This window comes from Lutjanus erythropterus, chromosome 2 (assembly GCF_056507025.1).
Source record: "Lutjanus erythropterus isolate fLutEry1 chromosome 2, fLutEry1.hap2, whole genome shotgun sequence".
NCBI classification, from domain to species: Eukaryota; Metazoa; Chordata; class Actinopteri; order Lutjaniformes; family Lutjanidae; genus Lutjanus; species Lutjanus erythropterus.
The window spans coordinates 20,007,434-20,295,791 of NC_139318.1; the positions used below are offsets into that span (position 1 = coordinate 20,007,434).

The 288,358-nt window shown below is 39.9% G+C and overlaps 2 protein-coding genes across 6 annotated transcripts; both read right to left on the reverse strand.

Moving 5' to 3' along the window:
• Window positions 1-218: 218 nt before the first annotated feature.
• Window positions 219-42,570, reverse strand: mdfi (MyoD family inhibitor). 2 transcript variants are annotated; one of them, XM_084731254.1, is made up of 5 exons: window positions 42,086-42,570; window positions 39,233-39,434; window positions 21,548-21,685; window positions 6,243-6,614; window positions 219-5,039 (listed from the first exon to the last, which is right to left on the reverse strand). In XM_084731254.1, the coding sequence occupies exons 2-5, from the start codon at window positions 39,381-39,383 to the stop codon at window positions 4,786-4,788; spliced, it is 915 nt and encodes a 304-aa protein (XP_084587380.1). In that variant the 5' UTR covers window positions 39,384-39,434; window positions 42,086-42,570; the 3' UTR covers window positions 219-4,785. The 2 variants fall into 2 exon arrangements, with proteins under 2 accessions (XP_084587380.1, XP_084587389.1); XM_084731263.1 differs by having other exon boundaries at window positions 42,078-42,570.
• A 19,354-nt stretch (window positions 42,571-61,924) lies between these two features.
• foxp4 (forkhead box P4) lies at window positions 61,925-192,924 on the reverse strand. Of its 4 annotated transcripts, none has more exons than XM_084731284.1 (18): window positions 192,276-192,924; window positions 148,731-148,910; window positions 124,395-124,484; window positions 108,968-109,090; window positions 104,236-104,352; window positions 95,589-95,727; window positions 91,048-91,249; window positions 89,574-89,672; window positions 88,076-88,174; window positions 82,172-82,259; window positions 80,121-80,204; window positions 76,520-76,745; window positions 75,827-75,903; window positions 75,628-75,729; window positions 70,190-70,311; window positions 69,451-69,517; window positions 67,374-67,546; window positions 61,925-65,682 (listed from the first exon to the last, which is right to left on the reverse strand). In XM_084731284.1, the coding sequence occupies exons 2-18, from the start codon at window positions 148,899-148,901 to the stop codon at window positions 65,535-65,537; spliced, it is 2,127 nt and encodes a 708-aa protein (XP_084587410.1). In that variant the 5' UTR covers window positions 148,902-148,910; window positions 192,276-192,924; the 3' UTR covers window positions 61,925-65,534. The 4 variants fall into 4 exon arrangements, with proteins under 4 accessions (XP_084587410.1, XP_084587401.1, XP_084587419.1 ...); XM_084731275.1 differs by having other exon boundaries at window positions 95,589-95,730; XM_084731293.1 differs by lacking the exon at window positions 89,574-89,672 and having other exon boundaries at window positions 95,589-95,730.
• Between the last annotated feature and the right edge of the window lie 95,434 nt (window positions 192,925-288,358).

Here is a 288,358-nt window from a genome sequence, read left to right on the forward strand (position 1 = left end):
TAAGCTGCATATTGAATTTCAGTAATTCAACACTGCAGGTGATGACTGAACAATTCTATGTTGTTGTTAGATTCATTTCATAGCATTGCAACATGGACATGTTTAATAGCCTGGACTACAGTACAACAGGAGTATTTATGTACCCATAATGCAATAAGGCCATAATGTAATAAGCTTGGAGCCTATGAGAAATTAAAGACAGAATGATACATGTAGCCTGGAGTTCACATTGTTTATTCAGTATTAAACAAAGAGATTTTAATGTGACTTCCAGGACAGCAATTCAAATTGACATTAAATGGGGGTAGTGTAAACAAAATGACATTATAGTGGACTACAGTCTAGTAACAATTCAGCTGGGCTAGGATAACTTTCATAGTACAAGCAGAGGTGGCCTTAAAATGAGCCCTTTAAATCAATATCCAAATTCCATCTCATAATAAGACAATAAATCCATGAAAGTCAACAGTCTGAAATTTCTGTGGTCAAAGTAATTGTAACAAAAACACTGATAATACTGAGTATGCAAAACATTGAAAGTAAACTTGTGTTTTCTTCCAGTATTACTGAAATAGCTTGACTGAATACCAAGGAAATATTGGGAAATGAGATGATGAGGAGTACAGACACAACATCAAATCCATATCTCCAAAATCATCTCTAAAATCCAGAAAATGGTTTAAATGAAAGGCCGGTGTTCATCCGGGGACTTTCTGCGTCTGGTCCAACCAATTCTATCACTCCACACTGCCTCCATTCCCTGTGAACTGTGAGGCACTTCTCAGTATAGACATAAAGCATTATTTAATGACTGAAGTCATAAAAAATATTCCAACATCATTAAATTAAACTTAAATGATGTGTTCACTGTTTTTCAGACCAATCCTTATTAAAATGCTGTTTCATGTGATTTATGTTGCACAGCGAACCCTTGCTGTTACTTTCGGAAACCAGGAACCTCACAGTAGGGCCAGACAGATGTTTATATGATCTACTGATAAACGAGAGATGCAAAGCCTTGCTGTCTGTCACAGGTTGTTGACTTTATGTCTCCAGTTACATCTGTGCTAAGAACAGGAATTTGAGCAAAATAAAATCAATTCAACTTCACAGAGAGCAAGGGTTGAGACCACTGTCTGTGATCTTCCCATTTATGAAAACTAGATTTATGGTGGTTTTGAAAGCATAAAACTTTGACCCTTCCGACTGTGTTTGAGCCCAGTGGGAAGCTGCAGCAGAGTGGTAAGAATCTTTAAACTTGAGCTGGACTGAGTGAGGTTGTGGTTATGGGAAGTCATAAATGATAGGAAACAACATGTCAATTGGGTTGGGTTAAAAAACAGTGAACCTATTGTTTAGCAGTAAAATGAGCCAGTAGGAAACATGATAATATGTATTCATATTCCTGCTTGCCTTAACAAAGCAGTTTGCATGAAAGCAGGGTGAACTGCTTATTTTAAGACTGTCCATAACAAGCAGAGAGGCCTTGTCACTGTCATCAGTGGAGACCAGGCATTATCTCCACTGCCCCCCTGACTGTTCTGCCCAGTCCCACCCCACTGTGCTGTGATTGGCTTTTGACTACTGTAATACTTGCTGCCTGTGGCACGTTCAATCTGAAAACGTTTTGCTACGGTTTCCAGATTGAACACCACATTTCCTCAAAACAGTGTGCAAAAGGCTTTGAGATACATTTTCTCTCATTTGGTGGGTGTGTCACTGGTGTTACCCAGTCAGCAGGGATGTATATATAAACATGAATTAAAAGGCAGTAAAGTGCAGTGTGCTTGCGTACACAACAGGGTGTTCAATGCAGCACCGTTTCTGTTTTAATAAACGCTTTGCTACGTTTTGTCAGGACCGAACGCAGCCCTGTTGCCAGCTGTCAGCACAGGTCCCATTGACTGTACTGTGAGCGCCTGTGAGGAGACTGGCAGTTGTGTTATTTTTTTTTATTATTTGCAAATTTCAGTTGTACTTTGGTTAGGTTCGGCAAGAAGACTACTTGGTTAGGGTTTAAGAAAAGATAATCTTTATCCCCTTATACCCCATTATTAAAATTAGTAGCAATTAAAATGTTTGGAGCCTGATACAAAAAAACGGTTTTGGTCTCTAAAGCTAATTTCATCATTCATGACAACTGTATGGGAGGTAAATTTTTACATAACTAACCTGTTTAAATTACATGAAGGTGTAAAGTTCTGCATAATTAAAGGTGTAATCACTTTGAATGATAGACAGACACTGTCACAGATGGCTTGCCGCTATGTAGCCCCTTCATTCGGCCGCTTCAGCTCCTCTTATGCTCCACGTCTTTGCCCATTTTTGGATAAGAAACAGGCACTGCCGAGATGGCAACTGGGAACTTGAAAACAGCTCTTAAGAAACCTATGGATGACATAACATATGCTCTGTCCACTATTTATTATACAGCTTATGGTACTTGCCAATCACAGCACAGTAGAGCGGGACTAGGCGGAATGGTATTGTGAGAAAAAAATGACTGATGATGAACAATTATGCTAGCTTGATTCTGTAGCTTACTAACATTTGTAGGCTCGTTGTGTACAAACTGTATTCCAGTGGTATGAATCTGTTTTTACAGTTTGTAATAATTGACCTCTGCCGTTAACAAACCAGTGCTGTTAATGAAGGAGTTTTTATTTTGGTTTCAAACTCATATGAGTTAGCCTTGAACATCCCCAGATATTTGTCACAGAGACCTCCTATTTTTTGCAACAAACTTTGTCTGGTGACAAAGAACATGTCCCTAGATGAAGCACCAACACCAGGATCTGGGAATATCTTGTAAATCCAAAAAAGTGACAGTTTATCATTTCTATACATAACATTATATAATCCAGTTCTCCCTTCATAAATCTCTCTGTGTATTGTAAAGAATTGCATTGTTTTCCAGGGCTCTCCAGGAACATGGATCCAATTAGATATATACAGAAATTAAAAGTCTTAATGTCTTCTCAAGTTGCATTAGTTGATTTCCAAAAACTTACATTTCTGCTTTGGTGTTATCAGGTTGATTTACAGCCTTTAGTGTTTATTCTTAATCAACAGTGTTATATATCAACCCTTAAAATAGGGTTTAATCAACCACAGCCACATTAACATTGTAAAAACCCTTCAATGTACAAGTAAGAGGGAAACTAACATCCAGTAAGAGGAAAACTCTTTGGTATTTCCAAGAAAAAAGGATTGCACAAACAGTATTTCATCAGAGAGGAGAGAGATTTGCATCAAGTCATTTTAAAATGCACAACAGATCTAGGTGACATCTTGAGAGGTATTGGGTTGGAGCAGGTAGGAATCTGAGCATATGAGAGTGCGGGCCTGTTATCAAAAGCGTACCATTCATACTACAAGCATATGGATCTAACTTAGCATAATGTTGTGAGATTTTCATTCAAGGAAGTAAATTAGATGTTGAGCAATGTCTGCTTTAAAGAGAGCCCGGCAAAACCCGATAACACAGAAATGTGATTTTCACATTGGAGGAGAAATGCAAATATCTTAACTAAAATCTACAAAACAAGGATTAATAGAGATTTGGTAAAGGCAAGGAGGAATCTACTTGGAAATTCAGGCCTTAAGCTAAGCCAAGGCCATTTGTTCACATAGCAATAATGACAAAGAAAAATGAAATTTATTTAAAAGAGAGATGATGGCCTTCCAATCCTCTGCCAGTCTTTTGCCAGTTTTGACCACTCAGATGAGGAACAATTCACTGAAAAGTCCCTCAAAATTAAAAAATGTAAAAGTAAACAGAATGTGAAAACTTAAACGAGGAGAGACTTTTGATTAAGAACTCTCTCCCTTCACATGTTAGAGGAGAGAATGTGTCCACGACAGATGCTATCAACCATTCGCTCTGTTATGTCCATCACTTACAGTACTCATTTAATTCATTGGGTCCCCTCTTCAGGCTGATGCATGACGCTCTCATGGATCTTCTCTTAATAAGTCTGTTAAGTGAGATGCAAATTAACTAAAGAAATCTGTAATATTGCCACAAGCCACCATTAATGTTTTCTCTATCTTGTACATTGCAACAAGGACAAAGACAGCAGTGGATTCCTCCACTTAGAGTGTGTGTGTGTGTGCGTGTGTGTGTCGCAGAGGCCGCTGTACGCAATCAAACTGGAAGACTTTAACCTTGCCAAGGACAGGCGGACAGACTACATTTCTACTGAGATCTGAACGTCCATTTTCCCATTATGCCGCTGCTCTTATCTACAGAAACACTAAAATCCGGTTAAATGGAGCCATTTTCTCATTTGCCTTTGGAGGTCATTTTTCATGCTTGGAGAACTCAAGTCATTCAGACAGCACAAGGGGCTCCATTGTAATAATAGCTTGTTCTGTGAGGGTCCAGAGGCCCGGTCTGCATGGGCTGGCAGACGCTCGTGGACCACAGCTGGAACTCACTCTGCACCGTCCACCCAGCTGTGTAGCAATGGACTAACAGCAAAGACAAGGCAGGGGAGACTACTGTCCCATCGTTTGATCAATAGAGGAAAGAAGAATTCACCAGTGACTGCTCTCGGCATTAGGTCACATCTTTTGCTTGGCAAACCCTGTAAGAAACATAGGACGTATTGTGGAGCCAACTAGGCCAGCCAATAGAGTGTAAGCCACAGAGCCCAGGCAACAAAGACTGGACGGAGATCTTCTCAGCTCTGATAAGACACTGGTCAAAGTTGTTCCTGGGCTTGTGGGAGTGCGTAGCAGACTTTGCCCCCCCATGGTGGTGGTGGTGGTGGCTTGGGGGCCTCAGGAGGAGAAGCAAAGGCTGCAGCACTCCATACAGATCTCCAGGCAGTCTGCAGACTCACAGCAGGCGTCGATGATGCCACAGTCCATGTCGCAGGGCAGGTCACAGTCGCCGCACTCCTCCGACACACAGCAGCAGCAGAAACACGAGTCGTCCCCCGCACAGGAGCCGCAGGTGGCACAGTCCAGCACGATGTTACACAGAGTTAGGAACTCACAGAAGAGGCAGGCCAGAATACAGTGAACACAGCAGTCTGCAGGGAAAGACAGATGGACAGAGTGAGAGAGTTTCTTAACATTAAAGGGATGATTTGGATTATTTGGGTTGTATGAGGTATTTCTCATCAGACAGCCTTTTTTGATGGGAAAACACTGTTGTATAAACCAAATACTGCTCAGTCCAAACCAACCAAACTCCATGGGTGAAATCATGATTTTAACTTGGAGAACACTGGTCTACCACTGCCTCGATCTGTTAGTTACTCTTATTTCTCTATATGCTCTATCAACATAAATGTTTTTACATGTCAAGACAATGAAGCAAGTTGAAATTGGAAAAATTAAACTGAGTTTGTCAGAAACACTTTAGGTCAGAAACCATGAGACGTGATTGAGTAATTAGTTCACAGGACAATATTTTTTTTCAGTGCTGGGCCAGAGACTGAGGGCTGCCAATGTCCTGGTGGCATTAGCACACTGACTCATGACATTTGCTCTTTAATAGGGAGTTTAAAAAAACAAACAAGAAATTTCTGGTGTTATGACATCTCCCTCAGAAATACGGCTGTTATTTTTACCTCCCTGCTCAACCACAAAAACATTCTTCTCTTTGTTAAGCTCTCAGTATCAGTCATGTAGAAGACATGATAATCTGTGTTTTAAATTATCAGAAAAAAGGGATATTTCACCATATTACCTTGAGCTGAACAACACCATGCTTTTTACAGTTTGTAAAGAGTTTTCAAGTGTAGTGGTTCTAGCCCGCTTTCTTTTAAAGACACAGAAGCTGATACACCCACTGAAGCCTTGACAAGAAGTGGTGGAACAAACCTGCATTCCAGAGCAGCCAACAGAGGACTGCTCATCATGAGTGATTAAAGAAGTGACAAGGTTAATATACTGAGATATTTTCCAGCCTGATTAATTTTAAGTTGGCATTTGCATTTGGTAAAGATTCATTAATGCAATTTACATAAAAAACCGAAAGAGTCAGTCAGTGATGTTTTTGCTCACTTTTTCATTATTTTTCCTGTATATTACAAACCACCATTCTAATTTATGGCACAAAACTTCAAATTACAAAAAGAAGTGAAGAAGAAGTGATTTCCATTACTTTTTTTTGGGAAACAAGACTTCTGATCTTCTACTCTGACCACATATGTAGAAAAGAAATGATGTTGAACCTTCTCCCTCCCTCCCCTGCTGCCCCAGCTCCTCCGTCAGTGTCTGTAGCTCACCGTCCTGTGCCTCTGTGGGAATCTGCGAGCTGTTGCTCTTGGAGCTGCTCTTGCTCCTCTTGCTGCTCTGGGAGGTGATGGAGGGGTTGGACTGCAGTTTCTTGGTGTGTTTGGGACCCCCTGAAGAGGACGAGGAGGTGGATGAGCCGCCTCTCGGGAGGGAGCCCAGCTTTGGATGCTCATGTGGGCCCCCATTCCTGACCCCGTTGGACTGAAGGGCATGTGTGTGAGGCGTGTGCGTGTGATGCGGACAGTGCGTGTGATTGGAGTGTGTGTGTGCGTGGTGCTTGGCTCCATTGCGCAGTTGGCTGCTGGGCTGGGTCCGACATGGCTGGGTGTGGTGGATGGGTGTGGACCTGGCTGCTGGTTGAGCTGGGAAGCGAGAAAAATACATTCATTTACAAAAGGCAATCCGCATTTTTTAATGAATACAATCACAAATGTTTACATTATTTTTACAAGAAGACAACATCCCCTCCACAATTGTGGACTGTTTTGAAGTGTACCACAATGTGCAGCTGGCCCTTTTTTGATCCTATCAGGATTTTGAGGCCCACATGAATATGATAAATGATTGACACAGTATTCTAGTATTGACATTTTGACAGAAGCTTCTCTTATTTTACATGTTTAGACTTCTTGCCTGTCAGGAAATCCAAAGCCTAAAGATGTTCAATATATGATATAAAATAGAGACAAACATCAAGATGGAAATAAGAAATGTTTGACATTTTTGCTTAACAAATTTATCAAAATGATCAGTCAATTATCAAAATTGCAATCTTGGTCTGATGACAACTTAGCCTCTGGGGGAATTGGCCAGTGTTTTGGGACTTTCACTGTAGCCAATGGATTTCAGGATAACATATATGTGGGCCAAGATTTCTACCTCTGTCCACCAGTCATTGTTAACATTTGCAACTTGAGACATGAGAATGAACGTGGACTTGAGCTTGACTACTCTTTATAATGGAAGCAGATCAATAATAATTAAAAAATTAAATTGCATTTCAGCCAATGTGTTCTGCCTCTTTTGCTCTCCACGTGGACTATTCACCTACATGCAACCAAAGCCCACTCAAACATGATTGGTCCATACCACTTTGACTACAAATAGACTACAAGTGGAAACCAGAACGATTCAAATACCAAAAGCTTGTCTCATGCCTACAGAGTCTGCATTCATATACAGATATCTATTTGTAGACCTTATCAGACTTGTTTATGACTAACTGGGCAATCAAATTCAGCATTAGTCATGTTGTACTATACTGCCCAGCTGAACACTGTTGCTGATGTTTCTGGTAAAGATGGATACCACATGTAGGATGAGTCATTTCACTAAGATTGAATACACTCACATTTTTTCATGTCTGTTTTGAAACAGAACTCACATGTCTATACGGTTAGTGCATTAAATGCACCGTTGGTTGCTTTAATTGTCCATCCTGTCCTTTCAAAAGCAATTTCAAAGCAAGAGAGTTCAGCTGAAGCTAAAATGAGGCTTCAGCAGTCTGAGTTAGACAAATCAAGCAGATATCTCCCAGGTCTAGTCTCGTCATATTTGCTTTGGCTTTAAGAAGGCATCTCTTTGTGGCCAGTATAGTCAGGAGCAACAATTATAGTGACCAACAGTGCTTTCAATTTACATATGGGCAATGTACATAATGAAATGTTAATATATCCTTAAAACATTTATGTAAGATGTATTAATAGGACTTAAATATGTATATAGTGTGTGTCCAAGTGTGTGAGCAGGCTTGCCAACATGTGTGAATAATGCAGCTGATAACCCAGCAGCACTAAGGCAGGGCTGAGGCCCTTGTCAGTGTGTGTCTGCAGACTTATGCTGATGCAGCGTCACGGACAGGGAGGCTCTGGGAAACTGAGTCCAATTACAAAACCCTTCCCAAAGGCAAAATAGCTCAGGGGAAGAGCTATACATTTACTGAACTGACCCCTGAACCTACTTGTCTAGACTCTTACACAACTACAGAGAGACTGCAGGGAAAAAAGACAAGATAAATGAGAAGAGTGTGAGAGAGGAAGAGAGGAGTGTTCGCCTCTGGAAAAACCTATCCTTTCAGTACCTGTGCCCGAATGCATATAATGACTTAACGTTTCCCTTAAACTTTCATCTAAGGATGCCTTAGGGAAAAAACTGTTGCATAAAATCACCATGAAGATTTTTTCTTAGGATGTTGTTAAAAAAAACTTTAATCTCTAAGTTTTTACCCTTAGCTACTTAAGTATCCCTTTATGCATTGTGACAAGATCCTTAGTGATCATTTTCCTCAGAAAATTTTAAGTGACCCATAACAGTCCCTGTATGGTGATTGAAGAAGAGGAAGAGATGCCAGGAAGTATTTTTCAGGACAGAGAAAACACAGTGGACATTAGTCCACTAGTAGAGAATTTAGTTTTCACGCAGCAACTTGACGTAGCTACTGGCTGGCTTGCCAAACATTAGCATAACTGTGTCTTGTATATTTATTTTAGCAATATCACTTTATTCAAACTTTTTACAATTGAAACTTGCTTTTCATTATCTGTCCAGTTTAACTTTGTTTTTCTTTTTTGTTTCTCTTTGTTGTCTGTTTTGCAGAAGCCAGCTAACACATACTAACTAAGGTTGTTAGCTAAGCTAGCTAACACCTGCTGTCTAATAAAGAATGAGTGAAATGTAACCATGGCATTGAAGTGCATATGTGCTGTATTATGACATTACGATACTGTGACAAACTGGTGACAAAGCATCAGGCCACAAGTTATTTTCCATGGAAGCTGGCAACATGAAGCCAAAAACTGACTAACTGTTTTCAGCGCAACAATTACCCAGTGATGTTTCAGCCAGTCGTGTATTTTTGTTTTGCCAGTTCTGCTTCCCGTTTCCCAACAATTCCTGTGCGATGTAACCAATGGACTTATCATTCGCCAGTCAGTTTTATTCAACCTGATTCTTTTTCTTACCGCAACACAAACAAAAAAAATTCAGCTAACTCTACACACAAGTGCTCGTTGGCATCAATAAGCATTAAGCAACATTTCACTGGCAACTGGGCAACAAAGTACCCAGTCACATTTGGCCATTTTGTTGCTATGTCGTCAGCAGTGACAACTTCAGGGGCTTTATGCAACACTCCTAAGGGAAACCCTTAGGTTAGGGAAATATTTTGCTCAAGAGTTAAACTTAAGTTTGAAATTTAAGGTATGCAGTTTTGATACAACATAACACATGCACATTTGTTAATCTTGGCTGAATATATCACTTGATATATGTTACCTTCAAGTGCCACCTAGCTACCTAGGTGGGGTACTAAACTACTCAGCTAGAGACAGGGAGGCAGAAGAAAAAGCACACCTTTGCTGCCAAATCAAACACACACCCTGAAAAGAAGAATAAAATGGATGCCTGGTTTTTATATATTATGGTAGTATTTAATACCATCCTATTGAGGCCCTAAATATTTTCTTGACCTTAAAGCATATGGTGTCGAGAAGTGTGGTGAGAATTAACAGGGCAGAGTGGAGCACAGCAGACCCACATAAAATCAAAGCAGAAACTCTGTACCTCTCTGATACACACACACACACAACGCACACAGACAAACAGAGTGTGGTCCTGAGCACTAGCTATGAAACACGACTGGTAATAAAAGCGTCCGTTCGATAACCGCTCTGAGATAGATAACCTATCCAGGCCTGTTTTGATTGGCTGATGGCCGTGGTCACACAACCAATCCAGTGTTATTAAAGATTCTTTCATTCAGCATTTTCTAACTTTGCTCCAGATGTTTGGCAGGCTGCAGGGCCAGTGTGTGCGTGTGTGTGAGTGTGTAGGCGTGCATGCATGTGCAGGGCTAGTGAGAAGAAGTCATACTTTCTCTGCTAAAGTATGTCAAAAGTCAATACCTGCTGCTCTCCTGTGTTATGTCTCTCTCTTTTCCTCTTTTCCTCCACCCCAATTCATCTCCTCCCTTTCTGTGTCCTCCCTTTCTGTCTGTCTTTTTTTTTTTTTTTTGCACAATACTGTATTTTAACACTCTGAGCTGGCCAGGATGTAGGTCGGTAAGAGGAGAAGGGGATTAGCGAGAGGGGAGGGAAGCTGTGCTCAGTTTTTCAGTATTCCCTCTAGGTCTGTATTGTCCGGGGGATTGTGAGCTGTTGAGAAATTCATACTTCTTGCAAGTTTGCGGTGTGTCTGAGCGAGTGTATGAACACAGTACATAGGCGGATCTGGCAGGCAGACAGACAGACAGAGAGAGACGGGGAGTCAGGACTGTCTCCAAACAGAGCTTGAGGTTAGGCCCACTCAGACACACAAATATATGCATGCGAGAACACGTGCGGACACACGCAAAAAAAAACACACAAGGTCCCTTTGTTTGAGAAGCAGAAAGAAAGAGTGAGAATGAGAGAGAACAAAGTTGCAGAAATGGGTTGCTGCTTGTGCATATTTGGAGCAGGAGGATGCATGGGTGTGACTCATAAACACAATGATTCAGCAGTGGGAGCTACTTAAAAATAACAGCAAATAACGAGCCAAATGGCTGTGGATTAACATGATGAGACAGGGAAACCGCAGAGTGCACGTGTGTGGCGCTAAACACAGCAGCACTGGCCACTGGGGGTCCTGCAACCTCGGGTATGATGTGCTTATGTAGGGTAGACTGGGGACGGCTGCAGCAGGGAATGGTTGCAACTTTCTCACTCCTACATTCAGAAACATGCTAGAGTGATGATACTCACTGCACACGCTCAGTTAGACTGTCTCCCCACCAGGAAGACAGACGACAAGCTGAACATCTGCTGCTGCATTTATAGACCAAAAAAAAACAAAAAAAAACAACCAAAAAAACAAACTTGTTTTGGAAGTATGAAAATATTTTTTTCATGAGCTTTGTTTTTGTCACACTATCCTGACTGTTTTTTTATGAATTAACCAAAACTTATTTAGTTTGAATCCTTGTTTTGTTGACTTCTAAGTGAGTGTGTCTGGCTACATATAAGTTGTTGCAACTGCCCCCAATCTAAGCAGCCATATCACAAATAGACCACACACCAATATTTTACAGCATACACTCGTTACTGTTGCAGTTTTGTATAATATACACATATTTAATAAAGGTTTTTTGCATTGCAAATTGTTCCATTCTTGCTGCCTCACACTTAACATCTGCACATTGACTCAAGGTAGATCTATGTTTTATGCCTAAAGCAACAAAGTTCAATAACTGTTATTTAATAAATATTATAATAAATATATAAATAAATAATAAATAAATATAAATAAATATTAAAACAATGTAAAACAATGTATCTTTTCAGAATTCTAGCCTGTTGAAACAAAAAAGCAAAAGTTTATAAGTGAAATTTAATTTATATTGAGCATGTTGCAATTGTCCCTGGGGTTGGGGTAAGTTGCAATATCTGTTTTCTTTCTTGTGAACAATATGTTATATGTGATCATCTTCAAATCATATGGGTGGTTAAAAGACAGATCTGTAAGAGCAAATGCTCAAATTAATTAACTTTAATAGTGGTGAAAATTTCTTTAGAAGTTCTACTAACTCAAACATTTTGAGTGCTAGCAGAATTCCCTTGTTTTTAATTTTGATTAATGTGAACTTAATTGAACATGAAATAATGGGTTTTTATAAAATTATTCAGTCCTGTTAACAAAGCAGTGAGAGATGTGAATGTAAAATTCAGAGTTGTATTTACTGAAAATATTTGACTTAGCTTCATCAATAATTTAAATTTAACTGTAATCAAAGAGCACTTATAAATGACACTCCAAATATTTATTTTATTTATGAACTCAGAAAAATCTGGCAAATGACCGCCTGAAGTTTTTTGAGCACTGCTAACTTATTTGGATTAAGTTTAATGCATGAAGATTTAGTTGGTCTAGCCCAGATAATCTCAGAGCGAAATGCAAAAAGGGTTGCAACTATCCCCAGTCTCCCCTACATGTATATCTGTGCAGATGTATTGGGCCCTTGAGTGAGTCACCATCAGTTTGCACACCCTCCTCCACCTCTTTCTCCTCTCCTGGCGTCTCTCAGCTACCCTGTACTTACACACCTCCCCCCCAGACCAGAGAACTACTCCTCATCTCTCTCTCTCTACTTATCCTCTGCTGGAATGAGTCACCAGAGTGACGGTGAAGTCTGACTGTCTCTGTTCCAGCTGCTTTATCCCACCGTCTCCTCTGGCGCAGTGTGTCTGTCTATGTAGGTTAAAGTGTTGAAAGTGCTGAACCATATAGACACGAGATTTAAGTCACACAAATTCAAATGTTTTTTTCATCAGATCAAATTTGCATTCCCAATATATAACTTTAACAGATAATTTGGATTATTTGAAGTTTGCTTGTATGAGGTATTACCTGGAGTAGATTTGGAACGCCCCCAGTTAGGAGAAGCAGAGAGGGGCACCAGCACAAAAGCTAGGCAATGTACTGCTGTGGACAGGGTCAGCAGCAAAATGTATTTAAGAAGGGTCCAACTAAAAAAAATCAATATAAGTTTAAGCATATATTTAGATAATTTTCACCACTTTACCAACAGACAGCCTTTCCTATGGGAAAATGCCATTATATAAGACAAATATTGCTTTCTCCAAAACAGCCAGCTTCCATGGGTGAAATAACAAAACATGCATTGCAGAACACAAGAGTTGCTGATCTACTGCTGCCTTGATCTTTTAGTTTGATGGTGTTATTGTTGTGTGTGACTTCTGTGTTTTCAAAAGATATTTTTTTCTATTTTTTCCCATTAGAAAATGTTGTCTGATGGTAAATACCTCATACAACCCCACATTAATTACTCCAAACTATCCTTCTGATTAGAAATCAACACGTAGAAAAAGGTAGATGGGTGAATGTTGTGTGCAAATCTGCCTCACTACCAACTAGAGACAAATATACATAAATGCCTTTGCATTATCAAGCACAACAAAGTCAAAGCAAAGTATCTGGGAATTCAACTAAATAATTCCTGCTCACTCTGAACACTGAATAACAAATGCAAAACTAAACTGAAAATCTGAACTGCTTGCTGTGTACATTTTGGCAATAAAGACATGTATGCCATTAAATAAAGAATAATGAGGACTTGGCTAGATTAGTATAAAGAAAGGTTCAAGTTTCACAACATTTACACAACATTTCAAAATCCACAAAGTATTCTGAAGTGCCTCTAAAACATCCATCCTCTAGAAACATCTCACCCACTGACTCCCTTCTGGGGTTTTTCTTGCATAGTTGAGTTGTTTTTAACTGTGAGCCAAAGCCTAAGTGTCAACTACTAAAACTGTGAGAATGAGAAAATGATAAGTTGGTGCTGTATAATGTTATTTAAAACTGTTTTCAATGACATGTCCCCGCATTTCTGGCTGCTATACAACACTCCAACCAACACTACAGTGTTAATGAGGCTTGTTTAGCTGCACTCACTCACTATTTTGAAAAAGTCATGTCAGTGCAGAGTTCAGTCAGATGCACAGCTGAGACTTTCAAATTTAGGTGTGGCTGCCAGACAGATTTGGGACTCATCTTTGGCCAAAAAAGGCAAACAAACAAAAGGCGGGTCTGATTTTATTATCAGTGTAATTGTGTTAGAAGGAGATCTCTCTGTTGCTTTTTAGGTTTAGTTGTTGGAGCTTGTTTTGGCCCCTGAGGGTTCATGAGAGAGCTGCACTTCTAGTAAAGCTGTGACAAAATCTGAACATCTCAATTTATAAATATAATATTTTGTGTAACTTTAAATAACCATGGTGGTCATCATGGCAATGAATATACACATCATTTTCTAGATAAATAAACGTGACAATTGATTGCCACACTTGTTTCCCAGTGGTTTATGGTTCCTGTTAGAACCTTAAATCCATAACAGTGTTCTTATTCATAAAGGAAAGACCTGTCATTGATGGAAAGTTCTTGTTTTGTTTTTTTGTTTTGTTTCTATAACACTGAAAGCGACCAACCAAATATTTATCCAAACGTGATATTTATTGATTCATTTATTTATTTGCATCTATTTTTTTTCTTTATTGTAAAATGCTGAAAATGTCAATTATTGAGATATTCTTATACAGCTGTCCCTAAATATACCCTAAATATAATCAAACAAATCTCAGCACTCAAATGTTTGACTGGTTGCAAGCTGACTGATGTGCTCGTGCCTGCACATGTTTGCAGAAGAGTCTTTTTTCTACCAGGGGAAACACAGCTGTGCCTGGGCATCAGTCTTTTGTGTTTTGTTTTTGTGTTGACATGAAACATGAAAACATGAAATATGACATTAGCTGGCGCAAAAGAACAACAACAACTGGCCCAAAACTCAAAGGTTCTGGGAAAATTCTTCCATTTTTCTTGTGGGTTTTTGACATTCAGACACTCTGTTTATTTCACTTCTACCCAGCTGTTGGAAAAGCTCTCACATTCACTTTTTATTTTTTATTTTTTTGCAACATTTGACTCATTCGTGTGGATTTCACCTGACAAATGAATGGAAACAGTGTGCAAATATTTCAACAGGATGACTAGCCCTTTATTTTGAAGAAAACACAAAAAGGCAGCTAACTTACAAGAAAAACATGACACACTGTAACACTCATCCCTGACCTGAGACATCAACCAATTGCACATGACCCCTAACATGACCCCTGTGACACACAGCTGGACTTCCCAACACTTAGCTCTATGTCACAGTGTGTCACAGTTTTATCTGACAGTAAATGTAAAATACGAGTGCATATGGTTAAATGTAGAAACAACATGGACACTACAAAGGGTAGAGTAGGGTTTTTGTTGTACTTGTTGTAGCATGGCTGAGACTAACATCCCCGTGTTGCTATCCAAGTATGCTGAAACAGTCTGAAACTTTATATTACAAAGTGATTTTGTCTCAGACTTGTTGCTGCACCAGTAAATTCCCTGAAACCACTAAAATACTGCTTTGCCTGTCTTGTTATCAGGATTAGTGCTAAAATAATTCACAATAAATATTTTTTCTAACTAATATAGGACACTCTATGTGGACAGCAACTAACACCATATTACAAATTAAACATGAGCAAAAAATTTATATGCAATAATACAAATTCATAAAATCATCAACTTAATATTTACTTTCATATATGACATCAATAGACAACAACTTGGCAAATTGTGTACCAAAACTGTTGTCAAGTTTTTGTTCTGACTTGAAGGGACGTTCAGGTAAATTTCCCTGATCGGGAACTTGATATGTTCCAATGCTAGTTTTTCCTTCCCACTACTGATTCTGAAACCTGAACTTTGCGTATAGGCTGATAATGAGTACCAGTATAGTGTGTTAAAAAAATCACTCAGTAAAGAAGCTGCTCTGTTTTCCCCACACCATCAGTCCAATCCAGTTCTAAATCACAAAGAACGGACAACTCAAAAAATCTGCTCTAGGTTTTACTGCAGATCCCCACAAACCAAACCGAATCAGGAAATAAAGACTGAAATAACAGCATATACTGTACACTGTATTTGCAGTTCCACAGCCAAGATTATGTACAATATATACATAATGGATTCTCCTAAGTTCCGCAAAGACACAGCAATGTCTTGACGAACTCTGAGTAGGAAATACACAATCCACCAGATTACTTTTCCTCCTTACAAAGACTCCAGAGACCTCTATCTACCACAAGCTGGCTACAATAACATGGACTTTGCAATGCGGTCTGATGCCGAGGTAAAGGTACTGTTTCTCTCCCCCCACTGACCATGAAAGTTGGCGTTTTCTGTTTGTCTTATTTCTGGGCTAATACATTACGTGGTATTGGAGCGTGCGAGGACTCGCATAGTCACCAATACCCGATACTGCATTTCAGGCAGTGTCAGAGCCATTTTCCAATACTTTTATCCAATTATTCTGACACCACATGAACACACACTAAATTCAGAGGAAGACAGTCAGAGAAACGAGAAAGACTAACAATATTAAGGCAGAGGGACAGAGATGGAAAACAGTTTCAGCGCAGCGACTGGTCTCTAATTAAAGGCAATGTCACAGTCCTGTTAGATTTCCCACCAACAATACACTGCACACTCCTCTCCTCTGATGACAAGATAATAACAAACAGCTCCTCTCAGCATTTCCTTTGCAGTACACACACTTTCATGGCCTCATTCACACATGAATGAGGACAGTCGCCTTCTGTCTCACTCATGTTCATCTCATTTAGTGAAAATAGTCCAAACTGATAAAAATAAACAAAGTGGAAGTGTCATAAATGCTACTGTGATGCTGTCAGTGATCAATTACATGTGTCATTGTTTCCTCATGAGTCCAAGAGAGTGCAAGCAGTTTAACATCTGTGAACATGTGTATCCTGCTGCGACTGTGACGTCAAAGGCAGCAGTGTGTTCATGACATCACTGTGTGTGCAGAAACACACACTCACATATGTTAACAGCTCGCTCTGCACATTGTTCTCAGACAGCCTGTCACAGGCCCAGGGCCAGACACATACTACAGCTCTGATGTCATCACTGCGAGACGGGCGAATTGTCTGTTTTTTGCTTCTGTTTTCTCACCTTCTCACTCACGCACACATACACAGATGTCACACAGCCATGACCTCACCACAGATCTGAGTCACAGCTATTTTGTTGATTCTTCACGCTCATTATGAAGCACAGGATGATTGATTGATTACAGATGAAGCAGCACGGTATTTAAACCGCATTCAGGCTGATAGCAGCTGGCAAAAGATACACAAACTGGCTCACACAGTCAGAGGCAAACATATCATTATGCAGATGAGCAGACATAGGCTGCCTGTGTTCACCTGAGAGAAACAGGTTAAGTTTAGTAACTGTTTAGCTTGCAGTTAAGAAGGGCTGTGTCAATGACTGCCTTACCACAATACTGTGGTCATGCGATACGTATTATGGAGTTGAGCTCATTACCGTCATCACCGCAACATTTATTTTGAAAGGTCAATATGATGTTATTTTATTGTGCAATGTGTGATATCGGTGCATCCATCCCTTAAAACATTTATGGATCAGCGCTGTCACATACAAGTCAGGGACAAAGCCTCTGATGGGTCAACACTGAACACAGTGGGTAACTAACAACATGCTAACAACGGCTCTTTTCAACATGGAAAAATGTATAAATTATCCCAGAAGACATTCAGTGTTATATTGTTGGATTGCTGTTCAAGGCTGAATTACAAGGCTTCTGAAAGGAATGTGATCACACCGGAGTCAACATTGTAAAGATACAATGCTAGCATTAGCATTAGCTTAACGTTACACTTTCCTGCTCATCGTACTTCAGGGCTAACCTGCTTCAGCTTTTTAGTAGTTGGGAAACAGGGCTGTGACAATAACCACATGATGCCTACCACGGAGTAGAGCAAGCTACCTTTATGACTGCAAATTTTATTTTGAGGGGTCAGTATGTTGAGATCAGTGCATGGATCTAATTTAATACAACTCACTGTGCTGTCACAGACGAGGAACCTAGCCTCTGATTGGTTGACAGACTGAACCAAAGGCATCTTGGGATTGCTAGTAGGTGGCTAACAACATGCTAATAACAACAACTGCTGTAAGAGATGGAAAAATGGATTAATAACTACTGAAGATATGGACTTATTTTACCACTTGTCCAAAAAGATACTGTAGTTCAAGACTAGATTACAAAACTTCTGAAATGGATATGATTGATGAAAGATACAATGCTAGCATTAGCATTAACTAGCCATTCCCACTCAGCTTAGTTTGGAACCTTGTCCAGCAGTTGGGAAATAACAGATGGCACTTTTCTTGGCCTTTAGAAACTGCACCATGACAGGTCATACTGTAATCTCTACTGTACATTTACTGCCAGATCAATAAGTCTCTGCTATGAGCAGTCTGCCGGTTGCTCTCCTTCACGTCACACTGCACACATATTACGCACTGCCCTATTCTTTAAAGGAGCTACGCTATGCTTAAGATAGTATGCTTCAGGTCAATGAAAGGTAATTATTAAGGCAGTTGCGGTAAACTGCCATCAGTATGTTGCTTTGTCCAAATCCATTCCATCACAGCCTGAAGGAAAAAACACACAAGACTTTTCTTGTTCTGGAGAAGTTTTTTTACCTGACACACTATAACTTGTACTGTACATTCACTGTCAGACTGACAACTTATTGCCAAGTTTCTGCTCTGCTAGTAGCACTGTCACTCATCTGTTGCTCGCTCTACTTCACTTGCACACTGCACACACTTACACAATATACTTTAGCAAAGTCTAATAAAACGTGATTATTTAGTTAGTCTAGGTAAACCACCATCTTGCGGGAAAACATTGCTTTTTCACTACAGTCAGAAAAAAACATCACAGCCCAGGGTTCTGATCCCGTTAACACGTGTGATTGTGTAAGTTGTTGAGGGAGGAAGCTATGGATGAAGGGAGGAGGCACATGAAGGCAATGGAAGGCCAGTGAGGATTGGTGTGCATGGCGGTACATTTTGTCCAAGCCTACTGTAGTTGCATAACTCTTCCCGCACAGCATATGGAGCTGGTGGGTTTCATAGGTTTTATAGGGATGTAAAATAAAGCAGAGAGAGCGCAAGCGGGAGAGGAGGGAAGAAAAATCAAACCCAAACCTCGTAGCCTTCCAGTCAGAGGGCCTGAAATAGACACACACAGGCAGCAGACAGGACAGGTAGAGGCCCAAATATAGTCAGAGACAGCAGACATTCACACACCTACTCAACTCCAAACACACTGCATTCACCTACTTATCCACTTCCTGACTGTTGGTTATTCAGTTACCGCAAACTAGTTATTATGAATGGGGCAGGTTTGTGTGTTTATGCATGTCACCCATGGCTGGCCCTGGATTTCAGGAAAAATACTCATGGCTTTCTTCTAACACATGCTCACATGTCAGGCTCGCTCAACCATCTTCTCACCCCTCAATTCCCTCCGTTCATTCACTGACACCATCTCTCCTTTTCTTTGTATGACAGGAAGGACAGATTTAGATCAGTTCCTCTAGGGCATTTAAAAGGTTTTACAGCACTTTTAGGGTAGTGGCCAAGCATGGAGACAACTTAGCTAGATTTTTGTGGGTGTTATTATTGTGACGCTTGGTCTGCTAAGTGAATAAATGACATACTAGACCTAGTTTGAGAATTAGGTTGAGATTATTTCAAACTGGAGAGAGAGCAAGAAAAATATATGTGGTGGGGTAATGACATAGCATACTTGCGTAACCTTTGGCTTTGATACAGAGCGTTGGAGCGACTGCACATCAAGAAGAGTTATGTCTCTGGCTGAGACATAACCATGAGACTTGTAATATGAGGGAGGGAAATGGGTGGTGGCGCTTAGTGATATGACTCTGGAGGAAGAACTTCCAGGTGTTGTGACACTCCTCAGCAGCAAATTAAGGTGGAGAGGTGCTGATACATCCAGCAGGGAGTGTAATGACTGGACAGGTGGACAGGTTGGGGCAGTAGTTTAGACTTGGAGAGGTGAGTGTAAATAATGACACATTTATCTCTCCTGTAATTTTCTGCAATCAGTAAAACTGCCAACCACACTAGCTATTTTATGTTTCAGCAGTGAGAAAAGTTATTGAGACAGATTGTTTCAAAAAACTGTGTCACCAGAGCCCAGGTCAAATAGGGACTTCTGGAAAATCACATTAAAATAATATCACAAATTAAAAAAAAAAATGAAAAACTTTCTCAAAATAATGAGTTAGTATCTCAAAATCCTGAGAAACTTTCCCAAAATAATGAGAACGTTTGTCAAAATAATAACTTGTGCAAGCAAATATGGAAATGTCAACGACCTGATATAAACTTTGTATGATGAAGCCTGACGGTGCTCTACATTTCTGTGGTTTACACTGAAGACTGCCCCTGTTAAGAGTGACAAGCAGACAGAACCACATTAAATACCTTCCTCTCCTCCTGTAAGTCATTATCATGAGAAACTTTGCCAAAATAATAAGTTAGTATCTCGAAATAACAAGATAGTATCTCAAAATAACTAGTTGGAAACTCAAAACAATGATTTAGTATCTGAAAATAATGAGAAATCTCAAAATAATGAGACAGTAACTCAAAGTAGTGACTTAGTATCTCGAATGATGTGAAACTTTCACAAAATAATGACTTAGTATCTGAAAATAATGAATTAGTATCTCAGAACAATGAATTAGTATCTCAAAATAATGAGCTAGTATCTCAAAATAATCATTAACTTTGTCAAAATAATGAGTTCGGAGAAGATCCAAAAGTGCCTGTGGGGGTAGCTAGTTAGTCAGTGAGCATGTCTGCTCACAGAGCCCTCTTTCCTCACAGTCACACAGACCACTGCAGCCAACACAGCACATGACTTCAGCAACAATGGCAGAGGAAAGCCAGGCCCAAAACCACAACTGTAATATATTTTAAAATTTCTCACTGCTGTTATTGTCATTTACATTTTGATGTATTTTATGGCAATTATGTTGTTATTACCATGGGGGATGTTCATAATATGGCCAAACCAGCAAGAGCATTAACGTGAGCAAAAAAACAAACAAAAAAACACCAGTTAGCAAGTTTTATGAAAAGGGATTCAGTAATGAAAATCCACATCTAAGACTTCTTCTTTTTTGAGCTTAAGGGGATGCTGCACAGTAGCAGTGGTTTGCCATTAGCCATGCTATTGTTTATTTCCACTTTCAAAAACCAGAAACAGTCTAAGCCTGAGCCAGCGTACTGCAAAATAAATAGTAGTATGTTATAAGCAGTTCCAACTACAACCCAAGACCTTATGGGGTTATTTACTTTGATTTGACCAGTGCCAAGATGTCCAATGAACCCTAAATAATTAATAATAAAATAATAAAAGGTGACTGGAAAATCAAAGTAAATTCCACAAAGCTGGTCACACTCACCTCGCATTGTCACGATGTTAGTCTAAAAATCCCATTCTCAACAGACAGGCAGACAGACAGAGAGAATGAACTACAGATAAGCAGAAGAAAGAGGAAAAGCGGAGGAAAAGTGTTTCATTCACGAGAGATTGGGTGCAGACTCGCTTGCGTTCAGAAACTTAACCCACTTAGCTGACAATGTAGATATTTCTGTCTGTGTGTATGATTACCTGACCTATTTCTGCAGGGTGTGTAGAATGTATTTGTTAAAGGTCAGGACAATGTGACTCATCAGACCAGTGATCTGTAATGGAAATAAAACTCTCACCACTCTCTGTGAGCATGTGTCCCGATGTGTGAATGTGTGTGTGAGGGTGATATTTACTCACATGTGATATTCTTGCCGGGTGTTGTGAGCTCCGTGTGCGAGAGGCTGTTGTTCCACTTGTCCCCGTCATCGCCTAGCAACCTTTCTGGGGTGCCATTTACCCTCAATATGAGGGGCTCGGTATAGGTGTGGGCCACGTCTAAAAAAACACAAAAAACATACACAATCAAAAAAGTTAAAACTATTTTATGTGAGACCACAAACTTAATGTTCATGTTAAGTTTATTTTGAAGGTCTTCAGATTCCTGAATGAGTCACAGCTTCCCATGTGGTTATTATCAGGTATCAGCAGCAAGCTGTTTTCCCACTTGTAGTAAACTTGTCTTCTCCTATGTCATTTCCCATCCACAAACACTTAATTAATTTAAACAGAGTAGTTTTGCTGACTTCAACAAAGCAGAAGATTTTGTCTGTATTGTGTTGGTGTGTGCGCTGTCCTGAACTTGCATCTGGAAGCAATTAAATCTCAACCCCTTGGGACTGTTTAGGGGTCTATGTGCATGCTTGTGAAACCTGAAATCTGTGTGGGTCTATGGCTGTTTGTGTTTCAGAGTGGATGCGAGTGTGTGTTTAAAATTAAAACATGAGAGGATGTGCACATAATATACATACAGTAAATACATGTCTGGGTGTTTTATGTGTTCACCGGTACCATGCAGTGACTCTAATGAAGCTGTTATTATGCGCACACACTCTGACATACATACACACCACACAGAGGCCTTCAAAGCAGAGCAGGCTTGGGCCTCAGAGAGGTGCAGACTCATTCCTGGGCAAATGGGAGCCAGCTGGGTTTGATAAACACACACATACACACACACACAAGCACACACAAACCAAACCACGTCCTGTGCGTGGACTCAACACTTCCCGGCTCTGTTTATTTACTCTATCCACTCTTGCTCACTTCTCTATCTGTCCTCTCTTTCCTGTCCCCTGCCTTTCACACTCTCTGTCTTCAGTTCACGTTCCCTCTACGCTCTTAAAAATAAATTCCTTCACATATTTGGCACAACTTGATGGATTACAGCTAAACCTATATAATGTCCATGCAAAGTTATCTCAGCTGTAGAGAGTCAAATGAAAAAGTAAACAGTGTGCTTTGATGAAGATGTAAATAGATAATAATAAACAAACAAACAAACAAACAAAAAAAAGATCATTTCTAGGGAACTGAGTAAGTGGTAGACTCCACTCAGTTATCTGGTTCTGATATGTGTTCGTATTGATACTTTGGACTGTTATCTTCACAGTAGTTGGAGAGACATTTGCATGCTTCATTCATTATAAATGAAGGGAAGCAAACATGTAACTTATGGAGGTCCAGGCGAGTGCATGAAGTCATTAGAACCACAAAGGTAAGCTGCTCATCAGCTGATCTCACTAAGACCCACATAAAAATGAAAACAGTTTTAAAGTCAATTCACATGACAGAGCTGTCTATTTATACTTTTTAAATAAATCTAAAATTCCAATACATGCATTTTATTACTTCTCTTTAACTAAACAAAATTTAAGGCATAATCTGCAACATTTTCCTAAAAAAAAAAAATAATGTTAAGACTTAGAAACATAATCCCTTTAAAACATCACCTATGACCCACTAGAAGTACGTTCTGGTGGCTGTATCTACAAAGTCACTGCCCTCTGCCTGTATTTCTCATCATTTTGAAGTGCTCAGGATGCTTTACCAACCTAAAATGTTGTTATATGACATGCTGGGAATGAGACTCAACAATAAACTATCTCCTGATGCATTTAACAACAACATTCGAACAGCTTGGACAAATCCTACTAATCTAACTTTAACTAAAGGAGAGAGAACCAGTTTAGTTCCCTTTTACTAAGATATAATTTTAATTGTATACTTTTAGGGCTGTGCTATATCTTAATATTATAGTTATATTCTCTGCCTTTAATCAAATGGCAAAATGACAAAAGATTCTCATATTGAAATCACAACTCAAATGAATCTGTGAAACCATTTTTAAATTACTACTTAATTTTAATCGATTTCTTTTTGACAGACAATCAGCATCTATTTTGATAATTAAATCCTTGTTAATTTTGTCAGCAGGACTTTCTTCTGTTTTATATAATTGTTAACTGAGCTCCTTTTTGGTTTTGTACTGTTGGTCAGAGACACTGTAAGATGTCATCTTGGATCCTGGAAAAATTAGATGGACGTTCTTCTCACTGTTTTCTGAATTTTTAGAAACCAAATGACTGATCAGTTATTCTAGGGAATAATTAGATTATTCACTGATATAAATAATCACTAGTTGCAGCCCTACATCATTCAATTTTGTCCTTTTTAATTATTTCATTTCATTTCTGAACACAAATGTAAACACACAAAAGTGAAAGATACTTGTTATACTGCTGCTATAATGTTATTTTTGATACAGAAGAAAATAATCATACTAATAGATGAACTTCTGGTAATAGCTGATAATTGTTGCAAAATCTTTTGCCTACCTGTAAGTAATAAATACATTTAGAAAAACTATCATGATGACGAAACATACTGTTTGACGACAGATGACAACTACATATGTTGTTGACTTATTGTAACAATGAGTAACTACCAGTAAGTTCTGTCTCACACAGTAAAAGCTGAAGATGCTGATACAGTGAAGCCTTACCACATGTTTTTATTAAATTCCATTAAATAGTACGTGTCTCTGTTTGTGTGCTCTGTGTGTCATGTCTGTAATACACAGAGAAAAATAGACATGGGACCAAAAACTCATGCCAATTTTGTTATTGATTTATTGATTATGGATTTTAATATGGAAACACTGGTTTGGCAAACAAAAGATGATGGCTGACAGACAAACATTTTTCAAATCTATTTTCAGGCCCTCTTTGTGCTATTGTTTGGTTCCACATTTTAATTAACATCATATTCATTTGCAACCCACACTCCAAAAATAAACAACTAAGAGCTGACAAACTAATTCAATTAAAGTCTGGAGAGTTACTAATTAAATAATGATTGAGGGATACACATTGGAATTTGTTTTGTCTTTGCAAACAATGTTTGTTATGTTTTTTTTTTAATGTTTGAAACGCTGTTTTGTTGAAACAGTGAACCCAGAACCATCACTTTGTATAGCTAAACAGAATGACTCTACAACAATTTACACTTTCATAAAGTTTTAGCTCAAGACATCAAAAATAAATTTCGTGTCTCCCTGGGACGCAAACTTACAAAAACACATCAAGAATTGCCATAATATCTACAAAACTGACATAGAATCTAATCTAAAATATGTATGAAATGTATATTTTTCATTCAAAGCACTTGCTAACTAGCTAGGTAATCTACATTAATCATCATCTACATAGTTTTGCTAACATTATCAAGCTAATTAGCTTGTGTTTTGCTAACATAAGCTAACTTTAAGATGTGACTTGTGTCCCTTTTACAGGAAAAAGGGAAAGTTGACTAAGTTACAAAGCTTGCTCAACTGTTATTGGAGCACAGAGCAAAAAGGGGCGGGACTTAGAAAGGGTCAGTTGTTAATTTTGTGCTGGTTAATAGTTTTAACCATTAGTGAGGAGGCTGTTACATTCTTGACCTCAGCTGTATATTGCTATTCTGCTGCTGAGAGCTGCTTACTGTCTTCTATTCTCTGCTGCCTATTATTTGTTTTATTGCTCATTTGAGGAAACTGCGGTAGACATTTTACTCTGCAAATTGGTGACCCAATAAAAACGGGCCTGTGACCCATTTTGGGACCTAACCCTAAGTTTGGGAAATGCAGCTCTGCAATATTACCCACCTGCAGAGTTTCTTGCACCCTCGGCCTGCCTGAAGGAACACTATCTTTATTTTCTTAGAAAACAAAGTATATCAAAGCTCAAGGTCTGAATCGCTCAGTTATGTACGGTGGTCTAACCTTAATGAAGAGGAGCAGTGTTTTAAGCATTGGCAGATTTGTGTTTGCCTTCACTTTCATGAGCTGGTGTGTGTGTTTGTGTGCATTTGCGGGCTATTTTGTGTGTAGCGGTGGTATTTCTGTGCGTGTGAAGATGGAGACGTAAACAGGACCTGAAGGAATGGGAAGTGCTTCCTGCTCTTCCGTTCTATTAGACAGTGGTACACAAACACTACACACATACCTGTACACCAAAACACAAACTCACATAAAACACATATACCGATACTCCAGCATTCCTATATCTAGCACCAGCTCTCTCTACACACATTTGTCTCCTACATGTGGAAGTCATTTCTCAGGCCCATGTTGTATCCATTAGTCTCAATCAGCCGGCTTCAGATATGAAAGCCACTAGTGAGAACTGCTGCCCTCGACACTGCCAAATGTCTAGTTTAGAGATATGTGTGTGTATTATAGGCTGTGTATGTCACTGGCAAGCAGAGTATATGTCTATTACATCCATTCACCCATCCATCCTTATTTTACTTCAGAGAACACTCAGCATTGAAGAGGTTTCAAAGAAGACGATATCCATACATTTGTCCATAGGCCCAGTTAGCAAACCAGCCATGCTCATTTATTTTTATTTCTCTGTTCAAACATAATATTTAATAGTCTTATAATCAGTTATCAATTAGCCCATCAAAATCAATCAGTTTAAAACTATAATCGCCCATTGTTCCATGCAGCTGGTATTCATTTTATCCAAATATTGAGGATGGACCATAAAAAATTAATATTTCACAATGTGCTGGCGGGCAACAATTGACTTTAATGACTGTAGACAGTTGGCAGGTTTTTGAAACTATCTAGATCAGTAGTATAATTCAAACAAAAAGTGCTTTAGGTGGCATTTATCGGTTATACTCGTCCTCTTTTTCATGTTGTTTTGTTCCCATTCTCCAGGAAGCTGCTTTTGGGGGCAATTATGTCATTATCAAAGCCACACGAAAGCCTGGCGTAAGCAAAACTTCAGGAAAGGAAAGGACAGTCCTCTTCAGTGGAAGGTCCATGACTGCACAACATCATTTCAAGAAGAATCCGTTATTTATACATCTGAGAAATTCATGTTTAGTTAATCTAGCAAAACAACTCCTTAGATGCATGACAAAAGTAGTAGTAGTAATAGTAATAGTAGTCCTAGTAGTAAGGATGCCAGAATATTACTGCACTTCTTAGAAAAGTTAATATTTAAAGGATAATTTGGATTATTTGAAGTGGGGTTGTACGTGGTTATTGATTGTCAGTGTGTAACCTACATTAGATAGTTGACATGCACCCTGATTGGGGAAGCAGCAGGAGCACCAGTGTAGGAATCTCAGCAATGTACTGCTGATTCCTTAGGCAAAATCAGTCATTTTACCTTGAGGAATATGGGAGTTGCTAGTCTCCCATTACCTTGATCTGTTTGTTTATTTGTCTTATTGTGGGACTTTGGTGTTTTAAAAGGTTATTAACGAAATCACAAAAAAGTAAAATTACTGTTTTTGCAAAGGGGGTCTCGATGAGCGAGAAAGAGAGTGATATTTTGCCTCCATGATATAAATATATTATGAATATGTGTATACTTCAAATGATAGTGATTATTTTTTAGATGGCTAAAATACATTTACACGCTTTCGTGCTAGTACTCCTCTCTAGAGTTGCAAATTCTGTGCACTTTCCTTAACTGTCAGTTGAAATGTTAACAATCAATAATGAACTCATCATTAATAGTTAATAAGATACATAAATACAGTTGAATTTAAACAATTCAAGCAGGATATCAGTGAAAATGTTAAAACTGAATTTATCAAGCACAAACAATTTAAAAGCAAAGAATAATAAAACGATACAGGCTCAATTATTGCTATTTCTTCACAAACAAAACAGACCAAGCCAGACTGTGAGAAAATATGAGAGCTCTGGAGAAATGGTTCACAAAACATATTATTGGTTGATACATTTTTAAGCAGTTAAATTCTGAACTGCAATTAATCTGCTTCTCCAAACTGGGGCATGTTGACTGCCATATACTGTAGGTAATAAACTGACTATGGATAAGTACCTCACACAACCCCACTTCAGATAATCCAAAACATTACTTTAAAGGCATGCAATAAATACATACTCCAAGTATCTGAATATCTGTGTAACACCTGCACATTCCTACAGAGCATGTGTTCAATTATCAGGTCAGCTGAGCGCCTCCATACTTCAGTACAGTAGTCTGCTCTGTACTCTCGTTCAGACCCCCACTGACAGCGGAGTGCTATGGGTTAAAAGTGTGTAGGTCTTGTGACTCACTCAAAGCTTTCCCTCTGTAAACGTTCAAAACCACGATTGTTGGAGCTAAACACATCCCCACCAAACCCCTAGTGCCATCCAAGCAGGCCTTCAACCAATTGTGTGCTGGCATCAGCATCAAACCGCCAAACCGCGCAACCTCAGAGTCATTTCTGAGATCTGAGAAAGATGAGCCTCTAATTCAAATCAGACCAGAGCAATCAAGAGCCACTGAGGAGATCTGGTTGTGTGTTTACACGTGTGGGTGAGTATGTGTATTTGTTCGTGCTTGCTTCTCTGTGGAGCTGTGCGTGTGTTCATGTATGTGCGCGTTCATGTGTGTTTGTGATTTGGTGTATGTACACGTGTCAGTGGGCCTGAAGGGGCCATCCATAGGAATTTCAGTTTCCTAGTAAATAAACAGTTAACCATTAAAACAAAACATGTGGATCGCATAGGGCGATGGTTATAACACAACACACGCAGTCACATAGGGTATATGAGCTGGCAAATGGAGTGACATATCCTGGATCACCTGAAGGGGAGCGCAACCTGCTGTTCCTCGGGGTATGATCTCTAAGGGGGAGTGTTGGTTCACAGAGAACAGAGAGCTGAGCTCTGAGTTTACCTGCTGCTTTTTAAACTACCTCCACCCAGTTTCTCTTGCTTCACTGATGACTTCTTTAGAGATTCACGCTTCTAATGTGTGTACGAAAGGAGGTCTCTCAGGTGTGTACATCCCTTTGGCAAAGGCATACACTACACATGCACCCCACCAGACGACACACAGACGGGAGCAAACAGGCATCCAAAATACACCAGATGAGTTCATAAAGTGAAACTTTTATCATATAGACTTTAGTGATCTACAAGGGCAAATCATGTGCTAAAGTAGCACAGAGACAGGCTAAGAGGTAAGAAACATAAACTAGAAACCATTTAAATGGAATTAAAGAAGACAGATTAAAGAAATAACGGAGGTGGCACTAAAATATACATTTATACATTACAATAACTTGACTACATAAATTAATTATTATTTGGGAGAAGTTCTGCCACGATGTATGAACTACATATGCAATATACGTATATAGCTTTTAGCAAATACAACAAAATATAGTAGATAGACAATGTATAATATAAGAGCAAGACACATACATCAGTCAGCCAATATTATAGGCCCCATATTGGCCTAATGCAGCTATATTGTATCAGCGTGCATAAGGGAAAAGGGTAGAAAGAGTGGGGGAATGACATGCAGCAGTCGTACCCACGGCTTCTGCAGAGGACTATTAACCTCTGTGCATGGGGCAAATGCTCTACCAACTGAGCCACCAGGGCACCACAATTTTAGATTTTTATTAAGAGATATACTGTACATAATAGAAATGCACCGATTTAAATTTTCTTGGCCGATTTCTGATCTTTTTAAGGGCCTGACCTGCCAATTCTGACTTTGGATGATTCCGATTTTCAATCTTTCTAAGAACTATAATTGACAGCATTCACAAACATTTTTGCAACTTTTCTTGTAAAAAATAAATTGAATGTTCATCATAAAACACTGACTATTAAATATGGATTAAATACAATTTTACATTTTCTCCGAGATCATGGAATCTCGCGAGATTTTGCGAGACACGATTTCACATGATCTCATGTGAAGCAGACTAAACAATCCGGAGACTGATGTGGTGCAACAGTTTGCTGCAGTAAAACTCTGCCATGAGAAAAACAGACACAGAAGTTAAAGGAGTCTGGATGAGAAAATGTTTGAGGAGACACAAGTAGTTTATTCTTCAGCCAGAACAGGAGGTGAGATTTTAACTGTCCCTCTGTGAACAGCAGTCTGCTGCTGGCTAACATTAGCCTGAAGAGCTACAAAATTTATGGCTGTTCTGCGACACCGTCAGCTGCTCTTTCTCATTGCAGACTGTCAGTCTTCTCTTTATCATACTCTTTGAATCTGTCACTGACACCAACTTCATGCAAGCATGTGTCTGAATGTGTGTAGCTGTGATCAGCGCTGTGGTGGGTGTGATATCACAGTCAGTTTGTCTGCTGCACGCATGACGTGACCATCAGAAGTGCAGAACTCCTGTGTGACAATGATAGGCACAGAATCAGATATGTAACGCTGACCGGCTGGTTACTGGTCAGGGCCGGTCATGCCAAAAACCGATTGGTGCATCCCTAGTAGATAACAAGACAAAGGACAAGAAAATTGTACTGTGAGTAAGTGAGAGGAGGCGTGACTATGTGGGAACTGCAGCAATGTTTTTGTCAACCCACTGTCAGAGAGAAGAGAAAGAGAGAAAGTGTAGCTGGTATTGTAGTATCGATACTGTGAAAAATTATACTGAGAGAATTTCAAATATTAAGTATTGGTATTTATCGATATTTCAATAGTTTTGACAACACCAATTCAAGCTATTCTATTTGTGTTAATTATACTTATAGTTATTTATAATTATTAAAAATACTACCGAGTTTACGGTTTCAGTGCCCTAATGTCATTGTTGATTTTACATGTAAATAAAAATATTGACTAATACAAATCATTATCAGAATTTATTACCACCTAATGTCGGTCTCAGCATCAGCTGATAAAATTTACTAAAATAACAGTAAGTATATATCATGTATTTGAAGAGAGTACTATGACACAGCAGACAAAAAGCACAACAATAACATCTTAGTAATGTAGTGTTATTATATAATCATATACGATGTAAAATGTACAAAGTAATGCAACATAACACAAAATAGTGTAAGATATGTTACTACTTAACTCTTTTTTACTATTTCTGAAATTCAATTGACCAAATTAGGGATGTTAATGATTTACGTCTAACAAATTAAAAATGTATTAATCATGTACCATTTCTCTAGAATGCAAAGGTTTTCTCATGGTTTGTTTTGGTCTGCCTTATTAGTCTCAATATGGCAGTAGTTGAGCCCCATTTGACATTGTTTTGTTTGGTGGAGCCATTTGTTGAATAAGGACAGTTATGTTTTATTATTCTGTTCATTGAAATTGTTTGTGCTTCATGACTTAATGTTTTATATAATTAATATGCTGCTATAATAATTTAAATAAAACTTTAACTGAGAAAAAGACCTGAAAGACCATAACAAGAGTCAGGGTTTGGTTTGTCCGTTCTGGACTGTTGCAGAAACATGGCAGTTCAACATGATGGAAGAGGAACTGCCACACTAATGAAAATATGAAAATTATATTCCGTTTCTTCCATATTCTGCCAATAGATCCTCCTAAATCTTACAAGCTGTACCTTTAATATAAAAAAACACAATTTGCAGATTAATTGATAATATAAATGATCTGTACAGTTCCTGCCCTTCTTGAAAGAGCACCATTCAGGCCCAAATGGGCGCACACATTCACATGCTGCTGACTCATCTCTAAACACATAACGATAGTGATAAGAGTCAAGAAAAATTGGAAAGAATTCACAATGAGATGAGGTGAAGAGCAACCGAGCAGAATAATGTTCAGCGGAGCGGACTTAGTGGAGGCGACGCAGTAGCAGCTCTCTGGCCAGCACTAATGACTGGAACTGATTGAAACCACACACACACAACCGCTGGGGTTCTGACCAGAACGAAGGATAATACAAAGAAAAGAACAAAACTGCAGCAACGGTGTGGTTTTTATTTGTATCCCTCAACAAATACACACACCCATACATGCACACACACTCAAAGAAAAGGAAAGAAGAGGCAATTGTTTAGCTGCAATCCAGCCAAAAGTTGGAAGCACACACGCATAGAAACACACACACACACACACACACACACACACACACACACACACACACACACACACACATTGCACACAGGGGCTGTGAGAGTGCAGTACTGGAATATGTCCAAAATCAGAGATTATAACTGCTGAGAGAATGAAGCAGTGTAAGCTCATTAAAGACAAAAACTGTCTGCTGTTGAACAGGCTTAAGGGGAATTTAATTGTGTTACTTTGTCTCTGTGATTCCTTTGGTTCCTGGGAAAATACTGTACAGCTGCTCTACTGACTGAGTGCTATACTGCAAGGAACCTGAGACACCAGCACCACAAACACACACTGTTCTGTACAACATATGGAAACCAAGGACAAACAGTGGTCATAAGACGTAGAGAATAGGATTTCACATTCAGGAAGAGAAGTAAACCGTGACAAATGTCCTGTCTATAGCCTGCTAATGCACACTTTGGCAGGATGAGATACACTGGTATTAGCATATATGTTGGCAAACAAGCAAAGCAAATACAGCAGCAATGAATATTTTACTAGCATAAAACTTGTTGAAGTCAAGTAAATATTCAGTCATGACATTCAAACAGTTTTGCTAATGCTAAACTACGTTATTGTAAACAACCCACTCTGCTCCTGATCCACTCTCATTCACGCCTCCATCGTTGTTCTCCTGCAACACGTGAGGTCCTGCAAGATTTCAGAACTTGACTTCTCCTGGAGTGAGACTACATAACTTTAATGTTACATTTACAAGTAAAATCATGTCATTTTTTTATTATAGGGGTTATTGTTTTGTAAATTTCTGTCTTTCAAACATATCCCTCTCACAAAATGTTATGTTATGCATTTCTCTACAAAAAACAGCATGAATATCGATATATTCTGATGTAGTCTGATTTCTTTTACTCCTAGTATCAATATCTACCTATAACTGGAAGACAACAACAACCACACACCTGGTCAGTTACCCATCAAATCTGTCACTGCAGCAGTAACTCGACAATAACAGGCCCCTGGCTCAAGTGCCTCCATGACACAGACAGTTTGCTCGGTAGTTTGTACGATCCCATCATGTCGACACAATCTGTCAACAGTATATGACACGGGTTATGAGGGTTTGGAGACTCTCAAGTCAGGAGTTGGTGAGAGAGAGAGAGAGAGAGAGAGAGAAAGAGAGAGAGAGGCCACCGGAGCAGCAATACTTTCTCAAATGTTTGCGAGGTGGTGAAGGGGAAAAAAAAGCACGCTCATTTTCGAAGTTCAAATATGCTGTAAAAATGCCTTGGATTGCTCCTAGTTTATTTCAATCTCTATGAGAAACCAAATTAGACACAAGCCTCAACAAACCTCAGGGACTAAAAAGGAACAAGTAGGCAAATAGCTGCATCTACAGTGCAGTGATGAGTGAGACAGAGATTAAATAAACAGAGTTTAGACTCTGATGTAGACAGAGGAGTTACTCTATATAAGACAGTAGGGTGAACAAAGAGACATTAGCAAACATCTAAACCTGTGAAAGCAGGCTAATATGTTGACTGCTGTGCTGAAAGATCTGATGAAAATGTCTAATAGCATGTTGTTGTGAACAGTGTTGTGATTATACTCCATAAAATACACAAAAGGCCTGTGTGTCTTGTCAATGTTGTTTTCAACAAAACATATTTTTACCAGGCATTATCTCAAGCTTCCTATTGTATTTTTACTTAAAGATACTGTAAAGCAACAATAAATGTATTTTGAGTTTGTCACACCACAGAACTGTGTGTTATTAATCACCCAGCCAGATGAGAATGATTATAAAATTGCTGCGTATATAAATTAGGTCTCAAAATCATGAAAAAATGGTCAGTTTTCTCTGCTCTGAAAAGCTGGGGGTGTGTCTGCTTCGCTGTCTCTGTGTCAAACACCACTATGACCTGAAGATGACCTGAAACACTTCTTCAGTGTGAATTTTTCTGGTTTCTTTACTCCTCCCTGACAGAAAACTGAAAATCTTTGGCCTGTGGGTAAAACAATGTATTTGAGGACATCACCTTGGGCTTTGGGAAACACTGATCGACATTTTTCTCAAATTTCTGACGTATTATTGGCAAACCACTATAAACTGATTAATCAAGAAAACAATTGACTGATTAATCGACTGTAGAAATAATCGTTAGTTGCAGCTATAGTCCAGACATGTCTGAGCTACCAGAGCCAGAGGACAGTGACAAGACTGTATTTCTTTTTCTTCTGTGTCAGGTTGTTGGAACTGAAGTGAGCTAAAGTGAACAGCTGATTTGGACTGAGGGAGTCGCTGAGGGTGTGTTTGTAACTGACCATTAGGAAGGATGAAGGGGAGGCATTGTTGATTAGTCAATTGGAACTTATTTAGTGTTGGCTCCAGCACACCTCCGAGCCATGTTTTAGGTCCACCCAAAAAGTCCTGAATACAGAAGTCATGACTAACAGTCTACCAGTACTAAATAGTGTTCAGTCTTTTCACACATTTTCATCAACTATGTTCTAACATGTGTAATGTGTTTAGAAGAAAAACTCCCTTTCTCCTTTAAAAGGAACGTTTGTTGTTGAGTTCAAGAAATACAGTATATATTTCACTCAGACAACTCACGTTTTAGAATGTTTATTCAGCAGCAGAATATAATTTGAGTTTTGTGTCTAGGTTCCGACTTCATCACTCCCCGCAGGTTAAGTTACAAAGAGATAAGGGGAAGTGATGAGCAAATTCTTGAACCCCGCCGTCAGAGCCTGCAGGTGGATGCTGGGGTGGTGGTTAAAAGAGTTAAAAGAGCAGGCAGTGATACTAGTGCAGGGCAACAATGCATTAGCAGGCAGAGTGAGAAATGGGAGATTTAGCAGTTTAAATAGACCGCCAGATTGGGAGGGTGTGTTTGATATGTACTATTGAGGGTGAGGCATGTCACGTGTGATTGGCGGAGCAGCTTGAGTTGACTGCCTGAACTAGCTCACAGGCGTCGCACATTTATTGGTAACAAACTAAAGGTCACATTTGATGAGGCGGGTAATCAAAAGTTTTTATTTCTGTCTGATGACTCTAATTACACTGCACACAGCTCTGCAATTTAGCCAGTTAAGCTAAAGCTAGCTTGAAAGACCAAAAGGTTGAGGTCCTTCACAGCCTGAATCCTGGAGTGATGTGCTTAGAAATTTGACTGAGAGATTTTAAATGTGCCAACACATATTCCATTAAAAACCTGCCATTGTTTTTCTATACGTGTCGGCCAACTATGTAGAAGCACTAACACTGGTGTGGTGCACTGCTCAAAAACTGCCACCAAGTACTGCATTTGCATTTCAAGTTGCTTTAAGTCTGACCTTGGTTGTTGCTGACCTTTCAAAGTGCAGCCAGTGAGAGAACAGCTACATGTGACGACGTAGCCAGAAGCGACACGGCCTACAAGCAGGGAACCAAGAGAGTAATGGAAGAAAAGTGTGTAGAATTCCCTGAACTCTGTAATACAACAGTAAAAATATTTGATTTGACTTGATTTGATTTAGCACATTTAAAAAAAAACCCATAAACAAAACAATATGAAAAATAGCAAGAATGTGCAAGAGAGACTAAAAGCCTACAAGGCTTATCATGGGTCTCCCCCAGTTCTTAACTGAGTTAGAATTATTATTATAAAATTAAATTACAATTACTGACTATGATTTTGAGTCTAAATATTTAGGTTCAGAACCTTAAGTCCCTTTTGTATAGCTTAAGTCTCACACAGATAATAAGAAAAAGAAAAAAAAACAAACCAGTTTAGTAGTGGAAGGGAGAAAATGATGATACACATTCTCCAGGAAAAATAATGCATGGCAAAATGTCAGCAATCAGATGGGGCTGCCATATTTGTGAATATGCATATAGTTAACAAATTTAGCTAAATCCAATGCTAAAGTTAGCTTAGCTGTGTACACCAGGCAGACTTAATATATACAGCTGTACTGTGCCTCTGCAAGTCTCTGCGCCCTGCCTCTCAGTGAGCTAAGAGCAAATTTCTTATCATCTGAGGACAACTTAATAAGTGTTTACTTTCTGCAAGCTTGTCTTGATTACTAAGGAGTAAACTGCAAGCTAAGCTAATGCTAAAGAAAGACTCACCATTCTGTTGGTCTTTTTTGAGCAGCAACAGGCGTCCACATCAAGTAATACAGAGTGGTGTCTTTATGTGAGTGTAAAAAAAGCACAGACAAGGTTTTCAGAGATCATATTAACCAAACAACAACCAAAGTCTTGATTTTGTTTCACCACTCATGAAATGAAGCATTAATTAACTGCAGCCGGCTACATTTGCTGGCAACAGCTGTCCTTAGCTGTCAATAAGCTCCATCTAAACCTTTTTTCTCCTATAGCTTGTTAAGACACTGATAATAACACAAGTCATAGTTAGAGTCATTTAATAATGATTTGAAAATTGCTCTTTTTCAAATGGCAGTTTCAATATAAAAGGAAATTTGTATTCATCCCTAATACACTGACTATCTAAGTAGAGACAAAAGTAGAGAGGTGGTCTTAAAAAGAGGAAGAGAAAAAAAGAGAGAGAGAGATGCAGTGGTGAAAGAGAATGTGGGAATCTAGCATGTGGTAAGAGGCTCCTATATAAACAGACAGCCTCATTGCATCTTCATGCCTGAGTGAGAGCAACACTCACAACAGCGAGAGGCACGCATCTGTCGACACACACTCACACACAGGCACACACACACTGCTATTCAATGGCCTTGTAATGACTGAGCAAAGCTTTATTCACTTACAGCAGAAAAGACTGCTACTCTAGCACGGGGTGACAAGAGGGCTCAAACTCTCATCTTGCGCATTGTGACTGGCCGTGCTGACACTGCTTGGTCCACACCATAATTACACTATGGCATCAAAAAGTCACCGCGGGCATGAATCACAACACCCCATTGAGCAAAGCGAACAGACAGATTCAAAGAACCGTTATTTGTTGCAGGGCTATTGCATCAGATTGCATTAGATTTTGTGTATGTTTATGACAGACAAGCGCCTACTGCAGACACAACATGTTGTGGAAAAAGCATCAATTAAGACAGTTGGGCACAGCATGGCAGAGTCGCTGCCAATTTTTCCAGTGGCCAAATGTGTAACTTTAACAGATATCAGAGGCACAGAACGCACCTGTGAAGCTCTTGACTACATACAGGGACAATTCTTCTGAAAACCTAGAAAGGTTAAAGCTACAATCCACTGTAGAAGTGCAATGGAACAAGTCCAAGTCAGAAACTCAATCCATCTAGGCCAAGTTAACAAACATAGACACACCTGATGTCATATCAAAATGGCAGAGTGAACAGCAAGCAGAATTACATTTTGATCAATTTTTACCATATGTAGTATTTGTGTTGTAAAATGTGCTATAAGAACTTTGTAGGTGCCATTTCCATTAATTTGATCTGTGCATGATGAAGACTCTGTGAGCATGGTTTGGTAACCTACCCCTTCTGTCTCAATTCAAGTGTGCAGATCTGTTAAATCAGATGCTTGTGAAGGTCAAACACTTGCCATACAAACATCAGTTTGCTGTGGGTATCCATGTTTTCCCACGCAGATGCACTAGGTCAGATATAATGACTCGAAACTATTAACTTCCAACTTGCAATGGATCGCCAAGTAACACCACCAGGTGTTGACGACATTTATGCAGATGCACAAGTTCTAACAGAAATAATATTTCTTTGATCAACGTGAAAGACATTAAATTCACTACTCCTAGCAACTGCAATTTCTAACAATGCATCCTCAGGCAACAATTTCATTAAAGCCTGAGTTAGATCTATATAGGTTTGTGCCTGTTGTGTTGACCCAAATTAAAGCCCAGCTCTGTGCAGGCAGAGGGGATGGGTGTGGAGGTGAAGCAGAGTGCTGAAAGCAGGGCCTTGTTGCCTGACCAATCTTCTCCTCCCCACCCTGGCTCACCTACCTACCTTCAGCCTACACACACACACACACACACACACACACACACACACACACACACACACACACACACAGAGCCAGACAAGCAGTCTAACTTTAGTGGGAGAAACCACAGTTATACTTTGTGTTGGCTTCCTGAGGAGCACAGGTAAAGTCAGCAGAGCCACGAGAACATGTTCAGGCACAAACCCACTGTTTAATAACTCTAAAACTCTTCACAGAGGTATTATCATTAAAGCTGATGCTGTACTTACACTCATCGTGGTAAACCACAGTGTAGCATGGAGCAGAGATGTGCGTGTGTGGATGCTATATTTCTGCACGTTTGATATAGTAATAATAACAGATTGGGTTGAGACTTGCCTTTAAAAACAAAACAAACAAAAAAAATAGAAGAATTCCATCAAGCATTGAAGTGGCAGGTTCCCAGGACAACAAACCACTTAAATCTCTGCACACTTCCCTAACTGTTTACCACACCTACCCCAATTGCCCCACAGGACTTGCAGTCTGATCTACAGTCAGTGCTGCCATTTTCTCACTGAAGCTTGAGGAAACTTGAACCATTCTGCCCAATCCTGGATGAGTCATTCAGGCACAAGACTGCCCTGAGTTGGTCCACTTGTTCCCGCCCCGCTGTCAGTCAACCCTTACCATGACCAATCCCACAAGGGGTAAGGGTCATGGGTTCATTCCCAAATTCCCAGGAGTCCTATTGCGGCCTTTAAACGTTCCACAGCCGTGAATTGGTTCTGACCCCTCAGATCATCCAAGGCGGCACGTCCCCCCACACAAACAGATCGGTATACAACTGTTTTGTCTGTCAGTGAGAAGGCCTCTGACCTGATCACCGTGACATCTACCAAAAACAGACAATGATTTTTCTGGGACTTTTGGGGAGTCATTCGAACACTAGTCTGACTCACCAGATACAATAGACTGTTTGTACAAGCCTGCCATTGGCCCTCTCCATGCTGCTAGCTGAGAACAGCAAGTTAACCTAACCCAAGTCAGTAACAGGACAAATATTAACACGCAAGTGATTGGGTTCAATGGGTTAATTTGTTTAGATAATATTACCATGACTGCAAGCTAATTTCTGTTAGCGCATCAATGGAAAATCCCATTATGTGTTAGCACATATATATACATGTGTGTGTGTGTGTGTGTGTGTGTGTGTGTGTGTGTGGAGCCAGATCTTTCTCCAGCACTAGCACAGTTTTGGCTATGCGAGTCTTCTCGAGTACAGCTAATGAGTCTACCATTTGTGATTAATAATTACCAGTTTTAAAGCTTTAAACAGTGACTCAAGACTGTTCCACTTTGGAAAAATTAAAACATTCATTTATACGCCCTTTAACAAAGTTGAATAAATCAGTCTATTCTTGTTTTGGGGTAAGAAAGTCTTCTACAGCTTGTAAAAAAGAGAAAATGTGCTGGTCAACGTCAAATCATAATGAGGTTTACATAAATGAAAGAGCATGGAGAGGCCTTCACTTTCAACACTAATCAATTAGCTCCCGCTATTCATAATAAACAGCTTAATCTCTTTCTATCTCACTTTTTTTGCTGCAACCACACTCATAGACACACACCAAAAAACAACAAAGCAAGTTAAATTGAAAATGGTGGTAGTCGTTATAAACATTAGCAAATTCAAGGCGCGTTCAAACCCATCACATTCTAGTTGTCTCTTGGACAGCTGTTACAGCTGTTTGTGTAGGTTTTTGTTTTGTTTTTCTTCCTTACCTGCATTCGGACATGGCTTTGGGTTCGGGCAGCTGTTTGCATTCTCTGTGGTCGAGGTTGCGTGCGAACTGGGTTGTGGAGCTGGTAGACTGGGGTCCCCATCATCAGGTGGCTCTGGGGAGATGGCAGGGGCACTCCTCTCCTCATCCATGGGCGTAGGCCTGGCTCTTATGGGAGGAGGTGGAGGGGCCAAGGAGTGAGCCTGAAGAACAGAGAGGAGATAGCCAAAAGTATTCTTAGAGAGATGACTGTATGTATGGGTCACACGAGAGATCTCTCATCGGCTTTCAAATTGAGCAACGAGCCGACAGGAGATGCTTAGTCAGGCAGGCAGGCATGACTTGAACCAGCATGAATCCCTCTCAGCTATTGCAGAATTAGTAAAGGACGTGGCAGACTTCTTTCATCAAACAGTGGTAACACAAGGGAAATGCCTAATCATAACCTGCTTTTGATTAATAGTTGTCAGACGCTTTAAACTTATGTTTTGGAAATCATAACAATAATGGTAGTCTTTGTTTATTTATATACAGCATTTCCAAAAGTCCCCAGATGATTTATTGTAGCAAATGAAGATCAATCATTTCCACACTAAATATGAGATAACAAGACACGCTAACAAAAGAACAACAGGAAAAAGAGTAACTCAGTTATGAAAAAAAGATCCCAAGTCATCCAATTAGAGCCCGATATATTGGTTAACCAATGTTATTATCCCAATATTGGCCTATGACAGCTATATTGTTGTATATTGCTATTTCTTCATTTGAAAAATGTTTTCATTTTAATTTGTAAACTTCATATGCAGTACTTTATGTATGTTTGTATAATTATGTATATTTGATTGTTTTTCCTAACTCATATGTATTTTGCTCTGATTGTGTTTTGCTTTAGTTTATGTAATCTGGTTGTTTTATTTATATTTATTCATAATTATTAAAAATGCTGATGAAAGTTCATTGTTTAAGTGCCCTGATATAATTTCAGATGATAAAGTTGATTGTTAAACTGTAAAATATCCTGCTTACATTACAGTGCTACTTTTGAGGGATCTTTGCAAAAATGTGTGTTCATGTATATATGCTATATTCTGTATATTATATTCTGTATAAAGAACATTGGCTGATATATTAATATCAGAATTTTTTCTTAATCCCTAATATCAGTATGTGCATCAGTCCCAAAAATCCAGTAGGCTTTCAGTCAGACCCTACATCCAGTGACAGCAAGTATGTCAGGCTGACTCACTCAGAAGAAAACGTGCACAAAAACTGCAGGTTCATTTCAGGTTTGAGTATTTTTGAGAGTGAAAATTATTTATTACAGCTCCTGCATCATGCAGATAGAGAGCACCCATAGCATATTAGCCTTTGTGATATGTGTAAAATATAGTCGTAATGTAATTAACGTAATTTTGAAGCTAGTAATAAGAAATTTAAGAATCTTGATATCTAATAGATGCTTTGATATAAAGTAAGAAAAAAATATATAATATTTAAAGTAGGGCTGGGGAATACATTGATATTGATATTTAATTGATATTGTGATGAGACTAGATATTGTTTTACATTTGGGATACAACTATGTAGTGATATGGCTGAATTGTTGCCTTTTCCTTGTAATTTTCTGAGCTAACCAGGTTGTTCTAGCTGTTCTATTATTTGCCTTTACCCAGTTAGTCATCATATCCATATTACTGATGCTTATATATGAAAAATCTCATTAACGTTAATATTTTGTGAAAACACCAATGGTCATCCTTCATCCTTACAGTATTTTTGCAATATTGATAAACACTGATAAAACTTAACTTAAAGAATAGTAGGTTTAATAGTGCTTACTAAATGGTTGCTAAGTGACGTATAAACTTTCTGCAAACCTGTTCTTACCTTCACACTTGTTGACTCATGACCAGTCCACTGACACCAACCTATACATATTTTCATGAGGGTGAAGAAATCGGTCTATTCTTGTTTTTGGGGTAAGAAGGTCTCCTGCAGCTTGTAAAGCAAATTCAATTGATAGTACACTGCTGTTGTTCTCATATTCTGATTAAATAGTTTCTAAGTGACATATAAACTCTCTGCAAGTCTATTCTTACCTTTAGAGTTGTTTAATTACCTGTAATCAGGTCTCAGGTGTGTTTTGTCTGAAAGTTTAGACAATAGCCAATCAGATCCGAGCATCGGGCACGTTCTACATCTCAGTATTAACCTGGACAGGTTCAGTGCGGTTCATTATGAGTCACGTGCCAACGTGTGTTTGGCGCGCGCCTCCCCTGCCAGAGCAGCTCAGCTGGACAGCTGTTTGCGCGCTCCCGTCGTTTACTCCGCACTCGTTGCCCCCCCAAAAGTTTTGACAACCTAAAGCTACATTTTTGTGAAAGCGCTTGAAAAAGTGAATATAATCGAGCTCGTGTCCGACTCATACAATATATTCAACTTTAAATAACTGTAGTGGATTTGATTTTACACTTTTGAAAAGGTAAAAAGTTTAAAGAAGTTTCGGGAAAAGAGAAAAAGACGCACCTCACATTTCGAAACTGTGCCAAACGCATTGCCTAAACAAGAAATTTTACTCAGGCTTTAAAATAGTAACTTCAACCTTTCAAAAGAGATTCACACTTAAATTTAATACAATAATGTTAAATGTTACGGTTAGTTAATAACGGGCGTACTCTGTTTACCTTTATTGCATGTCTGCGTCCTGCTTTCCCCAAACGAGTCCCTGCATGCTCAAACGGAGCTCAGCTGCAGTGTGGGGATCCTTTTTCTGTCTGGATTCATGCTGCACAATAACTGGCTTTGATCTACAACAACACACAACACAGAAAAAAACAACTTACCAACGTACCTTCTCTCTGGCTGGGACGCAGTGCAGCCAAAACCTCTGGCTAATTCATTCTCTGACCGCTCCAGGTGGACTTCTCGCCCTCCGAGACCTTTCCCGTCCTCTTTCCCTCCACTCTTGTCACTTCATACGACCACCAAATCGGTTTTCGACTCATGTAGTTTTCCCAAACTCCCAATTCAATGCATTTTTCTCCAGCGAGGATAGTTTTCTCTCCGCCTCCAAAAGTTTCTCTCTCCGGCTCGCCCCGTCCTCCAGCACACCAGATGTTGGGAAGTTTGTGTCTCTCTGCAGGCAGGCAGCTCGCTCGACACTCTTTGTCTGCACTTCAGGTTTCTTCACTTTCTTTTCTGCAAATAAAGTTCAAGTTCACCTCCGTCCCAAACTTGTTCAAACTCTTTAAAATGAGCAGAATCCGTCCTGTGCACTCTCTCCCCGTCTCTCCTCTCTCTTTACTCCCACTATACACTACTCAGACTTCTGTGAGCTGCAGCTATTGGACAGGAAACTACAGTCAGCAGTGATTGTGCTTCCTCCAGGCTAGAAACTAGTTGGGCTGAGCTATACTGTCATATAATTACCCCTTAACCCGAACCAGACACAGCACTAACACAGGGTAGCTTTCATCAGGATTTATGAGCCCAGGAACCATATGTTTTGTCATTAATAATAGAGCAACAGTTTGTGAAGATAACTTTTTATGTAGAGCTACAAGAGCAATAATGCAGTCAACAATTCTCACTCACAGGCACTTAAATGCAGCATATCTGTGGTGACTGGCTATGGTCACTATTTTGACATTTTAGTCATATGATATTCACCTAATAATCTGCAGACATTGCTGCAACTGTACAGTATATTTCTTTGAGAATTTAAAAACAATGCTGTAGGTGTGTACAGACAAAGATGGTTCTTTAGCTGCTTTTTGTCAGCCAGTGCTATTTGACTTTCTTTTTTCAACACTGAAGAAACTCTGAAAACATCAAAGGTAGTTAAACCATCTATAATTACATTGTATAATAATTCAGTAGCATTATTTCATTCTTTAACCTAATAAACCTTCTTTAAACTAATAAGATGCAGAGAAATTAGTCACATTTTTCTTTAGTACATGTATTGTACTCTGACGAGTCAACCAAGCCTTTGTTATTCAGGTGGAGGGTCACTGATTTTAGTTTAAACACTGTTATGACTCACTGTGGGAATTTTCTTCCCTCACATTTTAAGATGTCCCAGTACAAGACCAAACTAGGTCACTTTGTCAGCGATGACTCATCTTCACAATCATGCACTCAAAAGTAATTACAAGATACTCCTCAAAGCACAAATCCCCATCTTATATATGCCAGACTATCTTTACATTATTTTCGAAAGTTTCAAAAATAGTTACTTTCTTTTAAATATGCTATTTTTTATTGCAAAAGACAGGACCTTTTTGATAGTTTTACACAAAACTCTTTTCCAGTCTTTGATATACATGTATGCACAGAATAATGTATTGAATAGCTTCAGTACTTGTGGGCCTTAACTCAGTCCTCAGGAAAACTTCCATTTCTCCATCTTCACTTCCACTAGAGTATATCCATGAATACCACTCCACAAAATATGTTTAACTCATATATATTCTCAAAAAAAAAAAAAAAACTACTTGTTTTAACTAGTCTGGGCTGTCTTAAAACTTTAAGTTAACTAAATTTGAATTGATAAGTTAAAGTACACAAAGCATGTTTACATCATATAGTTTCCTTCAAACTATAGAAAGAAACTAAAACTTTAAAGTTCAATCAACTTAAATAAATAAAACTTGCATATTTACATTAAGTTAATGAGAAGATCAGTTGATTATACTATATTCTGATGGGGTTTTTACTGTGTAGACTTCAATATACACCTGCATATCTACTTGCATACATCATATGCACACTTCAACTTCAGTCTGTCAGCAATTTTCATGTTTAACTTTCTTAAACATGTCATCCATTATTCACTGACAGTATGCATCTTTATAAAACTGACACATCTGGCATGAGTGGTGGATAATCTATTTCATGAACAAACTAATTATGTTTATATTAATACAAATTAACCAGGGTAGCTTGATAATAACATGCACCATACATGTATATTTACATTTACACCCAAACAAATATGGATAGGCTTACTGGTGGTCAAACCTGTGTTTACAGAACTACTTACAGTACACGGTAAATAGGGCTGGGAATCAGCACTCAATACCTTTAAGGTATCAATTGACATAACCCAGTACCAAGTGGTCCAATCTCCAGTCAAACAATACCTGCATTCAACTCTGTTGATTCCCAGATCTAGAAAAAAATTACTATCTATATGATTTTGCTCAGAGCCAATCACAGAAACCATTTTCATGAAGAAGAACCTTAAAAAAAGGTCCATTGGTATCGGTATCACCTTAAGGGTACTGGTATTGGTACTGGTATCATATTTTTTAAAATGCTATCTGTTTTCCATGGACCTGATAATCATGTTCATGATAAGACTTTTGATACTGGTAGCTACCCAACAATGACAAATGTTTTGGAATAGATAAGCATCTATAAATCACACACTACTCCAGATAGCAAACAGCATTTAAAATATAAAAAACTCAATGTTATGTGGTGTATTTTTCTTTCAAATAAGATAAAATAGTATAGGTTGAAGGCAGAAATCCAGCATTAACAATCATTCAGCCTAATCTGTCGGCATGTTTTTTCCTTTGTGCAATAACTCTCCAAGAGATAAAAGCACAACTTATCTCCAGCTTTTCTGAAGGTTTTATTAAGAGTACTTTTACAAGACCAATTTATATAGCAAACAACAAGGTAAGTGAAATAAAACGAATAACCATAGTTGTGTTTCTTTTGTCTCATATGACACAGAAAAAAACACAGCTCATGACAGAGGCCTTGTCTGCTCGTGCCATGTTGACACCTGGAGGTTGTGGCTGATGAGAGAGTTTTCCGTGATTGATTGTCTGAAGGCGTGGCAGGGGCGCGAGGTAATTCACAGCAGCAAATCTTCTTCTTGACACAGGCTCCATTTTTACTAACAACTTGATAACCTCCTATTCAATTTGTGTGTACAGTCACTCATCTGCAACAGGCGGGCTTTGACACTGAAGTATTTGTTGGATTTGTGCTCTGTGGGGGCTCACTGTCTGTCTGGGCACGAGGGTCAGAGCGCTTGTGTGGGCAACGGTAGCATTAGAGAGAACTAGTTCCAGCAGGATTTTTTTTTTTTTCCCTTTTTGTCTGTTTGTTTTTTGGTTTGTGGAAGAAATCCAGACATACTGTGTTTTACTTAGGACAGCTGGGTACTTACAGTTCAGCAGACCTGACCCACTTTATGATCCAAATATTTTCATAACACATAATTCTTACAAATATAGGGGAGATGGGGAATGGTAGCAATATTTCTTGTTTGAGCATCAGTAACTCAGTGATTGTTCATGCTAGATACTTCAAATTTTAATACATCGTACCCATATTTGTCAACTACAAATAAAACTCACTTGAACATCTACTACACAATCACAATGTCAATTACAAAGAGTTCTGTTGTTACAACCTACCCCACTACAGGGGTGAGTTGTATCATTAGCTGGAGATGAGAGGTAATCTGCTGATTTCCAATTTATGAAAAAACTTGAGTGAAGAACTAGAAGCGTGTACTCAGTCTAAGGCAAATCCCCACCAGGCAATATATAGTGAAGCACCTAGTGCAACACCACCACAGCAGCCAGAGTTTTGTGCTCCTGTGTCAAATTGAATTTCTCCTACAAGGGATCAATAAAAGTACATTTTATTTTATCTTATCTTATGTTATGTTATTACTAACACAGATGACATGACAAGAGATTTTTTAAGAGTTCTCTTATTTGTTTGTTTGTTTGTTTGTTTTATTTTTTGGAGGTGCTTCTGGAGCTGTTTTATAACTATCCACAATTTTTCAGTTGCGAGTAGCTCCTCCGTTTCCTTTACTTTACAGAGATTTACAGTGTACGGTGAATGTAGAGAGAAAGAAAAATGTCAATTCAATGGTGAAAAGTGCAGAAAAAGTAAAACTTGAAGTTGTGACAACATTATTCTACCTATTTACACGGTCAACTGAAAAGTCTTGATTACACTGAATTAAAGTAAAATTACATTCAGGCTGTGTTATTTGCAACTGTATCATAAAAGTTTAGAGATTTTAAACTAGAAGCGCTTGGAGCGGCGGCACAAAAAAGACAGACCACCCTGAAAAAAAAGATGCTGGGTGCAGTACCTTTAGGCAGCTGCATGATGGTCTCTCCTCACTGGAACAACTGAAAAAAGACACAGGTGATCAGAAAACTCCATGTTGACACAAGGCCTAAGTCAGATAATTGCATGTACATTGAACACTAGGCAAAAAACAATCTTGATTTAAAAAACTGACTTTCTTGCGTGAAAATCTGTTATTTGTCCATTAAACCCATGATGTTGCTCGCAAAGACATGCCATTTCTCCTGTGAATGCAAAAAGGAAATAGCAGTATACAGCATTGATAACATCACTGCAGCTCTTTTCTGGTTGGTCAAACTGGCAGTGTAACAAAAAATCAAAAACAAACAAAAAAAAAGTGTTGAAACACTGGGCTCCCCTAAAATTTAAAGTGGTTGGATTTTAATAAATAATTCTACCACTGATTGGAAATACAATCACAAGCATCAGCAGTCTTTCAAAGTGTGTTTGAGCTCGTTCATATCAACACATTTCATACAGTCGTCCTCCCTGCTGCTTTACATGCATAACTTACCAATTTGTCATCTACTGCAGGGGATTTTTAACAGGATGGGACAAGAGCTCTTCCCAATTTGTATCCAATTAAAATTCACCCTCATTTCAACTAATTCACAGGATCACAGTGTGTTAATGAGGAAATTCTTGTCTTTTTATCTGATTTCATCACATAAGCCAAAAATGATACAGTACAATTAGAGTGTAATATAAACAGAAGACCCGCATAAATAAACCAAATGCAAGCTTCAAAAGAGCCTGAAGATTGTTGACATTACACTGTGGAGACATTAAAGCCTTGTGTGTTTGTACAAGGTTCAGTCCCTCCACCTATTCCAGCACTGAACAATGAGAGGGGAGAAATTTTCTTGTCATCAGCTTCCTGAAAAGCTCCATGCTCTCTATCCTCTTACTTCCGTACATGACTCACACCCCACCGCAGTCACCGCACCCACAAGGCTCTGATAGCTTTCATTTCTATTACTTACTTTGTATTTACAGAATTATTTGAATTACTCACAAATGCTTAATGTTAATTTAATAAAACATTATTTAACAGCAATGATTTTAAACACATTTGTTACATAGTTGATGGAGAGAGCTGCTAAACACCTCATGGATTAGCTGCTTCCCTTTGTTCTGGTTTTAAGTGGCAGCTTCCTTTTCGAGGTGAACAGGGACTCTTTGGACCATCCAGGGTTTAGTGACGAAGCAGACTAATATGGCAGTGTCCTGCCACATTCCTTACCTCCAATAGCACTATTAAAAAATCACCTTCCAATTATGAACCAGGAGCTGCTTCTGACACACACATACACCGAGGTATTTTATTTTGTGCAGAGCACAGGGGCAGAAATAACTGCAGCACTGGATTATAGTTTGTCCCTGATCCTGAGCAATACATGTGCTTTAAATGCACAGTTCATTGTTTTCATTGCGTTCATGTCTGTGCAGTAAATACACAACAGAAACAAAATCCACCACAGCACCTCTAAAGCTCATTAAACAGCATCTAATGTATTTAATGTGTTGCCTTTTGACAAAATCAGCCTAGCTGTTGGCTTAGGATCGTTTAAAGAGGGGCTGTATGAGGTACTTATCAATAGTCTGTGTATTACCTACAGTAGATGGCAGTCGACGTGCCCCCAGTTTGAAGAAGCAGAGAAGAAGAATATCAGCACAGAAACTTAGCAATGTACTGCTATGGACAGGGTCAGCAACAAAATGTGGTTTAGCTACTTTAAAAAAGCCCATCTTTAAAAATTAATAGCATTTTAAATGGATGCTATATAATTACCATGCTGTCAGACAGCCTTTTCAGATGAGAAATTGAAGCTATATCTCAGATTATAATGCTTTCTCCAAAGCCATCAAATCCTTTGGCCAAAATCATGATTTTACCTAACAGAAAGCTGGAGTTGCTAGTGAATTGCTGCCTCGATTGGTTAGGTTTTTTGTATTATTATGTAACTTAAGTGAATCCGAATTAAACTTTTATAACTCAGAAGTCACAAAATAAGACTAACCAATCAAGGCAGTGGCAGACCAGGAACTCCTGTGAGTCTGGTTACTTTGGAGAGAGCGATCTAACTTCAGTTTCCCATCAGAAAAGGCTATCTGACAACAACATAAATTGCTGAAAATACTGAAGTGATACTGACTTTTTTAGGTTGGCCTCTTTTTTTAGGTAGTCACAATACATTTTGTTAATGACCCCATCCACAGCAGTACAGCAGTTGTTTAGTTTCTGTGCTGGTCCTACTGTCTGCTCCCCCAAACTCAGGGCGTGCTGACTGACACCCGCTGTAAGTATTACAATGACACAGTGATAAGTACCTCATACAATCTGACCCCAAATAATCTGAACTATCTCTTGAAGATCAGATAACAGGTTGCTGCATCCAGAGGTACATAATTGACTTTTTTGTGGTGGCCATTTTGAGATGAAATAGTAGGGTAAACACAAATGTTGCTAATGATACTAATTGAGTTTCCGTTCAATTCAGTTCAAACAGAGTCAAGGTGCTCCTGTTGTGCATGTTGGCCAACGACATGGACAGTATAAGAAGTGGACAGGTTCACAGCTCCTTGAAAGTGGAGTGAAAGCATGTGGGTCGCCCCCTGGTGGCAGGCTGCAGTACAAGTCATAAAACCTGCCTCCCAATGTTAATAGTTGGGACATGGGCCAAACTAAAACATGTAACTACATGTCAAATAAAATTCTCCCAAAGATGGTTTCTGTCATTTTAGGTAGGTCTTATCATGTGTTCATTTTCAGTTTGATTTTAATTAGTTAATTGATGGTATAAAAACTGAGATTTTTATGCCGTTGTTGACAGCTGAGCTCTGCTTACAGTTGAGTCAGACGTGTGTGCTGGCGGGAAATCGATGCCATGGCTCCAACACTGGTCACTAACATAGACTTTGGCTCCAAATGACGTCACCGGCGCAAGTTGGCAGCGCTTGAATCTGCGATATTTTGGCTTATTTTTTGGACAGCGGGAGGAAATGAAGAAGCATTGTCCATTTTTATTTACTGTCACTGATGTCGGCTCACTGAAAAGGCACGGCGATACTAATTGGGCTGAGACCAATAATTGGAAACACCTGTCTTTACCCTACCGTTTCATATCAACATGGCTGCCGTGAAAAAGGTGTTCTCATCAACAAGACAAGAAAGCTAGTAAGCGTATAAATCCTGAACTATCGCTCAGCTATCTACTATCACTTCAACCATAGATTGTATCATGATTTTTAACTATTTAATATACAGTATGTAGCTCCAACTCACTATTTGGACTACAGTACTCATTTCTGCACACACAACTGCTACATTCTACATTGTTAGGAAGAGAGGGCCCAAATTATATTAACAAAATATCAACCCATACTTGTGGTTCTTTTCTGGTGTCATACTAATAGTGCAAACGTTGCACACGTATCACCACCCTGTGTCACAATGAAGCACTGAACTGATTTTTTTTTTTTTTACATAATCTGAGTCACTACTCCAGCTAAAAGGTCAAATTTAAGTACCAATGTATAAAGGGGAGTTATAAGTTCTGCTACATACTGTTCCAAGGGCGAGTTGTCCTCACAAGGCAACCATGCCATGCTTCACTATGCTGAAAGCAGTTCTACCTTTCTCATAGCACGTAGACCTGTTCTTTGTTTGGCTTAGGCCTCTGAGGCTTTAGAGGCTTTCCAGTCCACTGAGATCCAGCAGAGAAAGAGCAGGTTGACTTCTCTACCTCGCCAGCGCTGGAGGACCGAGGTGAGAGTTGCTCCGCCGCGCCAGGACTTCTGCCCAGACAGCATGAGATGCCACATCCAGAGCAGACCCTAAGCCAGCATCAGATCAGCAGACAGGCAGGCAGGGTGGGAGGGAGGGAGGGGCGTGCAGAGGAAATGTAGAGATTGAGAGAGGGAGAGAGTCCAGACAGAGGCAGAGGGAGGGGGGATATGTGAGTACAGTGTGTATGTAGATGAGAAGTGAAACTGGAGCCACACGCACACACAGAGAGTATCTGCTGAGACGGTCTCTGAGTATTATTTTAAACTTTTGACGTTGATTGTTACAGTGGATTTGAACAGTCTGGTGTGACTTGGAGAGTGAGAAAGGGAGACAGAAAGAGACTGAGAGAGAGAGGTAGAGGAGGGTGAAAATGTGGTTCCAATCACTCACAAAGATGCTTTTGTTCTGTTGCTGGGGCCTCTCTCTCTCTCTCTCTCTCTCTCTCTCTCTCTCTCTCTCTCTCTCTCTGCCACACATGGAGTCGTACAGTTTCATCCACTTTCTCATCACACCCATGACTTCTCTTGGGAGGAAAAAGCATATCTGTGAGACTCTACAACAATTGCAAGCTCGTCATTTACAAAAACAGGACAATAACCCAGCATCTGTGCAAGTTGTGCTTTCTGGATGTTACTCACAATCAACTTAATATTATGGTCCTTTTTGGTCTGGGAAAGTATTACAAAGCTCTCTTGCTCTCTTTGTCTGCCATGCTTGTGAAATGTATGTAGCTACAGAGATGATGACTTCTTATCAAGAAAATTAAAGTAGCAATATCTAAGACTCTGTCATTCACAAATGAATGCTGCAGTCCAAAAAATCAAGTTTGAGCCACAGATGCTACATTGAATAGACTGAAGTCCATTTTAATATGTAATATGTGTATTGATGAGTCCTCTACCATAAGATGATCAGCTGTTTACAACTGACTGTTGTGAAGCTAAACTTGTTATTCTGAAAACTAGGGATGCTCCGATACCGATACCAGCATCGGGTATCTGTCCGATACTGTCCTCACGTACTCAGACTCATAGTCATAAAACTACTCTGATACCTAACACCTGATACACTTCACGAAAAGTAGCTGCTGGATACAAATAAACATCTAAAGAACCGCCACGATGCAGAGTTTGTTTGTTGATGCTTACCTTCTTTTTTTGGACGTGTCGTCATCATCAGTGAGAGACTCGCTGTCCTCAACATCATCCATTAATGACCGCAGAGACTTTGGAAACTGTCCGTAAAATTCCATGTAAGTCCATGTAAAACTGAAATAAATGCAGCTGTAGACCGCAGCCAGCTGATGTCCAATAAGTCCTGGCGGGTGTTAACTAGTTGAATGTCTCAGAAAATTAATCTTAATGAATTAATTAAAAAACACAGCCACCCCTTTCTTCGTAATAAGCTGCTACAACTTCTCTTTGTGTACTTATTCAAAGGACACGCAACTTCACAGCAGGGTCAACAAGACTGTTGCACACGGTACCACACTCATACCTGTCCCCCCTAAACAATGACAGGTAGGAACTAATGAGCTCTTAGACAAGAGAGACATGAAGAAGAAACTTAAATACTACACATGTAAATGTTAAATTAAAATACTAGGTAATGAAACAATTAAAATAATAGTAAACTTAATTCTGCAAGTCCATAATAATGTTGTGAAATTCTTAGACTGAAACATACACTGTAAACTGCACAGTTGTACATAAGGAACACAAAATCAGTAAAATAACTTACTACAAATAACCTACAAATGTCATTTGTATAGTTAACTATGGTTACACTTGTAGCACGAAACAGCAACAATGATTTGTTACAATTAGAAAGTGACCATCTAATGAAAATAAAACATGTTTTAAAAGTTATTGTAAGAACTTTAATGGCATTATTAAGATACTTGGTACTCTGTATCGGCAAGTACCCAAATGTAAGTACTTGTACTTGTACTCGGTCTGAAAAAAAGTGGTATTGGTGCATCCCTACTGAAAACAAAAGCCCCCTGATTCAGAAATGCACTGTCTGGAGTTGGAGTTCAGTGACTGTCTGGCTTACTGCCTGTCAGACTCCATTAACAATTAATTGCTGATGTTAACCATGATAAACATCTATTCCTTTTCAAAGACGGTTTAAGATTTTTTTTTACAACACATAAACATAAACACTTCAGTTCAATTCAGTTCAGAAAACATCATTTGGTATTCATTTTAACTCTTATAAACATGAAATGGGTAAACAATAACATTCTGGACAAGAATGGAAGTTTCAAAGAGAATGTGCTACAGTGTTGTTTTTGGGGATGCCAGGATTTCAAGCTTTCAACAGTTTCTAAGGACGACCTCACAGGCGGTTATATGTAATGAAGGTTTTTTTTGTTTTTTTTTCACCATGCAGTAGGAAAGGTGCATCTACTCATGGACAAGATGTTACTGCTCAGCCAAGGAAGATGCTAATAATGTTAACATCCTGCAGCATCATGTCACGAGCATGAGCGATGAGTAGATGCATGCTTCCTTCTATGGTTGGCAGGTGTAGAAAGAAAGTAGTTCCTGCACAAAACTGCTCATAACAGGGTCTGTGGATTATCTTGAGTAGCTGGTTCAGGAGTTTTGGAAAGAGACATTGCCATTGAGTTTTCAAATGTACTTTCTTGCTGTTTGAGCACCAAAATATTTGTGGTATGTTGCAGAAATCCCGAACAGAATGACTTGGGTCAGTTAGACCCCAGAGGGGTCGAACAGGGATCTAATTGACCCAAACCATCTCTAACATCAGCACAAAGATAACAGAACATATCACTCCTTAGTCCTATTTAGCAAAAATAAAGACTGTTAATGCATTTTACATTTAAAATCACACATATTTCTTTATTTGGTCATTTCAGTATTTAGTCATAATCATGTTGCCTAGTTTGTGCCAAAGACAAGGGTTACCACTTCAATATGTTTCTATCTAACTTTAATAGGGTCATAAGAAAAGCAAAAGGATATTTAAAAAAAACTGTAGGAATGTGTGGCATCGAGTAGAGAGCTGGCAGATTGCATACACTTCCCCTCACTCTCCCCTTCTAAGCATGTGGGAGAACCTATGGTGGCTGTGAAACCTGTGAAAAAGGTGAAATGTCCATCTAGAAAGAGTGCTTGGTTTGTCCATTCAGGGCTACTGTAGAAACATGACGGTGCAACCCGAGGACCCGCACCCTAAATGGTTCATTCCAAGGTAACAAAAACACAATGATTCTTATTTTCACATAACTATACACTGATGAAAACATACTTGTATGAATAATATATTCCATTTCTGCTATATTCTGTCCATAGATCCCTATAAATCTTACACACTAGACCTTCAAAGTAAAACAAAACAAAGGAAATAAAGCCAATTGCAACAAAACACAAGGTTCTGTCAGTTAATTGAATGTGCTTTGGATGTTATCAGTCCACAGAATAATGACTGAAAAAAAAAGATGAACAGACACAAGAGAAAAATACAGACTCTTAGCTCATTAGACTGAATAAGCAGATCCATGTGGATGCATGCAGCGGCAGATACACAGCATGTTGTGCTGTTTTGAGTGAGTCAATATACTGTTTGGAGCATGGCCTGCTCCTTCAGCCACAGACACGGAGGGGAAGAACAAGGGCGAGGAGGAGGATGACAGACAGAGCGAGTGAACTGGAGAGAGACGGAGAGAGATGTTAGCATGGCTCTCTGTAAATTTATTTTGTGACTCACAGGGTCTGCCTGGACCTCAGTGCTCTCCATGCTGCTGGGACTAGCAAGCCCTCCACACCCACCCAATCACACACACACACACACACACACACACACACACACACACACACACACACACACACACACACATATGCGCGCGCGCACACACACACACGGAGGCCCATGCACATGCACATGCACAGGCAAGCAGATGCAAAAATGTGTACAGTCCTTCTCAAGACGCACTAACGGGTTTGCAAATGTACAATACACACAATAATGTGCACACACACCTACTGCTCAGTCTGTCCAGATGAGCATTAAGAAATATATTCAGAGCTTTATGCCAAGCGCTACTATGCCATGCCAAGAATAACCTCTTTGTGTGTTGCTCTGCACCCTGGCTCACCTTGTACAAGTATATAGTACTAAGTTTCTGCTTAGTATTCATGATGTGTGCATGCCAGTGAGTGTGTTTTTGTGTGCATGTGTGTGTGTGTGTGTGTGTCTCTGTGTGTGTGTCTGTGCATGTGTGTGTGAAATAGGCTTAAGATGGGGTCTCTCCCAAAACCAAATGTCACAGGGATTTAAGCGTCAAGAGTGAGTTTCCTCCCAGCTGACTAACGGAGAAGTTCACTAAAAGCACAAGATTAAACAAAGTTTCAACTTTCCAAAAAACATCCAGCCAGTTTCCATTTTTTCTCCCTGTGGCAACACATCCACGATGCAGCGCAGGAGTTTAAAGATAAGCTGTAGGGCATGCGCCAAACCTGCAAGGAGGAGAGAGACGCAGGTAAAGAAGGAGAAGGAAAATATGGAGAAGGTGAGTGAACAAAAAGTACAGATAGGTCACACAAACTAGTTTCTACCACATACAACATCTGTTCTGTAATCCTGTCAGCCACCTGCATGTAGGTTTTTCACTCCATCACACACACTTCAGGTAGTTCACCCAGTGGTCCTGTCTGTTCTGCACTCTCTGGCCCACCCTGTTGGTGAGACCATGTCAGTGGAGCATGTTTGTTGCTGGGTTTGTGTTTATGAGTTGCTGCTTGTGTTGTCCGGTTTGTTTACTCCTCCTGGTGGCCGCTCTCTGTATCACAACACATGCTGACCTCTCTGAAGGCCTGCAGCACTGACACAGCCTGAACTTTTAACTTAAGGAAAAGTTACCATCTGAGCAGCAATTTGTCAGCTGATTAGGTTTGCATGTCAAATAGAGCTGAACTTAATTACCTGAAATGGACAGTATTTCAATTAAATGTGTTTAAAATATGTATTTATTATTTCTGTGTATTTTGTAATTTCTATTTTTCTTATTTGTAACAAAATACTTTAAGAGCTTGTATTTGAAATACTTACAATATATGACTTATTTTTATTCTCAAATAAGACACATTTTTCTGCCCAGGTTTAAACCATAGAAAGAAGTAACCTAATTGTATCTTTGGCTAAATGCAAATGAATCACATGACCTGTTGGGTCCAGCAAAGAGCTCATTGTGAATGAATGTATTTCAGACATGTTTGTCCTTGAGGCTTTCGTGTTAAGTGCACATTTATCCCATAAAATAAAGCTTTGGAATAAAAATACAATCAGATATTGCATGCCAAGGCAAACTTACTGAATGACACCAAAATAGAGCAGCAGAAAAGACCAACTGCCAAACACACCTTACACCTTACACTAGCCAGAAACCACCCAGTTTGCAACCCTGAATTTGCCCCCTCCCACCTCCAAGATCTCCTGACTGGCCACTTCAAACCTATGATGTGAGGAGCTTAGCAGGTGTAGTTAAGATCAGCACCATATCGAGGATACCAAATGCCTAAAATTTCATAATAACAGTTTGTATGGAATTTATTTTTGCATTTTCAATTTAAATAACTTGTATTTGATTAAAATATATTTTATCATACAAGTTTTTTGTATTTTATTTTGATATATTTGATGAGAAAGTGTTTGTATTTTGTAACAAGATACTTCTTGATTTATTTGTGCCCATCTCTAACTGACACCCATTGATACCATATGACTTGCTGCATGTTTTTAAAGGCTATAACATGTTTTTCTATGTGAAGAACGTAAAAAAATGCATAAATTGTACAAACTTTAGCTATTAAAATGTCAAATTCTCAGGTCGTATTGAAAAACTGTCCTCAAGATCAGGAACCAGTCTGGGATAGTGGTTGTCGTTTTTTTAAATAGCAGACGTGGCATTTTTGGATGAAACTTGTGTTGGTATGCACGTTCTTTAGGCAGGTAACCAAACAGATATGCATATGAGAAGGGCAATTATTTGCTTACAGTAATGTGGTGGGCATTAGTATATGACAACACTTACACAATAGTGTTCAACACCAGCAGGTTCTTGGCAAGACTAGTTCACTCGCTCCGAACATATAGTTATTAACGCTGTTCCATTGTTCATTAACCATATCATTTTTACAGTTCAGTGTATTTCTAATTATTTTCTTACTTTATTTGTCATAAATAGTTTTTCCATGATTGTCAATTACTTTGGGATGTAATGCACTCCATGACACATTTGAATCTCAGGCCCGCAATATGTTTTTTTGTAATTCTGTAATTTTGTATTTCATAAATTCAAAGCATATCTTTGTTTTGTGTGTTTTGCTGGATCCCAATAAAAATCACAAAAAATGGGATGAAAGTCATCAACAAAATTGGAATTTTCACTACATTATAACTGACTATTTTATTGATTTAAGAAGTGTAAAATGTTATTTATTATGCCCTGGTAAAATGCTAGGCAAGTGTCAAATATGTTTCAGGTAAATGTGATTTTAACGTGGACATTTGGTGCAGCACCAGTAATTTATTAGGTGCAACTGAGTTTTGATTTTAGAATAGTTTTACTTGTGCAGATTGACTTAACAGGATGCTAAGAGACAATTTGCTCAATTTCTGAGAACAGTCAGTCTTCCTTCAATTTTAACAGAAGCTGCCTTGATTAATTTTCCATAATTATAGTAGTTAGAGGCTGTAGACTGAGTGGAGCATATAACAAGTAGTCTGACTGAGGTCACAGTGACAATTATAGCTGCATCTGATACTGTATATTTTCTGCAAGAATACCACAGCCTTTTCATCTCATTAAGGTGCAGGGCTTTCGGCACAGAGACATAAAATATAATGCCAACTCGAAAATGACAGCAGACTTGAATCAACACCTCTGACACAGTCTCAACAAACTCCAGGCTTTAATTTAGTTGTTGCAGGGTTCAGACTATATTGAATTACTTTATGCTGTGCAGGTGTTATTATGTCCAACCCATGTATTTATTTTACAATTAGCTTTACTAAGATTGTAGTTGAATTTAATTAACTACATTTACTCAAGTACTATGCTTGTACTTTACCTGAGTATTTTCAATTTCTGCTATACTTCCACTGCACTACATTTCAGAGGCAAATATTGTACTTTCTTCAGTTACCAGTTACTTTTAAGATGAAGCTTACACACTAGATAGTAACACATTTTAAAATACAATACATTGTTAACGATTAAAATAGTGGTTTCTAACCTTTCTGGGTTCTGACATTACAAGCAGTGTATTGGTGCAGGTTTCACATTTCAGATGTGTATGAGTTGTCATTTTTCCTGCTGAACATCTCACATGATTTAATTTCAGCAAATGTTTAAAATATCCAGTATCTTGCTAAAAAGCAAAGATTAGAAAGAGTTCAAAAATTGAAAACCCATGAATCTCAGATTTATCTGGTGTCTCTGTATATAAAACTGTATCTGAAGTGGTTCACAGTAGCTGCACCTCCAGCAGCTACAGCAGTAATGTGCTGCTTCAGTATGTTATGTCATATATAATAATAATAATATAGTATAACAACCAGAGGGACCAAAACAATACTTTTACTTCAAAACTTTTACTTAAATCAGATTTAAAATGTAGGACTTTTATTTTTTACATGGCTGTATTAATATTTTGACTTGAGTATAAGATCTGAATACATCCTCCACCACTGTTTATAGATATAAATGTAGTTAATAATATTTCAATATAACTGTAGAAGGTCAGGCCAAAAAGAAAATATTTAACTGTATTAAATAGTTTCAAGGGTATCTTTTTTTTTTTTTTACAAATTAACAGTGGCTGCAATCCTTTTAACCTTATGACCTCTTAAAATGAAGCAATGTGTTTGCAGCACCTCATCATAGATTGCATTATGTGAAGCAGTTCAATTGTGAGTCATCTTTCTTTTGTAGACTGATATATCACTTGTATGAGGCCTCAAGATGTAAAATTAACCAGTAACCACAAAAGAACAGATGAGAGTGATTTATTTATTTTGTGTTGCAGAAAGTTATTTTTCTGCCTTCCCTTTAGAGCTGCAGCAATTTGTTGATTAACCAGTTAGCTGGTCTCAGGGAAATCAGGCCTAACAGCCAAATATATTGATAATCATTAATCGTTTCAGTCATTTTTCACGTAAAAATGTCAAGCATTTGCTGGCTCCATCTTCTTAAATGTGAGGGTTTGCTGCTTTTCTTTATCATTTATGACAGTAAATGAAGAGTCTTTGGATGTTGGACTGTTGGTTGGACAAAAGAAGCAATTTGAAGATGTTACTTTGGGCTCTGGGAAACACAATAACTATTTAATTTATTTATTTACTTATTTATTTATTTATTTTAACATTTTATAGACTAAACTTTCATATTTCAAATTGGACTGTAGCATTCTTAAGTTTGGGAATGACCAATCTTCTGCATCCCACCCAAACCTTTAATCACAACTCTAATCAACAACGCTGGTGTTAATGTGATACGTCACCAAATACAGTATAACACCTGTTAAATTAGGTCAGATTTATAAAGAATAGCATGTAATTTATATCCAGTTGTTTAATTTGATTAGTTCTGGCTACTTTTTAAAAATAATCATAAATATCTGATGGTATAAAACTGAAACTCAAAAATGCTTTATTTATTTTTATGACCTCTCAAGGCCCACCTGCAGGGCCTCACGGCCCATCAGTGGGCCGCAGCCCACACTTTGGGAATAGCTGAAAAATGAAATGATTAATTGTGAAAATAATCAGCAGATCAATAGATAATGAAAATAACTGTTAATTGCATCCCTAATACTCTGTTTATCATCTTGTGGCGACTGCTATACACCTGTGGAGAAGAACCAACAAGGACACAGCATAGGACAGTGTAATAAGTATTTTTATTGCATTTTATAATGCCATTGTCAATAATTAGTACAGATTACATGCAACTAGACCTACTGTACAGTTTTTTTATTGTCTGCATGGACAGACACAAGAAGATTCAGGTTACAAATACACAGATATATGTGTGTGTTTTTATACAGCATGAAGGAAAGGGCAGTGACTGGCATTACATGGCTACCCGGGGTGGAGGGTCAGAGGGCTGGGCTCCACTGTCTGTCTAAAGCCGCTACCCAGTCCCTGTCCCCGCCTCTTCCACGGGCCACACTTTTCAAATAACAAGAAACAGAACAAAAAAACCAAAGGATAAAGAGAGGTAAACAGGTAAACTGAAACTAAGAAACAATTCAGAGAGTCACTGCTGAAAATGTACACACATTCCTAAGGTTTAACCAGAGGAGAGCTGAAGTGGTAGTTCCATCGGATTCTGGCTGTCTACGTGATAATACCATCAGGCAAAGCTCCACTTTGAGAGTCCCTTCCCCCTCACATGACACCTCAGAACTGTCCAATCACATGTCAGGATTTGGGGCTCCCTGTGTCCTTCGAGTCAGTCACCAGCCAATGGGATGCGGGCCGGTCCTGTAACACCATTACGTGGATGTAGGAGAGATAACAGCGATCGGTAAAGGTGATCAGTGAAGTCGATGGAAAGTTTTGGAAGTAGCTTGGTTTTTGTTTGGTTAAGGTTGTGGCATTGGTTTGGTTACAGTTTGGTTAGAGTTTGGACTTAAGCAAATGGTTGCTTGCAATGCCTTTGGTAGTCAGAGGATGAGCTGCATCTCTGAGAGCCATTCCACATTTTGGTATTTGAGACTACGCGAGAGGAGGAGGAGTATCAAAAATGCAACAGTGTCAGTCTTTGATCTGCCTCTGTGGGACTGGGAGATGAGGTTTGTTACTGGTCACCACCAGCCAGGTGTGTGGCACAGTGACACCCCCACAGCGCCTGCAGATGATTGACAGCTCTGTGGGTCGGAGTTCAGCACAGGAATGACAGGGGTCAGGGGTCAGAGGGAGGGGTCACAGGGAGCTGGGACACATATTGGCACCTGAGAGGACCAACAGCAATACCTTTCTAGAGCTCCGCATTTTTTTAAAGCAAGAGAGGGGCTACATATTCTTACATTTTTTCCTCTTTTCTCTTTTTCTTTTTCGGAGGTTTTGGTCCTGTCTTTGAGAGAAAAAGTCCTTCTGAGGTATCAATACATAATGAAGTAACTTTTTAGTTTGTTTTCCATTTGTTTTTTTCTTTTTCTTTCCTTAAAAATGCATAAATGCAGTACAGAGACAAAAAAGTATCAAAATAGACCTAGCTAAGATAAATATACAAACAGGTGTTACCTAAACCACTGATCTAACTTTTATTCTTTTAATTTTTTTCTTTTTAGAGATAATACACTTAAAAAATCAGCGTCCCAGACGTTTTATGAAGAACTGAAAAAGTGGAAACAAACAAAACAAAAACAAAACTAATAAAACCAAGATACCTGCAGCACTTAATATGATAAATACGTATACTTCAGCATTAGCAGTACAGTATAGGAATCAGAGCTGAAAGCTTTACAATAGCTAAACAGGTGCAGAAAAAAAAACAAAAAAGATAAAAAAAAAATCAAAGGACAAAATGGGAAAGAATGCCCTGGAGAGATACGTCAAGCATTAATATACAAGAATACATCATGTTATGCCAAGCTGGAGAAAGAACAGAAGTGTTACATGGCGACCTGTGAACAATCTACATCTTTATAAAACAGCTTTGTTTACAGGTGTACCTTAAAGCACAAGTCAGAGATCATCTATGTACTGTATGCAGCAGTTCCTCTTGGTTTGGATATTACTAGTAGTAGTGATGAGTTTCTTTACGTGTGTGTTAGTTCTCTCAGCGTCTCGAGTGCGAGTGTTTTGGTGAAGCGGGTGCCGCTGTGTTGTTGTGGGTCTTTGGATATCTGGATGGTCAGAGCTTCCGTTGCACTAACCCATATAGCCCTGCTTCTATGCTTCTGTTATACCCCTGTGTGTGTGTGGGGGGGGGGGGTGGGGGGGGTGGGTATGTGTGTGCAGTGTTGCCAGATTGGTTTGATGTTTTCCAACCAAATAAATTTTCATAAATCCACCCAAATTGCTAAAACAAATGCCCACATATTATTTATAATAAACAATACAAATTAAGTCCTAATAACTGCAACAATATTACGGTTCATCAGTTTTTCAGTATGATATAATAATGATACAATTTGTTCACTAGAACACAGATTGGAGGTTACAATTCAACTATAAAACTTTTTTTGTTTCTTCCCTCTACCTTACAAATAAAGAAAAAACAATGGAAGAGCTCTTTATCCAACTCAATCAACTGCAACAAGTCTGGACAGCATATCAAATTAAAGAAGGAGAGAGAGAAGTACACGCATTGCTATTCTAAAGATGTTTTAGTTGTGAGCCTTTCTCACACTCTTGAAAAGTTTTACCAACTAAAAATGTTTTGTTGAGATAATTTACTTTACTTTTCTTCTTTAGATAAACTTGGATCTTTGAGTTGTAGAACCCCCAAAAATTGTATTTTGATAATTGTTGAGTAAACTCACTGAAGGGAAAATGAATAATGGTTAATGATTTAGTGTTTTCAGTTGCAACCATTTAATTTTCAAGCATCCAAATAGCGACAAAACAGGTTCGCAATTTTTAAAATACAATTTATGGAGATTTTTAAAATTCAAAGAGTAGGTCCAAAGATCCAAAGAAGAAACGTAAATTGTTGTCAACAAGTCTATAAGTCAGCAAAAATTATTTCAAAACTCAATAGTTTTAGTTTGATTAAAACCTGATTAAAACCTGATTTCATATCTGCAGATCTCCTCTCAGAAGAATAAATTAAAATGTTGTCATATCAAAGCTCTACTGAGTGACTGGATGTGTTCAGATAACACAGGGATAAAATGTATAAATACATTTTTACTACAATGTAACTTTAATGTATTAAAAAATCCCATTTAACATGCACAATGCAGCCTAAAACAGCCCACTTTAGAGGAAAAACACCAATCTGGCAACACTGTGTCTGTGTGTGGTGGCACTGAAATGTTCTGCCCATCATTTTGCCTGACAACCAGCTTCCCTGCAACACCACATAGCCATCAACAGCCAGTTTCTCATTAGTTGAGATCATGAATATACACACATACAGTCAGAGGCTGTTCACATAGCTCTTAGTGCAGGAGTATGGTCAGTTTGACACAGCTGATCATACACAGTGAGCACTTCACAACACACTGTGAGACATAGAGAGTGCTTTAGATGTGGTTTAAGGAGAGGTAGTCATTTTTAAATCCATGGAAAGTGAAACGTCTCTATGTTTTTGGGCTCGAGCAGATGTATTAGGGAGTCCAGATCACCTTTTTTCCTTTTTTTTTTTGTCAGTCATACACTAAGTGAAACAACAATTTTGGCATTCATTATTATCATCCAGGAAGAATGGAGAAAAAAATATTTCAGAGAGTTCAGCAGTCTCCCATTGGCTATGTGTTGAACCATTTTTGAAAAGGAGGTAGTGTTATTTTTGGTTTTTTATCTCGTTTCAAGATGCCTGTCTGCCTCTTTGTACTTTGTTAGAAATCAGTCTCTAATGTGACAGGAAACAGTCCTGTTTGAACACAAAGTCATCAGAAAGGTTCTTTCATTAAATAAGAAAAAAATCGTCTGAAGTGCAAGAGATAAGTTTGAGAAAAAGTATGAAAATATGAACCCAACTTTTAATTACATGATGTCCCTTGGTTGTTTTCCTCTTACATTGGTATATTTTCATCATTTTTAGTTGTTCCCTCTTTGTATGTTTTTTGGAATAACTCCTCCCTGTCCAGAGATGTGACTTTTGTGACCACATTACAGTACACTTCCTCTTTCTTTGTTTCCTAGATCGAAAAACTCCAAATGTTCACGACAACAGCACCAGAAAAAAATCACGTAAAGCCAAATATTTTCTGTTTAACCTCTCTTTTTGTTGGCACCTCAGGTAGTTAAAATACATCAATGTTGTGTTCAAATGCCTCACGAGAGCCTCGTTTTTCGGCCTGCTCATACAGCAGCAGGGCCAGTGCTAAGGTTGTGTTTGGAACACAGTTTAGCCTGAGCGTGGGAGAGACAGGGTTTCACCTCTAAGTGCTTTTTCTTTTCTTTTCTCAGTGTTTTTTTGTTTTTCAGAGGAACTGTGCGAGGTTTGTTATTAATACTAGTTTTTGGCCTTATACCTAATGTGAGTCATCTGCAACCGCTTACCATGTAAAAGCTTTGATGTCTCCAAATTCTAGTTTTGCTTTACACACTTTGGTTTTTGGAATGGTCAGCACTGTAAGTCATGTATAATTTCAACACAATAGTTATATGAATACGATAATAAGAAGAATTCAAACTCCTGGTTTGTTGTCTTTTGGCCAATTCATCAAGAAGGAAAAACAAAAAAACTCAAAAAGGGCAAAATAAACTACAGGGTTTTTGGTTTTCTACATATTTCTTTGGTTACCTGTAACAAAAATAAAATGGGAATAAGCAGATAATAGATTAAAATAAATGTTAAAATTTGGTATGGCACTGTAGAGAAAAGTAATGCTTTTTATGCTCACGGAAAACAAACAAAAAAATAAAATCTCACATGCTATTCCTTTAACACAAACTCACACAGTGAATTGCAGATAGCTTCTACACAGTAACTATTACAACCATAGAGCTTTGAATCGAAGCTGAGCAGAGTTGCCACATTTGGTGTCCCACAGAAAGAATTCCCCCTTATTTGTTTATCAATTTGGACACAGTTCCAGGCGGAACCTTTGTGGGATGAGGTATTCTCTGACTGCAGTAATAATATATATATTTTTAAAGCATTACTGATATTTCTCAACTAAATACACAACCCAAAACAAATGAATGAGAGAGAATAAAAAAAAAAGATTCAGCTGTTAAATAATCTGTCTGGATAATGGCAACTTTAAGTGCTATTTCCAAATTTCTTGCCTGCTACACTTGGGGCAAAAGGGAAAAGGGGCAGGAGCTGGGGTCGGGTATCACAAGTTGGGACAATACTGCGCTTTGTTTTTTTTTTTTTGTTGTTTTTGTTTTTTTTTTGCCAATACTCATTTGGAATGGTGTGAACAGCCAGAGTAAATCAAACAAATTACAATACAAAAAACAAAAAACAGCATCCTTAGAAAAGGTACGTTGAAACAGAACGCCACCATGGAAATATTGATCCTCAAAAATAAACAATGATAATAACATCAAACAAAAAAAGGAAATGACAAAAAGCTACCACACGTTTTTTTTTCTCGTTATATTCCATATCATTAACAGTTTTCTTTTTTTTTAGTCACAATATTTCTGTAGACGCTTCCTCCCTCGTTTCTCTCTGCTGCTTCCCCTCTTTTCTTTCTCAAAGTGTTCAAAGCTCATCCCTCCATCATCCGGCAGACGGAGGAGAGGAGAAGGACAGCACCAAATGGTCCTATTCCTGCAGTCTTTCCCTGGGGTGGGGGCGGGGGGTAGGGGTAGGAAGGGATGAAGGTGGGGGTAGGAAAATGTCTTGTTTTTTTCTCACTTAGAAGCAAAGAGTTTAAAAGATGTCCGTCACTAAGTGTCTTGTTGCTGGGTGGGGGCAGAAGTTTGGACAGGGACCAGGGCCACGCCGCCTCTGTCGGGTCAGCCTCGACTGAAGTGTTGGAGCACTGCTGGAGGTAATCTTTGAAAAAATACTCTTCCTTCCTTCTTTCCTTCCTTCCTTCCTTCCCATCTCGAAGCCCAACAGTTTCATTTTAAAGAAAAGAAAATGAAAAAGCAAGTGATTGACTCAAAGAGGGGGGAGAAGTAGGAGAGGTATACTGCACAGCCCCTGGTGACTGCTCCAGATCTATATACACATGATCCTGTGTGTGACACGCACACACCTGTGTGTCTTCTCATCTGACGCAGAGATAAAAACGGCTCGCCAGGCAGCCCAAGACAACAGTGAGGAGGGTGTATGCAGAGTAGTGAGCCGAGGAGGAGAGAGTGTGTCCAAACCTCCAGGGGTCTCTACACAGAGGCTGATTTGACCAGGGGGGATGATGACACATGGTTTGACAAGTGAATGTGTGTGCGTGCGCATGTGTGTGTGGGTGTGTATGCATCAAGTGGTGTTACACCTCTGAGCCAAGTGTTGGAAAAGAAACACATGGAGGTAAAGCAGTGCTCCACAGTCTTGTTTTTGCGTCTGAAAGTTAACGGAGGTCATCTAACCCTGTTTGGAGTTTCTCAATGTCGTCCTTGGTTGCTTGCATTTTCTTAAAAACAAACAAAAAAAAAACATTCTCTTTTTTTCTCTCTTTTCTCTTAAGTGTACTGTAGCTATCTTTTCCTCTTCACGCTGACGAGAGATTGATGACGCTATGTCTCGTCCCTCTGGTCCGTCTCCAATCTCATCCTACTCCAGCTCCTCAGTGGGGAGATCCTCCTCCAGGTCACGCTCGTCGCTTGGCAATGGCAGGCTGTGTGTGACGCCGGCCAGGAGGGACACTGGCCGACTGTCTTCCTCCACCTCAGTGGGCTCCTCCTTCACATGCACCGGGTGGCTGCAGAAGAGAGCAAGCAGCTGTTAGTGGGGCGAGGGTAGGGGTTGCAACGGATGACATTTTCACAGTATGATAACCATCTCAGATAATATAATGGATTCATTCATTCATTCATTCATTCATTCAATATTTTAATCTCTAAAATACATTGAGTTAGAGACCTCATTTACAATGTTGCAGAGTAAATAATAAATAAAAGCTCCTAGACACAAAGAAACACCAACAAGAAACTTAGACAAAAGTGGCAATAAAAAGTAAAATCAATAAAACCTCAACAATATATATAAAACCCTATTAATAAATGAAAACTGTTAAAATTTAAAACACATGAATCAATTAAAACAACAACATCTGAAAGTGAAATGTGATACATAGTATCACAGTATACGCTATTACACAATTATTATTATTATTATTATTATTACCATCAGTTACAATGACCATTAAAATAATGATAACAGGTTTTGTTAATCTTGAGGGGGTTTTTTTTATAACGTATGTTTTTATGGTAGGTTCACAGATAAACAAATGTGTAAGGTATGATAGTGATCAGTTTCTATACCACGATATACAGTGATACCGCTGCAACACTAGGTGAGAGATATTAAAGTTTTAAATGCAGAACAGGCCAATAACAAATGCCAAATACTGTCTGACATGTTCAAATTGTTAGTTAACCAAAACACATCAAAATCTTTTTCTCTGTGCTGTCCAGAAAGTTAGGATGTTATTTGGGGAAATACTGTATATGTCCACTGTCAGTTTAGTACACTTACATTTTAGTACAGTTGAAGGAACCAAAGCACAAAAAAAAGACACTTTAAAACCAACAATATGTTCTGTTATGGTTTCAGTTGGTGAGTGTACGAGTCCAAATATGTAGACAAATCTGTTATTGTTTCTGGGGAAGACACTGTTGATGTTTTCGTAATATAATGTTTTGGCTTAAAAAATAAATGCAAAACTGGCATTCAACGTAACGGGACCTTTTTTTTTAAATGTTTGAGTTTAAAATGAGAAATATGTTTTCAGGTGTTGTCACATTAATATTGCATTTTTATTTTATTTTCCTTATTTTCTGTTTCTATTTTCTGAAGTACTGTGAATGCCACTTTGTTGTTTTTCTTTTCCCCCGCTGCCTGCTGATCAGCAGGTGATCATGATTAAAGTTGATTACTGCCTTCTCTTTGCCATTTACCTGTGGAAAATCTTGCACATCGAAATGTTGCCTAAAAGAGTGTCCTAAAAAAGAATTTAAATATTTATGTTGAGCCTAATCGTGTGCAGACTTTTCTCTTTCGTAGCATAATCTTAAATTGTTCATTGTAAATATTGTTTTCCCAGTTTAAGCCTCTAATAAAAGCACTGAGGAAGATTTCCTTAGATGTTTATGATTGTCAAGTTATGTTTAATTATCGCACACCAAGTTAGATTTATCTTGTCAGCCACCTCCTAGATATTAATATTAATATCAGTATTGCCATTACACCTCCATTATGAAGATGGCAGACAACACTGACCTGTTGATAAAAAATCCATTATTGCTCTGACCAGTGTGAACACAATAAATATTAAAAAGCTCAGTACAGGGGAATAATGTTAAAGCAGCCTTGTGTTGTCTGCTTACACCTTCACGTTTTTGCACGCGCACGCGCATGTGTGTCTGTGTATGTGTTAATGTCCATGCGTACCTGTACTGCTGAGGGCTGAGCGTGGGGCTGCAGCTCCCGTTGCTGTTGACCTGCTCCACAGTGGAGCTGACATCATCGTGGCCCACATGCAGCATGTTGAGGCTGGCCGCAGACGGAGGGGTCAGCAGGGAAGGGCTGTTCAGCAGGGACAGACTGCTCTCTGCCAGAGCCGCCTACACACACACACACACACACACATAGTTGTCCAGTCACTTTAAAAAGAAGCTGGGTTACATTAAAGTTTTTTTCGTTTCTAAAAATATGACATATACTAGAGCCAGTACTGGATTTTCTGGGCCAATGTGGATACTAGAGTAAAAAAAAAATCTAATATTGGTAAATCAGATAACATTCTTCATACAGAATGTAATATATAGTAGAGTTGTATATAAAGAACTGTCACCGATTCCTGGTCAGTACAGAAGTATTGATAAGCTCCAGGACAAACTATACTGTTATTGATATTTATGTTACATAAACAGTTGACAAGGCAAAATACTTAAAAGTTTGGACTAAATTTGATGAAAATTCAGCTAAATGCATTAGCTCAGGAAACAATCTAACTCATTTCAGCAAAAAAAATAATGACTGCTGAATATTTTCATGTCACCTCATTATTTTTTGCTCCAAATTTAAACAATATCAGCACATCAACATCAGTATTAATTTAATCCAAACAATACCCAAAACATATCTCTCTTTCTCACTCTCCCTCCCTCTATATATATATGGACACACATACACATGTATTACATAAACACTCATTTATTTAATATATGTGTATATGATCCATCAAATGTGGTTATCACACACTTATGATAAAGATTTGTAATGCAGACAGGACAAGACAATTTACAGTTAAATATCGTTCAATTTGCTGCATTTAAAGCAAAAAAAAAAGCTATTATGTTCTGTAAAAAGAGTTTTCATATCGGCACATATTGGACAACATATGCTGACAGAGACTGACACTGCTGTTTGTCCAATATCAGGCTGACAATATCAGGTGGCTGATATATTGGTCAGACTCTAATATGTAAAATTTAAAATGCTACTTGATAATGGGATAAGGGGCATGCAATGTCATAAAATAGCATCTGGAAATGATGCGTCCACAAAAAGCAGTATAATATAACTATATAATGCTCAAAATGTGTTTGTAAGTTGAACTGACACATAATTAGATGTAAAACTGTACTAAATGGTCAGAGCCACAATGAAAGATGGAGAGTTTTTCTTGAGAGCTCTTCCACGTGGAGCACGTTTGAATCCACTAACTTGCTAGTGAACTTGACAAACCACTAGGGGGCACTTATATACAGTACTTTCCTCATCACGGCTTGTGCTCGTACATTCAAGTCCCTGTCCTAAGTGTGTGTTCACATGAAAGTCTCAACAGGAATGTTAAGCGACCTCAACTTAAACACACACATGTCACATACAAACACTGTGTAACATCAGTGTCTACAGAGGAGAAAACAACTGAATCAACAGGGGCAACTTGTGTCACCGCTCCAGCTGTTTGCAGATGAGACGGGCTGGACGCTGGTGAGTGAGAGTCTCACCCCATCTCCCCTCTCACATGAGGAGAAAAAAAGACAAAAGGAGGGGAACTCTCACTGGCTCAGAGATGGATTTTCTGGGACAGGCGATAATTTTATGCGGTAACCTTAATTGACAACTACTTGACGCTATAAATCATCTCAGTCGCAAAACTGCATGTGTGTGTGTGTTTGTCTGCGTAGGAGTGGAGAGATGGGTTTAGTAGTGTGTGTTTGTGTGTGTGTGTAAGTGTGTGTGTGTGTGTGTGTGTGTGTGTGTGTGTGTGTGTGTGTGTGCAGAGGTGGGGGTGGCGCATTTGTGAGAAAGTGAGGTGGGAGGTGAGAGTGTGTGTTGGTGTGGGTGGAGGAGGAGGAGGAGGGAGATGGTGTGAACGTCGTTAGGGAATCTGCTAATTATAAGAGGGAATTGATATTAGTGCCCTTGATTGTGATTGGCTGCTAGGTGTGTGTGTGTGTGTGTGTGTGCGTGTCTGTGTGTGAGATAGAGAGAGATGGGTGGGGGGGGCATTCCTTACCTGGTAGCTGGCGTTTAGAGATCCAAAGCCCAGGCCTGAAATCATGTTTTTCACCAGAGTGGGACTTCTGCACACACACACACACACACACACACACAAACACACACACACACACACACACACACACACACACACACACACACACACACACACACACACACAGAGAGCAGATTGAGCACACATGTGGAAAGATGTCACCTCAGCCAAAGCTCTTTGACAAATATCACAAATATGTTTGTTACAAGTAGAAACACACACAGACTGTAAACAGATGCTAAAACACACACATATGAATGTGTCTAATATCTGGCATGCAGGTGTGTGTGCGTGCCTGTGTGAGTGTGTGTGTGTGTGTAATTATCCCTGGTTTCTCTGGCGGTTGGAGAGAACATCTGTTTACATACGCTAACAAGGTTTTTTCCTCTCCTGCATCTCACACAGCTGCTTACTAATGGTGTCGACAAACAGGGAAAAACACACAGACACACACAACACATACAGTGTGGCATGTACATGATATGCCGGCGGCCTCCTTTAATTTTTTTTATTTGATTGCTGAGTTGGCCTCTTGGTAATAATAGAGGGTCCATTTAGGCAATCATAGTGCCAGCACCCATAAGCTCACACTCACATCAACCTCGATTGTGCACCAAGAAAACAAATGTGTGTCTACGTCTGTGTGTGTGTGTGTGTGTGTGTGTGTGTCTGTGTGTGTGTGTGTGTGTGCGCGCGCGCTTACCCGGTCATCTTTGGTGGTCTCCTCTTTTGGTATTCAACTTCATCCACAGTCCACACGGCCCCCTTCACGTTCTCAACACGAACAAAACACTTGTGCAGACTCAGGTTGTGGCGCACAGCATTCTGGGAAAAGGGAGAGAGAGAGAGAGAAAAGAAGGACATAAGATTAGTCAACAAGCAAGTTCTATCTAAAATTTCATTAAATATTAATTTGATTTCATTTTAGATTTTGATTTTAATATATACATATAGTAATTTTCTCCCCAGATTTTCTATACAGAAACATGGATTGTGTCATTTTCAAAAGTTAATTTCTTCATCTTTTAAGCTTCAGAAGATTAGGTTTACTGTTCGGTGGTCAGTTGACCAGTTTACACTGACATGGCAGCTTTACCTGAGTTGTTAATTTTATGGCAGAGTGAAGTCTTTGGTATGTATCTATGTAACTAGGAGCATCAGAAATTAAACATTGGAAAGATTCCAGAAATGTCCTTACATTCACTTTCTACACTGTAAGAATTAACTATTTGTTTTAACTTTAATTACTGTCTGGGCTGCCTTAAGATTTAAAGTTGGCTGAATTTGAAAAGACAAGTTGAAGTAATTTTTTTTAATGATTCAGGATAAATAAACTTTTATAGTCAAATAAACCTGATATTAACTCAGTTGTAATTGAGAAAACATGTTTAATCAGTCACACTGGCAAACATGTATAACATTTAATATTTATTGTAATTCATTAATTTTTAACAAACTAATTCAATACTAAAATTCATCAGCGTTGTCATCAGTGAAAACATGCCTTGCCTGACTTATCTTAAAGTGTATTAGAAACACACAGCAAGTTTTCATCATATGTGCTTTATTTAACTATAAAAAACAGTTTTGACTCTTGAACAATGCATGCTGGGAAGTCTGATAATATGCTGACTATGTTTCTTTTGCATTTCTTTTTTGAACTCTATACAGTACAAAAGACTTCAAGTGAGAAGAACTCATGTTTATGTTTTAAAATTTTCTGAAAATAAATACTAGAAATTTGAAGGTAAATTGACTTGTTTAAATTAAAGTTGTATATTTACGTGAAGTTAATAAGAAAAGACGAATTGATTCCACTCAATTCCTGTATTATTTTTACAATGGTGTGTTAGTGTCTTAGATAATATAGTGTACTTTCTTTTACCCCAAACAAATATTTATATAATATTTTTTTAACACAGTTGCCATACTTCTATTTATTTATCAGTATAGATCACGTCAGTATAGATAACATTCAGTGGGTACATATACCCACTGAATTTTCATGGATGTGAGCAGGGAGAATTTCTACCAATCAAAAGGTGGATTTTAAGTTGTATAAAAAAAACTGGGAATAAACTCTGTTTCCTCTTATGGAGAAAAATACCATAAACCCTAAATTTGAGGAATGCATTAAATAACTGTAAAAGATGTTTTGACCATTACCTGTAAAGAGACACATCTGACTCACTAATATTCCCTGATGTCTCCTGTTAATTTCAGAAATTTCCTGACTTAATAATATTCCACAACTTCCATAAGCGGGAAACGTGTAGTTAAAGAGTAACTCAACACCAGCTGAAATTGTTATTTTCGTTCCTTTACTTAAAGTTCTCCCCTCGCTTGAGGTAAGAACACTCAGTCAGGGTGTGTTCAGTACAAACAACGCTTTTCAGCTCGGTGTTAAGTTACTTTTTAAGTGTTGTGACCTGAGGATAATTGTCCTATTTTTAACCGTCACTGCTTATACACACCCATACTGTAGCTTCATGTACAGTGTTAATGCAAGGTAGCTGTTTTCTGGTAGCACTATTTTATCTCGGAAATTTTCTTATCAGTCATCATCAGCACACACACAGAAACACACACAGACATCCACAGGCACTCAGACAGGCGAGCAGGCAGGCACACCGCTATCTTCGTCTCACCCCCCCAGGGACAGGCCTCCCTTTTCATCTGCTATTTGTAGTTTGTTCATGCCCAATTTCATTACCAATTTTAATTCGTCTATAATTAAATCCTGCATATTCTCTCTGACACGCTGTTCTAAGCCGAGAGGGAGGGACAGGCCAGGCATGCATCACTCCTCGCCGTAATTACACACGCAGATACACACACACGCACACACACACATACAAACACACACACGTAATTACACAAGCCATAATCAGCGGAGGAACCCTTTCTCCCCCGCATCCCCTCAACCCCCGAGCCGTGATGCTAAGTTTTGTAAATGAGTCTGACCCCAATCTGCGCCCGCCACCCTGACAGTGCAAACACACACACACACATACACACTGACACACACACACACACACGCCAGACACCAGTGCTATTGCAGTGCTATTTGCATTCGTCTCCGTGATGAAAGCCTAATTCTCCCAGTTAAAACATTAGCAGTCATTTACAGTGGGTCACAGCACATGTGCCACTCATCTCCACTCCCTCCGGCTGAGAGGTGGGGGGGGGGGACGACTAGAGGCAGAATTTTTGGAAGAAGGACTGAATCGTGTATCAAAAAACAAGAAATCAGAGACTGAATTTATTTCAGGTTTACAGGTGCGACTGTAAGTGTGAATATCTTTGTACTGTATATATCTGAGTATTGTGAGCAGCCCAGGCATGTTTCTGCTGCTGAGCTATTCCACTAACATATAATCCTAAATATGAAGACATGTGAGCAGGTAAGATGGTAGAATAAAAGCATGAATAAAGAGAACGTTATTTGTGATGACTTGCAACCAGGGTGGGGTCAGATTACTTTGAAATGCAGTCTAAATACAAATTACATTGCAATTTTTATAATTAACAATGTCATCTCATCTAATTTGAATATTTCTCTGGGTTTGGTAAGTGTTGCAAACATTCTGGATAATATATTACACAAGTCAATAAATACATAAATATAGGCATAGCGCTTTTAGACATTTTGATGCACAAATGTCACATTGCCTTAATTTGACTTGATTTTACTTCATGTATTACTGTGTAACATTGTGAAATATTAAAGCTGATGTGACGATTACATACGTGGCTATACTAATCAAAAATGTGCCTCTACGCTGGACAGTATTGAGGAAAGCTTCGGTGTGTAATGTGTAATGTCAAGGTGAGGGAAGGGGGTGGTCAGCTGGGAGATTTATCTGTTGAGAAAGACAGGATGGCACTATTTTTTTTCTTCTTCTTCTTCTTTTTGCCCCCTTACATCTGTGTACTGTTGACATGATGCCAAAATGAAGAACTTGTTTCTGTTGAAAACCAATAAAATTCCGTTTAAACAATAGGATAGTGCTTAACTGGTGAGTTAAATGCATAATAAAACCTCTAATTGTAAGGTGTCCAACCAATCATGCAGCACCTTGAAACAACATTTCTCCTCCTCTCTCAATCACTCCTTTCCTTTTCTCTCTGTCTTGTATCTTCCTCATTCTCTGTCCCTTCCTTTCTATGATCAATGAGTTCCCCTCCCTGACACCGCTGCTGTCCTCATGAAATATAACGGCTTATTAAAGGACATACATCTCTACGGCCCTATTTGACTCACGGAGCTGCTATCTAAATACATAAGGCCATGCTGGGCTATATTTAAAGGTCTGTGAGGCCAACGGCGCAGGAAGCAGACACCAGACACCAGACATTAATAGTTAAAATTCATAAAAGTCAGATGAGGAGGTAAAGATATTCCTGGCTGCCCCATCTCTTAACCTTCTCTGCACCCCTCCCTCCATCCCTCCATCATCATCATCCCAACATCCCCCCTCCCTCACTACCCCTCTTTGGGTTGGGGCTATTAGAGGAAGGCCGGGGTCTCTCCTCCCCCCCTCCTCCCTGCTGTCTCTCTCTCACTCCTTTGCTCATTCTCTCACTTTCCCTCTCTCTGGAGGAACTGACACTCAAATTAGTGTGAGGTTTCTGTAAAAATGGGTCAGCACCTACAATGGTGGGATCAGGCCAGGTGTGTGTGAGAGAGGATTCAGTGTGTGTGATCATGAGCAGCATGTGCGTCTCTGTAATGAGGCTGCAGAGCGGCTGGATGTGGCTCTGCCAGGCTAAGTGAGGCCGACTCGCCATGTGCCATGTTAGAGGTGAGAGACTTGTTTAGGAGAGAGTGAGAAAGACAGAGTGGAAAAGAGAGCAATAGAAAAGTGTCTCATAAAGGACAGAAACAGCCAATAACTGTCACATCAATCATATCTTCAAGAGTCGACTGAGCAAAGTTAGTGGCTGAGTTGTACCAATAAGGATTCATTTTTAAAACCCTGTTAAGTATGGTTTAACTTTAAGTTGTGTTGCACCAAATTCACTTAAAATAAAGATTAAACCTTATTTTTAACCTCAGTTTAGGTATTAGTCAAAACCTGATTCATTTTAACTCCATAACATTCATCTCCAATTTTAACTTTTAAAATGGCTGCCTTTTTTGAGATGGATTGAACAAAATAATTACGTTTCTTGAGGAAAGTTCAGGAACAGATTTTATGACGCGTCTAATCTTTCTTTCTCGCCATTTGAAAAGCTGACAAAAAGCTTTTGTCAAAGGAGGAGAAATAAGAGCTTCTCCGCTGAGCCATCATGAGTAGGCTAACTAGACTGACTAACACCTTAATTAACTGGCAAACAATGTAAAATTTAGTTAACTTTTTATTTAGCTAGGGAACAACTTTTTAGCTAGCTAGCAAACGAAGCAATGTTTTATTTTTAACCCTGTTTAATTTCAGTTTAAACTCTAAATATGTATTTACTAAACTGAGATAGTTTTTAATTGTGCAAAAATCTCTGCTTAATTTTAAATCTGGATTTACTCACTTTAAACCATTTTTTGTCAAACTGTGATTAAAAGTAATCAATTAATCTTTGTTGGACTCAGTCAGTGTGTGTGTGTGTGTGTGTGTGTGTGTGTGTGTGTGTGTGTGCCTGTGTATTATGGTAATTGTATCATTCTGGGTATAAATGCTAAATTTAGACCTTCAAAGTGAATCCAAATGTTTCAAATAACAATGCAAAACTTGTCTGCAACTTTTTGTTTTTCTCATTGTGGTCCCCTGCTCGGGTTAGGGGGCTTCATCAGTGGGCAAAAACCGCAAGTACTTTGCAGTCACTTTGAATAAGCTTTTATCCAGGCAGAGTTGTATACCACATTTTTGTTTAAGTCAAAATATTGTGCTCTGACTAAATCAGCTTTTAACCAGTCAGAACCGCAGTCGAAGCTTTCATTTTCTAAATATGGTGCTGCTCATTTTTCATCTTCATCTAAACAACTCCCAGTTGGTTTGCTAATTTGTCCGGTCTCCATCTTCCATCAGTTGATTCTTAGTTTTCCAAAATAATGTTTTTTGAGTTATTTACATCAAACTAGTTCTGAAAGTACTGTCAGTACTATTGTTACATGTTACTGTGTTATAAATGTTAAAAGCTTTTCACCTTCCATGTGGCTGTGTTTCTCCTGAAATAGGCAAACTTTCGTGTAAACCAGTTGTAGATCTCATTGAGAGTCAACTGTCTGTCTGGTGACTCCAGAATGGCCTGAGGACGGGGAGAGACACAACAAGAGTTAGAGAAGGACACAGATGGACAGAAGAGATGGTGAAACAGAAACGGCGAAATCAGTGGAGAGACTTACATGACGTATAAGAGAGGCGTAGGTAAAGGGAGGCCTGACATCAGCGTTCTTGTAGAACTCACAGTTCTGAGCCAGCTCTGAAGAAAACAGGACATGATAAATTTAAATTAGATGGTGTGAACTTTAAATACAGAGCTATGAATTTTGTATTGTAAACGTAGTTCATATTAAAATGTCAAAATAGAGTGTTTTTTTAAAATAAAAAATTACACATCAAAAAATGAAAAATGTGTCTAGGAAAACTAATACTATATAGGTGTTTAGCCAGATACTTGATATTATTCTGTAGACCAAGTATCAAGTAAATTTTAGTGGGAAGAATTTGGTGAGCACAGCTTTGTGCTCTTCTACATTTTTCTACATATATTTCTTTGGGAGCCAATTTTAAGACTTCTGCTACACAGATGTGAATAACTGTGAATGAATGTGACTTCATTAAAAGCCACACACTTGACAAAATATTGCTTGGATACCTTAAATTGTAATTTTCTTTTTCAAGTGATTTAAGAATGATTATACTGCTCTTGCAGGGAAATTTGTGGGGAAAAAAGCACATGAAAACAACAACAAGTACTGTAATAAAAACCTAAAGCAGTAATTAATGCAGGATTGAAAACATACACAATTTGAGTCCATCATAAATCAATAATTAGAAATACAGGCACTGAGTAAGTGTATGTTACAGTCCTGTACCTGAGGCGATGGGGGTGCAGTACTTGTCGGAGTTGCGCCTACGTATGGGCCCGACACTGTGTGTGTGGGAGTGGGAGTGTGTGTGCAGGCTGGAGGAGCTGATGACTGAGGGTCCCTGGCGCAGTGGGGTGATGGGGGTGGCAGCTGAGGTGGGGGGGTGAGGAAGACCCTCTGGGTAGGCCTCGCTGTCCCGCTTTAATAGAGAGCCGCTGGAAGCCAGGTTCAGCTAGAGAGAGAGAGAGAGAGAGACACACACACACACACACACACACACACACGCACACACACACACACACACACACACACACACACACAGAAATTAGGGTGATTTGTTGAGCTTTCATGTCCGCCGAGGAGTTTCATAGTTATTCTAACTGTTAAATTAACTGAAAAAGTTTTTATTCCGCTCTTTAAATAACCTTTTTTTCAAATACACACAATCATTTATCATTTATTAGCCAGCCTGTTAAAATATTCGATACTGATTGAGCAACTCTGGCTTTCTATGGCCTGTTATTACTGACTGGTGGACCACTGCTATGTACAACAGATTGGACAGACTGACAGACTGCACTGCTATGGACGTAGTTTTGATCATAGTTTCTGGATGACTTTGCAGACGCAATAAATTAATTTCTAAGTCAATGTTTTCTGTCAAATTATTGATTTCTTTTAGTAAGTAGTCCCACAATAAGCCAGATAATGTATAGTGAGTATGCATAAGTGACTGTACATCGGTTTAGTAGTGCTTATTGTGATGTATACAGTGTGACTTATTTAGATTACAGTTGTCTTATCCATCGTTAATGTAAAACACATCTTCTATAGTCCTGCTCTGTTTGGAGAATTGTTATAGTCCTGGGACATAAAATAGATTTTCTATATGACTAATGCTTCAATCATGTTTACTTTAAAGTTTCTCCATCTGCCAAGTGCTGCTGCTGTTTAGAGAGAAGCATCATCTACACAAGATATGATCAGGGTCAGGTGATATCAGAGCATTAGACAACGCTTTTGTGTGACATCCATAACAAATCTCATCCAGGAAAGTGTTTCCAAACAGTTCTGTCTACAAGTTGTGGAATATTAGTACACTTGAGTTTTTTCTAACTCCTTCTGCTACTACTTTCAGTACAGGGCACTACATCTAGGAACCATCCAGTACTAATGACAACTCATATTTGAGCCGCAACGAATAATTATTTTCATTATCGATTAATCTGTTGAACATTTTCTTAATTAACTAATTAGTTGTTTGATTCATAAAATGTCATAAAATGGCGAAAAGTCTCAAATGTTTTCTTTTTCCACAGCTCAAAGATATTCAGCTTACTGTCATAGAGGACCAAAGAAAACAGAAAATATTCACACTTAAAAAGCTGATATCTGAGAATTCTTAAAAGAATTTCTTAAAAAAAAATACTCAAAACAATTAATCAATTATCAAAATAGTTGGTGATTGTTGCAATAGTTGAAAACTACTCAATAAATTGACTGATTGTTGCAGCTCTAACTCACATACATAAAAAATAAAGCATCTAACACTGCCATCTACCACATGCAACATGCATTCTTGTGCAGAAGCACACACACTCGCACACACCGAACATGGATGTATATTTATACACACAGCGCTGGCTGCAATTAACCCTGTGCTTACAAATACAAAACCACACGACAGCATGTTTGTAAGAAGGGAACACACACATGCACTCTGTGGTGGCGAAGTCTTCACGGACCAGTACTGCCCAATTAGGCAGAGCCTTGCACACACATGCACGCACATATACACAGAACCAGTGCTCCCAGTCTCTCTGGGACAGCCGTTGTTGGGCTGCTAGTTTAAGACTAATTAAAACCACTGAATGTGTGTGCATGTGTGTGCGTTGTCCATACGTATGTGAAATGTGTGAATCGCCTCTTCTTTTTACTCTGCCCCTGTACCATTTACGCTGACTGGAGGGGGCGGGGCTGTTTAACAGGTACTTCATTAACGCGGCTGCTGTGCCACATCACCACGGCAACAGTCGAACCCTGTTAATTGAGGCCAAGCTTTGTTTCCATTCCTGACGCCCCTCCCCTGCCCCTCCTCCTCCAATCCCTGACCCCGAGGCTCGTCTCCAGCGGTGACAGAACACGCCTCTTCCTGATTTCCCATTAGATGTTAATAGCAGCTGATCCCCCTGCGATCAACACATCACCCAGACACACAAGAACACACACACAAACACACATACACACACATATTGCCACTCGGCTGCACCCATTTATATCCCCTCAAATTAAGACACTCTACCTCTAATTGACAATTAATTTCAACATCTTCATATTTTAATAAGACTCCTCGTCAATCTGAATAATGAAATATTCATTAGATACCTAATAACAACCTCACCAACCAGCGTGGACACACACACACACAAAGACACATATGCACACATCATGTCAAATTTCTATCCCATTTGTTGGCACACACTGGAAATACTGTGCGAGACTTTCGCTGTTCTCCCTCTCTGACAGGCTGAGATAAATCGGAATTTGCAAAATGCTGAATCAAACACAAAACAGAAGTTTAAAGGAGCAATATGTAGCAACTGAATTTCCAAAAATGAGTACTACAATCCAAATAATGAGTTGGAACCATAGTAAAGACACTATATTTAAATAGTTGAAATCCTGTTTAATATAAAATCTATGGTCAAAGCAAGTTTTCTTAGACTTGAGGAAGCTCGGGCAGGCTGCAGGGACACTGCAGGAGTGCAAGACAAGTGCAACATTTAAATTTGACAATAACAATAATCAGCTGATCAGCTGTTTATAACAGTAGACAGCTGTCTGAAAACAAAAGCCCAATGCTCTGAAAATATACACTCTGGAGACAGAGTTGAGTGACTGTCTGCCTTTCTGTCTTCCAGACTTCATTGATACATTGCTAAATTCAACAGTTATAAAGATCCTCTCCTTCTAAAAGATTATTGCTTCCTTACGACTCATAAACAAACACTAACTCTGATTTTAATAGTAATAAATGTTAAACAGGCAAACGATAACACAAGTTACGGGCCAGAGTAGAAATGTCAAAGGACATTGCAGCTGTTACGCTGTTGTTATAGAAGTGAGTATTTCAAGTTAACATGTTTCCTTAATCTCTGATGATATATTATGCTCATTTTATGATAAATTACAGTACATATATGACTGATTTCTACTTAAACTCTGACAGGGTTTGAATAGAAGAACAGCTGGAATTTACCACTTTATCTGAATGAGGACATTATCAAAGTTTTCTGAGAAATGAAATGCACAGTGTCCTAAAAAGTTTAAGAAAGAGAGAAGGAAGGAAACAAGAAAGAAAGACAGAAGAGAGCATGGAAACAAGACAGAAAGTAGTCCTCATGATTTATAAACAGCACATTAACCCCCACTGGTCAATAGGGGGCGTAGATACCAAGCTAGACAGTAAGAGAGGAATGTTTAGGTTAGGTTTAAGGATGAAGAAACTGTTCAATTATGAGGAGTTTGTAGGTAAGTAAGAGGTAAGAGAAGAAGTTTGGTGTCAGAGGGCAGAAAAAAAGGAGATGCAATTTGTCTCTTTACTCACAGGTTGGTTAAAAGGCTTTGGCTCTGAGGGACGCATGTGCAGGTGGGCCATCATGGCCTGGAGTCGCTCGCTCTCTTTCGCCAGCTGTGAAACACACACACAAGGCCAGATATCACCATGAAAAACACGTTGTCTCGTTTCGTAACCCTTAGATTGATATAATGTGGTATTGACACAGAATTACAATTACAATTACACCTCAGGCGGAGAGAGGCGAATATGAGAGTCAGCCGCCTCAGCACCTGGAGCTCTCTCACACACTTACACTAGCCTGCAGACACACTCGTCCCTGTTTGACATTGTTAACTGCCGTTTAATGGATGCTGCTACAGCCTGTGGAAACGCTGCATCCTCTGTGTGTGTTTGTGTGTACAAACATGTAGCCTCCAGAAACAATGGATCTACACCAAGACTGATAGCACCATTAACATATTCACATACCACAGCAATGTACAAATATGAGTGATTTAAACAGTGCCTGTGTTGCTGCTGCTGTGTGTGTGTGTGTGTGTGTGTGTGCGCGCGCTGTTGGAGGGAAGAGTGGTGGGCTGCCTGTGGACTTCTGAGGGATGAAGTGACATGTGAGGGACAGAGAGAGACGGCCGTCCTGATGTGATGTGACACCAGCTGCCTCTCTGTCACTTTGTGTTCTCTGGCGGTGGCTTCAGGGGCTCAGCTAAACGCTGTTTACCACCACCGCCAAACACAACGCTCACACCACACTGTAAAAATAAACTCTTTGTTTTAACTTTAAAAAGTTAGTGTTCCAGCTGCCTTAAAATTTTAAGTTGACTGAATTTGAAAAGACAAGGTAATATTGTAACAATTCAAAATAAATAACCTTTCCTGGTCAAATAAACTCGACATTAATTTGGTTGTACTTGAGAAAACATGTTCATTAAACTCAAGATAATAAGTTGAACCAGCGAGTATTCAAACTTAATATAATAAGCTGATTGAACTCTGTAGAGTACATTTCATTTCAAGTCAAAATACTTAAAATTAGAAGAAGTTCTGAGGTGTTCTGAAAAATAAATACATGAAATTTTAAGCTTAATCAACTTGAATAAATAGCACTTCTAAATTTAGGTTAAAATTACTATGTAAATAAATCTAAATATCTAAATACTATCACTGTAAATTTACCTGGGAAAATGTAAACAGTCAACTGTTCATCTAATTTAATGTATAATCTGACCCGGTGGCATTAAGAACAACTATATAGAAACATCCTGATATTCTCAGCTGATTGTCTGTGTCTTGTTTGTTTACGTAGGTCACATACAAGCATCAGTATTAAACTGAGACTGTTTCATAACCATTTATGTAGTAGCTTTAGCTTCAATGATTGAAATTTATTTTTAATCACTGAAGTTAAAGTTTCTACTTATTTACGTTATTAAGTTGAAAAGATCATTTGTTTCCACTAAATTTTTCTATTATTTTTTTTTTACAGTATAGAAACATACGCAGAGATGTGAACTCGGTACTCAGGAGTGTTTTTGGAAACTACGTCAAGATGTGTGTGAAGAGGCAGCCTTTGAGTTTTCACTATTGTGGGGGGGGACTTTCCTTACATACTGTTTGAGAACAGCATTTCACTCCTTACCCAGTGTTGGTATTTTGTTTTTGCTGGAGCATTGAGATGTTTCAAGAGCATTGCGTGCACGAACCACTTTAGGAACAAGAGAGGCAGCCTGGTCCTCTGCTTTCTTGCTCATGTCTCTCTCTTCTCCCTCTTTTCTCTTCTCTCTCTCTCCCTCTCTCCCTCCCTCCTCCCCTCACAGCACTCGTTCTCTCTTGCTGGTGACCAAAGCAGCTTTATAATTGGAGCAGCGATGGCAGCTTCCCTGCCGACTGCTCCTTTTAAATTACAAGCTCCACTGCTCTCCATAAACTCTGCCCTGCCTCAGACAAGTTACTGCCATTGACTGGCTGAAACAGTCTTCACCACTTTGTTTGTGAGCAGATGAAAATTATGTGTGTCTGTGTGTGTGTGTATGTGTGTGTATGTGTGTTTATATGCAAATGTGTGTGTTTGTGTGACTCACCTGTATCTCCAGCTGCTGAACCACCTGCATCTGGACTCGGCACTGAGCAGTGCTGCGGTCATCGAGGGCGTGCTCATTGTTCAAGTGCCTGAAAGTGAGAAGAAAGAGAATCCACATTCAATCAGTTTTTGGAAAATGATTTAAACAGATACTTCAGATTATTTGAAGTGGAGTTGTATGAGGTAGTTATTGATAGTCACCCCCCCCCCCCCCATTTGGAGAAGCAGAGAGGAGCACCATGATGTAATCAATGTACTGCTGTGGACAGGGTCAACAACAAACCTTTTTTTAGCCACTGAAAAAAAGATCAGAGAGCCTTGTCTGACAAGAAACAGACATATATAAGCCATATATCATTCTCTCCAAACTAACCAAACTCAACAGGCAAAATCAGTAATTTTACTTTGCAGAACACAGGAGTTATTAATCTACTGCTGCATCTATCAGTTAATTAGTTAGTTTTATTATGTGGCTTTGGTGTTTTAAAAGGAGAGTTCGGATTCTCCAGATCAGATCAAAGATCAGATCAGACTGTGGTAGACCAACAACTTCTGTGTTCTGTGGTTCTGAAGTAAAATTATTGATTTCCCCTATAGAGTTTGGTTGGTTGGCAGAAAGCGATATTTGGCTTATATAGTCTTTTTCACACCAGAAAAGGCTATCTGACTGCAAAGTAAAGTAAAGAAAAAATCTAAATATAGCTTATTCTTAAAATGATTTTGATTTTTCAGGTGGACTTTTTTTTTTAAGTGGCTAAAATATCTTTTTTGTTGACCCTGTCCACACCTGTTCACTGCTTAGCTCCCATGATGGTAGTCTTCCCTGTTTGTCCAACTTGGGGCTGTGCTGACTGACATCTGCTCTAGGCAATACAATGACTATAGACAAGTATCTAATACTAATACTTATTGCCTTTTATTAATACAAGGTCAATAAAAGGCAATAAGATCAAAAGGTTTATAGTGCCAATTCAATGATGATTTTTAATCTACACGACTCAACAGAATCATTTCACAGGTCCTGAGGGATGAAGTTACAAAACTCAGCTCTTATGCTTTTATTTAAACTGAGTTATGAGCTGTTTCGGTGCTGTGAAAATAAATCACAATCTTGGAAGTTTATTTTGTCTAGCAAAGGACACAGCAGCTGTGTTTTGTGTGTGTATACTTCATTGGTGCTCAGTGAGCCATGATCCAAGACAACCACCTGGATATGAGCTCATCTGTTATCACACAGAACCTTATCTGAAGATTTTCTGTTAGCTAAACTCCACTTATTAACACTGGTGTGCATGTGTGTGTGTGTGTGTGTGTGTGGACTTGTGTGTATGTGTGAATGGTGGCGCTGTTTGTTTCCTCCAATGTGGGAGGACCCGGGACCTTCTGATCTTTCCCAGCCCACCCCTCCCTGTCTCTCCCTCCTCCATCCCTTTCTTTCTGCTCTGTCATCGCCAAGGTTATTCACCGGTTGCCGCTGCCTGCCCAGTGTGTGAATGTGTGTGTGTGTGTGTGTGTGTGTGTGTGTGTGTGTGTGTGTGTGTGTGTGTGTGAGAGAGAGAGAGAGAGAGAGAGAGAGAGATAGCATGTGTGCTCATGCATGTCGAGGTGAGTGTGTGTGGTAAATCAGAGAGTTTTGTGATATCCTGTGGTGTTAACTTGTAATCTGAGTAATCTTCATAAAGCCACTTCCCTGACTTCACTGTAAAAAAAAAAAAGAGTTGAGAAAACTCATAATTTCAAGGCATCAGACGACACAAAATCTTTGAATTTTGAATCTAACTTAAACCTTGAGTTTTGAAATAAACATAACAAACTTCTTAGAATTTCTAAAGCTAAAAGATCCCAGATTATCTAAAGAAAAAAGAAAACTATCTCTTCAAAACATTATTACTTGGTTAAACTTTTTCAAAACTTAAAGCTACTACAAGGAGTTTTTAAATGGTTATGCAACAGTTTCAATTTAATGGTGATGCCTCTACATGACCTATGTCAGCAAACTAAACCATTAGAACAGAAGTTTGGCTATTTCTATATATTTATTCTTAATGTTTGCCACTGGTTTCGATTCTCCTTGAAATCAGATTGAAATCTATGTTTGCATTTGTTCAGTCAGACTTTCAGTATGAGTAGGAGTATAAGTAGTAGAGTAAACTAACCAGATAAAAGGTAGCTGGACATTTTTATTTTGATAATTTTATTGATTACATTATATTTTGTGGTTATCTTGGAGGAAAAAGGTCAGTTTTTGTCCACTGGGGCCTCCAGAAGTTCTTTGTAGTAGCTTTAAGTTCTGAAAAAAACTGAAAAAGGTTTAATGACCTAGAATCATTTGTTGTGATAATTTATGTTTCTTCTTCATATGTACTTGAATCTTTGACTTTCAGCAAACCCCCAAAAATTGTATTTCAAAAACTGTTCATGGTGAGCTGTGAACCTGATTTGTCATTATTTGGGTTCTTGAAAATTAAATGTCTGCAACTGAAATGATTCTCTGCTGTTCTGTTTTACTCTGACTTTCACTAATTGTTTGTATATATGTATATGTATATGTATATGTATATATGTGTCTAGTATGAAGGAACTACAACTTTAATTTCATTGTACAACCCTGTGTGGTATAATAATAATGAATGACCTTGATTCATTGAAAATATTAATTAACCTTGACCTAACCTTTATGAACTTTCACTTCAATGAGCTTACTAAAAACATTAAATACAATTTTGAGGGGGTTTTCCAAAAGTTCCTAGTTTATCTAAAGAAAAAAACTTTTTCAAAACTCAAGAGTTTGAGTTGGGCTCAAAACTTTTTATTTTTTACAGTGTTGTTTGTTGTGAAAATGTACACGAGTTACATGAGTAGATGTAAGTGTGTGTGATGTGTGTGACTGCTTTAACGTGTGTGTGTGTCTTTAAGAAAGTTAGGCAATATCAGACGAAGACTAGAAATGAAACAAAAACAATGATGTCATGGCATGGCTAATCCAGGCAGATAGACGGCTCAACACAAGTGCACGATAATAATAACAAAAACATGATCTCACCCCCCTCTTTCTTTCTGTTAAGCTCTCTCTCCCTCTTCCTCACTCCTGTCCACTCTTCCCTTCCCACTCGTCTTCCCTCGCAACTCCCCGAATGCCTATGATTCACACTCATTCCAACCAAATCTGCCCCCCAAAACCCTCCCCTTTCTCTATAGCCGGGCCATAAACAGTAGCAGGGTTTTTTTTTCGATGTGTCCCGACAATGAGGCTCTGTTTACTCCTCTGAGTGCTGGCAGACAAGGCTTTAACCCACATTACACCCAGCACCACCGACCACAGCCAGAGTATTATAGCAGAGGACCGGGGGAGGGAGGGGAGAGGAGAAGAAAGGCTTGAAATAGTGGAGTGTCTCCCTCCTCTGTTCTTCTGCTCTACCCTTTTCCCTCCTGGGGCGATGACTAAGGCTGGCTGGAAGGGAGCGCACTGTCGGACTGACGGCATTATCTGTCACTGCCGCTATTTTTTTTTTTTCATCTTAGACACACACACACTCACTCTTTCACTCTATCTCTCTCTCTCTCTCCTTCCATCTGCCCTGGGGCTACGTGAAATGAGACACCAAACAACAGCTTTCCTCTCCAAACTTTCCCAGCCTGCCTGCATGCTTTGATCTGACTGTCCGATGCCATCACAATCACTACGCACACTTCTGTGATTATATTGTGTGTGTGTGTGTGTGTGTGTGTATGAGTCCGTATTTCATCACCCCGGCTTATTAATATCTCCATTGTTCAAATAGCTAAGAGTTCCTCATAGCTAATGAGAGTGTGAGTTTGTTTAGGGCTTCATTAGAGGCTTGTGAAGCCTTCGTTAGCAGCCATACTGCCATAGGGAAGTCCACTGTGCTGTGTGTGTGTGTGTGTGTGTATGTGTGACAGAGAAGGAGGCAGCAGAATGTCAAGGCCAGCACATGCATCACCATACACCAGTGACTACAAACTGGCGAATAATATGATGGAAACAGAATGGGAACGAGAAGCTGTTTGTGTGGAAAGAAAAAGACGTGCATGTAAGATGATGAACTGATTGAGAATCATTTTCTACTTAAAGGGATAGCCCAAACTTTTTAAAGTGGAGTTGCCTGAAGTACTTATCCATTGTCAGTGTCATAGCAACACTAGATGGCAAATGACGCGCAGCCAGTTTGGAGAAGTAGTGAGGTGGCTGTTGGTCCGCCACTGCTGTGACTGGTTAGTTTGTTTGTGCTGTGTGACTTCAGTGAACCCGACTAGCCATTTAAAACACCAAAGTCACACAATAATACAAACAAACAGAACAATCTATGCAGCAGTAGACCAGCAAGTCCTGTGTTTTGCAGGATAAAACTGATGATTTTGCCTATGGATTTTGGTCGGTTTGGAGACAGTGATATTTGGCTTATATAACGACTGTTTCCTGTCAGAAAGGCTGTCCGACAGCAAAGTAGAACAGTGAAAATACTCAAAATATAGCTTACACTTAAATCAATATTGATTTTATTTTGAAATGGCTAAACTATATTTTGCTGCTCACCCTGTCAACAGCAGAACATTACTTAGCTTTGACTGGCACCCACTGTAGGTTATACACACTACCTCATTCAACTCACTTCAATAATCCAATCTATTCCTTCAAGCAAAGAAACAATGTCTCTGATCTGGTATACAAAACACACACAAATGAATGGACTTGCATATTAAGACCACTTATGCCTGCCTAAATTAAAGGATACAAGTGCAACAGATGAATTAGTGATGTATATGACTGACATTCTCACATTTAGCACGAACTGCAGCCCCACTTAGTTCTGATTCATCTTTTGTTCGTACTGGTGATTGGAATCAGAGAGGGGCCTTTTTAGTTAAATTGGAGGACATTTTCAGGTGGTCATAAACCGGGTTTGTGGCCAATACCTGTGCTTCCATCCAAATTATCACAAATTTTAACCGAATTTTGAGTAAATTGGCAAAAGAGCCCAAATAAATGCCTGTTAGCATCCACTACTGTCATGCAAACATTAGGACTTGGTTCATTGAGATGGCACCAATTCTCCAGTAGAACAACCATGATTTCATTGCAGAAGAAGAGGGCGCAACAGGATGACATAATTAAAGAGCGCCAATCGAACCTCCAATGGCGACGACAATGTAGAAAACATGAATGAAAAATGACATTTGTGTTTATTTTTTATGTGAGGAAGGTAACATTAGACCTGTGTGGAGCAATCATGGATGGATTAAAGAGACATGAGAAGACTGCTGGAACTGAAACAGTTGATCAGTCATGTGGGTTAAACGTCTACTACTGCTACATCAGGACTTATTCAGAGAAAGTGGTTCCATCTCCCATTAAATGGGTTAATTCATTTAAAAGAGATGAAAACAACATTGCACACTTTTGTTTTGCAAAATTGAGGAAGTTTTTTCTTTCAAATTTAGCTGTTTCCATCAATCTTCTCTAATGTGAAACCTCAAAATGCAGGAAAATATGTTGATGGAAATACGGTTGATGAGAGTGAAGAGTGTGATTGCAAAATTTTGCAGAAGTTTGCACGTTGCCACCTAAAAATTAAAACAATGCTGATGACACTGTAATCAAAAACAACTGAGTAAGAAGATTTTGCTGGTCATTAGAGACCTTGGACAAACGTCCAAGAGAATGGTAACTACAGACACATCCAAGGGCTCTTAAAGGATGTGTAAATGGAAAACAGACACTTTAAAAGGACCTCTGCCACTGTTGTCTTTTTGCATCTGTAGTATTAAACACATAGTATGCAGACACGTTGTCATGAGCAGCACTAACGTATGTTTTTCATTGTGTGGCGCATTCTTTTCATCCGTAACCCCTACACATCATATTTTTGGGTGGCTGTTAACTTACTTGATGAACTGTCCCATGTCCTCACACAGTGCTTCACAGCCCGGCCACTTACATTCTCCATGGCCGTAGAGAGGATGGGAGCCAGCGTGCTCCTCATGACTGTGGGGACAGACAGAAACACAAGAAGTGACAACAGTGAGACAGTGAACTTTTTTCATAAGCTATTAAAATATACAGCAAACAAAAGCAGTTACTCCCTCAGAATCAGAAGCATTGCATTAATATGCCAAACTGTCACACAAAAACACACACATGCAAAGCTAAGTGTAGCAGCAGAAGCATCATTACAGCCATCTGAGTCTGGTTAGCAGTCATTAGTTTGTACAGTTCACAAAGCCAAGTGCAGAGAGAGGAGGATAGAGCAGAGTGGGGTCAGTTACAGAAGCCAGGCAAATAAGGGAATCAGTCCAGCAACCTCAGAGGCACATTCTTTAAGTCCATGACCTGTCTTTCTGTCCTTGGCATATGTGCTGCTGTGCATGTGTGTGTGCGTGTTACTGTTAGTGTGTGTTCTTACGTTTCAGGAGTTGACACAGAGTCGGCACAGGACCAACCAGCCATGACTGATTGGCGGCGGCTGCCGTCATGTGCTGGTTGTTCTTTTGTGGTGAGTTTGTGCACGCGTGTGTTTTTTGTGTGTGTATTTGTGCATATTTATGAGCGTGTGTGTTTGTTGTATGTGTGTGTGGCGATGAAAGACCGGGCCAGGTTTGGTTTGGGTAGAAAAACTGTATCCGTGCATGTGTGTGTGTATGAGTGTCTGTGTGTGTTTGTGTGTGTGTGTGTGTGTGTGGCAGGTCCAGTAGCAGATGTGGTTCAGACCTGGACCTTCGCCGGCGACTGCTGTCTCCACATATATTTACATGACTGTGTATGTGTGTATTTGTGTGTGTGTGTGCATGTGTGTGTGTGTGGACTGGGATGGGGATTCTCCCAAATCAACATCAGAAGGTTGTCTAACAAAAACCATTTGTCTCGCAGATGGAAACATGTCTCTCTTTCTCCGTCTCCCTTCGCTTTTTCGCCTCTTCCTGATCATATGTGCTGGCTGAGGTTGGAGCTTGTGTGTGTGTGTGTGCGTGTCTGTGTGTGTGTGTGTGTGTGTGCGCTGGCTGTGGTTGAGTCAACTCAGAAGCAGCTCAGACAGCAGACATGACAAACTGCTGGCAACCACATTCTCCTCCACATCAGCCGTGCATTAGCTTAGCAGGCTAACACACTAATGCTACCCCCTCTTACATTTACTACAGCCAACTCTGCAGCACACTGTTGCTGTCGTGTGACGGGGCGTGACAAACATGATTGACTAACAGAAGCTCTTTTAATTAATACCTGCACACCCACCCTGACCCCTCTGAAATGAGGTCAGAGGTCAACATTGCCCCTGGAGCAAGCAGAGAATCAGTGCTAAAAGCCACTGCAGACCAACCTCCAATAGTCTCGGTCTTGTCCGCCACTCATGTGTGAGTATGTGTGAGTGTGTGTGTGTGCTACTCACTGGCTGCTGGGGGGTTGGCTGCCTTTGGAGTAAAGAGGGACATGGTCATCTCCGCTGTCTGCCTTGGTGAAGGAGGATATCCACTCAAACAGTCTGGCTCTTAAAGACGGAGACAAGCCCATGAGGAGCCCATACAGCCATGAGACAACACAGCCGTCGGCTGTAATCCTAGTGCATGCATCTCGATACGTCAACGCGAGAAAATGTATCCCTTAAGTGAATTTAAAGTAATAGTTTGGATTATTTTAAGTGGGGTTGTATGAGGAACATATCGATAGTCAGTATATTACCTACAGTAGATACCAGTTGGCACACCTGTGGTTTAGAGTAACAAAGAAGCAATGCACTGCTGCGGACAGGGTCAGCAATATCAGTTCAAGTGTCCGCTATATTTAGTATATTTCCACCACTTTCTCGATGGGAAACCCTTGTTATATAAGCCAAATATTGCTTTCTCCAAGCCAACCATACTCCATGGATGAAATCAGTAATTTTACCTCACAGAACACAGGAGTTGCTGGACTACTGCTGCCTCGATTTGTTGGTGTGTATGTGTGTATTTTTGTGTGCCTTTGGTGAATCCAAACTTTCCTTTTTAAACACATATGTCACACAATAACACGAACAAACTGACTGATCAAGGTAGCGGTAGAATAGCGACTCCTGTGTTCTGTGCTGTAAAATGACCAATTTCACCCATAGAGTTTGTTTGGATTTTTAGAGAGCAATTCTTGGCTCATAAAGCAGTGGTTTCCTGTTGGAAATGCCTGTCTGATGGCAAAGTAAAGCAGAGAAAATATTCTGAATATAGCGTACACGTAAACTGACATCGATTTTTTTAGGTGGACCTTTTTAAAGTGGCTAAAATATTTTATTGCTGACCATGTCCACAGCAGTACATTGCTTAGTTTCTGAGCTGGTCCTCCTCTCTGCTTCTCCTAACTGGAGACATGTTAACTGCCATCTACTGTAGGCAGAACACTGACTATCAATAAGTGCCTCATACAACCTCACATTAAGTAATCCAAACTATCTCTTTAAATCTACAACTATAGATAACTCAAACAAATAACTCCCATTTTCTACCAGGTGGCCTGCATCCACCACCCTCTCCTCTCCTCTCCTCTCCTCTCCTCTCCTCTCCTCTCCTCTCCTCTCCTCTCCTCTCCTCTCCTCTCCTCTATACTGGCATGTGGTTGACAGCATACTGGCGGAACATACTGAACCCAACACACCTCCTATCAAATGAGCTGAGGGACATTTACACCCTGGTGACGTGTGATATGCTGCATGTGCTTGTTTTGTCACTGTGTTTACGTGCGTAGGTATGGAAGAACGGCAAAAAGTTAAAAGCCCGAAAATGACATAACAAGAGTGTGTGAGTTAGAGAGACACTACTGGGTCACACAGAGGACAGACACACCATCACAATGTGGATATTTTTAGCATTTTCATATACTGCACATCACTGTACCTGTCTCTCTTTGGGGTGTGGCTCTGTCCGTTGGCCAGGCTGTGCAGTGGGATGTGAGCGCTGGCAGCTTTGGGGAAGGCTGAGGTAGAATTGGAGCTGTTGGTGCTCAAGTCCAGGCCCTCGGCCTGTTTCAGTGCCTCCTCACTGCTCGGCACCCCTGACACCTCCTTCCACAGTTGTTGGAGGTCTGACGGACACATCGCTGCAGGAAAGGAATGAACAATTGATCATTTTTCACATGTTCAGTGCAAAAGTGATTCATTTAAATAAAAAGACCAGTGTGTGGGTCTTAGTGGCATCTAGCGGTGAGCTTGTATAACAAACATCTCGTCTCACTAAGGGTGGCTAGATATCACTTTTTCATACCAAATACCACAACCCTGAGTATCTGCCAATACTGACAACAATCCAATACTGTCTTTTTTCTTAATCTACTGAGCTGTAAATAATGCATTTGCATCCACTCTGATTAATCTAGACATCAAGAAAACATAATGCTCAAACTATGGAACAAATATTTTGGCTGCAAAAGTCACGCAAAACTTGAAAAGACCATATCTAGAGCCAGTGTTAACTTTGTCCTTTCTAGGTTATTGTAGAAACGCTGCAACCTGGTGTCCTTCATGGAAAAGAACTCCCTCTGTAGATATAAATGGCTCATTTAAAATAATGAAAATACAGCAGTCCTTATTTGCTGGTGATTACACACTAATGAAAACATACCTATGATTTTTATATTCCATTATGGCTATATTCTGCCAATAAACCCCAGACAATCTCACACACTGGACCTTTAAGCTAATTCAAACAAAGCTAAGAAGAAATGTGGTTAATAATAAGTCAGATGAGACAATGTCCACAATACCACCCACACAGAGACACAGTGTAAATAAACTGATGTCACAGGGGGCGTTGGATAACTATTCTAATGCATGCAAACACACATGCAACTATTACAGTCTCCTGGGAACGGTTAAGAGAGGAAAACAGTATAAACTAAAACAGACAAGAGGTTAATTTCTGCATGTTTTTGTTGTCTTTACAGATATCTATGATTCCTCAACTATTTCCTAATCTCCGTTGGCAGTTGCTACTGTCCATCAGCCCCACTGCTCCTGTCACTACCACTATTTGTCTGAACAGGGTGGGTGCACACTTTGAGCTCTTTCTAGTTGCAGCTTTGTTATTTCTGCTCCAATTTCACAGTGCGAGAGACGCCTAAAATGCCACAGCCTACTCGAATGGATCTTACCGTGCACGCTCACACAGACGCATGCGTGCAGCCACACACACATACATCTGCACATACACACACATACACAGACCTCGCAGCAATCCAAATATTATGTCTGCTTTGTCTGCATTCTTCTGTGGTCCCGCCAAAACAAAAGTTCTCACTCTAGAGGAATGAGGCGGTGTGAGCTCGGAGTATGTGTGTGTGTGTGTGTGTGTGTGTATTATCCAAGAAACCTGACCAGTTTGTGGACACGCCCAGAGAGTGAAAGTGTAAAGTTGCTAAGAGATTGTTAGAGAAAATGTTTCCTCTTTAGACTTATCAGAGTAGCTTATGCCACATACTTTTAGCATAAAGCAGGGCTGTTAAATTACTTTTATAGAAGAGCCAGATTTGAAAAAAAGTGATGTGCCAGAGGGCCAGACGTTCACATTTTCTGTCTGATCTGTGACATTTGGAATTTAAAAGTGTGTTACAATGCACCTTTTTATTTTATTTTTTCTCCACTTTATTTATTTTCACAATTGGAGAAGAAATATTATTAACAAAAGTACGGGGGAAAAGTGTATATTGTAATCCTTTATGAGATAGAGCATGTTGTTTTAAACACAGTATTGCATTTAGCTTTTTTTAAAATTCGGTTTGACTTCTAAATTCCCTCTGCTTAAACAGCCTGAGCTACATTTTTAATAAAATAACTGTCTCTGTGCTTAACAAGAGACATAACCAATGAATGAGCTAATCAGCCTCGCTCTTATTTGAAGAAAGTACTTATTTATACTTTTCTTTCATATTTATAAATGATCAAAGGGCCGGTTTGAGCTATTTGACTGAGTGATCTGACCCGGTTGAACGTCCCTGGTGTAAAACCGAGAAACTTGAACTGTAAGCACGGCAGATTTATAAACAAAAAATCCTGGTCTTGTGTGCAGTCAGGTGAAAATTCTCACAATATCCTCCAGCTATTGTTGACAGATAACAGTGTTTGAGAAGAAGAGAGTGTTCTTGCTAACCGTTAAACGTACACACCCAAATCTGGCTGCTACGGTCATGTTTATTTCATTCTCATGTCTGCAGACAAATGAGACATTACTTTAGAAGGTGTGGTCTAACAGGATGAAATCAAATCTAATGGATTTTTCTGTTTGAGTGAGAGTAAAGAAACTGATGAGACAGTTTGTAGCGGTTTGACTAAATTTAAGCTGGTGAAAAGGTCAGCGTCAAACCCCACAAAGGACACATGCATTCACAGCACACGATTTTGACAGGACTGAGGGTGTGGAGGTCAGTGAGAAGGAGCAGATTATAATATATCTGATCATTTATTCCAAATCCTTACACACTCTCAATGATTTTTCTGTGGTTAGAAAAAGACAGTTAGATTCACATTAAAATTAGTTTAGTGCTCTCTCTGTTTCATTTCATTTCACCATAAAGTTAGATATCTATGAAGTCCTTCCATTTTACCGCAGTGAAAGAAATAAACAAAAAACCATAGCAGGACCCCTCATGTCACCCCACCACCCTCCTACCGACTACCCACCGGACACAACGGCCCTTTGAGGCGGGGCAATAGTGTGTGCAGTTGTGTGTGTGTGTGTAGGTGCAAGTGTTTATGCATGTGTGTTTGTGTGTTTGTGTGGCATGGCTGGCCAGAGGAATGCTCTGGCTCACGCCTGGCTGAGCCGTCACAATGGACTGGCTCTTTCACACTGCAGGGAAATTCCACTCTGATACGGAGGCAGAGAGAAAGAGAAAGAGAAGGAGATGCCAAAGCTGAAACGTTTGCAACTGTCCGAAAAATTACACTCTTCCATCCAAAACTATAGCCTCTGTCTTTTCATTTGTATTCAATTTGTATCTACTTTTTTTTCACTCTCTCCATAAACTGGTATTTCCACTTGCAAACTGGTAGACACACACACAGATACGTATACACACACTCTGTCCTCCAGCATATAAACCCACATGTGCACAAATCACATTAAAGGGTCTCTGCAAGTTTTGGGTGTACTAATCTTACTTAACATAAACTTTTTAGAAATTAAATTATTTTCAGAATATTTTCACTGCTTTACTTTGCTGCTAAACAGCCTTTTCCAACTGGAAACTGTCCTGAGCCAAACATCGCTCTCTCCAAACCAACCAAACTCCATGGCTGAAATTTGTGCTTTTGCCTAGTAGAACACAGGATTTGCTGGACTACTCTTGCCTTGATCTGTTAGTTTGTTGCTATAATGTGATGTCAGAGAATCTAAACTACCATTTTAAAACACTGAAATCACAAAGTAACACAAACAAATAAACAGATCCAGGCAGAACAAGTCCCATGTTCTGCAAGGTAAAATTTCTGTTTTCACCCATGGAGTCTGGTTGGTTATGATAAAGCAATATTTGGCTTATATAACAGCGGCTTCCCATGAGAAAAGGCTGTCTAACTGCAAAGTAAAGCACTGAAAATATTCTAAAAATAGCAGACGCTTAAACTCAAAAGTTTTTGGTGTACTAATCTAATTTGAAATAAACTTTTTAGATATGAAATCGATTTGATCAAGTTTTTTTTTGTAAGATTCAGCTTACAAATTGGATTATGAGAGTTTGTGTGTGTGTATGTGTGTGACTGCATGAGGGAAAGAGAGAGATCAGACAGATGGAGGGAAGGAAACTGGCCTGTTTGGTCAACTCAGTCAGCGCTTTAGCAATGTTACGGCCACTTTAGAACCCCTAAAGCATTCTCTGTGTGTGAGATAGTGTGCACGCGTGTGTTAGACATTACTGTGCAGCAACTAAAGTGGACACACACATGCATGTTCACTGAGGGCGGGCCAGTCAACAGTCAACTTTTATCGTTCTAAAGCTGTGCTGACAAAATGAAGGGACTGTGGAAGAAGTTACATATAGGAACAAAAAAAGAAAATCCAGTGGGCACAGCAATAGCAGAACGATGATGTTCTTGTGTCTGGCTAATCTCAAGCACACACACACACACGCATACACACACTTGAGCACATGCACACACCTCCAAGCAGGGGGCTTAGTGGCATATTTTACCTATTATCCAAATGAGTACCTTCCACAAACCCACCAATCAGGTTCCCTTTTATCTTTTATAGGCTGATTAACTTAACAGGCTTCACATGCGGCACTGCGTACAGCAGTCCTGTGTGTGTGTGTGTGTGTGTGTGTGTGCTCAGTTACTACCATGTGTGCATGCATGTTTAGTCTGTGTGCCTGCACATATAAATGTGTGTGTGTGTGTGTGTGTGTGTGTGTGTGTGTGTGTGTGTGTGTGTGTGTGTGCACATACCTTGCTGCAGAGACTGCATGGTGGCGGTGGGCTGCAGGGGGACCAGGCCTTGTCTCTGGAGGTTGAGGATGTGTTGCTGCTGAAGCTGCTGCATCTGGATGAGCTGCTGCTGGAAGGCCAACTGCTTACTGCCTAACTGCTGCTGGACAGACGGCACAGAGATGGAGGACAAAAAAACGTTACAAAGTGAGGTATTGTCATCTACAGCCACATTCTTTTCAGTCAGGTGAACAAGTTGTAGCAACACTGTACATATGTTACAAAACAATGTTTATTCAGTTATTTTTGTTGTTTATTTGTTTATCTATTTATATATTTGCCTGCATACTTTTTTAAGTCCTTGCCTGCATTAATTTTTTATTTTTAATCCTAGGGGTTATTCATTCATTTGTTTTTTGATTTTGTTGTTGTTGTTCTTATATCTCTTTTTTAAGTGCTTGGAGCAGCTGAGTAGTTTTATCATTCTTGATCATCATTTTTTGTAATGTTTGTAAAATGTGCCAAAATAGATGCCTTGTCTCTTTAACTGCACACCAAATCTACCTACAGGTACAAATAAAGTAACCTGAACATAAAACTAATGAACGCTCTTCTCATTTTGGCACAAAAAGTCAAACCATGACAGTATACTGAAGTGCAGGGAAGGGTGACATAAGGTGTTTGCAATCTGCAAGTTCCCCCCTAGATGCCAGTAAATAAATTTCTGAATATTTTTTATGCATCATACTTTCATCCTCTCATCTACAAACCAACTAGAATAACAAATAAATCTGCAACTTTGATTGATAATATATTTACAAATTATTTTGATCATATGATCAGTTCTGGATTATTGTTAACTGACATTTCTGATCATTTTCCAATATTTCAAATTTTCTTAACCAAAAATAATCCACAAGACAAGTTTGATGTGAGGATGAAATGTCGAAAGTTCACTAATAAAAATGAAGACTCATTTATAGCTCTGATGGAGGAAGCCTCATGGGATGAAGTCTACAAAAATCAGGATGCTGAATTAGCTTACCTTACATTTATGAAAATTTTTACATCCATATTTGATAAATGTTTTCCACTCGTTGAATTAAACAGGAAAATTAAGTTTAAAAACTCTAAGCCATGGATCACGCCAGGTCTACAAAGATCTTCAATTAAAAAAAATAAATTATACAAAAAATGTGTTGTTAGTCCCACCCCATTTAATATTGATGTTTACAAAAAATATAAGAATTATTTCACAAAATTACTACAAACTGCAAAAAAAAACTACTTTTCAGAAAAATTTGAACAATCCCGTAATGATATAAAAAACACATGGAACCTCATTAACGAATTATTGAATAAGAAAAAAGCCTCCACAACTATCCCATCTCAATTATTTGATGGTGTGAGAAATTATACTAATCTTTCTGACATAACAAATGGCTTCAATGATTTCTTTGTAAATATCGGTCCTTCCTTAGCTAAAGACATAGAGAATACAGATGAATCCGTCTTGGTGAATATCAGTGAGCAGTATCCTCGTATCAGTATGTTTGATCCCCCCACCTCTAAAGAAGTACATGACATTATATTGGATATGAAAAATTCTGGTCCAGGACATGATGAAATTAGAGCTAGTCTTGTAAAGAAGGTAGTCTTGTCTATTGTTGAGCCCCTCACCTATGTTCTAAGTCTATCCCTAAAAACAGGTGTTGTACCAAGCGACCTTAAATTAGCTAAAGTCACTCCACTATTTAAATCAGGTGATTCTAGCACATTTACTAATTATCGTCCCATATCTGTTTTACCTAGTTTTTCTAAAGTTTTAGAGAAACTAGTATATTCAAGAATTAAAAAACATTTAGATGAGAGCAACATACTGTACAGCCATCAATATGGTTTTCGGAAAAAAATGTCAACTGAAATGGCTCTCTTACAGCTTGTTCATAAAATCTCTACAGCTTTAGATAATAAAAAAATTTCTCTTGGCATATTCTTAGACTTGTCAAAAGCCTTTGATACTGTTGATCACAACATCCTTATTGCTAAGTTACAAAAATATGGCTTTCATGATGTTGCTCTGAAATGGTTGACTGATTATTTAAAGGACAGGGAACAATATGTATCTATAAATATACAAAATTCAAATAGAGCTAAGCTGCTTTGTGGGGTTCCTCAGGGTTCTATCCTTGGACCTCTCTTGTTTTTGATATATATGAATGATTTACCCAGGGTTTGTAATAATGTCCTGCCTCTTTTATTTGCTGATGACACATGTCTTATTGCTTCACATGAAAATTTTGGCACTCTGATTCAGGAAGCAAATGAAGAACTGTCATCAATCTCTAAATGGTTTCAGATGAACAAACTCTCTCTCAATATAAATAAATCTAATTTTATAATATTCTGTAATAAAAATAAAAAGTATTCAAAAGAAGAAGCCAAATTATTTATAGACAATATTGGAATTACTCAGGTTCCTCATATTAAATTCCTTGGTGTCATAGTAGACGAAAAATTAACATGGAAATACCATATTGAATTTGTCTGTAAAAAGACTATGAAGTCAATTGGAATTTTGAGTAGAGTTCGTTCATTGATAAATCATTCTTGTATTCTAACTTTTTATTACAGCTTAATTTATCCTTATATTATGTACTGTAATACCGTGTGGGCTGCCACAAGTCCCACTTTTCTCAATATGATTTTGTCAGTTCAAAAGAAGTTTTTGAGAATGATGAGTTTTGCTAAAAAATCTGATTCATCTGCTCCTTTTTTCATAAAATACAAACTGCTATCAATTTTTAATGTAAACATATATCAGACTTGTGTGTTCATGTACAAATATGTACACCTAACTCATCAATTGCCGAGCACTTTTCTGAATTTTTTTAAGTTTTCATCAGACATTCATTCCCATTATACAAGACACTCAAAAGACTTCCATCTTCCATATTGTCGGACTTCCCTGAACCAATACACATTGAAATACAGAGGACCATCTCTTTGGAATAATTTACCTATATCTCTACAATCAATTTCTACATTATCTTTGTTCAAAAAACATTTGAAAAAGTTTTTAATGAGCAAATAGCAGTTTTAATAAGCTTTTTTTTTTCTTTTTTTTTTTTTTTTTTTTCTTTTTTTCCCTTTTTTGTTTGTCTTGTTTTATGTTTGTTTGTTTTTTTTGTTAATGCATCGCACCCTGTATGCTTCCATTTCTGTATATCAGTTTTATATCTATTTAGTCTTGACACCTTGAAGTTGTCAATATTAATTATATAGGGGAGGTATCTTTATAAGCCTTTTGGCTTCCAACCTCTCCTGCACAATGTTTTAATCTTTTGTTATTTTTTTGTCTTTGTATATATATATAATGTGCAAATAAAATAAACTAACTAAAAAAATAAACTAATTAAAAGGAAGAGGAGTCCGAGCTGTGAGGACCCCAAGGATTAAGAGCAGGAGGGAAGGGAATGAGGGAGGTTGAAGGGAGAGTTGGAGAGACTACATGGCACGTGGCGATAATGTCGGTGTGTGTTACGGTGATAAATGTCCCCTTTCCTGCTCTCCCAGTCTGGGGCAGACCTGACCGGTGCTGTGCCGTTTGAAGTCCCCCCTGACCAACCCCTGAGAGAGACGGACTTTATCTCTCGCAGATAACTAGAGGAGGGGGAAAAATAAATAAATACAACTTGAGGAACTGCTCATTGTGTATGTGTGTGTGTGTGTGAGAGAGAGAAAGAGAGAGAGAGAAAGAGAGAGTGGCAGCCTGAAACTCTTTGAACAGAGAGGATCTCACAGGAAGGGCAGGAAGGTCACTTCCTTTCAGACTTGGTGCCTGGAGAGAAGAAGTGTGATGGCAGTGTGTTTGTGTGTGGGAGGGGGCTGTTGGGGACTATTCTTCACTAAAGAAAAAACAGAAAGGCAAAAAAAAAAAAAAAAATAGGGAAAACACCTTTTTGCTCAATTCCATTGCTCTGAAAGTGTTTTAATATTATTAACATTAGCTGGAAATGATCTGCAGCCTGTTTCACAAAAGTGATCTGCAAGAACTGCTTGGGAGATATGAGCATGTGTTGCAACTATGGTGTTAGTTTTGATTTATATTGTGACTTAAACTGTGTTCCATTTAGCTTGGACGTTGGGAGTCAGAGCTTAAAATCAAGTCACACCCGAGTTCACCACGTTCCAGTACAACTCAGAAAAAAACTTTTTTGTGCTTGATAACAATGCATTACATGGTATTTTGTGCCTACAAACACAATAGTAACATGTGTATAGATAGAGCTCTGACAGTAGTGTGCGTTCGACTGATTTAATGACAGACATGCTATCAAACAGCTTTCACTGCTGTGGAAGTGTAGCATAGTTGAAGTCCGACTCCAGGGGGCATTCCAGTTGAAAGTTCTTCCTCGGAACTCAGAAATTCCCACTTCCCATTTCTGATAAAATGCACCATTAGTAATGTAAATATATATGTAGACTATTCTGAGTAATGAGGATTAAATCTACAATAGACAAAAAGCAGTAACACAGAAAGCTGCTCTGCTCCGCTCACTGGGCTTTGAAAAGTCTTGAAACTAAGACAACTGGTCCACCTGATTTTAAAGCTGTTGTAGAACAGAACGAAGCAGAAGGAATCAGTTGGAATGTGTCACTGTGTGTTGACACAGTTATTATTGTGACACATTAATGTATATCTTATATGTTTCATTATAGCTACTGTTGTTGTCTGTAACCTTTTCTATGTAACTGTCTCGACCAGGTCGATCACTGATCTCAATGGATTTTACTTGGTTAAACATGGGTTAAATGATATAATCTAGGGCCACACCTTTGGTCACTGCAAACATAAATACAGGTTTCTGGTAGTTTGGGCAGGACACAGCAGTCGCAGGTCAGGCTATTTAGTTGCCAATCACATAAAACCACCATATACAGTCCGTAAAACAGACCAAAGCTGTCTAATCCTGCATGCAGCTTCCACCACCTTGGTCTCCTCCTGCACTTTGCTTGAAATCTTTAGTTTGATGATTAAGGAGACCTGTGTTTGTTGTAGAGCTGTAGTGATTACTTGTATACAGTATATAACTATCAAATTTACTGCCAACCTCATTATTTTTATTATTTCATTTAGAGAAAAAATTGATTTCAGCTTCTTAAATGTGAATAATTTCTGGTCATCTCTTATCATTGGTCATAGGCTAAATTTGTGTTTTGCTTACAACAGTTCTTGTAAAGTGAATTGCTTCATTCTCTTGCTTCATTCTCATTTGTTGCAATAAATGGTTTAGCATGATCAGAAGATGTCCTGACTGATCTGCTTCCTCCCGTTTTCCTCTTTTCCTCTGTCTTTGCAACCCTCCTGCCCCTCCTTTTCTACTTGTCTGTCCATTTTATTTCTTTCACCCCCTCCCCTGTCCCTCATTCCCTCCTGAGATATGGCTATGGTTCTTTAAAACACACATTCTCTGTGTGTGTGTGTATGTGTGCCTGTGTTCTGTTTACATTAGCTGTGGCTGAGTGGCCAAAGCTAGCGCAGTAACAGGCTGTCAATGTGATTTATGAGCACATCACACACTGTCTGAGCCTGCCAGTCAACCAGACGCACGCACACACACACACACACATATAGAAGGACACTTACAGACCGACATGCACACACACACACACACACACACAGTAGATGGACACTCACAGGCGGACACACACACATGCATGTGCACACATCTCTTGTGATGGTCAGAGGCACTTCATTAAGCTGACTCCTGACCAGTCCCAAATGCACCGGCGACACACACAAACACTGACTCGACATACACATACATACTCTCTCTTTCAATGCTTCACTTCCATGCAGACAAGAAAGTGAAGAGGAATTGCAGAAGAGAGGGAAAAGGGCAAAAAGTCACAGCCACTCAAGCACAAACTGTTTTATTCTCCCTCCTTCCTCCACCGTCTCCTCTGTTGCTTTCTGTTCTCTTGCTTTCTGGGTGTGTTAAAGGGATAGTTCAGATTATCTGAAGTGGGGTCATGAGGTACTTATAATAGTCAGTGTATTAATCAGTGTATTACCTACAGTACATAGTGGTTGAAAAAAAATCAAGTTTGCAGGAGCAGAGAGGAGTACCAGCACAAAAGCTGGGCAATGTACTGCCGTGGACGGAGTCAGCTATAAAATGTATTTATCCACTTAAAAAAAGGCCCCGTTGTACAATATTTTTGTTGCTTTACATTGCCATCAGATAGCCTTTTCTGACAGGAAACCACCATTATATAAGTATCATTCTCTTTCACTAAACTAAACTCCAGTGATGAAATCAGCAACTTTACCTGGCAGACCATGGGAGTTCCTTGTCTACCACTGTCTTGCACTGCTAGTTTGTTGTGCGACTTCTGCAAATTCGAGCTAACCTTTTAAAACACCAAAGTCACACAATCATGCAAACAAATTAAGTCGAGGCAGTGGTAGACCAGCAACCCCCGTGTTCCGCAAGGTAAAATTACAGATTTCACCAATGGTTGAGTGTTTTTCTGATGAGTGGTTTCTCATTGGAAAAGGTTGTCTAATGATGAGGTAAAGTGGTGAAAATATTCTGAATGAGGAAAAAAACTAATCCAAATTATTCCTTAAAAAGCCTGGTGGAATCTAAAGTTGTTTGATATCCTCTTCCATACCTTGCCTGCCTAACCAGTAGTAGTTTATAGGTCAAGAGGACACTGGCTGATTGCTGGTTATCTTGTGCTGTGAGGCTTATAAACAGTACAAGCATTACATAAATAAAACACACCCCCTGCCTCAATACCTGACAGCACCTACTTGATCAGAAGAGATATTAGAGCCGACCAAAAAGGTGTTTTTGGTGTTGATTGATGGCTCGCAGCGACTGCAGAAAACCACTGACTGCTGGAAATGGCCTTAGTCATATCAGCTGTATGCAGCTCTGCAGGGAGGCATATTCCCCCGAGTGTATGTGTGTTTGTGCAGTGAACCGTCACACATCAAAGCCTCTCCCTCTCTGCATGTATGTGTAGCTGTGTGACCAGTGTTTGCACTTGTCTAGTTGTTACAGGACAACAAACCTGAAAACTGGGACAGCAGCAGAGAGAAGGGAGGAAGGGAAAGCGATTCAGACACCCTCTCAACATGCGAGTCAACCACAACTGGTTTGCTTTGGTCACGGTCGAGTTGGCTGACCGCTGTCGGCGAGGAGTTTGGGTGTAGGGGGTTGGACGGGAGGGGGGACGGGGGGTCTGCCCACTGGGAGAGGGGGGATGAGGATAGGAAGAAGGGGAGAACTCTAGGATGTGTCTTCTCATGCGTTTATCAGAAAAGTCTCATGAGGCCCTTTTCCCTTCTCTGTCTCCTGCGCGATCCTCTGTGTGTTCAGTAATTTTGGTGAATGAGCATTCATGTAGCAAAAATGTCTCTATTATACACACACCCCCCATGTTGCACACACAGGTTATGACAGTAATCTTGTCTGATCGATTGAGATCCTCATTGTTGTGCCATGATGTGATCCTAGTTGATCCGCTGTTATCCTACTGTAACACAGCTGTGGTTAAAGTGTGGTACAGTGTGCATGTTCATGCATATTTGTGTGTGTGTGTGTGTTAGAGAGAGAGAGAAAGCAAGAGCAAGGGAGGCTCCTTGTGCTGGTGGGGTTAATTGACAATTAAAAGAGTGGCAGACCCCTCCTACAGAGAGATTTCACCTCAGGCTTAGAGCTGAAGGCTGCAAATGAATACTCTGGCAGGGTAGCGTATGGCTTAGCACACTGACTCGACATGGAGGAAAAAAATCAAAATCCGTATTCACTAATCCTTGTTTTGAGATACGCTTGTACACACAACAATAAACTGGAGGGAAAAAGAGCTAAAGCATGCATCCTACATCCTACACTCTTAGAAATAAGGGTTCCAAAAGGCTACTTTGCAAGGGGCTGATCTACCAAGAACTATTTGCTTGTGAAGAACCCTTTTTTGAAGAAAGGGTTTGGGATGAAAAAGTTCTTCAGTCATTGTTGAAACCCTTGGGATATAAAAAAGCTTCTTGGTGGAACCCTCTTGGTGGGCTCCTTTTAGCACTCTTAGAAGGTGCAAAGGCTTCTGGATAGGACCCCCAGAAAGGGTTCTTCCCGAGGGGAAGAGGTTCTACCCAGAACCATTTCCTACTGAGGAAAACTTATTAAACCATTCTTGGAAGAAAGAGTTCAAGGATTGTTGAATTCTTGAAGAACTCTTTTGTCAAGGGTTTGTCAAAGGTTCTTTTTACAATAATAAACAGGGTTCTCAGTAGAACCCCTTGGGTGAGTTCTCTGTAGAGCCTCTCAAAGGGGGTTTTCAGACCAACCGTTGACAGATGGTTCTAGGTGTAACACTTTATATTGAGGTCTAGGTGGAACTCTCTGAAAGGGTTCAAAGTGGAACCTTCATAAAAGGTTCTCCCAGGAACCAAAAAGCGTTCTCCTATGGGGACATACTGAAAAACTCTTTATGGTTCTAAGTAGCATCTTTATTTCTAAGTGTGTATACATTAGATCCTCGGTGCAATTTTTTTCTTCTGATGGCTCCCATGTCAACCGCTTTTACTGCGTTTAAGGGTACTTGTGTACTTCAGAGTGTACTTGAGCTGAGTGAGTGTGTACTTGGTGAAGTTCACCTCTTTCGCCGCTTGCTTCCCAGCCTGCTGCTGCTGTTGCTGTTGCTGCTGCTGCTGCTGCTGAGTCAGAAGCTGGAGATGCAACTGTTCCTGCTGCTTCTTATAATACTCCTGTAACTAGAGACAGACGCAGAACGGGAGGGGAGGCCGGGTGAGGAGGAGGAGGAGGAGGAGGAGGAGGAGGATGAGGAGAGGGAGAGGAGAGGGAGGAAGAAATATGAGGCGAGTGAGTCACAACACACTTTGTATCAACCTCAACAATACCGCAGTCTTCCAACAGTGAAGTGCCCCACCATAGACAGACACCAGAACTTGAATGGGAGTCTCGAGGAATGCGGCTGCTTTCTATTCCTGCACTCTCAGTGAAGGCCGCAGTTTATTGTTGTGGTGGTGTGTGGTTTATTGACAAACTGCACATAACAAGCTTCCACATACCTGAGAAAGATGGCTAAAGAATATTATGGAGCTATTATGGTGTGTCAAGTGATTGTGTATGTCAAAGCTACTGTAAAATGCTAAACCTTTGTGGGTTATTCACATACTGTAGAGTTCAAGAAGTGCACACAATGATCTGACTTATGCACAATGCCGTCAGGCAGAAGGGCACACACACACCTGAAATACACCTGCACACATGCACTATATAGAATAAAAAATAAATCTAAAGCACATGCTCTGTACAGACACACACACACACACACACACACACACACACACACACACACACACACACACACACACACACACACACACAGTCTGCAGGACTCCACAGGACTGATTTAAGCCCAGAGGGAAGAAATGCACATGGAGATTTTCCTTGATAAAATACTTTAAGCAAGCCCTTACTGTATTTACTGTACTGCTGTCATAAAACACCTGCTCAAACTGTGTGTGTGTGTGTGTAATGGCTTGTTTAGCTACTTGTGGGGTCCAATACCCAGGTGTAAAATCAGCTTTGTGGGGCCCCGCACCTTTAAAAGACTGTTTGAGGCTTAAGACTTGGTTTTATGGTCAAGGTTAGAATTAAGTTTAGGTGTAGGTTAGGATAAGGGTTAGACAATTAGTTGTGATGATTGGGGTTAAAGCGACAATGCTTCCTAACTGGAAGTGTGTGAACATCAGATTGTTTCAGTTTTTCTTAATGATGATACTCTTATCTACTCTGTGCATCAGCGAACAGGCTAAAAAAACATTTGCCCAGGTTTGTATTTTCAAAGTTTAGTGCACTTGCTTCTCGTACTTGGTCAAAATCAATGCTGATATCCTTGATGTTTACATTTCCTCTCATCAGAGCAGTCAACGGGGACAACAAGGGACAAAACAATGGGGTTGAGAAGCAGCACATCTTATTGTATGATCCATAGTACCCTTTATTAGATTAATTAGGAGATGGGAAGACATGCACACATTTATCTTGCAAACAGTTTGTCTGCAGGTATTTGAAGTATATGGTTTTATTTGAAACTACTGCAAGCTAAGTTTGTGTTGGCATCAATAAGCAGATTCTAAATTAAATATCACTAATGATTTCTTTGTAATCGCAACGTTGGAACCAATGCTTATTTGGAATCTGTTCTTGATGCCTAACCCTAGTGTGAGGGAATACATTATGTCAATGACGCATCCCCGTGAATATAGTAACACAAGTCTGTGTGTGTACTGAGTCAGTAATTCTTAAATGGGCATTTTCTATGACATGTACAGCAAAGTGGCCCCAGGTTATACATGGTTATTTTTAAGTTGTCTATCCATTGCCATAGTAACAGCCTGATGAACTTGGAGGAAAGTGACTTAACTTTTCTGCACTCCTACGTTCTTCACCTTCACAAGCATTTTCTTTTCCGCTGTGATTATACAGATACTATCTGGAATGAAAAAGACTACTACTGATGCTAAATGCAATAATTTTGAACTACCGGATTTAGCATTGCAGTCTAATTTATGGAAACACACGCACATTAATTCATGATTCGCATGCACTCACACAAACACACACATATACACACGAGTCCCCTCTGACTAGCCACAGCTTGTCTGTTTGTTTGAGTAACTAATCACTAATTTACTCAGGAAGCTCCATTAAGATTGTAATCTTGCTGAGAGGAGAGGAGAGCAAGGCGGACAGGAAAACTCACACTGACCACAGTGTGTGTTTGTGTGTGTGTTTTGGGGGGGGGGGTATCCTCTTGAGAACAGCTTGTACATGTGTCTGTCTGCAGTTTGTCTTTGTTTCATGGTGCGTCAAATGTTCAAAGAGGCTTTTCAGCAGAGAATGACTTCACAACACAGCAGTTGCTTCGGTCTCTCATCCGTCTGACCCTGCAGTGAACAGACTACACACCACTGCCCATCCTCACCACACACATACGCCCCGTGTAATGTAACGGTCCGGTTCTTTTTGTGTGCAAAGCTGTTTCACATTTCCAGTTTCAATCTTATGCCAGCCATAACTTACACTTTGCATAATTTACCGTTCTTTTGTACTACGATGCTCCTTCTTGTCCTTAATTTATTCTAAATGCAGGACTCATTCCTTCTTGCTGCTCTTTCTTTTCCATCTGTCTTTCCTCTCTTTTATCGCTCCTTAGGCGGAGTTAATCTCTCTTTTCCGCGTCACTAGCCCTGATCGCCTCCTCATCACACAGACAAATGCATATGCAAGCACACACACAGGCACATGCACACACTGTGCTGGAGAGTGGTGAGTTGAGGGAATAATTAAGTGATAATTAAGGTCTTTTTAATGATTTGATTCAGTGGCTCTGTGCATTAAGAGTATGTGTAAGTGAGGCACTCACCTCTCCAGCCTATTACCATGACCTTGACTTTAGTGAACACATCAAGAAAGAAAGGCAGAGCGGCTGTAGAATAAGTAAAGGTTAGAGGAAACTTAAAGGTTAAAACACACACACACACACACACACACACACACACACAAATCCACAAACAAGTGCCTGCATAAACACACAACTGCTGTGCAGCAGTGGGCCGTAAACCTTACTTACACACCCTTACACAATGCTGTATTGCCATGGGGATATGAAATTTAATGCTTCAGTGAGTGATATGTTGGCTGATTGTTCTCTGTGTGTGTGTGTGTGTGTGTGTGTGTGTGTGTGTGTGTGTGTGTGTGTGTGTGTGTGTGTGTGTGTGTAAAAGTGCCTGATTTGCAGATATACACTAAGAGCAAGTCCATACTGTGGTTAATTAAGTGGGAGAGCAATGTTAAACTCAGTGGTTTTAATAGTGGGAGTGTAATGTGTGTGTGTGTGTGTGTGTGTGCGTGTGTGTGTGTGTGTGTGTATGAGTGAGTGAGTGAGTGTGCATTATCAACCCCCTTCCGCCCCCCCCCCCCCCCCCATCTCCTTTTCCTCGTTAGAGAAAAAAAGAGCTGGTGAAGAGGTTCTTAGCCGTCTGCATGTGTTTCCAGAAAGCCAGCACATTTCACATTTCCATTATGATACATGTTGTCAGATCTTCCCACTGCAATTTATACTCGCCTAAAGCTACCGCTCCTTATTAAATCTATGCTCTGCTCCGGCCTCGCCTTGCCTGTGTATGTATGTGTTTTCTAGACATCCCCTCTATGCCATAATTACTCTATCTCCACTCCGTTAATAATCCTCTTCACAGCCTTTACAAGGTTGGCTGTGTGTGTAGGTAGGAGGTCACAGGTTGGTGTGGCCGAGTGTTTGACAGATCTGTTGCAGATGAAGAGTGTTTATTGGTTTGTGTCGACATGGCAACCCCCCCTGCTATCACCTGCCGGGCATCGACACACACTTCTGAATCACTATGATTCACCGGCTCATGCTAAAAAGCCCACACTCTTGGAATAAGGTTCCAAAAGGGTTCTTCCTGAAGGCTTGAGGTTCTACCCGGAACCATTTGCTTCTAAAGAACTGTTTGTTGAAGAAGGGGTTCTTCATTAGAATAAGGGTTCCACTAAAAACTCCCTGGGTGAGTTTTGAGTAGAAAAATTGTAATTACAGATCATCATCAACAGAAGGCGTTGCACAATGCACAACAGCCAGTAGAATATCACAGGCCCACTTTGGTTCCCAAAGAAAACCTGCTTTTTTTTTTTTTTTGTTCCAGCTGGGAACTGACTTTTTTGGCTCCAAATCAATATATTTTTGTTAGAACAGGTTTAAATTTTAATTGGGCCAGTTCCTGGGTGGAACTATCGCACCATAGAAGGTTTCTATGTGGAACCTCTTAACCTCAAGGGGTTCAGAGTGAAACTTTTCAAAGATAGTTCTAGGTATAACTCTTTATGTTGGGTTCTAGATAGAACTCCAAGAAAGGGTCCTGAGAGGAATCTTTAGAAAAGGTTCGACCAGGACCCAAAAATGTGTGTTTCTTTTTATGGGGAAGCCAGAGAACCCATTATGGTTCTAGTTAGGACCTGTATTTCAAAGAGTGTACAAATGTGTGTGTATGCATGTGCACAGGTGTGCATGTGTGTGTGTCTGCAGGCGGTTCTCCTAGCAACAATGCTAAAGAGGAGGTACTTGAAATGACAATGTGTGTATAAGTGGATATGTGGATGTGTGTTTATCTTCAAAGATCTCCGAGCACTGAATAAGACACAATCACGCCCAGTGTGTGTCAGCGCCTACTAAAACAGACACATCCAAACATGCCGACCTGGGATTGGGTCCAACCAGAATATGTGTGTGTGTGTGTGTGTGTGTGTGTGTGTGTGTGTGTGTGTGTGTGTCTGTTGTACCTGCTGTAGCATTAGAGCCTGCTGTTGCTGCAGCAGGGCCTGGAGCTGAGGGGGAGACAGGATCTGTTGCATCTGCTGAGGAGTGATCATCTGTGGGCTCATCATCGCCATGGACACGGGCACCTAAAGACAGACACACACAGACATTTTTAGATTATTCACACTTTACATACGGGCTTTAAATATAGCGCAGCTCAATCAATGGGTTAAGCTTTCTGTGAAAAGGCCCAGCCAGCCTCGCCATACATGACTGTGCCTGCAAACTGAACACTCAGCTCAAAACAAACAAACTGAATGGAGGCTGTACAGTGTGCTGGTACGGACAGGTAAAGTTAGAGAGGTGTGTTGTCTCTTATTCTCTGTTGTCAGTCACTGTTAAGAAAAGCTGGCAACATCAGACAAAGATAAATAGACAGATGCACACACAGCACACACATTGTTGACACTTTTCTACACAAGGCTGGCATTGTATGAAAAAACTGGCAATTTCTGTGACAACAGGCAGATGAAAGGACAGATAAGCAATCTTCCCATAAGATATAAAATCTTATCTGCTTCCATAAACACATGATTAGGACAGACTCTGATTCTCTTTCCACACAGTCAAGCCTGGCTAAGAAGAAAGGAACAACAAAGTGGCTATCAGATGAGATGTCTATCTCATCAGATAGAGCTGCAGGCAGGCAGAGACAGAGAGAGACAGAGAAACGTGGTGATTCTTGCAGAATGTGTTGTGCAAGCACTCTTAATGCACATGCACTGTACACAGAGATGGGCAGAGATGCTAATCTGATTACAAACACTGCAAAACTGAAGACAAACTATCCACATAAATCAGAAACCGAAACTCTCACACGCATGGATAAATGCAGGCAGCATCTATGAAAAACCAAACAGAAATCCTGCTGACAAAGTGCTTTTGTATTTATTAACTAAATTAAGGTTTGAGAAAACAACAAAGGGGATAAAGAGGTAGAAGCAGTTCAGACACAGAGATATCTTGTGGGAGAGATCGTGTTCTCACTCCCCTTCTTTCACTGCCTTCACATCAATAAACTATACTGCCTTCTCAGTACAAATAATCCTGTCCGTTAAGAAGTGATGGCTGTTTTACAGAGAAATGCAAGGGTGAGTTATTGCCTCTGAAATTGGCCATTTATCTATATTCACTCCATGCTGAAATATCAATCTCTCTCTCATGGTCAAACTGTGCGTATCTGTGCGTATGTGTGTGGGCTTGCGTGTGTGTGTGGGCACGCATAAGTGCCGGTGTGTGTGCGGAGCTCTCATCCGAGCAGTCTATCTACGCAGCACCTGAGGGGATGGCAGGTAGGGAGGGTGAAGCAAGAGTGAATTGTGTGGTAGAGAGCAGGAGAGGGGACGAGCTGTCACTGGTAAATTAAATCTGTAAAGAGCTGATTTGACTTTGTAAACAAGATTGGCCATAAATACTAACACCCTCTTTCCCCACCTGGCCCCTGTCTCCATCTCCCACCCTCCCTCTCCCCCACCATCCATCTACATCTCTTTTTCTCTCTGCGTGTCTGTCACTCATCAAACCAGGACAACTAAACAGGTTCCCAGCCACATGTGAAGGGATGGACCACTGGTTGGAGAGGGCTGGGCAGCAGGGGTGGGCATACAAGTATTTTGTTACTGTACCCAACTTCTTACTTTTACTCCCTACATTTTAACACAAATACCTGTTTAGTTTTGAAGCATTTCAGTAGAATTATTGGTTATTTTTCTTTTGCATCATTGCACGCTGCTTTCCCAACATTAAGACCAATTTCAACCTAAATGGGTGAAACACATGGAAAACACAATAATTTGGTGTATCCATCTGTGCATAACATGCTTGACAAGTGTAACAAGAACAACAACAAAAAAGATGTAACATGCTGAAAAATGACATAAAGAGACATATCAAGACAATAAAGATGTATCAAGACTAAAAAGATGTAACATGACAAAAAAAATACACAAGACGAAAAACACAGAACAAGACGAAAAATAACATAAAACACTAAACAGTAAGAAAAACTAACAAGATGAAAAATACTCAACACTAAAAACTACGTAATAAGATGAAAGAGATGGGTGGATGAAGTGGGTTCAGTGAGCTTTGTACAGAAGCAGACAGTAAAAATGTCTTTTAGAGCATTACTTTTTATTTTTATACTTTGATTACACTGTACTTTTTTACTTTTATTCACTGTTAGTTGAGTAAAGAAGTTGAATAAGTGTTCTTTTTTTACACAGGTATCTGACGTCTACTTGAGTGAAGAATGTGTGTATTTTTGTGACCTCTGATGGACAGTTGTGCATCTGGGCTAGGAAAGAAAAAGAGGAGTGTTGGAGTATGTAGATGAGTGAGCTGTAATGCAGGAGCATGCATGTCTGGAGTGAAAAGGAAGAAGACAAAGAAGAAAAGAAGAAGAAGAAGAAGAAGAAGAAGAAGAAGAAGAAGAAGAAGAAAAGACAAAGTCAGAGCGGGGTGAGGCAGGGAAAGAACGGCGGTGTTGTGGCAGTTGGTAAAGGAACAGGCAAGAGGATGGGGCGGCGGGGTGTGGCGAGCAAGGTGGGGGTGGTGATGGGTGCCGCTTGGCGTCATGCCAGCTTGCCCCCGCCGCCGGGCCTTGTCAGTCTAAGCTGCCAAATGAAAAGCTGTAATTAATTGCTCTTGTGCATCCCATTCTTCCTCCCTGACAACTCATACATTCTATTTTATACACACCGCCATTGACATTTTCAAGTCACAGGCGTAATAATTACTGGAGTTATAGCACCTTTCTGTGTGTTGGCTGACGCCAGAAGCAAATGCGCGCCCATTTGTGCTGATATACTGTACTGTATGTGTGTGCATGCATGCGTAAACGCGCGAATGTGCATGTGTTTAAGGCTGAATGTGTGTGTGGCAGGCTGAATGCTGAGTAGTTAAGGTTTGACGCCATTAATTGCCCCTATAATCTAATATCACAAAGCGTGGTGATTATGGGGCATGCGTTGCCACCGCCATACGACACCGCCAGCCTGAGAGTGCCGCCACAAAACAAAAGCCTCGCCATTAGCGATTTGACGGGCCAGGACAAAAGCACCTCACAATGCGGAATTATATTTTCATTCGGCTTTGTCTCTCCCGGTGAATGATTTCTCCCCTTTCATTGGACTGTGAATAGGGAGAGTCTGAAAAGCCGGGCGATTTGAAGTCAGCCATTTATTAAATGCATTTAATTTTTTTTTCCGCTGTCGTCCCATTTTTTTCGTGTTGCATGTTAATTTAAAAGAGAGAGATGCGTGGTAGATTAGTGAGAGAGAGGTGAAACTGGAGGGGTGGTGGTGGGGGGTGGGCATGAGTGGAGGGGCATGCAGAGAGAGGGGAGAAGGAAGGATACCAACCACACTGTGGAAGAATGGAAATAAGGAGGGAAGGAAGCGAGGGTGGAAAGAAATACGGGTTGAAAAATAGAGAGATGTGTGTGAAGACTCATATAGATGGAGAAAGAAACCTTGCAAGTTTTTGGAAGTAGAAAGTGTGGCCTAGTTCAGTGGTTTCCAACCTTTTTCCTTAGAGGATCTATCACTGAGTGAACTGACAACCCCTGACTAAGTAACATATTTTATGGATATTTCATTTTATATTCAATGCATAACAGTAAGAGTACAGAAAAACTGATAAACTGTACAATTATCCCAAATAGTGAACACAATATCTGCAGGAAGATGAGTTTTCCTGATATTCTAGGAACTTTTTATACAATTCTCTGTCTGTATTAATTTTTTTTTTTTAATTTTAACCATCATAAAGACTTTCTTTTTCCACAAATTCAGTGTTTTCTTCTCCCTAATACAGGACCATTGTGTTGCATCAGTTCTTTGGTTGTTTTTAAGTTCATACTTTTCTAATGCAGGAATATAGCTGGGGTTCAGATCTTCACCACATCCTTATCCTGTGAGATTTTAATTTTAAGTTTATATTAAGTAAAAATCAAACTTTCAAAATAAAGATTTCATTTAATTTTCTTCATGTAAATATGGGATCATGGGAGTTATTTTGTTCATATATGCATATAAGAATATATATAACATATGTCTAGTGTTTTTAGACATTTTAATGTCTGAATGTGGGGCTCACAAAGACGCACACAAATGTGGGTGAAGAATCCCACAATCCTGTGCAGAAGGTGTCTGATAAATGTGAAAGTTGAACCATCAACAACAGTAAGATTTTAAAGATGTCACTCCAATCATTAACATGCAAGAATCAGTCATACGTGCAGACACAGGCAGACACACACACACACTGCTGAGGGGTCGGTGGCTGACAGAGGTCAACCCCTGTCTTGGAGAGAGGGAGCTGAGGGGAGGGAGGGAAGGAAGGAGGGGAGGAGAGGAGAAGCGAGAGACAGCCTTGTCGTTTACAGAGAGTGGAGGAGTAATTAGAGGGGTTGTTTGAAGAGGGAGTTTAACTGATTAACAAAGGAAGAGAGGGAGCGAGGGAGCGCCCTAAAGATGGGGAAGGAGAAGCAGGAGAAAGGCATGTAGTCCCAGAGGAGCCAAGAGAGAGAAAGAAGGGGGGATGCATCTTGCATTTCAATGAAGCTCCATCCCTCTCTCCTCTCCTCCCTTGATGACTTTTCATTCTAACGAGGAGGAAAGCCCCACTTTCCATTTCAGATGAGACCTCGGGAAGAGAGGAAGGAGGGCTATCTGATATTAAACCAGCATGCAGCCGCGGGGAATAGACCTATCGGAGCTCAGCACCGTGTTTATATAGAGACAGGCTGGTTAAATGACTGCATCTTCTCTAATTTAGGAGTGAACTTTGGATTTCACACCTTCACCTTCACTCTAATTGAGGTCTCTGACTACAGAAATACACCCAACACACAGGAGCCTTAACCATCACTTAATATATGCCTGTACACACCAAATTGTCTCATTTAAAATAAACAAAAATGGTCACACAGCACTTGAAACTTGGGAAACTCAAGTTTATACTTTGTGGCTCTGCTGATGAATTTGAGAAAATGTGGCATCCCTTCCTGGTCTGAGCTTTACATCTTCTCATATGCAACTTTGTCATGGTTATTATCTATTGCAGAGTATCTACTTGTACCTAGGTATGAATAGGCACAAGGCAGCTATTTGACTATCCACACCGACCCCATATTTTAGTTATAAAGAGCAAAAAATTTACTGTTCCTAAGAGACTGTGGTGGATGAATTGGTCAAGTGCAAGGATTTTTTGCAGGGCCGTGGGGTTTGAGTCCACTAGTGTGAAATTACATGCCACTGGCACCTGTTATTTACATTTTTAAAATTATTTTATTAATTCCCATTTTTAATTTTTTTATTCAGTTTTCAGTCCAATTTAGGATAGGTTTAGGCAACAAAATGTTTAGGAAAATAGCTGCATTGGCTATTTACACTTTGGTTTCAAATAGCATCGTTGGCTTGGACTTGTGCACCTCGGTGTAAATATCCACAGTGGCTATTCCAATGTGGGTGCAAATAGCATCCACCTTATCATTATTATTAATTATCTTTTGACAAACTGCATAAATGAATCATCACAGAGAATTATTTAGCTATTTGACCCCCTAATAAACACTTTTATGTGTTTTTGTATTTAATCCTGTCAGTCATTTATGCATTTGTTATCCTTGTTGCTTGATTTAGAAAACACAAAAATGTACTACTTGCATTGCGTTGTTTAAGTACTTGCATTGTACTTATATGTAAAAATGCAATTAAAAATTTAAAAAACTGAACAAACAAAAATTACTTCATTGATGTTTTGTCCAATCCTTGTTCTTTTGACATAAATTCAGAAAAACACACAAGCCATGTGACAGTTTTCTCCCTAGAGCTTCACAAGCACATACATTTACAGCTACAGTAATTCATCTCATGCTGGCTCAAAAGTGTGCGGCCAATACGTGGTGTGTATCTGCGTGTTATGTGTGTGTGTGTGTGTGCGAGTGTGTGTGACGGTGACGAGTGGTGAGAAGAAAGGAGGCTATAATCAGAATCTAAACAGGCTCTCAGTCTAAATGATGCGGGCCCTGCCTCTGGGTCTATGGGGACACGCAGGAGAGAGGGATAATTGAAAAAATGACAGAGGAGAAAGCAGGAGGAAGAGAGAGAGGCTGACACAGACCTCCTCCCCTCTCCTCTCCTCCCTCCTACCACCTCCCCCTCCTCATCCCCCCTCTCCTGGTAGGAGCAAACCCCAGCGCTGTTTATCCTTGTCACTGAGCATTACCACCTCACCCTGGAAGGGACGCCTGCCTTTCTGTCTCTCTTCCTGTCACACAGACACAGACACAGACACAGACACACACACACACACACACACACACACACACACACACACACACACACACACACACACACACACCTAGATGCACATCAAAACTTGCCTCTGACTCTGAATCTTTTGTTCACTCCACCATATACTGTATGATGTAGTATTAGGGAGACATTAAGGAGAAAAAAGACATGAGAAAGACTTTTTGGAAATAAATCGAAATGTCGAGAATAAGCTCAAAATACTGAGAATAAACTCAAACTTTCACTAATAGTGGCAGTTATAGGGAAAAAAAATAAATTAGAGAACAGAGGTATTATTGTTTTGCATTTTAAAAATTAAGTCGAAATGTTGAGAATGAAGTTGAAATACTAGGTTGAGAAAGTGGTGAAAAGGATATTTAGATCTGACTTTAATCTCAATTTATTTTACTTAATTCTTGACATTTTGACTTAATTCTCAACATTTCCACTTTATTCTCAAGTTTAGATTTACACTTTATTCTCGACTTTATTCTCAATATTTCCACTTGATTGTCAACATTTCAACTTCATTCTCGACTTTTACACTTCATTCTCTTCATGTTTTGACTGCATTTTTGACTTTTAGACTTTATTATTGACTTTATTCTCGATATTTCCACTTTATTCTCTACTTGAGTTTGAATTAGACTTCATTCTCAAAAAGTGAATGCAAAATAAAAAAAAAAAACCTTCCTCCTCTCTTTCTTCTGTTATGTCTGGTCCTCATACTCTTCTGTAATATTATCATAAAGGTTTCTGTCATCCTTTTAAGAAACATTTAAATTCTTCTTGGATGTCACTACATGTCTCAAACTTCTACTCCTCGGATTGGACAAGCGGTAAAAGTGTGACACATCAGCAGCAGCAGAAAAGGGAGAAATCTCTGCTTATTCATGCACATGCCAACTGCATGACCCTCTTCTGCCACTGTACAGTAGCTGCCAGCAGGCTGGGGGGTAAACGAGAGCGTCCCAATTAAAATACAGTCAGCACTGTGCCCTTTCTTGGGGTTTAAAGGCCAAAACTCTTTTTTGGTTCTTGTTTATTCACCAGCTATCATCACTATCGCTCCTTCCCTCTTTCAGTCCCTCCAGGTAAACAGCTTGTCTGTGCTCATCACGCCAAGTAATGAGAGAGTGGGTGGGGGGAGAGAGAGCAAGAGGGTTAGAAAGAGAGAAGCAGAGGAGTGAAGGAGAAAAGCATTTGAGTGAAAAAGAGAAATAGAAGGAGCGCCTACTGTGCTGAGAGCGTTGTTTGGAGCTCAGGGCCAGGCCTCCACTGGAAGTAAAAGGGCCCCATTGTGTGTGGTGAGTACCCCTCCTCCAGCTAATCTGCAGTGGGGCCAGGGGCCACATTACTCTGGGGGGAACTGATGAGCGAAGCCAGGTGGGGTTTGGGATGATACAGGCATGTTACAGCCTCAAATTTTTTGCTGAGTAATGTTTCTGTCTGAGTCTATGAACAATGAGTGTGTATAAACTAGTGCCAAAAAAAATCTCAACATGCCAAAACAGATTTGAGTTTATTGAATCTTTGTGTGTATGTTCCTGTTATTACTAATTGGCTTCGCAACGCAGGTATTTCTGTGCAAGCCACAAGTGCAGGTACAGTATAGAGTTGTCAAAAGTATCAATGCTTTTTTGATACCACATGAGTAAAACAATACATCAATACCGAAAAGTGTTCATTCAAAACCTCTGTTCAGTTCTGCCTGAAATCTGTCTTGCCAGCAGCAAAACCAGACGATGTTCGGTGGCTTTTTCTGTACTGGGCAGCACTGTGTGCAGGTTGTTAATAAAAAAAAGAAAATAATTATTTTATCTTTTGTGCCTCGGTCCTTTTTTCCTTTTTGCTGTGGTATTGAATTAGGTATTGTGCATAATTTTTTTATACCAGTATTTTTATTTTTATATTAGTATTTTTATTAGCTATTTGGTAAACTGCACAGGATTCTGCATAAAACTGTTATGCAGCCGATATTGCCTCTGTTCAGTAAAAAACATGTATTGCCAAATGGTGTTTTTAAAAATTTCAGATAAACTGAAGGATTAAGGTTTTTTTTGATAAGTTCTGCAATTTCTTAGCTCATCAAAAATCAACATTTAGGAAACATACTGTGTTTGTCATAGGACAGTAATGATATGACAAATGAAATTCATTTTTTCTGCAATGTCATTAACTTGTCAAGAGTGTTTTGCAAACTAGTAAAATAATCATTTTTATTCATAACTACTAGCAAATTTGGTCAAAGTATGTATGTTTTAGAACAAAAGTGCTATTTTTCCAAGCCCTTCTAAAAACTTTATCTCACATAACCTGATGTAGGTTTCTGTATGATGATATTGCTATGTATAAACATCCTAGGTTTACAGAGGGGAGGGGAGAGGAAGGCATCAGAGCTGTGACCTACATCACCACTTTTTTTTCTAACAGCTCACTGGGAGTTTCAATTTAAGAAACCCAGAAAAGAACACAGACGTAGTCCCTCTTTATGTTTGCACTAAATAGTCCCTGTTAAATTAACTACTACATGGTGTTTTGCATATTTTCCTACAGTTTTGCCATGCCTACCTTCTTATTTTCTCACTATTTTGCACTGACAAATGACTAATCCTTTTAATTTTACCTCTAAGCATATACATTGCTGCAGTAAGTCATTCTATTTGTGAACTTGAAGAAGTGAGCTGCTACTGCAATTAATTGCCATGTTTACTAAGTTGCTCACAGCTGGCTAGCATTTGCTTTATTTGATAGGTAGTTTTCACATATTTATATAAAATATGACACATCTGGCTGTATTTAACATCATATGGCTGATGTCTCAGAGCAAACTGAACTGGAGGTAAGGTGAGCTCAGAAGGGTTGTGTGGATGCATGCATGTAAGGATTAATGAACAGATGAATGATAGAGGTGTGAGGACAGTAGAAAGACGTGATCTCACAAATCTATCTAACACTGAGCCAGGCCTTGTTCTGTGCTAACGGAGTCACACTCACTCATACACATACACCACGCATGTGGACACACAGAACACCCATCTCTCCCTGACAGGGGCCAGACAAATGAAAAACAGAAAAAAAAACTTCAGAGAGGACAGTGAAAGACCAGTAAGTTCAAGTGGAAAATCCCCCCCCCCCCTTCCCTTCTTCTCCCCTCGTCCGCCCCCTCCCTCCATCTAACGCCCCAGTGCTTCAGAATAAAAATGACAACACATTTCCAGAAACACACACACAGACACACACACTTTGGGCATTTCATTGGGAAGTGTGAGAGGCCGTTATCGACCATATTTCATTACTGATTTCACTCATGTTTCAAATCACAAAATAAGAGTTTCACACTTCAGTGGCCAGACCCAAACCTCTCCTCTCCATCCTGTCTGTCCAGCCCTCTGCCCAGAGCCAAACCCATTCCACTGGCTGCTCAACCTCCTCCCGAACACCCTTCACAAACTGTCAGGACCCCGTACTACCCCCCCAACGCACACACAGACACACGGCCCCAATTCCCTCCACATCAAATAAGAGAAACTGCCAACTAAGCACTTTCATTGAGTGGACAAAAGGAGTGCTTTGGGAAAAACACTTTGAAAGGAAATAAAAGAGAACGAGAGAAGGAACTGCTTCAGTACCGCAGACTCTGGGGGGCTAAACACTCATCTTTCCACATACTTTTGTTGATTAGTTAAAAGACTTTGAACCCTGCTTCAGAATCCTTATGTTCAGTCATTTTACCACAAATCTGCGGTGGTTTAAATGAGGCAGCTGGGGAAAGACAGAAAACAATTTAGCAACATATAGAAAACTGCTGAAATATTGATAAAAGTATTTTCACTGAAATAAAATCTATGCATTAAGACTGACATGACTCAGTCTCTTCCTGCCGTCTTTCCTGCGTGTCTCCCTCTCGTCCGCCATCCCAGTGTGCTGGTGCCAGCCCTCTCCAGAGAGCAGAGAGGCAGGCTAATTAACATATCTCTAATGAGTCTTTTCATTTTTTTCCTAATTAAACGAGCTCCTCAATAATACATGAAAACAGGACACCACGCTATTCAATTACATACGTATGGGCCACAGCCAAGCACGTGCGTTAATCTGTATGTGTGCATGCCAAGTGGCAGTGTGTTAAGTGTGCCAGGCGTGTGTCTGCCAAGTGGGTGTATATGTGTCTGCTTGTGCCCACCCAGCGTACGAGCGAGTGCCAAGTGTGTCCATTGTGGGGAACGTGTGGCAGGTCATGGAGGCGTGCTACGTATCATGCTGGGTAATCCGCCAATTGGCACTCCGTCTGCCAACTGTGTGCCCACCAATGCACTCAGTTGCATGCGTGCCACGACCAATTAAGGTAACTGTGGCCAATTATTTCCAATACAAATACACACCTAGTGTGAAATTATCCAAATACAGCAGAGGATATGGACATCCTTCAAGCGTAATCTGTTAAATGAAGGAATGGCCTTTTTCACTGAGTGAGCTCTAATGCTCTTTTTCCTAAATGCCCACAACTAACTCACACTGGCAGGCTCGCTGGTTCAGCCACAGCTTTATACATGCCACAAATGGCATAAATTATCTTATACATTAATGGATTAGTCCATAAAATGTCAGAAAATGGTGAAAGATGTCAATCAGTGTTTCCCAGTGACCAAGGTGACAGTTTTTGTAACAGGCAGACATACTGGGCCTTCGTTATACTGTGATTAACATTGTGAAATGGTCACAGTTTGGTTTAGGCACCAAAACTACTTTGGTAGGTTTAAGAAAAGACCATGTTTTGAGGTACAAGTTAAAGTGAGTAATGTCCATCCACCCCAACCTCCTCCCTTAGTGGACTTTGTCACTCATTTTCACAATTACTATGGCCACTAGAGAGCCCCTCCCAACAATAAACAGAAATATGGGTTGTAATAAGTTGCTTGCAGAGATGACCTACAGTGTGTCGTCATTTTATTGGTGTAGGCGGCCTGAAACAAGCATGTTCCCATATGATTTGTAGGTCACTGTAGCACCACAATGCCTCATTTATAATTGTATGTTATGACACATTTTACCTTTATCAAAAATTGCAGTGCCTGAGATTTGGATGTTGCACTTAGCCATACTGCAATTTCAATAATATTTCCAATTAATTGTTTATCCTTTCCTCTGATCACCTGGTTCTGGAAGATTTTGCATGTCTAACCTCTTACCAATCCCTAAGTTGTTCTGCAATATTCCACTTGAGTAAACAACCTTAAAAATCTAGCTTATGCATTAGACATAATATACCAACAAGACCAAGGGCATAACAATTTCTGTAACATACCCATTCAAAATGGCAATTTTCTCCTATTTCAAGACTGTCGATTTCAGTGTTATTATTATCTAAAAACATTATTAAGTATTATTTCTATCTGTGCAGAATGTTTCTAATGTCAAATCAAAACGCCTCTTTGGTCTTGAATTAACTAACTCCTAAATAATCACTCACACTATCCTGATTATTGTGCTTTTCACAAACTGTAGCTGCAATTTTGTAGCTACACAATCAATTTTTCCTGCAACTGCCTGTCTGGAGACTTGAGCTATTGTCGAGTTTCTCCTGAATGTGACACTTGACAGTGACACAGACACACACACACGCGCGCACACACACAAACACATGAAGAGTGGATTGATACCATCTCGCACAGCCAGCCAAACACAGAGACCATCTCTGAACAACCAATCAAAAAGCAGATATAATCTTAGAGTTTCTTTTGCTCTCAGCTCAGATCCTCCCCTCTATTATAAATAAAGAAAAGAAGAGAAATATGATGGGGAAGGGGTGGGTTGGGGGGGCATGAGAGGAGGAGGAAGACGGGGGGGTTGTCAGCACAGACCAGGGCTTCTCCAGAGAAGTCAAGACACGAATAGAAGTCTTCCCGCTCTCCCTGTCTGCCTCTGTCGTTCTCCCTCAGAGAGAAGGGAAAAATCTAATTATCGAGCTCCTAAAGATCTCATTATTGGCTGAGGCTCATTTGCATGTGTGAGAGCAGCCCAGCAGGAACCAACCTGAGGACGGCCATTTTGTGCCTGATGTGAACCACCGTGTCACTGTACAGTTGCTTACTGCCACCTTTAGAAATGACCAGATTAAATGTCTGGCTTCACTCACTCCATCGCTCACTCAGCCTCTCTGCGGCTGGCGGATGATTGCCTCAATTACAGCAACTGAGCGCAGTTGCTGTGATTTAAAAATGATCATAAAGCTGGAAATTATAGTAATTAAGAGATTTCTGTGTGCCACCTTGGTGTTCAGGTTTGTTGTGAGGTCTAGTAAACAAGTTCAGTGCTGCTGCTATACACAGGTACACAAACAACACTTTTAACAAATGTAAATCCAAGTGTGTGTATGTGTGTGTGTGCGAGTTGGCAGGGGCTGTGGGGCCATGTGAGCTGACAGCTCAGACAACAGAGATGTAGCGTTGATGCCCTGGAGAGTACAGAGAGGCTAGCCAGGCCAGGCACCAACAAACAAGACAAACAAGACAGAGATGGAGAGAGAAGAGGAGTGTGTATGTGTGTGTGTTCAAGAGAGAGACAGAGGGAAACCAGGGGAAGGTAACACTCCTTTTATATAAGAGATGCGCGTACGAGGCAGGTCAACTGAAGGTGTATCCAACCTGCAGTTGACCCTGTTCGTGTGAAACTGCTGTCACAGGTTAATCTCTTGTCAGCATACACACAGACTTGGCTGTAGTTCCTTACACCTCATTGCAAAACAACAGGTTTACATCACACACTAACTTTCAGTTTCACTTCCCTCCATATGCTCGTTTTCTTACTTCCCTGTTCTCCACTGTATTTCTTTTTTAAAATGAGTCAGGAAGAGAAAAAATGCTTAAGCATCAGTAACATTTAATTAAAGCCCCATACCATGAGAGAAATACAAAAGCACTGTCCCGACTTCAGTTTGACCCAGGTCAGAAGGAGGGTAAGATGACACAAACTGACTTATTTTGACCACCAATGTAGATTTAAACCATGTGAGCAAGCCAGAGATAGCAGAGACCATACTTTAGAGTTTAGAGCCATGTTTCCACCAATAGTACCTGGAACATTTAGTCCCAGGATGTACTTTTCAAGGAACTGAAAGGTTCCTTCAGCCCATTGTCGTCTGTGTTTCCACAGTGGTCTAAACACCCATGAAGATTAGGCAAATTTGACCTCTGACATACGAAGTAAATATAAATACTTGACCAATCAGAAAGTTGAAATCAAAGTTCCTTTTCTTTTAGAAAGAACTCCCTCCGGAACAGGGACTTCTTGGGGGGTATAATAATGTCCATGGCATTTAATTTAGACCCTGGTTCCTGCAGTGGAAACACACTGAGTTTCTTGTCCCTGGTGAAATTTTCTGTGATGGAAATGTGGCTTAGGTCCAAGTCGACTACTGCAACACATGTATTAATATCAATTTCGGCCACATGTTCACTGTTTTGTGTTGATTTACATTATAAAAGCTATTTCAATCTTCAGAACATTCTGCCAGTGCCGATCTGATACAAAACAGTATTTACTTTATTATCTTACACCTTAAAAGCCACCGTGTAATTTCTCCATCTGCCAGTTTCTATCCAAAGTAAATAAAGTGATTCTGATTCCAATTCAGGTTTTGATTAAAGTGTAATCCGCAAGATCCTCCTCTTTTAAATTTTGTTTCATTTTTGACATCTTTTAGTAATAAGGCATTAATTCTCTGGCATTTTTACACTTCCTGGAGGTCACTTGGCAATTAAACTGTGTGGCCGACACTGCAAAATCTTTTTCTTTGGTCTTTCTATTGATGACGTTTGAGCTCTATGTGACTTTTTTTCCCTTTCATTTCTGCTCTGTTATGGAGGCCGCTGCTACACATTTCACTCTTCCTGCTGATGAAGATACAAAAGACAGTTTCTTTGCACCAAAGGAAAAAAATTGTTCTGATACCGATACCAGTGCTGGAAAATGCTCCTGATACAGGTTAAAATGCAAGCATCGGTATTGCCAAGTAAAAGAGAACCTGCTCCTTCCCAGCAGTATACTGTACACCTTTTTTCTGGGATGGGGAATTCATGCTCTATGGCATTCGTGTACTTTATGTATTTGTCCTTTTTTTAATTTTATTTTTTGTAACTCAGGTGTATCAGATCTGTACTGGTATCAGCAGATATGCAAAGTTTGGGTGTCAGAATTGGTATGGGGAAAGCAAAATGGTCTCAGAACATCTCTACTGGTAAAACATGTCCCAATAATCATGTTTCATTTACATGTAAATACTGCATCATATCTATAATAGGTTTGCATATTATTGCCTTTTATCTAGATCGACTGCACAGTATCACTTTTAATGTGAAAAGTTTTTCCTACAAGCACCTTACTGGCTTCACATACTGCAAATGAACTTATGCTTGCTTCTGACTCACATCCGTGCCTTTCTCTCTCTTCCATCTCTTTCTTCATTTCCCATACTGTGACGGCCCAGCTGTCTGTTTTTCATGTGGCACGTTAATGAGAAGAGCAGTGCAACAGCCAGACTGCTCGCTGCTCTAGTAGACCCATGGCCCCACTTTATTGATATGGGACACAGCTACAAATCACACTTCTGCGTGTACTCTATACATCACACACTCATAAAGAAGTGCCAGAAGTAATGTCATGTGTGATATTTATCAACATACACCGATAGTAAGAATGCGTGTGTGCCGTCTCTCTCTCTGCGTCTGTGTGTGTCCTCCTTAAGTGTCTTTCAGTGGGGATCCTGCACTCCAGCTAACCCCACTCTCTCTGCTTACTGTGGAATTCAACTCTGAAAACAGCTCGCTGCCCCAATCACTACAAAGACCCCATTCACACACACGCACACACACTAACAATCACACACACATGCACTCACAGAAAGAGGCCGAGAGACAGTGAGACAGAGGAAAGTATGCGCCTATATCACACTGTGTAGTTGACGTGGCAGGTTGGTGAAGGCTGCAGCAGCCAGGGGCTTAATATTATACAGATTCTGACAAAGCAACACTTGGGTTGTGGATCTGTGTGTGTGTGTGTACATTCATGTGTGCATGTATGTGTGTGCTCTGACCTGCACAGGGCTCTGTTTGACCTCGTTGCTGCCAGGGGAGTTGAGTCCAGAGGCCTGCTGGAGGAGGAACTGTCTGGCTGCCTGGAGCGCCTACGAGGGAGAAATAGAGATGATCAGATGTTTGTCACACACACACACACACACACACACACACACACACACGTGTGGTCATACAGTGGAATATTTTCTATTATTAACAGTAACACACTCATAAAAGTCATGCACCTTTGAAAGTTAAACCTTCAAAATTTAAAACAAAGGCACATATACTGCAAAAATTCATGAAGGAACTTAGTGGAATCAACTAATCTTTTTCATGAACTTAATTTAAATATGTTTTATCTATTCAAGTTAATTAAACTTCAAATATATCTGGAATTTATTTTCAAAACTCTTCAGAACTTCTAAATATGAGCCTAAAGTCTTTTAACTTGAAACAATGAGTTGATTGAATGTACAACACAAAGTTCAAAGTTCAACTCACCAAATTAAGTTTCTAAAGAAACATGATCTACATATTGGCAGACCTCCCAGCATGCACTGTTAAAACTCTCCTCAGAGCCTTTTTTATAGTTTGAAGAAAATATACATGATGAAAACCTGCTGACTTAATACAGTTTATACATTATGGTTGTTTGTTTTCACAATAATAAAAACTTTGAACATCATGATGAAGCTTAGTACTGAATTTAGTTCCTACATCTAAGTTGCTGTGTGAAATGAAGAACTTAGTTTTTTATGTGGAAAATGTAAAAGGAAACCAAATTTGTTTGTAATGTTGTCAGACTGATGAGTTGTTAGTTCAACTTAATATCTTAAGGTTATTGAACATGTTTTCTCAAGTACAACTGAATTTATATCAAGTCTGTTTGGCAAAAGGTTTCTTTGTTTTGAATCATTACAAATTTATGTCAACTTGTCCTTTAAAATTCAGTCACCTTAAAATTTTATGGCAGCAGTTAAAACAAATGGTTTATTTGTACAGCGTGTGTAAGTTTAGTTTCTCACAACACACAGCCACACAATCAAACATTTTTGATTATCGAAAAGATAAAAGAAAAGCACAAAAACACTCTCATACCGGCCGCTCTCTCTTTGCCAAGCTGTCAGGTCTGATTTCCTCAACCTGAGACGTCCACCTGGCACACATACAACATGCTTGAGTGTGTGTGTCTACATTTGTGCGTGCGACTCCACGTGACTGAATTCATCTCTGCTCATTCAAAACCTCCAAACTCCGATCATCTCCTCTTTCCATTCTTTGTTTCTCTGCCCTCCCCTCTGTTTCACTCTCTCTTCCCCACGCCTTTCTCTCTACCCCTCCTCTCTTTTCCAAGGAAGGTGCAAAGTGGGTTTTCCACATCCTCTGAGGCAGAAGTGTGTCAGCAGATCTTCATGTGTGTCAGTGGCACTGTGTTTGTGTGTGTCAGAGTGATGTAAGGAACCGTTTGCCCTGATGTGCCCTGGAGAGCTGTGACTAACCACCACTACCACCCACCTCTTCATTCCTCCCCATCCTCTTCCCATTTCTCCCCTTTCTGCCCTCCAGCGCTGTCCATTCAAACCAAAGACACCATCCTTCTCTAGCTCTGTCTTCTCTCTGGCCTGAGTGTTGCAGATTCATCCGTCTGACGCTGCAAACTCAGCCACCCTTCCCACTGTCTCTAACTCATATCTCCTGTTTTTTTCCTCGTCTTTAAAAGTAGAATCAGTAGGATTTTCTCCAAGCTGTCAGTAAACACACCAGAAAGATTGTTACAGATTGATAGACGGATGTTAAATACTGACGTTTTGGGTTGATTAAGCTTCAGAAAACAGCAAAATAATGAGAAAATAAGGAAATATGGACCACACATTTCTTGTGCATCATGAGTGATGACTGAAAGCAATTATATTTATATACGTTGTTTTTATTTTTAGGAAATTGTTGCATATTATGCCTTTAATTATATTAAAAACTATACATTTCTCTCTTTGTGTCTTTTAGTCTCTTTCCTTTGCTTGTTGTAGTGTGAAAGACTCAAGTGCTCTATCATCAAGACAAATCAGTCCCTGAGGAATGGGCATTTTTGCTGGAATGTCTGAACTGCTCCTAAAACAAAACAAGAAAACACCCATGTCAAAACACAAGAGCCGCCTTGCACTTACTGTAAGCGCAGTTACACATACACAAACTTGAACACACACAACCTCATGACAGAGGGTTAGAGCAGGGGAGACAGCAGGATGCACATTTGCTTCCTCTGACTCAAAGGGGAAAGGTTCCTTAGTAAATATTGATTTATGAAAGTCTGTGTGTGTGTGTGTGTGTGTGTGTGTGTGTGTGTGTGTTCGTGTGGCGGCGCGCGTGTGTGCCTGTGAACACACCACAAATTAACGGCCAGAAAGAGGAATGTCCTTTACCATGGAAGCTCTTACTCAACCACACAGCAGCACCAGAAATCTGTTCGCCTGCATCATTTCACAACTGCAGAATATTGTGAAGCTGTGAAACACTACAGCACACACAAACACACACAGACGCACACACACAGAGACGCACACACACACACAAACACACACACACACACACTTACTGTATATTGTCACATATTTAATGAATTGTCAAATTAGAAGCTTGGGTACATTAAGTAATGTTTAATTACAAAAACAGAGAGGTGAGATTAGAGGGAGACAGAGAAAAAGAGAAGTCCTCTGTGCAGTCAGAGTGATGAAAACCATCTGTATCGAGCACACTTGCTACTTTTGCTGAGACCGCAATTAAAATACACACACGGACGTGGCTTTAGACATGCCTACACACACACACACACATATATTTTAACACTTTAACAAAAAATCTTGGGAACCCCCTCCCATTTACTGGTTTGACCTCAGCATTAAAGCAGGCGCAGACATACGCACACACACAGAAAAAAAACACACACAAAAAAAACACAACCGCCCAGTTTGTTGGCATGTGGTGTGAATTACTCCTTGAACACCCTGTCTGCCCAAGAGTGAGTGTGTGTGTTTGTCTGTGTGTGTGTATGCGTGTGTGTTGGCAGGAGTTGGGGAGGCATGTCTGGCAACAATAAGGGACAATTCCACCCAAATTACCACCCTGATTACCACTATATTAAAGAGCCATTTATGGCTTTCATAAACGCTACAACCAAGCAGAGGTGATGCCTGTCTCCTCTCCTATGCCTGGATTCATGGATGTGGGTGTATTTGAGAGACAAGAACAACAGAACAAAGCATGTGATTTTCTAGATATGTAAACTGTCTGTCCAATTCCCAGTTTATTCAAATGTGTCACAGCTAAGAGGAAAACCTTTTTAAATTAAGATGGTATTTTAATAATTTTTTTTTTTTTTTATCATAACCAGAGGGAAAAAATGACATATCATTGGCTTGACAGTGATCACTCAAAACTTAATTTAGGGATAAGTTCAATATTTTACCTATATTGATATATAAGATTTTTTAGGAATAATTTCCTTGAACTGCAGAGAAAAGTATTAAAATAATATTGATGCTATCGATCAATATGTGTTAATATCGAATCACTGTCCAGCTATGGGTCAGCTCAGATTTAGTTACTAGTCTTGGGGGTTGTGTCCAACAAAGTGTTTTTCCAAGCTGAAAATGTCATACACTCTTTTGGAAAAGGCCAACTGGGAGTGTTTTAAGAGCAGGTTGGAGGTGCAACATTTTTCAGGTGAGATGCTTTGGTCATCCCTCCTCCACTGGACTAGACAGCAGGGTAAGAAGTGATAATAACGAGCGCATTTTAGCCAAAGTTAAACATTTTTCAACCCTTGGCACCCTTTTTCACTGAATCTATAGTTTTATTTTATGAATATTTATGTCTTCAGTTGTGTAATTCACATTGGTTGATTGGGATGGGAGCACTGTAATTTCACTGGCACACACACACACACACACACACACACACACACACACACACACACACACACACACACACACACACACACACACAAACTCAGAGCCAAACTCTCTTATATCTACATTGTCAAGAAGCACTCCTCTTTTTGACCCCTCTCTTTCATTTTTCCTCTTCACACTCACTCCTTGCCTTTTTCTCTCTGTGACCTGGGTGAGCTGTAGCATTGTAAAGCATGCCCCCCTCCTGCTCCTCCGTCCACCCACACACACACACACACACACACACACACACACACACACACACACACACACACACACACACACACACACACACACCAGCTCTTCCTAGGCTCCTCCAACCCCAACTCCCCGCTCCCCCTGTGGCATTCTTGGGGGCGCACTGCACCTTTAAAGAAAATATGAGGGAGGCCTAAGAGGGAGGCCCAACAACAGAGTCTTTGTGCTGCTGCGGTGCACACACACACACACACACAAACTCGCGCACGCGCACACACACACACACACACACACACACACACACACACACACACACACACACACATCAGTGGTGTCAGACAGGTTTTATTAGAGTGAGAGAGGGAGGGAGGAGGAGGAGGAAGGGGAAGGAGGGGTGAGGAGGTCACTGCTCAGCTTGGAGGCCTGAGAGCACAGTGTGAGAGTGTGTGTGTGTGTGTGTGTGTCAGTTCAGTGTGTGAGTTCTTCTGACTTGTCATCGCTCCCCTCTGTAAATCATCGCCTCTGACACAGCCTTTAATAACAGTGCATTTTTTAATTCAGCAGGGTCACTCACACACACGCACACACACACGCACACACACACACACACACACACACACACACTAAAGGCTAGTTTCTCTCCTTAACAGGATTCCGAAAAATGGCTGACAACTATGTTTCTTTGAGAGGAGGGAGGGTTGGCGGGACAGTTAGAGGATTCGTTAGAAGAAAACGATAGAAATTAAATTTTTCTATGTGTGTATGATGATCTTGCAGTGTGTGTGTGAGTGACTGTGTGTATATGCACATATCCATACTTCATGTGAAAGTAGATTTAGCTGCACCTACCATGGCTGAGCTGTCAAGTTCAGAGCTTCAATCTCAAATAGGAACAAAAGACTAACAATCAACAGGTTGATTCAGTTGGCAATCGATTTAATTTGAACAATTCTGATTCCAGTCCTTCTTTTCAATTTCTGCTTATTGATTTCTGTTTAGTGATTCTGGTTTGATTTTGCCAAGGTAAAATCAGTCTCACATAGCCAGACCTCTGTCCACAGTGCCCAGTGCTGAAGAAAGGTCTGGCTTCATACATTATCAATCTGATATACGGGAAAAAAAACCCACTCTGGCTTATTTATATTTCCCAATCACAATCGTCCTGGCTGGCACTAAGCCCTGGATGCATCAGTGCTCCTGCAAAATAGTGCTGGGGGGAACTTGCTTTGGTGGAATGTTTTCACATAAGGAGGCCGGCCATCAAAATGTCTAAATCCCCACAAAAGAAAAGGTAATGGCATCTGGCTTGTTTACACTTTTACCATTAGCAACCAAGCTATATATATATATATATATATATATATATATATAGTTTTTATTTTGTATTGTGCATTCGGAGACGGGAAGACATGCATGCATTCAACTCATATGTCTATAAGTGCAGACGGATACCAGGTCACCATATGATAGCTGTTTGTTGCACACAGTTTAATCTGAATCTAGCATGAGTGAAATTTGTGTATTTGTGAATCGATTAGAAGAATCAAAATTTAAAATTTTTAATTAATCATTTGAAATTGTAATTCTGGAATTGATTCTTATATGGAATCAGTTCTCAATGCCCAACCCTTCATGCAGAAAGCCCAGGCCTCCTGTGTGTGTGTGTGTGTGTGTGTGTGTGTGTGTGTGTGTGTGTGTGTGCCTGGCTCAGGTTGCTAAAGCAAACAGGTCTGTGTGTGTGATGAATCTGGCCTCTAATCCGCCCAGTGTGTTTGGGTGAGACAGGGAGAGAGAAGGCAGGAATAAGCAAAGAAATCTAAACAGAGAGACGTAGCAGAGGAGGAAGAGGGGGACGCAGGGAGAGACGAGAGAGAAGTAGAGAGAGAGAGAGACAGGTGGGTACCATATGTTGGAGTAGTCTGTCAGCACAGACTGAGGTCCATTGTTGATGGCCAAAACGAAACAAACTGGTCCCCCTCTCCTCCTCATCTCCCCCCGTAGATAAACAGCCCCCGGGGCAGACAGTGGGCTGTCCTTGAGGGAGAACAAGAAGGAGGAGGAGGAGGAGGACGAGGGAGTTAGGAAGGGGCAAGGGGGAGGCAGGTGGTGTCAGATTTCTTTGCTCTTAGACCAAGAAGAAGCAAGTACAACAAAAAAAAAGAAAGGAGCACAAGTGAGGGTGAGAAGCTCATTGTCTCATCTGTCCACAACACAGCTAAATGGCTAGTTTGACATATTTCTAAACTGGCATGTGATAATATCCATAGTGAGACATTAAAAAGGATGATGATATGGTTGTTTTGTGCCACATGTCTGTAAGTTATGCTCTGAAGCTTGAAAGAAGAAGAAGAAACTAAGCTAGGTGAACAGCAGCACAAATAACAGCGCAATTAAGAAACACACTAACAGCAGAAAAGAAACACGGTTTCCATGAATGCAGGGTTGGTATCAAACTGATACTTGGTACAGATCAAATTGGTGCTTCAGTACTATTGAGTATTTTTTTTGATAATTATCTATATTACTAATACTGTACAGACATCACTTCCTCCTTTTAGTCCAGTTATCCAGTTTTAATAAAGTGCTCAGACTAAAAACAGCCCAGCTGCTCATAGGTCTTTGAACAGTGTCTTCTTTCAAAGTGTGTAATTGTACTGTCAATATGTAATGTAATTTTCTCTTTGTTAAAATGCATTTCAGTATGGGTATGAACATTTTTGGAATCATACCCAGCTCTACACCAATGTAACTGAGCGTCTTCAACTAAATAGGTGTAATAAGAAAATAATAAAAGGGGCATGAAGATGTAATGTTGCAATGTCCAGCAGCAAAAGCCTCTTTTCATTTTCTCTCCCAAAAGGCAAAAGTGTAACTTCCCCAACAACTCCTTCCTTATGGTAACTCTGAGGGGACACACTACCTTAAATATAGAAGGCTTTTAAACCACAATGTTGTGAGGGTAGAGGGCTCTGTGGTGGACTGGACTGGACTGGACATTGGCGATGGACAATGGCGTCAAACCCTACTCCAGCTCCAAACAAGTTTCCCCTCTCTGCCTTCGCAGCTCAGCAGCCTGGGAAGAGAGGCTTGTATGCACCGCTCCCCCATTCCTAAAACCCTTTCCTCTCCGAGGAGAGACAGCGAGAGGGGTAGACAGACACAGGGTGAAGACGTAGAAAAGAGTTTGTCACACCCAGCTGCTTCTATACAGGCCTGTACGCTTTCTGATTTTTTTTTTTTACACACTTCTTACTTCTCTCTTTCTCAGCATCTATCTCCTTTCTGGAGTGCCGTCATTGAAGCTGAAAGCCTAGCTAAAGCTGCGTCGATGCTGCCGTCCCTCCTGGGTCATCCCTGTGATCCACCTTGGATCCGTCTGCACTGCGCCTCCTCACTTTAGCACCAGGAAACACCTCCAAACTCCAGTAAACCCCTCTTCTACTTTAATTTACTCTCTCCTTCTGGATGGTCTTTGCTACTCTCTACTAGTTTTTCTGGCTCTAAATCTCTCTCATCTTTGATTCCTTCTTTTTCTCTGGATGCTCAGAGGGAATCATGATCAGAGGAGAAGATGAAACAAGACTGAACAGATGTAACACAATCTACAAAGCATGTAAATTTGTTAAAAGGATGATGATACGACAGTACTACTGGCTCACCTGTGTGCTCAGAAGCTATTTGCACCCACACACACAGTGTACACAAAGTCAGATCACTACAGAGGTGACAGTCAGTGGGATTGCTGTCTGACTTTGGGGCATGTGTGAGTGAAGGCTTGGTTACAGCCGCGGTGGAATCTCACGAATCAAATGCATCACTGTCACTCACCACAAAAACCAGATTGCTTTCCCAGATCACTCCTGCTTTCTTTCTCTCCGTCTATATCACCCGATCTGTCTCTTGCCTTCACTCCTATAATGTATTACTCACAAAAGTTTGCCTGGCATCTCTCCAAGTAGTCTGTCTTTCTTGTGCCCTCGCCCCTCCCCTCCCCGCTCCTCTTGAGAAATCTGTTACCCATACTTGTATTCGCCACAGTAAATTCTGTGAGCAGATATGGGTTAGACGGAAGCCTAAAATAGACTGTCCAGGCCAGTGGAAACCAAGCCTTGTGAATGCAGCTGTTGGCCTTATGAGGGGACTCTCGCCTTCCCTGGACTGTCAGACAAAGACCCACTACCATGACGGCAGCTGAGTGACTGCTAGGTAGGTAGTTAAAGGAGAGGCTGCATTTAGGATCAGCACATCAATATTTTTATTTTTATAATATTTTTTATTTTCACATTTTTTTTACATGCAGACATGAAACAGTAAGAAAATGTTATAATTATGACTTAAATTATCATTGTAGCATTGTTAAAGTCTGCTGAAAATTTTCAAAAAGTACAGATTCACTTATTTAAGTTTTATACTACTTTTAATAAACCACAAATATAGTTAGCAGCACTATGCATTTTTGTCTACATGAACATGTTTTCATTGGCACCAACATTTCATGCACCTGTGTCTGGGAGTGTTGCTTACTTTGGTCGATGCTAGACAGTATTTACTGTGATTTCTTTTTTCAAAGCACTGTAATCAAACACGGTTTTAACGATGATTAAAATCTTAAATGGTAATTCTATCTGTTAGCAATATTACCACGTTTTATCGTGAGACCTGCAGCATTTTCATCCCTTGTTGCATGAAGCATTTTAACAACGAAGAGACTACTACAAAATATCACAATATTTTTGATGAAATACCTTGATGTCAATATTTATTGATATTTTCAACAATATTGTAGGGATTTATAACACAGCTGACAAACAATCATAAGTTATGGGGATATTTGGGTTGCACAAAAAAATCACATTGCAATTATTTTGACAGATATTCATATTGTGATATGCTTCACAATTACAGGAAATTATTTTATTTTCACTAAAAAACTTAAAAGTCAAGTCATGCTGTCTGTATCAAACAAAAAAGTTATCTTACATCTGGAGAACATATAGATCATGGCATCTCTGCACCACTACAGTACTTCATTGTAATGCTGTTTTGTCCCATATGTTTCCTATATCAAAAAAGTGCAGCTTCTGTGGTTTAGTTATTGCACTTGGCCATATTGTGATTTCTATAATATTGCTGTGCAGCCCAAGTGTATATAATGACTGTGTTGGTAAAGACAAATAATAGAACGGCTAGAACAGTCTGGTAAGTTCAGAAATGTACATCGCTTTAACTGTAATGCAGCCTTAAAAACCAGGAAAAGACAACTCTCATGACATATCACAATATAAGGACATCCAAAAGACAATATCTGGTCTCATATCACGTTTTCGATATAATATCCATATATAATCCAGTCCTACTGTCATATACAGTTTTGTATGTTACTGTTAAGGAAGAGTGACAGTTTCAGCTTGCTGTAGTTGTTAACTGTGCACCATCAAGGCCAAAGTCTGGAAGTTTTTATCCCAACCAAACATTACAGCAGCTGATTTCACTGACGCTCATGTTTTCCACCAGACGTTAAATTTAATGGGAAATTTGCAGGATTATGTTGGGACAGAAAGGTAAGCTGCTCTGTAGCACAGAAAGGAGGGAGGTGTGTTGAGCAGGAAGTAGCATTTTCTTTGTTGCAGAAAGCAATAAGTGAATGTGTTCTTAAGCAGCCTAATTTGTTTATAGCAAATACAACAGTTTGAGAAGTAATTTGGCAAAAATATACTGATTTAAAGACACACTGTAATTCTTTAAAGCTAGATGTAATTTTACTATAGATGACAGACATGACAGAGGTGTAAGTGGTGAGCGGTGGTATATATATTTAGGGCAGATCAGGGGTTTTGAGGGGGTAAACATATAGGGGTAAGGGGCAGCCTGAGCCAAAGCCTGCTAAAGCTGCTCAATTTCACGGTGGGTTACAAATAAACTATGCCCTGCCAAGACTTCGCCCCTTTCCTCTGACTCTTCCTCACGTACTCCTTCTCCTTTTCTGGTATTAATCAGGTCTTTCCGGCCTCCCCTTCACCAGCTTTCCTGGCCATTTGTTTTCGCTCATAGCAACATGGACTTCAAACCAGTTGTCCACCAATATAACTGAGCTTAACCCGCACTGAGTACCTCAATCTGTTTAGGCCGCCACAGCCGAGCTGAAACTATCTGGGACACCTTCAGAAACACCAGCCAGCCGCAATCCCGTTCAGCTATTTAATGTAATGTTTCCGCAATATAAAGGCACCGTTCGAGAGCTGAGGTTTTAAAACGGCTGAAGCAAGCTTCTCTGGGCCCAGACTGACCATTAAAAGAGAGGAAAGACCGCGTTCGAGAGCCAACGCAATAAAAACTCACAAACTCCAAAAGAACTTCAAAATATGCCGTAATGTTTGAAAACCCTGGCCGATTTTGGATTTTTTTTCACATCCTATTTTTCACAAAAGGGACCTGTTCTAAACTCCGGGGACCCTGCCGTTTTCCAGATGGTTCTCTTCAGTTCAAAACTGTTTTGTTAAACGAGAAAACCTCTCCCCTTCAACTACGTCCCTAAACTCATCTAATGTTTCTATTGATTCACAAGGGTATATACGCAGTCATAAAAAGGAGCTGACTGAATACCCAGGACTGCTTTATATCATGACACAATTCATCATCATGCGCACACATTTCGAACACACACACACACAGGGAAAAAAAAATCTACCACTTCCTAAGGAGATGTTGTCAGCTTTTCTCTGTTAAGTGAAGGGAAAAGGGCACAGAAAGATAGACAATTAAAGATAATGATGAGGTGAGCGGGGACAGAAAGAGAGAGAAACTCCCTTCCTGAGCATATAAAAGCAGCTCCCTCTGTATTGTTGGCCTCATCTCAGTCCAGGCCGCTAATTGATGGCAAATAGCTCTACAGCAGTTTCCTTCCACACACACACATACACACACAAATACACGTCATACATTATATACACATATGCAGTTTCCCTGCGGTTTTCAACACAGCTCGTTTGGCAAGGGAGGAAGGTCTCACTCCAGACAGACCCAGCCCACAGCGGAAAACACACACACACACACCAAACACACACAGTGTACCTTGTAATATTTAGCCCTCGTCTTGTATAAGGCAGGACAGTTAAGTAATTTGGTCATGCTCCTGGGAAGACAAGGCCACTTAGGTGTTAGGTGTTAGCTGGGTGACCTCCAGAGTTTAAGCTGCTCCTCCTGCCCAACGAGAGCCACTCCTGAGAGGGGAGACTGTGTGCGAGGCCGGCCCATGATGAGGATAGCACTAGCCTGGCAACCAGGCCTCACATATGGAAACCGTTTAACTGTTATTATTAATATCCCCCCCCCAAAAAAAAAAAAAAAAAAAAAAGAAATCAAACTAATAACACATGCAAGACACTGCCAAGACCCAGCTCAGGAGACAGAGGGAAAACACATACATACACAAACAGAGACTGTCTGCCATGTGCACATACATATACAGACACATTACTGTAAGCACATAAAGGCAAATGTACACACGCACACAGACGCCTATTGGTTAAACACAAAAACACGTTCCTAGTCAGTGGCCTGTAAAAGTATTAGCCCGCCTGCCCACTTCCATGGAAATAAAACTCTTTCATGTCTTTGGTTCAGAGGGTTTTTACACCTGGTTGTGGCTGCAGAGATGGAGATGGACACACCCTCACACCCACCCTTATACCACACACACACACACACACACACACACACACACACACACACACACACACACACACACACACACACACACATTCACAAACACACACACACACACACACACACATACACACACACATATTCACAAACACCGGAAGTGGGCAGGCACAACAAAGGCTGGCTGCTGTACACGAAGTAAAACTTCTAAACAAGCACAAAATCTTTAACTTCCCCAAATGAGATGCAGGGGCGGGGTGTGTTCCACAAAGGGGAAATGGGTAAGAAGTGTGTGCGTGCACTGAACTATGTGTTTTTAGTAAGACGGTCAATCCAACCAGATGTGAGCGGGCACATTTTTCGATTCAAAGTAACTCAAAACCAAGAACAATTTTCTATTCTTTCATATTTAAAAAAAGAGCATTTTTTGTGACATCCTAACTTTATAAAGTTGGGTGAAAAGATAAAAAAAGTTTTCACGAATTCTGACATTATTTTATTACAGTATTTGGATGAAGGCTTATTTAAGCGCTACCTTAATTAAGCTCAACTGAAGTTTCACTATACTGATTTTCTTTTCATATATTTTTAGTGATGCAAAACTTCACTGACAAGACAACAAACACATTCTGCCTGTCAGGTTAAAAAAAAAAAAAAAAGGCCATCTCCCACACACACACACACACACACACACACACACACTGTCCCAGAGCTCAAGAAGAAAGCAAAGAGAGAGAGAAGAGCTACATTCCTCTCCTCCTCCCTGTTGACTCTAATCTCTCCTTTAAAATGGCTCACACAAAGGACCAACGCAGACTAGCTAATTAGCAACACTTTAGGGCTCTGCGGCTATTGTGTGCGTGGTGTGTATATGTGTGTGTTCATTGTGTGTACCCCGGGCTCTCGACTGTTTCCAGGGTAACTACTTGCCTAGTAGCCTTGTAAGCATTGCACATTTTGTCTTTACTCTTCATTTTCTCCCGTTCCCCTCTCTGTGTCCATCTCTGTCTCTGAGTCCAGAGTTGAGTAATGACAGAGGACGGTAGAAAAGAGAGAAGACTAGGACAGAGATATGAGGATTTCCTGACCTGTGCGGGTGGGAGTTGTAAACCAGACACTCTTTTTTTGAGTGCCTTGCCCCCTGATGAACTCTGAAACACTGCGCCTGAGCACACGTCAATTAAAACCAATTAGCTGCTGCTTTTTGGTAGAAAAAGCAGTAGATGGTGACCAGTGTGAACATACACACACACACACACTCACACCTCAAATGTCACTGGTCAGCAGTAGTAATGAGGTCATGCTGCTTTGCTCGCTGACCTACGACCTCTTAAAAAGGCCTCAGTCACCATGGTGATACCTTCTAAAGAGCGAGAGTCAACAATCGACTTTTTCATCCGCAGAAAAAGGAAACTTCTCCATGAAGAGTTTCAGTCCTTGCTCCCTTGTAAGCGTGTCTATGTGTGTACGTGTGTGTTATTTACCTGACAGCGCAGCTAGGCCTACCCTGTGTAACTGCTTCCAAACACTCCCATGGCAACCAAACTCAACCTAACCCCTTCAGGTGCCCAGGGATGTGTGTATAACTCAGTCTCCACAACAGAGACAGGACAAACACACACACACACACACACACACACACACACACACACACACACACACACACACACACATACACACACACACACACACACACACACACACACACACACTCACACACATCCTTCTTCTTCTGCTGGTATCTTGTCTATTCTTGTCTCTGAGCCTCTTGGCTGGTTGGGTCAACCAACCGTGACTGCATCCATGCTGGCTGAGCTGGCCTGGTGGACCATGTCTACTGTCCGTCTACTCTTTATCCAAAAGACCTGTAGCCCTGTAGTTTCCTTGGAGTGCCTTAAGCTGGACATACACTGTAACATTTAACAAATGCTGTAGTTTTATTCCAGCTCCTGCTGTAAATCATCAGGTAAATGGTCTGTGATTAATGTGCTCACGCTGTACAGTCTATTGTCCAGCTACGACCTAAGTGCACCCCTATATGTGTAAAATATGAAATAAAATAGCCCCTGCGGGCTGTTTGGCTATTGATAATACTGACAATTAAGATTAATTTGAAAGTTCTGAGGCAGGTAGAAGTGTGTTGGCTAACAATAATGCTGACAGGGCATCATCACGATGATCTGTGCCATTCTGTGTGCTGAAAATTCTTAAAACAAAAGAGGCGGTGGTGTATATGGACTTGCTCGTGACTAGGTAGAGTTAGACAGTTGGCAATACTGTACTTTAACATGGTCACGCCAATAAAGCCACTTTGAATTTGCTAGTACGGCTTGTCCATTATGCAAAGAAATAAGCTATCTCAAACGTGCCAACCTTGAGACCTAAAAACAAGGAGGATTTTGAAGCCAAAGGGGGGGGTGTGGGTTCGTGGGTTTAATAGATTTTGACTCCTGCATTCTGGTGACTTTTAATGAAAGAAAATATTAACTATAGACACTTTTGCAAACAGATGCCTGCACTGATGTTTATTTCAGACACTCTGCTTACCACTTCACGAAGGTGAAGAGAGAAATAAGGCACTGACGTTCGCACAATCAACTTGTGGCTCTGCTTTAACTGTGAGAGAGTCTGACAACGGTCTGCCAAAATTTATCACATCAGAAATTTATCTGAACACCCAACAGCTGTTCAGGAGCGGTTGATTGGCCCTCTCTCCCCTCTGTACACTGCACGGCAAATGATGCCTGAGAAAACTGAAATTCGGTCCATCATTAAATTGAGTCATGCAGCTGAAAAATCAGGTCAGAAACAGGCTCAAATCATACAGCGTATGCCCAGCTTTAGACAATAATATTCATCTTTAAGTAGATTTTACAGTATCAGTCAGTAAGTGAACATTATGACGGATCTATTAGCTGTGAGTTCAGAAACTTGTCAAACCACAGCTGTGCCTCAAGAACACTGTTCTGCAATTAGAGCGTAAAAGTGTAGATGTGTAGATGGAGGTCATATAGCAGAGAAAAACAAAATGAAAGAAACTGAAAGGACCAAACAAAAAAAAAAATCTGCTCTCAAACTCAGTCATTGGCCTGGATGGAAAAAGCAGTAAAGGAATTTTACAGGCACTCATAAATACAACATCTCAGCATCTCAGAATTATGTCGCAATGTGTGAAAACATCACAGAGTGAGAGATACGAGGAGGGGGAGTCATGTGAAATACATTACTCACCAAGACATCTGCAGGTGTGTTTGTGGCATTGTGTGTGTGTGTGTGTGTGTGTGTGTGTGTGTGTGTGTGTGTTTATATATCTGGAGTGCAGGAATGCAAAAGTGTGTGTAATGAAGTGCATACATGTCTACAATCCCCAACAACCCTTAACAGTGGCAGAAGTTTAAAGAATGAATGAATGAAATTCAAATGTTCACAATTCTTCACAACTGAATGATTAATTATTTAGTCTATAAAACAGGGTTTCTGCAGGTTTCAACCATTTATATTTTTGACTTTTTAAGACCTTTTTAAGGCCTTTTTAAGACCAATATGAAAGCAAATTAAGACCTATTTCACATCTATATGGGCAAAAAAAGTACTTATGTTGGTTTCATGTTGGTTTTATTTTGAAATGACATCTTCAAATTACTTCTTTTGTCCAACCAACAGTCCAAAACCTTTTCATTTACTATCGTAAATAAAGAAAGGCAGCAAATCTTTACATTTAAGAAGCTAGAAACGGTTACATTTTTGCTTAAAAATTAAATAACTGATCGGTTATATCAAAGTAGTTGGCAACCATTTTTCTTTTGACCAACTAATAGATTGCAGCTCTATCAATCAGTACAAGCAGATTCAGACATGCAAAGTTCGACAGCGTAGGGAAAAAGGGAAGTAAAAGTCAAAGAAGACAGATAAAGGGAGCTGCTGGTGCTTTTAAGACTCCTAGAGGAAGTTGGTGTTCTATAGGTCTCTTTGTATTGCCGCGGTAACAGCAGTGGGTGTTCTGTGATGCTAGGCAACCCAACTTGCCCCTCCTCTGTCTCAGCACGACCTCTGGTGACCTGTGAACTATACTGACCTCGAACATAAAGAGGAAGGCCTGGCCCAGACCGAGGGAAAGCTTTTAGGAGGTGACAGCACTCAGAGAGAGGCCCGGGACTGATTTACTGGCCCGCACACACGACAGACGGACGGACACATGCACACACACACACATGGGTTACACATGCAGACATAGAGAAGGGAAATGACACATGCAGACACATACTGGACGTCATGAAGATGCACAAAACACGAGGATAATGTAATTAAATTAAATCCCACTGTGAGAAAATGGGACCGAAAATGTCTTCACCTCTTCTCTATCCACCCCGTCACCTCCGTCTCCTCTGCACTCTTGACCTGAAAGTGAACCCTAGCGGAGAGCTGGAGGTCAAACAGGACATAACTGTCCCAGTGACCAACATTCACCCCCCATAATTTAGCGAGGGCCGAAGCTGTAGTATCGCCTGTGTCTCAAAACCTCCCCACCTCTATCCATACAGGCCATGATTATCTAACAGGAAGCCATACGTTATCTGAATCATCCAGCATCTCTCATCGTCTGCGAACACACGCACACACCAATCTCATACATCTGTCCGCAAAAGCACTCCTGGCATTAAAAACCCGAACGCACACTCTTGCACATGCGCATACACCACACCAAACGGCTATCTTTCATCAGTGTTTGTGTATATCTGAGATCTGTATCGGTTCCCCCTGATCTCCAGTCATCACTGTGGCTCCTTAATTACACCCTTCATTAACTCACATCAGCTCTGTGCATGTGTGTAACTGCCTGTGTGTGTGTACATGAATGTGCGAGAGGGGGAGAAACAAAGATCGTCAGTATGTGTGTGTGCGTTTGAGAGAGCAAAAAAGAGGGAAAAAAGAGATTATGACAAATGGGAGTGGGGATCGAAGCTCCAAACCAATTTCTAAAACTGCCTTTTTCCCTTTAAACCCTCGAGGAAGGGAGACCACTACAATCTGCCTCTCACTTTCTATTTGCACTTGAGAGCAAGTTAAAGGAGCAATATGTGACAATATGTAAGACGCCAGCGTTCAAAGATGAATACTGCTGTCCAAATACAGAGTTGGAACCATAGACAGTAAATTACATAGATTGAAAGCCTATTTAGTATACGATCTATGGTATATCCTCCCTAGACTAAAGCTGAGGCAGACTTTCTGCAGGTTGCACAACACTGTTAGTTGATCAGCTGTTTAGAACTGTTAAATGTCTGTCAATGTAAAACCAGGCTTGCTATTCTGAAAATAAAATGCTCAATGTAACTGTAGTAAACAGCTACTCTTTCTCAGGGATTTTAAATTATTTTGTACAAGTCAGACATGAACTTATTTGGTAAACATTCAGCAGTCATTTTAAATGAGCAAATAAAAACAGTTGTTCCAGCTAATTCAAAGGAGAACATACAGACTGTAGTGCTGTTGTCAATGAAGCCACTATTTCAATTTAGCATGTTTCCTTAATCTCTGATGATGTATCACAGTCATTTTTTGATTCAGCACTGTAAAAATATTACATATTTCTTTTTAAGGGCAGGAGAGAAAAGAAAAAGACAGAGAAAGAGGAAAAATCCCTTCCCTAGCTGGCTAAGCTGACCGATGAGTGGCACTCCTAAGAGGAAACGGCACCTTTTTGTCACCGTTTCTCTCTCTTTTCCTCTCCCTCCTACTTTCCCCTCTTCTCTTCCCGTCATCACCAGGCAGCCACGACTACTGTAGCTGCTGGAAGACCAGAAGCGATTAATTGATGGCAAGGGAAAAAAGGGAAAAGGAGGAGAGAGAAGTGGGTGAGAATAGAACGGAGAGCGGGAAGTGTGGACTCACATCTGCAACAAAAAAAAAGAGGGAAAAAATGGGGGGATGAGAGACGTAAAGAAAAGGAAAGAATTGAAGACACCTGGTTCTCGTCAGAGCACCCTCCACCCAGCCACACACACACACACACACACACACACACACACACACACACACTTTGAGGTTTGTTAGGATTTATCCTGCTTACATTTCTCCTCTGCTATGCATCATTTCATGTCTACACCCGTGCCCGGCACCTCAACAAAGTGCCATACACTCTCCACTGCACTCTCACTTTTCCACCTCTCCTTCCTCTCGTCCTATAACTCCGCTCTTTGTTTCCCTCCTCCCTCCTCTCTCCCCCCTCGATGATGGGGCAGAACTGGTCTTCAGCCCCCTGTTCCCTTTCTTCCCTCTCTCTTCCCTCTCTCCTGCTCTGTTCTTTCTGGGGAGGCAGACAGGCCACATTCCACAGGGAGGCCCAGGCGCCCTTTTCTGACACGTCTCAGCGTTACACCCCTCCCTCATCCCTCTATTCCTCCTCTCCACCCCACCAATGCCCCCCAGCCCACCATCTCCCCCCAGTATGCTGCCTCTTTGCCCCTCCTTTTACCTCTATTCTCTCTGGCTCTATGTCCCATCGTCCCAATCCCTCCTTTACAGCATCTACCTGTGGCGCTCTATCTATCTGTCTGTCTGTCTGTCTGTCTGTCTGTCTGTCTGTCTATCTGTCTGTCTGTCTATCTATCTATCTATCTATCTATCTATCTATCTATCTATCTATCCATCTATCTATCCATCTGTCATCAGGATTTACTGTTGGAAAATCTACTGGGTCAGAAACCTACTTGCCTGAAGTCCATTTTTACTTGCCCCTGTACAAACATATTTTTATTTATTAGCTATTCTCAAATAACAAAGCTGGAAATACATACACTTCAAAACTTATAAACATGAGTTCATCTAAGTTGAAGGTTTTTTTTTAATTTGTAGTGATGAGTTGAATGAATGCACTGTACAGAGTTCGCTCAACTCAAATTAAAATACTAAATTAAGTTTCTAAAGACACATAATCAGCATATTAGCATACTTCCCACCATGCACTGTGTGAGAGCTAAAACTCTCCTGAGAGAGTTTTTATAGTTAAAGAAAACATATGATGAAAAGTTGCTCTGTGTCTCTGATAAATCATGGTTGTTGGTTTGTTTGAAATAATAGTAATTGTCAGTGTGACAAAACAGTTATTGGTTCAACTTAATATCTTAAGCTTTATTACACGTTTTAATACAACTGAATTAAATTAATATCTATTTGATTTGAAAAGTTTGTTTTTACTCATTAAAAAATCACCTTAACTTGTCTTTTCAAATTCAGTTAATTTAAGATTTTAAGGCAGCATGTAAGCACTATTTTTTTTAAGTTAAAACAAATACTTCATGCTTCATTCTTCATTCTTTTAATGAGAAAAAAAGAGAAGAACAGAGATAGAGAAAGATGGAGAGACATTGAGAGACGGACATCAGACAGAGAGAGGCCAGCGGAGGGGTTTGACGGCTGGAGATGGCTGTGATTTCTCTCAGGTTCCCAAGGGGCCCGAGGAAAAGACGGCTTTGTGTTCTGACAACACCGTGCTGTCAGGAGTTCTGTGTGTGTGTCTTTTCTGCTCCAGTGCGCTCTGGCACTGGTGTTTAAGCACCAACACTAGTCTGCAGACTACACCTTCAGGTGAGAGACTCAAGCGTGGAGGAGAGAGGAACAAGAGGAGGAGGAGGAGGAGGAAGAGGAGGAGGAGGTATATCCAAGACTTGGAGCATGAGAGCAGGTTCTTATACAATGTTGTCAGGTAACCAGTGTCAGTATAGGGGCCGTCTGTATCAGGCAGTATTGATTTTGTGAGTGGTGGGCACAAGATAAAAATACATCCTCTGTGGCCACCCAACACTGCTACACCAAAACTCGATTAAATCCAGTAGTGTGATGGAACGAGAGACAAAAAAGTCAAAGATCTTACGGACAGAGATGTATGACTTAAAGGGCATTTAAAATTTTACCCAAGATCTAAGTTAAGACTAATTTTAAACAAAAATAAATAAAACCATCAATCTGTCCATTATCTTTTCCATTAATTGATTAGCTGTCTATAAAAAGTGTTTCCCAAAGTTCAGGATGACGTCCTCAAATGTCTTGTTTTGTCCACAACCCAGATATGACGAGTTTATTGAGAAGGAAAGAAACCAGACGATAGTCACATTTATGAAGTTGGAATCAGAGAAATTTGCCTTTTTTCTAAAAAAATACTCAAATTGATCAAGCAATAAAAATAGCCACAGTCGTTTCACACATACACCAAACTCTGGAATATGATCCCATATTATATTAGAACAATAACCTCTGTTCCACATTTCAGACACTATCTGATGGAAGGCCACACTTGCAAACACCAATTTAATCTATAATATTTGCCCACTTCATTTATGTTCTCTCTTCTCTAAAGGTCCGTTTTCCTGCTTGTCTTTTTGTTTTTGTTTGTTGTTGTCTGTCACTGTTTTGTGATGTTATTTTTGTCTTGTATGTGCTGCAGGACAGGAACCTGCTGCAAACCAGTTTTAACTGTCAGGGCCTTTAATTGTCTCTTTTCCTGTATAATAATAAATGAAACTGAAATAAATGCATTTAATCAGCATCTCTATATGCCACACCTGTCAGATGGATGGATTATCTTGGCAAAGGAGAAAAACTCACTATTTTTTTAAATGAATTTGTGGACAAAATCTGAGAGAAATAAACCCTTCGTGTGCACAGACAAAGTCTTAGATTTTTACTTCAACTCATGAAAAATGGGAACAAAAACGAAATTGTTGCATTTATATTTTTGTTGAGTATAGATATTTTTTTATGTAACTGGTGTGAATGGAGAATGAAAAGTGAGAAAAGAATGAGATGAATGAAGACAAATCAGCTGGTTCTGATATCACAGCAGCCACTCTACAGTGCTCACTGGCATAGAAATCCCATCTCATCTGTGGGGGGGTAGAGAGTTGGGTAATGGCAGCAAAAGGCTGGAAATACTGAGCAGACACGATGGACGCACACATACATAGAGTAACGACCCTACTTCCAAAAAGAGAATATAAAAAAGAGGAGAAAATAAAACTTTCCAAATCAAAGATGGAGTTTCTGAAGACTAACATTAATATGTGTAAATTTTGGTTGTGATTTATTTTACCATGTGTGCTGCTTTGTTTGTATGTGGGTTTTGTTTGTTTTCTTATTATTATTTCTCTGAGGGCAACTGTATGTGTGCAGCAGCTCAGTTCAAGACAAATTTCCCTACAATAAAATGCATCTTATCATAATTTATCAATTCTGTCTCCTTACTGCCAATTCTACACTGGACAGACATCTATAATACAATATATGTGTAACTGGAGAGGAATTATATCCATAAAGGGACCAAACCACAAGAATCAATCGTATGCTTTACTGTATACTCATTTACCACTCAGCTGTAAACAGTGAAAAAACCATAAACTCGCAAAAAGTCGCAGTTGCAGAAAAAAGTTACAAAAAAATATAGTTCAGGAAGGACACACCTCTGCCTGATGACAACTCAAATCTTTTCAATCTGTGCAAATTGAACTTAACAGAAAGCTCTAAATAGAGACCTGCTACAATAACAGACTGTGTATTTATGGCTACATATGTGGATGTAACAGTTTTTGTGAGGTGAGGCCTGGGATCTGGAGGAAAGGTTGTGCTCGCCTTTCATGGTCTGCAGTGGATAGCGGGAAAAAGAAGTACAGTGCGAGAGAGGAAGAGAAAAAGATGGAAAGAGAGAGGGAGGTATGTTTGTGGTTGGTAACCCGCTCAAGAGAGGAAATACCATCGTGTGCACACACATATACACACACATATACACACACACAGGTGCAAAAACATAGAGAGCAGAGACACGTCCGAGAGAATAAAGACCTGCTTTGTACGAGCTACAGGTTTGTTGTTTATGTATGTGCATTTGTGCAGGGCTGGGTGTGTGTTTCTGTGTGTGTGTGTCCTCGGATGAAGGTTGCTGAGGAAGCAGGGTGAGGATGCAGTCAGAGGAAGGAGGAGGGAGAGCAAGCCAGGAGTGAAGGGCCTTGAGTGTTCTTCATTCACCTAAGGCTCCATCATTATAATTAGGAGGGAATAATTTTAGCAGCAGGGAGGAAACCCTGATTTTTGTCCCCCCCTGGGTTTTCCCTGACTAGAAATTCAGCTGGTGTCAGACAGCCCAGAACCCACACTGACCCTCTGTGATGGAGCGGACACAACAACACACACACATGCTAACACACAGAACCAGAGCATGAGTTATAAATATTGACTACATGCTTGTGCAGCCAGCACACAAACAGGAGAATTTCTTCTCTCCTAATCTCTTCATCAACTGCAGCAAATGCCACATCAATGACTGAAAAACATGAATCAGTCAGTTTCCATCATTGGATGACAACACAGGGCGGATGTTCTTGTGTGGTTATGGACAAATGACTAATGTAGAGAGCTCTGTGTCTGTGTGTGTGTGTGTGAGTGTTATGTGTGGAAGCTCGAGTCCTTCAGAGAGTAATCAGAAAAGAGCTATGTGGATTTTTTTTGGGGGGGGAATGAGAAATAAAAATGTAGAATTTCATCCAAGAAGTTCCGGGAAGTTTGGAAATTCCATTTGACACAGTGGCCAGTGTGAGTGTGCGTATGTGTGTGCGTGTGTGTGTGCGTGTGTGTGTGTGTGTGTGTGTGTGTGCAGGGGGGAGGAGGGGACTGACGCACAGGAGGCAAGATAAATAGCATAACTGGAGACACTGCACGCTGACGTGTCAAAGACACACAAACACCACTTCATGGACCACTTCATAATAAAACACACTCTGTCCCACACACACACATACACACACACTCCTTGAGTGTCCTGAGGCCTATATTGATGTGTGAGAATGTCTGAGTATATGTCTGACCATACAGACATATAATATGTAGACACCGATTTGACTGCTTTGGCCCATTGCTGTGATACGTCAGTGTCGCCACCATATTGTTCCCATCAAGACAGGTCTGTGAACAAACCCATGCAAGGTTCCTACACTGTGTCCAAGTCAAATTCAAGCACTTTTCAGACATTTTTGAGATGCATTTTTGAGAAAATCAACTATCATTCAGCCTGTGAATTCCACAGCTAAAGAAACTTGTGGCCAACTCTAGTGTAACATGTTTACTGACTTTATAAGAGGTTGCTCGAGGATTTGGCCCTCATTTCAACTGTGATTTGTAGTTTTTGTTGATTGAAATAGTAACCTCCCAGTATTTCTGTTAGCCTCCCACTTACTGTTGCACCAGAAGGCACACATCAAAAAAGAGTGACATAAAATTAAATGTAAGTGTCAAGTGTGAGACTTGAGCAGAGTCGTCTTCACAAGAAATTAGATCTTTAGATTAGATTCTCTCTCCAACTTTGTTTACTATTTTCATCTAAAAAGTGAACTATTCAGTCAGACAGCAATTTATTATACAATTAAAGCATTTACAATTATTGTCCATAAACAGCACAATAACATTTATATTGCACAATTAATTTCAATGACTTCTGTTATATTCAAGGGTCTATGATCTACACTGAGTGAGAAAAAAGTTTTCTTTTTCATATAAACAGCTCATTGAAATCGGTTGAGAAATATAAACATTTTAGTGCTTTTTATCAGAAAAAAATGCAACTCCCCAATTTACTTGTATGTGTTTACAGGCTCGACCACAGTGACGGCAACACTGACGTACAATCCAAAGGCCAATGTGGTGTCAGTGTAGCATTACATTATAATTACAACAAATCTGTGCAAATAGCTATAACCTGACATGTTTAGGCATCCATAGTCAATATGTTGAACTTGAAACTTGTTCCCCCCGTATAGCTTCTCCTGTCACTGTTGTAGTCTTTGAGAGAGGGAAGTGACATTGTGGTTGTAGATATTTCCATTTTTCCATTTTTAAGTTTACCTAGAAGCTTAAACTTATTGTGTAATACGTGCTTACATATTCCTGTATCAGGGCTTGAGTAACGCGATCTAAACTGACCCAAGGATTTTCTTATATACATCTTTGCTGTCAGGTTTTGGAAATCGCCTCTTCATCAAAACACAATGCTCACAATGCTAGACTCCACCGGTTTCATCTACGTATATATGTCTGTTTGACTACCACAAAAGGACAAAATAGTTCCTCTCACCTATAGGCAGAGCTCAAACGACAGGTACGTCTTCTCTTTTTTTTCTTCTCAGCCGGTAACTTGTAATAATATATCAGTGGGAACCTTGTGTGTGAGTGAATTATGATGGTGAACTTTGTCCCAGTGGAATTAGTTGGCACATTATGAACGGTGGATAATTAAAGCACCGACGAGCGAACCTGTCAGAGCTTTTCACTGTTCACACATGCAAGGGCTGACAATTACCAGAGCCTGGCCGACTGCATGTTGTCACATCTGTACATTATGTAATGGCCTGGTGTGTACATGCTGTTCTAGACAATGTACTGTACATTTGCACAGTTGCATATAAGTTGCACAACTGGGAGGTGTCGCAAAACAAGTCACACAAGCACGTATATACAAGTTGATCTATAAACATGTCAATCACACACAAACACACACACACACACCTGTTGCTGTTGCAGGTGCAATAAGTCGACTGGGCTGATCTCTCCATTGGTGTCTCCGTTAGACCCGCCCTCTCTACCTCCCCCTCCATCTGATTGGCTGCTGAGGCTGCTGACTCCGTTCTGGTTGGACGGCGTCGTTCGAATGGTCTCAGAGGCTGATTCCACCATCATCACTGGCACCTGAGAGTGGAGGAAGAGGGAGGGGGTGGAGGAGGGCAAGACAACACACAGATTGAACAAAAGTGACCTGGGCAGTTTGAGTAGAAAGCCTGCTTCCATCTGAGTGAACAAACAAGGCAGGAAACTAAAGTAAACACATGCAGAGATAGAGAAGAAGTGAATTCAATGTGTTTTGTGTGCACGCGCGTGTGTGTGTGCACGTGTACTTTGTGAAAAAGGGCTTTTGGTCACGCACCACCTACACACAAACATGCCCAAGTGGCCACAAAAGCAACACCTGAAGCAGACACTTTTTTGTCTGCATGTAAATGTGTGTCTGGGAGCGTACGAGCGGATTAGGATCAGACGTGCAGCAAATCTAAACTGACAAGGCTGTTAATACTCTGCTATATAGTTAAATAACACAGACATTTCTCCAATAATCAGAGGTGGCATGTGTGCGCTGTGTGAGAGCCATGAGCAGGTTGGTCTTTGACAACGATCCGTTTGATGCACCTTCATAGGGCCTCTCTAATTAGAGCGTGTTCCTTCCACAAAACCCCGACAAAACGAGCCATTCCTGGATGTGTTGTTGTTTTTGAGAAACAACGCCTCGCAAACACACAGGCGCATTTGCCATCGTTAGGAGCCCGAGCGTGGGAGAGAGAGAGAGAGGAGACACAGAGACAACACACACGTACATAAGCGTGCAGAACACACACAAGGCAGTGAACACAAAACAAAACAAACCTTCATACAACCACGCAAGCTGTGAACTCCTAATGACAAGCTCAATCTCGTCTTTCTGCCTCATCCAGTTTTAGAAATTAACACACACGCGCATATAGTTTTTTAAGGGGAAAGTTCTGATGCTTTTATTTCAGCGGCAACCCGGAGTGGGTACACAAAACGCCATCGAGGCATTGTACATGCCGCCTGCGTGCATCTGAATGTGTGTGTGATTGTGTGTGTGTGCGGGCGTTTTTCAGAGGCGTACAACCCATGCCTTCTGGGGAAACAATAAAAGGCATTTCATGAGAGAATCTAACTTTTCTTTTCCTCTGAGGCAAGAGCAGGTGAACCTCTGTGTATGTGTGTGTGTGTGTGTGTGTGTGTGTGTGTGTGTGTGTGTGTGTGTGTGTGTATTTTTTTTCTCTGAGACTCTGACAGCAGGTGAGGCTGTGAGAGAGTGCTGGTGGCTCTGTTAATGGAATGCTGCCAGATGCTTGCTGAGGGACAGAGACCTGAGTGTGTGTGTGTGTGTATATATATAACAGAGGTGGGAAGGAACAAGGTACAAATATTTCATTACTGTACTTAAGAAGAGTTTTCAGGTATCTTTTTACTTTTACCACCTATACTTAAAGACAGATATCTGTACTTTCTACTCATTGCCTTGCTGGTTTCTTTATTTTTAATGCCAATTGGGGAATTATTGACTTATTTTGCATCTCCACATCAAGAGTGACTTCAACCTAACTGGACAATGATGCATAGAAAAGACAATTCCTTAGTATATCAATCACAGATGAAACAGACGAGAGAGAGACTCGACCGCAGAGAAAGGGAGAGGTTTAGTTAGCTCTGCATAGAAACAGCTGGTAGAAATGTCCTTCAGAGGGCTTTTACACTTTGAGTAAATTTCAGAGCCTGTACTTTTTCCTCTTTTACTTGAGTAAAGAAGTTGAATCAGTTCTTCTTGACTAAGAATGTGAGTACTTTTGACATCTTTCTGTGTAGGATACGAGCCCAAGGGTCCACCCAAGTCCTAAAAAACATATTTCTCACCAGTGGCATCTAGCCACTCAGATAGTTTACCTTTTTTTTTGGTACAGAGTGGAACTTGGTCGTCCATGTTAGAGCCTGGTTCACCTCAAGCACTGCCTGGTAAAGAGACAGTTCTTCACCCTAGTATCAAAAATACAGATTTTTCCTCTGGTCTGTAGTGCTGTTCATAAATTTAGATTGTTTTGTTGTGAGTTGCTGAGTTTTGGAGATATCAGCCATTTATTAATGTTGCCGAATTATTGGGTCTCTGTAAATTATATAAAAAGTACGATCTAGACCTGCTGTATGTAAAAAGTGCCTCATGTAACTTCTGTTTTGACTTGGTGCTACATAAATAAAACTGACTTGACTTGAAATTGACTTAAAGCTATAATATGTAACATTTCCCCATGAAAATGTCTAAAAATGCTAAACATATTTGATATATTTTGTAACTTCGTGTACCCACATTATCCTAAATGTTTCCAACAATGTTCAAACGCAGAGAAGTCTGAATTTATTCAAGATAGCAGTGGATCTCTTGCTAGCTATTGCGAGTTAGTTGCTAGTCATTATTACTTCCATGAAAACATGGGATAGATCAGAGAACGAGGAAATAGTGGATAAACGTGACTAAATGTAACATGAATAAAACTTTATTACCTCATCCATGAACATGATTTTTGCCTGACTCATGTTGGATAGATTTTCATCAGCTATGGTGGATTTTAAAAGTAAAGAAAATGACCCCTGCGATCCCACGCTACTTCATGATGTCATCATCATCAGAACATATTGTTTGTTATATATTGTATGTGCACATTTAAAAGCACGGGGTGCATATGGACAGATTTCAGCAGTTCAGGACTTCTCCTACTAACAAGCAGCACCGTCTGAAAACCACAAATCACACTGCGGTATTTTTCCTCCCCATTGACTCTCCTCTGTCTCCCTCCTGGCACCCATCCGCCTGTGAAGTTTAAGACTGAGAAGTAGAGCGTTATTGTGACATTTAAAGCTAGTCACTTAATCTCTCAACCTCATTCCTCTTCCCAACACTTTCTCCTCTTCCTCCTTCCATCTCCTTCAGACCCCTGCTAGGTCAAACTGCTCCCTGAGGCAATATTATGAAGCAAGGCATCGTGCAGAGTGATCAACAGATCCCGCCGCACACTCCGATGACTTTGCAGCACAGTAGAAACTCCTCACATCATCACACGTCTCACTAAGCATGAATCACCGGCCTGCTATCTGGCCCGCACTATACTGCGCCGTGCTGTAATGTACTGTACGCCCATCTGCTTCTTACTCTTCCTCATTGACCTTATTAGCAGTGAGGGGAAGAGAGATAAAGACAGACAGAGAGATAGAGCTCGCAGGTGGACAAGGACCTAATGGGAAAGTAGGGAGTGTGTAAAGATGCCCTCTCTTTCATACACACACACAGACACACACACAGGCGGCGTGGTATGCTCGTCTAAAGGGTGTGTACTCTGTCATATCCTGTAATGGGTGTATATAAGCTGGTGTAATGGAGGTCGGGAAAAAGGCAGGGGCATAAATCTACCCTGAAGTCTCTGATTAGGGCTATGATACACACACACACACACACACAGCTTTAAGTTTAAGTGTTTCTGGCAGCGAAGAGGAGCTGCCCGTGCAGAGGCCTGCCTCAACCCGCTACTCACTCTTTCTGTGTCTCTTTCTACATGCTCAGACCCCCTCCACCTGAACCCCTGACCTGAGAGAGCGTTGGGAGAGACATTCCCACTACCCCGAGGGGACCGAGCGAGGGAGGGAGGGAGGAGGAGCGCAGATCAGAGAGATAAAGAATGCGTTTGGAGGAGGAGGGGGGAAATAAAAGGCCTCCTTTGCCTTTTAATTGGGATGGAGAAGAGAAGAAGGGGAAATGGGACTCAACATGTTTCTGATGACTCTGGTATACACTGTAAAAAAATCATGCTGGAGTTTAGCAGATCCAACTAATCAATCTATCTATCTATCTATCTATCTATCTATCTATCTATCTATCTATCTATCTATCTATCTATCTATCTATCTATCTAGTATTTATTTTCAGAGCACTTCAGAACTTCATCTACAAACTAACTTGAAATGATGAATTAAATGTAAATATAATTATTAGTTTCTTAAGAAACTTGATCAATGTATTAGCAGACTTCCCAACATGCATTGTGACAGATCAAAGTCTCCTGAGACCCTTCCTTTTACAGTTATAACAATTAAGTTATGGTTGCTTGTTTTCACAATAATGAAAACAATGAGAACCATGATGAAGTACCTACCACCTTACTTATGTAAGTCACAAAAAAATTCACAGGTTTTCGACAAGTAACAGATGATATCATGTGTGCATTTAACTCATTCAATTACATTTATGTCGGTGTATTGTTGCACCACTAACCATTACACTGCTGAAGCTGTAAGTTCTTTGTATGAAATGAGCAACTGAATCTTCAAACTGAGAAACTGTAAAAGGAAATAAAATTTGCTTGTATTATTCTTCAGTATGACTGAGGAGTTGTTGGTTCAACTACATTTCTGAAACTTATTAAAAACATGTTTTCTAAAATGACAACAATTAATATCAAGTTTATTTGACTTGAAAAGTTTATTTGTTCTGGACTAAAGTTAACTTGACCTTTAAAATTTAGTCAACTTAAATTTTTTCTTTAAGGCACTAACTTTTTTTTAAGGTTAAACTTAATAGGTTTTTTTTTTTTTTTTACAGTGTATACGTGTGTTTGTCTAAGAGGCTGACACCTTTGTACTATAATGGATTAGCTCACAGCGAATGCTAGGTGCATGTGTTTATGTGTGTGACTTATGAGTGGGAGAGGAGAAGAGCCGGGATGAGTCCTGTTCCGACACGTCAAGCTTGTTCAGATGTTCCCAAAAAATTTAGCACTAATAATCATCAGAACTCTCCCTCTGTTCCTTCCCACTGCTCTGGGCGTGTGGAGTTCAAACAAGCCGAGCCAAATGCCCATTGAGCTGGCTCACAACTGCTGACTCTCAGGCTTTGTTGGAGGGGATTGGCTCTGTCAGATTCCTCCTGGTCACAGCTCGTCAGAACCGTAAAGCCGGACCGGTTTCACTTTCTGTGAATGTGTGTGCGAGGGGGAGTTGTGTACAGTGTGTATTTATGTGTGCATCTGTGTTTACAGCAGCTTAGTGAGATAATAAGTCTTTATCATGTTATGCCTCATGTGGGAATATTTCCAGCAGTCCCAGAACGCCTGTTCTGTTTCCTCTGCCTTGCATCAGCTTGCAGGAACGCTGCTTATTAGGCAAAGAACTGAGGGAATAAGGGTGGGAGGGAGAGGAGGGAGAAGGAAGGAGGGAAAAAAATTGTCTGTACCAGTATCTACACTCCATCATCTATCTACTTTCATCTGACTCTTGAATTATCCGTCTTTCTCCTGCTCCCTACGTGCTGCCTTTCTCCCTCTGGTTATGCCTGGTAACTAGTGGCAGGTTCAACCCTGGAAAACATTAAAGTTTTCACCCTGAAATAGAAACCACGTAGGTTATTTCTATGATCTTTGATACTTCAATCAATATTTGTGAGCAAGAGAAACACTCTTCCCGGAGACAGAAATCTAAAGAATTGGAGCTCTAACCTGTTTTGTAATCAGGAAACAGAATTTGGAGGAGCCTCTGTTGACAATGAGTGGCTGTGTGGATTCATAAAATATTTGGTTTAGCTGTTACACAGCCCAAAGGGGCTTTATTTCATTATAATTGACAGTCACGAACTAAAAAACACACACAAGAAAAACTACCCGGGTTGCTGTCATCGTGTCCACAAAATGTCCTATTTACTGCGAGTGGAGCAGCTCTTAAAAGCATCACAAAGAGTCTCTAAGCTATTTTATTTCTATGATTGTCGGGGACATGAACACTGACAGACAGACACAGATCATAATTTAGTAAACACTTACACACCCATACTCTCACACACTCACCCTGCAAGCTGGCAAACACTCCTCCACTAAATAAACCGTGACACCAGCCCCGAGGGAATCTTCTTTAACCCCAAACCCAAGAACAAACCCAACGATCAGATCTGGGCTCCTCTACGTCTCCATTAATCACTCCTTAGGTTTGGTTTACGGGTGAGAGATGCAACCAGAAACAGAATGAAAAGCAATAACATGAAACGTCTGGTACACTGAGGCAGCAGTGAGTGTACATGGGTTGTACTACTAACGTTCCAGCAGCAATACTATAGGTGTTCTTGTATAATGATAGTTTCAGGGCAGAGTTTCCGCCACAGCTCTGCACCTTCTATACATCCTGCTACTAAAGCTCCTTCATCTTTATCTTTCCATGCAAGCAAATATTTAAATATAGAACTAATAAGGCTTTTGTGTGCGTGACAAGACATGTTGATTCTACAAATAGCATCACTCTAAATGCAATTAAATGTATAACTGACAGTTTTTAAGCAAATCTGCACTGCCGTGTCACTGCAATTCAGCTGTTACACAAATTTAAATTTTCCCCAATGTTTTTTTCTTTCAATATTTCAGTTTCCTAATTGAGATGATTTGAAGATTTGAGCAGATTATGCATATTGTTTGGTTTAATTCCACCCACCACAGTACCACTCTCCTCCCTGGAGGCAACCTTTGTCACCTTTCTAGCCAGTTGCCTGATATTGTCTGAGTGGAAATCTCCACTCGCCCCTTTACATACGTTAAGAGAAGTTCTCAATTTTGTGAAACTGGAAAGAATCAGGCACGTAATGAAAGAGCTCCCTGCGAAAAATTTGCAAGATGTGGAATCCCCTCTTCAAGTGTGAATGAGAGCTGGATTTCTTTCAGTGATTGATCAGACATTTTACCTACATTCAACTGTGACATGACACACAGCAGACCGACCAAGTATTACTTCCTATGTTATAATTTTTATTATATATATATATATATATTTTAATTTAATTAAATTTCAACTCATTTTATGTCCTTCATCTCTGCTTTTGGTCTGTGGGAACATCCCTGTCTTGGTTTTATACTGTTTCTATCTTGCTTTTTACTTGCACCTTTTCTTTATTACTATTGCACTGACCAAATGTCATTGTATTTTTAATATCTGTTCAACATGGAAAATGTCAATAAACAAATTGTGGGAAAAAAAAAGAAAATTATGCATTTAGTTTAATCTCAGTACATGTAAAGTTTTGGATCTTTCTGTTAAAAATATATGCATTAAAACAAACTGTGTGGTCTAGGCTTAAAACACACAAATGTATCTATATAGCTATCAATTACAGCTCCACTCTGTATATCTACATCAGGCCAAATCCAGCCCTTTAATAATCTTTGTTCATTTATAAATATGAAAAAACATATATTGTGATTTTATTTAAATAAATTTAAGTTTATGGGTGTTTATACGTGGGTGTTCAATAGAAAATCATGATTTTATTAGAAGGCTAGTTATGTCTGTTGTTAATCACAGAGACACTGTTTTATTTAAGTTTTAACTCAGGCTATTTAAACAGTGGGGATTTAGGAGATGCCAAACTGAATGAAAACTGATTTAAAATGCAACATTGAGTTGAATAAAATGACAAGCAACTTCTAATCTATGATTACAAAGGGTTTTTTCTGTACGTTTGTACGTTTCTTTTCCAATTTTGAAAATGAATAAATTGAGAATAAAATAAAATGTAAATATCCTGCCAGTTGACACTTTACTTTTTTAAAAGCAGCCCCTTCTAAAAAAAAAAACTAGACAATGAACAGGCTGATCTCTGTGTTTAAGATATTTTCTTGACTCTTCTGACTCTAGAGGAATGACAGGAGGGAGAAGGAGAGGAAGACGAGGGATAGGAGGGATATCTGCGTGGCATTTCTGAGCTGACGCGTGTTAGCTTCAATAAAAAGAGAATGAGGTCAGAGGAAAGCTGAAGAAATAACACACACACACACACACACACTCTCACACGAGTGAGCACACACACATAAAAACATACTGCACAAATTCTTTTTCCATCACTTCCCTTTCCAAGTTTGGTTGTTTCCTCAGCAGCTGGCTGTATGGCTACATGCTAGCCAGATTTGCAGCAGGATACCAGATAGCTGAGCAGCCAGGTAGTCCTCTACACTGAGCTAAAGCTAAAGCAGCTAACAGCAGCGCTCCAGGCTACTCTGGCTGCCTGCCAGCGCTAACAGGTTGGCTAACAGTAAAGGGCTAATGCTAGATGTCTGCGGCTGCCCTGGCCCTGCTCCAGTGCTAACAGGTGAACTCCATTATCCCACAGACAGATAGTCAAGTCAGATGTGGGCCAATATCTACTACTGGCTGGCTGGCTGGCTGGCTGGCTTCAAAGAGCAGCATCATCAACCTAGAGAGGGAGAAGCTAGAAGCACCGGCCTATCGTCTGACCTCCTGCATGCTGTGCAGCTGGCTAATGAAGAAGCCAGTGCTGTTGTTGGGGAGTGGAGAGACGAAGAGAGAGGCTCAGAGAGCAGATGATAAGAAAATCCCCTGTTATATAAACACTGGGAATTCTTCTATACTTCTGCAGGACTGTCTGCCATATGGCGTTCAGTTTGTCTGAGTATCTGACCCAGAGAGCACCAGCCTGGATTTTAATGCTGATTTCTAGTTGAAAACAAATTGATATTTGGTCTGAATATCTTTTCACCCTCTATTCAACTCGCTTAAATGGGTAACGACATCAATGTGTCACAAATGTTTTTAATCATTTTGATAATTTATCAGTTCTAGGTTGACAGAAAGATGATACTGTTTAGCATGATGGCATTTATCCTGAATCATATTTCACTGGTGAGCAAAATGTCGTCTACAGGAAGACCTCATTTCAATGCATTTAATGTTCCATATAAACTGTCATAAATTTGCACTGTTGTAATGGAATAAGTTCTCACTGTGAAATAAAGAAACTGCACTTTTTGCAAGTACTTAGCATATTTGTTACAGCTGCAACTATCCCAAGGGAAGTTTTTCCTTGCAACAGTCACCTGAATACTTGCTCTTGGTGGGAACCATTGGGTTTATAAAGACTATACAAAGAAAACTGAATAGAACTGGGTTAAATACAGGACTTTCACCCAGGCAACTGTGATACAAGTCTCATGTGTAGAAAGTTTTTTTTTCTGCCGTTCAACTGAGAAATTTCAACATGGTTTCTTACTGAGGGTCCAAGTATTGCAAAACCCACTGAAATATGGTCTAAATATGAACGCTGAACCGAAGTCTTCAAATACTTGGTGAAAAAACTTTCACTGTTGAGCCTGCCCTGAACGTCTTTTCAACAAAGTTGTTTTTTAAAGCTTTTGAGAGTTTTTAAGAGGTTATTACACAGTCTCTATTTCTGATGCCTCTATATGACCTACAAAAGTTAAGAAAGTTATTTCTGTACAGATCTGTATAGTTTCAGTATAATATTTTGATGCCTGCCACCTGGTTGAATTCTTCATGAAATCATGGTATGAGCCTGTGTGGTCTGTTAACAAATAGTAGGAGGGAATTTTTATTTAGATTTTCTTTTTTAACATTGTTCTTTGTGGTTATTACAGTGGAAACAGTCGCTTTTGTCCAGAGGGGCCCTAAAAAAACCCACAAAATATGATAGTTCCTTGTTGTAACTTCAAACGGCTTTTTAGTGGAAAAATGCTCACTGGGATGTGAGTGTGTGCATGCAGTCTCACGGGCACGTGCACTTTTCTGTACAGTACGCAACCTGCCGTATATGTTCTTTCCCCCCCTCCTCTCCAGCGTATATATATCTGTGTGCGTGTCCATGTGTGAATTGTGTATCTGCTTGCCTGCCTGCAGCTCTCTGAAGACAAAGTCCCTGTTTACAGAGCCCATAAAGATTAGCCTCCCTCGGTCAGGTGGGTTCTGGAGCCATAGGTAAACACACAGCACATTCCGCACCGATGAGATCGCTCCGTATGTGTGTATGACCGGGGCAAACATACACTCCTGCCTTCACCTCGACCCTTCCTTTAGAGTGCAGTAAGTGATTTACCAGCTTGCAGACTGCTGTCTGTTCGAAACACTGGAGACAGACACACACATACACACACCGCACACACAAATATTTGTAGAAGGAGCGGACTTCATGCACACCTCATTTATCTGAGCCTAAAATCACGGGTTGTACATTCCTGAAGAGGTAAAGCTCATGCGCGTGCGTGTGTGCGCGCACCGTGTGCCAGTTGGAAATCATCCTGTGATCATGAGGATGAAAAATCCTTTGCTTTCCCCTTCATCTCTCCCCCCTCTGTCCTGAGAGGTAATGGAGGCTGAGGTCAGGTTATGACAGTCCGCATGGCTAATACTCAGATTGTATTTAACATGGTGGAACAGAGGTGAAGAGGGGAGGTGGAGGAATGGAGGGCAAGAGGAGGAGAGAGGAGGCCTGGAAAAGAAAAAAAAAAAAGGCAACGTGCCTTTATTTGGATCTGAAACCAGCTAGAGCGCCGCGGAGCAATTAGCAGCTTCGTCCTACGAGAGCTCTTTATTAGAATGACCTTCACTGTGAGGGGGGAGGGAGGGAGACAGAGACAGAGAAAGGGAGAAGAAGAAAGATTTTGAGAGACACAGATGAAAAGGTGTCAGTAGGGAAATGGACAAATGAAAGGGGAAACAGATGAGTAAACTGAGACTTAAGCACATAGAGAATTAATTTTCGTGTGTACGCGACAGATGTGTCATGTGCTGAATTTGATCTTTTTGACCCTTGGTGCACCCTGTACCAAAAACCAGGTTGACACAGGGGACAAGAATGAAATGTGTGTGCAGGTGCATGTGTCAAGAATAGATGCTCAGTCCTATTAACCATATAAAAAGGGGACAATCCTTCAATTCACATTAAAAGAGCCGACCATGCTCCATTCCTGACACTGCTTTTCTCCACTTAACTTCCTAACTTTAATTACAAGGGACAATTTATATTTTATTGCGTGAAAAGACCAAACTGTGGAAGCAATAGAAGGACGAAGTATATTTTCTGAAGAGGTAAATTTGTTGTACTTGCCTTTAGGTGAGACATAATTTCATGTATAATCAGAATTTGCATTATAAGGAAGATAAAGCGAGTAGATTCAATATTACCTGAAAATGAGCAACAGCGACTTACAATAATAAAGGGTTACAATGGATTTCAAAAAATGGCGGTGTAAAAAAATATAAATAAATATATATCAAAGTGGACATGATATAATTTTATACATCGGCTTTCAAGTCGGGCACTTTGCATTTCCTAGTTAATTAATAGATTGGATCAGAGCGAGTTTAATCAAATATAATTGAATAAGTCCACAGTAAAAAAACAGGCCAGACTTTAAAGGAGACATGCGGAGAAAATGATAGCATGTCCACTTTTCAAATTAATTGAATTTTAGTACTTTTGAACTTGGTCCAAGCTGTTACAGAGGTAATTAATTCACTTCCCATCCAAAAGTGCTAAAACAAGATGATATCCCTGAGCACACACACACACACACACTCACATTTTTTTCTTTCAAAAGAGCTAAATAAAAATCAACACTGTTGCACACCAATGACAGTCTATAATGTATTCCATGTAATTGTTAGTTTTCTGTTCTTCTTGCTCTCTTCTCCTTACTTTTGTCTTACAGGCCACAACTAAAATATTAATAATTTCTAAGGCGGTTCTCATTGTATTAAAAAATGTCTCCTCTATAATTTATCAGAGAAAGAAAAATCTTTGTTATAGTGACAAGCATGCTAATTAATAGAAGTAGAAGGAACATTGAGAGAAGTCATACTAATTTGGAGCATGCTAATATTAATAGAATAATTTATGGCGCAGTATAAATAAATTAATAGAGTATTTCGTTTGAAAAAGGGATGCCTTCAATTCAATTTAGGAGAAAAGAGCGGAAAAAAAATGTCTGCCTCTTGGACAAGGACATTAATAACAGTGCTCTATCACCAGAAGAGAAAAGGAAGAGACAAACTAAACATGCACTGTTCACTTTTAAAACGCATCAATATTTCAGTCAGCTAATGAAAATTGGATGAGCAACACTTCAACACTTGTATTTTCCTGCCTTGTTATTTTCATTTGCTGTTTAGGGACTTTTCGACTGGTAAATTTGTGCAGAATCTGTGAAAGGCTGAACATTTAGAGTTTTTTTTTTTTCTTTTCTCTTTAAATGAGATGCCTCTTACTCTTCCCATTGGCTTCATGTAAACTAACAGCTGTGTGCCAGGCAGTGGCTGAGAGAGGCAGAGGGATAGATGGAGAGTAACAAAGACAGAGAGGGAGAAGTGGACTGGGTCATTACCATCCTTATTACTCCTCATTAAAATACACCCATCACAAAGACGTTCTGCTCCGTGTGTGTGTGCGTGTGTGAGCGTGAGCATGTGTGCCTGCGCACATGTGACCGAGCAAGTGCATGCGCGTGTTTCTGGTGTTCCTGATGTGCACATGTGCGTCCTTATGCAAAAGTGACAAAAAAAGAACAATATAATTGGAGAAATGTACGCAGTAATAATAGGTATTCAGAAAATGATAATTCATATTAAACAGGGTGCACAAAGTCAGCCTCATTTGCATGTTTTAGATTATATGCATTTCAAAAGTAATTTCCGCAGGGCATATGAATGACATTAATTCCCGGGCGGGTTCTGCTATAGACCTCAAACTATCAAACACTCAAACATTTAACAGATGAAAAAAAGAGGGAGCTGGTGCCTTGGCAAGGGGAGATTTCAAGGTTAAAGTATTTGAATGTGAATTTTTAAACTTCTGTCTTGGTTTGTTTAAAGTTGCTCCACAGCCAGACTAAGAGTTCCATTAATTTGGAGATTCAGTGAACCACAGATGTTTTTTCTTTTTCTTACTCAGCTGGATGTGTGTGCACATGTGTGTGTGTTTTCCTGTACCAGTCCGAGAGAGACACCTCTCCTCCTAATCCACCACCATTTCCTCAGCAATAAGCCTGAATTGGTCTGACTCACTTTGTGAGTCATGTGCTTGTGTCACTCCAGAACCAGACAAGCCTGATCCAACAAAGAAAAGGAAAAGACAAAACTCCAATGATCCCACATTAACTGACCCTATAAGTGATGGAGGGGAAAGACTGGCGCACTATAAAACATGGTACAGGCACTTAATGGAATCAACTAATCTTCTCTAATTAACTTAATATAATATAAAGGTTTTATAAAAGTCAAGATAATTAAACTTAACATTTCTTGTATTTATTTTGAGAACACTCTAGAACTTCTGAAGTTGTTAGTTAGTTCTTCTAACTTGAAATGATGAGTTGCATGAATATACAGTATTCAGAGTTCAGTCAACTCATTAAAGTTAAAACTCTCCTCATACACTTCTTTTCATCTTTTCATAGTTAAAAAAACATATGATGAAAACTTGCTGTTTGTCTATAATACACTTGATATGATAAGTCATGGTTGTTTGTAATGTAATGTCTGTCATTGTGATGAACAGTAATTGGTTAAACTTAATATCTTAAGTTTATTGAACAAGTTTTGTCAAGTACAGCTGAATTAAAATCATGTTTACTGGTCTTGAAAAGATCATTCATTTTGAATTATTACAAAATAATCTCAACTCTCAAAATCAAATTTTAAGGCAGCACAGAATCTCACTTTTTAAAAACAAGTAGTTTATTTTATAATGTACACTGTTAAGATAAGTAAAGATAAGTTGAGGTTCTTTGTTTTCATAATAATGAAAACACAGCAAACCATGATGTTCAGTAATGAATTAATTAGTGTGTTGTAAAATGCTATACATGTTAATATGAAGTTTGTTTCACTAAAAAAGTTTGAATCATTACAAAATGAACCCCACTTATAACTGCAAGGCAGCCCAGACACTAACCTTTTTAAGTTAAAACAAATGGTTTACTTTTACAGTATTTGATCCAATAAAGAGAAAGAAAAGACAGCGCTCTAATGAGTCAACATTAACCGACCCTTTAAGTGATAGAGGGGAAAGAATAAATGATGAAAAGGATGAGAAAAAGCATGTGGCGCGGGAGGGGATGAGGACATTGGGAGGAGCAGGGAGAAGGAGAGGGAGACAGAGGGTTCCCTCTCCTCGTCTGCTCATGCCGAGAGGAAGACCCAGAGGCAGGAAACAGGCTGGATGAACGTGTGATTCCAGTGGAAAACTCTGGATGCCATGGACAACATTCTTCTCTTATTAGGGAATCTGGTCTGCAGCCACATTATAGCGCCTGACTCATTACTGCGTATGTGTGTGTGTGTGTCTATAAGAGACACACACACCATCAAGATGTTCCCCACCTGTTATTCTCGCAAAGTTCTGGCCAATGCACAAAGTCGTAGCTAGAGAAGAGAGGGGAAAAGTAGCGAGAAGAAAGTGCATAGGGACCGGAGAACTAAAGAGCTCGGCATGTCTGTGTCTTGTTTGTGGTTTTGTCTTCATCTGTAAACAGAGCTGCTGCTGCGAGCATGTTAGCATGTCATTATCTCATTAAGAATTGATGGCTTCTGCACAGAGGCTTCAAACTGTTTTGTTTGTGAGCGCTCAGCGACTGATGTTGTACAAACACAACAACCACAAAACACACATATCCTACAGTGCAGCTGACACACACGGATGCAAGGAGATGGTAGTAAAAACTGCTGTCACTTCAATACACATACACTTACTAAAGGGATAGTTTGATTATTTTAAGTACGGTTGCATGAGATACTTACTTATAGTCAGTGCATTACCTACAGGAGATGGGGGTTGGCATGGAACCAGTTTAGAGAAACAGCATGGTGTAAAAAAGTTAGCAATGTACTGCTAAAATCAATTTCAGTTTCAGTGGATGATATATTTAGAATATTTTCACTTGACCTTGCCATCAGACAGCCTTTTCCAGTCGGAAACCACATTTATATAAGCCAAATATTGCTCTTTCTACCACTGCTTTGATTATTAGTTTGAGTTATTGTGCGACTTAAAAGGTTCATTTGGATTCACTGATGTTACACAATAACACAAACATATCGAGGCCATGGTAAATCAGCAATTCCTGTGTTCTCTGAAATAAAATGGACTTCGGTTGGTTTAGACAGTCCGTTATTTGGCTTATATGACCGTTGTTTCCCTTTGGAAAAGTTTGTCTTACTGCAAGGTAAGATTTTTTTTGGATGGGCCTTTTTTAAGTGGTAAAAGTGACTGCATTTCGTTGCTGATACTGCCTAAAGCAGTACATTGGTTAGTGTCTGTGCTGGTACTCCCCCTCTGCCTCTCCAAACAGGGAGCACATCGACCGGCATCTACTGTAGCTAATTCACTGACTGATAAGTACTTCATACAACCCCAAACAATCCCTTTAATAGAACCCCTGGCAGTGTGTGTTCATCTAAAAACACAGATTTTTAAGAAAATACATGGATGGACAAAAGTGGCACTTTTCCCTCTTCATCCCTGCCTCCCTCTCCTGTCACTGCGTCCCCCTGGCCACCTTTATTTTGTTGTAGATGATGTTTTCAGTACTCTCAATGATGTGAAGCATTTTGTGTAAGCAGACTTCAGAGAGTGAAAGTAGGGAGTGAGGAGGTGTGGGGGAGCATATCTAGGGGCAGTAAAAGTGGGATAATTGGGGCCTGGGAAACATGTTTGTTTTCTCACTTGTTCCTTTTTTCCCCCCTTTCATTTTTTTCCCAGCCAGTCACAGCAGATCTGTTCATTTGAGGAGGACGAGTGGAGAAAGCAAAGAGGATTAGATTCTGGTAAGAAGACACAAATCGTTGCGCACACACACATACACACACACACACACACACATGTATGGATGTGCAAAAGTGCTCACACATGAACTAGATTTAACATGCCATAAGGCAGCTGTGGGGTGTGAGTATTGAACAAGATCTGTCTGTCTTAACCAAATGACCAACAGGGTGCAGGGCTCTCCATTGGTCCACTCACGCCTTATCAATATTGCTGCTGCTCGGCCTATTCAGTAGCAAAGAGCTTTCCTATGGCTGCAGCTCCACACTGGATCAATGCTATGAGCAATGCAGACAAACTGCTGCTAAACAGACCGGCCCCTGCCTTGAAAGGCCCGCCACTACTCCGGCTCCCCCAGGCTCAGATCGTTCGCCTAATGGAGGTCTCCGCTGGGGCCCCCAAGGGCCCCTTACTACCAAACAGGCCTCCAAGGATTCAACCCCCTTCTCTCCTCAATCTCTCTTGCTGTCATCCCCTTATCCCTCCATCGTTTCTTCATCCGCATTGTTGTATCGACCTCCGCCTCTTTAATCAGGAGCGCGGACTTATCCTCATGTGTGCGTTTACATGTGATCACATCATCCATACTAATGTGAAGTGTTTCAACTGCTGACTGTAAATGCTCATTTGCGCTTAATGTTAGATACACATACAGATCCAGACAGATCCTCTGTCTGCGTTCATTTCATCAGTATCTGTGGACGTCTTCTGAAAGCTTACAGATATGGACAATTGGAGCACAACCACTGGTAGTCCTGAGGCAGTATAGCAACGAAGCCATTAGTTTACGCAAGACACACCTACAGAACACAAAGATGTTCACGTGCGAGGTGAAATGGCACAATTATTCATTTTAAAGGCAGAAACTGTTCAAAGACCTGGTGGTTAAAAACAAGCAAACTAAAAAAAACAATGATGTAGTGTTTTTCCTGTGTGGAAGCCAATCACTAGCATTTTTAGATCTTGGTACAAGTGTGCTGTGTGCTTATTTGCTCACTGACGTTGAGACTCCTTAGGTATCAAAATTTGGTATCGAGTGACGAGGCATTTTTCAATACTGGACAGTATTGACGCGATTCCATCGGTGCCATAAAAGAATCAAACTTTGATACTCAGTCCTAGTCTACAACACTGCCTCCGCTTTTATCTCCTTCTTAAGAGACATTTGATTACAACCTAATCCAGCATCGTCATAATTTGTTGATGTCAGAAACTTTTGACTTTTGACTATTCTTTGGGGTAACTTTTGACACTGAGCAGCACCCTCAAGTGGACGCCTTGCTTATCATCCACGCCAACGTAAAGGATGCAAATATGTGAGCAGTGACAGTTACATTGTTTGAAACGGACATCAAGGGGGCATAAATGAGCCTTAAAAGTCCAGCTGGACTGGTTCAGGTTGTGAAACACAGAAGAAAAAAAAGATTTCCTCCCTCTCTCCCTCTCCCCCTGAACGTTGCTGGGATCCCTCAGCTCACCACACAATTCCTGACTAGTCATTCTCCTCGCCCCTGCGTTTGTCTACTTTAATAACAGTGAAAATAGCAAGAGATGAAAAAAGAGCAATGGAAAGAAACCTGCATATTTGTCATTTCCGATTGTTTACCTTTTTCACGGCAAATTGATTTTTACATCTCCTGTTACTGGAAGCTCTCTGGGCCCGACTGCCAGGCCTGTCTGGCTCGAGCCTTAGCTGCCAAGCCCGTCTCTGGGCTTTATGACCTGGCTCTGGGGAGGACTTTTAAGGCTTTCAACTCACAAGTCATTTCAATGATACAATACTGCTTTTGTCCTAACCACCTTTGTTGTTTTCTTTCTCTCCCCTTGCTGCCTCTCACTCTTTTTTTTTTTCTTTTCTTCTCTTTTCATCTCTCTCATACCCAAAGCCTTTTTCACTGGAGCCGCAAAGAGTTTGGCCTTTTTTTCTTGTCCATACCTGTGTGTGTGTTTGCAGAAAAGGTGGACTTGTTGCATCATGACGCCTTGACAATCAAACAGAAGAGATGTTGCTACAGTGCAGGACACACACACACACTAAAACCCTCCAGCTGACATTTAGGGCTTGCTGTGGGCCGGGGCGAGCCTGCTTGAAGCAAGCTAGAGTTTCACTGTGGTGGCTGGGCGGTGCGCTGTGGTTCGGATCTTCCTGGGTTCTGGTAGGACTGAGGTTTGCCTGCAGGGACCTCCAGTGAGCCCGGCAGCAGGCCTGAGCTAAACTGAGGCCAGAGCCAGGAATAGTCTTCAGAGCAGAGGGCAGGCCTAATGGTGTGTTTGTAAGGGCGAACCCAAACAAACAACCTGCAGTTTGAATTGAAGGACCAAGCGAAGCTATGGCCAGATGCTGTCAAACGGGAGAAACACACACAAACACACGCAAACACACAGCGTGTATGTATACAGTGAAGCGGGGGCTGAAATAGACTTGTGGCAAAAGAAGTGCACCACGTACCTCCAGACTAAAGTCATGGCATCAGCCTCAGCACATGTCTGGACTTCTGCCTTCCACACAGCCTCCGTGTGTGTTTTGTGTGTGTGTGTGTGCATGCATGTGCTGTTAAAAGTCATGTACGAATATAGTGGAATCAACTTATCTTCTCTCATTCAGATAAAGTAAACATTCAAGTTTTATTTGTACAAGTGAATTAAACTTAAAAGTTCTAGAATTTCTCTTCAGACCTTGTAAACATAAGTGATTCTAACTTGAAGCCTTTTGACTTGAAATTATAAGCTGAATGAGTGGACTCTACAGACTTCAAACCACACATTGAGTTCAGTTTATAAAGAAATGTGAACAGCATATTAGCAGACTTCCCAGCATGCATTGTTTAAACTCTCCTGAGACCTTCTTTTTGATAGCTTGTAGCAGTTACAGTTTATAGTATATGATGGGTGTCTGTGCGTCTCCAATACACTTTGAGGTGAGTCACAGTTGCTTGTTTTCATAATAATGAAAACACAGCAAATGTTGATCAAGGTTAGTATTGAATTCAGTCTCCCTCACACTTAAAATTTAATAACTTCACTGGGAGCAGTTGGAACAAAGTAGCTCCCACAGGAGCAGCTGTAAGTTCTTTGGGTGAAATGAAGACCTTCAAACTGAGAAAATGTAAAAGGAAATCAAATATGTTTATAATGTTCGTCAGTGTGACTGTGACTTTGAGTTATTCATTCAACTTAATTTCTTAAGCCTATTGAATGTTTTTTTTTCCAAGTACAACTGAATTAATATCAAATTCATTTGACAAGAAAAGTTCATTTGTTTTGAATCATTACAAAATTAACTAAACTTGTCTTTGCAAATCCAATCAACTTAAAATTTTAAAACAACATTTTTTTTACAGTGTCTGGGTGTACTTGCGCTAACTGAGGTTCCATCATTTCTCTCCATATTCACACTAATGAGAGAAAACGGCCAGGAAACCTCTTCCATAATTACTCCCCAAGGAGTGAGGTTTCAGCACGGCCATGGTGCATAAACAAATACACGCTCACACACATGCACACAGACACAGATGTATACAGTGTGCTGATACATGTGAAACAGCATGAGGCTGACATTTAAACGTGTTCACCTGTTGCAAAGTGTTTGTGCGTACGGGAACACGTGTGAAAGTGAAAGAGAATAATAATATCATATCATTATGGAAGGTAAGGACATCTGCTAATTAGAACTCAAGGTAACTGTGTGTGTGTGTGCACGCGTGCGTGTGTGTGTGTGTGTGTACATGTAGTAAAGGGTATTTCATAAACAAACATTAACACCATTCACCTCTCAATTAGACCCTTCTCAACTTCGCCTACACAGAGTCGTTGAACTCGGTCCAATCTCTTGTAATGACAAATCGAAATGGAGCTTTGCCATAAAAAATGCTAGTCTTGCTTTATGTATGCTAGTGTGTGTGTGTGTGTGTGTGTGTGTGTATGTGAAAGAGAGTGAGAGAAGAGGAGACTGACAGAGACATTATGGGGCAAACATAAGGTCAATGTTTTTATGAAATCGCTGTCTTTGTCACACTGCATCAGTTCTGACTTTTCTGCATTTAATAGCACCTTTAATTCAGCCAATGTTAGCCTGCAGCAGCTTTTAACAACTACAATAGTCTTATTCAGCACACACACACACACACACACACACACACACACACACACACACACACACACACACACACTTACTCTCTCTCTCACACACACACACACCGTATTTGAAACCTGCTCACACTCAGACAAAGGAGCAGAGATATACGACAAAATCAGGCAATCTTTTTTTTGGGAAGGGTGAGTGAATAGTTGGGAAGGGAGTCTCTTTTGAGGCGCACACACACACGGACACACATGCACACACACTCCCTGCCCAGTGTTTGTGGTGGCGGAGCACAGCTGGTAACATCTGGATGTATTTTAGAAGTGTTTACATTTCCAAAATGCTGAAAAACTACACAGAAAGAGAGAAAGAGGGAGACAGGATTCTGAAAAACACTGCAGGTGCCAGAAGTGTAATAAAGAAAGGAGCAAGTCCCAGAAGAAGATTGTTTAAAATCTATCACACACACACGCTCATAACCGTTGGCCAATTGCAGTTATTGCCATAATCCTCGTCCAACAATAACTGACATCTGGTGCACTAATTGGCAGCGTATAGCTGCTCCGTCTGAGTTTTGTCCCATCAAGCTTCCCTTACTGTAGCTGAAAACGGAGACTTCACGCTTCAGCTTCACTACGCGCTGCGTCTTTACTGCTTACCAGCTGACAACCACTCTTACGCACTTGCAGCCGCACACACAATGCAGCAATTTCCGCCAACACACACACACATGCACACACGCACACACACATACACACAGATGCAGGACTACAGACACACACACACAGAAAACAGCTGCATTTCCATTTTACTTCCCCTAAATGACGAAAACACAAAAACAGTTGGACTTCATTCAGTCTAATCAAAGCTGACATCGAGTACATCTCTGTGAGATGACGTCAACAATGAAGAAACACACACACATGCACACACACACACACACACACACACACACACACACACACACACACACACCAGTCTATAGAATGTAATTTCAATGATTGGGTGTAATTTACTAGTGTAAGTTGAAACCAGAAAGGGCAACTTGAGTGATCCCTGCTAGATCAAAAACAAAACATACACACTAGGATAGGGGGGAAACACACACACACTCATGCACAGGAATACACTCAAGGTACACTGAAAATTAACACGCTGACAGAGACCCAGGCCCAGCTTGTGTAAGGCAGAGATGCACATTAGACCACAGACCACCAATTTGAGAATTTGAGCAATAAAAAAATGTAGGTTTTAATTTAAGTAAAGGAGCAATATGCAACAATTGTGCAGCCAAATACGAGTACTGCAGTCTCCTCCTTCCCAGACTCCAGGAAGCTCAGGCAAGCTGCAGGAACACTGCAGGACTGCAAGACGAGTGCAACATTGTACTTTGACAGAAACAAGCAACAAGCAAGTCCTGCACTGTAAGTTGATCAGCTGTTAATAAGCGTTAACTGCCTGTCAGTGTAAAGCTAAGCCTGTTAGGCTGAAAACAAAAGTCTACTGCTATGAAAATACAAACTCTAGAGCTGGACTTCAGTGACTACCTGTCTCATTGTCTGCCAGTTTGTATTAAGATATAAGTAATCTTCAAAAAGATTACTAATTCTCCCCCTGTTTTGGCAAGGGACCCCCGTACAACCCACTCATCGACTCCTATTGGTCCCCAGACCCTAGTTTGAAAACAACTGATGCAAGGTGTTACAAAATGTCAACATGCTTGAATTTACGAGAAATGGGTTTTTGAATATTGTCCCACGCAAAGTGTCCATGGGATCACTCTAATCCTCTCAGGTATGCCACTTTCCCATGGTCCAACCTAACCTCAGCACACACACATGTACACACACACACAAGGGAGATTATTAAAGCAACCTCGTGGCACATGGAGGTTCCTGATGGATTTAACATCAGGAATGATTGTTAACTTTTAGGACTAAAAAGACTTGGAGTGACTCCTGAGAAAAACGGAGCTCTTAGCCAGACACACGGATCACATGACAACTGGGCCGCAGCAGCCGCAGCAGCAGCAGCAGCAGCAGGGACCCCTGGGAAAACGGCACAGTGCCATCTCTCAGATCACACGAAGTCAGGGAGCCTTAGCGGTAATGACGCCGTGCAGCTCGTTCATATTTAGGTTTGCATATACCATTCACATGTGCGGATGGAACAGAAGGTTGAAGTGGTTTTTGACGTGAATATGTGCATCACAGTCAAGTGGTTAAAAAAAAAAAAAAAGATAATCACCGTGAAATAAATTAAACCTATTAAGAGGAACATATGCTCAAGGTGACAGAAGAAATTAATTTGGCTCAACTATTGAGACCCATACCTCCACCCCGCTATAGGATTTCTACCAAACTAATTATCACGCTCCACTTTCAGAAATAATAAGGAAAGTACTTAATAGGTTAGGATTCAACCCTGCATTCATATGTCCATTTAACATCCCTGCTTTCATGCCCACACACTCTTGCCTTAATGCAATTTCACATCCGTGATTTAAAATAGGGGAAGGAATTATATTTCAAGTGGTGTCAGGATTAGAATATACAAGCAGTGATATTAAAATACTGTAAGGCCTTCTGTGTGTGTGTGTGTGTGTGTGTGTGTGTGTGTGTGTGTGTGTGTGTTTGTGTCTTTCTGACTGGCTGAAGAGGAGGTAAAGATGTTAAATAATGTTTTTGTCACACTTTAGGACGACAGAGGAATTACAATGAAACCAGAGATCTCTGATTAGTCTTCTCTCGCTGTATATTAATTTTGTTCCCGCTCTGCTTTATGCCGGTTAGGAGTTTTAATTTTTAAACAGAGAGCGCACAGATATGAAAAAGACCCCCAAGTGTGTGCTGCTACGCCAGCAACCCAAGTCTGTTTATCTAGTCAGCCACATTCGCTCCAATTATAACAACATCCAAATGCAACTATTGTTTCATTTCAAACATTCTTTAAAATTAAAATCACTTTTTTGTGTTTTTATCCCCTTACTTACGCACCACTGAATTAGCATTTTGGTGCTGCAGGCTATGGAGAAAGTGTGGAGTCAAAATGCAGGTTAAGCCAGTTTTGTTCATTATCAGTGCAACAAAAGTTAAGCATAAAATAAATGAATAAAAAGACTGAGAAAGCCCTTAAGATGATCAAAATGATGTTTTTCATTACTTATTTTTCAAAGAATTTAAATACAACATTAATCACACATTCATGATTATCTTTCTGTGAACTACTTTTTTTTTTTTTTTCATATAACATATACCCTTGTGTCCTGTGCTTATCTCTCCCTCTATACTATGGTTGCAACAATTGATCAAAATATTATTAAAACTGCAATGTGGGCCTCAACAGTAATGATTGCCCGCTTGCCCGGGACAAGCAGAATGCCATGTCAGGTAAGTAAATCTGGCAATTCACTTGCCCAACCAGGCAAAAACTTTTAATATTTTGATAACTGATTAACTAACAAAGTAATTTTTCATGCAAAATGGCAGAGAATGCCACTTTCAGCCTCTCAAATATAGACATTTTACTGCTTTCTTTTTTATTATCCTTTCAAACAAAACATCTTTGGGTTTCAGAAATTTAAAGACATCAGCTTGTACCACTAATCAAACAATTTGTACCAGGGCAAGTATATGTGTACTTTAGGCAATCTAATTTTTGACTTTTTTCTGATTTCCTGATTTTGTTTTCTGGGAAAAAAAAATATCAATGTTCAGCCTTGAAATAGGGTCAAGTGCAATATCCAAATAGCAGGAGCTGCATTTTTTTTTTTCTTTAAATACAGGTTAGGGTTATACAGTATTATAATGAAGTACTGTAGGGTTGCAGAGATGCTCTTGCCTACGTTGTTCTCGTTTGTTTGGTACAGCCCCCAAGAAATGTCACACCATTGTGTCCTCAATAGTTCTGAAAATGAAAGCTGTGACGCAAAGTGATCATGCTCATTAATCAATCATAAAGTAATCACAATGTCTGTCAAAGTTATTACAGTGGTGTTTTTTTTTTTTACCACATTGTGCACCTCTAGTGTTGTTATGTTGCTGAGCTCTGTGTCTGTGTAATTTTGTGTCCTGTGAAAGGTAACAGGACGCTGTGTCAGGGAGAGAAAAGGAGTCAATACCCCAATGAGGTCTGAGAGGATTATTGTATGTCACTTGCTCTGGGTGCCAGCATGACCACAAACATCTCCTGTCCTGAAGGCATCAGCTGAGCTACTATAAGAAAAATCTAAAAAAAAAAAAAAAAAAAAATCATAAAAACACAGAGAGACTGAGAGGGAGAGGTCTATTAAGTGCTGTGGTTTTCTATTAAACTCCAGTGGAGGCGGGGGAGAAAAGGGGAAGAGGAGTTCACATTATCTAAGAGAATTCCAATTAACACTCTCCCCCTCAGTAATTAGCTACTAAAATAGCTAGCGAACAAACCCAAAATCCCAACCCTGACGCCACCGCGCTGCCTAATTAATTCTCAAATCAGGAGCATCCAATGCAGAGGAGAACCTGAGAGTGTAGATGACAGACAGATTGGTCAGAATACACCAGGAAGACTACGGTTTAAGTGTAAATTAAAGAAAAAGAAGAAGAAAAAAATGTCTGCTTGCTTTTAAGCCGTTTGTTTTTGTTCCTCATCTTTTCCGCTGTGTTCTTGTGTTACTTTTCTTTGGCACTTTTAAAAGAAAAAAAAATACTGCACTGGACTTACTGTAAAAGAACTAGAGCTAATTATTAGATACATTTAGTCAGAGACAAAAGCAAATACCTCCATGAAGAATAAGTGAGATAAAAAAGAGATATGAAATAAAAGAAGCAGCAAACTGAGCGATCTAGGCTGAGCAAAATGAAGGGAATGAGGGAGGGAAAGCTGAGGCGAGCGACACAGCCAGAAAAGCAGATATCTTTTAGCCGTCTGCCGCTCATTTGCTCCTTCACTGGTCAGTTCTTCCACTGTTTAATGCAAACAGATGAGGCCTTTTCTCGCTCTTTTTCCAAATCCTTCTTCTTTTTAACGGTGGCTTCTTGGCCTCTGCAGTAACGTCAGCACAGCGTCTATTAAAACAGCATGTGTCCCAAACTGCTACACATGCACATACACAGAAACACACACACCCTCTGCGCTTGACGTTTTTTTTTTTTTTCCTCCTGAACTTTTAACCTCTTTCTATGAAGTGACATCTGGGGGTTACAGTGTGCCTTAGGTTTTTACACATATAATTGAAAATCAACAAAAACATAAATGCAAAACAAAATAATAAAATAATAAAATCTGTTCTAGTGAGCACGACTCCTTTGCCAAGATTATCCATTCATCAGCTGTGGCATATAGATGTTGATTTAGCCAATCAGAGGCAGTGGGATCGGTCATGACTTTGCCCTCCTAGGAAAAAAAAATGCTATGTCTATCCCTATGTGAAATAGTCATATTTCAGTGCCTATTAAATATCTACTTTCAAGATAAAACTGCACATGTTAGAGTGGTCTTTTATTGTGACAAGTCCAAGGCTCACCTGAGCCATAATCAGCATCTCTACATGTCACCTGTCAGGTGGATCTTGACATGTTTATATCTTTAGAAAGGAGAAGTGCTCACTACCACAGATGTTTTTTTTTTCATTTAAACAACTATTACATTTATATTTTTGTTGAGTGTACAATCAGATGCAGGTACCAGTTCACGCTGTATTAAGGCGGCGACTATCTATGGCTCCTATCAGTGACCGGTGCTGATGGATAACAAGACCAAGATAAACTCAATCAGCCAACGACCCACCTTGACACAAGGTGGGCAGGAAGATCTAATAAAACCAGCCTAATTTGTCTGCTTTTCAGTTGGCCTGTTCCAGTTAGACTGTGAACACACACACACACACACACACACACACACGCACACACAGACTATACACTGTAAAAAGTGTATTGCAGTAGGAGCAGTGTTTTCTCTTGGTGATTTGGAAAGAAGTTAAGTATAAAGCAAGTTAATTATATTTTGTGATCAAATAATATAAATGGTCCACCTGAAATGGTTAAATGTGCAATATGTAAGTCCTGCTGCAAGGGGTTAGGGTTAAAAAGGTTGAAAACAATAACAAACGATGTAGTTTGATGACATTGCAAAGTGGTGTAGGATCATGGGAGTTATCTTCACTTTTAAACAGCCACCATGGCTGATTAAAATCTGTCTGACATGACTCAGGAAGAATTCATGTTCATGGACGAGGTAATATTTAAGTTTTATTCGAGTTACGTTTAATAAGTTGTGTCGACTCCTTCTCACTCTCTGACACATCTGACATGTTTTTCCCATAAGTTACGCACTGTTACTTTGAACAAATTACAGGTATCTCTGTATTTTGAGTTGTATTTTGTGTTGGGAGTAAACCTTGTATCTCCATATTCTGAGTCTTTTTTCCATAATTCAGTGCTATTGGTCACCCTTTATGTTTGTCTGTGAGTTTTACAAATACATAACAGTATGATAAAGAACTACTACCGCTGACTTGCTTAGTCAGCAGTAGTAGTTCTGACTAGTTGCATTCAATTACAACCCGCAGGCTGTTTTTTTTAATTTCCTGAAAAGTAACAGATACAGATATGGTTTCTGCCTGATAAGCAATTATATGTTTGAATTTTTTTTGTTTAAGTTTTTGTATATATATATATATAACTTAAAATTAGCTAAAATAAAATACTATGGATACAATAAAAATAACCTTTCCTGAAACCATACTATTAGGTTGTAGAGGAGCAGTATTTTATTTTTGGGTAAAGCAAAAAATGAATTGCATCAATGCAAACTGTTTGAAAGCAATCAGATTATTAAGTACATCTGACTTAAAGCGATTGTGCTCATCTAACTTGTTAACTTGATTTGATAAAACTTAATTCATTTGCATGTTACTAATTGAAGTATCTTTATTTAAGCTGATCCAACCATTCTCTTTTTTTCAGTGTACAGGAGCTCCAACAATAGCTTTTAATATATTGAGATACACATCAGGTAGATTTTCCACTGATTTCTGTGGCCCGCACACACACAAACACACACATACTGTAGACACAGTGGCACATTATAAAAAACACATGCTGTCACACGCTGATCTGTATCTGGACAAGTCAAACTGTGATAAAGTCACTCTTCAACTACAGCAATCGATGGAAGTAATTTATTTACCTCACCAGGCAATTTCGGCTCTGTCTTCAGAGAGAAGGAGGGAGAGAGGGAGACATACAGAGGGAGATTTGGCAAGCATGTGTGAGTGGTGTGTAAATTAATCTAGCAGCAGTGAGATCCAGAGCCATGTATAAGTCCATAAAACAAGAGGAGGTTAAAGCAGCTCACATCATACATACACACATCAGGCAAAGGTCCAACACCAAAACTACTTCTTCCAGAGAGAGAAGAGACACGAAACGTCATTTAACTTCCATTAATGTGATGTGCTATCCCTGGATGCCACTAAAACGAGGAAAAAAAAGAACAGTTAAGACTTCTTTCTCTTCCTTTTTTCTTTCCTTCTCGCTGTCTCTCCATTCAAAAGCAACACGCACCGGAGAGAGCGGCCTGCTGTCCACGGTCCTTAACTTTAACTCAATGAAATAAAAGGCACTTAACTAAGCCTCAATGATCGATACAAACACTGCTGCTGCTGGCTGGTGCTCACACACTAACACATATGCACACACAGATGCAGACACACACTTATCCCACCTCCTCAGATGCTCATGCATATGCATGTCCATTGTGATTTATGCATCCTGGCGGGGGTGTGAGCCTATCTGAGAGCAAGGCCAACACACAGGTCAGCTCATTTGTAAATCAGTTGCCTATTTATGGATGTGTATTTGTGAGTGTTTGTGTGTGTGTGTGCATATTGGTGGATGCTTGCGTCTATAAATCTGTGTGTGTGTGCGTACGGGTAGAGGTCAGTGTTGGAAACAGGCTCATAATCACTGTAGCGCCTTCATTCATTATATTTATTGAATTCGTTCCAGCTTCTGCTCTTGGTGTGTGTAAATCACACAAGTTCTCCTGTGTGTGTGTGTGTATGTGTATATGTTTGTGTGTGAGTTCCAAGTCATGTCCGCTGAGTGCTGACTACTCCTGCCAACCGGTGCTCTGACCCTGCCCTCTGCAGCAGGAAGTCACCCAACTTTCTGACCTCTCTTATTATTCCCATGGAAGGTTGGGGAAAAGCCTTTCGGAAAACGCCTTCCCATCAGAGAGCCTGTCAGTTAATGGGGTCCCCACGGTCTCTTCTGTCCTTTGCGCTGGATTATGGGTAAAAAATAAGACCAGATCTACGCCCGTAAGAGGTGCTAGGGGTTAAATGTACATTAATTTGTGGCATAATCTGAGAATATAGCCGTCTTTTGCACAAAGTGAAAAAAAACAGTGTGTGCTTTCCTTTGTGGAAATTCAGTGGTGTTGCTCCACCCTCCTCCCACCTCCTCTGAACAACAGATTTGGGCTAATAGGGCAGCTGCTTGCGCACCCCCCCCCCCCCCACCCCCTTCCTAAAACCCCGCTATGCTGCTCCCCCTGCAACCCTTCAACCCCGTCTCCCTTCCCAAAAAAAGCCCAGGAGGAAGCCTGTTGTTTTCAACTTGTTTTTGACACGGCTGTGAGTGGAAAAGTTCCAACTGGAACGCTCATCCAAGAGAAAAGTTGCATTTGATTTGTCCACTACTTTCCTTGAGTGTTGCTTAGGATGGATTCCCAAATGATTAAAAAGATAACAATGAAAGGAAGGCTGTCTGTTTATTCATCTATCCATCTATCTGGCTGTTCGTCTCTCCCTTTTCTGTTTTGCTACGTTGTCAACACAGGCAACTGTATCCCAGACATAAACCCTGCATTAGGTCGGCCAGCAACCACGGTTTGTAACGTCATCACTCAAACACAACAGTTTGTACTCTCCACAACGCAAAAAAATATAATTTGGAGAGACTAAAGCAAGTGCCTGGATACACAAAAAAGGAAATATGAAAATATTGCAAGCGATTGCAACACAAAAAATAATACCAGGAGAAACACGATCAAGATAAAACCCCTCAAACACAGAATCAATCCCTTGTGGCGCGTGTAAGTGAGCTCATAGAGATGTTTCAATGCATTGAAAACTAGTGCGAGTGCGCAGCCAATCACATATGACAGCAGGGTCGCACCTCTGTGTGTGTTCATGTGTTTGTTTGTGTGGGGGTGCCCATGTGTGTAACTGGAGCCAAACTGTAGGCCATATGCCACTCTCCCTCTGGTGCCAGCCACACACACCCCCCTATCCAAACCAGACACGCACTCACACACACACACACACATGCATGCATGCACAGAGGCTTCCCTGTAAAAAAAAAAAAAAAAAAAAAAAAAGCCCCTCCACTTCATTAGGAAAGTAAACACAAGTGCTGTCTGAAGTGGCTAATTAGAGACTAATTACTCCCTGCTCGTTACTAATGCAAATTAGATTACGCTGCTTAACTTCCTCGTGTCCACAACGCTGCTGTTAATTGAGGCCTTTTGAAATTAAATTACCCGCTAATTAGCATATCAAAACCATTAATTCTGAGCAAGGAGGGGGAAAAAAAACAACAACAAATGCCAAGTTTTGCTAATGCGTTTTGCTAATTGAATATGTACGCTCAATACAGGGTGGTTTGTGCCAGGAATACCTATTCAGCTGATCAGCGTGCATGTGAATTCATGTTGTGTGTGTGTGTGTGTGTGTGTGTGTGTGTGTGCGCGCGTCTGTGAATGTGTGTGTGCGTGGGAGGCAGGCAGCCAGACAGAAACACCATGCATCATAAGAGCAGCATATAATTAAAGGAACCATTCCATCTCTCCAAACGCTTTGTCAATATTTCCCTCTGAACGTACGACTCCACTGATGTTCAGCGAGCAGGGAGCGAGGGATACAGCAGAGGGAGAGGAGTGTGTGTGAGAGGGGATGGATATTCATCTCATGAGAGGCAAGAGAGCCACTGTATGTGAATGTGGAGTGTGTGGTTTTTGCAGTGGTATGTGAGCAGGGTTAGCGTTTGTCCACTCCGTAAGCCGCCTTTGAAGTAAGGAACTGCTGCTCTCCTAAAGCCCCGGACCCCCTGCCAGCTCTTTTTCTGCAACCCCCTCCCTCTTCAACTGCCCCCTCTTCACCCCCACTACAATACCTGTCCAATTAGGGAAACACACACATGCACACACGCATACATACTCGCATACATACACATTTTATGGCCACTAGCAGGTGAAGAGCCCAATCTTTCCTTCAATCAAATCTGTTTTTTCGCTCCTCTTTCTGTCTCTTCTAACTGAATAGATGATTTGAAACTTTCTAACGGATTAGAAACGGCGAGCATATTCATGGCCCGGGCCTACCTGCTTATGAATAAGAGAGGAGACACACAGAGAAGCCAGGAGCTATTAGCTACTTTAATCTGCTGACAAAATAAAAGAATCACACATCTGAAAGATCCATCTCAGCTTTGCATGTAAAACCAGCAGAAATAATGTCATTCTGCACAACTCCCCCTTTCCCTTTTTCCTAAATATCTATCCAATCAGGGTGCGTGAAAAGCCCCATTCAGGTCGGCCCTTATAAAAGTTTCATCTTATTACACTTTCCAACTTCTCATTTCATTATCCCTATAATGACAGATGAAAAAACGAATGGTAAAATTGAGAGGTAGCCATACAAAAAAATTAAATAACCATGATAATTAGATGTAAAGATATTATAATTCCTTTAACAGGATGCATAGAAACTGCTGCTCGACAATATTTGCCCTAATTGCTAGAATTATCATATTAACCAGTTACCATTTGAGTAAGTTGATTAAAAAATTGATTATTCGTCTATTTCTTTTAGGAGTTTCTTAATCAAAATCTTACATCCTTGAAAAATTAATTTGAAGCCGTTTCTTATCAGTTAATTAAATCGGGTTGGAAGTCATTTTTTTCTGTGCGGCATGATTAGAACGGTTCTGTTCTCTTCTGTTCAGACACCATGACGTTAGAGGGGGAACTTTTCACTGTCTCATCAAACATTCACAACCACAAGAATAGGACTTCTTTGAAGGGCCCGCCGCCTCTTTTTTTTTCCTTCCAAACCTCTGCCTTTCTGATAAATTGTGCTATACCCAATAGATCTTTCTTTCTCGTTAACACATTCTCATTAACGGACAGAGAAAGCGAAAGGAGTGGGGAGGGGAAGAGGGGAAGAGAAAAGGAGGAGAGCGGCGAGGGGAGGCAGAGTGGAGTGGAGTGGGGGGGGGGGGCTAAAGAGGGACGAAACAAGAGGTGGGAAAAACAGGAGAAAAAAACAGAACCAGTGCAAGAGATAAAGTCAAAGGGAGAAATGAATACAGTGACAAATTTTACTACACAATACAGAAAATTAAATAATATAAAAGACAACGCAGGCATACACACACACACACACACACACAACGTTGCCTGGGTGACAGCCTTGGGGTGGCCTGAGTCAAGACTAAACAACTAAGCCAGGAGCTAAAACAAGACCTGCTGTTACTACAAAAACAAAATGTCTATCTGACCAAAAACTGTTCTCTCCCAGTCTTTTAATTTTGCGATCTACAAAGAGCAACAATGATTAATCAATTATTGAAGAGTTGTCAACTATTAAATTAATCCCCACCTCTTTTGATAATTGATTAATTACTTTGAGTCATTTTTTAAAGAAAAAGAAAATTCTCTGATTTCAACATCTCAAATGTTTCTTTAGTCCTCTATGACAGTAAACTGAATAGTAAATATGAGTATCACAGTTATATCAGTCTATATTTGTATTGGCCTTTATATTATACACACACACACACACACACACACACACACACACACACACACACACACACACACACACACACACACACACATACACATATAGATCTTTTTGTAACATTTTATTGTTAGAGGTTTACTGTCTGTGTCAGTGTCCTGATTTCATTTTGGACTAGGGTTATAAATTTTGTGCATTTTCCTTAACCAATAGTTGAAAATGCAGATGACTGATTAATCAATTAATCATCCATAATTAATAAGATACTTTTCTTATTTTTTTCCTTATTTAAAAAATGCCTTTTCCTGACAAAACAATGTCAAATGAGGCACAGTTATTGCCAAATCTAGACTACTGATTAATTACTGATTAATAAATAAATTAATTAATCTGTTAAATTCTTGTCAGTGATTAATCTGTTTATGATTAATTATTAACATCCCTATTTTGGATTATAAAGTTGATCATTAAACTGTAAAATATCTTGTCTCTGTTACATATCTTTGTGTTTGACACACGTTTCAGGGAGGATTTCAATATCAGCTAATATACTGATATCAGAATTTTATTCACTCCCTAATTTCCTTACGGGCATCGGCCCCTAAAGATCCAGCATCAGTCAGGCTCTACTGAACATCGTTGGGTCATGGTCAAAACATGACATTTGAGGATGTCACCTTGGGCTGTGGGGAACAACTTTTTTCTTTTTTCTTATTTTTTTTTGACAAATCGACAAATTAATTGACACTGAAAATAATCTTTAGTTGCAGCCTTAAAGATTTTTTTTATTTTGTAAAAAATGAACATGAACATATATGGTGGCAGGTGGAGGTGAAAATTGATTTTCATGATATACATTTAATAAATTTTACCTCGCTTTGTATCAATTCAAATGTGCAGCTTTAAAGACTACACATCAGAGGGTGACTTCACCTCAGAAAACTAGTTTTCTATTTCTGGAAGAGGACTAATTATAAAGCTCTGCCCCTGGGAAAGAAAAGCCCCTCTTGAAGGAGAGGAGGGAGGCAGAGAGTCCATTCAGCACTGGCATCAGTGGAATATAAGTTTGTCTCTCTCTACTTCAGCAAGCAGCCGAGCAGAACCGAACAGATACAGTGCGCTCCACTCATCTGTCCATCCCCGACTCCTTGGGGAGGTATGGGAGGATTGGAGAGGGAGGGAGGGACGGAGAGAGGGGGGGTTCAAAAGGAGAATTAAAAGAAGAATCAGCGAGGATACGGAGCGGTATGGTGAGTCTCTCTGATTGGATAATGAACTGAATGATTATTAGAGCCACGGCTAGTAAAGTTACGCACAAATCTCAGCTCGTCATCAGCCAATCAACACGCTCCCTCATCAACCAATCAGACCCCCACCCCGATGGAGGTGTGGGGGCTCGTCCATCTGCCTCTTCTCTCTGTATATTTCTCCCTCTCTTCTTTCTCTTACAACACGTCATCCTGTCTTTGGCACAGCTGCCCTCATCTTCCTCCGTGGGAGACGGAGAATTCTCAAAGCCACAATTACCGCACAGAACTATCAATTTCCCCTTCTATTAACCCTGTGGGAAGAGAGGGGACGACGGAGAGGAAGGAGTGAGTGGAGAAGGGGATGAGAGATTCAAATTTGGGATGAAGAGGGGCCACCTCCTCCTCCTACCCCATACATCCTCCCCCCAGGGTGCAGTCATGTGTTTGGGCTGGGGGGGGGGAAATTACACCTCCTCAGAATGAACTTGACCCCACCACCGGAGGTCAAACAAGTTACTATACAGCATGGGCCCCCCATCCTCATTACCAGCAAATAGGCCCGGCCACTGTTCCACTAATGCAGACTGTATGTTAATAACCAGCACTCGAACCATAGCTAAGAGAGAGATAGACAGAGAGCAGCAAGGAGGAGGATGGAGGGAAACAGAGGACAGAGAAAAAGGGGGGAGAAGACAGAGGAGGAGGGATAAGGAGGGGGCGTGAGCTAGGAGTTGTGTTTCTTAGATCAGCGACTATAAAGGCCTGCATGTGTGCCGTTACAACGGACGGCTGTGACGGTATGCCTGCTCTCTGTGCTCTCTCTGCTCTCCTCTCCTCCTCTTCTTTGCTCTCCCACTTCCCTTCCCACCTCCTCTCCCCTCCACCACCTCTCCACCCACTCTCTGAGCAAACCCCTGGGGGAGCCGCTCAAACCAAACCCAGCCTTCAGCAAAGTTTCACAGGCAAACTTTTCACAAAGCCCCCAAGAAGCCAAACGCCTGCCTGACACCATGGAGCATGCCAGGGTTTCATTGCCACTCGCTCTCCCTCCTGTCCTCTTTTTTTTTGTACTTTAGTCCTTCATTCCTCCCTAGGTCCCCTCCCTCGTTTATGCCGACTACTTTTCCGAGGCTAATGCACTGCTCCTGGCTGACCTTTAGACAATGGAAACCTGCAGCAGCAGAAGTTGCCGATTAAGGCTACAGGTTGCATACGGCAGCGCTGACCTTCACTGGGCAAATGGGCACTGTGGTGTCTGCTAATCCAACAACCCAAATGAAATGCCCTCAGTCCTTGAAGAAACTATGTGTTTTCTCCATTACTTGCTGATTGTAAATACTTCAAAAGAAACTCATACTGGAAATAATGAGGAAAAAATACAAAGTGGAAATCTGTTAAACAGTTGCATTTCATTCCCTGTCATTTCTTGTATTTGTCAGTGAATCGCAGGTAAAATCTGTCTGTTTTTGCACTGTGAGGCACAGTCTTCTTGTCCAGGGACAAGTAGGTGAGCTGACAAAACACTCCATTCACATTTCATAATCATAAAACAGACTGAGCAAAATTCATAAACATATTTCTCTGACTAATTTTAATTCTTTGAAAGCACAAAAGCACAAATAATGTTTAAAGATCAGAATTATTAGGAATATTTGTTGATAGCTCCTGCCTCTCTTACATGAAATTAACTTGCATTCAAAACCAGCAATTTTTTTTACTTAACACATAGATTTACAAAAAAAAACCCAAACAAAAAAAAAGGAAAAAAAATGTTTGAAATTCTTTTTGAATAGTTCAATGATGTTTTCAATTTGTTGTTTAAAAAAAAAGCAAACCGCTTCTGAGAGACTGTTGAGAGGGCTATTGATTGACCTTGCATCGAGCCTTGTCATTTCACTCATATAGAATAAATTATTGCTATTGAAAACAGGGCCTGAGGAGAGGTAGCAAATGTTGGAGGTAAACTGTGATGACAGCTTGGATGTAATGAAGAGGCTGAGGGAACACAGAGCCGTGATAATTAGAGACAACAGGCATGACAAGGAGAGAGGAGAAGAGGAGGAGAGAGGGAGAGCACAGACGGGGGGTGGAGGGGGTGGGGGTAGATGGACAGGAGAAAGTGCAACAGAAGAAGAGGCGAGGAGGAGAAAAGAGAGACAGCAGCGAGCGTTGAGTCCTTCACAGTGAGTGACTATCGGAGCTCCGACAGGGAAAAGAACACTTTCCGACCAACCACGGACCAGAAATGAAGGCAGCCGTGGCAGCTGCAGGCTCGCATGCTGTGTGAGTGACACACAAACATCTTTCCCTGATACATTTTTTAAAAATTAAAGGGAAAAAAAAAACACTGATAAAACTGTCTCTTTAGTTTACATTTGTCTCGTTACAAGTCAACCAAAACTGTGTGTGGCAGGAGGGAAAATGTCTAGGCTGAAACATTGTGTTGTGCCTTTGTAGATACAGTGGAGGAGTGAGCATGTGACAGTAGTATATTTGAATGATGTTTTCCCTCTTTTAATCCAGGAAAAAATTGTTTTAATTAATTGTTAAAAGAAAAAATAATGGTATTTTTTCATTTTAAAAACTTGAATTGATGTATTGAAGTTGAAAAAGAAAAACTATCGTACATGTGGGAAAAAAACAATTAGGAAATTCTTCTTTAATTAACAAGAAATCTGATAACTATAAATATATTTGAACAGTATCATATGCAGCCTGTTAAAGAGTAATTTGAAAATTACCTTGGCTTGAACAGTGAGCCAAGAATCTAAATACTGTTAGAATCAAAGACAAACACCACTTTTCCGACTTTTAAACTGCTCTTTTCTTCTTGTTTTTCAGCCCCTTCCTTTCCTCTCACCCCCTGACCAACACTCTGCCGACAAACAGCTAACGCTGCTTCAAAGGCCAACGGCTCACAACGCAAACACACACACATACACACTCCTCGGCCTTCTCTCTCCTCAGGAACATGAGAGCTGGCTCTAATTCACAGGCTGGTAAAGCTGTGGTGGACAGCAATCTTGATCTGGCAGGATTAGGCTACTTTTATTTCCCCGAGAGCCACAGGGGAGGAGGGGAGGAGAAGAGTGGAGGGAGGTGAGTGTGCATGTGGAGGAGATGGAGGGGAGGAGGGGGGGACTAAAATCCTTCTACAAATGTCAGACAACGACCGGTGACCAGGGGCTGCAGAGACACACGCACACTCATAAACACTCCTGAAAAAAGCCCCAAAGTGCCACCCAGAAAAGAGACTCATCACTCTCCGTCTCATCAGGCTGAGGAAGACGGGATGCGGGGGCAAGAAGGGGAGCAAAGGAGGAGGAGGAGGGAGTGAGGGAAGGAAGGAGGGAGTAAAAAGAGGGAGGGTGCGGGGGGGATTACACAATTATTCAGATAACAGCTGGGTATAATCTAGTGGCAGATGTCTCTCGGTCAACAATGCCCACCACACACAGGCGTGCATGTGTATGCGCATACACACTAACAGAGTTTCAATGCCCAGTGAGCAGCCACAGAGCGGAAAAAAAAAAGGAAGAACGGCCGCACATTTAACAACACCACTCTCTATCGCTCTGTCCTGTCTGGGAAAGTTTTTAAGTCTCAGATTTGGATGAGACAATCTATAAAAATAATGACAGAGAGCGTGTTTTCTCCAGAAGAAGAAGTGAAACGTCTAAAACAAATACACACACACAAGTTGGGAAAGTGACGACCTGTTTGCTTTTCTTCTCCTCCCGACAGCCGTCTGAAAAACAAAACCTAAAACCTGAGGAATTCTGTCCGAGGAGGAGGAGGAGGAGAGAGGTGGAGGGTCAGCTGATGATTGACAGTTAATTGTAGTTGCACACACACACGCAATAACATGCAGAACAGCATCTCTCTCATGTGGGAGTGATCTCCAAGACTCCCGATAGTGGCTCCAGCAGTCACCGTCCTCCTCTCCTCTACCCCTGCCCCTCCCCTCTCCCCTCTCCTCTCTGAAAGGGCACTATAGAAGCCATAGTGTCTGCACCCCACTGGGCAGAGCCTGTACAATCTCTTCACCTTAAGAGCCACAGCACAGAAGAAAGAGGAAGAAGAAGGAGTTGACAATAACAGACAGACAGAGAGGCCTTTGATATGGGAAAAATCATATTTATCTAAAACTTATCTCTTCCAGAAGTTTTGGAAAACTAAATTCCCAAACTCTTCGTCTGAGGTGGAGGAGGAGGAAGGCCTGAGTGAAAGTGTCGAGCGCAAGCTCTGTCAATCCGTCAACTCAGGCAGCAGCCTATTGTGATTTGGTTTAACACTGGTTAACAGCTCGTCCTGTCAGGGGATGGATCATCCCACGGCGCCTCACATGCTAATAGCTTAAGTAGGCATCCCATGTCCCCCGGAACTAATACCATAAATACTAATACCATAAAAGAGCAGTGCACGGCATTGCGCTCCAGCCTCACTTTCGCCTGCGTTAGCCAACATCCCCGATACTTTACGGATTAGAAAACATAATGAGATGCATTTAAATGGTTATTACCTCCCCGGTCCAGGACTGGGACGAGGGGAAATACTGCATTGCTAATTTCCTATCATCATATGTTAATGTTGAAGACATCCTAGTTGGAGCAATTCAAGTATTCTGATGCACAAATTAAAAAAAAAAAAAGTGCTAAAATAAATCAGATTAATGGGCAATCTGATAACTGCAGTCTAAAAGACTTATCAGGGATCAGCTAAAAATGAAATGAGGAGGAGAAAAATCTGAATCTGAGCTATTTACATCAAGAACTTGTATGAGAATAAGATGTAAAACTTATTTGAGGTTGTGGTTAAGTTTATGGACCTGGATGTGATTCCCCTGAGCGCTCCTCCTCTTCTTATCGGAGCGTTCGTTCCCCCGCTCGGCAGATTTTAACACCGCAGCACCACCACGGACAAACGAGCACTCAAGAGCTGTGTAACGCTTCTCTACAGTCAGATGGTTTATGAAATGTGCAAAATGTGTGTGCGCGTACATCTTTGAGTGTGTGTGTGTGCGTCTGTGTGTATCCATAACATTCAGAGTCTCGCGCTCCACAGCTGTCACCTACCCTTCACTGCCATCCTTTTCAATACACATTAAAGCAGTGCTGCAGAAAGTTTAGTCACATTGTTGTTCTGAGCGAAGCTTTCCACTGATCTGCTCCCTCGGTTCCCCCGCTCGATTGACGGCTGCCCTGTCAGTTTGTCGCGGCGCTATAGAAAACACCAACGGCTCTCTGATGAAGTGCTTACAAAAGGTCATAGGGTGGAGGCGATGGAGGGGAGGGGAGCCGACTACTGAGAGAGGGAGGCAGGGGGAAAAGGAAAGGGAGACGGGACGGAGTGAAGGAAAATCCATAACACAAATACAGCTGTCAGAAGCAATGCGGAGTTAGCAGGGGACACAACGACCGGTGAGAGCTTTTTCATGAGGATGCTGCGCTTGAACACAATGGGCGTTCTTTCTGTTTTCAACACACAAGAACAACACTTTTTTCCCTTCTTCTGCTGACCATATCATGTGCTCCACCTGGCTGCGCCACTGACCTAATGATCCCGCGTGACTCCTTCTTTCTGTCTGCGAAATCAAACTTGATGGCTCCAACTGCCTGACTTCACGATCTGCTCTCATTCCCCCAGACTCGGCAGCCACAGCCCTCTCCTTCAGCTGCAGCCATGGCCTCAGGTGCCAAGCGCACTCTGGAGAGGCTGATCTAATGCTTCCTCAGCTATAATGACCCACGCCTAAAACCCCTCGCGCTGTCGTTTCCCTCTGGCTCCTACCAGCCTTTCACTCATAATATGTTGTATCTCCCTCTCCGGCTTCCCTTTCCCCTCCCTGCCCATAGGAAACAGTCTCTTCCGCTCTGAGCTGTTGGGTCACTCCTTCCCACATCCATCAGCTGTTAATGGGCCGGTGCTCTGTGGAGCTGGAGGAACATCTCAGAGCAGACACACACATAGAAAAACTCATCTGAAAAGCATGGACATGTTAATGACCACAGGCTAAACCACTGTGTCAGGCAAAATGATTACCTTATCAATCAGAGGGAGAGGAGTGCGTAAATTTTAAAGAATTAAGTCGCGAGCGGCGCTGCTGTCACCACATATGCGATGACAGCTCTTTCAAAAAGACACAAAAGACAAAAAGAAAAGGCAACAAAAGGCAACAACTCTGTCTCACAGGTGGTCAATTCCTAAAGACCGCTGAAGACATTTTCCCGCTTTGCTCCTCTGCTGCTGTCCTGCAACTTTCCTGCATGACACCGCCTTCTGACCCATCTTAAAAACACATCTCATCTGTGAAAAATGTGCAGGATTTATTGCGCGCACACACAGACAGACAGACAGACACATACACACTCGAGTAGTCAGCTCTCATCCTCCCCTAAATAACAGGTTCAATTAGAACCACATGTATAATCAGGCCTCAGTCTAAAGCAATGTGGCGGCAGTTTCACTGCGCAGTCAATCACTTCAGTACACAACCAGAACATTCATAACAACTTGATTTAAGCCATTAAATTATACTTCATTAACATATTATTAAAGAGGTAACACATCCAAAATAGTGACTTTGTATAGAGATGTATAGATTTTCATTTTCCATCTTTTTATATCACTAAAAAAAGAAAGATTTTATGCATTAAAAATCAATGATAAACTAAAATAAATTGTGTTTCATTTTAACACACAATTACTCAGTTGTTACAACCTGTAGAATATCTTATCCTACAGTGTTTCCACATTTAAAAGCCCAGCTCAAATGTGTTACATCTTGCAATAACGGCAGCTTCAGGACCAACACTTGAAATAATTCCATTTAAAAAACCTGCTTTCGCTCCCTGCACAGGAACAATTTTTGCTTTTCTCAAACTCCCATCTAAAGGATATTGAAAATTTAACCATTTCAGCTTTTAAGCTCTAAGTGCTGCAATAGAAGTAATCCTGCGAGTACCTATCACGGGTCAAACCCTACATGTATAGCAGAGTCGTATACGGGTGCTCTTCAACATCACTTTGGAGCCAAAAGCCCACTCAGACTTGTGGGTTTGGGATAGCAGGAGGGCTTTAATGACGAGAGCGCCAGAGATGGAGAGACGGACAGGCGAGCCATCAACGCTACCGACGCACAGGACATTTAAAAACTTCAAATACTGTCCATTTTCACTCAAGCAGGACAGGTGAATCGAGAAAAAAGCACTCCTGTATACACACACTCCCGCACTCTGATATATACACCCCTTCCACACATACATTCACACGCGCTTGTGCTGAAGGTAAGGACTCTCTGAGTGAGTTTATGGACTAACACAATCATATTGGTGGCTTTTAATCCTGCTGAAGGGGTTTTAAAGCGCATGAGATTCACAGCCATTATTGCCTGTCTCTAGACGGTCTCGAGTCACACACACCGGCACACAGTCACTTCACACAGGGCCGAGCTGAAAATCATCATTTAAGTAATGTGTCAGGAAAGCAAAACAGAAAAACAATCGGAGAGTCTGAAAGTAATAAAAATCAGGAGTACATGAGCGTCTCTTGCAAACAATAAACGAAAACAAGACATGGAAAAGACACAGCTGTCGAGAGAAGAGGAGGGGGGGGGCAAAGAAGGAAAAGTGTTGAAGCAAGTCAGATGAAAAAAGGTGGCAACGCTGAGGCAAACACACAGACACGGACGCACAATAGCCGACAGAGAGCAGAGAGAGTCAATCTGTCTCTGACACCTCTGGCTTCCTGCACACATACTCTCTCCTTTTTTACCCAAATAACTACTTCTGGCTCTCACATACTCTTTTGTTCATTGTCTCCTATTATATTTCCATGAAAAGCCTGTCACTGATGTGATAGCCTATCAACGAATAAAGCACTGCACACAAATGAGAACTTTACACTGAGTTTATACTGTTGATAAAAGCTGAAATTGAAGGAAGGCATAAAAAAGATGATTTCCTCTATCCTTGACCTGGCTGTTCTCCCTACGCTGTATAGGTTTTATTTTGGATGTTTGCATGTAATTATCAGTAAAGCAATTTTAAATAAAAAAATATATAAATAATAAAACTGTACAGTGATCAGTATTTTGTTGGAAATTGTATCTACAACTCCAGACATCATTTTTTTAACAGACATCTCAGCTGCACCTTCAGTGTGCCAAAGAGAAAATAAGCAGCTGAAAGCACATGTAGCAACAAGAACGATCATTTCAAAATAAAAGAAATTTTAAGTCAAAACTGCCTGATTTATATTTAAATATCTCTGAGAAATCATTTCAGCTAATTTAGCAAATTAAACAACTCTATAGAAAAGAATTATCTGAGACAGAATCATTGACTTCCAGCACATAACTCTGTCAGTTATTTTAACACTATTAAAATGCTTCTTGTATGCTGATATGAAAATAAAATACACTCATTTTTTGTCCTAGATAAAAATGAACAAATGAACAATCTTAAAATTTTGTTATAATTTTTCTGATTTAAATAAATCGTGACATTAGGCAATATTAACACCACTGTACAATATAAAAAACATTAATGTGTAGCTTAATCTGTAATTGATGCAGGTGAAATAAAGTTTCTTTTTTTGTTTTAATTCTGCATACACTTCACACCAAAGGGCTCTATGCCACCACCACAAAATACCTGCTTTCCTGTCTGACACCAGAAACGTGACAAGGTCATAAAACGTGATGAAGAGCTTTTTCATTCCCGCTGGATCTTCTATTAAAGTGCAATTAAAAGTGTGTCATCGCGTCGCGGAAATGCCACCACAGAGGACAGGAGGAGGGGGGAGGAGGAGGGGGGAGGAACAGGGGGGACACAACAGGAGAGAGGAGAGGACACAGTAAATAAAATTAATTATGCCAAATGCCCCGGCGCCCATCAATCACGGGGCAATAATGCCCGTGTCAGGGTGTGCACCCACACGGCCTGTGTGCTTTTCTCTCAATGACAGACAACTAACAGCAATTAATTGTCATTTCATCTCTCCCTGTTTTTTTTTGTGTGTGTGTGTGTGTGTGTGTGTGTGTGTGTGTGTGTGTCTGCAGCTTTTCCATCATGCGGGACCTGAGTCCTTGCGGGGATGTTCTGATGATGTTTGATATTTGATGAGGGAAATTTTAGTTTAGAAAGAAAAGAAGAAGAGAAACTTAAATTTTCAGACTTAAGCTGATAGACATTTTGTGTTATGAGCAGTTGCGGAAATTAAAGGCAAGTTTAAACTGTTTATCACATTACAATATATTATTTTAAAAATGTATAGTTATAGAAATAAGTTTACTCTTTTCTCCCAATGAAGAAAACATCATTTCCTTTGTGGTGCAGGCCTACTTTCAAGCGGTTTATGACTGCAGAAAGAAGAGAAAAACATGGGTCATGCAGAGGTTCTGCTACAGACTTCAACCCCCTCAATTTCTAAATTTATAATTTTGTCTGAGTCAACTCTAAATGTATGGCAATATTTTTGTATTTATCATCTAAAGTACATATGTATATTTTTCATGCAATCAGTCTAATTCATGAATGATAAAAACAGACTAAGACGCATCTGTTGTAACGCACTAATTATCTACAACCCCACAGCTGAGATCCGTTTTAATTTTCACCGTTAAAACTGGAATTAAACTTTTACGGCGCATGAACAACTTTCCTCCACGTCCTGCTGTTCACACACACCCCTGTATATGGTATATTATTTAATCCAGTAAAGATCGTATGGAAATTCACATCAAAACTCAGTGAAGTCACACAGCGCGGTTCCCATTTCAAAAGTCAAAATCGTTTGAAAAGAAAGTATTGTCCTCTGACCTATTGACTATTTTCACAAGACAGCTTTTTTTCTTTCTTATGACAAGAACTCCGTCTTCCTCTTTTAGGGTTGTAATGCACTTTTTTAAAAAATAAAAATCTTAAACGTTATTGTTTAATTATAGCATAGACAAAATTAAACTATTAAGAATTTAAAGTGTTTAACGGCTGGGTTAAACAGGTACAAAGCGATGACAAAGCATTCAGACGGGTGTGTAAAATTATCACCACATAACCTTCGTCGGTGTTTATTATCAAATCCCTTAACAAGGGTTATTAACAGGGACGCAAAGTTTAAAGTTTGTTGCCTCCCGACACAGTAAGTCCTATAATCTGTGAGAAAAAAAAAAACTTTCTATTGTCTCAGGAGCGTAAGACTTCGGACAATGACACATTGGCTAAATGCACCGGTCCTCTCACTCCACGAAACTAGGCTTTGATAAATTAAAAGAGATCAAATAAATTACGATATCCCGTTAAAAATAAACGCGGAGTGGAAATAAACTACATTTTAACACGTGTGAAAGTTGCGAAGAGGAAATAAACTTATTCCGACGTGGGTTTTCCTTCTATAAAAGAAAATTGATGAAAACAACTACTTCAAAGAGGATTTTAAAAACGTGGCTGAAACTTTAGCGTTTAACGCTCCAGTAAAAAAGCGTCAAAGTTAAAGTGAAACATGGACGGAGGGAAGTCTGAAAGAAGAAAACACCGAGTGCGTCCCGCTCTATAACACTCTATAACACCCGATTATGTTATTGGAGGAGTTTGACAAACAATGTGCGATGAAAAGTTGCACTTGGATGTTTTTGGAAGACTAATGTGTGTATCAGAGAGTTTCAGTGGAAACGCAGAGCAGAGGAAACAGTGAGGAAGATTTTAAAAAAGAGCAGAGGAGGGGGGGAGGAAAGTGTAGATAATGCATCAACCTGTTCTCTTGTTTTCTGAAGAAGTCAACTTTCACGCCAGTGGTTGGACCATGTGGACAGCCCCGCTTCTGCTCCTCAAGCCCCCGGCGCGTCCACTCTCTCTCGGCGACAAAGGGGGGACACAAACCGACGGGACGAAAAATTTCAAAAAAAATGGAAAGAAAGAAGAGAGGAGGGAGAGAGAGAGAGACAGAGAAATCTAGGATCTAAGACCGCAGGACCATTACTTTAAACGACAAAGCGTGCTCGTTAGTCCTTTCCTTTCTCCCTTTTGTGTGCGTCCTCTCTCCTCGGAGTGGCCCCTCTGGAGTGAAGTCAGAACAATACTGCCGCTAAAACTCTGGCACTGTGCGCAAGTTGCCGCGGAGAAAGAGCGCAGCTTCTCGTCTTGTTTTGTTGCGTCTGTTGCCTCCTCCGCTATCTCTTCAAGAGGCTTATTCAGCGCGAATAACCTCTCCACCGGTCCGCACTTTTTGGCATCCCGTCTGTTGCTTGCTCATTCGCTGGAAATCAGGGTTGAATCACCACGGCTGTGTGTGTGTACACGAGTGTGGAGTGGAGTGTGTGTGTGTTGCGAGGGGGACAGTTTGCTGCGCTACCGTAATGCCTCTAAAGCAGGTGCGCGTTTTCATCGCTGCCCTATCCTCGCAAAGCCCTGGCGCACAATAGGAAAACAGCAGCCGGTGAGAGGTATCTCTCTCACCCTCTCTCTCTCTCTCTCTCTCTCTCTCTCTCTCTCTCTCTCTCTCCTAGTTTGTGTGTGTGTATGAGAGAGGGGAAGGCACTGATCTTTTGACCTCTCTTTGCATCCCGGCTGAGTTGTGCTATTGTGGAGGCAGAGAGGAACAGATGTTTGCCTGCACAGAGTTTGAGCTCAGAAACAGTCAGAAACAAAGCATGATCACCCAAAAATAACTTGTTTGCTATTAAACATGTGAATTTTCTTCACTTTTTAAAATTTCATGGATTGTTTTCCCCCATGTTTTGTATTAGCCAATAAAAAAAACAGAGGTAAACAAGCCCATCTATAATCTACACATAGAAAAAGTTTAAAAGTTTGAACAACTTTTCCTTTTATTCTTTATTGTGATATAATAGGTACAACTTTTTGTGACACTCATGTCTATAATGCATTACAAACATACATATAATGTGTTACTGTGCCTATAGCAATGTATAATTATAGTCATAAGGACTTATAAATATTCAGAGCTTGAAATGCAAAAATAGTAATACATTATTAAGCAGTCTATAATGACTTATTAGGTAAAGTATCATAGTGTATTATAATTCTCATAGTTGTCATACATTATAAGCATTTATAATGCATTATAATCACTGTGCTACTGTGCAAATACTGTGCTTACAGCAATGTGTAATTATAGTTATAAGCACTCATTAAAATTCATAATACTTCATAATAATAACCATAACACATTATAAAGCTTTTTTAATGCCCTATATGGCCAACTATCATAATACTTTAATAATAATTGTTGGTCACTCACTGATATTTCTTTAATAAGGATCATAATACATGGTAAATAAAAACAGAGGTAAACAAAACCCTCCATAATCTACAAAAGACAAAAGTTCAAAAGAAGGTATAACTTCTTTTTTATACTTTTTTCTCATATTTGTAATACATTATAAGTATTTGTAATGCATATAATGACTGTATAAAGCGTTATAATGTGATGATAATGCAATATGAATCTCTACAATGTGTTACAGTGGTTATAGCAATGTATAAATATAAGCACTCATAAATATTCATAATGATTTATAACAATAGTCATAGCACATTATTACAAATAAGGTCAAATATCGTACCTCATAATTGCACTCACTCTCTGACATTTCTTTTAGCAAGGATCACAATGATCTCCTCAAAGATGTAATACATCACAAATTTTATAATGCATTACACTCATGTAATAATCCATTATAATGTGATTATAAATGCCTTTAAGTGGTCATTTGGTGTTTTAAGTTATTCAATTCCTGAGGTTTAGGCTGGTATAATATGTTACAAGCTAGTTATAAGTCACTATAGAAAAAAAGAAAAAAACATCTTCAACTTAAATCTATGCAAGAACAACACAAAATGCTGTAAATTTTCTATTATTTTGTTTAACAGATCATAACAGAAATTGTGAACGCCAATGTTTTTGATGAATCACTGAATGATGCATCCTCCTTAAAAAAACTAACACATCACAATCATTTTAGAACGCATTATAATCTCATTATGATGCATTATACAGTGAATATAATGCCTTATAAACTGTTATAATGTATTACAACTATGAGAGTTATAATACACAATGATACTTAAATATTTATGAGTGTTCATAACTACAATTATACATTTCCACAAACATAGTATAATAGATTCTAAGTATGTTTATAATGAATTATAATGCATTTTGCATTATAAACATCATATAGGCATCATAGAAAATGTTACCATAACTTTCCATCTTTTTTACACTGCATGGCAGCCGATATCGATTTACACAAAAAAGATTTATGTCAACCTAAAAAATGCTGTATTCCACAAATAAAAAATAAGTGTAAAATCTGTTTAAGTGGGTTCACTCTTGTTATACACTTACCTTCCAAATAGACAGTTTTATATTGTGATTAGACAATTTTTACTGTCTGCCTTCCTCGCTATGTCCTTTATGTATTTTGGAAGCTTGACAACTCCTTTTGCAGAGTTATTACCACCTTTTTTCCCCTCACCACCACATTCATTTACTAATTGACAGCATAATCAGTGTTGAGATTACTGTCTCTGATGAAATTTGGAAATTACATCATACCTGTCGCTGAAAAAAAAAAAAAAAAAGAAAAAATTGAGGGGAAAAAAAAGAGCGCCATAACTCATAAGAATAATTTTGCTTTGGCGATTAAATGGGATTCTGCCCTCCTGCCTTTTTCTCTATCTAAGCTTTTACCATTGGAAAATGATGGCAGTCCATCACAGGACCACCCAACAATGGGCCACGACTGCACTAAATCACAACACATTCATTAGCACGATCAATACCACTAAAAAATATGTGTGCCTGTGTGTGTGTGTATGTGCAAATGTTTGGGAGTGTGTTTTTGTGTGTGAGTGTATATGAGCACTCATATATTTTTTACTTACTCACCTCTCCTCTGAGCCTGACACATTTTTGCCAGAAACACTTTGTTATACGTCTACAATAAATCTCCAGAGAACTGACGGGCGCTAATGTGAGCATGTGGATGGTGATGAGTGATGCTTTTTTAAGTGGCTGTTACCATGAAGGTGCACTTTCAAGTTCAATAGACAAAATCAGAGAGTATTATTAAAAGAAAGTTAAGAACTGAAGCCCCGCAGGTGTGTATATACTTAAAATCTTTATGGTGACAAACAACCTGAATCCTCTAACTGGGAAGCACAATAGAGAGAAGAGAGACTGAATCATCCTTGTGCTTGTTGTTGTGTAACTGTTGACATTTTTACTAAAGATATCAATCACCCCCGCCTGTTTGGGGAATCATGATTTGTTGGTTGTTGTTTGTCCGTTTTGGCTAACCGTTGCATAAAATCACAACATCAAACAGAGCACAGGAAACTCAGTAGGACTCTGTGCTCCGCATGGTCTGAATAAATCCGATCCAGGTCAGGCTGACGCAGGCCAAGTATGAAACTGGATCAAAATAGAGCTTGCCTGGACCTCTTAAGTCAACACCTTCATTCTTGTTCTTGGTGAAAGGAGAAAAAAACGCTGTTTGGCCCTCTCACCCTTCTCCTATTCCCATTTAGGAACCCTTCTCTCCCTGTTAATCAGGGGGAATAATTATCAAAGTGGACAGGTAATTAAATTAAAACATAAGTGGCTACATGAGCTGGGTTGGCTGTACTACAAGGTTTTCCCTGGCTTAATTAAAGAGAAATATGGGAGTGCTCACCCACAGTGTCACAGAGCTGGTGAAAATGAGAAAAACGCCCCTGCCACTAACTTGAATAACTCAATCTGATCCTTAAAATCTGTGTAAAGGAAATTTAGAGATTTGTTTCAACATACATTGTACATGTTAGAAAATAAATGCTGAAAATATGTGAAAAGAATGTGGTATTTATAGAACTGAACTGTGGAGTTGGATAGTTAAACTGTTTCTCACCATTTCTGTGTTCAGGATTTTTTGTATGAGCCTGTAATCGTGGTTCCATGATGCACTGGAGCCACATGTCCCCCAGCGGTCAAACCATCATGTCTGCAGGAGCCGACAGTGGGAAAAAAAAATGGTGACCATGGGTGGCCAAACCTGTTGGTTTTATTTTGGCGCCCATATTAACAGATAAGAGCAGCCACATAGCCTGTGTGAGCAGTGCTGCTGTGACGTATGTGTGTTTCATCTAAAGATTTGGGGTCTCATCTGTTTTTTCCACATGATGTGCATGGTTCTTGGCAAAAATATACAGGGAAAAATGATTGTCATATTGCTAAGTATTTTTACAGTGCACTCTCCTGTTCTCTCTCTCTCTCTCTCTGAACAAGGTGGAAGAAATCACACTGCTCTCTGGTTACAGCACTCTTCTTCTCTTCAGAACTCTTCTGCAAAGCGTAGGTCACTGTCCTCTGACTCTGAATTGGATTCTGGCTTTGGCTGCTCAAACAGGTATGTCGGTACAAGTCAAATACAGCTGTTAGTAAAAACTTACTATGAAAAGAGACATTTTTTGCAAAGGAACAAAAATAAAATCTGTCTGGAGATACAACTATCGATATTTCATTGAGTTTATTTTTGGGATTTGACATCCATAGCTAGTGTACGAAGACTTAAAAGCAGCCACTGTCAAAATTTAGAGGAAAAGGCACAAAGTCACAGCTGCACATTTTAACTGGCAAAATATTCTACCTTTTTTTTTTTTTGCGTGTGTGAGTCACATTTTTGCAATTGGAGAATGTGAGAATGACTTTAGTTCAACAACAATGATAAATGAAAATAAAATGTTTTAAAAAAGAACCATTATTTGTTTTTGTATATATTTTTTTTTATCAATGCCACAGGGAGCCACCGGAGAGGAGCAAAACTGCCACATGTGGCTCCAGAGCCGCAGGTTTCTGACCCCCCTGCTAGACGGAGCATCCATTTTTCCAGCTGTAGTGGTATTTCACAGTTGGGACATGAGATACTCTCAGTGTCCGGTACTGAAGACTCAGCCTCAATGCACGGGGCACAGACTCTACCAGTCAAGCTACCGGGGAGCTCCAATAACACATTTTTCTGTGGTGTGACAAACTCAGAACTCCTATTTATTATTGCTTTACACAGACTTTAAACACAGCATTTTGGACTGATAAAAAAAGAGGAGATCCCCGCCTGTGTGTATATGTTATGGGGGAAAAAAAAATTCTCCTTCACTGCTCATTCCTGAGCGCATCAGTTCCACAGACTGTGTTGTTTGTTTGTGTATGAGAGCAGAAGCATATGTGTGGCGGTGAGCGTGAGGCGAGGGAGGGCAGAATGTGTGGTAGGCGCATTAAAAAAACTTGCGAGCTTTAGGAGCCATCTGGGAATAATGTCGTAAAATAAAGCTACAATAAAATAAAACTTACTGCTGTTGATGTTTACAAACATCCCCCACAAAACCCTACAATGCCTTGGGAGTCAAACCCAAAGAGAGGCCACAGACACACACACACACACGCACACACGCAGATATACAAATAAACAGACCCAGAGCGGGAACACAGACCAAATTATCCAAACATTCACAAACACGCTCATATGTGCCCACGCCCACTTCGGTACACATATGAGTGTGCATGTTTACAAATAAAGACAAAGTGGGAAGGCTGCATACACACACTCGCATAAACAAACACACACACGCACAAACACACCAATGCCGCCTCTGTGGTTTTGCAAAGACAACAGAAAACTGTGGCTCGAATAAAAAAATAAAAACCTGACTGCTATCTCAGGGCTGGGTGTGTTACAATAATATCTCTTGTACCTGTGAACAACACGTGTGTGTGTGTGTGTTTATGAGTGTGAGTGTGCAAGGCCTCAGCACAGACAGTTACATCTGTAGTAGTCTCTGAATATAAACTGATTGCTGGAGGATCACAGCCAATCAACACCTGCTTTGTATTAGCAGATGTTTTATAAACATGTTTACTGTTACAGCTGCTCTGCATCACACACACGCACACACTCACACACACTGAAGTGAACCAGAGAGAGAAAGACACGAAGAGAAAATGTGTTTATCACTACTCTCTCCTTGTCTTGGCCTTTAAGTTGGAAGGGAATAATTAGGGAGTCCCGGCCAAGGCGGCGGTGTACGTGTTAACAAGCTGTTTTAACACACACTCACACACTTCTTCCCACATGCAGGGACAGCCAGAGAGAGTGCGAGAGAGGATCTTATTCTGCGCCTCAAGGACTCACTTCATTTTTTAAAGCACTTGTGACCCAGCAGTCGAGTCCTGGAACAAGTCTCTAGCCGGGTTGGTGTGTGTCTGTAAATCCGACAGGTACACACTCAAATCGACGAGGTTCCGAAACAAAAAAGTCAAGGCTGCCTGTGTAAGAGTTAAAGAAATAAGTGAGGGAAACTTCTCATCTTCCATGATGAATACATCCTTCTCTCTGAAAGAAAATTGTCAACATCAAGAAAAGTGGCTCTTTCTTTACTTAAGAAAAGGAAGAAAATGTCTTTATGGATGAGGGATTAACCACCCAAGTAGCTGTTAAGTCACAGATAGAGAAGGATTTCGATTGTAGCGCCTATCAACTTATTTTAACTTCCTTGTTAAAGTCAATATTGCCATCTTAGCATTTTGATTTATACCTCTATAATTAAACAGAATAAAATTTTTCTTGAAACAGTTGGAGTTTGAGGTTTGGAGATAGCATTACAACCATGCATCCAAGAGCAAATTTGTCTGCAAAATTTTTGCTTGTTTTCCGATGTTTTGACAGTACAGTAATTTAATTATACCACTTTTGAGGCAGTGAACACACACATGCATACATTCCTACACTGACATGTGGAAGAGGAAAAGGGATGGAAGGAAACTGTTGACTAATGTTTTGAATGTAACGCATATAATTAGCATTTTTATTCAGTCGAAGAGTGACTGAACAAATGTGAGAAGGGAGGGAAATGAAGATGATGAATGAGGGAGGAGTAGGATGTGTTTGGGTGAAGGAGCAGGTCTGTGCACGCTAAAAATCACTTAAAAAATTAAACCAGTGTGAGTCAATATGGCACAAACACAGTATTTGACTCAGTGAGTATTACTTTCTATATGACTGTTGGGTTGATACATCAAAACACTCCTTTATATTGGAAGGTTTTCCACCCACGGGCACCAGGTGAAGTTCACCCATTATTGCATGATTGCTTTATTAAAGGACCAATGTGTATGATTTAGTGGCTTCTGGGGCCGACTTTGTAGTTTGCAATCAACCAAATATGGCCTCACCCATCCCTTCCAACCGAGTACAAGAAACTACAATGGCAATGAAACTTGAAAGGTCATAACTAGAGCAAGCAAGGGTTTTTTTCTATGGCAGACCATTCTGGACTGCTATAGAAACATGGCAGTGCAACATGGCAGCCTCAGTGGGAGAGGACCCTGGATATAAATGGCTCAATAACAATTCTTCAATAACAATTCAATCAACAACAGTTCTTTTTTCCAGGTGATTATACACTAATGAAAACATGCTTACAAATATTCTATTCCATGTCTGCCATATTCTGCCAATAAAACTTACACACTTGTCCTTTAACCTGTGCTGGGTAAATTTTTAACCCAGCTGGTTTTAGTGTACATGGTTATAATCTCTCCTAGCTGTGTTAAAGTTCCATCTCACTAATTGTACATATTTTCAATATGTGTATCCTTTGCGGTTTTGAATGTTATTTGCACATTGTTTTATACAATAAAAATACCTTTGTGACAGTATAAGGTAAAACTCTAGCTAACAATGGCTTAAAATAATCGCTTTTTAGTTGAATAGGTATATAGCAGTGATATAATACTAACACTAGGGATGAGTATTGATACTGATATTGATATTGATACTGTTTATCATCTCCTCCAGGTTGTAAGTGATCGCTTGGGTGTGTGTGTGCGTGATCAACGGATCTGAAGCAACTGGAGCGATCATCCTCATTTTTTTTATGTCCATTCATTATTATATGCTGCAGGACCTCAGTCAGTTGAAATTTTTGAAAAATGTTATTTATGATTCCACCCCAACAACGGCCATAGTCACAGGGACCATGTTTTTGTCTTATCCCATTCTTGTGAACGTGATATCTCAGGAGCACCTTGAGGGAATCTCTTCAAACTTGGCTCAAATTACCACTTGGACTTGAGGATGAATTTATAAAATCTTGTTGGTCAAAGGTCACCGTGACCTAACAAAACATGTTTTGGCCATAACTCAAGAATTTGTGCACTGGTGCCCTGGTAGCTCAGCTGGTGGAGCGTTTGCCCCATATACTGAGGCTGTGAGTCTTGTGCAGCGGCCGTGGGTTCAACTCCTGCCTTTGGCCCTTTGCTGCATGTTATCTCACTCTCTCTCTCCATGCCGTCATATCTTCAGCTGTCCTATCATTAAAGGCATAAAAATATATATATATATATATATATATATATATATATATATATATATATATATATATATATATATATATATATATTTTTTTTTTTTTTTTTTTTTAAAAAAGGAGAATTCATAAACTGATTATGACAAAATTTCACACAAATGTCAAATAGGAAACTAGCAGTGCTGGTAATAAGTAACTATTTACATGTAAAATTTCAAAATAAATGTGAAATTGTAATCTGATACAGTCACTGACTAAAAATATGTAATTAAAATACAGTTACTATTGAAAATGTTGGTGATTACAAAGGGGTTACATCCAAATATTCTTTGCAGGTCATCTGGCAGAGAACTTCTACTGAGCGCTCTTCTAGTTAGAGATGCTGATGATTAAACATTTCTCGTTTTGAAGAACCTAACAAATTAAAAAAGTATTAATCGATGGTATAGAAATTGCACTAATTACACCTTTTTTGACATTGTTTTGTCTGGTGGATCCATTTGTTAAATAAGTAAACTTAAACATAAAATGAGAAGAAAAAGGAAATAAGGAAAAAAAAAAAAAACGAGAACATTTAGCATTTAGCTACATTTTCATCAAATTTAATGAACTGAGCCCACATTTTTTGAACATATTGCCCTCTCAGCTGTTTATGAAACATTAGATAAATACTCATAGCAGAATTCGTTCAGGAGCTTATTGATATTTTGTTACTGACCTCTCAGGAACTGTATCAGTTTAGTACCAGTTCTCAGCACCCACCCTTAACTAACATCAGCTGAAAGAGCCCTGGTACTGAGTAAAGTTAACTCAGTTGTGTGTCTGTGGTATATTCATCCCAACTGGATCAATTGTGATCCAGGCCTGCATGATGCTACATGCAGCTTGTAGAGCTGCGTCTGTGTAGGTGTAACTTAATACAAGACATTTAGGAAATATCCCTGAAACCTTATCCCTTCATCTGCTCACATGCAGGACATACAAACAAAGTCATGTCAAACACACACACACACACACACACACACACACACACATGCTCAGAGCCTTCCAGTCCCTCCCTCGGTGCGATCTTGTATCAAAGCAAACAAATGACATGCTGTCTTCTCCTCCGTCCCCCCACTGTCTTTTTTGATGTGTGGTTGTGTAAAATGACACGCCGTATCTCTCAAGCTGACATTATCACTCGCCGGCGCGCTCACATCTTCCGGCCGCACGCCTTTCCCACAGGACTCCCTACAGCAGGGGTCTTTGTCTCCAAAAGCATCGCACACACACGCACACACACACACACACACACATTGAAAGCTGGGGAAAAGCCTGTATGATTTTACCTCTGCATTGTGTGCTGTCAGTGACTGGTTCAAGGAACGAGAGAGGGAGGCTGGAGGATGAAGGGATGGAGAAGAAGGAGAGGACAGGATTGGCTTTCTTTAGCAACCTTTTTGGTGTGTGTGTTTTCACAGATGTGAGATGTGGCATTTCTCTGCTGCAGATTTTTAATGTAGGAAAGAGAGATGTAACCCAGAGAGCTCTGTCACATTAGTGTGGCCATCAGTGTTAAGCTGACATACAGAACAGCCCTGATACAATAACCAGCTCAAGACTCTATCATGCATGTGGCGATACGCTGATAGATGGCAGGAAAAGGTGTAGAAAAGTGAAGTAAATAAAGGAGAATTCATGAGGAGAAAATAAAACAAAATCTACACTCTTTTGATGGAAACAAGTAATCCTCTGTCATTAACTTAACATAAATATACAAATTTAATTTATTCAAGTTAATTAAACTTCAGTTCTTCTTCTAGTATTTATTTTCAGAGCACCTCATCACCTAAAAACAAGCTGTAATTTGAAATATTTTGACTTGAAATGATGAGTTGAATGAATGTACTGAATGTACCGAGTTCAATCAATTCATTAATGTATGTTTCAAAACAAACGTGATCAGCATATTAGCAGACCTCCCAGTATGCATTGTTTGAGAGTTCTTTTTTTATTTTATTTTTTTTTTTTTTTGCGGAAAACATCTATGGAAGACCTGATATGTGTCTCTAATACTCTTTAAGGCAAGGTTGGCTTTTTCACAATAATGAAAACACTGCAAACCATGATGAAGGTTAGTATTGAATTCAGTCCATACTCCTAACACTTGAAAATATAATAAATTTAAAATATTTATCTACAATAAAGAAATGAATTTTCAAACTACTATATTAGTATTGACTAGAAATGCATTTGTTTTGAATTATTACCAAATAACCTCAACTTGTATAAAACAAATACATTATTTTTTTTTACAGTGTATAAGAAAGATAAAATACCAAAAGGAAATAGAAATTAGAAAAGCTGTCAAAGCGAAAAAAGCGATAAAATAAAAGAAACATGTATGATTATGAGCGGGTCATGAAGATACAACAGCCACATAAATCTCCACTCTGGCTGAAGAACTCCTTGCCCTTTGACTCAACGTACTTCAAAGCAGTGACAATTGAAACACAAAAACATTTAATGAAAACACTATAAAGTTTATGACATTGAAAAGACTAGATTTCCTTTCATATATATATATTTTTTTCAAACAAGCCACCTTTCCCCCCCACAAACATTCAAGAATATGCCACAGTTTTATTTTTTTTTGTCCTCTTGTGTTATCAAAAGCTCTTAACAGTAAATGACAAGTTCTCTCATTTGAGTTGAATAAAATAAAAAACATTTAATGTCCTGTAGTTTTCACAACCTTGGAGGCTTCACTTATCATTGAGTGCAATATGTGTGTTTTCTCATATAAGTTTTGATTTAGAATTCACCATTACTGGTTATTGACATTTACAGGATTTGTTTTTGCATGTGAACTGTGGTTGAGAAAGGCTCAATGATTTCTTTTGACCTACACATCTCAATTCCACAGACTATTCATCTCTTTTTCTTTAGCACTTCTCGCTGGCTTTAAGAAAACACACACACCAAAACAAGAAGTAATGTCAGTGGTTTCACTAACAAGGATGCAGCATAAAACTGTTTATGAATATAACGCTCTTTTTTTGTAAGGATGTCCTTGTAATTTGCTGTAAAATATAGACAGAAGAAAAAAATGTGCCAGAGATGGACAGAAAAACACTTTTCTACAGCTTTTCAACTATTCATGCATTTATTCAGCTTTTCTTTATGCTTGTATTCAAAGTGTAATAACAACTAAAGAATTAACATCTGCAACAGGACATAAAAACTGGATTGTAATAACAAATAAAGGCATCACATGAATTGAAAGGTTTATGAATAGAATATAATAGATTCATGTAGCTGTTTAATGATGTGTTTCTGAGGTTTTATAGCAGTGGTTCTCAAACAGGGGGCTGGGGATGCACACGGGTCCATGGTACTCCACCAGAGGTCCATGAAAAGGTTTCAGATTCATTAATTAACCAACTATGTATACATATAACATCTTGGATGTGTGATATTGTGGACGTGCCAGGGGGAGAGGGGTAAGTTCAGACTATGGTACTTGAGACATTCTTATTCTTATTCTATACAGCTGACATTGCCATATGAAGGAGAGAAAAAAAATTGTACAAATGAAATAGATTTTTAGCATTCATTTAACATTCATTACATTACTGATTTTTTAAAACAAACTCATGAATCAAAAGTTTGCATATAAAAACTGAAGTTGTTGTTTTGATCTATTCACTGTTCACATATTCAATAAACAAATATTTCAGGGCTATTGAAAGATCAGTATTAAAAAATATAAATCATCCACCCGCCAGTCAAGCATCCATCAACTATTAACCAGCTCTCTCTACATGGGTATTCTGCGTTAACATGGTGCAAATATTTTTAATACTTCTCTTAATATTTTTCCAATACATTTTCTTGTCTTGTTTTTTTTACTACGTAGAAGTTTAAATTATTCTAAGGGACATACATGAGTGATTCCCTGGTATATTTGCTGGCTCATAAGGGGTCCTTGGATGATGAAAAAACTGAGAACCTTTTAGAGAATTAGATTTTTTAAATTAAATATAAAAACTTATAGGGTTACAAACATTTCTTTTCCGACAAAAACACTCATGTCTGTGAAGGTTAAAATTTTCAGCATAGCAGCATAGTAACAATTACTGTTACACCTCCATCAGTATGTGAAAATTCTACATTAGATTCTATCAGTCTTTCATCATTACAGGTCACTCCGTACGTGTGTGTGTGTGTGTGTGTGTGTGTGTGTGTGTGTGTGTGTGTGTGTGTGTGTGTGTGTGTGCAGTGCAGAGAGAAAGAAAAAGAGAGACAGTGAAGGGCATCAGAGGTCGTCAAATTGCCACGGTGCTTTTTGTCCTGTCAAACGCTCACGTGAGCCCAGACTTGAGTGAATTTCAATAATCATCCTGAAGGACTTTTCTTCTTGGGCCACATTCAGCTAAATGTATCTCTCTCCTTCTAATTCCCCTTCACAATACGTCTGGCTCAGGCTACTCATCATGTCATTGGTCCCTTTTCTATTCCCTTGTGTTTGATTCTGACAAATACATGGATTATCGGCCAGGGGGATTTTTAAATATATGGCTAATGTGAGCTTTCATGCCTGTGCTTTAATCTGCTGAGTATTTAAAACCAATCTTAAGGACGGGAGAAAACGCAGAGGTCAGGCTTTTTCCGCGCCCAGTGCCGGAGAAAAGAGAGAGGGAGCGAGATTGGGAGAGGGAGACGCTGTTGGATTGAAAATGGAAGTGAGGAAAGGGAAAGTGAGAGAAAGACAATAATTTCCCTTCTATTTAAATTCTAACCAGGATTAACTGTGGAATCACAGGTATCAAACCTCATCTGGCGGCACGGCTAAAGAGAACTCCCTCAAAGACGGGAAAAGTTGGTCTCCTCGCTGTTGTGTGTGACAGAAGGACAGAGAGAAAGATTCTGGGGTTGGGGTGTTTCCCTCTGCTTTTTCACTTATCTCTTGCCCTCCCATCCCAAGGAAATTGGACGTAAAATGACAAAATATATCTCACACTCTCTGTTTTACGGGGCAATGACACAGTATGGTGAGGGATGAAAGCTCCATCATGTGTCTGTCCAGCCGCTCCGCCGTCACAGTGACATTTACTCATTTACAATTCAGACACTTTCCGCCCCTTATTACTGTCTTTCTTCCACCTTTTCTTTCATCTTTCCTCTTGTTCCTGTTCCTCTCTGCAGACACATCTGCAGGCAGTCTTGTCAGTGTGATTGGTGAATGATGTTAGTGTTCCCCACTGTCAGTTTTGGAAGGGTGGTAAAAAAGTTTTAAGCCCTGTACTAACTCTTATGCTTCCTGCTGTAAATGTTTGTCTAAATGTCCTCCGTCACCACCATCATTTCTAAATGTTTAAGGAGGAATATGTAGCAATTGTGAAAAAATGAGTACAGCAATCTAAATAGCGAGTTGGAGCCACAGAGAATATTAAGAGAGTTGAATCCCTATTTAGCATACCATCTACGGTTGAAGCGAGTTGTTGCCCCCACCCACCCACAGACTCGAGGAAGCTCAGGCAGGCTGCAGAAACCCTGCAGGAGTACAAGACAAGTGCAACATTGGAATGTGACTATGACAAGCAACGAGTCCTACGCTGTACGCCCGTTATCCTGACACAAAGCCCACTTATCTGAAAATTCACACTCTGGAGCTCAGTGACTACCTGCCTTCTGCCTGCTCGAGTCCATTCAAATATTTTTTAAATATTTAACCATGATAAATATCTACTCCTTCTGAAAGATTCTTAATGATTTCTTGTGACTTATTTGGCAAACATTCAGCATGAATTTGAGCTCTACTTAACATGAAACAGGCAAAGTACAACAGTTGTTGGAGCCCAGAATAGAATTTCAAAGGAGGAAAAGGGAAGAGAAGGCAGTATTTCAATTTAGCACATTTCCTTAATCTCTGATGACATATCATGATCATTCTTCTCTATGTTAAATTGCAGAAAATCTTAGATATATATTATATTATATTATAATGTAGACTACTGCAGTTGAATGATGACGCTTCTGACATACTTTACTGCAATCTTCCTCTGGCTTAAAAAAACGTATATTAAATTTTATGTGTTTGGAATAATGGAATTATACATGACTGTTCTTTGTTTTAATATCGGCATTATATATGTATGGATCAGCCAGTGAAAATCTCATATTGGTTGACCAATAGTGTACCATACTTTGTTTAAATTAAATGTAATGCATTCAATTTTTTTACTCAACTAAAAACACTATAAGTAGTTTAAGTAAGTATTGGCATCAAAATATATTTGAAGCCACTACAAAGAACTTTCATACTGTGTTGATTCTGGGGGCCCCTTGGACAAAAGTGGTAGTGTTTCCACCATAATAACCACAAAATATAATGCCAAAAATAACATTATCTAAATAAAAATCTCCTCATGCTTCCTTTTTAACTGGCTAGTGTGTTACAAATGGTAACTTTGGCAGGGAAAATGTAAACAAAGGCTTGTTTCATCAGATTTCAAGGAGAATCCGACTCAATAACAGGCATTAGAATATCTATATAGAAATACCTAATCTTCTTGCAAATGGTCTTGTTTGCTTATGTAGGTCATAAAGAGGCATCAGTGATAAATTAAGACTGTTTCATAACCAGTTAAAACACTCCTTATAGTAGCTTTAAAGCCTTGAAAGTAAAAAGCACTCATTGTGCAGAAACGTCCATCTATTACTTATTACTGTTTTTCTTCACCTTTCATCTGTCTTCCTCCTCTCCTGTCCTCTTGTCTCCTGTCCTCTTCTTCCCTCTTGTCATTTTGTGTACATATGAAACGCAGACAGGGCCTTTGGCAGCCACTCAAACAGGATCAAGTGTGTATGTGTGTGTGTTGGTGCATGTCAGGCTAAAGAGCAGAGGGTGATTTGCGGCATTACCTCTACAGCTTTAAACTGCATCAAGCAACTTACAGACCCTTATTTTATGACTGTAATATGAGGTACTTAACATATCACTGCCATAAAGCGCAACAGACGCAGGGTCGAGGAACCTGCACAGACAGACACACATGCACACGTATGTTACTGAGAAGAGCTGATGGTGGAGTTGAAGACAGATGTATGTATAAGCCGAGGGAAGTTTTTATGGTACAGAGTCATGTCTCTCACCCAGGGTAGTAAAGTGGGCCAAGTCTGATATCATCTGATACACTTGTTTGCTCGCCAACCATACAATCACAGCCCTTCCCTGCTGAGGAAGCGTTCAAACTGCTATTTGAACATCAATGCAGCATGCAAATAACATTCACCACCCCTTTTCACATCAGATAAGATAACCCACAATGCCGCGTCTGGCAGCGCAGAGATGTGTTTTGCATCCTAAGGCTACGCTGCTGTTACAAAACATCATAAATGAGCCCTCTCAGCAAGTTCCCTTGGAAAAAGAAGAAGAAGTTAGTGAGTGTGTAAGTATGCACAGTATGTGAGTGTGCATGTGTGTGTAAAAGCACACACAGAGACTTAATGGTAAGGGAGAAGGAGATGGAGAGAGGATTACGGAGGGGGGTGGAGGAGTGAGGTGGCCCTTTAATTTGGAAAGTTTGACGTGAATGACGCACATCTGGCTCCCAAACATGATGGATTCTGCTACACATGCAATATGGGAAAGTGATCCATCCTTCTTTTTCTTTCTTCTATCGTCTCCCTCTTCCTGCATCCCTAGTCCCTTACCTCAGCCTTCCATCTCATCAACACGCAACTACTTTTTAAATTTTTTTTCCTCTTGCTCATTTTACTTCCTCCTTCCTGTTTCCCTGACTCCTTCTGTTGGTTTGAGCGTACCAAGCTTCAGTGCAAACTCGCAGACAGACTCTATCCTCTGTCGCACAGGGAGAAAATCACAGCTCCATCCAGACCACTCATTACACACAACCCATTTTTACCCTTGTTTTGGACTCTAATACGATTTGCTAATTGACACTTAACATAAATTTAAATTCACTAGGAACTTTTAGGGTCCTGCAGCAGCTACAGCTGTATGCAATGGTGAATGTTTCATGTCACGGTTGGTGGGGACAATAGTCATGTCAGAGCTGGAGATTTTACTTAAGTAGAACTGAGATTTTACTTAAGTAGAACTGATTTACCCATGTGCTGGAGTTGCAGAATCTTCTGAATTTTCATTTTTGGGTGAACTATTCCTTTAAATAACATTGCAGTAACATTTGCAGTGGTATTTCCATTTGTTCTCATTCCAAAAATACACTGTTTCTGTCCACTAGTTGAAGGGGTAATTTCTCTGGCAACTGAGAACAAATGCCAGTGTGGATAGTCCTGGAACCTGCTCTTCATCAGTTTTATGATCTTGCATCTTCATCTTTTGTGCAATTTGTCTAAGCGGATTTGTATTCATGTTGCTGTAGAACTGTTAATGTGTTTGAGTGAATGTGCTCATACCTGGCTGAAATAATGAATCATTTATTTGTTCATTTTATTTTGTAGCATCAATCTGAACATGCAAAGTTATATAAAAGTTATCAAACAAATCTAGTGGCATAAAAAGTACACGTTTCCTACTGAAATGTAGTGGAGTAGAAGTATAGAGTAGCAGAAAAATTAAAATTGTACTTGTACTAGTAATAGTGCTAGTAATTAATATGCATCTGTTTTTTTTTTCAGAATAGCTATTGTTGTCAGTTAATCATCATGAGCGAGAGAAGTGATAACATATATTTGGATGTACATTTAATTTGCTCATGTACAGACCTCTGAGCCACCTCAACCTCTCAACCAATTCATCTGACGTTTCTAACTGTGTCACGTTTTAGGTACAGCGATTAGGAGCATGTATCATACATGATCACATTTAAAATGACTCAGCTTAGTTACTTGTTCAAAAGAAAACAAGAACCTTCACTTACACTCAAAAGTAATTTGTCTATCTCCAGGCTTTATCTGTCAAAGTTTTGAGCCTTTATTTTGCTCTGTTGTTCAGTCATTAAATGTGTGTTGTGAAATATTTGTTATTTTAAAGCATGATTTCTTGATCTTACTTAGTTATTTCTTTTTGTTGCTCCTGTTGTGTCTTAACATTGTGTCTCAACAGGAGACCTGCACATTGTTAAGTAAAAGACAATATTCCAAACTACATTTTCTAGTGTGAGTACAAAAAAAACACAAATACTTTTAACACATCTTGCATTTGACTCCACAGTCCTTCTCTGGTCTTTCTGGAAGTCAAGGGAGGGTTCATGATGGAACCATTTAAATGTATCTGACCAGCTTTGTGCCCAGAAAAAGACTAATTATTGATTTTCCATTTCCCGCCGGTTCCCCAGCATCAACAGTTTCAGTCCCAGGGCAGATTTGTCCATGCATTACATGATAATCAATCATTCCCATTAACCTTGTGCACCTTACAGGCCTGGGTGGTTGGTCAGCTAGAGCAGACATGATGAACACCTTCAAACTTACAATTCATCCAAACCAGTGGTGGGTCTGTGGCGTTCTCTGGAATGACGCTCACTCAATCTCTCTTTGACTGAAACAGCTGCCCTGAAATGTGTCATGCTTTCTGCTGAGTTTTTGCAAAGAGATAAAAACTACTGCAGCAAAACATTTACCCCTGACTGCTGACCTCCTTAACTGTCACATTTAGACTACTTCACATACTCTCTTCTTTGTTCAATCCACATTCCTCCGTCTGTTTGTTGGTTTCCTGCAATGCTCAAAATTCACACTTCAAACTGCAATCCATCTCACGACACCAGACTATCTGACATCTCCATCCATCTTTCTAACTAACTAAGTATTTAAAAAATGTTTTAAGAAAATGTCTACTACTAAACCCCACTAAGTATGTGTGCAATTATACGACTACATCAGAAATACAAGTTGGTCTTTCAACTAACTACTAATGTGTTATTCATTCATTCATTCAACACTGGTTAACTGCTGTATCTAAGGCAACGGCTGCCCCATCTCCATTCACTGATTCCCAGACAGCCCAGATGTTGTAAACCAGCAAGGTGGAAAACGGAACAATTGACATCTCATGAATCTGGCATGGTTTGGGAGTATTTTGATCTAGAAAATTAAAACAAGACTATGTCTAGGCTGTGTCAGAACAAACTGGAATACAACCAATCAACCGGAGCAACACATAATTACATTTGGCAAGTGCATGTGGAAGTTAACCTGCAAGGAGAGGGGACTGCTAGTGCTCGCACTGCAAATGCAGTCTGACTCACCGAGTGCACACTGCTGGTATAAGTCTTGCGATTGGTTGCTTGCTCCAAGCAGCATCTCAGTGTCTGCGTCTACATTTTCAAAGTCCCTGGGAAACAACAAAAAACCTCTGAGCTGCAACTTACACCCTGAAACCGCAAATTAGCATCTAGGATGCTAATGGTAATAACATAAACAAGCTAACAGCTGTTACCAAAGATGTAGTCACTTTAATGCCAGAGCTTGCCTCCCAGCCTGTAAATGTTCCACCAAAACAACTTCCCTCTCAACACCATTTTGCAGTGGCACCACTGCTGCATCCTGGGCTTAGCGCCACCCAAGACATTTGTGATTGGTTTAAAGAAATGCAAACAAGGTAGGGCGTTTTTTTCCCCTATAGCAGAATGTGTATATGTGGAGCCAGACCTTCTCCAGCGCTGAGTACTATAGAAAGAGGTCTGGCAAGACTAACGCAAACGTTTGGAAAACCAATATGACATTGTTTATGCTATGATCCTGCCCGGTCTGGTAAGATAACTCAACTCATCACAGCAATGACTTTGCAGGATATGTTTCCACTGACTTTTGTTGAAGGCAAATGCTTCTGAACATTAATGGAATATACTGAGCTCGAATACATGGTGCCAAAGTGCAAAGTGATCACATTATGCTTGGAGCACAACCATCAAAAAATTGTAAAGGTGTTTAAAATAAGATCTGGTTATTCAAGAATGTGATGAATCGTTTCAAATGGCTCTTAAATACACACATTTTTTTCCTCTGAAAATGTTTTAGATATCATTGAATAAATGTGCTCAATTTCGTGAGTGTTTTCAGACTTGTCATCTAGTCTAAATGAAAATTTCCTATTAATCAACAGTTTATTAGTTGCTATAGGAATATCCCTACATTACTCACCATGAAAAAAATACAATATTGCCAGTGATACACTAAAATGTGTGTGTGTTCCTAGGTCACTGTCATTCCTCTGGGGGAAAAAAAAGATAGATGCTATGCGGTCTCATATTCTTGTAAATCAAACAGCCTATGCTTCAATAACTGCTTTCAACAGGCAGAAGTTCCATGATGGTGTGGTTTGGAAGTAGTGTGCTCTCGCAACACTACTGTAACTCACCTCACATTTGATGTTTTTCAGTATGTTTCGAAGACTGCAAATGCAAGGTGAAGGTCCATGGTAGAGTTGAGGCTGTCATTTCTCTTAGTATGGGAATTTTCTCACGAAGTTACTGGCTCAAAAAGAGAAGGTATGTGGATGTTTGGATGGGCGTTTTATTAAGAGTGCATAGTGGCCACTTGCGGTATTACAGTGGGAGAAACACTGCTAGGCATATTCAGTGGGCTGCATATCCATGGACGTAGGTCCGGATGATAGAAACTTTGTTATAGTAGCTGAGCAATTCTCATTGGACTGAGTAAGTGCCCACTTAGGGTCCAGCATACAGGTCTTAACAATACATCCATGTTATGTGATTGGAAAATTTGCTTTTTTTGTATCAATTTTTGATGAATATCCCACCAAATTTTATTTGGATTTGCATCAAATTAAACCAACTCTACACTTCAATTCAAAACATACTGGAGAGTCTTTACAGCCCTAGTGAACAGTGTAGGACAGTCAACAATGTGTGAAAGAAGGCCACCAACAAATAGGACAGACACCGCCATTAAACCATGCAAGAAGTAAAGATGACTGACAGAGCATCACTCTGGAATATATCAAGTACTCAGTCAGCCTGATAATGTGAACATTTGACTGCTGGTTGCCATTAGCTGACTCATTTCTATGTGTTACTAGCTATCTTGTTCTATTCTGCTCAGGGTGATGGAAATGAAGAAATATGGTGTGAAAGCGCTGCAAAACATTTCTGGAGGATTTTGCTAAAGAAAGACTGTTATGTGACCTGTCAAAAGCAGCGTATTGTCACATTTGTAACAGAATGGGAATGGAAAGGCGTTCAACCTTCACAAAATGTCTGCATAAGAAAGTTCCAATCAATAAATGTGCCATGACCTTCCAGCCCTTGGAGAGCTTTTCAATCTTGGCCACAATGATGGGCAACACACAAATATGCACACAGTACATCCATGTCCATACACGCACACGCTCACACACAAACAACTGGCCTCCAACCCTGAAGTACACGACAGAGTATGTTAGATTTATTATCAGTCCACACTTTAGGAGCCTCTAAACCGTAAGAAAGGCAGTATTGTGTATGCAGTGTGGAGGGTGTGCTTGGCAGCTAAATGTTTTTGAAAATGCATTGTATATGCAGCGTGATTCATTCAAACGCATTTCCTCACAAGTGCAGTCAGGCTGGTGGGTGCACTTGAGTTGTGATGCAGCAAATGCTCACAAATACACACAAGCTTTGTTCACAAACAGGTATAACAGTGAGTGCTACAAAACTGTGTGGAGGATGTTCCACTAAAGCAAGGAGAGGACTTAAAATATGAATTCATTATGAGTGACTGAATCAACTAAACAAATCACAAAGAATCCACTCAAGACAACATGTAACGGAGGGTTGTTTTTTCTCTCTGTAAAGACAAAGTTTTGAGAATATTCACCCTTTGAGCAACAATTTGAAAAGCTCATCACGTCATAAACCAAGCAGGACAGAAAGCAGAAAGAAGACATGTGCCTCGGTGTTGGTAAGTAAAAGTAGAGTATAGTAGTAGAGTTAAATATTTGGAGTAATTTAACAAGCGTTTTAACGTGGAAAATGCAATTGGCTATATGATTGATTTATGTGTTAATTAATGGTATTTAAAAGTTTTGTTCCAAATCATGGTGATTACGTTAAATTATACAGGTACATATAAAAATAAACCTTAAGAAGGCAATTACTTATGATAATATACAAATATTCTTCTTTATATGTTGCTTCTCCCTGCTGCCTCCCTGATGTCTAAACTTCCTCTCATTCCTCTTCCAATATTTTCACATTGTCTTAAACGTGGAGAATTATGTTTTTTGTTTTTTTTTGTTTTTTTTCCAACCAAACCACAATTGGTGATTGTTGGAACAGTGGAAAGATGAACCAAGACAGGTTTGATGAGTTTTATTTTGTTTCTGTTAAGTTGAACAATGATAAAATTTGTGTTTCTGTAAATGGAGTCTGGTGGCTTTGGTGAGGGTGAACTGACTAAAAAAAAAACAGATCTTACTTTTTAACAAAAAGGTCCATCTGTCGGGATTCTTTCTAAGAGTTAGAATAACAGTCTAAGCCTCTCAGTGGCAAAAACAAGCACTTTTAATGAATGTACTTTAATGGACTGCCTTTGCCCATAAGGATTACTTTACAACCTGTTTTGTGGCTGATGGCTGCAGCAGTCTCGCTCAATACTGGACCATTTTCAAAAATGTTGTTCCCATCAGACACTTGACACAAAAACATGGGAAATAGGTGGGGGTCTAGATTGAAAAATACCTTTAGGGAGGCTACAAGTTCAAAAAGAATGTCAACCCACCTGATAACAGATAATGACATGATATGAAACTAATTTTAAACATTTGTGAGCACAATCCCTTCACATTTGTTATTGCCATTAAGAACAATGAAATATCTGCGGTTTCTTCCAGCTATCAACTTTAGATTGGCCACTATTTTGAGGTCAGCTTCAGATGACAGTAGAGCTCACAGATTAATTGATTAACTGATTCCAGCATCTTGCATGTGAAGATAAGCTGCTTCTTATTGTTTGGAAACATTACAAAACGGTATATCTTTGGTCTTTGGATTACCAGACAAAACAGCATTTTGAAGACATTATCTTGAGCTTTGGGGAATTTTGAAGGGCATTTTCCACCATTTAAGGGATTAATCAATAAATCAAGAAAATAACTAAATTTTATTCTGCAGATGGAAGCTCTGCCTAAAATATTCAACCAACTCTATCACACAAAATGGCAAGGCTTTTTTTTTTAAATCAGGCATTCAATCAGGCATGGCTTTAGAGGGAGATGTGGGAAAAAATACTCTTTGAATATTCTCTTGTTAACAAATGAGCATAAACACTCCAATTAACTCCACACCTTTATGTAAAAACTTTGCATGTGTGAACATAAAGCCTTCACAGTGAACACTGGGTACTGTAGAAAAGGTAGAAAGGCTTGAACACTACTTACTATAATTAAAGCTTTAATGTATGGCAGTTTTTGTTGTTTTGTTTGCTTATTTTTACATTATTCATTTTATAAACCTCCAGTACTGACTTAGCATCCTATAAAAATAAAGGGAGGGATTCAGCAATGCAGTGAAGTACAAAAACACATCACACGATGAACTACATCATTTTAGAGTTTTGTTACTATTCTATACATTACATTTAAAATGGCACTTCAACAGGTATTCAACTGTACCATCTATTTTCTCTACAACTCCTCATCTAAGTCCACTAATGATGAAAAGCACCATACCCGCTGACATCTTCTGAGAGTAAATCAGAGTTGTAAATGATTTTTATATTTTTACAAATGATTTTTCATCAAGTCCACTGTAACCTCCTGTGCCTGTCCTCGTCTTGGCCCAGAGAGCTCGACACTGGAGGAGATTGTGCGATGTCCATCAGCCTCTCTGTCAAGCTACAGATGCCTGGCCCTGAAGTCAGTGTCCATTTGGCACCGTGTCCACACTGATGGATTTGTAAACATTAGGACCAACATGTCCACGCACTCCTCTACACACACACATACGATTCCTCTCTCTCGCACACTCGCTCACGCCAGTACCCAGTGTCCAGATGATTACGGGGCCATAAGGTGCCCTCTGACTCCATCATCACAAAGGTAATCCCGTCGCACCAGAGAAGAATCGCCAGGCCTTCTTCTGCTTTCTTACTCAAACATAATTCTCCCCATTTGGCATTTTGACATCATATCTTCAGTCTCCTCCTCAGTCACCCCTACCACAGTTTTCTTTCTCTCTAGCTGGCGAAAACACGGCCATAATAACTTTATTTTATTTTTCTCCCTCGCTCCAATGCACAACATTCAACCCTTACCTCTCCATTCTCTTTTTAATGTCTTTTTTGTCCTCCTCTGCCTTTCTTCTTTCTTTTTTCTGACTTCCAAGGTCAGACAGGACAAACAATGCCACTGGTGTCTGTCTGAATGTGGCTCGCTACCCACCGCCACTGCCACGGTTGCCTTGGCAACGCACTAACCATTAATTTTCAATTAAAGCAGACAAAGAGATGACAGCTCAGGGTCCATGGAAGATGTCAAGAAGCAGTATTAATATACGACAAGTGAGCATAATTGTGTGTCCATTTTCCTCAGCTCTCATCCATGCTATCAGTGAAATGTGAAAGCGGCAGATAATTTGAGGGTGTGGGAGACGCCGGCCACTGTTTTCTTTTAACCAAGACGCCTCTGATGTATCTCTCTGAGAAATATGGCATTCATCATTACCTTTATGAATATTTTGTCAGGGATGTTATTATTTTCATTATCACTCTATCAGAAAGATGTTATTTCACTTGCGATTCAAATGCTGACACACACACACACACTCACACACACACACACACACACACCTGTAAGCTGTATGTGGTGCGAGGACACAGCGCTGACTGTATTTCGTAGGTTGTTATTTGATTTCCATTATCCAACCATTATGATGAGACCTCCAACTAATGCAAATGTGTGAGCTGCTCTCCGTCTCTTTGTCTGGTTCTGCAGAACCAATAGTATACCCATTAACGCACAGACACAAGTTCACACACAAACACGCGCTAATAATACACGAACGCACACAAACGCAAGGCCAGTGCAGACCACAGACTTCACACAGAGTGGGGGCCTTGGAGAGTACAGAGAAAAACATGCACAACAATTAAGTGTTCAACCTTACAAAATATCTGGAAATATTTTATCACCGATAAGGTGAGGGAGGCAGAGATAGCTAGTGGCAGATAGCTGAAGAAAAGAACATCAAATATTTGAGGTAGCAAACAAAAAACAATGAAGAGTACACATATTGGGTGATGAAGTTAATAAACACCCCAGGGGACACTTTGTAAAGGCTTTTTTCAGACATTGAGATGGCTTAATGACGTTTATGTGTGTTTAAACTCCACCGAAAACTGCCGTGACTTGCAATGTCTCCACCTGAATAAAAAGGCCTGAAGGGTTTACCTGGTTCTCACACAAAACCACAAACACAAGCTTGTGAAACAAATCGTACCATATCTGAACAGACCACCACATTGGCACTGGCTCATACAGTGTGTGCGTGTGTGTGTTTGTGTGCGTGTGTGTGTGTGTGTGTGTGTGAGAATGCGTGGGGGTGTGTGTTGGGGTACAAATAGGTTACAGAGGAAGTGTGTCTGCCATACCAGGATTGAGTAATCTGTCATATGCCAGGCCAGATAAGGCCCAGCACAGACTCTTTGTAACATAAGGTAAAACAGTGTGTAATGGAGGCTATTGTGGATTGTTTTCAGTGTGTGTGTTCTTGGTGTTAGAGTGTGGGCGTTTAGGTCTATGTGAGGAAAGTATATTTGGAGATAAGGTGAAAACAAAAGTCTGCCGACAAGAGAAGAAAAATGGGCTACATGTTTTCTTATTTTTCTTTTATATGAGTACTGTGAGATTCCTGAAACATACGTGGACAATCAAGTCTGTTCTTACCCACCTGAATATGTTGATGAATTGCTTTTGATCTATAACTGGGTATGCATGCCAGGAAATTTGCCATTTTCATGTAGAAATGCTCCAATACATACGGACTTAAGTGCCATGTGCGAACCACAAACCAATAAGCCACTGACATTTGACAGTTAAACTAAGAATAAAGAAGAAAAGAAAGAAAGAAAGTAAATACCATCAAAAACTTTTTCAACATACATGGTTGAGCGCTTTGGAGCATCATTGGAGAGGTTTCTCTGTCGCAGGCGCAGTCAGGTGTAGCCAGGTTGTGTGCTCCTCCAGCACCAGTTAAACAGTAGACTGGTGTGTGCCAGATCTCTCTCCAGTCTCTCTCTGGAAGCTCCCAGTGTCCAGGAAATGACAGCAGTGAGTACCTGCAGATGATTTGGATTAGATCATTTTCAATCTGGTCTACATTGAAACTCCAGAATGGCACACAGGTTTTTAAGAATCTGTCTTGGTATCCTAATCACCTTTATGTGTAAACATTTAAAATTAGTGAATGAATAAATATGATTTGCATTAAGCTAGATTTCAGTTACATAAACATTTATTTATGTAACTGCATATATGAAAATGTTTGTATATGACAACAAGTTTGAATAAGAACAAAACTTCATATTTCTATGAGAACAGAAATCTATACGTAACTGGAATCCAGCTAATTTGATCACACATCAATAAATGAATGTATGAAACAATCGTGAAATAACGTTCCTTTACTGATAATCTATTAATTGTGAACTAATCACATAAAGTCACAGTGACTTGATAATTTATTAATGATAAGCAGAAGAAATTCATTTCCCATGGTTCTAGGGTTGAAACAATTAATCAATTAATTGATTATTAATTGGTTATTAAATTAATCAGCAACTATTTTGATAATCAATTAATTGGTTTGAGCAATTTTTTGAGAAAAAAAAAGGTAAAAATTCCAGCTTCTTAAATGTGAATATTTCCTGGTTTCTTTAGTTCTCTATGACATTAACATCTGACTAAATGGCTCTTCTTCTTCTTTTTCTACAGTACAATCCACCAGATCTATTTTCTGTTAGAACTATTTTCTGTCTGCAGCAGAATCTACCGGAACTACTTTCTTTAGATTACAAAAAAGCAGTTTGAACATGAAACTGCACACAGCAAGGTCTGTGGATTATCTTGAGTAACCAGGTCATAATTTCTGGAGAGAGACAATGCTGTTGAGTTTTACCAAATGTGCTTTTTTGGTGACTACCATGAGCCGTGTGTCATCTAGTTACGTTACATTTAAGAAAATGCAGACATCTCTACAACCAATATCTACAAAACTCAGTAACTCACACCAAAACAATCTAGACTGATTAATAGCTCTACAGGTAAGAGGAAATACTATATATGTAGTTTTGATTTTGGGGTGAACTGTCCCTTTGATTTGAATGATTTGATATGATTTGTAACCCTAACATCAACTCTTTGCTTACGAACAATCATGCATGAGGCTCAGTGATATATGAAGAGAAATGAAGCTGCCTTGTTGGCCAGATCACTGGAAGAACTGATCTTGTTTTGTGTTTTGTTCTCCTGCCATCGCTCAGAGTCTCCCCCCACCTCTTTCTATCCTCCCATAACAAAACCCCACTTTTATCCTCACTCACCCCCACTTTTCTTTCATCCCCAACTGTTTCTCTGTCCCTCCCTCCCTCTGCCCACTGCTGAGTGTGCCCCTTAAATCACACAGCCCCTAAACTGCCCCATAAAAGATGGCAGGTTCTCCCCTGCCTCCCCCCCTCCTCTCTCCCACCTCTGTCTCCACACATTACTGCTTTAATTAAGGTAATTACTTTCAGAGTAGTACTAATCGGATCCTCTTCTCTCCTGGCGCACACACACGCTCATGCACGCACACTCACTCGCCACACAAGCAAGAACACAATTTACTCATACATACTTCTCTCTCTTGGCATTGTATATATACCTACACAACCCGCGACGTCTGTGTAAACGGAACCCTGACCTGATTTTAAAGTCTAAAGCTGGACCATAACTAATGACAAAAGTCCAAAAAGATGCTTGTCTCCACACCTGTGATTTAGCGGAGACACATCAAGCTGAAAATTTTCCAGTGTGGATGAAAACCAGAAATGTCAACCTCCAGGTCTGCTGATCAGCTGCACTCTTTCTTAAATATTATGAATTATTAAACACCTATTAGGTCCTTCATACTGTATGTCTAATTAAAGCAGTCCCAACCAGACCATTTCTTTAATATAACATTATTTGACTTGCGTGCTTTAAGAGCTCTCATTTCCCGCTTTACTTCTTTTCAGCCATCAAACACTGTCACTGCAACAGAAGTCTTGTAACATTCATGTGCCGTGAGCTGTACAGCAGATTTTTGTTTAAATTGTTATTAACTTCAACATGTGGCACCAGCTGAAATCTGGTAATGTAATCATGCAGAACAAAAACACTGCATGAAAACACTGCTCATCCTGCCAGAAAAAATAACATTCAATGGGAAATTTGAGAAACAGTGATTGTGTCGCTTGTCAGCAGACTTTAGTTGATAACTGGTGTTTTGACAGCTTTAGAAGACGGAGAAAAAGAAGTTAGATTCTACAAACGGTACCCGCTTGCCGTTTGTGTTTGTTGCTGTGCCAACAACATAAATGAAATATTATTTCTAGAAACCCTGAGGTTTCATTCATGATCTAGCTGTTAAAATATGAACAGTTTAAGGTTAAGGAAAGTGTTTTGATGTCCAAGAATGATTAAGAAGGATTGAGATGAATGAATTTTCAAATAAGTGCCTTAGAGCCTGATGGCAAGGGGAGGCCAACCCGTTCTTATGCCAGCTCGTCCAATACTGATGCTGTGTCTCATACTAATGCAAAAGGCACACTTTAGCGGCTGTATGAGACATTGCTACAAAGCCTTTTTTAACATGTTTGCAGTTTGCAGTTTGTGTAGGTCGAGGAGAATCATTCATCGAACATGCTCAAGTCTTTGGCAAATGGTGAACTGAACATGTCAGTGTCCAACTAATGAACGCGAGTGCCGCTCATTCATAAGAGATTTAACCACGCTCACGTCATCAACCAGTAAAAATAAGTGTGTTGCAGACTCTCATGTAGGATGAAGTATATGACCTAGGCTACAGTGGAGTCTGGAGGCTCTGTTTTAGTGAAAAACAGTTAGTTAGTTGTTAGTGTTCAACTTATAGATATGAGTTATCCTGTCTATTTAAATTAACACAAAAACAATAACATCATGCACCCTTTAGTGTGACATCATCATACAGACTAGGGGGAGGTTCTATTTAAACAAACTCAGAAGAAATGAACTAAGAGAGGCTGGGAAAAGATCCTGTTTTGGGTTACATTCACATAACGTAGGCGAAGCGAGTCACAAGACTAAAGTCATATGACGGAAGTCGTGAGACACCTCTAATGTTATGTACCTGAAAACTTGTGGTTTCACATGGGTCATGAACCACAGTCTCTTGTGTAACAGTGCTGTGTTTCTTTGACCCATCTGTCCTCTCCGTCTCCACTCTACACAGACTTTCTCACTCTTAACACAATGTCAAAAGCTTGGTGCATCATATAAAGTTGCTAAAGGGTACCTTGTGCATCTGTATGAGTCTCTGATGGGGTGTAACAAAATGTTGGTATGTGACAACTTGGGAATGAGAACGTCCAGCATACACTGAACACCTACATATTCATTGATCCACATATTTGGCTCCAGGCATATATTTTTCCACTGATGGAAGGAGAGACAGCAACTGGCTGCTAAGTTTAATTCAGTCAGATCTGTGGATGTACAACTGGCCTGTCACAGGAGACTCGGGAGTCCTCTCCTTCTGCCACCATCCCCCTCTCTTCTTCCCCCAAAGGCACCTTGACTGATAATGAGAGAGCGAATGCAGGTACAGCCAGGACTCAGGGGGGTTTCAATTAACGCCCTGCAGATTAATAAAGAGTAATAAGGTGTGCTACCTTTATGTGTGCGTGTGTGCATGTGTTTTTTGCATGCGTTCATGTGTATGCGTGTCCATGTGTGGAGAAAAGACCCCTGTCGCTCAGCGTGATGAACGGAGAGGGAAAAGGGCTGTGAAAAAGCAGTGGCAAACTGTGGTGTGGAGGGCCCTCAGAGCACAGCTCTGATTGGGTATTTGCCCAAGGATTTTTAATTGGTCATCTGCTTCGTGTCACCACAGTGTGATTAACAGCAGGAGATCTTGGGGTCATTTTAACTCAATCTGCACAAAGACACAAAGACACAAACACACACACACACACACACACACACACACACACACACACATTACCATTTCTAAAACAGGACTGAAATCATAGGAAAACAAACACGTGGCATATCAATAGTTATAACCCTTTTGATTTTCATGATATCAAACATAGGTCTTGATACCACTTACAATCAATATTTAATAGCCATTCAATGTATTTACATTCTCTAATTATCTCTCTATAGAGCAGTATTCATTGTTAGTGGCAGAGTCCGCCTGAATTAGGATTGCCTCCCTGGCACTTAAGCATACATGTAATCCATTGTTACTGTAAGGAATTTACTCATTGATATAAGCTTTGTGTTAAGCGTTTGCTCCTCTGTATCACTGTATCAGTGCTGTACTAAGTTACTAATGCTAATGCTAATCAAACATTTCCTATTTACAGTTACACATTTAAAGCATTCAATTGACAAAACCTTGTAACTTTTCTTGTGCAGCAGTTTTAGCAAATACAATGCACTGCTTGCAGAGTTTGGAGCTAACAATACCACATCTACAAAACAAGACAAAAAGATCACAATCCTGACTTTTTGGTCATTTAATATATTCCAGGAATTAACTGAACAAGAACTGAACAACAAGTTGCAGGTCACAGGCTGCAAACCTTCAACTCAGCAAGGTAATTAACAAAGGTTTGTTTGGTTGCACTGTAAACACACACATCTCCTGCTGCAGATCTGACAACAGTTGCTCAAGGAGTGTTTGCTGCTCCAGAAAATAACCTCTGACCGTTATAACAGACAAAAAAGAAACCACTAAACTAAATAACCTTCTTTCTCTGTATCAGGCAGAAGCACAAAAATCTAGGAAAATTTACAAATTAACAAAATTTCAGCAAGTCAACAAAGACTTGTAGACAAAAGACTCTACTCCTGAAATGCTCCTGGGGCATGAAGCCATGTGGATGACAGCTGAAAGCCATGTCACAGACACAACATCTTAGCTGAGCCCAGTGGAATCAAGGCATGAAGCTGCATCTGCTCTTACTACCAGTAACTGTGAGTGTCCAAATCATCCAGGGCCATAATCTTACAAATTATAAATTCAAAAAACTATAAAATTTTGTCCCACATGTAGATAGAAATACATGCATGAAAAAAACCCTCCTTCCTCTGCTGGTTTATGTGCTTAAATTCTGAAATATCCAGCCCTGAAACTGTTTCCACCATCTCAGTGTACGTTTGTACAAAAATAGAAAAATATATTTCAAATTACATTACATTAAACGTATTACAGAAATACATTTAAACACTAAGTTCTTCAGAAAATACTAAAAACTGTTCACATCAAGGTCTGTGGACTATCTACGGAAACAAAGACATTATTTTTGGGATGACACATATAGCTGTTGACTTGAGCTTTTGCAATGCTTTCAGCATGACAAATGAATTAATACTATTAATACTATTAAGAAAGTATTTTGTTTTTGTAATTAGTGTGAACTGAGCCTTTAAATAGAGGCCTGTTGGAGCACTAGGTTATGATGTTGTGTTTGTCTGGTGACACTCCCTGTTGCATTTCCCATGGTACCACAAAGAGCCTAAATAAACACCCACACAAACAAAACTACACACGCCCTGCTGCCTGTCACTGAACAATGTTTGTTTTACAGAGTTGATTAATCTGAGCTCTACCACTTTCACACCGACAGCAGACTCTGCCTGCCTCTCTGTCTCTACAGTACAGTACAGTAAAGGAATGCACCTACAGCTATCTGTCTACATTAACCTTTCCATGTTGGATGCATGACTAACAAAGGCTGAAAGTTAAGATACTTTCTCTTTCCAGCATTTTCGTAATCCCTTATTGTGTTTGTGGCGCTTGCAAAAGCGAAAACAAAAAGTTGCAGGTTTCTTTCACTGGCCACTCACCTAGATTAACTGTGCAACTGTCAAACCTGGAAGCTTTTGTCTCAGCCACGTAGCATGCCCTGCATATCTCAAGCAAGCAGGATAAATATTTACCTAAAGAAAGAATTGGATGTGAGATATGTTGTTTTTGGTAGTGAAAAGGCATTTGTTGTATTTACTGTATTTGTCTGGGTGTGAGTGTTTTTATGTGAACGTCTGCATGTGCGCATGCAGATCTGTAACACAGATAACACCTGACATGTGTGGTGTGTGCGTGAGAAGGGCTTGTCTGTGTATGACTTTGGCGTGTTCTAACCTTGATTTATGGTGTAGTGTGTTTTTTGCTGTGCTGTACATCTGTGAGTGACTGTTTAGGGGTGAAAGGGACGCGTTCAGGTACCCTGCGGCTCCTACATATATGTGAAAACAAAGTCCCGGGCCCCTGGGACGAGCAGCTGCAGAAATGATTGAGTGACACATGGCTCCACCCTGATGCATATGGGCATATAAGGGAAAAAGGAATGTATCAAGGCCTGTTAAAATGTCAACAAACACGGTGAAGCATTTGAACAAGAAAAGCTGCGAGGAAGATTAAAATAATAAAGCGTGATGTAGCATGGAGGTATCTTTTGTACAGATGCGTGCAGAGACAGCAACTGACAGACAGGCAGACAGACAGTTGGAAACTACACTCTTAAAAATGAAAATGCTAACTAGAACCATAAAAGGTTCATCGGCTTGTCCCTACAGAAGAACCTTTTTGGTTCAAGCAGAACCTTTTCAGAGAGTTCTTTCTAGAATCCTACATAAAGGGTTCTATAAAAGGCTTAACTCAGGACCCGCTATGAAAGGTTCTAAAGGAGAACTATGGTGCAATGGTTCCACCCAGACCCCTCTTCTGCTGTCTAAGGGTGCTAAAAAGAACGCACCGGGAACCTTAAAAAATTTCCACCCATGTGGTTCTACTGTAAAACCTTTCATATTCTAGTGCTTTTATCAAGAACCCAACCAGGATGTTCCAGTAAAAAACCTTATATATTCCAAGGGTTTTATCTAGAATCCACCCACGGTGTTTTATCCAGAGCCCATCCAGGGGGTTCTAACGAGAACCTTTTTACATTCCAAGGGTTTCATCTAGAATCCACCCAAGAGGTTGTATGGAGAATGCTTTTAATATCCCAAAGATTTTAACTACTGAGAACCTTTTTATAGTCCAAAGGTTACATCTTGAACCTGCGTCAAGCCTCAGCCCTTCAAGAAGAACCGTTTTGGAACCCTTATTTCTAAGAGTGAAGTCAAACAGAGACCGGATTACTGGAGTGTATGAAAGCTCACCTCTGCACTGGTGACGTCTAAATCATCACGCTCACAGAAAACTAGGACAATCCTATGAAGACAGACACACACAGTTGTAAAGAGAAAAAAAAGTGGAATAAGCGTGAGTGTAAAGGCAACAGAAAATGTGACAACAAGGAGGACAAAGCATGATAGGCCGGAGTGTGGAGAAGAGAGAATCAATCAGTCTTCAAGGGCCTGTTGATTAGACATTCTACAGCCTTCTCCATCTTCGTTAGGCTTTAATTAATTCATAATACTGAAACAAATTACCTTTGCATGGATGAAAATTACACCTAAATGTGGCGTGGCAGTTTGGCATTTGGTGATTAAATTATCTCTGGAGATTGTGGGAGTTTGATAGAGCAGCGTTGTCTTGATGGAGTCGTGTAACATTATTAAGTTTGAAATAACAATCCTCTCATTTCCTACGTGGGGCCATTTGTAACAGAGAGGAGGGGAGACGCAGTGAAGAGAGGAGAGGAGAGGAGTTGACTAATAATTTTTGTCATAGTTTTCATCGACAACTTTCAGCGATGAAAATGAGACAATAACTGAAAACAGTAATTGACACTTGACACTTTCCTCAACAAATAAAAACAAGATGACAATGTTTGGAAGGAACGAATTGGAAAGTGATCCAATCTCTTTGTGTGGTAGGGAGATTAGAGTACTGATCTACCTGCAAAGTCAACTAGCATGCACTGTAAAACATTATACAGGAATTCAATGGAATCGGCTAAGTTTATCTTGTTTAGTTCACCTAAATTAAAACCTTTTAACAGTAATCAGTCAATTAAAAAAAAATCTTCTTAAATCTTCTTATAAATATGAGTTGATCTGACTTGATGTCAAAATAATGCACAGCTGTGAGTTCACTCAACTCATTAAATTAAGTTTTGAAAGAAACTTGATCGGTATTTTACCAGATTTCCCAGAATACAGTTTAAACTCTCTGCAGACCCCTCAGTTTTGCTAGTTTGAAGAAAACACGATCAAGGTTAGTATTAAATTTATACCCCTGTACATTTGTTTGATTCAATTTAATATCTGGAGCTCATTGAACTTGAATGTTTTCTCAAGTTAACTCAGTTGGTTTTATGTTTTCAAAACTCAGATGAATTTGAACCAGTTATTTCAGTTAACTCACATTTTGAAGTTCAACCAGCTTAAAATGATTCACAGTGCACTTGCTTCAAGTCTCATAAACTGTAGAGAACTGTCAACATTTGGGAGAAAAATGACACGGACAAATTTCATTTTGGATGTCAAGCAAAACAAGACCCTTTCTAAACTGTGTACAAAAGAGGCTAAACCACCGCTGTTCTGCAGTGATTAGAGACATGAATAACTAGAGTTGCTAATCTTTGATCGTAAATAAAAAGATTGATTGACATGCTAAGTGTAACATATCACTGTTGTCACACTGAAACAAACGTAAAAAAAAAAAAAAAAGACGAATGCACATTGGAAGAAATGTAGTGCACTTGTGTAGTAATAGAAATATGATGTGAGTACACCGAATAATGAGTTTGGAAATTATAGAACAATGTTTAAATAATGAATTGCAGTAAACCTGTTTTATTTTAATCAGCTAAAAAAACATTAAGGTGACTAAATTATGAGTAAAACTTGATAGCAGTTTAGATAAAACTTAAATTAAATCAAAATTTGCTGTCAAAATCAATACTGCAGAGTAGAAGAGAGGCCTTCAAAACAACACAAATTCTTTCTCCCAAAAGTCTGTCACATTTAAACTTGTTGCCTTTAGATAATAAGGGAAACCTTTCATTTTACTTTCTTAAGACTTCACGGTATTTGGCCTTTATTCCGCTGTCTGCAACTTTGTGAGACTGAGAAGATTGCGGCATATACCGTTTTTTTAATCCACTTTTTACTGAAAACTGTCTTATCACATGGAAAGGGCAGATAGTGTCCCATCAAACTCAAAATGTGTGTCTTTATCAAACCCACCTCATTGGCTTTGTTCACCAGACCACCACTGTGGGGAATTCTCCACAGACAATGAAATACAATAAAAAATACATACAATAAGAATACTTCTTCTCGACAATACAATAAAACAGCCTTGGAGCAGGAAAGAAAGCAAGAGAGCTCAGCTTTGAAGAATGATAACAGAGTTAAGGAATAGAATGGCCAGGAGTCTTTTCTTCTCTTTTTATAGGTTATAGATTATGGTAAGCAGATAGCCGCGCAGCTTTATCTTTGTCTGAGCTACTCTGTTGCTACTCCAGTTGGAAGCTTAAAAGACCATAGTCTTATCCTGCCTTTGTCCAGGCCTGGGTGCCAAGAAAACAGGTAAAGATAGTTATCATGTATAGATGCAGCCCAAGCAACATTACTGTACAACTGTGCTGTCAAGACGCAATGTCCACTGAGTTACATGGTGCGCTTTTTTTTTTTTTTATAATATGGCTTGGATACAAATGAGGATGTACTCTGTGTGGGAGACAGTAGCAAAATTAGTGGCAGGTCAAAAATTCTGGCTCTCTGGCTTTTGTTTGCCATCTAGTGCCTGTAAAAATTGTTGTTACACATCTGTGATCCATCAGTAGTGTAGTTAGCACACATGATCTCAGAGGGCTAACTTGGCTTGTTTACTGTATTACGTGAACGCCGCTGTCACCCTGAAGTTCCTGCTGATCTGCACTCAAAAAGCTAATTCAGCAGCTCAATAAGTCATTGTTTGATTGTCTATTTGAAACAAAGGAACAAATAGTTGAATACTCGTACTGAACAGCCAGATCTGCACATGTACACAGAAATTTACATTTATGCTGTGCATGCTGTGCACAGATTTTAATAGACTTTTACATTATACATTTGCACATTTGAGTTTTGATACTGAACATCATATATTTGATACTGTATCTTTAATTGTACATAGTGTTTGTGTTGTTTTTGTCTTTATCTCTACTGATGTTTCTTGCATTTGTATATTTTATTCACCTTTCATATATATATTTCATATTTTAACATAATTCAGAGTGGAAGGCAAAGAAAGAACTTCACTGCACAGGGAAACTCGTTTTGAACTGTGTATATGACAATAGGTGCTTGACTTTTGACTTTGAAATCCAGTCTGACTGACAAATTCTGAGTCAGATACAGCCCTATTATAATCTGCTATCTCTGTACATAATCAAGCAAACAGAATGGTAAAAATAAAATCTGGCATTGCCATGCTCACTAACCGAATGTTTGTCATCAGTTTCATTTACAAGGCTTGGAGCCTAACGGCACGATTCAGTAAATCACACTACAGCACACAAACAGAACAGTAAGCTGTTTGCTCATATACTGTGTGTGTGTGTGTGTGTGTGCGTGTGTGTGATTGTATTGTACATGTGTTTGCAAGTGCGTGTGTGTTTGTGCACAATATCTTGTTTGCTCTCTCACTAAAGGCATTGTGGAGAAAACCCTCCTCCGCAGGCAATAGGAGCCTCCGTGTCAATTATCCTGCCCTGAACCTGCGATCTCCTCTCTTCTCTCCCTCTCTCCTCCCTGCCTCCCATCATCCTCAGCTCCTCTAATAGGCCCTCTCTCAGGATGATGAGAGGACATGCTCTCCTCTGATGGCAGCGCAGCACAGCTCACAATGCTCTGTGTCAGGGCAAGATTAAGACAGGGCAGAGGGAAAAACATTCCCATCAGACGTGGTGGAGGGCTCTGTGCGTGTGTGTGTGTGTGTGTGTGTGTGTGTGTACTGACAGGTATTAGACTATCAGGTATTGTTGCTTCCTCAAAGGGAACATGCCAAACACGGGGGTGAGATACTAATAAACACAGACATGAATACAAGCCTCTTTAGTACAAAGTGAAGCGCGCACACACACAGGAAGGATGAGCAGAGGAAGCGAAGGAAAAGGAGACATAGAAAAGGAGGGAGAGAGAGGGAGAGAGATGTATAAACTGTCAACACTGTCACAGAAAATGGCCCTCAAATTAAGCCGAGCGTGTGGTTCTACAAGGGACTCTGGGAAATTGCCTTTTATCGCTTCCCAAACAATGGGCCGTCTGACAGCGTTGCGTATGATAACACACACACACACATGCATGCACACACGTCTGACAGTGTTATGCCCGATAACTCAGCCAGCCGCTATTTACATTATTCCTCCACCGAGTCTCCCTCCCTCTGTCTTCTTCAGCGACTTTTACTGTCCTCGGCAGCCGCGCGCTTTCATGTGGTTAATATCATGCAAAATAACAGCTTCTTATTTTCCTGCTACCCCCCTCCTCCTGCCCCCTCCGCATCCCATCTTTAATGGGGGCTAAGCGCTGTAAGCTGGCTGAGCGCGAGGGCCTCTTATACACACACTACTGTGGTTATCTCTCCTCTCTGTTTATCATTGTTATTATTATTAATGCTCTGCTGTAACCGCAGAGCCCGAGACGAGAGCAGAGGAGAGGAGGGAAGGAGAGAGGGATGAAGAAGAAGAAGAAGAAGAAGAAGAGGACGGGGCAGCAGAGGGTGGAAGCGCTCCTGTGATGTGATGCTTGTTAAATAAACTGCTATTTACCACCGTGACAGAGAGATTATTTACAAACACGCGCCATTACACCCCCCCCACCCCCACCCCCGTCCTCCTGGCTCCCTCATCCTCCTCTTTTGCTGTTTCCGAGTCGTGTGTTTGATGCTCCGTGAGGGCCACGCTGGTCGGAGGATTATGACTGGTGACAGTGTAATGAAATGCTCTTCTGCTGTACTGTATGAGGATGATAGAGGCCTGCAACATGTTGTTATCTAAGGGGATTTGTAATGCACTGAAGTTAGGGATAATGAGGGAAGTGCTCATCAGAGCCAAAAAGCCACTGTAAACTGTGATCTCATACATGCGCCATTCCAATAAAGCAATTTCTTGACGCACTCCTCTTGATTTCTAAATCAAACTGCACTCGTCACTTAGCCAGTGGGCCAAACATAAAGCCCTGTGTAGCCTTGTCAGCTTTAAAAGGACTCAGATTTTTTTAATTATGCTTATAAACAGATTTCTTCTCTATAAAAACGTAAATGAGGCATTAAATACTCTCAGAAGGTTGATTGGTTAAATGAGCGGCTCGGCACATAAAAAAGACTGAGGTTAAACCACATATTTTGAACGTAAACGAAAGTGTGTCGAGCTTCTCAGCTTCAAGCTGAAATTCAGGTTGAAGGCCTGGAGAAGCAGAATATGGCAGCATGTTGCTGCCACAGTGGCTCAGTTTTTTGTTGAGAGAAGGAAATGTGTAAGTCCACTTTTTTTTTTTTGTTCAGAGGGGCTCTTTGCTCTGCTGTTGATGTTTATTGTACTTTTTCATCCCCTCAGGAGACTGAATGGACTGGTGGACCTGAGCAGATGTCATTGAAATAAATTTCTATTTTTAACATTGCATGGTCTTGAGATGTGCAAAATATGGTATTTTTTGTATTAATTCAATACAATTTTCAAACACTTATCTTATTTAAAGCTGCTACAAGGAACTTTTACATTTTGTTGATTTTGGAGCCTCCTGTGGACAAAAGCAGTAGTGTTTCCACTGTAATAAACACAAAATTTAATGTTAAAAAAAAGCTGTCAAGTGCAACAAATCTAACAAAAGACAAAGTATATTTAAGAGCTGAAAACTGTGTCATGTTTGACAGCCTCAAAGCAAAGTCTGAACATTCTAACATATGCAGCTAACACCTAAAAAACTTTACTTACTTCACCATGGACAACAAGACTGTGAGTCATCAACAACTTCATCGACATCTTCAACCAGCTCCTGGAGATAACTGGGCTTTTTCACTGTCCTGTTTGACGTTGATTGGACATTTTTACTAGCATTAAACAAAACTCAGAAACTGGCTGCATCCAAGATTTCTTACCATCATGATATTTAGCATGCTACCACAGTATGTTACATTTATCAGTGTGACATATTAGAATTAAATCAATATTTGTGAAATGAATAATTAACAGAAAAATAATACAGTCCACAACCACTATTGTGATAACCACATCAACATAACAGGAAGGATATCACGTTTCCTCCGTGACACAAATGCCCTTGTGACAGATTATCAGGCTACAGGTAGTGAGGATGGGCTTGGGAGAGGGATGGATTTTATTTCATGTGGTGTTTAAAATCTCCTCAACAAATAACAGAAAGGTTCTAAATAAGAAAGTGTTGAAATTGAGAGGTCTGGACAATTTTTTGAAGCCCAAAATGACATTTTTGTTATTACAAAGCATGTAAGGTACAGAATATAGGTAATGTTGAGTACCAGTACCAAATTCCAGGTACCCGTACCAGTACTGTAATGGTGTGTGACTGCCACAGTCACACTGTGTGGCAGCAAAAGTTGAGCCAGAATGTCTTTTTTTTTTCTGGACAACCCTGACTTTTTCTTCTACACAACCCCCCCTCCCCACACACACACTTGGCCAGTGCCAGCGACCTCATTGAAATGAACGAGGGTACTATGTGTTTTTCTTTTCGCCTGGGATGCTGTTGTTTGTCTGAACATGGCCTTAGCTAGCCCGCATTATGTGATCCTCCAGAAAATAGCTTTTCCATAGTTGTGCAGTTGTCTGCCAAAGCACAAGGACATGTCATTGGCACCACCTGTGTTGTGTCATATACTATATCAAAACACAAAATAAGTGATCAGAGAGTCAGAGGAGACAGCTGATCTACACCTCGAAGGAGAACATCAGCCACAACTGTGACAAATATAAAAATATGTTTTTACAGAGCCACAACAATCGGTCTCATCTGCTGTGTCCATATTAATATATAGGTGTGTGTGTGTGTGTGTGTGTGTGTGTGTGTGTGTGTGTGTGTGTGTGTGTGTGTGTGTGTGTGTGTGTGTTTGTGTGAGTATTTTGCATTCATAATTAAAAAAATTACACTCAAATCACAGAAATAAAGTATTAGTTTGCTATAACTACATGAAATTAAAATTACTATATGAGAGACTTAAACTGGAGCTCTGTTCTTTATTATTTCTTAGTATTTTTACTGTTAAAGAATAACACAATGTGTGCAGTGAAAATTAGACTTTTACTAATTTTAACTTTCAGGAATAATCTTTGCTACAGAAATGTTTAAGTATGCACCGACTTCCTTTTATTTCATAACTAAATTGTGACAGCAAAGTAAATGAAAAAGATAGTGACAACAAAAATGACTCGTTCAACTGAGTGAAAGTAAGCCCGATTCAGCAGAAGATCTAGAAGAAGATAGATTCAAAGTCTGATTTGTCAGCTAATAAAGATTATCATTATTGTCTGAAAACAAGTACTGACACATCAATAATGACTTATGCATTTATTTTTATATGATATGAAAGAATGTTTCAGTAACACATTCTCAGACTATATGACTAAACAGTTTAAGGTATGCTTACCTCTCATTGGTATTTTTACAGCCAGGAGAAATATCTTTAAGAAGAAAAAAAAATTCAGACAGTGTCATAACACGACTAAAGCATTGAGAATTTTTTTTTTTTTTTAATTCACTGAATCTTGACTAAAACAAAACAAAAGACTAAAATATGAATTTAACTAACTACTGTGAGCAACTAAAGCTAATTTAAAAAGTTTGTCAAAATTACCACCATGGGATAGTTGTGCTGTTGGCCTCTCCACTGCTTTTAACATGACAAGCAGTCTGGCTAACATCAGTCATGTGACCCTTGTCTTGCATGACACGGTGATCCCTCGGGTCTCCCGGGGCGGAGGAGAGCTGGGTGTCGGCCATTACACCTCACTTAATATTCATCACCCCCTTCACTCACACCCATCCTCCCATTCAGAGGATGGAGAGAGGCTCCATTGAGATGTTTCTGTTTGAAAACTCCACCCCTAACAATATGCCTCCCATCCCTCCAAACTGGCTCTGATGGTCTTCTCCCTTAGGGGTACTTTAGAGAGGATGTGTGTGTGAGCGTGCATGTTTGTGTGTGTGTGTGTGTGTGTGTGTGTATGTGTGTGTGTGTGTGTGTGTGTGTGTGTCACCTAGAAAGAGAGAGCAATACAGCCTCAAGGGCCTTTTCTTGACACTGGAGGGGATGAAATGAAGAGAACGAAAGAAGGAGAGTGGAAGGCAGTGAAGGGAGGAGGTAAAGGGCAGTATGAAAAAAAATGGGTGATTGGATGATGCTGACAGTTTTATGTGACCTCCTGGGTCTGTGTGACACACACACACACACACACACACACACACACACACACACACACACACACACACACACAAATGTACACACATACACATATTATTAGTGTTATACACATCAAAACATCAGATATAATATCTAAAGCACTTGCTGCTTGGAAATGTCTTGTTTTCGTTTTTTCAAGAGAATCAAAAGTGTGTGTTTGTGTGTGTGTGTGTGTGTGTGCGTGTTTGCAATATGAGTCCTCATCTAACAGGACTATTCATATAGCCAGTGGCTTGTAACTTACACCTTGTGTGTAACCTGACCCCTAAAGGGTTAAGGTGAAAGGAGAGAAGTCTGATCTCAAAATCACTACACCCAAACCTCTGTAAAGGACACACACACCCACGTATACACACACACAATGGCTCATTATCTTATGCGTGTGTCACCGTGGTTTTATGAGCTCCATAGAGGTCGTATTCAGAGTACTGAAAGGAAAGCCCGAAGCAGACTGGTGTACAGTTCTTTACACTTCTTTGCTCTCCCCTCCCCTCCTACTCCTCCTCCCCTTTCCTCCCTCCCTCCCTCCCTCCCCTGCTGAGTCCATTAAAGACCTGCAAGTTTATCAGACCTAATGTAGCGTTAGCATATACAGCTTTTGCCTGTACCACACTCTATTCTCCCCTATCTCTACCACTCACTGTGCATAAACCTCACTAATACTATCTCTGCCATTCACAGCGGATGGGCCCCGCTAACGATGCTAATTAGCAAGCGAACACAATGCACGCTTCATCTCCCCTCCCACCTGTCAGAAGTACACGCGGCACAGCCTCAAAAAACCAGAGAAAATAACTTCCCTCTATTCTCCCCTCCTCCTCCTCCTCCTCCTCCTTACCACCCTCACCCTTTTGCGTTAGCGCCGTTTTATGTTTTGTTTGGTTTTCGCTGTGAAAACTCCAGGAGAAACTTTGCTACCTGTGCCTTTGTGTGTGTGTGTGTGTGTGTGTGTGTGTGTGTGTGCTCCCTTCAGTGCCATTTTGTTTGATAAGAAAATGGAGAGGGGGGCGTGGAGGGTAGAGGAGAGAAACAAGAGAGACCAAACAAACCGGGGACATGACAGACACGAGGAAAGGGGAAACAGAGAATATGAAAAGATCCCCTACTGTTTACAGTTGTAACCTCTGTTCTCCGCCTCGTGTGAGTCTTTGACAGAGGACAGAAAGATTTACTGTAGAAGACACGAAAGAGAAATGGGGAGAGCAAGAAACACAACACCAAAGGCAGAGAGCCGGCCACCTAAACCCTACACCACACCCCTGTAACCATCTTTATCCCGCGGTCCACACACCTTGAGGGCATTCCTCAGTTCACCTCTCAGATGAAAAGAGTGAATGTAGCCTTTCTGATGCTAAATAGAGTGGTGTGTTTCTGCTCCCCAGAGGATGCAGAATCCCGTTTCATCAATTCAGCCAGCTGCCCACACACACAAGTGCTTGTTGAGTGTATGTGCGTGGGCTAATGCGTGTGTGTGTGTGTGAGAGAGCGAGTGTGTATGAGCAGAACGTATTGTGTAAGTGGTAGTTAGAATGCGACAGCAAAAGCTGCTCTCTAAAATGGTACTCATATTCTGAAGGGCCTACAGGGTTTCAGTGGCGCTTGCTAACGAGGCATTCATACTGATCCATTACAGAGTACCACACACATGCACGCACACATACACACACACACACACAATATTAAACCCACCCATGAATGATGTACTCACAGTAAGACCAATGCAAAAACTTTATCTAATGTAAACAATGCCACATGCTGTCTTGTGATACTGTTTTTAAGCATTTTGAAACAAATTTTAACATTAATGTATAATGACATTTAAAGAGGAAATAGACAACTTTTTTGATTTAACTTATTATTATGAGGTAAATGCTGATTAGACACTGATGATTATAGAATAATGACACCATCTGCATTTAGATAGGCTTTGTTTCAGCCTTTCATCTGTCTGCCGCCAGATACCATTTTTCCTAGGAAAATTGTGTTTTCATTTTGGACCGAATTACTTAATAAATTCATGCTTTTTCTACTAATGTGTTCTTGAAAGTTCTCTCTAACTACTACTGTAGTTGCTTGTTCGTCCAAAATAATAGGCTGTTACTCAAACTATGTTGTTACTATGCAATGCATATTGTTATAATAGCTTGAAAAGTTGTAAAATACAACTGACACATGAAAATGAGAACTACGTTGTATATAAAATATTTCCATAAATGTGTGACTTTTAGATGCTAAGTAAGTGACCAGTCCAGAGAGTAAAAGGTTTAAAATTATTCCCTTTTTTTAGATCACTCATTCACTTGCTCACTACAAAGCACTCTGCCCCTACTGGCCAAAAGGAGGCATCAAAACGTCTGCAGACATCAGAGGGAACTGGAATATATGTTTGTTTCTTCTCTGAACTATAGAGGGTCTTTGGCCCGTTATTTTTGTCTCAACACAAAGAAAAACCTACGAGTCAGTCTCTATAGCAAGTTCTGATGACTTCTGCTGAGTTTGTTAGCAGTTTTCGCTCCGGTGAAAGACACTATTCAGCCAGAAGGAAAAGTTGGTTATTAAAGGAGTTCCCAAACAAATGTAGCGCTTTTTCACATTTTGCTATAGCATTAAAGCTCTTTATGCTTCTCTCCTACTCAAAAGCTGTCAGAATGAATAGAGATATGATTCCCACTTAGTGTATAACAGCTATTCTGCCATAAATGTTGTTTAATGGCTTGAAGTACAACTACAGACAGCTCAGAAAAATGAATAAATAAAAATATACAAGCTAATGCATGCAACATTATCCCACAAGATGCTGCAGTTGTCAATCAAATATGTGCAAGCACTCAGTCCTGACAGATAATTATAATAATGTAAACAGCAGTGTTTACCAGGAGATCACTGCAGTAAAAGATAACATAATTGCTTGATAAATTTCCAGGGTTATAAAATCCTGCCTCATGGTAAATGCATGTGAAGGGGTTGGATATTAATTCAAATTGTACTTCTCAATTATGATTTTAAAAGTAGCTCAGTAGATTACATAGTATAATGCATACTTAAGTACAATTAAAATTACAGAATTGAAAAAAAAAACATACTCAAAGTACAAGTACACCAAAAAATGACAGTTGACAGTATGTAGTAGTTGACAGTTATTGTTGGTTACTTCCACCACTGAAACAATGCGATAACTAAAAGAAAATTGTACCAAATGACAAGTTATGTCTGTCTTCTTGCTGCTGTGTTTGTGTGGATCATGTAAAAGTATAGGAATAAAAGGATCTTTTTCTTATCGACATACATCCAAAATGTTGCTTTGTCTTACATCTAAAAATTCTGAGATCCACGATAATTCAAGACATGACCTTTTCAACCTGTAGTATTATCTCCACTTACATTGCATTTACACAACAAAGTGTTCATGCATTAGACTAAACTGGCTTGGAGATGCTGGGAGCCAAGGATGTGACACATTCGTATCTCCATATAATATTAAGGTTTATCTTTAAGTACTGGATGCATACTGTCAGATTTTTTCTGTGATCCTTAGCCCAGGCTAAATTGAAAAAGTTTAGCCAAGACTAAATGTTTCTTTTTGAGGATCAAACAGGTTAACGGATTCCTCAGCTGTTGTTTGCAGGTATTCCGTGTGCAAACATCAGGTTGGTGTCTGTATTCTTGACTTTCTATGCTCCTTGGTTGTAGCATACTCCTGCAGATTGAAGTTTATATGACTACTGTGATGAAACGGTGTGCCAAAAAAATTCCACTTACTATGGCTGTGGAAATGTGCATAAATATGTAGTCCCAGTATTGATTCAGTTAAAATATCTTCCGTTTCACTGCTGCAGGTTGATAACTGATCAAAAATTCCACCCCTACCCTCACACAGTAAATGGTAACCCTCTAACTGACTGTAAGCAATGGTGGGTGTACTTTATTCAAATCATTTACATAATGTGCAACTTTGGTTTGGTAAAATAACCCAATAACCACTAGTAACTACGCCTCAGATGTCCATTAAACACACGAAGCACACGGGACACTGAGTGCAAGCCAGTGCACACACAAGCATTCAAAAGCACTGCCCATGAGTGAGATTTGATTATTGTTTTATAATGGAAAACCTTAAAAACACTTGTGTTAATCAGTAAGAACTGTAATGTATTGGTATGAATCTGACAAAGTAGTTTTTTTGTATTGAAAATCTGGACACGGTGCCTGAGGAGACCAAACACACACTAAACTTTGCTGAGCACTTGTGCTGCAGCTGTTGGATTCACTGTTATTCACTTTGAATATTGAAGAGGACAAATTAGCAGGACTATATTCTCCAATGCTGCAAATATTATACAGCTGGTCAATTACAGTTATTTAGAGAGATACATTTCCCTAGTTTATACATTTCAACAACATGCTGTCAGCTATATAACCAATATACATACATGCATAATGAGTTCCAAGTGTTAACTGTAATTAACCGCTCACCAGAAAAACAAAATATCGCTCACACTGCGGATTAACCACTGCAGTTACAAGCACATGCTGCAAATCAAACATTGTGCGAGTGAACATATTGTAGCACTTGGCAAACATAAATTCCACAGTATACCCCCCACGCCAATAATGTATTGGCTGGATAAAGACTTGTGTCTGTACGTCACACATACAGTAGAACAAAGACACTTGTACAGAGAGAACGTTCTCTGTGACGGTCTGTCACTGTTCTGAATTTTACTGCTGCTTTAGGGAATAAAAAATAAAACGTTTGCTTCAGTTTCATTATTCAGTTCACATTATGAAGGTGTTATGCCAGTTCTGTGCTGCATTTGTGTAGTCTATGCAGTCCTGTGGTAAGAGCTTTTCAAACTCTTGTGACTCACACAACTGCCAAATCAAAATGAAATTTTTTTGAAAAAAAACAACATTTCTTTAAAATGATCCATTAAAAAACTGTGATCCCACAAAACACAAGAGACAAACTTTAGCCATACTAGAAAACAAACCACTTGCATGCAGGCAGCTATTGACTAATGATATATTAATGATCTCTCTTATTGTGTCATAAGCTGAAAAAAAACTTGAATTAACACTGCAATTTGGTCATATGGCTCTGCCAACTAGTCAATTTGCAATTTATATACATGTAGTGAGGACTTTGACAGATTTAAATAAAAGGTATTATGTGTATTTTATTGCAAAATGGAAGTTTCACTATATTGACACACATGAGTCCAGTGAATAATTCCCATTGAGAAACATTCTGTCTTTACTTACAGACTATTTTTACAGAGAAGAAAAAACAGAGACGTTTTGGAGATAAAATGCCATTACTTAATCATTTTTTTCTTTTTAGATACTTAATAGAAATTTTGTCATAATTAGCATATTAATTCTTGAGTTATGGCCAAAAATCACCAAGTCACTAATCAGTTCATCCTCGAGTCCAAGTTGACATTTGTACCAGACTTAAATCCATCCAGGTATTCCTGAGATATCTCATTCATGAGAATAGGACCTTTGACCATTAAAATCTAATCAATTCATCACTTGATTGTACCAAGTTTTAAGAAATTCCATAAGGGTGTTCTTAAAATTGTGTTCATAAGAATGGAAGGTATGGACAAAGGGACAACCTGAAAACTCTGGTTACGGCTGTCACCGGTGAAAAGGCATAAAAACGTGTTTTGTGAAGTCACAGTGACCTGGACCTTTGACCATCAAACTCTTATCAGTTCATCCTTGATTCCAAGAAGACAACTGTGCCCCATGTAATGAAATTCCCTCCAGGTGTTCCTGAGATATTGCAGCCACAAGAACGGGATGGACATGAGGTCACAGTGACCTTGACCTTTGACTCCCAAAATTTAATCAGTTCATCCTTGAGTTCAAGTGGACATTTGTGGCAAGTCCGAAGAAATTCCCGCAAGGTATTCTTGAGAATGTGACTGACAGACAGAAGACCCCAAAACATGCCTCCAACCACGACTGTCGCCGGTGTGACTGCATTAACATCTATCATCATCAAATATCTTTGAAAACTAGAGTACAAGTAAGTTAATCTTGACAATTATCAGGTCAACCTGAGTAAGTAGACAGTGAAAAAGTGTAGGGTGTACCTGACCACCCACATCTACATGCACTGTATTTGGGCTGATTTTACACATGCGGTATGTAATGCACATAGAAGGAAATGGGCCTGGCCGCCAAATCAATAGTGACGAATGAAAAGAATGGGATAGTGCTCACCTGGAAGTAACAAGGACATTAACACCTCTAGTCATCTGGTAGCAGTGTCTGAAAAGAAACCTTAATTTTATAAATATGGCTAGATTTTTGCTATCACTGTAATAATTCTTTATCTTTCTGATCTGTCTCCCACTTAAAATCACAATCCAGGTGCATCATCCCTTGAGAAGCTGACACTGTTCTTCAGGCACAAAGCAGAGTGCAGGTAATGCTGGCTGATATAACCACAGAATAAAACTGCAGCAATTTCATGCTATGTATACGCTTTTAAGACAAATCATTTGGAGAAAATGATCAAACTTACTTGAAGAAACTCCCCAAGTAATAAACAACTTTCAGTGTGGACAATGAGACCATCCCATTTTCTAGTTTCTAAATGCAGCACTGCAAAACTGTTCCATTCCTTTCATCACAAGGTCAAGTACTTTGAGTACAAACAATGGCTACAGCCTCACAGCAAACTCAGAAAGTAGTGCTGCGCACAGATTCTCTCTCTTTGTACTTCGTCATGGCAGAGTGTGTGTGTGTGTGTGTGTGTGTGTGTGTGTGTGTGTGTGTGTGTGTGTGTGTGTGAGAGAGAGAGAGAGAGGAGAGAGACTGTGCTCTTTGTGTCTGTATCTTTGTGTCTCTCTCAATCCTTTTAAGACATTGATTTCTCCTTACGACGGACAGAAGGCTCCAAAAGGGGACAAAGATGGAGTGATGAATGGCCGCTGTTCTCAAGAGGGATGCTTGTTTTCTCGTCTCTCTTTGATGAGGTCACAGAAAAGACACTGGATCACAGGTCATGGAGCCATATAGATTGACATCGAAAAAACACAAAAAACTCACTTCACTCTGTGCAATAGGTCTCCGGCTGCAATTACCTATAAATTGTTGTCACTACCCATATCGACCTTCAAATACAGTAAACTATAATTTACTCACATACGTACTGTACATGCATCTATATACAGAGACAGGCTAATACACACATACCGTACCCATGCACACACACACACAGATGTGGCTTATAAGGAAAAAAACTGGCACTGAGCCTAGTTCCACAGCACAATGTACTGTCTGACTGTGCATAATATTGTATACTGTATATCCTAGAAATCCCCGCATATCAATGTGTGTGTATGTGTTTGTGTGTGTGCATCCAGGGGTCAGAGGTCAGTGAGTGAGGGGCTGGGGAATGTTCATGGAGCACACAACCAAATTCCAGTCAGACAAAGCTCTATCTGTGTATCCTACAACGAGGAGGCTTTGGGAAACACTGAAAGGTGAAAACACTGGCCTCTGTCTGGATGACTGCATGTCAGATGCATGTCCCTCTCTGTCGTTCTCTTTACTGCTCTTGGAATGTTTCTTGGCATGATGCTGTTCCAAAAACACAGTCTTTTCCTTTTCTCTTCCACTGAAGTTAGGTGTTTAATTTTTATCCTCTTTTCTGCGTCAACCTTTTCCCGTTTTCCTTGCACCTCAGTCTGTCTGTCTGTGTCTCTGCCTGTTGCGGGCTTGTTGGTATTAGAGCAGTGGGGTGTTTATGAGCTGGGCTGTGCATGTGCATGCATTCATGTGTGTGCAGCGTGTTTGTGTGTTAAGTGTTTTGGGTGCATATGTGTGTGTGTGGCCTAGTGGTGGTGCCGGGCTGTGGAACGCAGAGGTCAAGAGGAGCTGACCTCCCCTGAGGCCTGAATCTGGTGAGAAGGGGGAGGAGAGAGGTGAGATCTTCAGACACACACGCAAAAACAAACACACACATACACACTTAAGCATTAAAGCAGTTGTTGTTTTTTTTCTTATTTTTGTGGTTTAGGCCATCTTCACTTTTGGTTCTGAGGGGTATCCCAGTGATGAATTCTCCCTGCAGTTATTTAGGTTGGCTAAACATCAATGCATGCGGTATAACTTTATTTATGATTAACGAAGCAATTTGATGCATTAATGCTGAGTGTAACAATATATGTGGATCTCGCCTCGCTGCCCAGCCGACAACTCTATGGTCTGAGCACGTTAGCAGCTGGGCTGTTACAGATACAGGCATCACACCTATTGCTCTTGTTATTTAGTTGCTTACAATGAGAATTAACATTCACACAGCTTCTATTGACTGTCTGTGGTGGTAGCCACATTAGCTACGTAACAGCCCAATGAGTTCAACAGGTTAATCTCCAAAATAAACACAAATAAATCATGACAAAAGTTTTCATCTATCCTTATACTAGCACCAATTCTGGCCTTTGTATTACTTGTTACTTTTTTGAAATATTGTTTCATTCATTCAACACACAAGATAAAACAAAAAAAAGATAGATAGATGATAAAACATGAACAGCGGCCGTTAGATTTTTTGCGGTCACTTGCCAACCCTTGCAGGTTGGCTTGTTAATAGTGCAGGATTACAAAATTACAGTTACTATTGCAAAATTGCTACTACTGCGACAGCCCTTGTTAGAATAATAAATGTAGATAGATAGTCACCTTGTAGCCATCTTGTACAGATGAGAACAAAATTATTAGCCCCACTATGAAAATTTAATTTTTTTAAGTATTTCTCATGTGCTGTCAAACAAAGTAAGGAATTTTTAACATAGCTTTTCCAAACATACTAGTTATTTTTTGAATGCTTACATTATTTTACTTTGCACACAGAAACTAAATTATTTCACAAAAAACAAAAATTACCAGGGTCAGAATTATTAGCCGCTAATAGTCAATTGTGTGTCCTTTTTGCTGGATAACAGTCTGCAGTTGTTTGTTGTAGTTTTCATCAAGTCTCAGACACGTCTCCTGACGAATCCCAGCCCATCCTTCTTTGGCGAATCTCTCAAGCTCCTCCAGATTTGATGGTCTTCTGGCATGGACCTTGGTCTTCAGTTCACCCCACAGATTTTCAATGGGATTCATGTCAGGGCTTTGTGCAGGACAGTCAATAATGTTCACTTTGGTCTTCTGGAGGTAGTTCTTCACCAGGAGCGATGTGTTTTGGGTCGTTGCCATGTTGGAAGACAAAGTGACGACTCAGACTCAGTTTTGCTGCTGACTGCTTGAGGTTTTCTTTCAAAATCTTCACATTTTCTTCTTTCTTCATGATTCCTTCCACCTTAACGAGATTCCCAGTTCCAGACGCACTGAAGCATCCCCACAGCATAATACTCACACCACCATGTTTCACTGTGGGGATGGTGTTCTTTGGGTTATTCACCTCTCCTTTCTTTCTCCAAACATAAGCAACGTCTCTATGACCAAGGAGCTCTAGTTTCATCTCATCTGACCAAAGGACACGCTTCCAGCATGCATAATCTTTCTCCAGGTTGTCCTTAGCATATTTCAGTCTGTCGCTTCTGCAGAAGTGGAGTTTTTCTTGGTCTGCAACCTTGCAGTCCATTCTTGTGCAGGGCTCTAGTGATTGTCTTCTTTGTGACTACAATTGCTGACTTCGCTAAGTCATTCACAAGTGTCTTGACAGCTGGAGTCTTAAGACACATCTCTCACTAGTTTTCTTTCCAGAGTCTTTGAAATCTTTCACTTCCTATCTTGTTGTTCACAGGCTTGTTCTGTACTGTGTGGCTCTCTTTGAATTTCTTGATGATACTTCTCACTGTAGTTCTTGACACTTGGAAATGCTGTAATAACTTTGTATATCCTTCTCCTGCTTTGTGAGCATCAACAATTCTTTTTCTCAAGTCTTAATTGACTTCTTTTGTTTTTGGCATGATGCTCTCTCAAGTGACAGCTCAAACTGTTACAGAAGTTTTTATACTGTGTGTAAATTGGAAGATAACCCTCAGTTTTAACTTGACTGTACAAGCTTTGAGCATTACAAGGTTAAAGCACATCATTGCACAACAGTGGTTTGTGCTATGGCTCAATAAAAAGGTCAGTTCTTGAGGGGGCTACTAATATTGACCCTGGTAATTTTTGTTTTTTCTGATATAATTCTGTTATTGTGTGCAAATAGAAATGATTTATGCTTTCTAAGGAAAACTAGTATGTTTAGAAATGCTATGTTGAAAATTCCTTACTCTGTTAAAAAAGCACTTGGGACAATTTTGAAAAAAACTTGAAATTTCGTAGGAGGACTAATAATTTTGCCCTCAACTGTATCTATACACAGTATCCCAAGAGCAGCAGCCACACAGGTTTCCCTAGTTTAACCATATTATCTGGGACCATTTATTTTGCAAATTCACTCAATAAAATGATTACCCTACAGGATTGTTCTTAACATCTTGATGAGTTTTTTGGAAAAAGGTTAAAAATTAATAAATTGTTTATAAATCTGTCTGACTATCCGACCTGTTGCTTTCCTTTGTGAACTTGGTTTTAAAGTTAAGAGGTGGTCACTGCATCTCCAGATTTTAGCTTCCAGATACGTTATGCAGGTACAGACACACGCACACACACACACACGCACATTCACACCTGCTCAACCCCTTCTCCTCATTGTTAGTGGTTTTGATTCTCTTAGCCGTACATTTTTGTCTGCCCCCTCTGCTCCCCTACACTCATGTCTTTCAGACTAAACAAATGTAACTTGGCTGGGAAACAGCTCTGGATCCAGATGCTGTCTCTCTCTCACTCCCTCATCCTTCACTACCCGTCCTGCACACCCTTCTCCGTCCCCCTCCCCACCCCCTCTCTGACCTTTGCCCTGCCACCCTCCCACCCTCTCTGTCTGTCTCTGGCAGACTATAGGAGTGCTGCAGCACCTCTCCCCTCTCTCATTCAACAACACTCATTCATCCCCCCTCCCCGCCATGAAAGTTGAGAGTTGCTCTTCTTCTCTGGTCAATACACTCTTCTCTTTGAGGGGCTGGTCATTGCTTAACCACTGCACAATTTTGATAACTCTGTTGTCCTTACTTTTACAAAACCTCTGTTGGACAACAGACAAGAGAGTGGCCGCTAAGTGACCCCATCAGGCTGGCACACCTCTCCCATCCTCCTGCCTTTTATCACTTCAATGCAATACTTCACTTGAGAATGCAATGAAGCTATTGTATGTTTTTAAAACATCAGGCCCTGAGAAAAAAAGAACTCACAGTGTAACATTTTGGATCATATACCAACAAATCATGCTAGACAGACGTATTGTAGCATGAAAAGACTTTGCACACATACTGTATTGCACACACACAAAAACACACACACACACACACACACACACACACAGGCAGGGGTAGTGATGACAAGGCCCACCATGAGGGTAGATGTGAGGGATCTAGCGTTCATTTCTGACTGGGAACTGTGGCTTTTCAAACAGGAGTGGGCCCACCACAGGACAGAGAAAGACACACACACATGCAGACAGACTTTTTAAGCCCTGTGGTTATATTTCCCTGGAGCCTACCCCAGCTTTACAACTCTATTAACTGCTCTAGTGCAGATTTTAGCCCACTTCGGCCCAGATTTGTTCTGAAATAAATCAGAAATGGAGGAAAGGAAAAGTCCAAAATGTGGGTCCCTGAGCACCTTTGGTATAATTCCTTCCACTGGCCAAGGGGACGGAGCCAAATATTAGTACGACTACATCTCCCGAGCAGGGCCACCCCAAGACGTCGGACTGCCCGACTGACCTTCTCATTTAAGACCTTAACTTCTTCCTCTTTACCCACTCCTTGAATTCAGCACCAGCAGCTTGTGTGTATGGATTCTGTGTGTTCTCTGTGTGTGTGTGTGTGTGTGTGTGTGTGTGTGTGTGTGTGTGTGTGTGTGTGTGTGTGTGTGTGTGTGTGTGTGTAGGGGTCTCCAGTGATTCCCTGAACCCCGCAGCCAGTCTCATTTCAGCGCTTTTCTAAACATCACCTCTCAAAGCTCATTCCCGAATAAAAGACAACATGGAAAGAAAAACAGGACAGCAGCAGAAAAAGGAGGAAATGTTATTTAAAAGGTACCAGACCGCAGCATTTTCCACTGATATTATATACTCCCTGCCCAATCCAAAATATATACGGGCCGCAGGCCAAGAATGTAAAAATAAAACACATAGACTCAACATCTGGAGCAAACTGAACAAAACCCTCATTTAATCTGCCCTGAATACTGCATTCTACCATTTTACCTCTGGCCTGTCTCAGTCACTGACACACACTCTCACTCATATTCATGCACATACACACATCCTCTGTCACACCTACTGTCCATGGGCCTGTAGACTACAAACACACGCATGAATACAGAGTCTAAACCAGACTTTACACGCACCAACAGCTGATCATCTCTCAACATGGTTTCTTAAAAGACACACTTTTCAATTTTAATTTGTCTGCAGACAAGGCAGAGTGACAGAGAGTGAAAGCAAAGTTTACACCCACTCGTTTTTATGCACATTTTAGCATGAAAACTTGAATGCATTCAGACAAATGGATACAATATGTCCAGATTGTTTCTACACTTGGTTGAAGTGAATCCATAAATAGAAGCAATAAAGGCTGATGGAACCAGAAAAAGGTAACACTTAATACACTTGATAACTACCATTAATTTTATGGTAAATTGAAAGCTAAATCTATTGTCCTGTTAACAAACAATATTAAGTATTTGTTATGTTTTACCAATTGAGTTGTTTACCTGTAAGAAATGATTAAACAGAGATACTTTATAATGGTTAATAATTAGTTTGTAAACCATCAATAAACATTATTTGGATATCTATTATAAAGTTGCACCTGATGATACTAATACTTTACATACTTAGTGATATTGGTGTCTTTCTGCAGCCCAGTGTAGTATCCCTCTACTCCAATAGAAAGTTTAAAAAAAAAAAAAAAAAAAAAAAGAGTAAAAACAGTGGCAGAGCAGACAAATTAATTCATGAAAATAATATAAATGCCATATTAGGTGGAAATAGGCAATGAAATGCCCCCACATAGCAGAGGTACAGAAGAGCTTCTGGTGCCCTTTTAATTACGTGCCCCTGTGACACCCTCTTGAGAATATTCAAATAGCTCCAGTTGATTGAGTTTTTGGAAACTGGCTTAAAATTTGCACAACATTTTGGTGGAAACATACCTAGTTAGAAAGGAGAGAAAAAAGGCACGAGAAAGAAAAGGAGAAACAGTGCATGTGTGTTCGACTGGGCTTGTTTTTCTTGACTTATAAGGATCAAATGTCCTCACGGTGATATTTTGCCACTCCTTATTAATTTGGGGTTAGGATTTCAGTTAAGTGTTAAGATAAAGATTAGTGTAGGTTTTGGTTTATGGAGTGAATGCAGTCAGTAAAGCCGTTCTTAAGTGTAAATGTGTATTTTTGTGTGTGCGTGTGTGTGTGTGTGTCTGTATATGTGTGGGTCAGCATCCTCTCAGGAGTTCCTGCTGCCGGCCACACTGGCAGTAGCTGTCTATGCTAAAGAGCAGGCTAAGAGCTGTGTAAGTTGTGGGTTTGATTCCTGCCCAGGCCAGGTGGAGGGTGCCAGGCACAGCAAACCACTGGATACTACACCTCTGCCAAGCGCACGGACCACTCTCATAAAACGCATTAACCTCTTCAGCTCCGCGGGCCTCTCGCTGGGTCCAGCTTTACAAATGCATCTTGTGCTGTCGAGCTTTAGCTAAACCCACAGAAGCTCAATTTATATTCCTGTCAAGCTTAAAAAGTTTCCAGAGATAATAGATAAGTCAAACACTATCGGGGGTATAAAATGATGCAACAGGAAGCTGGAACATTTCCATGCAGCTGTAAAAAAAATAGCACTTTGAGTTTGATTATTTCACTAAGTAAATGTGCTATAAATTCAATGCAGCAATTACAGGATATACAGTGCATATGGCAGTGTTGTGTAGTGTGGTAAAATATTTTTCAATCTCAATAAATGGACAATTAAAAGTAAAATCAGTGTTTGAGGTGTATATGTCTGTGCTCCTTTTCACATATTTTTTAGTCAGATGTTATACCTCCCTTGCAGATCACAGGAAAAAAATCCACTGTTTTCCACTATAACTGTATAGACCCGGTGAGACCCCTACTAGACCAAAAAGATCTTTTTTAATGTCAAAATAACGCCAGATATCCTCATGCACCTGCATGCATGTAAGTGCATGATTCTTACATTTTGTAAAGGTCATTTTATGTAATAAATTCAGCCTTTTAAGTCATCCTCTTCTCTCTCCTTGTGATCACTTTGTTTGAAGTCTCGACTATACTGAGCAAACAAAAATTGAATTGCAGACCACCTGCTGTCTCAAAGTGCCGTCCCACACACTTTTCACAGTTTAGAAAAAATCTAGGGGAAACACTGCAATCATTCACAAAAGCATCTGTAATGTGATGTACATCAAGCAGTACCAACAGTTTGAGCCAGTGTGAAATCCATGAGATTAAAATGGGAGCAGGGGATGCAAGTTGTTATTCAAAAATGTATATTTAAAGTCACATTTTAAAAAAATAACTATTGTAGCTTGGTCTCTTATCCATTTGTTACCTTTGCCATTTTTTGCCTTTTAGCCTCAGACAGGACAGTTTACAGAGTGAGGCAGAATGATGAGCAGTATGACAGCGATCCTACCATTCATGTCAAACTCCACAAATACACACACAAACATTAAGGTACACACGGAGAACAACAGAGACGAAAGCGAGATAGCCTGAGAGTCTGCTCACACAGATAGAACTGTCAAGCTTGGTCAGGTTTACAAGCACAAAGAGGTGTGTGTGTATGTGTGTGTGCGCGTTTGTGTGCGCGTTTATCTGTGTGAACATCTGATAACCTATAACCTGCAAACTCAATCCAGCTCTGCGGTGACAGCAGAACACAGACACACATCAAAACCAGGTCTCGCTGACAGCTGTTTATATATGCTGCCTATCAGACTCTCTCTCTCTCTCTCTCTCTCTCTCTCTCTCTCTCTCACTCACACACACACACACACACACACACACACACACACACACACACACACACACACACACACACAGGATTAGTGTGTGAATATCAATAACCTTAACCAGAGGCCACTAGTTACAGAGGATGAAAGCTGACATCTTGTATTTATGAGTTACACTGAATTGCCACATTTACGTCAACAGTGATTTAAAAATAAATGTATCTCCTGACTTTCTCTTTTGGCCTTGCAGGGGCTTTGAGGTATACACACAGCTTTACGTGCACATACTTGGTTACGTTCTTCTGAGGTGAGCATCACACTACTGTATGTATGTGCCTGCAGTCACCTCCTGTATGTGCCTGAGGGATTTACAAATGTTTGATCAGTGATATAACAATGAATGTTTCTCTTTGTAAATTAACAATGTCCAGGCATGTTTTGTTTTACATGATTATATTAAAATTGTGTGAAACCTCTATGAGCAATTAAGTAATATGATGTTAGCTCTAATCTGTTAGGTTTGCTTTAGGGCTGCAGTTTCCATTAACAATTAATATTTTAGTTTTTATTCTATCAGCTGTTTGATTAACCATTACATATAAAATGAGAAACACGTGGTACACATCACCAAAATCTAGAGATGCTAGTCGGAGCAGAGGGCAAAAACGGCAAAAAAAAAAAATGTCAGCACTTGTAAGACTGATACTTGCAAACATTATGAAAACCAACAGGTCATCAATTAACAGTTGTTATGAATGCAGGGGTGGAGTATGCATCATGTTTGTATCCAAATCATGTGAATAACTTCCAACTAGGCTCGTAATGATTATTACGTAATTGGCTGATTATGATTACTTTAGCTGACTGCTATCATTTTGCATAATCATTGCATAATAATTTCCAATCACCTGTATAAAAACAGGTGATTGGAAACAGAAATGTCATATTTCCATTACTATTTCCACATCATTTTCCACTGTTTTAGGTTTGATATTAATAAAGTCATTGTACCTCCTTCTTCTGCTGTGGTTTAATGGCACCTGAGTGTCGAATTAACTCCACCAAATGTTGACCTCAAGGCGCTTAACTACTAATGTTCACATTATGGTAGTGGATGGAAATGCACTTTACTTTGCACTTTCTTTTGCTGATCTCCTATGATTTTGTTTGAAACTTGTGTGGTTTACATGGTTGAGTATGACAGGGATATGGCCACAGTTCATTGTTTATGTTGATTATTGTTACCGCTCACTGTCAATAATTTCTTTACATATTTCAGTGACACGCCTTGTACTTTTACGTTATTAATTTCTGTATGTCATATCTGCCTAGTGCAATTTTTGTTTACAAAGTACAAAGGTAAACATAAATTTATTAGGCTAATACTACAACTGTGGCTAAAAATGATGATACTGCTAACTTCACTCTCACTTTCCAAGCGTGCAGGAGAAACCACGGACATGAAATCTGTGAAAAACACAGCAGGCCCCGTCTAAAGCCAGGGTTTGGCTTGTCCATTCTGGACTACCACAAAAACATGGCTGTTATATGATATATGGCATATATATGATATATAATAAGGCAGCCTCTGGGGAAGAGGACCCATCCCCTCTGCAGATATGAAAGGTAACAAAAACACAACAATTCTTATCCTCAGGTGATTATACACTAATGAAAACATACATATGAATATTATTCCATTCTTCCCATATTCTGCCAATAAATCCCCCCGAAATCTTATACACTGAACCATTAAATCACTACTCCCAATTATTTGTATGACATCTAATAGATAATGAAAATGCAAAATTGCAATGTAACACAATCAACACATACAATGATACTGAAGTTGTGCTTGAGCTTTTTTAAATTGTTGGCCTGTTAATTCCTACTTAAAACAAAAATTTGTCATGTTTAGGTTTCCTTTTTAACATCATTCCTTTGTTTACAACATGCAAATGAAAGAACACAATGTGTATATAAGTGCAGAGATTGAAATACAGTGTGTTACTGTATTATTCACAAGTAATGTCCCATCGGTAGAGATTATAACTAACAATCTCCTTGGCTTTCACTTGTTTTAAAAGACTCTCTGTCTCTCTGTTCCAATACTCAGTTGCTTTGCCTCTTCCTCTTCCTTCATATCTATTTCAAGTTGAATCTTCACCATCTCTCTCTCTGTCTTTCTCTGGGTCTCTCTACCTCCTTCGCTTTTTCCTGTCCACCCCTCCTCCTCCTCCTCCTCCTCCCCCTTCCCCTCCTCCTCTGGCTTCAGTTAATTCATGAACAGCATCATGATTGAATATTAATAATTCACATCAGCTCTCCCTGATGACTCATTACAACCCTTCAAATAGAGAAGGAGGGAGAGGGCATTCACAGATGAAAATATGAAGGTGCATGCACACGCGCGCACACACACACACACACACACACACACACACACACACACACACACACACACACACACACACACACACACACAGGGAAACTAAAGGTATCATCCAAACAAAAGTTTTCCTTTTTTTTCCTTTCACTAACTTCCATTTAAAAGTGTGATATTGTGCCCCAGACAAACATGAACACACACATACATTCACACGTAATAATTGCTTATTTGAACAAGCTTGAGGTGGGGCTGTTGGTGTGAGGGCCGAGGCACGGTGCAATGGAGAGAAATGCAAAACTGACTGGAGCAGAGTTATTAAAGGACTTTAAAGGAATTTTTTGACAGTTTAACAAAAAGCAGAAGAGGAGTGCATAAAATTTAACCTTCCCCGTTGGAGCGAAAACAAAAAAAATATAAATCGACTTCATTCTATGAAGAGTGTCGGTGTGATTTGTGTGCAGGTTTGTGTGTGCGCGCATGTAATGTACGAAGGGTAACATCTTGAGAGTGTCAAGGTAAACTCAGTGAGTATTGGTCACTGAATAACAAGCATGTTATTAAGCCAATTATTAAATATGCGAGGAGAATATTCACATTAAATCAAGTGACCTCGGAGACCTTGCAAAGTTGTCATGGCAGTGACAGACTGAAGAGAACTCAACAGAAAAAATGTAGGTCTGGTTTGGGTAATGATTTTTCCTTTTTTTTTCCCCAAAGAATTTTCATGTTCTCCTTGAGTGCAGGGCAAAATGAGCACTGCTGTGCATATGTGTGTATTTGTTTAACACACTACACCTGATGACTGCAATCAAGTTAACCAGTTTTTTCCCTTCATTTCATCCTATGTACAATTAGTGTAAATTCAACTGCTGAGTCTGTTTCTTGTTTTCATTGTATATACGGTTTCCTATTTTTTAATTTCCTTGTGTATTTTGCTCCTGTTGTTTATATCTCCTCTTGTTTATATCGTTCATATGTTTATATTTGCTCTTATTTACATTGTTCATATATTTCCTCTTGTTTATGTTGTTTATTTTGTGCATCTTATTGTCCTCTAATAAAAGTCTGATTTTACATTGCTCCCTAAACGAAAAGCTACGCAGGATGCTTTAAGTCACACACACACATTTACACACACACACTGTTGCACAACCATTTAGCCCCATTAGAGGAAAGCAGAGTTGAACACCTTGCAGACTGTGAGGTGTATGTCGATCGATGGAGGTTAAACCCAGGGTTCAAATATAAACAGCTGGATAAGTCACAATCAATAGCTCCTATCCCTCGGCAACTGGTCAATACTTCCACACCCCGACCCAGTCAAAGGAGAGACAGAGAGAGACACACGCAGAGCCGGGCGGAGACTCTATGTGCCTGTTTTGCGATAAGGATGTTAATGAATATACACACAGTCACACACACATTGCCCTGAGTTGATAACCTGTTAGCGGAGCTGCGGTAACTCAATAGACCTACGCTCAGATTGAAAAAAAAAAACACAACAGTTCCCATTGATTTTCCTGCCGTGCCAGAATATCTTACACAGCTAAGTTACTTTAATAAATGTCTATTCTCAGCAACGCTACAAGTGAATATGGCGTACACACACACACACACACACACACACACGTATTGGCTTGTGTATTGGGTTACTCAATCGAGGTGATTTCTGCTTATGGGTCCCAAAAGTACTTTGGATTTTTGTCATGTATTCTCAACAAAAATATAAATCAAAAACACGTTTGTTTTTACTCCCATTTTTATGACTTTTTCTTCATAAACAAGAGATTTATTTCTTTCAAATTTTGTCCACAAATTTGTAGGAATTTGAAGAGGACTTAGCCAACCTGACAGGTGTGCTGATTAAACAGCATGATTACTGCACAGGTGTGCCTTGAACTGGTCACAATAAAAGGCCACTCTAAAATGTGCAGTTTTGTCTTGAAAACAACATTTATTAGGCACTGAACTATGACTTTTTCATTTCCTAGGAGGACAAATAATGAACTGTCCTACTTGTTTGTACCAAGATGTAAGAAAAAAAAGAGACTATTTGTATGGTTTTGATCACAGTTAATCAGCACAGGACGGGGCACTTTGATTTAATGCAACGTGTGACTGGCCCACAACTGAAGTTAAGTGAGGTGGAATGGACAGAGTTTAAGTGGACCGAGATGCCACGTTCGAAATGCATAAAATGCTAATGGATTATTACAGGAACGCTTCTATTCACATTATGGGTATCAAATGGAGTACTCTATTATTATCAGTATTACTTTAAGGGTGGTTGGTACTGGTATCATATTTTTTTTCAACAATACCCAGCCCAACACATTCCTTGTCTTTCTTCCTTTATGTTGCACATTTTTGCTCCGTGCCAAACCAGAAACCATACCTTGACAGTAGCGGGCTCAGAGTGCTAGAAAAAGATTCCTTGTGTGCGAGTGTGCACGTGGTAATGCTGAGTGTGTCTGTGTTTCTGTGTGTGTGTTCGTCTCAGTGCTAAGCCATAGAGGAGATGGACTCCATATGCAGTGTGTTTTCACAGCCCTGAAGGAAATCATGACCATAGCAGAAAACCCACCAGCTATTTCACTAAGGTCTCATTTGTCTGTGTCTTTGTGTGCGTGCATCTTGAATGAGGGCAAGGTATGTGTGTGTGTGTGTGTGTGTGTGTGGGCGTGTGTGTGTTATTTGTGTAAGCCTGTGTGTGTGTGTTCCTTGTGTGATTTTTGTTTCTGCATTGGCACGCCCAGCATATCACACCCACCTCTCTGTGACCAGCACAAAATAAAAATATACCTTTTACTTCCCGTTAGCGGGCCGGTGTGAGGGCTGGGATGTGTGGGCTGGCGTGTGTGATGAGTGGGTGGCAGTGTTTCTTTGGTGTGTAACTGCACACATTTTAACTTTTTTTCTCCTTACATTTTCAAAACAGACTAATTACTTTAGTTTGAATGGATTTGGGGGTAATTATTGATTATTTTTATTTTCTATCATTGCACGCTCGTTCCTACCATCAAGACCCATTTTAACCTAAATGGATGTGACAATTACACATCAAGAAGATGATTCCTTGTTGTTCCCATCAAGACCACAGTTACAAGACAAAAACGATGACAAGAGAGGGAGACATGACCATGAAGAATAGGTGATGTTCAGTCAGTTTTTCACATAATTGTCCTTCAGAAGGCTACTTTTTACTTTTATACTTTGAGTACATTTCAGGGTCTGCACTTTTTCACTTTTGCTAAAGTTAAGAAGTTAAATCACAACTTCTACTTTCACCAGTAATTTTAAACACAAGTATCTGTAAGTAAATGCTTTTTCCACCTCCACCTACACACACCCAACAATTGATAATCTGCATTTGTATGTCTTTAAGGTTAATTAGTGATGCTGAATTCAGATTTGATCAGAGTCTGATCTTAGATGACACAACAGATGCTGGACTATTAAAACACATCAAACACACTAAGAAAGTTTGCTGACATATAATCTTCGGATAAATTACTTTTCTTCTTTAGATAAACTAGAATCTTTGAGTTTGTATTTCAAAAATTGTTCACAGTGAGCTGTGAACCTTATTTGTCATTATTCAGGTGTCTGAAAATTAAATGGTTTTGATTGAAAATACCATTATTCATCTTCACTTCAATGAGTTTACTCAAAATTTTTGAAATACCATTTTTGGGGGTCTAAAACTCAAAGATTCAAGTTTATCTGCAGAATTAAGTCAGTAAGTATGGTAGAATATCTTAACAAAACATTATTAGTTGGTAAAACCTTTCAAAACTTAAGAATTGAGTTGGGCTCAAAATTCTGTACCCAACTACCATAATTTTGAGTTTTCTCATCTTTTTAATTTTTGCAGTGAAGGTGAGCACATGTCGATGAACCATTCTTTTAATTTGGACTGACAAACGGTGTCTAACAGTTTCAGAGTCAGAGTCTCTCACCTTCCTTTTGTTCCTCGCACAACTCGTCCTTCCAGCTATCGGAGGCAGGCATCGTGGGAGAGCGTCCTCTCTCAGTTCTCAGCCTTAGCGTAGAAATGCAATCTACTGCCGTTCCCACCTAGACATGAGAGCGGAGGAGATTGGTTGATTGTTTCTAATGCAGACCCTGGCGGGGGCTTTATCACTGCAATAAAGTTGGGAGCCGGCAGCTATCAGTGACGGCAGGCCCACTAATACAGCTCAGCCTGAGCCACGCTAATCATTTACAGCAGCGGCCTAGGCAGGGCACATGGCTCCATTAGCCCACTAGCATCATAAGCCCGATTAGGGAGCGCTTCCTCATTTTGTCGCTTGTCTGTCTGTCTGTTTGCTTGTGTGAATGTCTATCAGTGGACAATGAGGCAATGGGGAAAAAGGCTCCTGAAGGGATGCATAGATTGAAATTGTGACAAAGCAGCCAAGAAGAGAGAGTGGATGAAGAGCAGCGTATGAAGATGAGACGTGAGATACTAGAGGAGATGGGGCAGAGAGCCAGCTTTGGGATGCAGATTCAGGGTGTAGGTCCATTTGGGTGCGATAACTTTAAAAGTCTACAGATGTGGAGGACAGGTGTTGGTTATGAACTTGTCAGAGTGCCAGAAGGGGAAAAAAAACAGGCGTCAGTGATTACCTAAAGAGCCATAGACTCAGGAGACAGCCGGTCTTTATGATAGAATCAATAACCATTCATGGTTGACTGCTCAGGAACCAGCAGTTTTTCCTCTAACACACACACAGATCAATACAGGTGATTATCAGAGTTAACCCTTCACTCTCTGACTCTGATCTTTAGTCTCCAGACAGCAAGACATTTAGCTCGATATCCTTAGATAACGAGTGGAAGATGAAAACACATATGGCTGGACAAACTATCGACATTACAGCCCAAAGATGTCTGCTGGATACTGTACTCAAAAAGGGTGGTGTGACAGAATCAAATTGAAAATAACCCTCTCCAAAATTGATCGCTGTGCTGCACTTTTATTTTCTTCTTCTCTTTAAATGTTAAAAATCTAGCAGCATGCTGCCATTGTCAGCGAAGAAAGTAATGAAATAATGAGCAATTCCTCGACATTTTTGGACCTGCCCTGCGACATTTGTGTGCGGTATTGTGTGTTTTGTATGATGATGCCCTTCTTGCCCTAGGTTGACTCCATGTCTAAGGTCAACCCCTCTCTCTCATTAGTTCTGACCCACTGCAACCTCCTCTCATCTCCGGTGACACGCAGGTCAAACCAAGCACACTAATTATGGAGAACTGGAGGTGGAAAGAATCAATGTTTATGGGCTAAAAAGAGGAAAACAATAATTAAACCCGGGGTAAACAGTAAGCCATGATACTGTCTCATAATTCAGCTTTTCTCACCTAACATTTACTATAATGCCGGATGCTACAAGAGGCCCTCTCTCAGGTGGTGGACACTCTGGATACTTTGCAGCCAAACAACAGGTGGGCAGAGGTCTTTACAACGCTAGAAATTAAGGATGTCCTGCTTTCCGGAGGATAATGAAAAATAGCACCTGGTCACACAAAGATGCAGCATCAGGGACAGTAGAGAAACTAATCATTACAAATAAAATTATTGTGTTTATGAGACATCCAATATACTATATATGATTTTATATACCATTTTAATTGTTGGGTTTTGAAAATGTGAGGCGGCACAGACACAAGATCTATGCTAAATCATACGGTTTTCAGCACAACATTTATTGATCGAACATTAATAAAAGAGAAAATCAGCCAATGAGTTCAATAATGAACTAATTATGGCCGAACACCAAGGGAGATTACATATTTTTTAGTGAGATATATGAACAGGGAACAACTAGCACAACTTCCATGGCAGACCAGAGTAGGTCAATTAGGTGATGTGATTTGCTGAAACAAGTATTAAACTAGCCTATATTTATTTTATAGAAAGAAAAAAAAGAACTTTGCTTTAGAACAATGGCTGTTAACTTAAGTTTTATATGTGCATACATGCGTGCATACATATCTATATATATGTACATACATATACATATACATATACATATACATATATATATATATATATATAAAGAAACAAACAAACACACAGACTTGCACTCAAAGTACAAGTTAATACTTTTTTTAACATGTAATTATGAAAGCATTAACATTGATTACTGACCAGGGATTGCTGCTGGAAGCTGCCTTTTGAATTTCATCTCATTGTTGTCATTGTCGTGTTTATATTCAGGGTTTCTGAAAGTTTCAAGTTAAATTTAAGACTTTTTAATACTTAATACTTTAATACTTTTTAAGACAATTATGAATGAAATTTAAGACATATTTCACAACCACAGGAATGTTTGTTATATGTTTACCTCTACTCAGTGCAGAATTAACCAGTGCAGCTAAACAAGTAAGAGCTAAAACAAATAAAGAGTTAATTTGCTGTATGAACTGACTAATGCCAGCAACTAATAAAGCTAATAAAGAAATCTGACAGAAATTTCCATTAAGCATTATTTTGTTAATTTTAGGTAATTGTTCCAAAAGAAAAAACAACTTTTTACTCATGTGCGTTAACTTGTAAATCCTTAATATCCATCTTGCTTATTACTCATGTATATAAACATGTGTACACACAAACAGACACGTGCACACATGCATGCACCAGCTGCTGCACTGCCAAACATCTAATTCCCCATGCAAACTGTTTGCCCTGTGTCTGCCTTATGGACATTTATATGTCTGCACTGCCAGACACACACAGCGTCCAACAGCGCACATCAGAAAACATCTGATTCTCTTTATCGCCACAGCTTCTATTTCACACCGATCCAAAATAGACATACTTGGAGAAACACAAACAGATGCACGCAAGCACACACACAATCTACCTCTGATCCAAAATACCTCTAGAACAAACATAAAAACAATTCCAGGCGATTTTTTTTTGCTCAGCCGCCAGCCTGAAACAGCAGGCAGAACGGGTTACATGGCAGAATGGAGTAAAAGTAATAGCAATGGGTCTAACATAATATTACAACCACACTGAACACACAAACATGCTCTTTGCACAGTACACGTGTGCGCACGAATATGCCTTTTCAATAAGCTAAACCCCTGACGGCATATTATTGAGTGACATGCAGAGAAACAGAAATATGAGGGGGGGAAAAATAATAGAGGATGACAGAAGTGTTTTGCAATTCAAAGTCACTCAAAAACAATGTATATTCTGAAACAGTGTGGTGCCACTAAACAAAAGCGTATGGTTGGCGGCAAAAAGAGAAAAAAGAGGTGAGGAGGGAGAGGAAGACAGAGAGGGGCTAAGATAACGAACCATTAAACTTGGCACTGCTGTCCAAAATCCTGAGGAGAGAGAGATAGAGCATCTTTAAACACTGTCATTTGACTTTGAACAAAGTGACTTTTGAAGTGAAAGAAGCCGTTTCCCCCTTTTTCCTTTTTTCCTTTTTTCCTTTCCCTCCACATTTTAATGCTCCCTGCTCTATCATGTAAATCCCCATTCAAATTAGTTGGGCATTAGAGCCCTCAGCAGTAATGTCAGAGAGACTGAATGAGATGGGGGACTTAAGCACCTAACGAACAATGAAATTCCCAAGCCTTGGGACAGGACAATTAAGAAGCAGGCTTAGCCAATGATGAAAATTTATTGCTATCTAATACATATTTCTATTTTCTGAACACTAACCAATTTGAATGTGATTAAGGGGGGTGGGGCGCTTCATTAAAGAGACGCTGGCTCTCAGAGGTCGCTGGGAGAGGAGCCTTTTGATGTTAAATTACAAATACGGAGGAGAAAGGCACTGCCATTGTCTTTTTGGGGTCCAAGTATTGTTTTCTGTGGTTCCCCTTAAACGGGTTAGTTAACCCCTCGCTGTCCAGGAGAGATGCTAATATGACGGGCCTGGGGGAACAAGAGGAGGGGGGCGGGAATGGAGAGGGCTTTTTAGTGGGATAATAGACAAAATAAATGCCTTAGCGTTTATTCCTTTCATCAGAATGAAAGCATCCATCCATTCATTGTTTCCTCCTTTTTCCTTCTGCGTCAGTCTGTCTGCTGGCCTCGTGCACAGTGGGTGTCTTTGGGCTCCATTAGAGCCACTTGCACAGGAAGCTTGAGTGAAAGGAAAAGCTAAGAAGGAGTAAAACTAACAAGCCCATTAGAAAACAAGACAATCCAGAGCAAAATCGCATTCATGCTGCCAATAATATTTGAAGTGTTATTCAAACTTGCCAAAAATGCGTTTAATTTCAGAGCCTCAGATGTGATTTAGAGTGCCAGATCTTTTATTTTCTTCATTATTTTTTTGGGCCAGATCTCCTCATGCGAAGTTGAAATGACACATTAGTCAAGTTGGGTTTATGGACTTGTAATTGACTATATTAGGGCTGCAGCTAACGATTATTTTCATTATTGATTAATCTGATGATTATTTTTCACAATTAATTCATAAAATGTCAAAAACGGGGTTCAACATTAATGTTGTCAGTCTAAAACTCAAATATATTCAGTTTAATATGACAATAAATGATGAAAAGCAGAGAATCTCCATATTTGAGAGACTGAAAATGCTTTTTTTTTTTTTGCCACTTTGCATAAAAAATTTAACAATAAATCAATTATCAAAATAGTTTCATTCTTTTTTACCACTTGCCCAACCAGGCAGAAGATGCCAGATTTATTTGCCTGACATGGGATTTTACTTGCCCTGGGCAAGTGGGCAATCCTTACTGCTGAGTCCCAAATAATTATGAAAAAGGCTCATCATATTTTCCCAAAGCCCAGAGTGACGTCTTCAGATTGCTTCTTTTGTCCAGCCAATAGTCCAAAACCCAAAGACTCTTCAGCTACTGTCATAAAAGACAAAGAAAGAACCAAATCATTACATTAAAAAAAGCTAGAAGCATATTTGCTTAAAGAATAACTTAAATGATGAATAAATTATTAAAAATGTTGTAAACTGAATCTTCTTTGATCAACTAATCCATTACTGACAAATTGTTGCAGCTTTAGACTGCGTGTTGGTGCTTCAGCTCTGACACCTGTGCATAAAAACAACCACACAGTCTTTGTCTGATAGTGAAATAGAGGAAGCTGTGGTCAAGACTGCACTCACAGACAGTTTTCTATCCAAACCGGTGATAGGAGGGTGCTGGTGGTCCGTGTACAGTCCAGCAGGAGTAAGAGGAGAGCCCCTGGATAGAAAACCTCTGTGCTGAGAGCCAAGGCATCAGCATCACGTTGTTTTCAGCCAGATATGAAGCTCTGGGAATGGCTTACTAGAATACTCAGAACGGAGGAGAACAACACATCTTTTGTTATTTAACCGTCCTGCTCGGGGAGACGGACCATAATTCGGGTCGAAGAGGAGAGCATCAAACTGTGCATATATCTTCTCCCCTGCAACACACACCAGGGCCAGATTAATTTGCGTTAATGGATGCGTTCTCAGGCCTAGTTTGGAGGGGATAAAGGACATTTTCATTAACTTTCTTTATATTTAATGTTCAATTAGTTGCGGGTATAACCGGACCATAATCAGATGGAAATATGGGCAGGAATTAATGCCCCGGCAGGAAGAAAGAAAGACCAAGGGATTGGTATGCACCCAATGCAAGCTGTGTGTAGATGTGTGTGTCTGTATGAGGGTATGTGTGCGCGCTTGTCTTCATGAGGGTGTAAGACACGGTGCTCAGCATGCATAGTATTACAGTACAAAGGTATTAAATCTCATAAATATATTTATAGAGATTAGTTGAGATATTTGCATGAATACACAAATATGTGCTGTTGTGTCAGGAGCTACGCCGGCGGGGGAATGAGAGAGGGAGAAAAGAGAAGGTTTACAACAGTATAAAGAGAAAATGAATGACACGGAAAATAGAAAAATCAAACGCTTTATTGTGTGGGTGAGACATGCTTTTATCATCCTGATAGGCAGTGTTTAGTGTCGTGTGTGTGTGTGTCTGTGACTGATGCAGCGTGTTGTGTTGCATGTCACGCTGAATGATAGGATTACTCATTTTCCCCTTAGCAGAACACAAATCACTCTTTTATCCGCCATCATTGAATCTTTCCAGGGTTAAGTGTTTATGTTCAGAGCTTCGCACCGTGCGCTGCGTGTGTGTTTGTCTCTTTTGCGCATTTTGTTTGTGTGTTCAGCAGAATATTCCTTCAACCCTAAATGGCAGATTGAAATAGCAGAAACTAAATGACTGCAAAAAAGAAACAGTGACGTCCCGTCTCACTTGTCCACAGAAGTGATGTGTGTGTGTGTGTGTGTGTGAGTGGCTGTATGTTTGTCTATCTCACACGCACACACACCAACACTGAGCAGTTTAGAGAAACAAACAAGAGAGTGGAATAGAATAAATGAAGAGGAAAAAAAGGCACACGAGGGCTGCCCCCTGAAAGTCAACTCATCAGTCAGAGATCCTTTAGTCGACTACGATCATTTAAGATGACAAGTCTTTTTTCCCTTTATTAGTCCCCACAAAACTAACTGTGATGGAAGCAGAGAGGAGTGATAGAAATAGAAGGTGCACGCAGTAGATGACAGCGCATCATCTGTGCAACACACGTGGTGATGTGCTGGGATGTCATACCTGAACTATGAGCAGGAGGACGCTAGGGCTGGCTGAAAATTATACTGTTTGATACAAAATCCATTTTAACAAAAAGAAAATTATATTACACATTACAGTACAATAACTAATTTAATTCATATTAATTTAATTATTTTAATTCATAACTCATTTAGAAGCTGTTCAAAGACCTGGTAGTAAAAATACAAAAAAAATAATCCCCTTCTCTGGGCATAATGTACTGTTTTCCCCACATGCCATTACAGTGTTTAACAACCAATCACCAGAAATATTGGCTCTTGGTACAAGCATGTTGCAGGCTCACTGACACTTATGAGATTTACTCCTAAGATATCAAAATTTGGTAACGAATGACATGATGTTTTTCAATAGTCGATAGTATTGAAGCAATTCTGACGGCGCCATAAAAGTATCCAAGCTTAGTACCCAGCCCAAAAGAATACACACTTTTACCCTCTCTGACTGTGTAAAAATCAGACATTTTCACATCAGAGATGACGACGAAATACTTTAAAGCATGAATTTTACAAGTAAAACACACTTTTGTAGGCTGATATGGAAGTTTACTGTGGCATTGAAGTGAAAAAGAAGGAATGAATCCTCAAATTTTCATATAGATCAGATCCGGCTGACAAAGAATAAATACACTGAAAAAGGAAGCCCTGCACTTATGTGTGGGTGGGAGGCTATTTCTGTGTGTATGCGTGTGTGTGTGTGTGCGTGTGTGTGTGTTTGGGAGTTGCGGGTGTGAGATATGAGGTCACTGTCTGAGGATTCATGGCCTGCAGTCCTGCATAGCACACTATGAAGACAATGATGACAACTTATTCTTGGCCTGAAAAGATCGTGGGAAGGATTTCCGTCCTGCCAAGCCAGCCGGTGGCTAAATGAGCCAAATGTTGACTAGCAGGTATATATTTCACCTTGCGCACTCTAACACTCTAATTCCTGTGTGGAGGTGGTTTAAGTGGAGGTTGTGACAGGGGCATCACTTTTGTAATACCATTTTGTGTCCTGCACCACCCGTTTTTATGATCTCAATCTGCTTTACTGCTTTTTGTCACATGTCCACTCAAACTTCTGGAACAGAAAAAAAAAAAAAAAAGTGAAGTTGGCACATTTGCTATCTTGTGCTTGGCACATTGGAGTAAAAACCACGAGACAGCACCTTGCACATTTGGCCGAGGCACACACACGTCACCACGATCACAAACCACCTTCACTAATGTTAAGTCTTCACATGAGTGTGGATTATTCCTTTTTCTGTCAGCAATAAAGTGTAAATATTGAAGTTAAAAGAATCTCTGTGTGTGTGTGTGTGTGTGTGTGTGTGTGTGTGTGTGTGTGTGTGTGTGTGTGTGTGTGTGTGTGTGTGTGTGTGTGTGTGTGTGTGTGTTGCATGCTTGACTGAGGCATGCACACACATCTCCACAATCAAATACACCTTTCATTAATGTTAAACAGTGTGTGTGTGCGTGTGTGTGTGTAAAATTATTCTAACTAATAAGGTGTCAGGAATTATTAGAATTACAGCACAATAAATCTCAACAGAGCTCCAAAGTGCGAACAGACAGGATCACAGCTGTCAGATCATCTTTAACAGATCAGTCACATGACAGTTGGAGCAGCTGTGGTATTTGTGTCTGTGTGTTTATTGGGATCCAGAAAAACAAGGTTTGATATCATTTTATCTGACCACGCAACCAGTCCGACCCAGGGAGAAAACGGATGAGCACTTTTGTCAGAGCCTGACGCCCATAGTGATGGTGTAACTAAAGCTTTTACTTTGAAAAACTGTGGTCCTACCTTAAAACATCTGCTTTTAGAATGGAGTTTACTTTAGTCTGTCCCAGAGGGTATTTTAACATTAATAATTTGCTTTAATGGAGCTGATCTACCTTTTAATAATTAAATTTGTAAACAGCATAAAATAACGCAGGAGCTGTAGCTAAAATGACTTGTTTTCTACTTCTCTCTCATAGCTCTTAGTTATAATGCAATCTGTGTCCTTGCTCCCGATCACACTAGTGTCAAAAGTAGTAGGTTGTGAAGATATCCAATTGAGAAAGAAATATATCTAAAGTAAAGGCAACTATGTGAAACCACAGAATGTACATGTGTGGGCCTGCATACACAGTGACAGAAGATGAAAAGAAAAAAACTAAATAGCCCACAGTCACAGGGGTCACGAGGACATCAAGGGATCTGTCAAGGTTGTGCTTGATCCATTTTTTTTTTTTTATCAGATCTGAGATGTATAAATGTTCACTCATTCATGAATAAAAACAGCAAAGATGAGAATAAACTGAAGCCTTTGTCCACTGTGTGCTCAGAGTTTCATATTTAAAAATGCACAGCTTCAAGACATCAACAATTTCCATTAATTTATTTTCTAAACCCATTCAGCGAGTGGAATACTTTCTAGTTGGACAAGGACAGCTGAGGGATGATTTATCTTTGAGAAAGAGGAAGATAGAGGAAGCAAGGCACCAAGAGACTGCCCCCACAAAATGCTAACTGCTTATATGCAACGTGCTCCACTTTTGAATTAATTGAATCAACACATTCAAAAAACTTCAGATAACGGTATGTGTATTTCATTAGTCCTTCATGTCTGTGCCACAATAAACTAGTTATAGTTTCAAATAATCTTTAGCCATAGTCAATGAAATTTCTAGTCGTAGTGAGCGATGTAAATTTATAAATCCAATGTCCCCTCTGCTTGCATTGGCTTCAGTGTTTGTGCACTCCATCCAAGTGGATTCCTTTTCCTACTTTCAAACAATTTCATGCTCCAATTCCAAAGCCTACTGCTTAAAAGATAACAGGGAACATGGAGGAAATTCTGATCATTTAGCTAAGATTCCCTCTGAGTTCATTAGCCGCACGCATTAATTAAAAACAAACAGGATAAATTGACCACAAATGGAATTTTGGGTGAAATCTTGTCAGCAATCCAATAATGGCGCAGAAAAAAAAAATATCATTTCAATTACAGTGTAAGCTGTCTAAAGCTGGGGTCAGATCTGCCCCTCTCCACTGAACTTCAGGGCTTCCCAGGCTCTGTCTTGGTGAGAGCATCCAGGGACTTGAATACAGACGATTACTGAGGTAATTTGGCTGAAAGCCCACTTGAATTGGCCCAGACCCTCGATACTATCAGCTTCACAATTAACCAACAAAAACAGATAACCTCCAAATCTCTGCAAGCCGTTGCAGCTATAATAGCTCACCGGTCCTGCCCAACACACACGCGCGCGCGCACATACAGTACTGTACATATACAGATACAGTACAGACGCACACGCTCGTGAAGTCACACACAAACGCTCTCGCAAACCCAAATACACTGCAGGGATTTCTGTCCAATTAATATGCATGCAAAGCAATTTAGAACCCAACAAGATGTTTTTGTCTGACTGCTCCAGGGTAATTTAGCACTTCTGTTTCCACACAAGCCTGCCATGGAGGGAGGGGAGCAAGAAGCGAAGAGGGGTTAGAAAAGTGGAATGGATTTCTTGATTAAAACTGGCCTTTTTCTCCCCTCTCTCTGCGTACAGAGGCGCGAGGCTGCGGCTACACACACGCAGCAAACATGCAGCGAATCCATATGCCCTAATACAGAGGCAGCATCATTGTTAATTTCCTTTGTTAGCCGTCTGCTCCCCCGGCCGATTTAATTTGTGGTGGTGTTTTAGTGAGCGCTGGGTAGGAATTGAATTAACAGACATTCGTTCGCTCGCACATTCCTCTGTCTCCTTCCCGACGTGTGTGTCAGTTTTACATATTGTTCAATAATTGGACTTAGATTACTGTTGATGTGAATGCATGATCACACTGATGCCTCTCCGCAACAGACTGACGTGGTCTGTGTAACAGCTTGGCATTCATACCGAAATTATTTCTCATGTGCTGAAAGAGGAGCCTGGAAAATGTTTACCACAATAAGGAGATTTGTCAGATGCTTTTATCTTTTATTTGGCATCGCTGTCACTCACTCAAGCACCCTTATCTGCTTCCGTATCTCTCATACACAGAAACACTCTGATCAGCTTTGGGTTGCTGCTGACTAACTCGTCTTTTCTTCCAATGCGAGGTAATTGTTAAGAGCAGAGAAGTAAACAGATGGAAATGACAGGTGGGACGCGAAGATCAGAGAGAAGAGATGATAAGGACGAGATGGAGAACATATAAGACAACAGCCGTGAAAAAGAACAACATATCTGGGGCCTCCCACCTTCACGACTCCCTCCTCCTCACCCTTTCTTCACGTAATTAAACCTATAGTCACTTTCAATTAGCTAGCCTTTCTCCCCGTGCACGCCTTTATGCAAAAATTAATTAGTCAATTAGCCAATTAACATGTGAGCAGGTCTTTGTGTTAACGAGGCTTTTACAAGCTGCGGCAACCCTGCAGTAATGGCAGACAGGCAATAGACGCCATGGGACTAGTTTACACCACACAGATTCTACACGACCTGGCTGCTGGCACACAGTCCTGAAGCACACACACTTTTATTTACTCTGCTGCAAACCCTTAACTCATATGAACCTGTGTCCTCATAGCTTTTTTTTTCTGGCAGAAAGGTGCTGGCATGGTGCTGCTTAGCACTGAGATGACGCATCTGTGTGGTAAAAAAAAAATTAAGTAAGAAAGAAACGCTCCATGAGAGTTTCATCAACAACAATATCTCGAAAATGAGTGCCATTGTTGTACAGTCTGGCATTAGTCCTTTGGTTTTTATTACCTGTTTGTATCTAGAAATAGGGCAGATCTGATACAATATCAGTATCAGAGCCTGATAATAATGTGATAATAATTCACTAGGTACAGGAGTCTCTTCACAGATTACAATAGACAGTGTACATTTTTCCATTTTAATCTATATTTGCATGTAATATTAGGTAAATGCTGTCCAAAAAATATAAAAATGACAATTAGCATTCCAATTCATGCCAACATAAACCACCATATCCTAAACTAGAATTTAAAAAAAAGTAACATTTGCATTTTCTAACATAAAATAGCAAACTTAAACTCTCAGGGATGCATCATGGGAGATTATGCAAATATGGGCCCGCTGCACATGTTAATCCAGAATACTATAGTGCACCATAATAATTGAGGGATGCACAAGATATATAAACTACACAGGCTTTCTAGACTGAAGTTCAATTTCAGCCTTATGTAATCTTACTATTACTAGTACAAATACAAATACTACTATTACTGTCAACAATGATGATTAACTACATTTTATTTCCTATAAATTCTCCACAGTAATAGTCTCTGGATATTTTGTTATTTAAAAGCTTTAGCAAAATCAGGAATTTAGTAACTTAACACAAATCATCTTAAAGTGTCAGGAAACACTAAAATAAGGCAAATACCTTAAAGTATAAACAGCGACGCAGGAGAAAAACTAAACTTCAAACCACAGAGATTCAGTTTGAAGCTACAAAAGTACTGAGAGCAGAACACAGACACTTTCTCTCTGCTCTCCTGCACAGACATTAGTTAAGTCTCAGCTCTCCTGCGTACAAAAAAGAGGAGGTCCCCATTTCATAAATGATTGGTTGCCTGAAAAAAAAGTGGCAGTGATGACACCTGCATTTTTCTGAAAAGCTCAGAGATTTTCAACTGAGAGCGTTCAGAGCAGGTGCATAAAAAGGTGGAGTGCTCTGAAACAGGGCTGCAACTAATGATAATTTTCATTGTCAATTAATCTGTTGATTATTTTCTTGATTATAACTGATTAGTTGTTTGGTCTAAAAAATGTCTTCCAAATGTTTTCCAAAGCTCAAAATGACATCCTAAAATGTCTTGTTTTTCCCACAATCCAAAGATGTTCAGTATATTGTCATAAAGAAACAAAAAGTCCATTAAATATTAATACTTAAGAGCTGAAAAGCTGAAAACAGAATTTTTTTTACTAAAAACTGCTGGGTGCTCCAGACCAGAAAAAAAATGCAATGTGGACACAGGCCCTATTCCACTCAGCAGATGGACTTATGCTTATTTTACCTCAGCTCGGTGATTAGATGTCTTTCATTAGGTGAATCAAGCATGTTGGGCCAGGACTGGAGTGAAGCCAGTCAGCAGTCCCTGTAGACTCCTAATGTTGCAGCGCTTGCTGAGGCCCACCACCACTGCACACTGTTCCCGCTAAAAGTGCCGGCCCGTCCTCTATTAGGCCCAGACCACAAATCACAGCAGTTTATTTTTACTATGCATTGTACACAGACACACATCTCTCTCCCGAGACACATAATATGCATGCCCTTTCTTTCCTCCTCTTGCACAGACAGAAACATGCGCGCAGTCCGGTTGTATCAGCGTGCGTCTGTTCTGTGTCTGTGTATAAATATGGCCCAAAGACAGCAGTAATGGCTCCTGCTTCAAATAAACAGAGAGCAGAGAAGCCTCCCATCTCTGCTTCCCTCTGACCTAAATCACGGCTGGACGGACACCCCACTTCCTCACGCTGGACGTTCTCAAAGAGACCAGCACGCCGCTACCAGATCTGTGTGTATGTGTGTGTGCGTGTATGTGTGAATAAGTGAGAGGGCGAGAGGCAGAGAGGGTTTTGATATATTCCACATGTTGCTTGCAACCCAGACACAACAACTCCTCGGCATAAGGAGGAGTGTTATGAAAAAGAGAGGAGACGGCGGAGAAGTTTCTGCTGGTGAGGAGACGGAGTTACCGTGGGTATGAACGGGTGGGGGTGGGGTAGAAAAAACACCCATGCTTTTAGGAGAGAAAAAAAAGAGGAAAAGTGTGAGCTGCGACAAGTTTGTGCTGAGGTAGAGGGTAGATTAGGAAGGAGGGATGGAAGAAGGAAAAGAAGAAGAGAGGTCGCAGAGGGTTCATGTAAAAAGAGCTCTCTGATCACCAAAACAGCACCCAAAAAAAGAACCTGTCATTTTAGGCTCAACTCACACACACACACACACACATTTTGTGCTGGTAGCAGAGATCTCTGTGTCAGTAAAAGAGCGCCGGCCTCCTTGAGAACGTTTATTTTCCCGTTCCGTCAATCTAAACAATCCCTTAAAAGGGATCGCAGATGTTTATAGGCCTTCACAGAACAAATGCTGCCTTTCTGACCTGCAGATACAAACACACACACACACGCAAATACAGAAGAAACACACACACTCCCCCCAGCGGAAGAAACAGAGGCAAGTGCTTGTAATGAAGACACACACTATGAAGGGGAAAGAGACCAAAGTCAGCAGCAGCCACAGCTTAGTGTCACTGACATAACAAACACTCCACATGCTCTGTCACATGTCCTATTTTTGGACAAACAGTTTTAGTGCACCATACAAGTGATGATTTATACTGACGGGCAAAAAATATGCTGATTACCACTTTACTTGTCTTGTTTCAACCTGATCAGATAAATGAGAGGACTCTTCATAGAGGAAATAGAAGAAGAGGAAAGGAAGGCTGTGTGTTTCTGTGTGTGTGTTTGCCTTTTTTTTTTTTTTAAAGGCTTGTTAAAAAGGCTGCCCGCTCTGCCTGGGCTCTAAAGCCACTCAGACAAGCAGTGTTTTAGTGTAAACACACACAGCGGTTTTCCCCTTACATGGCCATGTGCTGCCAAACTGTGTTTGTGTGTGTGTATGTGTGTGTTGGGGATGGGTGATTATGGTCATTATTAACCTGCTCGGTGTTTGTGTGCGTGTGTGTGTGTGTGTACTGGACTGAGTTCATGTTCCAGAACAATGTTGTTTATACACTGCCAGGTATTTTACATCAAAGACAGTGTACCACTCTTCAGAGCATATTATCTATCATCTCACACACACCGCTAGAAGCTCTCTGATGTTTAGGTTTATTCAAACTAAAAATATCCATTTAGCAAAAAGCAGGAAAGAGCAAAGGCTTATTTATGCACCCTTTATGTACAGAAAAAGATCTGTCCACAAGGTTTACCCCAGCCAAGTTGTTAGGCCCAGTGGCAAGCATCTTTTGGCGGGGGCCCAGCAACAGACTGATGGCCGCATTAAGGTAAGACCCTATAGTTTCTGTTAGAGACAAAGAAGTAAAAAAAAAATGTGTATCACCATAAATGACAATACATATTTTTTTCCTGAAATAAGGTCCTATAGGTGACACCCCATGGGCTTTAGCTTTTTTATAGTGCATTCACATTTTAAACATCCAATGTCGTTGATGAGCTCTCCAACCATTATATCTGTGTTTCCAACAAAGTTGCCCCACTTAATTGTTCAGCGTCTTAACAATACATCTCCTGAAAGTAAAATCACCCAGTGCTTTGGCCTGGTGGGGAACTTAGGCACGATGGTCACCTGGCTTGCAATACACTGGGGGAAACCCTGGTCCAATTCAAACAATGTAATTGTCACTATCCACATATTTGTCTGCATTCTTTATGTTGGCATAGATGTTTAACAATACATCCACCAGAAGGTGCTGCTTAAAATCAAAAGTTAACCCCAAAGAAATGAATTAATAACAATAATATTAATAATAATAAACGCATTTGTTCTGTTGTGTTGGCATTTCTAATCTGATGCCTGCAATGTGCCACAGGATCATCAGCGGATGCCTATCAAATAGAGCCGTCAATCATCACTTTCAGTGCATTTGGGCCTTTAAACAGTGAGTTTGAATGCAACATACTCATCTGCTTTGCAGGGCTGTATCTTCTGTCTCTCAAACACACTTTGCGCCAGTGGTCAAATAATTTTAAAATTGGTGACTTTAAAAAAACTTTATCCGGGATTCTTTTTGATTGCTCTGACACTTTCCCGTCAGTTCATTAGTTCTATCTGTGGCCATATATGGCAAATAAATGAAGTTTGAGTGTTTTTATAGCCTTAAGACAGTGCAGTCTCCTATCAGAGGATAATGTGTCTTTATGATAGTGACTATTATAACTTTGGGCAGTCAGGCAGGGACACAGGGGAGTGTGAGGGGTTGGGGTGGGGGGGGTCCCCTAAGTCTTGGTAATGAAGCTCAATCCATCTCTCCTTCTTCACACACACACACACACACACACACACGTATACATATGCACACACTCAAATTGGCCAACTCTAAAGACTCTAAGGGCACCGAACATTGTGATTACGACCGGCTGGCCATGAAAAATTAACAGGTTTATCTCCTTCCCCTCTCTCTCTCTTTTCCTGTGTCTCTCTGCCCCTCTCTTTATGGTAGTTACTCTTTGCACGCCCCCCATCCCCCTGTTCTGTCCATCTCCACTCGTCTCCTCCACCTCCAGCCCAGCGATACTTTTCCAATTTTCCTTCAGTGTCTCCCACTGAGCCCAGGGGAGGACTGGGGGAGAATGGAGCTGTGATTAAGTTGATACATTCTAGATAATAAAAGCAGAATGGCTATCATTCTCTCCTCTCTCTTGTACGCAAGAGCGCTTAAGCCCCTCCACCACACCCCACATGGCCCTCTTTTCTCTCTGCTCTGGGCAGTTTGGACACTGATAGACGAACCATATGTAAGGACAATGGATGGGAGACAGTTTCCTTCTCGTCTCTTCGCTTGATATCGTGCATTACCGCAGCACTGTTCCACTTGGCGGTGTCACATGTTAGAGTCTGGAGGAGATACGCTCAAGTTCTGCTATCAGCTACAACTTCTTTCTGTCCTCCTGTCATTTTTAATTCTTTGTCCCTGTTCCGTCTGTCCTGCTTCACAAACTCTGTCAATATTAATGCGGTATTGTGTGTTTGTCATCAGTTCTCACATTGTTGACACTACACTGTTAACCTGTCTAATGGCAGCAGTCAGTAGCATTTATTCTGGCACCTTGGGTATAATAAGTGCCTTGTTGACACTGCACTAACTGTGAGCTCAAATAGGCTTTTAAGGATGAAAAGGGTGCAAATTACGACAATAACACTTGTAATGGTGTAGCACACAAAATAAGAGAACAAGTCTTGCATGTGAAGTCTTGCACATTTAAAAAGTTATTTTCTTAGTTGATTCTGATTTCTTCAATTTGGATGTTCTTTCTTTATGAATGCTATAATTGACAGCAGACACTAACAGTTTTGTAACTTTTCTTTGGCCTAATGGACAATTAAACTATGTTTATAATAAAACAACTATTAAATATTTTTTACATTTTCTGCCAAAGTGCTCTGGCTACTGCCAAGTGCCTCTTTTCCTCTCCACACTTTTCCTTTTCCAACCGTTCTTCTCCCCTCTTCTCTCTTCCTGTCATCTCTTATATTTTCTTGCCCTCTCTTCCATTCTTGTTTCCCAAACTTCTTTCTTTATCCTGTTACGGCACCATGGCTCACATGCATCTCACACGTCTAAAACGATGCTTCATTCAGCATCATCAGTGAAGATGATCTGTTGACAGTCATATTGACATCATGTGGGCAAAACAACACCTTTCACTGCAGTTTCAATTTCTGTATCTGTACAATTTGTCACAGACGTGCAAAAAATCAGGCAATATTTTTCCAGTGCTTTTCTCTTTTTCTTTCTCTCTCTATCACAGATATATTATGATGAACTAAATGGTAAATGCAAACCCTTGCCCTTGCCTTGCGCATAAAACCTCCATGGATCAAAAATTCATAAGAAAGACTCATAACTGATACAAAACAAACACATTTTGTTGAAACCTTTGTTTCGTTTTGAGGAATACATACATTTTTCTTTTACAAACCCATTTTTTTTTAGAGTGGAAACAGAAAACTTTCAAACTTTCCTCTGAGAATATATAGGTGGTATTATTGTTTGCACGGCTGTTCCAAAGACAACTGGCTCACTTTCCACTTTCCTCAGAGCCCTGCCCAGTTTAAGAAATTATCAACACCATGTTGGAAATAAGACAGAAGAAAGAAGCGGATTTACTGAACGTGTAAATTGAACTTGTCAAAATTTTAAACTAATTTGGGAACAGGCAAAAGCTATTCAATGACGTGTATTACATAGTAATACATAGTTCTGTAGTCTAAAAACCTTCATTTTCCCAGAAAATATCCCACTGCAGTGTTAATTTTTCTATTGGACTTCTACTATACAATCACAGATTAAGTGAGTCGATGTCAAATACCAGAAGTCCCATTGTTACAACCTACCTCATTATTGGGGTGGGTTGTAACACTTGCTGGGGATAGATGTAACAATGAGGGAATTGTTGATTAAAGACTAGGGATGCACCAATACTGATACCAGCATCAGGTATCGGCCCGATACTGTCCTCATGTACTTGTGCTCATAAAACTACTCTGTTACCCTACACCTGATAGCACATCACGAAAAATAGCTGCTCAACACAAACTAACGTCTAAAGATCCAACACAATGTAGAATTCAAGGAGTTTGCTGATGCTTACCCCCTTTTTTTTGGTCACACTGTCATTATCAGCTAGAAGACTTGTTGTCCTCAACATCATCCACTAATGACCACAGCGAAATAAATGCACAGAGTGCACCTGTAGACCGCAGCCAGCTGCTGTCCAATAAGTCCTGGTGGGCGTAAACTAGTTGAATGCCTCGACTAATCAATCTGAAGACGAGGAAGAAAAAAACGCTGCCAACCAGTCTACAACCCTCTTTTCTTGGCAGTAAGCTGCTACGACTTCCCTTTGTATACTCCTCTTTGTTCTCCAGTTAATCTTCACCAAAACGACCTAACAGCACAGTGCACCTAACTTCACTCTCAGCAGGGTGAACAAAACTGTTGCACATGGCACCACACTCATACCTGTCTTCCTGAAACAATGGCAGGTAGAAACTAATTAGCTCTTAAACAAGGGGGACATGGAGAAGTAACTTAAATACTACACATGTAAATGTGTAATTAAAATACTAGTTAAAGTGTTGTAAATGATTAAATAATCATCATATATAACACCATCTGTCACAGTAAACTTAATTCTGCAAGTCCATAATAATATTGTGCAAATATCATACTGAAATATATAATGTACACAGTAAACTTCAGTAAGTAAGTAAGTAGTAAATTCATTTACTACAAATAACCCAAAAGTACAAAGTAACTGTGATTACACTAGCAGCAAGAAACGGTTACAATAATTTGTTTTATTCTGAAAGTGAGGAATATCTGATGAAAATAAAACATGTTTTTAATGTTATTGTAAGAATTGTAATGGCATTATTAAATACTAGTTTCAGTACTCCGTATCAGCTACTTGACAGTTTTAGTTACCCTGTGCTAAGGACACATCTCAGTCATTTTAAAAAAAAAAAGTATTTTGGTTCAATATTCAGTCCTGGTTATTAGACTGGATTTAAATAAACATTAATTAAAGTGTACTTTTATATAACATATATAGACATCTGACACAAACATGACAAAAGCATGAAGACCTCTTGAATTTCACCCAGACCAAACCTACAGAATATACAGCAGATATTCTCTCTGTCCTTCAGTTCCACTGATACATAATACACAGCCATTGAGGTTTTTTTCCCATATTTCTGTCTTTCTGACACACACATACCTACACCTACCTACCACCCACAATTACAACACAGTCAAAGGAAAGAATGTGTCAGGTACAATGTAATCGATCAGTGACCTTGTCATTTGTGGTCGTTTCAGTCTGCAAAGACAGAAACTGTAGCCGTCTTGTTTTATGTTCATACTTTTTCACTCTCACAACATAAAGTACACTCATCTTATTGTCTGCAAGAGGAAGACCCCCTAAATATTGACATGCTTAGACTTTAATGGCAGAAGAGCTGGCCTTGACACTGTCGCAAAACACACACACACACACTCACAAAAGGGTCCAGTAAAAAACAGTCCTGGGGGAAACGGACAGTCGAGTGCTCTTCTGCCAACGGAACACTTTGTTCCTCCAGAACGTAAACATACTGATTTATCTCAACAGCTCTCTTCAAACACAGCCGCCTCTCTTCCTCTCCTCCTCTTCTCCTCTCTTCTGCAACCTCTCTTTCTCTCCAGCTCAATGCCCTGCTGCACCCCGCTGCCCTCTCTCACTTTGGGAGCTTGTGATGTCTGTGTTAACGCTCACAAACACCGGCGGCGGCCCTGATCGCCTCCTTCTCTCCACCGCACCTCTACCTTTTCCCATGCAAAAAGAGCTTGCCCTCTCGAACACTTCAAAACCCGTCACACCAGCCCCTGCACGAGGTGGAGAGACGCTGAGAGCAGCTCTGGAATAAAATGACAAATCAAGCCCCTACGAACGAAGGATGACCAGCCTCTTTACCTAGCATGCACTCATGCTGCCCTTTCTCTTTTTTTCCCCCCTCCTCCTTGTTCCTTCTGGCTAAACACACGTCACCTTCTTTTTCTGTTCCCTTTTCTCTTTCTCTTCCCTCTCAGGATAGAGGTTTGATGGCTTACACTGATTCCAACATCACAGCCAGATTGACAGTTGACATTCTGTCTTCTTTAAAAACCTGTCCTGCTCCTTTATTTCCCTCGCTCTGCTCAGATTGCCAGACTATTGTCAGAGGTATAGCTCTGGTGGGGGGGCAGCAAGGGGAGGGGGGGAGGGAGGGAGAGATAGCAGCTTTCATAGTCCTCTGATTGTGCGATTTCCGGGTGTTGGGGTGAGTGGAAGGGAGGCAGAGCAAAGCAGAGGAGCAGAAAGTGTATGGAGAGAATAAAAGAGACAAGAAGTAACAGAGAGCAGAGGTGGATAATGCGTGTCACTTGCTTACATGTGCTCGTTCATTCATTCATTTATCGAAGTCTTATTCCTGCTTAATGCTGCTACACAAACAAACACAGAATATCGGTGAAATAATACTGCAGCACAATCACAAAAGGTGACTAAGGAGAACACTGGAGAAACAAAGACTGTAGCCACTTTTCCACTATAATATCACTGCGACTCAGGACTGTTTTCACACCAGCGGGCCTCAAGCAACAAAAACAAAAACCATTTGTGCTTCCACTGTTGTGCCGATGGCCCGCAGTATTGCTCTAAACCCTGTCCACAACATAACCCTCGGTCATCACCTGCCCCACTCACTTCAAGTGAATGTGAAGTGGGAAGTGGAAGCTGAAGTTGAGCTATCATGTGATAGAAAGTCAGCATGCCAGGAGGCAACAGAGGGAATATAATAACATTTTTTTCAGTTTTTCCAGGAAATGCTAACCTGACACACCAGATGGTTTGTTACATAGAACCATCTGGGAAGCCATCCATAGACACGGTTTGGAAAAGGGCGGGAGCTTTTAAAAAAAATACTTGACAGGTGACTGGACGAGCCGTGTGTCACTTCTAGCATGGGCTGACTTCAACCAATCAGATCAACTCACCGAACCGAAGCCAGCTGGAAGAAGAGTGAAAACATCTTTTCCATCAATAAAAGCTTTCAGTGCCATCCTTCACTCTTCTTTCAATGAAAAAATACTCCTCAGTTCTGTTATAGTTCACCCTGCTTGGTCCATGGTCAGGTGGTGGGCCATACGCACCAGGAAACTGGCCTTGAATCTCAATATAGCCCCAAGGGCACGATCTAAGAACCGAAGTGACAATGGAAACAAAACTGGCCATGGCATGCACATGCTGGCCTGTGCTCGGTGCAATAGTGGTAAAGCAGCTAATGACAGTAAGGCTGTATTCAGACCAAAGACAGAAGAAGAAGATCAGAAAGTAACATTTTATTTCTCTAATCCATGGGTTTTCTAGCTACCACTGCTCTCCTTTGTGCTTATTAAGTCTCTGGCCGGCTCAACCACCACTGTGTTCTCTCTCTCTTAAACAAATTAACAAACCAAAGGAAGCTTCTTGGAATAAACTGCAAACCAGTCGCAGACAGAAAAGCAAGGTATATGAAATAAACCAAGCAAGGACACAACTGAGAGAGTTATCATCGTTCGGTCCATGAACCCTGCCTGTGTAGCGCCCGGGTTCAGTGATAATTCGGGCTGACTGTGGAGCAGTCTGATCCCTGGCTTACGTGAATGGTTGCCACAGTGTGACATCGGGTTGCGCTGACTATTTCAACTTTTTGCAACAGACCACTGCGATTTTTTCCCCCTATTGTCGCAGCCTAAATGGACTTCCTCCATTCAAATAAATGACATTTCTGGCAATTTCACTGTAACGCCTGATTTGGTCTGAAAAGTCATGTGCCATTTCCCCCCATCTTACCTTCTGTGTACATTGTTTACATCTCTTATGACTTCCTCTGCTCTTTTTTTTGTCTTCCACCTCTCACATGGAAAAATTTCCACAGCAAAAGACAGGGCTCCTGTAATTGAGTTTGTCCATGTGGAAAAACAATACAAGCCAGAAAAATACTTAATGCCTGGTATTTTGTATACATGTCAGATCGCATGAATGTAAGTTTAAATTGGGACCGTTTGTGCATTGTGTGTGAAGAAGAAGGAGAAGAGCAGAGTAGAGAGGAGGCAACTGGAAAAAAAAAGAAGAGACAGAGATGAAGTGGCACAGTGCTTAAATACTCCTTACTTCAGTGTTATCTTCACCACCAAACAGATGAAACACCATCCACAACTGTATTATCTATAATAATCTATGAGCAGTACATTTACATAAGCCCTATACTTAAGTAACTTGAGTATTTATTGTTAATGCTTCTTTATACTTCTACATAACTTCTTTTTAGAGTGCAATATTGCACTTTCAGTCTAATACATTTATCTGACAGATTGAGATTTTACCTTAAAAACATAATCTACAGATATTATTATTAGTTAAAATATCCAACAGCATGTCTCAATTAACATGTAGGTGATGTAGGTGTTTGTTGTTGGTTCCTTATTGCCCTTCTCCGTCATAACTAGTGGTACTTTGATGGAGTACTACCTGATCCCACAAGGGCATAATGTATACCAGTGATACTTAACTTGTAGCCTGTGGTCCATATTAGGCCCCCAACAGTACTTTTCTATTTCATAATGAAATGTTTACCAAAGCATTTACAACTAAAGTGCAGTTGTAGTTATTAAAGCTAGGGATGGCAACATTGTTTTGGTATCATCAAGAAAGAGAATCTGGCCCATAAGAGTAGACAGAAACCAATCACAGGTCATCTCTGACTGGTGGTTCCTATTGGCTGTTGTACCAGTGTAGCGGTGCAAACACATTCCTTCGATGAGACCATGAATCAATGCCAGAAACTCCTGCAGGAAAAGTCACTATAAAATGCAATTATCAGACTAATCATTATTATTATTATTATTATTATTATTATTATTATTATTATTATTATCATTATTATTATTATTATTATCATTATTATTATTATTACTAGAGAGGACGGGGTGGAGCTCAGACACAGAACCAACAGACAGCTGCTCAGAGCCGGGGAGCTCTGCTGGAGAGGGTTGGTGGCAGGCTGGAGCTTCTGGAGGGAAAAAACACCGGAGACACTCTGATGCCGGCTCCCTTATTGGCAGTAGGAGAGCTCAGAGTGTTTCGAACTTTTGGGATTAAAAAGTGGATTATTCCATTCAACCCTCTGCAACAGCAAGGGTCATTGGGTCAGATGTCTTCTTTGTATAGTTGTTAATCCAGCCATGCACAAATGTATACAAGTATAAAGTAATTCAATTTCGCTCTGTCATGACCAGCCACAACATTTACATGCTATTTAAACGTCAGTGCATCAGTAATAGTAATCCAATAATATATATTCATAAAAAGTACTTTTAAGTACATTTTTGAAAGCAGGACTACTTTTAATTGAGTATTTTACATTGTGGTATTACTACTTTTTCTTAAATAAAGGACCTGAGTACATCCTCCACCACTGACTGTGAGATTATTTATGCATTTTGTTTACTTTGCATGGCTCGACAGTAATGGTTGAGAGGTTCCCATCAGCAACCATTTGAGGAAGTGAGTTCCAATTCATAGCATTTGTTTGCCATCAGTGGCAACCACATTTTAACAAAAAAGTGTACAAAAAATGTACAAAATTGAGACAGAAAATAGCAAAATATGCACTTAAAAATAAATTAATTTCTAATATTGCTGTTACAGTCAGAACCAGGACCAGCCACTGCTGCATGTGCAACCCTAGTGTGAAAAATTCAACCCATCAACATCACAAATTAATGTGCCAATTGATTCAGCTGACAAAGAGCCAGATGAACCTGAACACAAAACAAACAAGTCAAGTTTTTGGAGGCATAATATCCCAGCATCTTTGAAAAGCAAAAAATTATACTGAAATGTATGCATGTACAACATACACCTCAAATAAATGACAAATCAAGTTCCCTAGTCCAAAGTAGCACATCCAACAGAAAAGGTTTTGTTGTAGATTACTGTAATAAAGCTTTTATTTATTTAAGCTGAAGTATGAGTGCATAGTATCTTAATTACTCAGAAAACAAGGTGGCTAAAAATGGTAATCATATTTTCAGTTTTGCCTTCCAATAGCTGATGTCTGGTTGCGAGCTGGGCACCTCGTTTAAAAGTTAGTGTTGAGCCTTGCTTTGCTTTATTATTATCAACTGATATAATACAGATATAATTCCAGTGTTCAAAAACTTTCATTCTGGTGGGGTTCACATGGTAAAGAGTAAACCTCCCACACTAGAGGTAAGTAATCGCATGCTTCTAATAACAGCAGCATTGAAAAAAAAAATAAATGAAACACTTGTGAATCAGCAGAAAAAGTACATGAATTACCAGTACCAAAACTGTTGCAACCATCAAAGAAAATCTTTTATATTATATATACATATATATATATATATATATACACATATATATATATATATATGTTTATAATGATTTATGAGATTACAGATGAGTAGAATTAATCACTAATGAAAAAAGGTGGTCCACCATAGTTCACAGTTCCACCTCAGTTGTAGTTTGTTTTGTCATTTGGTTGGTAATAAATTTAACCCTAACCAGATCTAGGTACGGAGAGAAAACGTATATTATTTTTGCTAAATAAAAACAAGCACAGTGGAGGTTGAAGGTTCAAATCAATGGCAGCGGAAAAACCTCTCCTTTTTTTTTTTCCTGAAGAGGCGTCTCCCCTCTCAAGCCCTCACCCCCCACTTCCCTCTCTGCCACTTGTACGCCTGTGTGATGTGTTTAAGCCAATCCCATAATAAAGGATGCGGCCATACATATTCATGATAGAAATCTAGTAATTAGTAAACCCCCCCATGCACACACATACACACACACACGCACACGGGCTTCATGCATATGTATGTCCTTGGCAAACAAAGGCAGTGGCAGCGTAGGCCATTCTCTATTAACACACACATCCACGTGTGATGGCACAGATAGCAGCCCTGCCACTCACACATACATGCACATGTGCAAATACATGTATGTGCATATACACAGGCACACACACACACACACACACACACACACACACACACACACACACACACACACACACACACACACACACACACACAATGAGAGATGGCAAGGTTGAGAGGGGAGGGGTCTCCCTCTCTCATCAATAGAGAACCTATAATTTCCTCTGGGTTGAAAAATAGCCTTAAACACAGACTCAGATCAGCACTGACTCGCAGCTACTCACTCATTCATTGTCTGACACAAACTCTCTCTCTCTCTCACACAGACACACACACACACACATGCAGCCCTGCATCAGTATTGCATCACATTTAACAAAAGACAGTGAGGCATATTTAAGAATCCAAACCCTAGTGGGATGCTGCCTCCTCAACTCCCATCTCTCTGCAAACACACACACACACACACACACACACAATCACCCGCTCCCTGAATGTTATCTCTCGGTGAACAAAAACAGCTGAATGCAAGTGAGAATTGGAACAATCAATGCAAAATGATTGCGTCATGTGAAGTACGTCTGTTGCTTTGAACCTAAAGGGGTTGGTGGGCTTAGCTTTTGTGGAACAGGGGTTTTATGCCATCTGACATCCTGAGCCTTCCAGCAGAGACGTTTCGATCCAGTTTTTTGCTGAATTAGATGATACAAAGATGAGGAGGAGCAGGTGAGGTGAGGAATGAGTTATAGGTGACAACAAGCTCAGGGAGAGGGAGGATTTGACAAACTGACAGAGAGAAAGAGAGGGGGAGTGAAGAGAGAGAAGTGAGACTTTAATACAACTTTTTATTAAACTATTTCTTACTCTGCTATCCCAAGGTAACTGTTTGACTTCTTGTTATACTCAAGGGTGTCAAAAGACCTGCACTTGTGCACTTAAATGTATTTATGTCTAACTTTCATGGTCACATAAGACCAAGAGGCTGACAGAATGTGCAATATACCTGGAATCTTTTACTTTTATCTGATTTTGAGGGTTTCTACACGTTTCAACAAGTTAAATTTAATATTTTTAAAGACTTTTTTTAAAAGACCATTATGAATGCAAGATCTATTTAAGATCTATTTAACATTAGTTCTGGCAAACAAAATAGTATGAATGTTTTAGTGATGTCAAAATCAGGCAACATGGTTTGAAACAGCTCACCTGGATAGAAGTTAATTTGAGTGGGAGTGAGAGTGGGTTCATGTTGGTCAATATAAATGTTTGCCCAAAACACATTTGAAAGAGAGACACACTCAGTGTGTGAGCTCATGCAAACATATGAATGTATGATCTACGTTTATATGTCTTCTTTTAGTATATTGTGTGATGCAGAAACTTTGAGTACAAAACAAATTTCCATGTGGGACAACAAAGTATGCCTCACTTCAACCTTACCTTTCCCGAACAACTGAAAAATGACTTTTAATGACCAAAGTCGGTTAAATTTCAGAAATGTTTGTTCTTACAATTAGTTTAACCACATTGTAAGATTGCTTGAACAAAACAGGCAAATTATCGAGTGGAGAGACAGTTATGGCTACAGCTGAGGTAAACACACACACAAAAGCACTCACACAAAGCAACAAATACACCCAGAACGTTTGGTTTGGTTTTACTGGCCTGGTTAAAGAGAGGCCACTGGGCAAAAATAATGCCAAACTTATTCCATCATTGCTGAAGAAAGAAGATGGCAGCAGGGAGCGGAAAAAGAAAAGGAAAGTAGGTCAGAAGGACTGCAGCACTGCACACTAGAGACAAATGGATTATTTCTTCACTTTGCGGAGAAAAAAAAGCCAGGACAGCAATGAATGAATTACAGTAAATTAATTAAAACATCTGGTGTGGACTCTTCTCTAAATTTTGAAACGTGACTGTGTGTTCTTTTCCTCTGTGTTGGAGCACAAAGACGTTTCAGGCACTCACTCACTCCGTCTCTAAACTTCATGGAACACAGCATAGTATACATTGAATTAATGTAGAGCTAGGAGCTGAAAATAAAACTGATTTCACCAAAGATCTTCTGTCACTCATAATGTTTCTTTTATTCAGACTAGAAAATGTGTAGTAAAACACTGTTGCACTCAGGTATAATTTATACATTTATAACTTTCTGCCATTTTCATTTCCTTCCTCTGAAGGTCATAAAATCTGCTCTCGTCGGGAGGGACGGAGCTGTTACTAAGATTATAAAACATAAAAGGCAGATTTTGCCAGGTTTTCCCGGTGCACAGACAATACAACTATCTGTGCTCAGGTAGCCACAGTCCAGTGAAACTATTTGAACAGCATCACCAGCTGAGAGTGCTCTCCGTCCTTATTATCACATCCTCAAATGTACACACACATACACACACGCGTTCGCACACAGAGCACGGCCTAACGCTCTCTGAACAGGCTCATCTGAAGTTGTAATGGGTCAGGTATAAAGGGCTTTTTTGTGTGCATGTCAATCAGGAAAGTATGAAAGCCTATGAGCATGCAGAGAAAATGAGAGGTTTGCCACAAAGAAACATTCACCCGCCTAAAATAATACCGCTCAACAGCCATTCAGAGACTCTCTCACTTTAGCATATGAATCATAGTGAATAATCAAGTTTCTACCAGGGGAAAGGCCTTTAAATTAGATGACTGCAGCATTGAGAGGTGCAAAACAGAATAAATAAGTAGTGATAAAGATCTGATGTTGCCGTGCTCAGGTATTTGCCGGGTTTTTATTATGTCTGATGTGGTTCATGAAATGTTAATACACCTGCTGGGACACAAAGAGGGGTCAGACGGCTCCACTCCTCACACTGGACACACAATGACGCACAGCCACAGGGTTAAGTTTTTGGAAATAACAGTCTTAATTTGTACTGCAAATTTTGATTTAGTTTTAGTCATAATTTAGTCATTTGTATTGTTTTAGCTTCAGTCTGGTTTTTGTTGACTAAAAATCATCAGATTTTATTTAGGGATGCCCCTGATTAAGAACTTTTTCAGTCAAATCAGATTTGGCCGTTATATACAACTAAATCCCAGTCAGCATTCATGAGTGTATTTTAACAACAAGACTTGCATTTTAAGGCCTCTCTTCATCATTTGTGAGGTAAAAACATCAAATTTTCATACAGTCAGACAAAGCAAAAGTGTGCATCCTATTATTTGATTTGAAGTTTATGAATAGTTACAAATAGTTTATAGATAATTATCAAATCAGTCTACCACTGAGCCTCTCTTCCTATCTACATGCATTTTGGTGAGTTTTATTTTGTTTTTGAATGAAGCTGGAGGAGGAGTCTGGTGAGTTTGGCAATAAAACAGCTGATTCTGGTTAGACAATCCTTTTTTATAATTTTGTCAGACATGTATAATAACAATCTGACTGTGTCTGTCAGTGGCAAAAACACACAAACAAACATGCAAGCATCACCTGCGCTGCACGCTCTGGTGAAGTGGCTGACTGTTTCACTCCTCTCTGCTTCTGTCACATCCAGTTTTGTGGTTTGTGGTGATTTAGAGACTCGGTTTGTAAAATTCACATTGTGCCATACTGTTGTATTGCTCTGTGTACAATGACGTATCTATAAAACAAGAGCTGTAACTTGTTTACCAACCACTCATTTCACCTTCTGTAATCCATTAACCACAATTTTTTAATAAGTGCGCCAGCTATTATAAAAATTTAAAGATTTAGTCGATTTAGTTAAAGTGTAATGCCTTATTTAAATGTTTCTCTCCAATTTCCAAACTCATTATGCTGTATACTCTGTGGGAAACATCTATTAACCTGTTATTAACATTAAGGATACTACATTCCTGCTCCTTTTTCTCAACATATGTCCAACATTAAGTAGGCTATACTCAGTGTAGGGCAAGTTACTGAAATTTAGTAATTATTTACAGTAGTTGGTTATTTCTCTCAAAAGTTATTACATTACTTCACCAATTACTGCATATAAAACATTATTTTTGTTTTTATTCAATACACAGATTTCATCAGTTTATTGTCATTGTAAATCACTTTTCATTTAGTTATCGACTTGTTTTCGTCATTTGTAAAGAAATGTCACTGACTTAAATCAATAGTAAACAAAATTAACACTGATAAATAAAGCTGGAAGAAGACAGAGTAGGATATAGAAAGAGATATCAGAGAGCTGGAGGAGGAAGAGGAGGTAGAGGAGGAGGAGGAGCAGGAAATGAACTAAACTCTGGTAAACTGCACCTGCAGGGATCTCCTCCTGTGTATAATGAGAGTGTTTAATGAGTGCACACTGCTTAACGCCTCCGTGTGTGAGTGTGTTTTTGTGCTTCTGTGTGTGTTTGTGTGTGTGTACGTGCGTGCATGTGACTGAGTGTGATAATTGAATAGAGACACAGTCTTCATTCCAGCCTCCAGCGCTCGCACAGGGGAGGAAAAAAAAAAACCTCATGAATACATTTTGTGTGTCCGTTGCACATTTCTGTTGTTGGATTTGCTCTCTCCTGTTCCTGGCGATGGGTATATAGAGTGCCCATTGACAAACTGGGGGAATAATATTGCCGTTAAGTGGTCTAATAAAAACGGGAAATATGAATAATTAAAACATATTACTTAATCTAAATGCAGGTGGAGTGTAGCTGTGCGGCGCAGAGGCCTAAATAAGCCACTCAGGCTGAGTGAGAGTAGGCCTGTACATTCTGGGAGGACTGCAGGGCTTCCTGTAGGCTTAAACACAGGACACTGTGTGTACACACAAATGTGTGTGAGCGTGTAATGAAGTAAACAAAACATGTGGTGAGGCAGACAGATGTAAAACAGGAAAACAGGAAAACGACAGGTGATGAACAAATACAATTAGAAGTGGGACAATGTAATGAGATGTTTATTGCATAGAGGACATGGAGAAAAGGGGGATGTGAGGGGAGAGGGACAAACTGTGAGAGGGGGAACAGAGAAGGGGGGGGGGGGGTGGAAGAGATGAGCAGCTCAATTTATCAAACCCCTTTGCTGGGGGAGACTAATTAATTTGTTTGTGTGATTGCTTTTCCGCACAGCGCACACACACACACACACACACACACACACACACACAGACCACTGTCACCAAACCAAGTTGACAGACCTTAGCACACACACACACACACACACAACTGACAAAGTGCGCAGCTTTCTCTCTCTTTATCTTTCTCAGTCTCTCTTTTAATATCTGGTTTCTCCCTCACTATCTCACTCCTCACTTCCTTGTCTTTTATTTTGTTTTCCTCTTGTTAATACTCATGTTTCCACGCCAAATTAAGTTTTTAAATAATCTCTCTCTGTCTCTTTCTCTCCCTTGCTGTGCTCCAGAGGTTTGTTGGATGTATTATAGTTTACACTGAAGTGATTTTTACTTTGCCTCACAGACAAAAGCAGAGCATATCAAAACAAACCTTGAACCCTTCCCTCATAAAACATCTAAGGCAAAAAGAAAGAGATGACAATGACAATTGGTGGCACTGGGTCATGTTTACAAGAACATGCACAAAAACAACAATTTCTGTGAGCAACCAGAAAAGCAAACTTAATACTTTGAGGCGTTTTCATGGTTCACTGAAACCCAATTTTCACAAAAAGAGAGTGTCAGGAGTTGCTTCATAAAGTTCATGTCCAAAAGAACACATAAAGGCCTCCAGGCCAATAAGAAATGTAATTTCATTAACAATTGTCATTGTTGTAATTTTTCCTTTCTTTTTTTCCCCCATTTTTAATGTGAATAAAGGTCTATTTACAGGTGCATACTAGGGACTTTGATGTTTAAATGTTTTCTGGATATTTCATCCTTGACTAACATTCAGCAAAACTTTTTGATTCATATAATTAAATGTTGATAACCTTGCTAGTCGGCACCAGAAATGCTAGCCAGTTAAACTATTTATTGACTGTTTTATTAATGTACAACTATGTAATGTTGATAATGCACAGCACAAGGTGCTCCACATTTCAGCGGCATTTAAAGTACAAATGGTTATTGAGGATTGTGTTTAAACTGCTCTTAATACATGCAATATTTCATTCTGACAATGTTTAACCTTATAAATTAATAAACTATGCTCAATTTTGAATGTTTTCTGAGTGTTTTTTTTATTTTAGACAAGCCAGCAAGTCTAAATAAAAAATTTCCATTTATGGACAGAGAAATTAGTCATCCAGAACATCCCTCAATATATAAGAGGAATAATTTTCTCCTCTTAATGTACCTAAAATATACATAAGCTACATTTCATACCTGAAATTTCCAAATTCCGGACGAGACAGTTCCTCAATGAGCAGTTAACAAGATAGCGCGAGTTACCTTATAGTTAACATTAAGGTAACGTATTTAAATTAGCAGTAGCTCAGCCAATTTTGAGCAATAATGATCCTATCATGCCACTTTCTTGGCAACTGGTTTGTTTTAAACTAACTTTTTAAGACCACCATGTGTAGTATCATCAAAACATATATCTGGACTTTCCATCTTACAGTGATACTACCTAACAAAATCACACATTTCTTGCCATGATCCCTGTCACTGCGGTGAATTAATGTTTCATGCCTGATGAAGCTGCCAGCAGAGAGGTGGTTCTGGGAAGCTTAGTGGGATGGATTATCTGGTTGCAAACAGGCCATTTATCATGTTTCAAACTTGTCTGGAGACAGACAAACACAGGAATCTGATAGGCTTTTTTTCACAATAGATATTTTCACAGGCGTTTCTAGCAACATTAACAACAGCTCAGTTCTACTCAAGTGTTCCAGTAAGACTACCTGTACATGTCAGTATATAAACTGTCCATCACAGTATATGGGAAATTATCATATGCATACCTGTCTACAACCTGTCATCATTTACTACATTACTGCACAACCCATTTACATTTACTCACCTGGTTACCACCATTGTCATCTTTCTACTGAAGTATTATATGTTATATTTTATTTTATATTATATTCCTATATTTTATAAGGTGCCCTATTTTGGACACATTTTTTAAAAATTTATACACAGTTTTTAATCTGTGAGAAGACTGCTGAAGGGATCTAAGAATTTTTCTTTCTTCGCTGTAATAGTTAAGAGTCTGTCTTTATTGTAGAGTAAATGGCATTTAGTGTCTTGTACTAGGATTATCAGAATCAATACTGGTGATAGCCTTGACAGTTGTTCTCCACAGAAGTTAAAATAATTACACTTATTTAATCACACTTCGCTGTAGTCTCGGTCTGTACCTATACAAATATCCACAATCATTCACCTGTTGCTGGCAGTGATTTTACTCACACACTTTATGTTAAATTGAATCTACTTCACTCTGTATTCATACAATACAATAATGACTATCACACTGCTTTTCTATTATTTTTTGTACCAGTGTTTGTGCCTTGGCCATATGCTACATTACCGTCAAAAAATACAGATTTTTTTTTTTAAGTGATGAAAGAGGTTTTGCTCTCAGCCATAATGAAATTGTTTCACAGCTGCTTTCCTGCTGCTATACGGTGTTGCTCTTTTTCAAACTGTCCATTTTGTATCCTGTTCACTCTATGACCTGAGGCACACGTGTGTTGAAACCACTGAAAGAAATTGTTTTATGTCGTAGAGTGCATGTAAACCTAAATATGTCCTGTCATCTTATACCAACATGAGACAGCTGTGGACTGCTGAGGATGTCGTCTATGACAAGACGAGCATTAAACCAACTAGTCGCAACAAGACAAAGATCAACCAATAAGTCAGAGTCAGGCAGGTCAAGGTTTCAATAGAGACTAACTGTGTAGGTCACTGAACACCCACCAGACTCTGACAGCACCCAACCACTCGCCAAGCGCACAGACGCACAAACAACCATGACACACACAATAACGAGCCACCCACCCACCACCTCCACACCCCCTTAATCCTTTGCAGGTGACTGCTGTGTCTGCTGGGTATGGAGGAAGAGCCACAGGGAGTGGAGAGACTAACCGCAACAGTTTTTGGTGAGTTTTATTTTGTTTTTCTGCCGCCTTTTAATGAAGTGTGTTTTCCAAAGAGTTCTAAACATACAAACATACTTATGAATGTTACATCCCATCTTCTGTCTTACACACTCGACCTTTAACGCGGTAATTAAGGGTGTCGTAGTTTAGTAAAAGAGAGAAACTTGAATTCAAAAGGTGTGTTTTTTTTACTATGGAAAATAGGTGTCAGAATATTTCCTTTCTTGACACTTTGTGAGTTTATTTTGTTTATTAATTGTACATAATAAACATACATAGCTTACGCAACATAGCAAATTGCACAAATATATGGGTAGTGGTTGGACGATGGGCTGACGGTGGCCAGTTGGAAAATTTAATCGAATCACCTAACCTTAATATGATACTCTGTACTGGCATGCAGTTTAATATCTTTGGTGTTATGATATTTTGTAATTTTACACAATGTACTGTAACATATTTTGGCGAGTTGCAGCTGAGCATGTGCTTTGCGGTCAACTGAGTTAATGTTAATGGCAGTTTGGCTGTAGGCATAAAAACGTGAATCTCTAGGTTTATTGTCATGTAGATGTAAAAATATTCTGCCTTAGAAGGTGTGTTAAACGGTTTTGATTATAGTGACAGGTGCATTTG

What these genes read in the sequence shown, in the direction of transcription:
- foxp4 (XM_084731275.1), bottom strand. Translation starts at nt 148,901, where the DNA reads ATGATGGTGGAATCAGCCTCTGAGACCATTCGAACGACGCCGTCCAAC. An exon ending in CAAAGCCTTTTAACCAACCT is followed by an intron (nt 76,746 to 80,120) that starts GTGAGTAAAGAG and finishes CTCTCTCTCTAG; the next exon opens with CTGAACCTGGCTTCCAGCGG. An exon ending in CTCAGCCCTCAGCAGTACAG is followed by an intron (nt 65,683 to 67,373) that starts GTACGCATGGAC and finishes TCTCTTCTGCAG; the next exon opens with CCACCCGGTGCATGTGAAGG.
- mdfi (XM_084731254.1), bottom strand. Translation starts at nt 39,383, where the DNA reads ATGGATGAGGAGAGGAGTGCCCCTGCCATCTCCCCAGAGCCACCTGAT. An exon ending in ACCCGGCAAGAATATCACAT is followed by an intron (nt 6,615 to 21,547) that starts GTGAGTAAATAT and finishes CTCGCTTCCCAG; the next exon opens with CTCAACCAGCAGCCAGGTCC. An exon ending in TCCCACAGAGGCACAGGACG is followed by an intron (nt 5,040 to 6,242) that starts GTGAGCTACAGA and finishes CTTTCCCTGCAG; the next exon opens with ACTGCTGTGTTCACTGTATT.